This window comes from Heterodontus francisci, unplaced genomic scaffold (assembly GCF_036365525.1).
Source record: "Heterodontus francisci isolate sHetFra1 unplaced genomic scaffold, sHetFra1.hap1 HAP1_SCAFFOLD_631, whole genome shotgun sequence".
Classification (NCBI taxonomy): Eukaryota; Metazoa; Chordata; class Chondrichthyes; order Heterodontiformes; family Heterodontidae; genus Heterodontus; species Heterodontus francisci.
Window position 1 is genome coordinate 287,185 of NW_027141253.1, and position 211,593 is coordinate 498,777.

The 211,593-nt window shown below is 46.0% G+C and overlaps 2 protein-coding genes across 3 annotated transcripts; one reads left to right on the forward strand and one right to left on the reverse strand.

The window, feature by feature from the left end:
- Positions 1–15,023: 15,023 nt before the first annotated feature.
- On the reverse strand, positions 15,024–157,110 carry LOC137362542 (butyrophilin subfamily 3 member A1-like). 2 transcript variants are annotated; one of them, XM_068026930.1, is made up of 8 exons: positions 156,997–157,110; positions 121,082–121,167; positions 96,365–96,712; positions 86,278–86,559; positions 62,037–62,156; positions 59,734–59,766; positions 43,421–43,447; positions 15,024–15,756 (listed from the first exon to the last, which is right to left on the reverse strand). In XM_068026930.1, the coding sequence occupies exons 2-8, from the start codon at positions 121,137–121,139 to the stop codon at positions 15,209–15,211; spliced, it is 1,416 nt and encodes a 471-aa protein (XP_067883031.1). In that variant the 5' UTR covers positions 121,140–121,167; positions 156,997–157,110; the 3' UTR covers positions 15,024–15,208. The 2 variants fall into 2 exon arrangements, with proteins under 2 accessions (XP_067883031.1, XP_067883032.1); XM_068026931.1 differs by having other exon boundaries at positions 157,004–157,098.
- Positions 157,111–167,768: 10,658 nt separating this feature from the next.
- On the forward strand, positions 167,769–188,260 carry LOC137362540 (butyrophilin subfamily 3 member A2-like). The gene is made up of 8 exons (XM_068026928.1): positions 167,769–167,943; positions 168,356–168,703; positions 170,221–170,505; positions 176,083–176,202; positions 176,750–176,782; positions 181,940–181,966; positions 184,411–184,437; positions 188,040–188,260. The coding sequence occupies exons 1-8, from the start codon at positions 167,769–167,771 to the stop codon at positions 188,258–188,260; spliced, it is 1,236 nt and encodes a 411-aa protein (XP_067883029.1).
- The last annotated feature ends 23,333 nt before the right edge of the window (positions 188,261–211,593 follow it).

Sequence of the window (211,593 nt, forward strand, 5' to 3'; positions counted from 1 at the left end):
CTGCTGTCTGTGGGCTTCGCGTCATACAGCCCAGCATAAAAGGATTTGCTGATCCTTAGTATGTCGGACTGCGAAGACTTTACCGAGCCATCTTCTTCCTTCAGGCTGCTGATAACAGAGCTCTCTCTGTGTACCTTTTGGAAGAAGTAACGCGAGCACGTCTCATCCTGCTCGATGGAGCGGACTCTGGACCGGAAGATGATCTTGGAGACCTCCTTGGCAAAGAGCGAGGCCTGCTGGCTCTTCACCTCTTGGAGGTCCTCTTTGACCTCGACCCCCATTGACTGCAACCGGAGTAGATTTTGCATAATTTTCTGGAGTCGGGACATTTCCCTCTGTCTCTCTATCACCCTCTGAACACCTTTGTGGATGAAGAACCTTTTGATGTTCTCCTTGATCGCTTCCCACCAGTGAACTGGAGACTCAAAGAGGGATTTCATGGTCCTCCAACCTTTGTAATCCCCTTTGAGTTCCTCAACGTTCTCTGGGGTCAGCAGTGTAGCATTGAGCTTCCACGTCCCTCTGCCAACCCGCTGATCGTCCTGTAAGTGACAGTCGGCCAGTAAGAGGCAGTGGTCGGAGAAGAACACCGGCTTGACGTCGGTGGATCCGACCGTGACAGCACGGGACACAAACAGGAAGTCAATCCTGGAACGGGCAGACCCGTCCGATCTTGACCATGTGTATCTGCGCTGCGCTCCGTCTGCAGGTTTGCTGAAGACCTCGTGCAGTTTGGCATCTTTCACTGTTTCTATTAGGAATCTGGACGTAGCGTCCAGTTTGCTGTCGTCACTGCCGGATCGTCCAGCCGCATCGATGATGCAGTTGAAGTCACCGCCTAGGAAGACCGGCCTGGACGTCGCCAGCAGCAGTGGGAGCTGCTGGAAGACGGTCAGCCGTTCGCTGTGTTGTACCGGGGCGTACACGTTGATCAACCGGAGCGGAGCGTTGTTGTACATTACGTCTGCTACGAGGAGGCGACCGCCCACCACCTCCTTAACTTCGGAGATGGTGAAGTTACCTCCCCGCAGCAGAATACCCAGGCCGGAGGAACGGCAATCATTACCCCCCGACCAGATCGATGGCCCGTGGGACCACCATCGTGACCACTGCCTGAAGGTGCTGAGGTGTGGTATTCCACACTCCTGCAGAAACAGTAGGTCAGCTTTGACCTTGGCAAGGTAATCCAAGGTTGAAACACATTGCGTAGTAGATTTAATGCTATGCACATTAATGGAAGCAATTCTTACACCCATTTTTAAAAAGTTATTTGTTGCTTCCCATACCATTTGTCCTTGCTAGTCCCAGTCCTTCGGGATGTTCCTGCATCCCCATCATGTGTGCAAGCAGTTTCACGTTGGTTGGGCTCAGAAACCCCTCCTGATTTTTCATGCAGTGTTTGTTCCGCTCGGGTGACATCGGGGGGGTCTTGCAGGCAGAGTGGATTGGGTTGTCCTCAGCTGCTTCCATCTGTTCCTCCTCGAAAACATCACTGCTCCCGGCCTCCCGGAGCTCAGGTGCGCCAGACGTGTCTTTGCTCCCGGTGTCCCGGAGCTGGGATACGTTGGCCACATCGTTAGGTGTGGAGCATTGGGGTTGGGGCACGCCGGGCCCATCACAGCTTCCCGTGCCCGGGGGCTGGGGGGCTTTATCATCCATCTCGGAGTTCTATCGATATCTACCAGGCTAATGATCAGGACTTGTGGGGATTGTGTCAGCAAGCCCTTAGTGCAGAAGAGACAGTGAGATGGAAATCACATTTCGGACATCAGGACTGGGCGGCCTTCGCTGAAGTGGTGGCCCAAAGCCCAGCCCGTGTTACTGCTATGATTCGGGCAATTAATGATACACTACAGAAACCAATGAATATCACCAAAGTACTCGAATGCCGACCCCTTAGGGTTGAAAGTGTAGAAGACTTCCTTGAACGATTTAAAAGCCTCTCCGAATCTCGTTCTGGTGACACAGTCTTTATCGCTGGCAACCCTTCACCACAGTTCAATGTCTTAGTCCTCCAAGCCTTACCCCAGTATGTTTCCGACCAAATCAAAAGGAATAATATGAATTGGGCAGATAATACAACTGAACAGATTTACAGAGCTGTTCGGTATTATTGGGAGATATCTAGAGAAGGAGGGACGACCCGAATTAAACGTGAGTTTTACTAAAAACCTAGATCGAATTACCAACCTCGGCCCCAATGTCCACCTCCCCCACTTCCTGACCCGACTGGGTATCAGATGGAAACGCAGATGTGCGTCCCTGGGTTTCAGGATATGCAAGGCAACTTTCACCCCCAACATCCTAACGGCCCTTCCGCCGCTAACTATGGACCCCCCCCCCTATGTGCCCCCTTTTTCCCCCCGTCGCCAACGACAACACCCCCTTCTCCCCTCCGGAGACCAAGGCTCCTGTTTTAATTGCGGAGCCTTGGGTCATTGGAGACGGAATTGCCCCTCTCGACAGGCTCGATCCCGTCAGTATACTCCACAACAGTGAACAGGATTCTCTGTGAATCACCCTTTCGCCTCATGACCCGATCCCTCTAGGCAACTGCCTGTTCTAACCACACATTATTCTCAAGAGCCTATCCTCGACCTTGGTGTCGAAGGGAGACCTATCTCTTTTCTTGTCGATACTGGTGCGTCTGTCTCTACTCTACAACAGACATTGATTGAGAGGGAAGGATTTCTCATGTCCTCTGTTACTATGAATCTCTCGGGATTTGAGGGAGAGGCTGAAAGGTATGCCCTCACCTACCCTCTTGAGATTGTCCATAACCAGCGGTGTGCCACGCTCCCCTTTGTTGCCACCTCTGGTATAGGGGTCAACTTGGCCGCCCGCGACCTCCTCTGCCCCTTAGGACTGACCATTTCCTGTTTGGATGAAGGGATTCAGGTTACTCCCCTATCCCCACCGACAGGCAGAATGTTCCCACTTTTCCCTGACCCTCAATATTGGTCTGTCGACCTCCCTCCCCAGGAAATCCCTTTTCAGCCCTTACTTATTTCCCCTCATGTTACCCTTTGCTCCGATGCCAGTGGATGTGATCCCTTTTATGAGGACCGCTTTAAGCCTCTTGAGGGAAATCCACAATTGGTCACTCTCCTCGCAATTGTACAGGGTCCTGCGGGACAGAGTTATGCTGTTTTAATTCCTAATGACATCTGGTCCCAACCCCCAGGAATTGCCCCTCACATTACCTTAACTGTTAATGCAACCCATCATGCAAAGGAATTAGGAGCCCTCGCCTATGATCTCCTCGACCAATCAGATCCGCATGCTTTGGCGGAGCAAACTTTCTCCTGGGGTACTATTAGATATTTGCCTGATCGTCCGTCCATTCTGGGGACTATTGCCCATCATAGGGCAAGTGCCAATGTTTCCCTGGGAGAGGTTCATGAAGGCGTTTGGGCCACATCGAAATTTGACGTGGGCCTCACTGAAGTTCCTCCAGTCCGCACTGAGGTTTTACCCGATGCCAGATTCCCTTCTATTGCCCAATACCCGTTAAAACCTGAGGCAGAGAAAGGCGTCCTGGCAATTATTGACTCCTATTTAACCCAAGGGGTCCTTGTTCCCTGCCAATCTGCGTGTAATACTCCTATCTTCCCTGTTCCTAAGCCTGGCCGACCAGATTATTGACTGGTACAGGACCTTCGGGCCATCAACAAGATCGTTAAGCCTCTCCATGCTGTCGTTCCCAACCCGGCTACTATCTTCAGTTCGATTCCGGCTGATGCTACAATTTTCACCCTTATAGACGTTCAGAATGCCTTTTTCTCTGTTCACATCTATTCCGACTCACAGTTTCTTTTTGCTTTCACCTATCGCGGTCGCCAGTATACGTGGACCCGGTTGCCCCAACATCTACCGGCACGCCCATTAGCAATGGGATCTCCAACTATTTTTTCCCAGATTCTCCACTCCCAGCTCACGGATCTGATCCTCCCCGGCTGTTCTACCATAGTCCAATACGTAGATGACTTGCTCCTTGCAAGCCCCAATGAGGGGGATAATGAAGGGGACACAGTCGTGTTACTCAACTATTTACACCAGCTCGGATACATTGTGCCCCCTTTGAAAGTCCAGAAGGGCCAGAAACAGGTCAAATTTGTGGGACTTATGATTTCTGCCAACGAGCGATCACTCACAACTGAACGCATTGCCCCTATTCTTAACCTTGCACCCCCTCAGACCCCTAAACAGATGAGGTCCTTTTTGGGTCTCATCAACTATTGCCGCCTATGGTTACCTAATGTCACCTTACTTACCAAGTCCTTGACGCCTTACAGTTCAGCCAAATCCCCGCAACAATCTGTTCTCTCCCCGGAAGCCCTAGATTCTTTCCTCCTGATTAAAAGGCTTCTCATGTCGGCCCCGGCTCTGGGGCGGCCCCTATATGATCGGCCCTTTCGCCTCTATGTTAATGTCCTCTCCGAGGTCACCACCAGCGTCCTCACTCAGACCCATGGGACTGCACATCGACCCGTGGCATATTACTCCAACAAACTTAATCCTGTTGCACTCGGATATACCCTTGCACGCAGATCCTGCCTGCGGGACACGCACTCGTCCAGGCCGCCTCCAGTCTCACACTGCAGCAACCGGTCCATATTTATACCACACACTCAGTGGTGACCTTACTCACAAGCTAACAGACCCAGCACCTCACTACTGCCCGGCAAAGTCACTATGAGATATCGCTACTGCAGAATCCTCTTATATCCTTTCACTATTGTTCAGCCATCAACCCAGCCCTCTTTCTTGAAGATCCTCCGTCCACTCTGCCCAATCGCCCGCATGATTGTATCAAATTAAACCACCAGCTCACGGTCTCCCGTTCTGACCTCTCCGACCAGCCCTTCCTGAATGCCGAGCTGACCCTATACGTTGACGGCAGTTCCTCATTGACACCCGGAGGCCAATGTTCTGCTGGATACGCCATTGTGGACGATCACCAAGTCCTGGAAGCAGCTGCCTTCCTGGAATCTACTTCAGCTGAGAAAGCTGAACACTTTGCCCTGACCCGTGTATGTATCCTGGCCCAGGACAAGGTTGCAAACCTCTACACTGACTCCCAATACGCTTTCGGGGTCGCCCATGATTTTGCCCAACTTTAGCAATGGCATCTCCGTTGCCAATCTTTTACAGGCTATCCAATTGCCCCGACAATTGGCGATTATTAAATGTCCTGCTCACGTTCCCCTTGATTCTGATGTTGCTCGAGGTAATGATAGAGCTGATTTGGCAGCCAAACATGCTCGCACCTCATGTGCTTTAGTAGTCCCTCAAATGATGACTAGGAAAGAACCTGATTCAGTGATTCCCACTTCTGATACCGAGGCTTTACCGAGCATTGAGGTTGTTTGTAAATATCAGAGGGACGCCTCGGACTCAGAAAAACAGGTTTGGAAGTCCTCGGGTTGTACCTGTGACAACAAATCCAACCTTTGGAGCTCCCCTGCAGGGCAGGTCTGTCTGCCCGATGCGCTTTTACCATTGTTCTTGGACTCTGTCCACACATGTACACATCTTGTCAAGGAGGGAATGGTAAAATTATTATTGCAATCCTGGTGGAGCCCGAATTTCTCTTCAAGCGCTGAAAGAGTGGCCGCAAGGTGTACAACTTGTCAGAAATACAACATTGGCCAGGGGGCAAAATGGAAGCAGGGCTCCACACCCTTGTCAGATGGACCTTTATCAACTGTTCAGATTGATTTTATTGAATTATCCCGTGTACATAGTCTTGTTTTATTCGATGTTTTTATGAGGTGGAGAGAAGCTTACCCCACAGTAGATAATACTGCTGAAACAGTGGTGAAAATATTGATGAAGGATGTCATTCCAAGGTTCGGCATACCTCACACTATCAGTTCAGATAATGGTCCACATTTTGTGGGACAAATAAACGTTGAATTAAGTTCGGCATTAAACATTAGACAACAATTCCACTGTCCACGGCAGCCACAAGCTGCTGGAGTAGTGGAAAGAGCTAACCAAACATTGAAAACCAAACTTGCAAAATTGACAATCGAAACTGGACTAAATTGGCTTCAGGTCTTCCCAATCGCCCTGTTTCAGATGAGGATCACTCCTCAAACAGCTCATGGACTCTCGGCGGCCGAAATATTATATGTCCGACCAATGAGGACTCCATGGACCACTGACCTTGTGGGAGTTCTAGATCTGTAATGAGTGACCAGATGATATCTTACATGATGGCACTAACCTCTTCTCTCAAAGCTCTCCATTCGCAGGTTAGAGCGGCCCAGGAAGAAAAGTGCCAAGGGACTGATGAATCACCAGCCGCCTGGCCAAGCGATCTGAAACCCAGCGATTTCATCCTGATTAAAGAGTGGAACAAGCGGATACTCGGCACCCGGTGGAGAGGACCGTACCATATCATCCTGACAACCCCTACAGCTGTCAAGTTAAAAGGACAACCAAAATGGGTTCACAAGACCCATTGCAAACAAGTCTCTTCAGCTTTGGACTCTTAGTTGTGATAACCTACTTTGTCACAGTCACCCAGGTCAAAGGATTGAAGGATAATCTTTTCTACCAGGTCCATACCAAATTGGATGGAAATCGGACTGTCGGCAATTCATTTGCGGCTATTGTAATGGAACCCATGTGAATTCAGACTCATGGTCGTATCCAGTCGATTCGCACCAAATGATCGGGTCAAATAGAAGATCAACCGACCCCCGCAACTGGTGGTACGTCCAGTTCACACAGAGCAATAACAAAAATAATACATGTTACCGAGCCAAGAGGGAATTCATGTTTCTACTCAAAGGCATTTACACAACGGCAACACCAACTCTCCCGATTTGTTTTACAGTCGGAGCAATAGGACAACTCACCATCCCCTGCTCCCAAGAGACTCACACTCACAGGAGAATAGTGGCCCGGGCTATCGGTTCAGACTTCTGCACCGATTGGAAGGATCCAATTATCCTGGGATCGTCACTGGGCTACGGATTCCTTAGTGCTCTCTCGCTGGGAGGATCGGCGGGAGTCGGAGCTGTTAAGAATAGGAATGATCTCATTTGCAGCCTTACTATCCTGGGAAGCAGCACTGGAAGGGGTCTGGAAGCCATCAATCCAGAGCTGTCTGAACTGCGACTATCCACCCAACAGACCCGTTATGCTGTAGACTACCTCCTGGCCCAGCAAGGGGGAGTGTGTACGATCGTGGGGGACAAATGTATTACCAATGTACGGGATGAGTCGCTCAACATCACCGAGGCCATTAACGCCATTAAAGACCAGCTTGATGATTTCAGGCAAGGCCCTCAAGTAGGAGAGGATTGGCTGAACTGGCTGTTTGGCGGTGGCTGGGGAACCTGGATTATGCATTCTTTGGTAATAGTCGTGGTTATGCTCCTTTTTTTTGCGCCTTCCTAAGCATCATTTAGCACCTCCTGACCCGATATTGTGGGGAAATGACTACCATGACCCAGCTCCCCGTATGTTCTCATCCTGCCACTTCGGAGCCTCCCAGAAGCACCTCTGCTACTGACGAGGTGGGAATCAGGAAAGTTACCCGACTGGCAGGTATTGATGTTGAAGGACTAAATGATCACGACTACTTCAAGCCCCTACCTCTCCCCTCCGCAATACGATGATGTTTTGTTATCATGATATGATAAAAGGAGGGTATGTGGAAATGTGGACAATTGCTCGGACTCCTAGCCCTAACCCAGGAAAAACTATGAAAACAAGTTTAGAGAAAGCAAGACTAAACTCCTGGCTGCATGATCTGTGAGGTCATGTCAACAGTAAAATGTTCCAACTGGTTTGTTCGGATAGGGAAGCTCAGCAGACAAAAAGACTCATTCACTAACTATTGCAAGTTCGTTATCTCCAGACTGGATGTGCTAAACTTTAGAAACAGTGATAATGGGATGCAGTTTGGAGCTAATCTAATCCCACTATTATCTCAAGGAGTAGACGGAACTCATGACAGAGATGGTGATGTAAGATTAGAACAATCTGCTTTACCTTCCGCTTCTGTAAATTGCCGAGGCAACCACACTAAAATTTAAATAACAAGTGACGTATGCTCCGAAATGTATAAATGCTACCTCGCATTGTTTTAAATTTAACTCACTTGTGACACTGTCAGTGGGGCGTGTGGTCCTGCACAGTAGAATCAACTGAGTTCAGCTTGCAAGCAATAAAGAGTGATTGATTTTAAATGGTGTTGAGACTTCGTTACCTATACAGGTCTGAACGGATTCTTACATAACCATCTCCCCTTGACATTCAATGCTGAATATCCAATTATCAACATCCTGGGGGTTACCATTGAACAGAAACTGAACTGGACCAGCCGTATAAATACCGTGGCTATAACAGCAGGTCAGAGGCTAGGAATTCTGCAGCGAGTAACTCATCTCCTGACCCCCCAAAGCTTGTCCACCATCTGCAAGGCACAAGTCAGGAGTGTGATGGAATACTCTCCACTTGCCTGGATGGGTGCAGTTCCAACAACACTCAAGAAGCTCGACACCATCCAGGACAAAGCAGCCCGCTTGATTGGCACCCCAGCTACAAACATTCACTCCCTCCACCACCGATGCACAGTGGCAGCAGTGTGTACCATCTACAAGATGCACTGCAGCAACTCACCAAGGCTCCTTTGACAATACCTTCCAAACCTGCGCCCTCTATCAACTAGAAGGACAAGGGCAGCAGATGCATGGGAACACCATCACCTGCAAGTTCCCCTCCAAATCACACACCATCCTGACTTGGAACTCTATCGTCGTTCCTTCACTGTCACTGGGTCAAAATCCTGGAACTCTCTTCCTAACAGCACTGTGGGTGTACCTACCCCACATGGACTGCAGCAGTTCAAGAAGGCAGCTCACCACCACCTTCTCAAGGGCAATTAGGGATGGGCAATAAATGCTGGCCTGGCCAGCGACGCCCACATCACATGAAAGAATAAAAAAGAATGTTCATCTTTTCAAAATAACACACAATGATGCTTTATACACCTGAAACATCAATAACCTTGTCTATTTCAGATTTATTACATTGGTAATCTTTGTATTTATATTATCCTTCACACCAGATCTCTCCTAATACAGAAATGTACCCGGCCCTGAGTAGATACAGAAGAAGGGAGCACCTTTGTTTCATTTTTTTATCTCTCTTCCTTTGCTGGGTGAGTCCTGGCTCTGATCTGAAAACTCTGCTTCTGCTGGGATGCTGATAGCCTTTGCTGTATTCTTCATGCATTTGCTGGAATACACCTTGGTTCTGCTGGAATACACCCTGGTTCTGCTGGAATTCACTTTGGTTCTGCTGGAATTCACTTTGGTTCAATATCAACATTGAGTCCACTGAGCTCGTTGTTAATGATGGTGGTCTTCCGAGAGTCCTTGATTTGTGTAAGGTCTTCCGACAGGCCAGGACACATAGTTCTGACGTTCCAGCTTGTAAAGCGAAGGGCTGGTACCTTCTTTCCTTGTTGTGTCGCGCTGTTTGGTGCTGTGTTACAGTCCACTTGTCAGGCAAGTCTTTGATGTCGTCAGTGCAGTCGAGCAGCCCAAATGTATCTGTTTAAAAGCTGTTTTTTCTCAAACATCTTCCAGTTCTGATGAAAGGTCATCGACCGGAAAGGTTATCTCTGTTTCTCTCTCCATGAATTCCACCTGCTATTTCCAGCATTTTCTGTTTTTATTTGAGATTTCCAGCATCTGCAGTGATTTGCTTTTTGATTTTCTGCAGTTGTTCAGCACTTTTGGTCCTTTTGTCTAGAAGTGGGTGCTGCAGCCTCCGTGTCACTCTTTTATATGTGTTAGGAGGATGAGAAGCCTCAGGGTTGAATTATTGGGACCATTGATGGATGGTTAGAATGTGAGAATGAAAGTAAAATTAGACAGTGCAACAACACCACCACCACCTGGCGGAGAATGGTATTGCAACAACACCACCACCACCTGGCGGAGAATGGTATTGCAGGAATAACATTGGGATTTTTTAAAACCAGTGCAGCATCTCCACTTCTGCCTCAATTTCTCTGCCTCCTCACTCACTCTAACCTGTCTCCCTCTGAACTTGCTGCACTCCGTAGTCTCAGGTCTAACCCCGATATTGTCATTAATCCTGCAGACAAGGGTGATGCTGTTGTTGTCTGGCGTATCGACCTCTACCTTGCAGAGACTCAGCACCAACTCTCAGACACTTCTTCCTACTTCCCCCTGGACCATATCCCCACCACCGAACATCAAGTTACCGTCCACAGGACTGTCACTGACCTCATCTCCTCTGGAGATCTTCCCTTTACAGCTTCTAACCTCATAGTCCCACAACCCCGGACAGCCCACTTCTACCTCCTTCCTAAAATCCACAAACAGGACTGTCCCGGCAGACCCATTGTGTCAGCCTGCTCCTGCCCCACTCAACTTATTTCTTCCTATCTAGACTCTATCTTTTCTCTCCTGGTCCAGTCTTTTCCCACCAACATCTGTGACTCTTTTGACGCCCTACGTCATTTTGACAATTTCCAGGTTCCTGGCTCTAACCGCCTCCTCTTCACTATGGACGTCCAATCTCTCTACACCTCCATCCCCCACCAGGACGGTTTGAAGGTTCTCCGCTTCTTCCTTGAACAGAGGCCCAACCAGTCCCCGTCCACCACCACCCTCCTCCACCTGGCTGAACTTGTTCTCACATTGAACAACTTCTCTATTAACTCCATTCACTTCCTTCAAGTAAAAGGTGTTGCTATGGGTACCCGAATGGGGGTCCATGTTATTCCTGTCTTTCTGTGGGATATGTCAAACATTCCTTGTTCCAGTCCTACTCAGTCTCCCTCCCCTAACTCTTTTTCTGGTACAGTGATGACTGTATCGGTGCCGTTTCCTGCTCCTGCCCCGAACTGGAAAACTTTATCAACTTTGCTTCTAATTTCCACCCTTCTCTCACCTTTACATGGTCCATCTCTGACACTTCCCTTCCCTTCCTCGACTTCTCTGTCTCCATCTCTGGGGATAGGTTGTCTACTAATATCCATTATAAGCCCACCGACTCCCACAGCTACCTCAACTACACTTCTTCCCACCCTGCCTCCTGTAAGGACTCCATTCCATTCTCCCAGTTTCTCCATCTCCGATGCATCTGCTCTGATGATGCTACCTTCCATGACGGTGCTTCTGATATGACCTCCTTTTTCCTCAACCGAGGACCCCCCCCCCCACTGTTGTTGACAGGGCCCTCAACCGTGTCCGGCCCATTTCCCACACCTCGACCCTCACCCCTCCCACCCAGAACCGTGACAGGGTTCCCCTTGTCCTCACTTTCCACCCCACCAGCCTCCATATCCAAAGGACCATCCTCCTCCATTTCCGCCATCACCAGCGTGATGCCACTACCAAACGCATCTTCCCTTCCCTTCCCCTGTCAGCATTCCGAAGGGATCGTTCCCTCCGTGACACCCTGGTCCACTCCTCCATTACCCCCACCAGCTCGCCCCTTCCCATGACACCTTCCCCTGCAATCACAGGAGGTGTAATACCTGCCCATTTACCTCCTCTCTCCTCACTATCCAAAGCCCCAAACACTCCTTTCAGGTGAAGCAGCGATTTACTTGTACTTCTTTCAATGTAGTATACTGTATTCGCTGCTCACAGTGTGGTCTCCTCTACATTGGGGAGACCAAACACAGACTGGGTGACCGCTTTGCGGAACATCTCCGCTCAGTCCGCAAGCAGGACCCTGAGCTTCCGGTTGCTTGCCATTTCAACACTCCCCCCTGCTCTCATGCTCACATCTCTGTCCTGGGCTTGCTGCAGTGTTCCAGTGAACATCAACACAAGCTCGAGGAACAGCATCTCATTTACCGATTAGGCACACTTCAGCCTGCCGGACTGAACATTGAGTTCAATAATTTCAGAGCATGACGGGCCCCCCTTTTTATTTTTAGCTATTTTTTCTTTTTTATTTGTTTATTTTATTTTAGTTTGTTTCATCATTCATTTTTTTACCATGTGCCTACCCATTGTTTCTTTTCATGTTTGTACTTTGGGCCAGGGCTATTCATTTTCCTGTCAATTAACACCCTCTCTGCACTAACACTTTGTCTTTCAGCAACCATTAACATACTGTTTGTCTTTGCTCCATGACCTTCTGGTCAGTTATTCTCTGTGACCCTCTGTCCTCTCATCACCTTCTCTTCTGTTATCCCTTGCCCCACCCCAGCTTTATTTGCTTAAAACCTGTTACATTTCTAACCTTTGCCAGTTCTGATGAAGGGTCACTGACCTGAAACGTTAACTCTGCTTCTCTCTCCACAGATGCTGCCAGACCTGCTGAGTATTTCCAGCATTTCCTGTTTTTATTTCAGATTTCCAGCATCTGCAGTATTTTGCTTTTATTACAGCAGCTCCACCTAATGGCTTCTGCTGATATTGCAACAACTTGTTTCCCTCTTTGTTCTGAATGAGCAGATCACAAACATATGAATTAGGAGCAGGAACAGGCCACTCGGCCCATCGAACCTGCTCCGCCATTCAATAAGTTCATGGCTGAACTGATTACTCCACATTCCTGCCTACCCCAAATAACCTTTAACCCCTTGCTTTTCCAGAATCTATCCACCTCTGCCTTAAAAATATTCAAAGACTTTGCTTCCACTGCCTTTTGAGGAAGAGAATTCCAAAAATTCACCACCCTCTGAGAAAAAATTCTCCTCATCTCTGTCTTAAATGGTTGACAATTTATTTTTAAATAGTGACCCCTGGTTCTAGATTCTTCCATAAGGTGAAACAATCTTTCCACATCCACCCTGTCAAGACCCCTCAGGATCGAATATGTTTCAATGAAGTCGCCTCTTACTCTTCTAAACTCCAGCAGATACAAGTCTAACCTGTCCAACCTTTCCTCATAAGACAACCCACCCATTCCAGGTATTAGTCTAGTAAACCTTCTCTGAACTGTTTCCAATGCATTTCCATCCTTCCTTAAAACAGACCAATACTGTACACAGTTTACCAGATGTGGTCTCACCAATGCCCTGTATAGCTGAAGCATAATCTCCCTACTTTTGTATTCAATTCCCCTCCCGATAAACGAGAACATTCTATTAGCTTTCCTAATTACTTGCTGTACCTGCATATTAACCTCTTGTGATTCATGTACGAGGACACCCAGATCCCTCCGCATCTCAGAGCTCTGCAATCTTTCACCATTTAGATAATATGTTTCTTTTTTATTCTTCCTGCCAAAATGGACAATTTCACATTTTTCCACATTATATTCCATTTTCCAGATCTTTTCCCATTCTCCTAATCTATTTATTTCCCTTTGTAACTTCCTTATGTCCTCGTCACAACTTACTTTCCTACCTATCTTTGTATCATCAGCAAATTTAGCAACCAGACCTTCAATCACTTCATCCAAGTCATTGATATAAATTGTAAAAAGTTAAGGCCCCAGCACTGATCCCTGTGACACTCCACTCATTACATCTTGCCATCCAGAAAATGACCCATTATGACCCTCTCTATTCGGGAGCCAATCTTCTATCCATGCCAATATCACAGAATCACAGAATTGTTACAGAGCAGAAGGAGGCCATTCGGCCCATTGTGTCTGCACTGGCTCTCTGAAAGAGAAATTCCCTCAGTTCCATTCCCCCGCCTTCTCCCCATAACCCTGCACATTCTTCCTTTTCATATAACAGGATAATTCCCATTTCGAATGCTTCAATTGAACCTGCCTCCACCACGTTCTCAGGCAGCACATTCCAGACCTTATCCACTAACTTCCTTGTTCTTGTATTTTCTTCTTGGCTTCTATCAGAAAAACACTTTTTCTTCTTTACTATAATCTCTACTTCTTTTGTCATGAGCTTTTATTTTTCTCAATAACCTTTGATGTGGCACCTTGTCAAATGCCTTCTGGAGATCTAAGTACAATATTTCCAGCGGTTCCCCTTCATCCACAGCACCCTATTAGATTGTATAAATAGAATTTACTTGGTGCAACACCACTACTGGTCAGTGAAACATGAAACCACAATCTGTCTATGGATTTATTTTAACCTAGTCATTTCCAAGAGTCTTTATGTCATTTAGTAGTAACAGGACGAGGCCATTCAGCCCTTCAAGCTTGATTTGCTGTTCAATTCGATCACTCAACTCCATTTACTACCTTAGAAGTGATATCAGGGCCTTAGTCACTACTTCTCTGATGATAGGTCTCCAGGGTTTCTGTGTATCAATGTTTATGAAAGTAGGTGAACAAAAACAATTTTTAATATAAAAATCCTATTTTCCATGGAGCAACACCGCCACCTGCTGGCCGAGACCGGGACTCCACACATTTATTTTTCTGCATTACTGATTCTGGTCACCTGGTGGTGATGTTGCTCTGTTATTAATTCCAGATGTTTTGGTGATAATGAGCCTCCTCCATTCTGGTGACTGGTTGACTAACTTTCAATAACTGGTGCAGGGTGAATTACTGTTTGTGCCAGCGAATGGCACCGTTAGATTGTGTAGACATGTGAATGGGGGAGTGATGAGAAAGGGCTGGGATGGAGTTGTTACCGGCTGCACACATTTCCCTGAAGAATGTGACTAAAATATCAAACAGTCTGAGCATCCGATTACATTCCCAGTGTGTCTGTGTGTGATAAGGTGGGGAGTTGGATGGAATTGATGTTCTCGTTGAAAATACTAATTCAGTTTTTTATTCCTTTCAGGATCAACAATCCAACGTAAACAAAACTGCTTAAAATGAAACAGAAAAAGATGATTTTAATGTAAAATTCAAATATTACAATGATCACATTCCCAGACTCCATGGAAATGCAGTATTTTCCTCCTTCAATATTTGGATTTCTCCCTCAGGCTTTCATGTTGTGGGTGCAGAGTGAGAAATGGAAACACAGAAGAAATCACAGCTCCAGACTGGGAAACAGGTGAAGAGATGGAGGACGGGACTGGGTGGTTTGACTGACTGAAGCAGGGAGTGAATGAAGGAAGGAGAGACACAAGATATTTAATTTACTGTATATTTTATCTGCTGACATTTATATTTGTATTGGTTTTATTTACAGTCTGATTGTGATTTTACAATGTATAATTTGGAAATTAAATGATACATTTAGAGACAACCTGGGTTAACCCCCAACCTCTGACCCTCAACCCCTGACCTCTGCTCCTGGGGTCAGGTCATTGTGATGTCACTGATGATGCGACAGGCCCGAGGCCTCGGAGCAGATTCTTAGCCATTTGTTTAAATCCCAAGTCTGGAAGAAAGGATAAAGTTTCTCCGAGAATTTATTCCCAGTGAAAGTGTGGAGATGGGACTTGGTGTCCGCGTCGTAAAATGAAACTGTCCCGGACTCATAACTGAGATAAATTCCCACCTTCCCGGGAATCTGATCGTCAGGGAGATGGGATCGAGGAGAGGAGTTTATATTAAACTGATCCCAAACCCGCTCAATGGTCCAGAATCCATTCTCCAGGCTCCGGTCGACATAGTCCTTCCTGTTCACAGACTCTGCAGCTACTCCCAGATTCCAGTCCCGATTCCCCTCCACCTCCACCTCCCAGTAATGTCTCCCCGATGTGAATCCCTCTGATCCCAGCACACAGCGACAGGACCAGTCTGTAAACCTCTTCTCAGTGTCAGGGAGACTCCTCCAGGTCCCGGTGTTTCTCACACTCTTCAGATCCTCAGACACCTCGAGCTCTGGATTCGCTGTTTCCACATCCAGGGTCACAGAGACTGGGAGAAAAAGCAGAGAATTAGAGACTCGCTGGGGATCGGGGGGAGAGACTCGCTGGGGATCGGGGGGGGAGAGACTCGCTGGGGATCGGGGGGAGAGACTCGCTGGGGATCGGGGGAGACTCGCTGGGGATCGGGGGAGAGACTCGCTGGGGATCGGGGGAGAGACTCGCTGGGGATCGGGGGAGACTCACTGGGGATCGGGGGAGAGACTCGCTGGGGATCGGGGGGGAGACTCGCTGGGGATCAGGGGGAGAGACTCGCTGGGGATCGTGGGAGAGACTCGCTGGGGATCGTGGGGGGAGAGACTCGCTGGGGATCGGGGGGAGAGACTCGCTGGGGATCGGGGGAGAGACTCGCTGGGGATCGTGGGGGGAGAGACTCGCTGGGGATCGGGGGGAGAGACTCGCTGGGGATCGGGGGAGAGACTCGCTGGGGATCGGGGGAGAGACTCGCTGGGGATCGGGGGGAGAGACTCGCTGGGGATCGGGGGAGAGACTCGCTGGGGATCAGGGGAGAGACTCGCTGGGGATCGGGGAGAGAGACTCGCTGGGGTTCGGGGGAGAGACTCGCTGGGGATCGGGGGGAGAGAGACTCGCTGGGGTTCGGGGGAGAGACTCGCTGGGGATCAGGGGAGAGACTCGCTGGGGATCGGGGGGGAAACACTGGGGATCGGGGGGGAGAGACACGCTGGGGATCGGGGGGAGAGACTCACTGGGGATCGGGGGGGAGAGACTCACTGGGGATCAGGGGAGAGACTCGCTGGGGATCGGGGAGAGAGACTCGCTGGGGTTCGGGGGAGAGACTCGCTGGGGATCGGGGGAGAGACTCGCTGGGGATCGGGGGAGAGACTCGCTGGGGATCGGGGGAGAGACTCGCTGGGGATCGGGGGAGAGACTCGCTGGGGATCGGGGGGGAAACTCACTGGGGATCGGGGGAGAGACTCGCTGGGGATCGGGGGAGAGACTCGCTGGGGATCGGGGGGGAGAGACTCGCTGGGGATCGGGGGGGGAGAGACTCGCTGGGGATCGGGGGAGAGACTCGCTGGGGATCGGGGGGAGACTCACTGGGGATCTGGGGGAGAGACTCGCTGGGGATCAGGGGGAGAGACTCACTGGGGATCGGGGGGAGAGACTCACTGGGGATCGGGGGGAGAGACTCACTGGGGATCGGGGGGAGAGACTCACTGGGGATCGGGGGGAGAGACTCACTGGGGATCGGGGGGGAGAGACTCGCTGGGGATCGGGGGGGAGAGACTCGCTGGGGATCGGGGGGAGAGACTCGCTGGGGATCGGGGGAGAGACTCGCTGGGGATCGGGGGAGAGACTCGCTGGGGATCGGGGGAGAGACTCGCTGGGGATCGGGGGAGAGACTCGCTGGGGATCGGGGGAGAGACTCGCTGGGGATCGGGGGAGAGACTCGCTGGGGATCAGGGGAGAGACTCGCTGGGGATCAGGGGAGAGACTCGCTGGGGATCGGGGAGAGAGACTCGCTGGGGTTCGGGGGAGAGACTCGCTGGGGATCGGGGGAGAGACTCGCTGGGGATCGGGGGAGAGACTCGGTGGGGATCGGGGGAGAGACTCGCTGGGGATCGGGGGGGAAACTCACTGGGGATCGGGGGAGAGACTCGCTGGGGATCGGGGGGGAGAGACTCGCTGGGGATCGGGGGAGAGACTCGCTGGGGATCGGGGGGTAGAGACTCACTGGGGATCGGGGAGAGACTCACTGGGGATCGGGGAGAGACTCACTGGGGATCGGGGAGAGACTCACTGGGGATCGGGGGAGAGACTCGCTGGGGATCGGGGAGAGACTCACTGGGGATCGGGGGGCAGAGACTCATTGGGGATCGGGGGAGAGACTCGCTGGGGATCGGGGAGAGACTCACTGGGGATCGGGGGAGAGACTCGCTGGGGATCGGGGGGAGAGACTCACTGGGGATCGGGGGGAGAGACTCACTGGGGATCGGGGGGAGAGACTCACTGGGGATCGGGGGGAGAGACTCACTGGGGATCGGGGGGAGAGACTCACTGGGGATCGGGGGGGAGAGACTCGCTGGGGATCGGGGGGGAGAGACTCGCTGGGGATCGGGGGGAGAGACTCGCTGGGGATCGGGGGAGAGACTCGCTGGGGATCGGGGGAGAGACTCGCTGGGGATCGGGGGAGAGACTCGCTGGGGATCGGGGGAGAGACTCGCTGGGGATCAGGGGAGAGACTCGCTGGGGATCAGGGGAGAGACTCGCTGGGGATCGGGGAGAGAGACTCGCTGGGGTTCGGGGAGAGAGACTCGCTGGGGTTCGGGGGAGAGACTCGCTGGGGATCGGGGGAGAGACTCGCTGGGGATCGGGGGAGAGACTCGCTGGGGATCGGGGGAGAGACTCGCTGGGGATCGGGGGAGAGACTCGCTGGGGATCGGGGGGGAAACTCACTGGGGATCGGGGGAGAGACTCGCTGGGGATCGGGGGGGAGAGACTCGCTGGGGATCGGGGGAGAGACTCGCTGGGGATCGGGGGGTAGAGACTCACTGGGGATCGGGGAGAGACTCACTGGGGATCGGGGAGAGACTCACTGGGGATCGGGGAGAGACTCACTGGGGATCGGGGGAGAGACTCGCTGGGGATCGGGGAGAGACTCACTGGGGATCGGGGGGCAGAGACTCATTGGGGATCGGGGGAGAGACTCGCTGGGGATCGGGGAGAGACTCACTGGGGATCGGGGGAGAGACTCGCTGGGGATCGGGGAGAGACTCACTGGGGATCGGGGAGAGACTCGCTGGGGATCGGGGAGAGACTCGCTGGGGTTCAGGGGGGTAGAGACACACGGGTTCGGGGGGGGAGAGACTCACTGGGGTTCGGGGAGGTAGAGACTCACTGGGGTTCAGGGGGGGTTAGAGACTCACTGGGGTTCAGGGGGGATAGAGACTCACTGGGGTTCGGGGGGATAGAGACTCGCTGGGGTTCGGGGGGGTAGAGAATCGCTGCGGTTCGGGGGGGTAGAGACTCGCTGGGGTTCGGGGGGGTAGAGACTCACTGGGGTTCGGGGGGGTAGAGACTCACTGGGGTTCGGGGGGGTAGAGACTCACTGGGGTTCGGGGGGGTAGAGACTCACTGGGGTTCGGGGGGGTAGAGACTCGCTGGGGTTCGGGGGGGTAGAGACTCGCTGGGGTTCGGGGGGGTAGAGACTCACTGGGGTTCGGGGGGGTAGATACTGGCTGGGGTTCGGGGGAGTAGATACTCACTGGGGTTCGGGGGGGGTAGAGACCCTGGGGTTCGGGGGGGGTAGAGACTCACTGCGGTTCGGGGCTAGAGACTCACTGGGGTTCGGGGGGGATAGAGACTCGCTGGGGTTCGGGGGGGTAGAGACTCACTGGTGTTCGGGGGGGTAGAGACTCACTGGGGTTCGGGGGGGGGGTAAAGACTCACTGGGGTTCGGGGGGGGGGTAAAGACTCACTGGGGTTCGAGGGGAGGTAGAGACTCTCTGGGGTTCTGGGGGGGGTAGAGACACACTGGGGTTCGAGGGGGGTAGAGACTCGCTGGGGTACGGGGGGGTAGAGACTCGCTGGGGTACGGGGGGGTAGAGACTCACTGGGGTTCGGGGTAGAGACTCACTGGGGTTTGGGGGGGTAGAGACTCACTGGGGTTCGGGGGGGTAGAGACTCACTGGGGTTCGGGGGGGTAGAGACTCACTGGGGTTCGGGGGGTAGAGACTCGCTGGGGTTAGTGGGGGGTAGAGACTTACTGGGGTTCGGGGGGGGGGAGTAGAGACTCACTGGGGTTCAGTGGGGGGTAGAGACTCACTGGGGTTCGGGGGGTAGAGACTCGCTGGGGTTCGGGGGGGTAGAGACTCACTGGGGTTCGGGGGTAGAGACTCGCTGGGGTTCAGGGGGGGTTAGAGACTCACTGGGGTTCGGGGTAGAGACTCGCTGGGGTTCGGGGGGGTAGAGACTCACTGGGGTTCGGGGGGTCGTTGTGACTCACTGGGGTTCGGTGGGGGTGTAGAGACTCACTGGGGTTCGGTGGGGGGTAAAGACTCACTGGTGTTCGGGGGGGAAGAGACTCACTGGGGTTCGGGGGGGAAGAGACTCACTGGGGTTTGGGGGGGGGTTAGAGACTCGCTGGGGTTCGGGTGGGGTAGAGACTCACTGGGGTTCGGGGGGGGTTGTGACTCACTGGGGTTCGGGGGGGGTTGTGACTCACTGGGGTTCGGTGGGGGTGCAGAGACTCACTGGGGTTCGGTGGGGGGGTAGAGACTCACTGGGGTTCGGGGGGTAGAGACTCGCTGGGGTTCGGGGGGGTAGAGACTCACTGGGGTTCGGGGTAGAGACTCGCTGGGGTTCAGGGGGGGTTAGAGACTCACTGGGGTTCGGGGTAGAGACTCGCTGGGGTTCGGGGGGGTAGAGACTCACTGGGGTTCGGGGGGTAGAGACTCACTGGGGTTCGGGGGGTCGTTGTGACTCACTGGGGTTCGGTGGGGGTGTAGAGACTCACTGGGGTTCGGTCGGGGGTAAAGACTCACTGGTGTTCGGGGGGGAATAGATTCACTGGGGTTCGGGGGAAGAGACTCACTGGGGTTCGGGGGGGAAGAGACTCACTGGGGTTCGGGGGGGGTTGTGACTCACTGGGGTTCGGTGGGGGTGCAGAGACTCACTGGGGTTCGGTGGGGGGGTGGAGACTCACTGGGGTTCGGGGGGGAAGAGACTCACTGGGGTTCGGTGGGGGGTAGAGACACACTGGTGTTCGGGGGGGGTTGTGACTCACTGGGGTTCGGGGGGGGAAGAGACTCACTGGGGTTCGGTGGGGGTGTAGAGACTTACTGGGGTTCGGTGGGGGGGTAGAGTCTCGGTGGGGTTTGGTGGGGGGGGGGGGTAGAGACCTGCTAGGTTTCGGGGGTGTCGTGACTCGCTGGGGTTCGGTGGTGGTGGGGGGAGGTAGAGACTCACTGGGGTTCGGTGGGGGGGTAGAGTCTCGCTGGGGTTTGGTGGGGGGGGGGGTAGAGACCTGCTAGGTTTCGGGGGTGTAGAGACTCGCTGGGGTTCGGTGGGGGTGTAGAGACTTACTGGGGTTCGGTGGGGGGGTAGAGTCTCGGTGGGGGGGGGGTAGAGACCTGCTAGGTTTCGGGGGTGTAGAGACTCGCTGGGGTTCGGTGGTGGGGGGGGGGTAGAGACTCGCTGGGGTTCGGGGGGGCGGAAGGGAAAGGGAAATGATTTTTAACAAACTTGTTGGAGTTTTTTGAGGACTTAACTCACAGAATAGATCAGGGGGAACCGGTGGATGTGATATATTTAGATTTTCAGAAAGCTTTTGAAAAGGTCCCACACAAGAGGTGAGTAAATACAATTAGATCAGATGGGATTGGGGGAAATATACTGGCATGGACTGAGAACTGGTTAATGGACAGAAAACAGAGAGTCGGTATAAATGGTCATTTTCAGGTTGGCAGGCTGTAACTAGTGGGGACCACTAGGATCAATGCTGCGGCTCCAGCTCTTCCCAATCTATATCAATGATTTGGTTGTGGGGATTAAATATAATATTTCCAAGTTTTCAGATGACACAAAACTAATTGTAAGTGTGAGAATTGTCAGGGTGAAGGCGGAAGAGTGGCATGAGGTAAATTGCTCTTTCAGAGAGCCAGCCCAGACATGATGGGCCGAATGGCCTCCTCCTGTTATGTGACAATTCTGTGAACACCTCCATTCAATCTGCAAATGTGACCCCATCCGTCATTTTGATTCTCTGCACCACTCCCACTCTGTCCTCTGACCTTGGACAGCTACACTGTTCCAGTGAAGTTCTCGGTGAGCTTGAGGAACTGTACCTCATCTTTCAATGAGACATTTTACAGCCTTACAGACTCAATACTGAGTTCAACAATTTCAGATTATAACCTCAGCCCCATTTTTTATTTTTTTGGATGACAGCTGTTGGTGATGATTCTTTCGTTCCCATTTTCATCTCCTCTCGACCCATCTTTTGTTTCTTTACTTGTCCCATTACCATCTCCTTCTGCCTTGCACTATCATCCCTTTTGTCATTTAATTTCTCTGCCCTCCACCCTCGCAGAGCCTGGAGGTAAGGAGCACGGAGCTGAAGGAGTGGGCGGATGGAGCAGCAGAGTGACCGGACAAGATAAAAAGCAAGGCCCTGGGAGTAGGCCTCAAATTGACAAGGCCTAGAGGTTGGGAAAGTGAATCTGAAAGAGTTTTGGGGCGAAGTAGCAGAGCAGCCCGAACCCCGAGAGACGTGTGTTTCAGAGAGTGAGGTAAAAAAGTGACATCAGCTCAAGGGTAGAAGCAGCTCGTTACCAAAGTCTTTCGTTTATTTCTGTAAGTTTAGTTCATCTAATAAACAGATGCATCGTAGGATACCTCAGTCCCGTGGAATGCACACCCTGTTCCATGTGGGAACTCCAGAATGCTTCTCGTGTCCCGGACAACCACATATGCAGGAAGTGTTGTCAGGTTTCGAAGCTTGTGTCACTCCGTTCCATCTATGAGGCTGAGAGCTACTTGGATAACACATTTCTGGAGGCAGTCACCCCACAGCTGAAGAGTAAATAGGCAGATAGGGAATGGGTGATCACCAGTCAAAGAGGACCAGGCAGGTAGTGTAGGAGTCCCCTCAGTATATCTTGCCCTCAAACCGGTATTCTGTTCTGAATATTGGTAAGGGTGATGGTTCCACTGGGGAGTGCAGGCAGAGCCAAGTCCACGGCACCATGGGTGGCTCAGCTGTGTGGGGGTGGTGGGGGTGAAGAGGAAGATTGGGAATGCAATAGTGATCGGGGATTCTATAGTTAGAGGATCAGACAGGTGTTTCTGCAGATGTTTGATTCCGGGGTGGGAGGTTGCGTCCCTGGTGCCAGGGTCCAGGATGTCACTGAACGGCTGAAGAACATTCTAAGGCGTGTGGGTAAACAGCCAGAGGTCGTGGTCCATAACAGTTACAGCAACATAGAAAGAAAGAGGGATGAGGTCCTGCAGGTAGACTTTAGGGAGCTTGGAAAGGGATGAATAAACAGAACCTGAAAAGGGAGTAATCTCCGTATTAGTCCAGCTGCCACACACCAGTGAGTATAGAAATAAGAGGATAGTAAATGAATGTGTGGCTGGAGAGATGGTGCAGGAGGGAGGGCTTCAGATTCCTGGGACATTGGGACCTGTACATGCCGGATGGGTTACACCACCACAGAGCAGGGAGCAATGTCCTCGTGGGGCAATTTGCTGGTGCTGTTGGAGAGGGTTTAAATAATTTGGCAGGAGGATGGGAACCAGGATGTAGCATGAGAAAGGAGAAACAAGGTGCACAAAGGATTGGGAGAGACAGGTAGCACTAAAGTAAGAAATTGTGAGCTAGTATGTGGGGTCAGACTAAGAGGAAATACAATAAGATCTAATTCAGGTTTACAGTGAATGTATGTAAATGTACAAAGCATGATAATAAAGTTAGTGAGCTGCAGGCACAGACAGACACATGGGAATACGATGTTAGAACATAGAACAGTACAGCACAGTACAGGCCCTTCGGCCCACGATGTTGTGCCAAACCTTTAACCTACTCTAAGATCAAACTAACTACCTACCCTTCATTCCACTATCATCCATGTACCTATCCAAGAGCCGCTTAAATGTCCCTAATGTATCTGCTTCTACTACCACCGCTGGCAGCGCATTCCACGCACCCACCATTCTCTGTGTAAAGAACCTACCTCTGACATCCCCCCGAAACCTTCCTCCAATCACCTTAAAATTAGGCTGCCTGGTGATAGCCCTTTCCACCCTGGGAAAAAGTCTCTGACTATCCACTCGATCTATGCCTCTCATCATCTTGTACCTCTCTATCAAGTCACCTCTCATCCTTCTTCACTCCAATGAGAAAAGCCCTAGCTCCCTCAATCTTTCTTCGTAGGACATGCCCTCCAGTCCAGGCAGCATCCTGGTAAATCTCCTCTGCACCCTCTCTAAAGCTTCCACATCCTTCCTATAATGAGGCGACCAGAACTGAACACAATATTCCAAGAGTGGTCTAACCAGGGCTTTATAGAGCTGCAGCATAACCTCGCGGCTCTTAAACTCAATCCCCCTGTTAATGAAAGCCAACACACCATACGCCTTCTTAACAACCCTATCAACTTGGGTGGCAACTTTGAGCGATCTATGGACATGGACCCCAAGATCCCTCTGTTCCTCCACACTGCCAAGAATCCTGTCTTTTAGCCTGTATTCTGCATTCAAATTCGACTTTCCAAAATGAATCACTTCACACTTTTCCAGGTTGAACTCCATCTGCCACTTCTCAGCCCAGCTCTGCATCCTGTCAATGTCCCGTTGCAACCTACAACAGCCTTCCACACTATCCACAACTCCAGCAACCTTCGTGTCATCGGCAAACTTGCTAACCCAGCCTTCCACTTCCTCATCCAAGTCATTTATAAAAATCACAAAGAGCAGAGGTTCCAGAACAGATCCTTGTGGAACACCACTGGTCACCGAGCTCAAGGCTGAATACTTTCCATCTACTACCACCCTCTGCCTTCTGTGGGCCAGCCAATTTTGTATCCAGAGTAATAGTGTAAAGGGCAGAGACAGCAGGGGGAAGGCGGGGGGAAGAGTTTCCGAAGTGTGTTCAGGAGAATTTTCCTGATCTGTACATTTTGGGTTTGACGAGGAAGGAAGCATTCCCAGATCTGGATCTGGGGAATGAGGTGAATTAAGTATCACTGGGCGAACATTTAAAGAACAGTGATCATTCTATCATAAGGTTTAGATTAGCTATGGGAAAAGACAAGGAGCAATCTAGAGTGAAAATACTGAATTGGAGGAGGACAAATTTCAGTGGGTTGAGGATGATTCTAATTTAATCGGGACAGATTCAAAGATTGGCAGGTAAAACTGTAATGGAATAATGGGCTGTTTTTAAAGAGGAGATGGTTCGGGTCCAGTTGAGGTATATTCCCACGAGGGGGAAAGGTAAATGAGTACTTTGCATCTGTCTTTACCAAGGAAGAGAATGCTGCCAAAGACATACTGAAAGAGGAGGTAGTTGACATACTAGATGGTAAAAATGACTAAAACTGAGGTACTAGAAAGGCTGACTGTACTTTGATAAATCATCAGGACTGGATGGGATGTATCCGAGAATACTGAGGGAAATGAAGGTGGAAATTGTGGAGGTACTGGTCACAATCTTCCAATCCTCCTTAAATACAGGGGGTGGTTCCAGAGGATGGAAGAATTACAAATGTTACACCCTTGTTTAAAAAAGAGTGTAAGGATAAAATCAGCATTTACAGAACAGTGAGTTTATCCTCGGTGGTGGGAAAACTTTTAGAAACGATAATCTGGGACAAAATCAACGTCACTTGGACAAGTGTGGATTAAAGAAAACCAGCATGGATTTGTTAAAGGTTAATCGTGTTTCAGTAACTTGATTTGAGTTTTTTTACTGGAGTAACAGAAAGGGTTAATGAAGGTAATGCAGTTGATGTGTATATGGGCTTCCAAAAGATATTTGATAAAGTGCCACATAAAAGATTAATAGGCAAGATAAGGGCTCCTGATGTTGGGGGTAATATATTAGTGTGGATAGAGGATTGGTTAACAGACAGGAAGCAGAGAGTGGATTTAAATGGGACATTTTCAAATTGCAGGCAGTGAATAGTGGGGGTGCCGCAAGGATCAGTGCTGGGACCTCAGCTATTTACACTCTATATTAATGACTTGGATGAAGAGACAGAGAGTAATGTATCTAATTTTGCTGATGATACAAAGCTTGGTGGAAAGGTAAGCTGCGGGGAGGATGTAGAGAGGCTGAAAAGAGATATAGACAGGTTAAGTGAGTGGGCCACAAGATGGCAAATGGAGTAAAATGTAGGAAAGTGTGAAGTTGTTCACTTTGGTCGTAAAAATAGAAAAGCAGAATATTTTGTAAAAGTTGTGAAAATGGTAAGTGTTGATGTTCAGAGAGACTTGCGGGTACTCGTACAAGGAACACATAAAGTTAACATGTCGGTGCAGCAGGTTATTAGGAAGGCAAATAGCATGTTGGCCTTTATTGCAATGGGATTGGAGTACAGGAATAAAGAAGTCTTAGTAAAATTGTACAGGGCTTTGGTGAGACTGAACCTGGAATACTGTGTGTAGTTTTAGTCTCCACATTTAAGAAAGGATATACTTGCACTGGAGGCAGTGCAGCAAACATTTACTAAATTGGTCCCTGGGATGAGGGGGTTGTCCTATGATGAGACGCTGAGTAAATTGGGTCTATATTCTCTGGAGTTTAGAAGAATGAGAGGCGATCTAATTGAGACATAACAAGATTCTGAAAGGGCTTGATAGGGTAGAAGCTGAGAGATTATTCCCACTGGTCAGAGTATCTAAAATACAGGGACACAGTCTCAGGATAAGGGGTCAATCATTCAGGACTGAAACGAGGAGAAATTCCTGCACTGAAAGGGTTGTGAATCTTTGTAATTCTGTATTCCAGAGGGTTGTGGATCTCCATCATTGAATACATTTAAGTTTGGGATAGATAGATTTTTGGTCTCACAGGGAATCAAGGGATATGGGGATGGGGTAGGAATGTGGAATTGAAGCCCAAGATCAGCCATGATCGTATTGAATGGAGTAGCAGGCTCGATGGGCCGAATGGTCTATTTCTGTTCCTATTTCTTGTGCTCGTGTGTGAAGGTTTGAGCGAGGGTACAGAAATGATTTCTGAGAAAGGTTCTGGGGATGAGGGACTTCAGTTATGTGGATAGACTGGAGAAGCTGGGGGTCTTCTCCTTGGAGAAGAGAAGGTTGAGAGGAGATTGGATAAAGGTGTTCAAAATCATGAAGGGTCGCCTGCCCAACCTGAATCAGCCTGACTAAAATCATAGAATCATAGCATGATTACAGCACAGAAGGAGGCCATTCGGCCTGTCATGTCCATGCCGGCCCTTTGCAAGAGCAACTCACCTAGTCCCACTGTCCTGCCTTTTCCCCATAGCCCTGCGATTTTTTTTTTGTCTTCAGATAATTATCCAATACCCTTTTAAAAGTCATGCTTGAATCTGCCTCCACCACACTCTCCGGCAGTGCCCTCTGGTTCTGGACTCACCCACAAGAGGAAACATCCTTTCCATATCCACCTTGTCAAGACCGTTCAGGATCTTATAAACTTCAATCAAGTCTCCTCTCACTTTTCTAAACTCCAGTGAAAACAAGCCCAGTCTGTCCAGCCTTTCCTCCTAAGACAACCTGCCCATTCCAGGTATCAATCTAGTAAACCTCCTCTGAACCGCCTCCAATGCATTTACATCCTTCCTTAAATAAGGAGACCAAAACTGCACACATTCGAGATGTGGTCACACCAATGCCCTGTATAACTGAAGCATAACATCCTTACTTTTATTTTCAATTCCTTTCCTAATAAAGGATAGCATTTCATTAGCCTTCTTTATTACTTGCTGTACCTTCATACTAATGTTTTGTGACTCATGCCTTAGAACACCTAGATCCCTCTGCACCTTGGAATTCTGCAGTCATTCTCCATTTAAGTAATACTCTGCTTTTTTAATCTTCCTGCCAAAGATAACAACTTCACATTTTCCCACATTATAATGCATCTGTCAGATTTTTGCCCACTCACTCAACCTATCTATATCGGTCTGCAACCTCATGTCCTCTTCACAACAGACTTTCCAACCTATCTTTGGGTCATCTGCAAATTTAGCTACCATGCCATCGCTCCCCTCATCTGAGTCATTGATGTCAATTCTAAAAAGTTGAGGCCATTTAACAATTTATATCAATGACTTAGATGAGGGGGAATAAATACTTTTAAGAGAAGTCATCTGCTGCATTGTGTATTTTAAAAGTGAACAACACTGAGCTGTGATAGCTGTTACTGAGTGTTCCAACTTACTCAGTTACAAGGGAGAGACAATGTCCTGTCCAGATCAGGAACTCAGAACTTCACAGACAAGTAATATTCCCTTTTGCCGACAGTGTTACTTCTGTTTTCGGTGGGTATTGGAGATTGGATTCCCCATCTTCAGAAATATTTGAGAGAGGTGATGTGACTGGAATACCTTTGGATTCCTGTAATGCATTCCCACAGAAATCATAGCAGGTTTAAGGCACAGAAAGAGGCCACTTGGCCCATCGTGTCTGTGCTGGCCGAAAAATGGTCCACCTATCCTCACCCCACCTTCCAGCATTGGGTCCGTAGCCCTGCAGCTTACAGCACTTGAGCTGCATATCCAGACTCCTTTTGAATCAGTTGAGTGTCTCTGCCTCAACTATCCTTTCAGGCAGTGAGTTCCAGACTATCACCACCCTCTGGGTGAAAAGGTTTTTCCTCATCTCCCCTCTAACATTTCTACCAATCACTTTAAATCTATGCCCCCTCATCACTGACCTCTCTGCTAAGGTGAATAGACCCTTCACCTCCACTCTATCCAGGCCCCTCAAAATTTTGTACATTTCAATCAGATTTCCCCTCAGCCTTCTCTGTTCCAAGGAGAACAACCCCAGCCTATCCAATCTTTCCTCATAGCTGCATTTTTCCAGTCCTGGCAACATCCTCATAAATCTCCTCTGTACCCTCATTTCTGTAATGAGGTGTTCAGAACTGCACACAGTACTCAAGTTGTGGCCTAACCAATGAGTTATACAGTTCCAGCAGAACCTCCCGGCTCTTGTGTTATGTACCTCGGTTAATAAAGGAAAGGATTTCTTATGCCTTCTTAACCATCTTATCGACCTGTCCTGCTACCTTCAGGGATCTGTGGACATTCACCCCAAAGTCCCTCACTTCCTCTATGCTTCTCAGTGTTTTCTCATTAATCATGTATTCCTTTGCCTTGTTTGACCTCCCCAAATGCATCAACTCACACTTCTCCAAATTGAATTCCATTTGCCACTTTTCTGCCCGTCTGACCAGACCATCAATATCTTTCTGTAGCCTACAGCTATCCTCCTCGCTACCTACCACACGGCCAATCTTTGTGTCATCCGCAAACTTCTTCATCATGCCCCCTACATTTATGTCCAAATCGTTAATATATACCACAAAAAGCAGGGGACCCAGTACTGAGCCCTGCGGAACGCCACTGGAAACAGCCCTCCAGTCACTAAAACAGCCGTCAACAATTACCCTTTGTTTCCTGCCACTGAGTCACTTTTGTATCCACCTTGCTGCATTTCTCTGGATCCCATGATATTTTATTTTTTAACCAGTCTGCCATGTGGGACCTTGTCAAATGCCTTGCTAAAACCCATGTAGACCACATCAACTGCACGACCCTCATCTATCTTCCTTGTTACTTCTTCAACAAATTCGATCAAGTTGGTCAAACAAGATCATCCCTTAACAAATCCGTGCTGACTATCCTTGATTAACCTGTGCCTTTCTAAGTGACAGCTTATACTGTCTCTCAGAATAGATTCCAATAATTGTCCCACTACTGAGGTTAGACTGACTGGCCTGTAATTATTCGGTCTATCCTTCGCTCCCTTTTTAAACAGAGGTACAATGTTAGCAATTCTCCAATCCTCCAGCATCACACCTGTATCCGGTGAGGATTGGAAAATGATGGTCAGACCTTCTGCTATTTCCTCTCTTGCTTCTTTTAACAGCCTAGGATACATTTCATCTGGCCCTGGAGATTTATCAACTTTCAAGGATGCTAATCCCATTAATACTTCCACTCTCCCTATGTTTATCACATCCAATATTTCACACTTTTCCTCCTTAATTACAATATCTGCATCGTCCCCCTCTTTTGTGAAGACAGATGTAAAGTATTCATTAAGAACCATACCAATATCTTCCTCTCCTACACATTGGTTACCTTTTTGGTCTTTTATGGGCCCTACTCTCTCCTTAGTTATCCTCTTACTCTTAATGTATTGATAAAACATCTTTGGGTTCACCTTGATTTTGCTTGCCAATATTCTTTTATGCTCTCTCTTTGCTTTCCTAATTTCCTTTTTGATTTCACCCCTCCACTTTCTATACTCTTCTCGGCTTTCTGTAGTATTGAGTTCTCGGTGTCGGACATAAGCTTTCCTTTTCTGCCTTATCTTCCCCTGTAGCTCCTTGACATCCATGGGGCTCTAGATTTGGCCGCATCACCCTTTTTCTTTGTGGGAACATGTTTACCCTGAACTGCTTGAATCTCCCCTTTGAATGTCTCCCACTGTTCTGACATTGATTTTGCTTCAAGTAGATGTCTCTAGTCCACTTTTGCTAAATCACTCCTCAGTTTAGTAAAATTGGCCGTGCCCCAATTGAGAACTCTGATTCCTGTTCTATCTCTGTCCTTCTCCATAACTATGTTAAAACTGACTGAATTATGATCACTACCACCAAAATACTCTCCCACTGCCACTCCTTCCACCTGCCCATCTTCATTTCCGAAGACTACACCTAAAACTTTTTTTTATTTCCAAAATATGCTTTATGCATAAAAAACTGTCAAAAAAAATACATTACAAAACAGTTCAAAACAGCACCAAGTCCACAATACAAAGAGTGCAAAAGAGATCAGTTTCCTTCAATACAAGAGTGAGTTGCCTCACAACCCTTCCATTTCATTTTACCTGCCATGTACATTTTGCAGCAAACAAATATTTTCTGGATACAGCCCGAGGGGTTTTCCCTGGATCCAGCCCCTCAGTTCAGCTTGGTGGGGGGACCTTACACAGTGGTCTTTCCCCATTGAGCCTTTGCTGCAGCTGCCCCAAGCTTTAGTGTGTCCCTCAGCATGTAGTCCTGGACCTTGGAATGTGCCAGTCTGCACCATTTGGTCGTGGGCAACTCTTTGCGCTGGAAGACCAACAAGTTTCGAGCAGACCAAAGGGCGTCTTTGCACCCTTTATTGTTGGACTTGCAACATACTGGGCAAAAATGTTGTCCTGAATGCACCTCAAGAATTCTATTCCCTCAATTCCTTTTACAATAAAACTATCCCAGTTAATATTGGGGTCATTAAAATCCCCTACTATTACTGCCCTACTGTTCTTGCACTTCTCAGAGATTTGCCTACATCTCTGCTCTTCTATCTCCCTCTGAATGTTTGAGGGTCGATAGTACACTCCCTGCAGTGTGATTGCCCCTTTTTTATTGCTTAGCTCAATCCATATGGCCTCATTTGATGAACCTTCCAACATATAATCCCTTCTCACAGCTTCCACTCCCCCTCCTTTCTTATCCCCCACTATCACATCTGAAAACCCTGTAACCAGGAACGTTGAGCTGCCATTCCTGTCCCTCCTTCAGCCATGTTTCTGTAATAGCTGTGATATCATACTGCCATGTGTCTATCTGTGCCCTCAGCTCATCTGCTTTATTTGCTATACTCTTTGCATTGAAATAGATACCCTTGAGCACTGCCAAACTCTTCTTTAAATTTTCTAACCCTCGTTTCCTCTGTCTTCCAGACTCATGCATTAATTTTCCGATGTCCATTTTCATTTCTGATTTTGTTCCAGCTGAGTTTATCCTCAGGTCCCCATCCCCCTGCCAAACGAGTTTAAACCCTCCCCAACAGCACTAGTAAAACGTCCTGCAAGGAACTCAGTCCCGGCTCTGTTCAGGTGCAACCTGTCAGGCCTGTACAGGCCCCATCTCCCCCAGAGCCGGTCCCAATGTCCCAGCTGAAGCCCTCCCTCCTGCACCATCTTTCCAGCCTCACATTCATCTGTCTTATCCTTCTATTTCTATACTGACTTGCACGTGGCACTGGGATTAATCCAGAGATTACTACTTTTGAGGTCCTGCTTGCTAATTTCTTGCCTAGCTCCCTAAATTCTGACTGCAAGACCACGTCCCTCTTTCTACCTATGTCATTGGTTCCGATGTGGACCATGACTGCTGGCTGTTCACCCTTCAGGATGCTCTGCAGCCGCTCAGTGACATCCTTGACCCTGGCACCAGGGAGGCAACACACCATCCTGAATTCACGTCTGCAGCCACAGCCCCACCACCCGCTCCCCCCCCCCCCCCCCCCACCCCACCCCCCCACCCCCATGAACCTGGCTCTGGCTGCTCTCCCTAGGTGAAGCATCACTTTCTTCAGTATTCAGAACTGAATACCTGTTGAAGAGTGAGATGCACTCAGGGGTCTCTTGCACTACCTGCCTGATTCTTTTTGACTGCCTTGTGGTCACCTATTCCCTCTTTCCCTGTATACACTTAAGCTGTGAGGTGACCACATCTATAAACGTACTATCCATGTAGCTCTCATCCTCATGGATGCACCTCAGTGTCACCAGCTGCCGCTCAAGTTCCAAAACCTGGCGTTCAAGCTGCTTCAGTTGACGACACTTCTTGCACAAATGGTTCTCCAGGATACGGGAAGCATCCTGGATCTCCCACATAGCACAGGAGGTGCACTCAACAAGGTTGAAGCAACCTTGCCATTCCTTAATTTATTAGTTGACTCTTTGCTCTGCTAAAAATAACCTTACAAATACTAAAACTGCTTAGAATAAAAATACCAGCTACTCACTTGTTCCTTATTTGCAAGCTATTTACACACACACCCTAACAGTAATGTACATGCCCAGCTATTGAGAGTTATTCCCTAACAGCAATTAATCACCAACCAATCACCTTACAGCTTTCCTGTGACGTCACTGTTCACTTTTTGTTTTCAAACGCCTGGACTCCTCTCCGCTGCTCTCCCAGAAGGGAAGTGATCTAGGCCTCAATCCTCGAGCTCTATTTATCCGCTCCTTACTCCCTGTTCTTCCCACATGGTATGAGCAGGCCCAATGCATGATGATGTCATTAAACATGTTAATTGGCCATCTTGGTGTCTGTCTTTCTTTACCAGTTCCTCCCAATATATAACAATTCCAGAGTGTGTCCCATGCAATAAATGCACATTTTGATTTCTTTACAATAATTTCAAATATATTCTTTTGTGTGGCACTGCTGCAGATTTACTTCAATTTCCTGGGGACTGGCAGTGCTGCTGCCCGTTACCGCACAGAGTTCTTCAATGATACATCGTCTCATTCTGCCCTGTCTCAGCTCATCTGCTGCTGAAACCCTCTTCAATGCCTGTCAATCCAGGGAATCAAGGCAAATCAGCTGTGGTGCTATACAAATGTATTTCTCCTCCATTGTTTTTAAATGTATAAATATCAAGATATTATTGTCAAATGAGATAGGTTCTAAAATGAGCTGAGACTATGGCCGGAGTTTAACAGTCCCCCACAGGAGCAGGCTGGTGGTGAGGGTGGCGGGTCGTAAAATTGAGTGGGAGGTGGGGGGAGGGGGGGCGGAATCATTCCTGACACCTTCCTGCCCCCGCTGTAATCTTTCAAAGGGCAGTGGTGAGAAACACCCCGCCTGCCCCAGACCATTCAATGACCTTAAGTGGCCAATTAACGGCTACTTAAGGGTCTCCTCCCACCACCGCTGGGGTGAGCCCTCCTGATCGGGCACCCTGTGCCTCATGGATGGCCCCCCCATTGCACAACAACCCCCCCCTCCACCCCACACCGATCACACTTGCCTCACCAGGACCTGGCCGATTGTCCCTGGCGAGGCCCCAAAACTTATCTCCCTTCTGGGGCCGACGTCCATGATCCTGCTGCTGGCTGGGTGCAGTGCCAGAAATGGCCACCGCTCCTGGTGCTGTGGCTGGGACTGTGAGCTGCCGGCTCTCTGATTGGCCAGCAGCTCCATTAGGCGGGACTTCCTGCCTCAGAGAGGCGGAAGAGGCCCAAGATCACTTAAGGGCCTGGGGCACATAAAATGTTAGTGTGGCTCCCAGGCCCAGTGGAGGCGGGCTCACCCCCAACTTTTTGACTGGTGGGCGGGGTCTCCCGCCAAATGTAAAATTCCGGCATATTTCATGCAACTGGAGGATTGCAGTTAGGCTCCAACTGGAGGATTGCATCCAGTTCTGGTCACCACACTTCAGGAAGAATGTGAGGGTCCTTGAGAGGATGCAGAGGAGATTTACCAGAATGGTTCCAGGGATGGAGGATTTTAGTTACAAGGTTAGGTTGGAAAAACTGTGTTTGTTCTCCTTCGAATAAAGGAGATTGAGGGGAGATTTAATCGAAATGTAGAAGATTGTGACAGGTTTAGATAAGTTAGACAAGGAAGAGTGGTTTTCTATTCACAAATGGTACAAGGACTCGGGGACACAGATTGAAAGTTTTGGGTAAGAGATGCAGGGGGGATGTGAGGAAGCACTTACTTACACAGTGGGTGGTAATGACCTGGAACTCACTGCCCACAAGGGTGGTGGAAGTGAAGATGATCAATGACTTCATTGGGAATCGAGCCGGGGAGTGGGACTGACTGTGGAGAGTGGCATAAACTCGATGGGCCGAATGACATCCTTCTGTGTGTAAATGTCTCAATAATTCTGAAGTATTATTTTTGCTGAGGTGGATTTAGAAACTGAAAAGGGAAGTGACATGATGGTGCATAATTTATTCTCTAGTATGGTGATTTATTTTATTCATTTTGGGAATATGGGTGTCGCTGGCAAGGTGCCCTCATTCAGGCAAGTGAAATGTATTCCGTCACACTCCTGACTTGTGTCTTGTAGGTGATGGAAAGGTTTTGGGGAGATGGGAGGTGAATTACCGCAGAATACCCAACCTCTGATCTGCTCTTGTAGCTACAGTATTTATGTTCAAGAAAGAGTTAGATATAGTTCTTAGGGCTAATGGGATCAAGGGATATGGAGAGAAAGCGGGAACAGGTTACTGAGTTTGGATGATCAGCCATGATCGTATTGAATGGTGGAGCAGACTCAAAGGGCCGAATGATCAACTCCTGCTCTTATTTTTCTATGTTTCTATATGGCTGGTCCAATTAAGTTTCTGGTCAATGGTGACCCAAGAATGTTGCGGGTGGGGGATTCAGCTGTGATAAAGCCATTGAATGTCAAGGAAAGATGATTAGATTCTCCCATGTTGGAGATGGTCATTGCCTAGAACTTGTGAAATGTGAATGTTATTTGCCATTTATCAGCCCAAGCCTGAATGTTGTCCAGGTCTTCCTGCATGTTGCCATGGGCTCCTTCAGTATCTGAGGGCTTGCAAATGGAACATAAACACTGTGTAATCATCAGAAACATCCCCAGTCTGACCTTATGATGAAGGGAAGGTATGATGAAGCAGCTGAAGATGGTTGGACCGAGGGCGCTGCCCTGAGGAACGCCTGTCATGATTTCTTGGGGCTGAGATGATTGCTCTCCAACATCCACAACCATCTTCCGTTGTGCCAGGTATGACTAGGGAGAGTTGTCTCCCTCTATCGCTATTAACTTCGATTTTACTGGAGCTCCTTGATTCCACACTTGATCAAATGCTCCCTTGATGTTAAGGGAGTCAATCTCACCTCACCTCTGGAATTCAGTTCTTTTGTCCATGTTTAGACCAAGGTCATAATGAGGTTTGGAGCCGAATGCTCCTGGCAGAACTGAGTATTGGTGAGCAGGTTATTAGTGAGTAAATGTCACTTGATAACACAGTCGACAACACCTGATTATTGAGAGTCGACTGATGGGACAGTAATTGGCCAGATTCGATTTCATAGAATCGCAGAAACCTATTCAGCCATTCAGCCCATCGTTACTATACTGGCTCTTTGAAAGAGCTTGGTCCCACACTCCCTTTTTTTGTCTGTAACCTGTCAGTTCTTCATCCTCAAGTACCTATCCAACTGTTTTAAATTATTTGTGGAATCAGTTTCCACCACCTTTTCAGGTAGAACATTCCAGATTCCATAAACACTCTGAGTGAAACATTTCTCCTCATCGCCCCTCTACACTTTTTTCCAATGTTTTTAAATCAATGACTTCTGATTCTTAACCACTTGTCAGAGGGAATAATTTTTCTCTATCAAAGTCTCTCATCATATTGAAAACCTCTATTAGGTCACATCTTAACCTTCTCTGTTCCAAGAAGAACAGTCCTAACTTTTCCAACTTCTTCCCATAACTGAATTCCCTCATCCCTGGTAACATCCTGGTAAATCTCCTCTGTAACCTTTCGAAGGCTTTTACATTTTTCCTGAAGTGTGTTGCCCAGTATTGTCCACAAAACTCCAGCCGGGACCGAACCAGTTGTTTATAAAGTTCCAGCATGATCTCTTTGCTTTAATAATCTATTCCTTTATTTATAAATTCAAGGAACACATATGTCTTTTTAACCACCTTATTAACTTTCCCTCCCACCTTTAAGAATTTATGGATGTGAACAACAAGGTCTCTGTTCATCCACACTTTTCAAAATCGTGCAATTTATCGGATACTGTCTTTCCATATTGGTCCTCCCACAGTGCATCACTTTGCACTTCTCTGCATTGAGCTCATCTGCCAAACTTATGTCCATTTCATCATCCTGTCTGTGTCATCCTGAAGTCTACAATGATCCTCATCACTATCTACTACATTGCCAAGCTTTGTATCATCTGCAAACTTTATAATGTTGCTTCCTGCACCCGAGTCTATCTCCTTTGTTAAAATTGAAAAGTCAAAACTGATCCTTGGGAAACACCACAGCAAACACCTCCCTATGGTAGCATATTGGTAATGTTACTGGACTAGGAAATAATGTGTTTGACTGTTAACTGCTCTCTGAAATGGCCTAGCAAGCCACTCAGTTAGATCAAATCACTACAGAAAAAAGCACTATGTGGCTGCAGTGGTTCAAGAAAGCAGCTCACCACCACCTTCTCAAGGGCAATTGTGATGGGCAATAAATGCTGGCCTTACCAGCAATGCTCACAACCCAAGAATGAATAAAACAAGTCTGAAAAACATCCAGCCACCATCTGCTTCCTGTCATTGAGTCAATTCTGTGTCCATATCGCCACTTTCCTCTGAATTCCATAGGCTTCCATCTTCTTAACAAGTCTCCCATGTGGCACTTTGTCAGATGCCTTCCAATATCCAGATATAGAATATCTAATGCACTACCTCAGTAAAACTCAATTCCACTTTTCATTACTGAACCTATTTAATTTCAATCTATTTCTATTTGCTGTTTTGCAACCTTATATTTTTAATAATTTCGTTTTCTGTCACTTCTGTTAAATCACTGTGTACACCGTGTCTAAATACTCATTCGGCAAGATATTTAATTTGAACTTGAGCAATATGGGTTGATAATTTAATCCATTGACTTGGTGGTATAGAAATGGTGCCTATATATGAGTAGTCAGAGGAGGAGTGGGGCCTATTAGGGACAGAGAGGCTTAGAGGCACCGGGCTTGGTTGGGTTCCCCTTGTTTGAATGTTCCTGGCCTGTACCTGAAGCATCTCTTCCTTAAAGATAACCCATTGTTCCGATACAGCTCTTCCTGACAGTCTTTGGTTCCGTTCTACCCTGGCTAGATCCCTTCTCATTGCATTGAAATTAGCCCTCTTCCAATCTAGACATTCTAACTTATTTTGTTTCTTGCTTTTCTGTATTACTTCTCCAAACCTTATAATACGATGATCACTCTTACCCATGTACACCCTCACAGTCACTTGGTCCACTTGTCCCACCTCATTTCCCAGCACCACATCCAGCAATGCCTCCTTTCTAGTTGGGCTGAGAACATATTGATCACAGACATTTTAGAAAATCTGCCCCGATTTAACCTTGACTCTAAAATTATCCCAATTGACATTTGGGTAATTAAAGTCCCCCAATATAACCACTCTATAGTTCTTGTACATCCCTGACTTCCCTGCAGATTTGCTCCTCTATCTCTCTCTCACTATTTGGAGGCCTATAGAATACGTGAGAAGCAGAATGGAGACTGGATTCAATCTCACTTTGAAGAAATGGAACCTGTCATAGCCGTCAAGTGCACTGCACTATTGAACTACAAGAAAGCCCCCAGCAAGCTAACATCCTTAGCACTTAAAGTAGCCAGAAGCACTGAGCAAAGAACAGCCAGGCGCTGTACAAATGACCACTGGCAACACCTATGCAGTCGTATTCAGCTGGCCTCCGACACCAGAAACATCAGAGGACTGTATGACGGCATTAAGAGAGCTTTTGGGCCAAACATCAAGAAGATCGGCCCCCCCTCAAGTCTAAATCAGGAGAAACGAGTAAGCAAATGGACCGCTGGGTTGAGCACTACCTAGAACTGTACTCCAGGGAAAATGTTGTCACTGAGACTGCCCTCAATGTAGCCCAGTCTCTGCCAGTCATGGATGAGCTGGACGTATAGCCAACAAAATCGGAACTCAGTGATGCCATTGATTCTCTAGCCAATGGAAAAGCCTCTGGAAAGGCATTACCCCTGAAATACTCAAGTGTGCCAAGCCTGCTATACTCTCAGCACTCCATGAACTGCTTTGCCTGTGCCGGGAAGAGGGAGCAGTACCACAGGACATGCACGATGCCAATATCATCACCCTCTCTAAGAACAAGGGTGATGGCAGTGACTGCAACAACTAGCGTGGAATCTCCCTGCTCAGCATAATGGGGAAAGTCTTCGCTCGAGCCATTTTAAACAGACTCCAGAAGCTGGCTGTGCGTGTCTACCCTGAGGCACAGTGCGGCTTTCGAGCAGAGAGATCCATTATTGATATGCTGTTCTCCCTTCGCCAGCTACAGGAGAAATGCCGTGAACAACAGATGCCCCTCTATGTTGCCCTCATAGATCTCACCAAAGCCTTTGACCTCGTCAGCGGACATGGTCTCTTTTGACTACAAGCAAAGATCGGATGTTCACCAAAGCTACTAAGTATCATCACCTCATTCCATGACAATATGAAAGGCACAATTCAGCATAGCGGTGCCTCATCAGACCCCCTTCCAATCCTGAGTGGCGTGAATCAGGGCTGTGTTCTCGCACCGACACTGTTTGGGATCTTCTTCTCCCTGCTGCTCTCACATGCATTCAAGTCGTCAGAAGAAGGAATTTTCTTCCACACAAGATCAGATGGCAGGTTGTTCAACCTTGCCCGTCGAAGAGCGAAGACCAAAGTACGGTCCTCATCAGGGAACTCCTCTTTGCTGACGATGCTGCATTAACATCCCACAGAGAAGAGTGCCTGCAGAGACTCATCGACAGGTTTGCGGCTGCCTGCAACGAATTTGGCCTAACCATCAGCCTCAAGAAAACGAACATCATGGGACAGGACGTCAGAAATGCTCCATCCATTAATATCGGCGACCACACTCTGGAAGTGGCTCAAGAGTTCACCTACCTAGGCTCAACTATCACCTGTAACCTGTCTCTAGATGCAGAAATCAACAAGCGCATGGGAAAGGCGTCTGCTGCTATGTCCAGACTGGCCAAGAGGGTGTGGGAAAATGGCCCACTGACACGGAACACAAAAGTCCAAGTGTATCAAGCCTGTATCCTCAGTACCTTGCTGTACAGCAGCGAGGCCTAGACAACGTATGTCAGCCAAGAGCGGCGTCTCAACGCATTCCATCTTCGCGGCCTCCGGAGAATCCTTGGCATCAGGTAGCAGGACCGTATCTCCAACGCAGAAGTCCTCGAGACAGCCAACATCCCCAGTATGTATGCCCTACTGAGCCAGTGGCACTTGAGATGGCTTGGCCATGTGAACTGCATGGAAGATGGCAGGATCCCCAAGGATGTATTGTACAGTGAGCTCATCACTGATGTCAGACCCACCAGCCGTCCATATCTCCACTTTAAAGACGTTTGCAAACGTGACATGAAGTCCTGCGACATTGAGCACAAGTTGTAGGAGTCAGTTGCCAGCGATCGCCAGAGCTAGCGGACAGCTATGAAGGCGGGGCTGAACAGAAGCGAGTCGAAGAGACTCAGCAGTTGGCAGGAAAAGAGACAGAAGTGTAAGGAGAGAGCCAACTGTGTAACAGCCCCGACAACAATTTCACCTGCATCGGCTGTGGAAGAATTGGCCTTTATAGCCACTCCAGGCACTGCTCCACAAAACACTGACCACCTCTAGGTGCTTACCCATTGTCTCTTGAGGCCAAAAAGGAAAGGATAGAATACCCTTAGCAGTGTGACCATCCCCTTTCTGCTCCTCAACTCTAACCAAGTGGATTCTGCCCTTGCCCCTTCAAGGACATCCTCCCTTTCCAGCACTGCAATGTCTTCCCCAATCAGGAATACCACCCACCTCCCTTTTTTCCTTCTCTATCTTTTCTGAGCACTTTATATCCTTGTATATTAAGCACCCAGTTTTCACCATTTTTAACCATGTTTCCGTTATTGTCACTACAACATATTCCCATACTATTTGTGCTTGTAGCTCAACAATCTCATCTAGAACACTTGGTGCATTTACACACATGTATTGTAATCCTGTCTTTGCATTCCTCATCGTCCTTCTCAGTCCATTCCCATCCAATCGAGAACTACTCTCTTCTCTTGTACTGTCTAACACTCTCACTCTGACGCCACCTAATTCTTTGCTATTTTCTACACTAATGCTATCTGTCCCTTCCAATTCTCTGTGCACTGTGACGTGCCTCTTGTATTATCTCCTGGTTCCCACATCCCTGCCAAGTTAGTTTAAACCCTCACCAATAGCACCAGCAAATCACCCCACAAGGAATCTTGTCCCAGCTCTGTTCAGGTACAACCTGTCCGGCCTGTACATGTCCCAACTTCTCCAGAACTGGTCCCAGTGCCCCAGTAATCTATAGCCCCCCCTCCTGCACCATCTTTCCAGCCACGCATTCACCTGCACGATCCTCCTATTTCTATACTCACTTGCTTTCATGCACTTCAGGTTCTTCCTCTAAATTACAGCTAATGGGATACGGAGAGTCTCCTGACAACACAGAGCATGTGCAGAGCGATCGCCAACATCATCTGTGTATCTGAGCAGTTTCCATCTTCCAGTATGTGTCTGCGCATTCACGTATCAACTTCACCACGTTATGACGTCAGATGTAATGATGCCCGAGTGTTCCTTCACTCCTCAATGGCCGCGATCACCACCTCCATCCCCTCCAACACTACCCCACTCTCTACCGCAATCACTACCTCCATCCCCTCCAACACTACCCAACTCCCTCCCGTGATCACCACCTCCATCCCCTCCAACACTATCCCACTCTCTACCGCAATCACCGCCTCCATCCCCTCCAACACTACCCCACTCCCTCCTGCGATCACCACCTCCATCCCCTCCAACACTATCCCACTCCCTCCCGTGATCACCACCTCCATCCCCTCCAACACTACCCCACTCTCTACCGCAATCACCGCCTCCATCCCCTCCAACACTACCCCACTCCCTCCTGCGATCACCACCTCCATCCCCTCCAACACTATCCCACTCCCTCCCGTGATCACCACCCCCATCCCCTCCAACACTATCCCACTCTCTACCGCAATCACTACCTCCATCCCCTCCAACACTACCCCACTCCCTCCCACAATCACCGCCTCCATCCCGCCGCTCCCACCTGCTCACCGCTCCATCCTGCCGCTCCCACCTGCTCACCACTTCATCCTGCCGCTCCCACCTGCTCACCGCTCCATCCCGCTGCTCCTGCCTGCTCACCACTCTATCCCTCTGCTCCCGCCTGCTCACCACTCCATCCCGCTGCTCCTGCCTGCTCACCACTCCATCCCACTGCTCCCGTCTGCTCACCGCTCCATCCCGCTACTCCGCCTGCTCACCGCTCTATCCCGCTGCTCCCGCCTGCTCACCGCTCCATCCCGCTACTCTGCCTGCTCACCGCTCCATCCCGCTGCTCCTGCCTGCTCACCACTCCATCCTGCTCCTCCCACCTGCTCACCGCTCTATCCCGCTGCTCCCGCCTGCTCACCGCTCCATCCCGTTACTCTGCCTGCTCACCACTCCATCCCGCTACTCCCACCTGCTCATCGCTCTATCCCGCTGCTCCCGCCTGCTCACCGCTCCATCCCGCTGCTCCCGCCTGCTCACCGCTCTATCCCGCTGCTCCCGCCTGCTCACCGCTCCATCACGCTACTCCCGCCTGCTCACCGCTCTATCCTGCTGCTCCCGCCTGCTCACCGCTCCATCCCGCTGCTCCCACCTGCTCACCGCCCCATCACGCTGCTCCTGCCTGCTCACCACTCCATCCCGCTACTCCCGCCTGCTCACCACTCCATCCCGCTGCTCCCGCCTGGTCACCGCTCCATCCCGCTACTCCCGCCTGCTGACCGCTCCATCCCGCTACTCCCGCCTGCTTACCGCTCCATCACGCTACTCCCGCCTGCTCACCGCCTTATCCTGCTGCTCCCGCCTGCTCACCGCTCCATCCCGCTGCTCCCACCTGCTCACCGCCCCATCCCGCTGCTCCCGCCTGCTCGCCACTTCATCCCGCTGCTCCTGCCTGCTCACAGCTCCATCCCGCTGCTCCCGCCTGCTCACTGCTCCATCCCGCTGCTCCCGCCTGCTCACTGCTCCATCCCGCTGCTCCTGCCTGCTCACAGTTCCATCCCGCTGCTCCCGCCTGCTCACAGCTCCATCCTGCTGCTCCCGCCTGCTCACCGCTCCATCCCGCTGCTCCTCCCTGCTCCCGCCTGCTCACCGCCCTATCCCACTGCTCCCGCCTGATCACCGCTCCATCCCGCTGCTCCCGCCTACTCACCGCTCCATCCCGCTGCTCCCGCCTGCTCACCGCTCCATCCCGCTGCTCCCGCCTGCTCACCGCCCCATCCCGCTGCTCCCGCCTGCTCACCACCCCATCCCGCTGCTCCCGCCTGCTCACTGCCGCATCCCGCTGCTCCCGCCTGCTCACCTCTTCATCCCGCTGCTCCTGCCTGCTCACAGCTCCATCACGCTGCTCCCGCCTGCTCACCTCTTCATCCCGCTGCTCCTGCCTGCTCACAGCTCCATCCCGCTGCTCCCGCCTGCTCACTGCTCCATCTAGCTGCTCCCGCTTGCTCACCGCTCCATCCCGCTGCTCCCGCCTGCTCATCACTGCATCCCGCTGCTCCCGCCTGCTCTCCGTCCCATCCCGCTGCTCCCGCCTGCTCACCGTCCCATCCTGCTGCTCCCGAATCCATCCCACCTCTCACTTCCCGCCTTGCAGCTAGCAGCCCACTCGCTCCCAACCCACCACCTCTCTGAGCAGTGAGGCAAGGAGCGAGAGTGGGAGGGAAAAGTGAGCAAATGGGCTTGGAAGAGAACGGCAAGATCGAGTGGTGAGCAGTCGAGAACGGCGGGATGGAGCGGCGGGAAGGCAGGTGCAGGAGGGAGCAGGGAAGCGAAGTGGCGATCCCGGGATGCAGTGGAGTGCTGTTCGGGAGTGGGGTGGAGACAGCGATCACAGCCATTGAGGGGTGAGGGGGTTTGGGTTCAATTCTTGTTTTGTGACAAATTGAGCAGCGCCATCTTTATTACTGGCAGCTGCCTGAGACGTCACAGACAGCGAGATTTCAGTCAATGAGGCTGCAATTGTGATATGGCAGTACTGCGCCACCTAGTGGTTGCGCTGTCTGAAAACGCAGCCTTTAACTAATGGTCTTTACATGTCCTGCAGGAGGGAATTGTGTGGTTCACAGAAAACCAAAACTGAAATGTGGAATCTGATCCCAAAACACCAATTAAAAGTCCTGAAATACAATGTAATAAAAAGGAATGTATCTTATTTAGTTGCACTGGAACAGTGGTCATGGTCATAGGCCTTTATTTAAGGGTATTTTTCACGTAATTTTTTTTGAGTTGTCAGTTTTTGAGTTTATTCTTTCTTGTGTTACAATAATAAGATCTTACCTTCACAGTCACAAATTCTCTTCCACTCTGGAAATAGAAACAACAAATGAGACTGGAGTAATCTCTCAGTGATCTAATACATTATTAATTACACAGAAAAGAGTTTTACAGGCATTTTTAAACATAATAGATACCTCCTAATGGACCTCGTGTGACATTACTCACTGCAAATTGGAAGCTAATTTTATCAGGGAACAAGTACAATTGCTTTGCCTGACGGCAGTGCCTGTCACATATTCAGTGCCCACAATATTCCCCTCATCGAGTTTAATAGGCAGAAAACCGTGGGCACTTTTGGAATAAATTTACTCATCTGTCCACCCAGCATTTCTCGAGAATTTCTCGGATCTGTCAGTATTGTGAATTGCTCAGATCTGTCAGTATTGGGAATTGCTCGGATCAGTCAGTATTGGGAATTACTCGGATCTGTCAGTATTGGGAATTGCTGGGTTCTGTCAATATTGTGAATTGCTGGGTTCTGACAGTATTGTGAATTGCTGGGTTCTGTCAATATTGTGAATTGCTGGGTTCTGTCAGTATTGTGAATTGCTGGGTTCTGTCAGTATTGTGAATTGCTGGGTTCTGACAGTATTGTGAATTGCTGGGTTCTGTCAATATTGTGAATTGCTGGGTTCTGTCAGTATTGTGAATTGCTGGGTTCTGTCAATATTGTGAATTGCTGGGTTCTGTCAGTATTGTGAATTGCTGGGTTCTGTCAATATTGTGAATTGCTGGGTTCTGTCAATATTGTGAATTGCTGGGTTCTGTCAATATTGTGAATTGCTGGGTTCTGACAGTATTGTGAATTGCTGGGTTCTGTCAGTATTGTGAATTGCTGGGTTCTGTCAATATTGTGAATTGCTGGGTTCTGTCAGTATTGTGAATTGCTGGGTTCTGTCAGTATTGGGAATTGCTGGGTTCTGTCAGTATTGGGAATTGCTGGGTTCTGTCAATATTGTGAATTGCTGGGTTCTGTCAGTATTGTGAATTGCTGGGTTCTGTCAGTATTGTGAATTGCTGGGTTCTGTCAGTATTGTGAATTGCTGGGTTCTGACAGTATTGTGAATTGCTGGGTTCTGTCAGTATTGTGAATTGCTGGGTTCTGTCAGTATTGTGAATTGCCGGGTTCTGTCAATATTGTCAATTGCCGGGTTCTGACAGTATTGTGAATTGCTGGGTTCTGTCAGTATTGGGAATTGCTGGGTTCTGTCAATATTGTGAATTGCTGGGTTCTGTCAATATTGTGAATTGCTGGGTTCTGTCAGTATTGGGAATTGCTGGGTTCTGTCAATATTGTGAATTGCTGGGTTCTGTCAATATTGTGAATTGCTGGGTTCTGTCAGTATTGTGAATTGCTGGGTTCTGTCAGTATTGGGAATTGCTGGGTTCTGTCAGTATTGGGAATTGCTGGGTTCTGTCAATATTGTGAATTGCTGGGTTCTGTCAGTATTGTGAATTGCTGGGTTCTGTCAGTATTGTGAATTGCTGGGTTCTGTCAGTATTGTGAATTGCTGGGTTCTGACAGTATTGTGAATTGCTGGGTTCTGTCAATATTGTGAATTGCTGGGTTCTGTCAGTATTGTGAATTGCCGGGTTCTGTCAATATTGTCAATTGCCGGGTTCTGACAGTATTGTGAATTGCTGGGTTCTGTCAGTATTGGGAATTGCTGGGTTCTGTCAATATTGTGAATTGCTGGGTTCTGTCAATATTGTGAATTGCTGGGTTCTGTCAGTATTGGGAATTGCTGGGTTCTGTCAATATTGTGAATTGCTGGGTTCTGTCAATATTGTGAATTGCTGGGTTCTGTCAGTATTGTGAATTGCTGGGTTCTGTCAGTATTGTGAATTGCTGGGTTCTGTCAGTATTGTGAATTGCTGGGTTCTGTCAGTATTGGGAATTGCTGGGTTCTGTCAATATTGTGAATTGCTGGGTTCTGTCAGTATTGTGAATTGCTGGGTTCTGTCAGTATTGTGAATTGCTGGGTTCTGTCAGTATTGTGAATTGCTGGGTTCTGACAGTATTGTGAATTGCTGGGTTCTGTCAATATTGTGAATTGCTGGGTTCTGTCAGTATTGTGAATTGCCGGGTTCTGTCAATATTGTGAATTGCCGGGTTCTGACAGTATTGTGAATTGCCGGGTTCTGTCAGTATTGGGAATTGCTGGGTTCTGTCAATATTGTGAATTGCTGGGTTCTGTCAATATTGTGAATTGCTGGGTTCTGTCAGTATTGGGAATTGCTGGGTTCTGTCAATATTGTGAATTGCTGGGTTCTGTCAATATTGTGAATTGCTGGGTTCTGTCAGTATTGTGAATTGCTGGGTTCTGTCAGTATTGTGAATTGCTGGGTTCTGTCAGTATTGGGAATTGCTGGGTTCTGTCAATATTGTGAATTGCTGGGTTCTGTCAGTATTGTGAATTGCTGGGTTCTGTCAGTATTGTGAATTGCTGGGTTCTGTCAGTATTGTGAATTGCTGGGTTCTGTCAATATTGTGAATTGCCGAGTTCTGTCAGTATTGTGAATTGCCGGGTTCTGTCAATATTGTGAATTGCCGGGTTCTGACAGTATTGTGAATTGCCGGGTTCTGTCAGTATTGGGAATTGCTGGGTTCTGTCAATATTGTGAATTGCTGGGTTCTGTCAATATTGTGAATTGCTGGGTTCTGTCAGTATTGGGAATTGCTGGGTTCTGTCAATATTGTGAATTGCTGGGTTCTGTCAATATTGTGAATTGCTGGGTTCTGTCAGTATTGTGAATTGCTGGGTTCTGTCAGTATTGTGAATTGCTGGGTTCTGTCAGTATTGTGAATTGCTGGGTTCTGTCAGTATTGTGAATTGCTGGGTTCTGTCAGTATTGGGAATTGCTGGGTTCTGTCAATAGTGTGAATTGCTGGGTTCTGTCAATAGTGTGAATTGCTGGGTTCTGTCAGTATTGTGAATTGCTGGGTTCTGTCAGTATTGTGAATTGCTGGGTTCTGTCAGTATTGTGAATTGCTGGGTTCTGACAGTATTGTGAATTGCTGGGTTCTGACAGTATTGTGAATTGCTGGGTTCTGTCAGTATTGTGAATTGCTGGGTTCTGTCAGTATTGTGAATTGCTGGGTTCTGTCAGTATTGTGAATTGCTGGGTTCTGACAGTATTGTGAATTGCTGGGTTCTGTCAGTATTGTGAATTGCTGGGTTCTGTCAGTATTGTGAATTGCTGGGTTCTGTCAGTATTGTGAATTGCTGGGTTCTGACAGTATTGTGAATTGCTGGGTTCTGTCAATATTGTGAATTGCTGGGTTCTGTCAGTATTGTGAATTGCCGGGTTCTGTCAATATTGTGAATTGCTGGGTTCTGTCAGTATTGGGAATTGCTGGGTTCTGTCAGTATTGTGAATTGCTGGGTTCTGTCAATATTGTGAATTGCTGGGTTCTGTCAGTATTGTGAATTGCTGGGTTCTGTCAGTATTGTGAATTGCTGGGTTCTGTCAATATTGTGAATTGCTGGGTTCTGTCAGTATTGTGAATTGCTGGGTTCTGTCAGTATTGTGAATTGCTGGGTTCTGACAGTATTGTGAATTGCTGGGTTCTGTCAATATTGTGAATTGCCGGGTTCTGTCAGTATTGTGAATTGCCGGGTTCTGTCAATATTGTGAATTGCTGGGTTCTGTCAGTATTGGGAATTGCTGGGTTCTGTCAGTATTGTGAATTGCTGGGTTCTGTCAATATTGTGAATTGCTGGGTTCTGTCAGTATTGTGAATTGCTGGGTTCTGTCAGTATTGTGAATTGCTGGGTTCTGTCAATATTGTGAATTGCTGGGTTCTGTCAATATTGTGAATTGCTGGGTTCTGTCAGTATTGGGAATTGCTGGGTTCTGTCAGTATTGTGAATTGCTGGGTTCTGTCAATATTGTGAATTGCTGGGTTCTGACAGTATTGGGAATTGCTGGGTTCTGTCAGTATTGGGAATTGCTGGGTTCTGTCAGTATTGTGAATTGCTGGGTTCTGTCAATATTGTGAATTGCTGGGTTCTGACAGTATTGGGAATTGCTGGGTTCTGTCAGTATTGTGAATTGCTGGGTTCTGTCAATATTGTGAATTGCTGGGTTCTGTCAGTATTGGGAATTGCTGGGTTCTGTCAATATTGTGAATTGCTGGGTTCTGTCAATATTGTGAATTGCTGGGTTCTGACAGTATTGGGAATTGCTGGGTTCTGTCAGTATTGTGAATTGCTGGGTTCTGTCAATATTGTGAATTGCTGGGTTCTGTCAGTATTGTGAATTGCTGGGTTCTGACAGTATTGTGAATTGCTGGGTTCTGTCAATATTGTGAATTGCTGGGTTCTGTCAATATTGTGAATTGCTGGGTTTCGACAGTATTGTGAATTGCTGGGTTCTGTCAGTATTGTGAATTGCTGGGTTCTGACAGTATTGTGAATTGCTGGGTTCTGTCAATATTGTGAATTGCTGGGTTCTGTCAGTATTGTGAATTGCTGGGTTCTGTCAATATTGTGAATTGCTGGGTTCTGTCAGTATTGTGAATTGCTGGGTTCTGTCAATACTGTGAATTGCTGGGTTCTGTCAGTATTGTGAATTGCTGGGTTCTGTCAATATTGTGAATTGCTGGGTTCTGTCAATATTGTGAATTGCTGGGTTCTGTCAGTATTGTGAATTGCTGGGTTCTGTCAATATTGTGAATTGCTGGGTTCTGTCAGCATTGGGAATTGCTGGGTTCTGTCAATATTGTGAATTGCTGGGTTCTGTCAGTATTGTGAATTGCTGGGTTCTGACAGTATTGTGAATTGCTGGGTTCTGTCAGTATTGGGAATTGCTGGGTTCTGTCAGTATTGGGAATTGCTGGGTTCTGTCAATATTGTGAATTGCTGGGTTCTGTCAATATTGTGAATTGCTGGGTTCTGTCAATATTGTGAATTGCTGGGTTCTGACAGTATTGTGAATTGCTGGGTTCTGTCAGTATTGTGAATTGCTGGGTTCTGACAGTATTGTGAATTGCTGGGTTCTGACAGTATTGTGAATTGCTGGGTTCTGACAGTATTGTGAATTGCTGGGTTCTGTCAATATTGTGAATTGCTGGGTTCTGTCAGTATTGGGAATTGCTGGGTTCTGACAGTATTGTGAATTGCTGGGTTCTGTCAATATTGTGAATTGCTGGGTTCTGACAGTATTGTGAATTGCTGGGTTCTGTCAGTATTGGGAATTGCTGGGTTCTGACAGTATTGTGGGAAGCAGGGTCTTGTTGGAATTCAGCTGAACCAATCTTAAAGGATTCCCAAGATCATCCGGAATAGTTGTGCAGCCCAGATTAGACCTGTCACTGGAAACTTACTGACAGGGGGTTGGCAGGAAATAGGAGCAAAACTGCAGCTCTGAAAGTCTGGCTGAATCAAGGAGAAGATCTGCTCTATTTCTGATGTTTCTTTGGATTTTCTGTTGGAGGATCTATAACAAAGGAGGCTTTGCTTCATTTGACAATGTTACAGGATGACTTCTTGTATTATCTGGGTTTAGCAGACAAAGTCAATGCAGTGCAATGGAGAATCTGGAAGTAGATGTGTTATAAAATAAATACTCAGGAAATCTTCCTAACCAGCATTGCATTACAGGGGAAATTCACAAATCCCACCACCACCACCACCCCCCCTCTCCCCTGGGGGGTAAAATACTCCAGTATCAGATGAGTTGTGGCCCAATCTCGAAGCGAGGATCCCTGCTGGGTGTGAAGTGGAAAATTAATCCTCAAATGCTTACAACAGATAAGTGAAGAGAAGAACCACTGATGATGGGGAAATCACCAGGAGGAAGCTATCTGAGGATGCAGGTAGGGAGAGGTGGGAAGATGGTGGGTGGGACAATGTGGGCGTCATTCTCCTGAGACCCTTTCATATAAGGCTGATAGACCCTGCTACCACAATACTGACAGATCCTAGCAATCTCTACCAGACACTGACTACTCCCAACACTCCAAATCCTCCTCAGTCCTGCTGGATCCCATAATCCCCTTTCTGTGACTTCCCTTTTTCCCCACCTTCCCAGATCATGAGATTCCCTCTCGGCACTCACAGATCCCTAGCCTCCAAGTCAATCTCAGTCTAGTTTCTGCTGGATGTGTTTCTACAGTGTAATGTGCCCACAGGTTGTCACAAATTATATTCCCAATGTAAGTCAGAGTGGTCAATAGAATTAACACTGTGGGGAACACAAATGTAACACTGCAAGCAGCATTCTGATTGAGGTTACACTGAAGACAGCTGCAATTTTCTGATTGTTGGTCTGCTACTTCCGAGGCCCCTGTGGCAGCACAAGGTCTTGGACAATTCTGCCCGAAGTATTTAAATAAAATGTTGAAGATTAAACCAAGATATCCTTGTACAGTGAATTCTGAATGAGGATTTGAACTTTAACTGTGTATGAACAGGTTTCCCAGGTTTTCTGCAGCTCGCCAGTGAAATCAAGGTGAGAGGATAGTGGGGTTTGAGGGGGGTGAGCAAATGACATGCAAAAAAAATCATTTTGTAGTCGGACCTGCTTCCTTTCCGAAGTGAAAATTCTTTCTCACAAGACTTGTTCTGAGTGTGTGCTTTCACCACTTTGGAGCTCATTGCCAATACTTTGGCGGTCATTTCTGTTACCTTGGACTTTTGTGTCTGATCTAAACCTCCCACCTGTCAAACATCAGTGCATCATGGATACTGCTCATGCAGTTTTACCGAGCATGTACTCATTTGAATGTTGTTGGCCACACTTTCCACGGCAGTCGACATCATCACAAAGGCCACTGAACTCTGATTTAAATCGACCTCCAGTCACTTCCAGGAATCTCCATTGCAGGTCATTCCCAGGTCAGACACTGGGAATTCTGCGGCGAGTAACTCACCTCGTGACTCCCCAGCGCCTGTCCACCATCTACAAGTGTCAGAGCAGTGGGAGGGATTCAAAGGGGAGATTCCAGGGGTTCAGAGTAAACATGTTCCCACAAAGAAAAAAGGGTGAGATGGCCAAATCTAGAGCCCCATGGATGTCAAGGAGCCTACAGGGTAAGATAAGGCAGAAAAGGAAAGCTTCTGCCCGACATCGAGAACTCAATATTACAGAAAGCCGAGAGGACTATAGAAAGTGGAAGGGAGAAATCAAAAAGGAAATTAGGAAAGCAAAGATAGGGCATGAAAGAATATTGGCAAGCAAAATCAAGGTGAACCCAAAGATGTTTCATCAATACATTGAGAGTAAGAGGATAACTAAGGAGAGACTAGGACCCATGAAAGTCGAAAAAGGTGACCTATGTTTAGGGGCAGAAGATGTTGGCATAGTTCTTAATGAATATAAAAGAGAGGGACAATGCAGACATTGTAGTTAAGGAAGAGGGGTGTGAAGTATTGGATGTGATAAACATAGGGAGAGAGGAAATATTAATGGGATTAGCATCCTTGAAAGTAGATAAATCACCAGCGCCAGATGAAATATACCCCAGGCTGTTAAAAGAAGCAAGAGAGGAAATAGCGGTAGGTCTGTCCATCATTTTCCATTCTTCACTGGATACGGGATTGGAGAATTGCTAATGTTGTATCTCTGTTTTAAAAGGGAGCGAGGGATAGACTGAATAATTATAGGCCACTCAGTCTAACCGCAGTAGTGTGCAAATTATTTTAATCTATTCTGAGACACAGGATAAACTGTCACTTAGAAAGGAACAGGTTAATCAAGGATAGTCAGTGTGGATTTGTGAAGGGAAGATGTTGTCTGAACAAATTGATCGAATTTTTTGAAGAAGTAACGAGGAAGATACATGAGGGTAATGCAGTTGATGCGGTCATTTTATGGCTTTTAGCAAGGCTTTTGACAAGATCCCACATGACACAGTGGTTAAAAAAATAAAATCCCATGGGATCCAGGGAAATACAGCAAGGTGCATACAAAATTGGCTCAGTAGCAGGAAATAAAGGGTAATTGTTGACGGGTATTTTAGCGACTGGAGGGTTGTTTCCAGTGGCATCCGCAGGGCTCAATACTGGGTCCCCGGTTTTTTGTGGTATATAGTAATGTAGTAAAATGTAGGGGGCATGATGAAGAAGTCTGCAGACGACACAAAGATTGTCCGTGTGCTCGACAGCGAGGAGGATAGCTGGAGGCTGCAGGAAGATATTGATGGTCTGGTCAGATAGGCAGAAAAGTGGTAAATGGAATTCAACCTGGAGAAGTGTGAGGTGATGCATTCGGGGAGGTCAAACAAGGCAAAGGAATACACGATTAATGGGAAAATATTGAGAAGTGTAGAGGAAGTGAGGGACCTTGGAGTGAATGTTCACAGATCCCTGAAGGTAGCAGGACAGGTCAATAAGGTGGTTAAGAAGACATATGGAATCCTTTCCTTCATTAGCCGAGGTATAGAATATAAGAGCAGGGAGGTTATGCTGGAACTGTATAACTCATTGGTTAGGCCACAACTTGAGTACTGTGTGCAGTTCTGGTCACCTCATTACAGAAAGGATGTAATTGTACTGGAGAGGGTACAGAGGAGATTTATGAGGATGTTGCCAAGACTGGAAAAATGCAGCTATGAGGAAAGATTGGATAGGCTGGGGTTGTTTTCCTTGGAACAAAGGCGGCTGAAGGGAAATGTGATTGAAATGTACAAAGTTTTGAGGAGCCTGGATAGAGTGGAGGTGAAGGGCCTATGTACCTTAGTAGAGAGGTCAGTGACTAGGGGGCATAGATTTAAAGTGATTGGTAGAAAAATTAGAGGGGAGATGAGGAAAAATGTATTCACCCAGAGGGTGGTGATGGTCTGGAACTCACTACCTGAAAGGCTAGTTGAGGCAGAGACCCTCAACTGATTGAAAAGGAGTCTGGATATGCACCTCAAGTGCCATAAGCTGCAGGGCTATGGACGAAATGCTGGAAGGTCGGATTAGAATAGGTGGAGTGTTTCTTGGCCAGCACAGACACAATCGGCCAAGTGGCCTCTCTCTGTGCCTTAGATGTTCTATGATTCTAATATATAGTGGAGCAATTTATTCGTCTTTAGTGTAAAGGATAGTCATGGCAGCAAAATGTGTCCTAGACAAACACATCTGCAGGAAGTGTCACCGGCTGCAGAAGCTTGAGCTTCGGGTTTCGGAACTCGAGCGGCGGCTGGAGTCACTGCTGTGTATCCGTGAGGCAGAGAAATACATGGACAGCACGTTTAGGGAGATGGTCACATCACAGGTTAGGAGCATACAGACAGATAGGGAATGGTTGACCACCAGGCAGTCTAAGAGAACCAGGCAGGTAGTGCAGAAGTCCCCTGATACGATCTCACTCACGAGTCGGTTTTCCATTTTGGATACCGGTGAGGGTGATGGTTCCTCAGGGGATCGCAGTCACAGCCAAGTTTGTGGCACCACAGGTGGCTCAGCTGCACAGGACAGGAGGAAGAGGAGTGGAAGAGCAGTAGTGACTCGAGATTCATTAGTTAGGGGAACAGACAGGTGTTTCTGTGGCACCAAACGTGACTCCAGGAGGGGGTGTTGCTTCCCTGATGCCAGGGTCAAGGATGTCACGGAGAGGCTGCAGGACATTCTTCTGGGGGAATGTGAACAGCCAGAGGCCATGGTCCACATTGGTACCAATGACATAGGTAAGAAGGGGGATGAGGTCCTGAAAGCAGATTTTAGGCAGCGAGGAAGGAGATTAAAAAGCAGGACCGCAAAAGCAGTAATCTCAGGATTACTCCCATTCCCACGTGCAAGTGAGCATAGGAATAGGAGAATTGAGTAATTGAACATGTGGCTGGAGAACTGGTGTAGGAGGGAGGACATCAGATTTCTGAGACATTGGGACTGGTTCTGGGGCAGGTGGGACCTGTACAAGATGGACGGGCTGCATCTTAGCAGAACTGGGACGAATATCCTCGCAGGGGGATTTGCTAGTGCTGTTGGAGAGGGTTTAAACTAAATTGTCAGGGGGTTAGGAACCTGAGAGGGAGCTCAGATTGGAGAGAAACAAAACTGGTAACTAGTCAGAGGTGTGGGAACCCAGGAGCAAGTATTAGAGAGGAATATCAAGCAGCACAGAATATTGGAGGAAATAGATAACACGAAAGTAGGAAATAGTAAGTTATTTGGCAGGATCACAGTAAGGGACAAAGTAATAAAGTCTGAATCAGGGTTAATGTGCATGTATGTGAATGCACAGTGTGTGGTTAATAAGACTGGTGAGGTCCAGGCGCAGATTGCCCTGAGGAAATATTTTTTTTTTATTCATTCATGGGATGTGGGCATCGCTGGCCAGGCCAGCATTTATTGCCCATCCCTAATTGCCCTTGAGAAGGTGGTGGTGAGCTGCCTTCTTGAACCACTGCAGTCCATGTGGGGTAGGTACACCCACAGTGCTGTTAGGAAGGGAGTTCCAGGATTTGACCCATTGACAGTGAAGGAACAGCGATATAATTCCAAGTCAGGATGGTGTGTCACTTGGAGGGGAAATGGCAGGTCGTGATGTTCCCATGCATCTGCTGCTCTTGTCCTTCGAGGTGGTAGAGGTCACGGGTTTGGAAGGTGCTGTCTAAGAAGCCTTGGTGCATTGCTGCTGTGCATCTTGTAGATGGCACACATTGCTGCCACTGTGTGTCGGTGGTGGAGGGAGTGAATGTTTGTGGATGGGGTGCCAATCAAGCAGGCTGCTTTGTTCTGGATGGTGTCGAGCTTCTTGAGTGTTGTTGGAGCTGCACCCATCCAGGCAAGTGGAGAGTATTCCATCACACTCCTGACTTGTGCCTTGTAGATGTTGGACAGGCTTACTCGCTGCAGGATTCCGAGCCTCTGATCTGCTCTTGTAGCCACGGTATTTATATGGCTACTCCAGTTCAGTTTCTGGTCAATGGCAGCCCTGAGGATGTTGATAGTGGGGGATTCAGTGATGGTAATGCCGTTGAATGTCGAGGGGAGATGGTTAGATTCTCTCTTGTTGGAGCGATTCATTGCCTGGCACTTGTGTGACGCAAATGTTACTTGCCACTTATCAGCCCAAGCCTGGATATTGTCCAGGTCTTGCTCCATTTCTACACGGACTGCTTCAGTATCTGAGGAGTCGCAAATGGTGCTGAACATTGTGCAATCATCAGCGAACATCCCCACTTCTGACCTTATGATTGAAGGAAGGTCATTGATGAAGCAGCTGAAGATAGTTGGGCCTAGGACACTACCCTGAGGAACTCCTGCAGTGATGTCCTGGAGCTCAGATGATTGACCTCCAACAACCACAACCATCTTCCTTTGCGCTAGGTATGACTCCAACCAGCAGAGAGTTTTCCCCTGATTCCCATTGACCTCAGTTTTGCTCGGGCTCCTTGATGCCATACTAGGTCAAATGCTGCCTTGATGTCAAAGGCAGTCACTCTCACCTCACCTCTTGAGTTCAGCTCTTTTGTCCATGTTTGAACGAAGGCTGTAATGAGGTCAGGAGCTGAGTGGCCCTGACGGAACCCAAACTGAGCATCACTGAGCAGATTATTGCTAAGCAAGTGCCGCTTGATGGCACTGTTGATGACACCTTCCATCACTTTACTGATGATTGAGAGTAGACTGATGGGGCGGTAATTGGCCGGGTTGGACTTGTCCTGCTTTTTGTGTACAGGACATACCTGAGCAATTTTCCACATTTCAGGGTTGATGCCCATTTCGTAGCTATACTGGAACAGCTTGGATAGGGGTGCGGCAAGTTCTGGAGCACAGGTCTTCAGTACTATTGCTGGAATATTGTCAGGACCCATAGCCTTTGCAGTATCCAGTGCCTTCAGTCGTTTCTTGATATCACACGGAGTGAATCGAATTGGCTGAAGTCTGGCATTTGTGATGCTGGGGACTTCAGGAGGGGGCCGAGATGGATCATCAACCCGGCACTTCTGGCTGAAGATTGTTGCAAATGCTTCTGCCTTATCTTTTGCACTGATGTGCTGGGCTCCCACATCATTGAGGATGGGGATATTTGTGGAGCCACCTCCTCCAGTTAGTTGTTTAATTATCCACCACCATTCACAACTGCATGTGGCAGGACTGCAGAGCTTAGATCTGATCCGTTGGTTATGGGATCACTTAGCTCTGTCTATCGCATGCTGCTTACGCAGTTTGGCATGCAAGTAGTCCTGGGTTGTAGCTTCACCAGGTTGACACCTCATTTTGAGGTATGCCTGGTGCTACTCCTGGCATGCCCTCCTGCACTCTTCATTGAACCAGGGTTGGTCTCCTGACTTGATGGTAATGGACGAGTGGGGGATATGCCGGGCCATGAGCTTACAGATTGTGGTTGAGTACAATTCTGCTGCTGCTGATGGCCCACAGCACCTCATGGATGCCCAGTTTTGCATTGCTAGATCTGTTCGAAATCTATCCCATTTAGCACGGTGATAGTGCCACACTACACGATGGACGGTATCCTCAATATGAAGGCAGGACTTCGTCCCCACAAGGACTGTGCGGTGGTCACTCCTACCAATACCGTCATGGACAGAAGCATCTGCGGCAGGCAGATTGGTGAGGACGAGGTCAAGTATGTTTTCCCCTCGTGTTGGTTCCCCCACCACCTGCCGCAGACCCAGTCTAGCAGCTATGTCCTTTAGTACTCGGCCAGCTCGGTCAGTAGTGGTGCTACCGAGCCACTCTTTGTGATGGACATTGAAGTGCCCCACCCAGAGTACATTTTGCGCCCTTGCCACCCTCAGTGCTTCCTCCAAATGGTGTTCAACATGGAGGAGTACTGACTCATCAGCTGAGGGAGGGCGGTAGGTGGTAATCAGTAGGAGGTTACCTTGCCCATGTTTAATCTGATGCCATGAGACTTCATGAGGTCGGTAGTTGATGTTGAGGACTCCCAGGGCAACTCCCTCCCTACTGTAGACCACTGTGCTGCCACCTGTGCTGGGTCTGTCCTGCCAGTGGGACAGGACATACCCGGGGACGGTGATGGCAGTGTCTGGGACATTGTCTGTAAGTTATGATACTGTTAGTATGACTATGTCAGGCTGTTGCTTGACATAGTCTGTGGGACAGCTCTCCCAACTTTGGCACAAGGCCCCAGATGTTAGTAAGGAGGACTTTGCAGGATCAACGGGGCTGAGTTTGCCGTTGTCGTTTCCAGTGCCTCGGTCGATGCCGGGTGGTCCGTCCAGCGGTTAGGTACAACTGACTGGTTTGCTAGGCCATTTCAGAGGGCATGTAAGAGTTAACCACATTGCTGTGGGTCTGGAGTCACATATAAGCCAGACCAGGTAAGGACAGCAGAATTCCTTCCCTAAAGGACATTAGTGAACCAGATGGGTTTTTCCAACAATCGACAATGGTTTCATGGCCATCATTAGACTAGCTTTTTAATTCCAGATTTATTAATTGAATTCAAATTCCACCTTCTGCTGTGGTGGGATTCTAACCCATGTCTCCAGATCAATACTCTGGGTCTCTGGGTTACTAGTCCAGTGATAATACCACTACGCCACCGCCTCCCCTAATATGATGTTGTCGCTGGAACAGAGACCTGGCTCAAAGAATGGCAGGACTGGATGGTAAATATTCCTGGATACAAGGTGTTCAGGAAAGATTGGAAAGGGAAAAAAGGGGGAGGAGTGGCAGTATTGATTAAGGAGAGCATTGCAGTGCTGGAGAAAAAGGATGTCCCAGCGGGGTCAAAAACAGAATCAATTTGGCTAGAGCTAAGGAATAAAAAAGGTGCAGTTACATTACTCGGTGTTGTCTATTGGCCACCAGCAATTGGGAAGGACGTGGAGGAACAAATTTGCAGGGAAATTACAGAGCGGTGCAAAAATTATAGGGTAGTTTTAATGGGGGACTTTAATTATCCCAATATAGACAGGGATAGTAGTAGTGTAAAGGGCAGTGAGGGGCAAGAGTTTCTAGAGTGTGTTCAGGAAAATCTTCTGCAACTGTATGTTACTAGTCCAATGAGAAAGGAAGGACTGCGAGACCTGGTTCTTGGAAATGAGGTGGACCAAGTGGATCAAGTATCAGTAGGACAGCATTTAGGGGACAGTGATCATTGTATCATAAGGTTTAGACTGACTATGGAAAAGGACAAAGAGCAATCCAGGGTGAGAATAATTAACTGGGGGAAGGCCAACTTCAATGGTGTAAGAATGGAGCTGGGGTGAATTACCTGGAGTCAATAGCTGGCAGGAAAACTGGGAGATCAACAGTGGGCTACCTTCAAAGAAGAGATAGTTCGGGCACAGTCAAGATTTGTTCCCTCGAAGGGGAAAAGTAGAGCAAACAAATCCAGAGCTCTCTGGATGACAAAAGAGGTAGAGATTAAGATAAAGAAGAAAAAGTGTGCTTATGACAGATGCCAGGTAGAAAATACTATTGAGAACCAGGCTGAATATAGAAGGTCGAAAGAGATCATGAAAAGAGACTGGCAGCTAGCATTAAAGAAAATCCCTAAGTTTTCTATCGGCATATTAATAGTAAAAAGATGATAATAGGAGGAGTGGGGCCGATTAGGGACCAGAAAGGGGATTTACACATGGAGGCAGAGGGCATAGCTGAGGTATGAAATGAATAATTTGCATCTGTCTTTACCAAGGAAGAAGATGCAACCCAGGCAATGTTGGAAGAGGAAGCAAATCAGACACAAGAAGGATTTAAAATTGATAAAAGAGGAAGTATTAGATCGGCTGTCTGCATTTAAAGTGAATAAAGCACCAGGGCTGGATCAGATGCATCCAAGGATACTGAGTGAAGTGAGGGTGGAAATCACAGAGGCACTGGCCATAATTTCCAGTCTTCCTTAGACTCAGGGGTGGTGCCCAATGACTGGAGAATTACAAACGTTACACCCTTGTTCAAAAAAGGGTGTAAAGATAAGCCCAGCAACTACAGGTCAGTCAGTTTAACTTGGGTGGTGGAAAAACGTCTAGAAAAAATAATTTGGGACAAAATCAATAGTCGCATGTCCAAATGTGAGTTAATTAAGGAAAACCAGCATGAATTTCTCAGGGCAAAATCATGTTTAATTAACTTGCTGGAGTTTTTTGAGGAGGTAACAGAGAGGGTTGATGAGGGCAATGTTGTTGATGTAGTGGACATGGACTTTCAAAAGGCGTTTGATACTGTGCCACACAACAGAATTGTGAGCAAACTTGTAGCTCATGGAATAAAAGGGACAGTAGAAACATGGATACGAAATTGGCTGAGTGAATTCGGGCTGGAGGAAGGTTTGTCGTTTGTTCCGGAGTTCCCCGGGGATCAGTGTTGGGACCCTTGCTTTTCCTGATCTATATTAATGACCTAGACCTTGGTGAACAGGGCACAATTTCAAAGTTTGCAGATGATATGAAACTTGGAAGCATTGTGAACAGGTGTAGAACCTCAAAAGGAAATAGACATGCTGGCAGAATGGGCAGACAGGTGGCAGATGAAGTTCAATGCAGAGAAATGTGAGGTGATTCATTTTGGTAGGAAGAACTTGGAGATTCTAAAAGGGGTGCAGGAGCAGAGGAACCTAGGTGTATATGTGCATAAGTCATTGAAGGTGGCAGGACAGGTTGAGGGAGCAGTTAATAAAGCATACAGTATCCTGGGTTTTATTAATAGGGGCATAGAGTACAAGAGCAAGGAAGTTATGTTGAACTTGAATAAGACACTAGTTCGGCCTCAGCTGGAGTATTGTGTTCAATTCTGGGCACTGCACTTGAGGAAAGACATGAGGGCATTGGAGAGAGTACAGAAAAGATTCATGAGAATGGTTCCAGGGATGAAGGAATTTAAGGTATGAAGATAGATTGGAGAAGTTAGAACTGTTTTCCTTAGAGAAGAGAAGGCTGAGAGGTGATTTGATAGAGGTATTCAAAATCATGAGGGGTCTGGACAGAATAAATAGAGAGAAACTGTTCCCACTCGTGAAAGGATCGAGAACGAGAGGGCACAGATTTCAAGTATTTGATAAGAGAAGCAAAAGTGACATGAGGAAAAACTTTTTCACACAGTGAGTGGTTAAGGTCTGGAATGCACTGCCTGAGAAAGTGTTGGAGGCAGGTTCAATTGAAGCATTCAAAATGGAATTATCCTATTTCTATGAAAAGGAAGAATGTGAAGGGTTATGGGGAGAAGGCAGGAGAATGGAACTGAGGCAATTGCTCCTTCAGAGAGTCAGTGCGGACACGATGGGCCGAATGGCCCACTTCTGCACTGTAAGAATTCTGTGATTCTATGTAGAAATAACCGATCTTAATGGATAAAAAATGTAAACAAACTGAATTAAACTTGCAATTACTCCAAAATTAACATTCTTTGCAGTTTGTGTATAATTCAATATTGAATTCTTACCAAATGCTACGATAGATTTCCGAAGTTCTAGCTCTGGAAAGACACAACAAAAACATTGTGGTGAATAGTCGAAATGATGGCTGGACTTTTACGACCCCCGCAGGAGCAGACTGGTGGGGGGGGGCAGTGGTGTTGTAAGATTGAGTGGGAGGCGGGGGGTGCCGTTCCCGATCCCTTCCCCACCCCCCCCCGCAATTTTACAAGGGGTGGCAGAGGCGAGAATCGGCCCAACCACCCCAGGCCAATCAAGGCTCTTAAGGGCCTCCTCCCAGCAGCTGAGGTCCCCCAGGAGGAGGCCCGCCTGATTGAGCACCCTGTGCCCGATGGAGGGTCCTCCCATGCCCCAACTTCACCCACTGCACTACACTCCACGCACCTCTTCGCCTCACCGGGGCCTGGCCGATTGTCCCCGGCGAGGCCCCAGACACTCCCCTTTTTTCCGGGCCGGTGTCCACGACCCTGCGGCGGCTGGGTGCAGTTCCAGCAGTGGCCACCACTCCCGGTGGCGCTGCTGGGTTGGAGAGCTGCTGGCCTGCAGATTGGCCGGCAGCTCTTGGAGGTGGGACCTCCTGCTTCAAATGGGTGGAAGTCCTGCCCAAGGCCAATTAAACACCTGGGGCACATTAAATCCTGGCATGGCACCCAGGCCTGGCAGAGGCAGGTTCACCCTCAACTTTTTGGCTGGTGGGCGGGGCTTCCCATCCAACATAAAATTCCCGCAGATTACTTCATTAAACAAAAGCAAAATACTGCAAATGCTGGAAGTCTGAAATAAAAACAGAAAATGCAGCAGGTATGGCAGCATCTGTGGAGAGAGAAACGGAGTTAACGTTTCAGAATACCAACAAGTACAGACGCAAGGAAAGGGAGGAGGGGAGGAAAGAACAAAAGGGAAGATCTGTGATAGGATGGAAGGCAGGAAATATTAACAAAAGGGATGGTAATGAGACAAGTAAAGAAACAAAATCTGGGTCTGGAGGAGGTGTAAATGGGAATAACAGAAACATAATCAGCTACTAATCAAAAACAAAAAAAAACTGAAAACATAACAATAAAAAACTGGGGGCAGTGATTATTGTCTGAAATTATTGAACTCAGTGTAGAGTCCAGAAGGCTGTAAAGTTCCTGATGAAAAGATGAATTGCTGTTCCTTGTGCTTGCATTGAGCTTCATTAGATCAGTGTCGGAGACCGAGGACAGAGAGGTCAGAGAGAGGTGGGCAATTAATATGACTGAAAGCTCAGGGTTACACTTGCAAACTGAATGGAGATGTTCCACAACATGATCGGCTAATCTGTGTTTGGCCTCCCCAATGTAGAGGAAACTGCATTGTGAGTAGTGAATACAGTATACTAAATTGAAAGGAATACAAATAAATCACTGTATCACCTGGAAGGAGTGTTTGGGGGCCTGGATGGTGGGAAGGGAAAAAGTAAAAGGGCAGCTGTTGCATCTCCTGTGCTTGGATGAGAAGGTGCCGTGGGAAGGAATTTACTTGAACACAGGGATTTACTCCGTCTGATATTCTTTTCTATTGATTTGAATAAGGAGGAATTTGATCTGGATTCTTAATGAGTAAATATTCCAGTGCACCAATTCTGGAATTCATCAGGAAACTGTGCATTTCCATCCTGAGATTTACCATCTATTACTCTAGTGATTTTCTGATATTCACTGGAAGTGGGAAATCTAACCTATCTTCTTGGTGCAGAGGCAAACAAAAAAATAGTTTCATGAATTAATGAAAAAGCAAAAAGGTAGAACAGAGCTCCATTTATTGATGTTACTCTGGATTATTCTTGTTTTCACAAGAAAATGTTAAAAACATACTTACAATAAGAGGAACAAAATTGCAGATTATTTAATAGGCAACCTAACTGTGAAAGTTATTCAAAATACTGAAAATTCAAGAGAGTTTTCTATTTCACAGAAAAGTGGGAATTGTAACTATTCCTTTATTTTTCACTTTATTGTTCAGTCTCCTACACCCACCCACCGCTGCCCCTCCCCCGCCCCACCCGACCCCCAAACAAACACTCAATAATGAAATAAAGCTAGTCTACTTTCCACATTTCACTGGTTTAAATCTGCAGTCCTGAAATTCCACAGGGTTCCTCTTGTCTCCCAGTCTAACTTCAATGGAAGATCGGCAGAGCCCTCAGTGATACCTGGTTTTTATTCTGTTTCTGTAGGGATTCCTCCAGGTTTCCACTGAATTTTCAGTGGGAGACTGGGAGAACCCCCACTGGATTTCCAGGCCTGTCGATATATATTGTCATTTTTCAGTTAGATTGAGAATGTACCTTTAATACGTCGATATTGTTTCACATTCCAATAAATCACAGCAGACAAAGCTGCAATTAGAAGACAAAGGGTCACGAGCAATGGCACAGGCCAGGCAGGGTCAACAGGGAAGATATCACCTGTAAAGTAAACAGCAGTGAATTAGATAATGATATTATCAGCAACATATACCATATGGAAATCATTCTCTCAGAATATCCAATATAGTAAAAGTTCATGAAGTGGAAAACCCACAGTTGTTCTGGCAGCTTCCTGCCGTAACTTCAACAGGAATCCACTGAACAGACAGAAATACCAGCATTGAACGTTATTAAATATCCTGTTGAGAATGGAACCTCTGCCCACTTCAATCACTGTCACTGATGTTTATTATTATTGTTGCCTCTCTCAGGACATTGGTGTTTTCTCAGCCAAAAAAGCATTTTCAGTTTCCCCTTTAAACTTGTATTCTGGATCTGGTGGGACTGACACTCCCACACTTTCTGACCTCTGTCTGACAGGGTGTTCTAACTGTGCCCCGAGCTGCCAAAGCCATTTAAATTGTGGAACCTCCCCCTGATGCTGTGAATTATGGTGGAGTCAGCAGCAGAAGTTGGGGGCTGGAGCAGCACAGCACACACAGAGATACGGCACACACAGAGATACGGCACACAAAGAGATACAGCACAGACAGAGATACAGCACACTCAAAGAGACAGCACACACAGAGATACGGCACACACGGCGACATGGCACACATGGAGATACGGCACAGACAGAGACAGGGCACACATGGAGACAGGGCACACACGGAGACAGGGCACACACGGAGACAGGGCACACACAGAGACAAGGCACAGATGGAGACATGGCACAGACAGAGATACGGCACACACGGAGGCACGGCGCACACAGAGATAAGGTACAGACAGAGACACAGCTCACACAGAGACATGGCGCACGCGGAGACACGCCGCACACGGAGACACGGCATACGCAGAGATACGGCATACGCAGAGATACGGCGCACACAGAGACAAGGCACACAGAGAGATATGGCACAGAGAGATATACGGCACAAAGAGAGATACGGCACAGATGGAGATACGGCACACACGGAGACACGGCGCACACAGAGACATGGCGCACACAGAGATACAGAAGCCGGAAAATTGTTCCGGCCTAGGTTTATAAACAATGGCTGGGATTTTATGAGATCTGCGGCGTTCCCGACACTGTGACCGGAAGTTGGCGTAACTTCTGCTTCCGCCATTATTCCTGTTTCACAAGCGATTTAAATGTAAATGAACTGTGCGGTGACAGGCACGGGGGCACGTAGGATTTATGCGGTGGGGCATCCTTTCATTGGTGGAACCACTGTCACTGGGTCAAAAGCACCATGATCGCCACGGCGATAAAACATTGTGTTTGCAGCCGCAAAGATCAGCAGTCTTCCCGTCATGTAAGTCTCTGCACTGGAACCTGAAGTAAAGTTTGTATTTAATTCAAAATGCTTTTGCCTCCCTTAATTTTTGTAATCTAGCACCAACTTCATATTATTTATTTCTTTTGCAGCAGAAGCAAAGCAGATGTCAGCCAGCAGGCAGTGTCTCTGCCCATGGTTCAGTGATGTCACCCTGCAGGTTCTCCTCCAGGCCATCAGGGAAAGGCAGGAGGTCCACTTCCCTGCAGATGGAGTCAGAAGACCCTCCCACCTGACCAAGGCAGCCTGGGTGGAGGAAGCAGAGGAGATCTCGAACTGTGGGGTGACACGGAGAACCTGGGTTCAGTGTTCCAAACGTAACAATGACTTGCTCGGATTGGTGAGGGTAAGTGGTCTTGGCAAAGCTGTTTCATTGTTTTTCTCCCTGACTCCATCTCTTTAAGACAGAGGGCAGACAAGGAATGCAGTGGAATGTGTGAACAGCCTTGGTGCCGTACACTAAACGATTGTGCGCAAAGGTGACGATTGGCATTGTTGATGTGCTTGGATGTGTTGTGTGAAAGTCAGTCCTGAACGAGTGATGTTTACAATGGTTGCGATTCACCTTTTGACATGTCATTATTTCTGCACTGTCTCCTGCAGGATAAACGCACCCACAACCAGCGAGTGGGCAAAGACAGGTGGAGGTGTTCCAGACATCAGAGTCCAGACAGCGGCTGAAGAGGAGACTGTAGAAATTGTGAGAGGATGGAGGCAGGTCAATTACAGATGGCGAGGCAAGGTCCTCAATAAAGATGAAATGTCATCTTCAGTCTTGCAGCCATATGTGAACAATAAAGGGAAGTGCGTGAACTCATACTCAGCTGGTGATGAATGTGCCTCTGTTTGTGTCTCCACTGCAGGTGTCCACACTCGAGTGAACGCCACGAGGCCCAAGACACCTCCTCTGAAGAGGAAGAAGAAGCCAATTCCCCAGAGGGTGCACCGTCACCTGCCTCTTCTCCCACCTCCACCAGCGCAGATACATCCACACGGTCTGCGGGGGATTTAAGATTAGAATCTGAGTCACAATCTGGTGTGCACGACACAGACACGTCCCAGCAGCTGATGGAGCATGTGCCAGCCGGGTCCCCTGACAATCGGAGGACTGCTGGGGATCAGGCCCCTGCTCAGCCCCTCGCTCACGGTGATCCTTTGACTGTTGCTATGAGAAGTCTGCTGGATGTGCAGCAAAGCCATGTGGGAAATATGTCGGAGATGCCTGAGGTCGTGTGTGGCTTTGTGCGTGTCATGGAGGAGTCCATGCAAGCTATGACGTCTGCCATGTCCCAGGTATATGAGTGTATGGCTTCCTCAGTCCAGAGTCTGGTGAGCTCCGTGGTGAGTCTGGTTGAGCACCCGAGCCATATTTGATCTGACCTGTGCTCCATCGCTGTTGCCGTGGGCTCCATGCAACAGAGTCTAAGCGAGAGGGAGACGAGGAACCTGAACCTCCCTCCAGGTGCTCCTTCCCCTCAGGGAGACAGGCAGGTGCCATTGTGCACACAGATGGAGGACGAGCGCATGCCAGCTTCCCTGGGGCCTTCCTCTCAGGACACCCCCAGAGTAAACAGCCTCTTGTCCTCCCCTCCGACATTGACTCTTATCTCCAGCAGGCGAGCACACATGGGATACTCACTCACCAGTGCTGCAGACCCCCAGTATGATGGAGCCATCAAGGCCCCGTTCTTCCAGTGGACGCCCACCACGGTCATCCACAGCACTGGGGCAGTGCACTGAGCAGACTGCCTCCAGCTCAGCTGCTAATGTCAGGGTAGCACCTAGACATAGTGTGAGAAAACGTAAAAAGAAACAGTTCTGAGCACAAAGATACTGTAAATATTGTACACATCTTCCAGAAGTTTAAATACATCTTTATTTACTTTAGTATTTGATGCACTCTCGTAAATCATTTGCTTGGTTTCAGATGAAAAGGAAAATGTTCATTGGAGACCAATGGCAGGAACACATTGATGTTTGCAAAGCATTTCAGAAAGTTCCCAGTCTCCATTTATCATTGACATTTGAATCTTCAGTCTTCAATGATGGCTGTTTGTTGTTTGATGGTTAATCACTCTTTTCACTACTAACATACCTTACATTTCTGGTTCTGTGGTCACACCCTTACTTTCCTTGCATTGGTGTATTCTCGGTTCCATTGTCGCACAGCAAAGATTTCATCTGCCGGTCACATCAAAGTGCAGAAAAGTTGTAGCTTCCTACGTGTGCTGGTTAATGCCTTGATGCTGGACAATTCTTCCAATGGAGACACAGGTCTCTTTTAATGAAGTTTATAGGATACAGGCCGTCAGGTACATCTCCACTGCAGGGTCATGTGCTGTTGTCAGAACAGCCCTTCCTTTTGATTCCAGCAATGAAGATGACCTCATGTGTATGTGAATATATTTGGGGAATTTTCTTTCTCCTACTAACGTTCCTTGATGAAGTGGCTTATTGTTGGCTGAAACGTGTAAATATGAGGTTCTCCCTGATGTCCCTTCTATGTCTCTCCATGGCCCTTTTATCCATAACTGCATTGTTGGCATTGTTGCCGTCCTCCTCACCCTCTTCACTGTCATCCCCATCTGAGGAGGACTGGTGTTCCTCCTGGTCCTCCACCTGCAGAATGTTGCCGTGTCTAATTGCCAGATTGTGCGAGGTACAGCAGCCAATGATTACTCGTGACACCCTCTGCAGTGTGTACTGAAGAACCCCTCCAGACCGGTCCAGGCAGTGGAATCGCATTTTCAGCATGTCAATGGTGTGTTCGGTCCTGGCTCTGGTGGATGTGTAAGTGGCATTATACCTCTCTACAGCAGCACTTTGGGGATGATGTACCATGTCACCCAGGATCCAGCCGTCTACTTCGGCTGGTTCCTCAAATATTGCTGGCAGCTGTGAATTCATCACAATGTAGGAGTAATGACAGCTCCCTGAAAACGTGCAAAAACCTGCATTATTCTTCTCCTGTGGTTGCAAACCAGTTGTATATTTAAAGAGTGGAAGGCTTTGTGATTCACAAATACAGCAGGCTGGTCCCAGGGAGCTCTAATGGCCACGTGAGTACAGTCGATCACCCCTTGCACTCCTCGGAATCCAGCGATGGCACCAAAGGCCATAGAGCTTGCTGCCTGGCTGTCCTAGTATACAGGTAAGTAAATAAAATCATCGGCACTTCGAGAAAGAGCACTGGTCACCGCCTTGATACACCTGTGGGTCACAGACTGTGATATGCCACATATGTCATACATTGATCCCTGGAAGGACCCACTAGCAAACAAATTGAGTGTCGCAGTCACCGTCAAGGCAACTGGCATGGGATGCCTACCAAACCCAAATGGCTGCAGGTCATGCCGCAGGATCCTACAAATTTCTGTGACCATTTCACTTGACATCCTCAGGCGTCTCTGGCATTGCCTCTCTGATATTTGGGGGTAATTTGTCCTTGTCCTGAGGATGTGATGATGTGCCAGTGCCCGTCTGTGATAAGGCCGTTCCTGGATGTTATCATTCGGAGCATCCTCACCCTCCTGTTCTGCCTGTTGCTGGCGTTCCCGCATCATGTGCTGAGGGAGAAGAGCCCTCCTTAGTCTCTCCCTCTGCTCTCCTTCCTGTGGTACTGGACAAATTGGGTGTATGAGACCCAAGTTGCTGCGGCTTTTCTGAACAATAAATAAGCAGGGTGTTGCAATTCAGCCCTCTGTTACCAGTCAGCTGAAACATCGAGGCAATGAGCAGTTCACTTTTAAATGCCTTCAAATTGCAGCAAGGTGGAAGATACACCCACTATTATTTGTCTCCTCCCATTCTCCTTGCTATCTTTGTGTGGCCACGTTGTTTGCATTAGCATTGGAGAAAATGGTGTGTGTACAATTTAGAGCAAGTCTCCCAACTTCCAACCTCCTCCTGCAACCTTCCAGCCTGAACCCATCACCCTTGACCCACCCAATGTAACCATAGCCCTTCCTTCTGATGTCATTGAACCAGCTCCCATTAAAGTGTTAAAACTGAAAAGATTCCATGGATATGTTTTTTTTACCAAGTTCACCAAAAGGACACTTGAGATGTTGCTTGAAAACAACCTGTGCCAGAAACCACCTGTGATTTGGGCTCAGAAAACAACAGAACCCTTGGTGACTTGGGATAATGGTTACAGAGAAGTCACATGTTAAGCCTTATGGAGGTCAGGAGGTCGACTCTTTGTTTGGGGTTTGGACATTGTTTTCAGTTTAGTTGGATGTGAACTGTTTGCAGATAGTTGGTGTTTTCCTGCCAAGGGAAAAAGAAACCAGCCAGCTCACCTCCTTCTCTGTCACTTTGCAGAAATCCTGCAAAAATCTAGTGTGAGGGAGCTAAAATCCCTGGTGTTGCAGAACTCCTGAGAAGCTGAGAAAAATCTTACAATTCAAGAGTGTGCTGCTGGAAAAACCCTGATGCCACATTTCTCCTGGAAAGTCGACTGGAATAATTCACGACATCTCCAGAACGGATTGCTTCTGAAATGATCCCAGTGACCCATCTCCGTATACCTGGATGCCAGACCATAAAAGGGACAACGAACTTCCTTCCATATCTTCTCTTTCTTTGGCAAAAATTAGCAAATATTTAGCCAATAGTAGTCTCTTTATGTATTTTTGTAACAGACCTCTGCAGAGAGAATTTCTGTATTTTTCCCAATGTGTGCAAGTGTAATTGGGGAATTTAAAAAGGGAACTTTCATATTTCAATCTGTGTGTTAATGTTTGCTTTGTTACTGATTAAGTCTTGTTTTGTAATAAACTGATAATTTTGTTGTTTATTAAAGAAACCTGGTTGGTGTATTTTAATCTGGGATAAAAAAAAATAGAGTGTGTGATTGGCTGTACCGGTAACCGGGTAAACATTTAAATATATGTTGTGATCTGTGGAGAAGTGGAACTAGAAAAGACAGTACACTCCTCCTGCCTCGGTCACAACACTGTGATCCCTAGTTCTAGATTCCCCAGCCAGGGGAAACATCCTCCCAGCACTGATCCTGTGAAGCCTCTGAAAATTATATATGTTTCAATGAGATCAGCTCTCATTCTTCTAAACTCCGGGGAATATCAGCCTAGTCCACTCAATGTCTCCTCACAGGACAATCCCATCATCCCAGAAATCCACCTAGCGAACCTTTGTTGCACTCCCTCTAAGGCAGGTAAATCCTTTCTTAGATAAGGAGACCAGATATGTACACTGTACTGCAGGTGTGGCCTCACCAAGGCCCCATACAACTGCAGTAAGACTTCTTTACTCTTTTACTCCAATCCCTTTGTAATAAAGTCTAACATGCCATTTGCTTCCCTAATTGCTTTCTGTACCTGCACTTTAACTTGCTGTGATTCATGTACAAGGACACCCAGATCTGAATAATAACATTTCTCAGTCTCTCATCATTTAAAAAATATTCTGCTTTTCTATTTTTCCTACCAAAGTGGATAACTTCACATTTTCCACATTATATTCCATCTGCTACGTTCCTGCCTCCTCACTTGTTCTGGTTAAATCCTTTTGTAACCTCTGTGTCCTCCTCACAGCTAACTTTTCCACCTAACTTTGTATTGTCAGCACATTCGATCATTACACTCGATCCCTTCATCTAAACCATTGATATAGATTGTAAAGGTGCAGCAGCTCGAGCTCCGGGTTGTGGAACTTGAACAACAGCTGGTGTCACTGTGCGTATCCGTGAGGATGAGAGCTTCTTGGATAGCACGTTTATAGATGTGGTCACCCCACAGCTTAAGAGTCGGCAGGGAGAGAGGGAATGGGTGACCACCAGGCAACCAAGAAGAAACAGACAGGTAATGCAGGAGACCCCTGAGTGTGTCTCACTCTCCAACAGGTATTCAGTACTGAATACTGAGGAAGGTGATGGTTCACCTGGGGAGTGCAGCCAGAGACAAGGCCATGGCACCATGGATGGTTCAGCTGCACGGGGGAGGGGCACAAGGAAGACTGGAAGAGCCAGAGTGACAGGAGATTCGATAGTTAGGGGAATTGACAGGCATTTCTGCAGCCGCAGACGTGAATCCAGAATGGTGTTCACTCCCCTGTAAGATAAAGTTCACTGACACTGTCCTGCTACCATTCACCAGTTAGAGAAACAGCTGGGAAAACAAAATGCAATTGTAGTGGCAGTAACCATGGGAGACCTTTACCCAGATTATGGGCTGGAATTTGATGAATTTTGTGAAAATTAATCTCCTCCCCAGCCTCTCCTTCTGTGTCAGGTCCTCTGCCCTATTTCAATAGTAACAAAGAGGAAATCCCAAAAATTCCCTGTGAAGGGAAAGCTCCACTTGATTTCCCAAATACAGAAAACCCAGTTAGTGTCTGAATTAGAACTCAAGTGGTTCCTAATATTCCAGCTGTGGGACTGGGAGAAAATCCCCAAAATCCACTACCGGGAAATGGGAATGAGGGGCAAGGAGCAATTCCGCCAGGGTCCTGTGGATGATGCCAACCCTTAGACTATTCCAAACTACAGGCATGTGTTTAACAATTAGGACCAATCAACCCACAAACATGTCCCATAGACCTAAGACAGCACTTGTAGGTGTTTCAGAATGACCACCCAGTCTCGAAGACAGTGATATGAAGAATGTTATCTTGTCCACTCTTACCTCAGATTAGTGAGGTAATCTTCCTTTTATTGTTTTTAACTGGGATACTGCCCTGAATGATATGATCACTGCTTTGATAATAGATAACATAGACCTGGGGGAAAAGATATATCAAACTAAACAGGGCCCTCATGAAAGCCCCACTGCATTCGGTGACTGACTATACATTATTTATGAGATGTTACAGGGAAATCCCAATGGTAAGACTCTGAACGGAAAAGATGAAGACACTTTTAAAAAAGTATATCTAAAAAATATACAGCCTGCCTTACAAACAGCCCGAGGTCATACTGTTCGTTACAACTCACTCTGGACTGATCTACGTGAAGCAAACACTGCTTGGATGTATGATAAAAGCCAGAGACAGGATTCCCAGAAAGGGAAACCCATCCAAATAGTAGAAAGACCCCACGCCCTTCCGTCTGCACCACACCTTAAACAGTCAGCAGTGTGCTATAATTCTGTCAAACTGGAGCAGTAAACAGTCGGGAACCGGGGTGGGAGATTTAACAATGATCAAATCCACCCCATTAGACCTCACACCTGTCCAGTACTATAGAAACTAAAATAGATGCATTGGACTCTAATTTGTAAAAAATGTCTGTTATTATACAGGCCTTGGTAACCACCCAAACATCAGGATGTCCCGTGGCACAAACCACGAGTGCACCTTCACATGGGACTGGAAACCCTGACTGACGGGGTCTGGCCCCGCCGGCCTGGTCTGAGGTGGGGTTCAGACGAGACGGTCACGGTCGACTGGTTGTTTCCACTTTGCTGCCTGGGGTCAGACAGTAAAATATGCCGATAGACACTGGTTCATCTGTCACAATTTTACACACCCCACACCCTCGCACCATCTTGTGACAGGGAAAATCTGCTTCACTGTCACTGGTGTTACAGACACTAAAGTTTCAGCTTACCCCGGAGATAGTATCAGTTTTATTTTGGGCACGATCCCAGTATAGATTGTCAAACTGTGCATATGTGTATGACCAATGAAAAGGGAATTTTGGACAGTGATCCTCTCCACATACTGACAGCTATTGTGGATTACAATCCAAACTGTTTATGGGTTAGTTCAGGATCAGGGGACATTGTACAAATTTCAGACACTCACTCAGTATTTGCCATTAAACAGCCTGAACCCATTGCTTTACTGACTCACTCACTGCCTGCTGTTAATGCTTTAATCACTGATCATGTAGCAGCTTTTGCTGAGTCTAAACACGATTGTGGAAGGATGTCTGGTGAAATTCAAATTAATGGCCCGCCCCATCGCTCCTGTAAACAGTATCCTATTCCGAGGGAGAGTATTCTGTGTTTGTGATCAGTCATTGTCTCATTGGAAAAACAGGGGATATTACATAAAAGATCTTTCACTATTAACTCTCCTATACGGCCTGTTAGGAAGACAGATGATTCATGGAGATTTACTATCGACTATTGAACATTAAACAAAGCTTCCCCACGACAGAACCCGACCGTTAGTCAGGCTCCTTGTCTGTTAACATCTGTCCCTCCCAAAGCTACTGTTTTCTCTACACTTGACATAGTGAATGGTTTTTGGAGTATCCCAGTTGCTCAGGTGGACCAGTATAAATTCACTTTTACATTCGAGGGGCAAGGGTCTACTTTTACATATCTACCACAAGACTTCCAGAACTCACTGTCAATATTCCACCAGCATATGGTACAAACTGTGAAGGTATTTTCAAAACCATCGGTTCTCCTCCAATATGTAGACGACCTCCTCCTTGTTACAGAAACTGTCGAAGAGCATTTGTTGCTTTTAAATGAACTTTTTGATCTGTTACAGAAAGTGGGATTGAAGGTGAACCTGAAAAAGGCTCAGTTGGTGCAGAGTGAAGTCACCTTTTTGGAGATAAAAATCTCTGCGATGGGACTCAGTCCGGATCAGCATCAGGTCAAAGTTATTCAGAGACTCCCATTGCCTGTATTGAAGATGGCATTGCCATCCTTTCTGGGGTCGGGAGGATATCAGAGAAGTTTTATCCTGAACTTTGCAGATTTGGCCGAGCCACTGTATGAACTATTGAAAGGTGATGAGGAAGATATTCGGCCAGCAGGGGGTGATAGTCACACAGAATCAGTGAATGTCTTAAAACAGACAGCAATGCAGGTTACTGTCCTGATCACCCCAGACTCTAACAGGCCTTTCTACCTGGAAGTTAGTTCCACCCCTTCCAGCCTGACAGCAGTTTTAAGTCAGGAACAGCAGATAAATATCACATTAATAAATTGCACCCACCTCCTGTATTGAGAGGAACAGAGAATATATACTCAGCCCCCACTCACTACCTTCTGGACAGTCACTTTACTTACATCACCAGACTACAGAAAGTGATTTTACATTCACCGCACACACTCCTTTATTTATTTAGAGATACAGCACTGAAACAGGCCCTTCGGCCCACCAAGTCCGTGCTGACCAACAACCACCCATTTATACTAATCCTACATTAACTTCATATTCTCTACCACAGCCCCACCATTCTCCTACCACCTACCTACACTAGGGGCAATTTACAATGGTCAATTTACCTATCAATCTGCAAGTCTTTGGAGGTGGGAGGAAACCAGAGCACCCAGCAGAAACCCACACAGACACAGGGAAAACTTGCAAACTCTGCACAGGCAGTACCCAGAACTGAACCCAGGTCGTAGGATTTGTGAGGCTGCGGTGCTAACCACTGCGCCACTGTGCTAACCACTGCGCCGCCCGTGTCAGAACCAAGTGGTACTAAAGTGTCTTCTCAATGGATCAGCAAATGGACACTTGAGTTACTGCAGTGAGACTTGGACATCACCCCCACATGAACAACTCCTTTTCCCCAGATGTTTGCTTATGAGGGAAGTCCACACCAGTGTCCATTACCTGTGGTGGAGATGGAATTAAACCCGGTAAAAGCCTGGACTATTCCGGAAGCCTGGAACATGTATGTGGACGGCTCGTCCCGACTACATTGATGGCCATCCCAAAACCAGTATGTCATAGTTCACATAGACGCGCCTGATTGGACAATGGGATTTCCAAGTTCCCACCCATTCATGTCAACAATCAGAGCTGATAGCTGTCATCCTCACTCTCCAATACACAGCATTGCAAACAATTAATATTTGGTCTGATAGTTACAATGGAGATACGGCCTTGCTCCTGTACCACAAAAATGATTATTGTCCATCAGATGGTAATCCTTTATTACATTCTGGTCTCCTCCGTAATCTATGGGAAGTTCTCCAGGAACAAGTTCCCCCCACCCCGTCATGTAGGAAAGGTAACAACCCATTGGAAAGATTCATCACCAAACAGCCAGGGTAACAATGGAGCCGACTGACTTGTTGAGGAATCCACAGAGAATGGATTATCATTATCAGGGTGGATGATGGATAAATCTAGATCCCAGGTACCTGTTGTAACAGTCGCTACAAAAACTATCAATTTGACAGAACTCCAAACTTTGTTCACTCCATATGGTCAGGTCATAGAATGGCACCAACAGTGGTGTCCACTACCACAGTCCACCTGCTGGGCAAACTCCACAGTGTTTCAGAACCACAATAAAGGAAGCCCCTCCCTGTTAATGATTAAAAATAAGGATGATTCTTTGGTAGTTTACATTCCTCCTCAACTTAAAGAGAAGATATTAGTCCTCTTTCATTCTCACCCAACGGCTGGACATTACTCAGCTGATATTACACCACAAAAGCTAACCTGTGCCTGTTGGTTCTGGAAATGGAACAACATGTAGAACAATATGTCAATAGATGCCGACTGTGTTTACAAATTAATCCTCCTTCCTGTTCTAATCACACCCTAACACTGGTCACAACCTCCTCCTGATGGCCCATGGACACACTTACAGATTGATTTTATTGGTCCCTTTACAAAGTCTCAGGGAATCCATAAGTATGGTCTTGTGGAGGTGGACCAATTTACAAAATGGATAGAGGCCTTCCCAACCAGGAACAATAAAGCATGTACGGTCACAAGAATCATTTTGAGTGATGTGTTCTGTAGGTGGGGAATACTGATACAGGTGGATAGTGACCAGGATCCACACTTTACTGGGAAATTTTTACTCCCTGCAGGACATGCTCTAAATAAGGCAGAAATTGCACATTGCTCACCACCCACAATCATCAGGAATTGTGGAAAGGGATAATCGAACTTCAAAAACCATGTTAGCAAATTGTGTACAGAACAGCCCACTCAATGTGCTGACATGATGCCTCAATGTTTGATATCCCCTCACAAAGCAATGGGGATAAGTCCATATGAGGCTTTGACTGGGAGAAAAATGCGGATACCGGGACATGTAACTCTGGAGAATAGAACACCATTAAAATTACAGTCGTGCTGTCAGACGTGATTGCAGACAATGATAGACTATGTGGAAAAAGTGAACAGACTGGTGACAGAAAACGTGGGAAGGTCACAAAATCAAGTTAAACAATGTTTTGACAAGAAAGTCAAACCATTCGAATATGGGGTTAGAGACCAAGTAATGTTACAACGTTTCTCCCTGAAAAACACTCTTTTGATGTGAACTGGGTCGGCCCCCACACTGTAATTGGCACATTAAACCCAGCTGTATACTTATTGAACATGTCACACAGTCCAAAAAAAACAAACAAAATTGAGGTGGTTCCATATTAATCAGATGAAAACAGTTAAGGATTAAGATGTTACGTTTGCTCTACGTACAGGTGTAAATGTGGACCTGCATGTTTGTATTGATACTTGGAAAGATGGTGAATGCAATAAACACAATGATAACATTCAGAACCATTATTACTTGCTGTACTCTGGATAAAGGAGGTGAATGTGTCCCACTGGTAATTTATGGATCAGAACCTCAGATTCTTGGTGGACACAAAAGGTCAATGAGACACAATAACTCATACACAACATACGAGGGGGATCAGGCTGTGGAAGAGTTTCCATGTGAGAAATAAAAGAGGGATATGGAGTGTGTATTCAGTGTAAGGTGTCAGGCAAGCTAGCCCCGCCCCACCACCACCTCCCAAGACTGAGGCACACATTATTTTTTCACATGAACGTTAAAACTTAAAATTGCAAGCCCCTGACTAGAAAGACATTTGCATAGTAACAGATGGTGTTGGAACAATGAGGAACCAGTCCCTGCCTCAATACAAAGAAGAGACCTGGTCAAACCAGCTGGTCACGTGACCACCGGCGGGCCAACTAGGGGAGTTTTAAATTGGAAAAACAGAATCTGAACTGAGAAAGCCATGTGCTCCTGGAACTGAAACAAGAATTACCTTCTCTCCTGTCCGCCTGTTCATCTCTCAGGGAACTGAATCTTGTGAAAACACGAGCCTCAAAGAGAGAAAAATCTCCTACATGAACAAGGTTTAAGAATACTGGGCCCCAACGAAAAGCAACACCTGCTATAATCAAGTGAGCTCGAAGCACAGTAAACAAGAAACTCTTCTTAAATTGCCTCAAACCCCTCTCTACTATACTTTCCTCTCCTCTTTTCTGTCCCTAATTGCACGTGTGTATTGTGTGAGCATGCTCGCATGGGTGTGTTGAATATTCGAAGGCATGAACTGTATTAGAGTTTAAGGGTAGTAATGACCTGGAACTTGCTGCCCACAAGGGTGGTGGAAGTGGAGATGATCAGTGACTTCAAGACGAAGTTGGATGGTCACCTGAGAGAAATAGACTTGCAGGGCTACAGGGATCGAGCCAGGGAGTGGGACTGACTGCATAGCTCTGTGGAGAGCCAGCATGGGCTCGATGGATAGAATGGCCTCCTTGTAAATGACTCTTGACTCTCTCCCTGCCCTCTCCCCTTGCTGTCTCAGTGTCTCTTGGTCTCCCTCTCACCCCTCTCTCTGTCTCCTTCTCACCCCTCTCTCTGTCTCCTTCTCACCCCACCTTCTCTGTATCTCTTCCCCCACTATCCCAGTATATCCAGTTTTCTCCACTCCCCGTTCATTGTTCCCCACTCCCCACTCAGTGTTCTCTGCTCAGTGTTCCTCGCTCCCTGCTCAGTGTTCCCCGCTCCCCATCCCCCTTGTCAAAAAAAAGAGAACTACCCATCCCCCTAAAGTCAAAAGCCTTTTCATGACTCAGCAAAGCACTAAAAAAGAGTTCAGGATAGACCCACCCACTATTGACTCTCCTGAGGAAACAAATTCCAGTTTAGGGCTAATTAAATCTACCCCCCGCCCCCACCACAACACTTTTCAGACCTCAACAGGAACAAAGACCCTCGGGAGACATGGAATGGGCAAACTGAAGAACAATGTCCCCAAAAAGCCACATGTTTATTGGGATGCCAAAAATTGGCAATTAAAGCTGCACTGGCACCAAGAAAAGACAGGCTGTAATAAGTTTTAGGATTTATGAATGAATGGAATGAATGAGAGAAATGCATGTTTTTTTGCTGTATCTTATATTTTCTCTCGACCTGGCACATGTGGCAACTCCTGCAGTACTCCATCACATCTTTGTGCAGTTTTGGCCATCAAACTGCTGTCTTATGTGGCCTTTGTTCTTTCGTATACCGGCATGTACAGCCACTGTAGTCTCGTGGGCCCTTCTTAATATTTCTCCCCGTTACCTCTGTGGCACCACGAACTGGTGAACCGCTGTCCACTCTTTGCTCTCAGGTCTGTGAGGAGAACTCCATTTCCTCATCAGTATCCTCATTCTTTAAACAGTAGCAATCAGGGACTCCCTCTGTTTCACTTTCAGAGTGCACAGCCTGTTCTAACTTTCACAATACCAGGTCAGCTCGCTGAGCCTCAGCGAGGGAAAATTTATTTAATTCATTTCCTGGTTCTTCCAAATTTCCAAAGAAAGTCTTGGACAGACAGACCTCATTGTCATTTGCCTACAGAGCCAATGCAGTCTCCTCTGAGGGAGCTGGTTTGATCACGGCCTCACTCATTACACATTCAGGGAAACTACAGGAGACCGTCTCCTGTCACTGCCCTGTCTCTCTGACCTCCTGCGGTCTTTTTTTCACTACTGGGAAAACTACCACCTTCACCCCCGTCAGATCATTACATAGGAGGAGGTCAACACCGTCCACAGGCAAACTAGGGACAATCCGTACGGTCCCGAAATTAGGTCGCACTCCAGGTGAACCCGGTGTACAGGTACAAGCATACACTGCCCTCCAATACCATTCACCACCATTGTGGTGTTCACTGCACTCTCTGGGGGAAAGGTCAGGCCTTTTCCTAGTAAAGGGGATCTAGTGGCCCCTGTGTCTCTGAGAATTACCATGGGCTTGCTTGCGCCAATCGAGGGGTATGGGGTTACTTTCCCTTCAAACATAAAACCCTGATAGCCTTCAGGAATCCTATTAACTTTCCCTGTATCTGTAGTAGTAAGCCTCCTGGGTCTCACTCTTACTGCAGTTAAGCCACAGCTTGTTCTGCTTTGCTTCCCATCATGGTTCCTTCTTCACTGAGCAGGTGTGTCCTGATTAACTCTACAGGTTTTCCCTTTAGTTTCCAGCAGTCAGCTTTTAGATGCACTGCCTTATTACAATGGAAGCACACAGGTCTCTGGGTCTCACTTCTGCTCACAGCACCTTCTTTGTTGGCTAGAGGAGGCCCCACTGTGTCTCCTGCTTTTCTTTCTCTCCCAGGACTGCTTGGGCTCCTGTCACCTTCCCACCCTTTGTCCTTTTTGGATTTGTGGGGGTGACTAGGAAGGATTCTCCCCTGGGTAACTGACTTATAAATTAAAGCAAACTCATCAGCTAAAACAGCCACTTGCCGAGCTCTCTGAACCCGCTGCTCCTCTACAAGGGTCTTGATGGAGAGTGGGAGAGAGTGTTTAAATTCCTCCAACAGAATTACTTCTGAGATTCTCATAGCTGAGCTGTACTTTAAGAGCCCTCAGCCACTGGTCAAAAGCCAGCTGCTTACTTATTTCAAACTCCAGATAAGTTTGATTAGTTTGCTTCTTGAGGGTTCTAAACTTTTGGCAATAGGCTTCAGGTACTAATTCATATGCCCCAAGGATAGCACATTTGGTCAGATGTCAGATGAACTCTCATCTGGCAACAGGGAATAAACCTCATGGGTTTTTCCAGTTAGCTTACTTTGTAATAAAAGAGGTCAGGTTTCAGCTGGCCATTTTAGCTGCCTTGCCAGTTTCTCAAAAGACACAAAAAACACTTCTACGTCTCCCTCATTGAATTTTGGAATTAGTAGAGATCGCAACTTACAGATAACAATTCTGTACGCAGCCCTGAATTACGCTCCTCCATATTGGCCAAGCTTTCACTGGGCTTACTCTGTTGCACCCTAGTTAACTCAAGCTGCTTCAGCTATCTTTCTTCACATTCTTTCTGGAAGGCTCTTTCTTTCTCCCTCTCCTGTCTCTTTCTCTCTCTTCTAATTCAAGTTTCTTTTGTCCTAATTGTATCTTTGCTAGCAATACCCTGTCAGAGTCTACTTCCAACACTGCTCCTGCTTCTTCAAATTCAAGGGAAAAATGGTTGGCCACTAGTCTTAGGAGTTCAGATATCCTAGCCTTGCCACATACAGTGATCCCACACTGCTCAGCCATTATTCTCAACTTCTCCATAGACAGTGTTTTTAACTTATCCCAGGTTACTTCACCCTGGCTTGGGGAGCTACTAGCTTCAGCTGCAGACATGTTCGTATTCTAGCACACACAACCACAAGAAAACCTGTATTGAAATCTTGCTCTTTTTTGATTGGTAACAATTTGGCTTCCCACTTCCAATTACTCTCGTTTGTCTGTGGGTAAAATCTAGGACGGTAGCCCTAAATTTCTGTTACGACAGGTGAGAAAGGGGTCCAGGGTTCCCTCTCAGTCTTCACCAAGTCTTACTGTAACAGGGTTTAATTTTAAACACACCGTGTTTTTAGCTCCCCCTTGGTGAATACATATTCACCGCTTTCCAATTATAAGGCAAAGAACTAGCCAAACAGTTTTTCTTAGGTTTAAAGCAAAAAAGTTGAAATTTATTAAACTTAAACTCTAATTCGGTGAACACCTACGGATACACGACGCACCCACACTAGCATGCATATGCGATACACATATGCAGATAGAGACAGAAAAGAGCAGAAGAAATAAAGTGGAAAAGTTTGAGGCAACTCTGAAGATGGTTTTTTGTTACGGATCTTCAAGCTTACGGTAGAGTCCTTGATTGTCGGTAGATCTTGCTTTTCATTGCTGCCCAGTATTTTTCTTAAACCTCGTTCACTGGAGGAGACTTTTCTGTCTTGGCGTTCATGTGTCTTCAGAGGATTTGGAGTTCCATGAGAAAGAGATGGAAGCAGACAGGAGAGGCTGTGGCGAGCCAGCCAGGAGAGATCTTTTCAGTGCAGAAGGAAACAGATACTCTCAGTTCAAACTGTTTGTACAATTCAGAAAAACCCAGGTTGCGAAGCAGGTTAGTCATGTGACTAGCTGGTCTGACCACATCTGTTTGTGGATTCTCTGGTCTGAGCTGACACTGGAATGTCTCTTCTTACACACAACACCTGGTGCTCAAAGTCCATTGTGGGTTAAATTGGAGCAGGGACTAGCCCCTTTGTCCTTCCGTGCACAGGCTGTTAGTATGCAAAAAATGTTTTTCCAGCCAAGGGCCTGGTGATTTTTCAAACAAGTGCTTTCTTTACTTCAGCAACAGTTTGAAGTTTAATGTTCATATGGAAAAATTAATATGCCTCATTCTTAGCAGGTGGGGGTCTAGCATGACACTGTCCTTTAAGCTTGCTGTAGAGTCCTCGATTGCAGGTAGGACATGCTTTTCGTTGGGGCCCAGTATTATTCTTAAACCTTGTGTAATGTAGGAGACTTTTCTCTCTTGAGGTTCACGTGTCTTCATTGGGTCCTGAGGCTTGTGAGAAAGAGATGGGAGCAGACAGGAGAGGTCTTCTCAGTCCAGGAGCAAACAGTCTTTATGACTTCAAACTCTCTGTGGCTAGTTCAAAAAAACCCTGGACCAGCCAATTAGTCATGTGACCAGCTGGTCTAACCAGCCCTGGCCCTTATGAATTGTGTCACCTTAGCAGGCCCTGGAATGTGCTTCCTTAACCCTTCACTGTCTGGTGATCAAAATCCATTTGAAGTAATTGGAGCAGGGCATAGTCCTTCATCTCCACAAACACTGTCTGTTAGTATGCAAATGTTTTTCAGCCAAGAGTCTGGTAGCCTTTGTAACAGGCCTTCTCTTCTTCCCAGCACAGTTTGAAATCAATGTTCATATGACAAAATTAATATGCCTCATTCTTGGCAGGTGGAGGCCTGCATGACAGTCACGAGATTTGGGTATGGCATCCCTGAACTACCTAAAGCCTTAACAACATTAATAAGTCAAATGAACACCTCCCAACACCATTATTACATTCTAGATCAAGGAAATAAAGCTATAGCCAAGGAAATTCCAGGGGTGGAGGATTCAACACATTGGTGGGAAATAGGGATAAACATGGAAAATCACCCCTGGATTAGAATAATTTCACACATATTGGTTATAACCCTGTTATTGGTGCTAATATGCTCACTGCTGTACACTTGCTACTTGAAGCACCTGGTACACCAGACAAGATCACAATTAAACATGATCACAGCACAAAATCTCTTGGAAATAGGTAAATATGGAAGTTCAAAGTACACAAGAATTTCATTTTAAAGGGTCGGCATAAATGCCTTGCCCTCAAGGTGGGGATATTGTAAGATAGAGTTCACTACTTGGTATAATATTAAATCTGTATACTGTATGGTGTAATGTCTTAAAATATGTAAGCTTAATTAGAAGTGATTATGAAGATAATAATGCTTTATAATATTGTTAAAGTAACTATAATATGTGGAAGCTCAATTAAACATGATACTCGGCCGAGAAGCAAAGCATGATGGTAAATTTAAGCCAACTTGAAGAAGTTAAAAGCAAAAAGGAATGTGCTGAGGCAAGGTTATGTTCAACACAAGCTGGCAGCAAGGAACAGAACCTTGAGCAAATATACAAGAATGTGTTTAAGTAGTGGGATGTCTGAAACAAACAGATAATGAAAGACCGAACATTAATTACATTACAATTGAAACAGAAGGTTTAAAGTTTGAGATCCATTATCACTAGAGTAAAATACATTGCTGTAACTCATGTAAAAACTGTTTGCATGAAGATCCTAGATAAGGAATAACGAAGTTACAAGAAGATGGAATAAAGTGATACCAGAGGATTAAGTATGGAATTTAATGTTAAAGGTTCAAAAAAATGATTATTAAAGAGTGTGAGTGAGATAGCACAGGTGATTGTCAGTTGGCTCAAAGGAGAAAAAGGATATAAAAGAACAGATATTGAAGATGAGAAGCAGCACAAAAACCTAAAGGAAGAAAGAGAATCTTCATTCAACAGAACACAGCAAGAGAAAGAGAGACCGTACCACAGTCACTCGGAGGACTACCACTGAAGGTCTGAGGAACAGACTGTGACTATGGTCTAAGTATTACTTCTTTGAACTGGATGTTAACTACTTAATAAATCTGCTATACTTATAACCAATATATATCTCTACACCCCCCTCACACCCTCTTCCCCCCACCCCCATCGCACCCCCTTCCCCCACCCCCCCTCGCACCCCCCTTCCCCCCACCCCCCTGAGGAACAGACTGTGACTATTACTTCTTTGTACTGGATGTTAACTAATTAATAAATCTGCTGTACATATAACCAATATATATCTGTACTCACAGTGGTTTGTTGTAGTCATGGACGAGTCACCCTTGTTGGATTAAATTTAATCCTGAAAGTAGCAGGAAAGCTACAGCCAGTGTCAAGGATGTTACTGAATGGCTGCAGAGCACCCTGAGGGTGGAGGGTGAACAGCCAGCAGTGTGGTCCACATTGGTACCAACAACATAGGTTAGAAGAGGGATGTCGTCTTGCAGAAACAGTTTAGGGAGCTGTGAAAGAAATTAGCAAGCAGGACTTCAAAAGCAGTAGCACATGTAAGTGAGTACAGAAATAGCAGGATAGAGCAGATGAATGTGTGACTGGAAAGATGGTGCAGGAGGGAAGGCTTTAGATTCCTGTGACACTGGGACCAGTTCTGGAGAAGATGAGATCTGTACCAGCCAGACGTGTTGCACCTGAACAGAGCTGGGACAAATTTCTTTGCAGGGCGATTTGCAACTGTTAGTGGGGAGAGAATAAAATAACTTGGCAGGGGTGTGGGAACCAGGAGATAATACAGGAGAGGAACACCAAGGTACAGAGAATTGGAAGAGACAGATAATACAAGAGTATGAAATAATAAAGTATTAGGTGGGGTCAGAATGAGAGATTTAGACATCCCTGGTATCATCCTGGTAAACCTAGTCTGTACCCTCTCCAAGGCCTTGACATCCTTCTTGACATAAGAATTGTGCTGACCAGACTCCAGCTGAGGCCTAACCACTGATTTGTAAAGGATTAGCATGACTTCCTTGTTTGTGTATGCAATGTCCTATTTACAAAGCAAGTATTCCATATGTTTTTTAACCTACCTTAACAACTTTGTCTGTCATCTTCAAGGATTTGTAAATACACATCCTCAATCCCTCTGCTCCTGCAATCCCCTCAAAATAGTACCATTATATTACCATTATATTTCTTCTCTATGTTATTTCTCCCAAAATGCATCACTTTACACTTATCTATATTCAGTTGTATCTGCCATGTGTCTGCCCATTTCACCAGTCTGTCTATGTCCTCCTGAAGTCTCTTATCCTCATCACTATTTACTATGTTACCATAGAATTGTTACAGCACAGAAAGAGGCCATTTAGCCCATTATATCCATGCTGGCTCTCTACGAGAGCAACTCATTGAGTCCCACTCCTGTGCCTTTGCTCCATAGCCCTGCAAATATTCTCTCTTCAGATAATTATCCAATTCCCTTTTGAAATCCATGATTGAATCTGCCCCCACCACACTGTCAGGCAGTGCATTCCAGATCCTAACCATTTGTTGCGTAAAAATGTTTTTCCTCATGTCGCCATTGGTTCTTTTGTAAATCAGCTTAAATTGGTGTCCTCTGGTTCTCGACCCTTCTGTCAATGGGAACAGTTTCTCCCAATCCACTCTTCTCAGACTCCTCAGGATTTTGAACATCGCTATCAAATCTCCTCTCAATCTTCTCTTCTCTGAGGAGAACAACCCCATCTTCTTCAATCTATCTTCATTACTGAAGTCCCTCATTCCCGGAACCATTGTTGTAAATCTTTACTGCACCCTCTCTGAATCCTTCCCACCCTTCCTAAAGTGCGATGCTCAGAATTGGACACAATAAACCAGTTGATGACAAAGCAGTGTTTTATTCAAGTTTATCATAAATTCCTTGCTTTTATACTCTATACCACGATTTATAAAGCCCAAGATCCCATATATGTTTTTAACTACTTTCTCACCCTGCCCTGCCACCTTCAATGATTTGTCACATATACCCCATGTCTCGCTGCACTTGCAACCTCTTTAAATTTGTATCCTTTATTTTAGATTGCCTTCCTCATTCTTCCTACAAGAATGTATCACTTCTCTGCATCAAATTTCATCTGCCATGTGTCTGCCCATTCCACCAGCCTGTCTAAGTCCTCTTGAAGTCTATCACTATCATCCTCACAATTCACAATATTTCCAAGTTTTGTGCCACCTGCAAATTTTGAACTTGTTCCCTGTACACCCAAGTCTAGGTCAATAGTATATAACAAGAAAAGCAGGGGTCCTAACATCGGCCCCTAGGGAACCCCACTGCATACCTTGCTTCTGTCCAACAAATAACCATTCACTACTACTCTCTGTTTCCTGTCACTCAGTTTTGTATCCACGCTGCCACTGGCTTCAAGTTTGCTGACAAGCCTAATATGTGACAACTTATCAAACAATTATACCTCCCTCATTAACCTTCTCTCATTACAGCCACCCCTCCTCCTTTCTTTCCTTCTCTATCTTTCCTGACTACCTTCTATCCAGGAATATTTAGTACCTAATCCCGAGATTAGATTAGATTAGAGATACAGCACTGAAACAGGCCCTTCGGCCCACCGAGTCTGTGCCGACCATCAACCACCCATTTATACTAATCCTACACTAATCCCATATTCCTACCAAACATCCCCACCTGTCCCTATATTTCCCTACCACCTACCTATACTAGTGACAATTTATAATGGCCAATTTACCTACCAACCTGCAAGTCTTTTGGCTTGTGGGAGGAAACCGGAGCACCCGGAGAAAACCCACGCAGACACAGGGAGAACTTGCAAACTCCACACAGGCAGTACCCAGAATCGAACCCGGGTCCCTGGAGCTGTGACGCTGCGGTGCTAACCACTGCGCCACTGTGCCACCCTTTTTTGAATTCAGTCTCTGTTAATGCCGCAACACCATATTCCCATGTGGCAATCTGCGCCTGCAGCTCACCAACCTTATTGACCACACTTTGTGTATTTACATACATGCACTGTAAACCTAATTTAGACATTATTGCATCCCCTCTTACTCTCATCACATCTAATATCTTACTATTTCCTACTCTAGTGCCATATGCTTCTCCCAATCATTTGTGCACCTTGTTCATCCTCTCCAATATCATCTCCTGGTTCCCATCCCCCTACCAGGTTAGTTTAAACCCACTTCAATAGCACTAGCCAATCACCCCACGAGGACATTGGTCCTGGCTCTGTTCAGGTGCAAGCCGTCCGCCCTGTACAGGTCCCACCTCCTCTAGAATTGGTCCCAATGTCCCAGGAATCTAAAGCCCTCCCTCCTGCACCATCTCTCCAGCCACACCTTCATCTGCTCCATCCTCCTATTTCTATACTCACTAGCACATGGAAATACTACCTTGGAGGATCTACTTGCTAGTCCTGCTTATTAATATTTTTACGAGCTCCCTAAAATTTTCCTGCAGTACTCCAGCCCACTTTCTACCTATGTTGTTGGTACTGATATGGACTACGACAACTGGCTGTTCACCGTTCTCCTTCAGAATGTTCTGCAGCGACTCAGTGACGTTCTGGACCCTAGCACCAGGGAGGCAACATCCTGGATTCACAACTCGAGATGCAAAAACGTCTGTCTGTTCCCCTAACTATAGAATCCCCTATCATTGTTACTGTCCCAATCATCCTCCTGCTCCCCAGTACAACTGAGCCACCTGTGGTGTTGTGGACTTGTCTCTGGCTGTATTCCCAGAGGAACAATCACCCTTACCAGTATTCAAATACCAATTAGAGAGCAAGATGCACTCAGGGGACTCTGGCACTTCCTGCCTGGTCCTGATTTTGTGTCTGGTGATCACCCTGTCCCTCTCTGCCTGCACACCTGTAAGCTGCAAGGTGACTACCTCTAGAAACGTGCTATCTTAGTCTCGTGGATGCACCGCAGTGACACCAGCTACTGCTCCAGATCCGAAACCCAGAGCTCAAACTCCTCCAGCTGACAACACTTCCTGCATATGTGGATTCCCACATGGAACAGGATGTGCATCCAAGGGACTGAGATGCCCTTCTATTTGTTAGAGTACTGACTAAACTTGTCAGAAATAAAAGTCTTTAAAAAAACTGAAGATTGAATTCCTAAAACCTGACTATTTTTAGACCTGAGTTAATTAGTCTAGTTCCTCATCTTAGACCCTTTCCTCAATACTTACCCTCATTCTCGATGTTAGTTTCCTCGGATCCTGCTGTTCCTTCCTCGCTGCACTGATTCTGACTTCACTCTGACCTCACTCTTTCAATTTCTGCCTATGTTGAGTTGTTCTCGCTCCACTTTCACACTTTCTGGGGAAGTCTGCACTGCTGCTGTGCTTTTTCTCCCACTCCGCTCTGGCTCCACTCCTGCTCCTCTTGATCAAATCTTACCTGATGTCACTTTTGTTCAGCTCACACACTGACTCAGACTTTCTGGACAGGACTCAATGTATACGACAGAAGCTAAAATGCATCATGAATGAATCACATTCATTACTTTGATAAATATCTCCGGATGCCCCAAATCGCTTGACAGCCAATGAAATACTTTTGAAGTGTAATCACTGTTGTAATCTAAGAATTTAAATCATCATTCTTTTTAATGATTAAACATCAATTTTACAAACCTGATATCCTGATAATTGCTTCTTGTTCTGTTTTCAACTGTTCACTCCATATCAGACACCTGAACCTGTTTGTTGATTGTTTTGTTATTTCAATGTTGCTCTGGACGTCTCCAAGACCATTAGAGTCCTGCTGGTATCTTGTTTCAGCCTGTATTAAATTATCTCCATCCTCACTCATCCACAGTATCTCCGGTTCAGGATACCATCCACTGGATTTACACACAAGCTGGATTCCATTATTATGATATTGTTTCATCTGAATCCAGGGCTTACGCCCCAATCCTGTAATCAACAGTGAATAGATTCAGAAAGAACTATTGTTAGGAACACTTCCTATAGCCTGTGGGAAATATTCATTTAATGTTATTGATAAATATTTAATCATAGTCCTGGAATAATGTGACTTTAATGGGATTCTGAACTGAATCTCAAAATATATTGTTATAGAACAGTGATGATTAAATAATTAATGTAAATCAGAAATCAGTTGTTCAGACTGATTAACTCCCACCTGCGTGAGGTGACAGAGGACACCTGATCCCAATGGGATTGTACTCCAGCCTGGCATAAACACCTTCAAGAGGAGATAAAGGAGAAAATCGATGGACCATAAAAATCCATATATTACTGACCAAATATACATACACTTGGAGGCAGATGATACCTATAGACACTAGAGTAATAATTCTGGTGGTGCCAATGGATTTTCAAACTTCTCCTGTCATGCTCTCTGTGTTCTGACCCCATTCCAAGTCCTGGGTGTGGGGTTATTTCTATATTAGGGTCAGACACCTGCAGCAGTAGCAGTGCCCACCCAGCAGTCCTCTTGGGATATCGATCAGGTATGTTCCAATCAGGTGGTAATGACACAATGCCATCAACTGGCACATTTTACATCATTACCACCTCAGCAATGATGGACTGAAGACATATTTATCAGTGTTGTTAAGGAAGGCAAACAATCTGATGGCAAAAGAATATATTCACGCTGAATTGACACTAAAACATTGGTAGGTTTTTCCGATTTATTGGTGCCTGGAAAAGTGTTGCTGAGCTCCCAGGGGCTGTCTATCTCTGAAAGATTCTGCAGGCACCATCTCCCCCAGCAGCAGCAGCAGCTATTTCTCACAACCACACCCCCATGGTGAGCTCCCAAGCACAGGCAGGAATCCTGTATAACACATTTACAGAAGGTTAACCCTGGAAATTTCACCAGTGTTAGCAGTGGATCAGCACAGTGCCCACCCTGCCACGCTTCTACCAGGATCAAACCACAGATGAAAATCCCTGCCTGTAATCTCAATTTTTTTTAATGTTCATTCATGGAGTGTGGGCGTCACTGGCCAGGCCAGCATTTATTGCCCATCCCTAATTGCCCTTGAGAAGGTGGTGGTGAGCTGCCTTCTTGAACCGCTGATGTAGGTGTAGGTACACCCACAGTGCTGTTCGGAAGGGAGTTCCAGGATTTTGACCCAGTGACAGTGAAGGAACAGTGATATAGTTCCAAGTCAGGATGGTGTGTGACTTGGAGGGGAACTTGCAGGTGGTGGTTTTCCCACACATTTACTGCCCTTGTCCTTCTAGTTGGTAGAGGTCATGGGTTTGGAAGGTGCTGTCTAAGGAGCCTTGGTGCATTGCTGCAGTGCATCTTGTAGATGGTACACACTGTTGCCACTGTGCATTGGTGGTGGAGGGAGTGAATGTTTGTGGATGGGGTGCCAATCAAGTGGGATGCTTTGTCCTGGATGGTGTTGAGCTTCAAGTGTTGTTGGAGCTGCACCCATCCAGACAAGTATTTCATCAGAGCCCTGACTTGTGCCTTGTAGATGGTGGACAGGCTTTCGGGAGTCAGGAGGTGAGTTACACACTGCAGGATTCCTAGCCTCTGACCTGCTCTTGTAGCCATGGTATTTATGTGGCTACTCCAGTTCAGTTTCTGGTCAATAGTAGCCCCTAGGATGTTGATGGTGGGGTGTTTAGCGATCGTAATGCCATTGAATGTCAAAGGGAGATGGTTAGATTCACTCTTGTTGGAGACGGTTATTGCCTGGCATTTGTGTGGCACGAATGTTACTTGCCACTTCTCAACCCAAGCCTGGATATTGTCCAGGTCTTGCTGCATTTCTATATGGACTGCATCAGTATCTGAGGAGTCGTGAATGGTGCTGAATATTGTGCAATCATCAGTAAACATCCCCACTTCTGACCTTATGACTGAAGGAAGATCATTGATGAAGCAGCTGAAGAAGGTTGGGCCTAGGACATTATCCTGAGGAACTCCTGAAGCTCAGATGATTGACCTCCAACAACCACAACCACCTTCCTTTGCGCTCGGTACGACTCCAACCAGCGGAGAGCTTTCCCCAATTCCCATTGACTCCAGTTTTGCCAGGGCTCCTTGATGCCATACTTGGTCAAATGCTTCCTTTATGTCAAGGGCAGTCACTCTCACCTCACCTCTAAAGTTCTGCTCTTTTGTCCATGTTTGAACTACGGCTGTAATGAGGTCAGGAGCTGAGTGGCCCTGGCGGAACCCAAACTGAATGTCACTGAGCAGATTATTGCTAAGCAAGTGCCACTTGATAGGACTGTCGATGACACCTTCCATCACTTTACTAATGACTGAGGGTAGACTGATGGGGCAGTAATTGACCGTGGCTTGGATTTGTCCTGCTTTTTGTGTACAGGACATACCTGGGCAATTTTCCACATTGCAGGGTAGATGCCAGTGTTGTAGCTGTCCTGGAACAGTTTGGCTAGGGGCGCGACAAGTTCTGGAGCACAGGTCTTCAGTACTATTGCCAGAATATTATCAGGGCCCATAGCCTTTGCGGTATCCAGTGCCTTCAGTCACTTCTTGGAGTGAGTGAATTGAATTGGCTGATGTCTGGCATCTGTGATGCTGGGGACTTCAGGAGGAGGCCAAGATGGATCATCCACTTGGCACTTCTGGCTGAAGATTGTTGCAAATGCTTCAGCCTTATCTTACGCACTGATGTGCTGGGCTCCCCCATCATTGAGATGGGGATATTTGTGGAGCCACCTCCTCCAATTAGTTGTTTAATTGTCCACCACCATTCATGGCTGGATGGAACAGGACTGCAGAGCTTAGATCTGATCCATTGGTTATGGGATCGCTTATCTCTGTCTATCGCATGCTGCTTCCACAGTTTGGCACGCAGATAGTCCAGTGTTGTAGCTTCACCAGATTAACACCTCATTTTGAGGTATGCCTGGTGCAGCTCCTGGCATGCCCTCCTGCACTCTTCACTGAATCACATGAAAGATATTAAAATAACAAAGACTGAGATAAACGTGGCTGATGGTTTCCAAAGAGCACAAGTTTAAACTCTTGAGAGGGTTGAGGGTTCAACTCCTGTCTTTAAGCACAATTTCTAAGATGATGATTCAGTGTCAGACTGAGTAAATGCTGCTGCCACATTGAGAGTTTTTATCATTTATTTTTCTTCAGTGAAAGAATTTTGGGTTTGAATTTGATTTAAAAGTTGTGTCTCAACAAAAAGTAAATTCATATAGTTTTTTAACACAGTGAGTAGTTGGGGTCTGGAATGCACTGCCTGACAGTTTGGTGGAAGCAAATTCAATCGAGGCCTTCAAAAGGAAATTGGAGAAGTAGCTGAAGATAAAAACTGTGCAGGGTTATGGGGTAAGGACAGGGTGTGGAACTAGATGAATTGTTCTTGCAGAGAGCTGGCACAGACTCGATAGGCCAAATGGCCTCTTTCTGTGCTGTAACCATTCTCTGATTCTATGTAAACTGCAGACATTGAAGAATGGGGATTGAAGCCACACAAGTCAGTGTGTGGAATGTGAACTCAGCAAACTGCAAACTAATTCAATGAAGGTCAACTGTCCAATCACAGACCCATTAGTCAGGATGACCTCCATTCTGTTTGGAAAAGAGCAAGAAATGTTCCCTTTCTACCCACACCTCAAAGGAGGATCAGAGATAGTCAGTTTAGTGAACAGGCCTGCAGGCAAGTCTGCTCCCTGGGGCCAGAATGAAGGATGAACCCATGTTCAGGAGTCAGTCAAATATTGAACAGAGGATAGAAAACACAGCCCTTGGTCCAGAGCTGAAAGTTAATTTGCAGGCAGTCCGATTCTTTACTGAAACGTTAGAAAGAGAGAAAGGGATGTGAAAACACATCAGTCAGTCCACAAAAAAGCTCGGTCGTTTATTATTTCTTTTCAGCTCATTTTTAGAGGAGAGGCCTGATTAAATTTAATGGATTTTTTTCTGTCACCCAAGATTAGAGAAACACATGGGAGAACAGGTGGGAAAAACATGTTAACTAGTTCAGATCACAAGGGTTTCTACTGGTAAACCTCTGGGTTACAATATTGTACAGTGAGATAGTGGGGAGTACTGGCATGCTCCTGAATGTAAACCACTCAGTTTGCTTAATGCAGTGACAAGTACCTGGCACCAGATAGAATGGGGCCAACATTGTTTTTCCTCTCTGCAGACTTCCATTGTTATTGAGGCTGGTTTCCAGTGTTATATCCTGAAGAGAGGACTGACCCAGAAACCAATGTGAAGAGTTCCCATGCAGCATTGTAAGGAATGGGCATTCCCTTCACTGAGAGTTTTATTCATTTGTTAATGGGTTATGAGCATCGCTGACAAGGACAGCATTTATTGCCCATCCCTAATTGCCCTCGAGAAGCTGGTGGTGAGTCACCGTCTTTAATCGCTACAGTCCATCTGGTGTAGGTGTACCCACAGTGCTGTTCGGAAGGGAGTTCCAGGATTTTGACCCAGTGACAGTGAACGAACAGTGATATAGTTCCAAGTCAGGATGGTGTGAGACTTGGAGGCGAACTTGCAGGTGCTGGTGTTCCCATGCATCTGCTGCCCTTGTCCTTCCAGATGGCAGAGGTCACAGGTTTGGAAGGTGCTGTCAAAGGAGGCTTTGTGAGTGGGTACAGTGCATCTTGTACATGGCACACACTGCTGCCACTGTGCTCCAGTGCTGGAGGGAGTGAATGTTTAAGGTGCTGGATGGGCTGCTAATCAAACAGGCTGCTTTGTCCTGGATGATGTCGAGTTTATTGAGTATTGTTGGATCCAGGCAAGTGGAGGTTTTTCCATCACAGTCCTGAGTTGTGCCTTGTAGATGATGGACAGGCTTTGAGGAGTCAGGAGGTGAGTTACTTGCTGCAGAATTACCAGACTCTGGTCTGCTTTTGTAGCCACAGTATTTATATAGCCAGTGCACTTGAGCTTTTGGTCAATGGTAACCCCCAGGGTGTTGATGGTGGAAAATTCAGTGATGGTAATATCAAGGGAAGTTGGAGATGGTCATTGCCTGGCACTTGTGTGGCACAAATGTTACTTGCCACTTACCAACCTCAGCTAAATGTTGTCCAGGTCTTGCTGCATCTGGACACAGACTGCTTCAGTATCTGAAGAGTTGCAAATGGTGCTGGACATTGTGCAATCATCAGCGAACATCCCCACTTCTGACATTATGATGGAGGGAACGTCATTGATGAGGCAGGTGAGGATGGTTGGGTCTAGGACACTACCCTGAGGAACTCCTGCAGTGATGTCCTGGGGCTGAAGTGATTGGCCTCCAGCAACCACAACCAGCTTCTTTTATGCTGGGTAAGCCTCCGAACAGTGAAGAGTTCTTCCTCGATTTTCACTGACTTCAATTTTTCCAGGGTTCCTCGATACCACACTTGGTAAATACTGTGTTGATGTGAAGGGCAGTCATTCCCATATCACCTCTGGAATTCAGCTCTTTTGTCCATGTTTGGCCAAAGCTGTAATGAGTTCCGGAGTTAAGTAGGCACAGAGTGACAGAATTGTTACAGCACAGAAAGAGGCCATTAGGCCCATCATATCTGTACCAGCTCTCCGAATGAGCAATTCACCTAATGTCATTCCCCGGACTTCTCCCCGAAACACTGCACATTCTTCCCTTTCAGATAATAGTTGAATTCCCTTTTGAATGCCTCGATTGAACCTGCCTCCACCACACTCTCAGGCTGTGCATTCCAGATCTTCACTCACTGTATGAAGAACTTTGTCCTCATGTCACTTTTGCTTCTTTTGCAAATCTGTGCCCTTTTGTTCCTGATTCTTTCACGAGTTGGAACAGTCTGTCTCTCTCCACTCTGAACAGACCCCTCATGATTTTCAATACCTCTATCAAATCACCTCTCAGCCATCTCTACGCCAAGGAAAACAATCTCAACTTCTTCAATCTGTCTTCATAACTGAAGTTCCACATCCCTGGAACCATTCTCGTTAATCTTTTCTGTGCTCCTATCAATACCTTCATTTATTTCCTAAAATGCGGCACCCAGAACTGGACGTAATACTCCAGCTGAGGGCAAACTAGTGTCTCATACAAGTTCAACATAAATTCCTTGCTCTTGTACTCTATACCCCTATTAATAAAGCTCAGGATACTAAATGTTTTATTGACTGCTCTCTCAACCTGGCCTGTCACCTTCAATGTCTTATGTACATATCCATCCAGGTCCCTCTGCTCCTGCACCCTTTTTAGAATTGTACTCTTTATTTTATATTGTCTCTCCATGTTCTTCCTACCAAAATGAATCACTTCACATTTTTCTGTAGTGAACTTCATCTGTCACTTGTCTGCCCATTCCACTAACTTGTCTATGTCCTTTTGGAGTTCTACACTGTTCTCCTCACAGTTCACAATGTTTCCAAGTTTCATAACATCCACAAACTTTGAAATTGTGCCCTGTGTCTAGGTCATTAATATTTATCAGGAAAAGCAAGGATCCCAAAATTGACCCCTGGGGAACTCCACTACAAACCTTCCTCCAGCATGAAGAATATCTATTAACTACTACTCTCTGTTTCTTGTCACTCAGACAATTTCCTATCCATTTTGCCACTGTCCCTTTTATTCCATGAGTTATAATTTTGCTCACAAATCAATTGTGCAGCACTGTATCAAACACCTTTTGGAAGTCTGTGCAAACTACATCAACAGCATTGCCCTCATTAACTCTCTTTGTGTTACCTCTTCAAAAAACTCCAGCATGTGAATTAAACATGATTGGCCTTTAACAAATCCATGCTGGTTTTCCTAGCGGAACCAAACTAAGCATTAGTATGCAGGTTATTACTGTGTAAGTGCTGCTTGATAACATTGTCGCCAACACCTTCCATCACTTTGCTGATGATTGAGAGGAGAATGATAGGTCACTGATTGGTCAGATTGAATTTGTCCTGTTTTTTGTAGTCCGGACATACCCGGACAGTTTTCCATATTGTTGAGTAGATGTCAGTTGTAGCTGTACTGGAACAGCTTATCTCGAGGTATGACTAGTTCTGGAGCACTACATCTCGGATGTTGTTGGGGCCCATAGTCTTTACTGTATTCAGTCACTCAGGTGATCCTTGATATCACGTGGAGTGAGTTGAAATGGCTGACTGGCATCGATGATGCTGGGGACTTCAGCAGGAGGGCAAGAAGGATCATCCATCAGTATTTATGGCTGAAGATATTTACAAATGCTTCAGCCTTGTCTTTTGCACTGTGATGATTGGCTCTGCCATCCTCGAGGATGGGAATGTTTGTGGAACCTCCTGCTCCTGTTTTTAACTGACCACCACCATTCATGACTGGATGAGGCAGGATTGCAAAGCTTTGATCTGATCTGTTGGTCATGGGATCACTTAGCTCTGTCTACTGCAACCTGCTTCCACTCTTTAGCATGCACATAGTCCTGTGCTGTAGCTTCACCAGGTTGATACCTCATTTCTCAGTATACCTTTGAACTGCACCTTGCAGGTTCTGCTACACTCCTCATTGAACCAGGATTGTTCCTTGATGGTAATGGTAGAGTGAGGAACATGCTGGGCCATGAGGTTACAGATTGTGACTGAATACAATTCTGCTGCTGCTGATGGCCCACAGTGCCTCATGGATGCCCAGTTTTGAGCTACTAGATCTGTTCTGAATCCATCCTATTTAGCATGGTGGTGGAGCCACACAACACGATGGAGGGTATCGTCAGTGTGAAGACAGGACTTAATCTCCACAAGGACTCTGCAGGTCCTGTAGGTCAGTCCTACCAATGCTGTCATGGTCAGATGCAGTTGCCAACCAGGAGGTTGGTGAAGACCAGGACAGGTAGGCCCTTCCCTCCTGTTGGTTCTCTCATCACCTGCTGCTGCAGGCCCAGTCTGGCAGATATGTTCTTCAGGACTTGGCCAGCTCAGTCAGTAGAGCAGGAACCAAGTCACTCTTGGCTTGCGGCCCCAATGATATTCTAATTGACTGGTGGGCTTTTGCTCAGATCAAGACTCCATGCATTCATCCTATGGATCTGGGAGTAAAATGAACCCATCCTCCTTCCCCACTAACCACCCTCCCACCCCTGCCAACAATTGTAACTATCTTCGAGACGGAAGATAAATCATGTTTTGCAAACTATCGAGGTATTTCCCTCTTGTCCATATCAGGGAACATCCTGACACGTATTCTCCAGAATCACCTACTTCCTGTGGCTGATGAAATCCTCCCAGAGACACAATGCAGCTTTAGATCTTCCAGAAGAACCTCTGACATGGTCTTTGTTGCCAGAAAAATCCAAGAAAAATGTTGAGAACCCCAGAAACTCTTCAGTGCATTCATCAATCTGAGTCAGTCACACGAGGCTCTGTGAATTGTGCTTCAAAGATTTGGATGTCCAAGAAACTTCATCACAATCCTGCAATTGCTCCATGATGATATAACTGTCTTGTGTGGGAGTTCTGAAACAGACATCTTCAAAATCCAGACCGGGGTCATACAAGGCTGTGTGACAGACCCCGTACAATTTACAATCTACCTGACAGTCGCTATTCACCTGATCAAAGATCAACTGCCCTCTGGTGTGAGTATTAAATACCGCCTAGATGGAAAACTCTTTCACCTCAGTTATCTCTGTGCCAAAACTAAACTGACCACCACAGACATACATGATCTACAGTTTGTGGATGACTGCAGTGTCGTTGCCCACTCTGCACCAGATTTGCCAGCTGCTCTCGATCTCTTCAATTCTACATACAAGAGACTCGACCTGTACTTGAATGTTGCCAAAACTCATATCAACCCACACCTGGTCGGCCAAATATTCCACTTCCCATATATGTTGAAGGAGACACTCTGGATTATGTTGAGCACTTTCCATACCTTTACAGCTACCTCTCTCAAAAGACCACCATTGATCAGGAGATCCAACACCAGATCAGCTGCATCAGCTCAGCCTTCTACAAACTACTGCAGCGAGTGTTTGACAACAAAGACCTCCGCAAGTCAACAAAAGTCCTAGTGTACAGAGCAGTTGTTATCCCATACTCCTGTAGTGTAGAGAGATCTGGACTGTGTATCAGAAATTTCATCAGTAATGTCTCTGCCACATCCTCCGGGTTCAATGGGAGGACGGTCGAACAAAAGCTCGTGTCCTTCTTGAAGCCAGCACCACAAGCATTCAGGTAAAACTCCTGCAAAATCACCTCAATGGATTGGACACTATGTCCAGGATGGCCGAAAACCGTCTACCCTCCAGCTCCCGTTTTCTCAACTCTCAAATGGCCAGTGTTCCGGGGAGGACAAAGCAAATGCTTCAAAGACATTCTGAAGTTCTCCATGAAGTGTGTCAGCATTGACATTGATGACTGGGAGGAGCTTTACCAACCATTCAAACTGGTGACAACTTGTTCATCAAGCTGCATCATGCTTTGAGTCCAAATAAAAAGTCTTATTGATGAGGCAGAGTGGTGACAGAGAAGGAAAGAAAAGGAAGAAAATCCTTCTCTCCGGATCCCACTACCTCATGGGACATCCTGCCCCATGTGCTCAAAGATCTGTGGGTCGAGAATCGGCCTGTTCATCTCTCACATCTCCCGAGTGCAGCTTCATGACTGGGAGCATAGGAATATGAAATTAACATGGACATGAATTATTCATTATCATGAATATTGCACCAACTGCTAAAGAAACCTATTTCTAATCTATTTGCAATTTAAACAGGAGTTTAAACACATCACTTCGACAAGTTATTAACGTGTAGGTAGATATTTACGAACCTACAACTTCCAGTGTAACTGCAGCTTCTGCTGAATCAGTTCTGTCATCAACTAAACATGTATATTCCCCTTCATCAGATACTGTTGTGTTCTTTATTCTAAGAGAAATGGTTCCTTTAGTCAGTTCCTCTCTAATCAGTTCAGTCCTTCCTCTGTAATTCTTGTGTTGAACGACAATATCATCCTCTCCATTTCTGTACACATGTACTGGTGAATCGAGACCTGATTTAAGCCACTGCACCACCATGTTACTGATGAATAGATCTGGCACAAGCTGACATTCCAATAGAGCATCTTCACCCACAATGGCTACAACAGGATGATCAGGTCCAAATACGTGGAATTGACCTGGTGAACAACAACATTTCGAAATAAAAATCAATTATTCATGTAATCTACAAAAGTCAAAATACTTTCAAAGTAGCTGATCATTTAAAATATATAGTACAACATACAAGTCCTCCAGAGCTGTACTTGTAAAACAATATGAACTCAATAAGTTATTGCTTCTGACTTAATACCAACAAATTGATCTTATTAATTTGATAGATTTCTGGAGTTTATTTGAAATTGCTTATTCACATATCAATTTTCCGTAGCTTGTAAATATTATACAGTTCTATTAGTATTCTGTCTCCCTCAGAGAAACCACCATATTGTCTCGGGGATCTTTTCCTGAACTGTATGTAGCACAGCCATTGGGGATGGTAAATAACAGTGTGTCACTGAGCAGAAGAGAGCAGGGAGTGGGTTGGATTGAAACTAAAGAAATTAGGTGGTGAAATTTCCAAACACTGTGAAAAGTATGACAAGGACAAAGCTGGACACAGAGCCCCAAACTAAAAGTGATAAAATCTATATAAAGTTCTGGTGAAAGATCTTTGACCTGAAACGTTAACATCTGTGGAAAGAGAAACAGAGTTGAGTATTTCCAGCATTTTCTGTTGTTATTACGGATTTCCAGTATTTTTGCTTTTGCATAAGGAGAGTTTGCTTTATGCAAAGTGGTGACAAACCAGTTATAAAAGGATGAAAGCAGGAGGTAAATGAACATTGTCATGGACTGTTTGCTGTTTTATTTTGGTCTGAGGATTGTCTGCTGAGGAAGATTAACACAAAGTTAAAAACACTCAGGTCCTGGGAAAGATAATGAAAATGCAGCTTTATCAACATGTCTGCCAGATATGTCAGTCACAAAACTACAGGTCGACACAAGTAAAACTTTGTTAAAAGGGAATTAATTCCACAGTGTTTATGAGGCAGAAATTCCTGTCAGACAATAGCAGAAAGTGGGCAATATCAAATCAGCCGCTCACTTTACACCCCATCCAACTTCCTGTTCCATTGAAGCTGTCAGCTCCACAAGACAAATGGCTCTTTAATCATACATGTGGGGGACACCAACCACCCCTCAAGGAGGCCATTGGCCTCTCTCAGCTTGACCTCCAACCACCCAGTCACCACCTCCCAATCACAAACCTCCCCCCAGCTCCCATAACTCTCCTGATCACAAACCTCCCCCTCTCCTGAACCCCCCTGATCATCAGGCTCCCCCCAACCGCTCAAATCACCAGCCTCCCCACCAGCTTCTTGATCACCAGCCTCCCCAGCAGCCATCCTGATCAGCAGCCTCAAGATCAGCAGCCTCACCAGCATCCCCCCCAGTCCCCCAATCGTCAGACTCCCAATCGCCAGCCTCCCAATCGCCAGCCTCCAGACTTCATGAGATAGCACCATTGAAACAGAGGAAATGACGACAGTGGATTTCTGCACACTGTGTTCCAATGGAAGGTGAATTCCATTCCGATAGGGAACTGGGATTAGCATCTAATATACATTGATCAATCAACCATCTTTAATGAAGAATATGAGAAACATCTCACCCCTGACAGTGTCATATTAAACAGTGAATTAGAGCAAGGTTGACAGTTCAGGTTTAAAAGATTAAATCGTTATATCTGAGCGGGTGGTGAAAATAGATCCCAATCAGGCAGAGTCCATTCTAAACTGGATCTGCTCCATGACCAACAAAAAGTATGACAATTTCTTGACTTGTCTGGCTATTATTGCACATTGATTTCCCAATTATTGTGACATGACAAGTCTTTAATCTGAAAGTTGACGACCAATCAAGTGGTTTGGTCACTCAAGACAGAAAATGTTCCTGAAACACTGAAAAGTGCCCGATATACAGACCCAATACTGATTTGTCTCAATTATTCTTAAACTTTCACAGTCCACACTAATGTATCAGTGTAATACTGAGTCAAATAAAGTACCTTGGGGAGAAGATCAAAATTATTTATCTAAGTTTCAAACTGGGCTATGATTTGTCAGTTTGGGTTGTCAGGATTTCCAGATGCCATGACATTATTTGCATTGTTGCAGAACTGGGACGAATATCCTCACAAGGAGATTTCTTATGCTGTTGGGGAGGGTTTAAACTAGATTGTCAGGGGGATGGGAACCTGAGAGGGAGTTCAGATTGGAGGGAAGCAAAAGTGGTAACTTGTCAGGGGTATGGGAACCAGGAGGAAATATCAGAGAGGAAAACCAAGGTGCAGAGAATACTGAGAGAGAGAGATAGCAATAAAGTAGAGAATTATTAGGCGAGGTCAGAGTAAAGTTGAAAGTAGTAAAGTCTAAATCAGGGTTAATGTGTATGTATGTGAATGCACGGAGTGGGGTTAATAAGGTTGGTGAGGTACGGGCGCAGAGTGCCATGAATATGATGTGGCTACAACAGAGACCTGGCTTAAAGAACGGCAGGCCTGGATGTTAAATATTCCTGGATACAAGGTGTTCAGGAAAGATAGGAAAGGGAAAAAAAGGGGAGGGCTGACGGTATTGATTAAGGAGAGCTTTGCAGTGCCGGAGAAAAAGGATGTCCCAGAGGGGTCGAGGACAGAATCAATTTGGCGAGAGCTAAGGAACAAAAAAGGTGCAGTTACATTGCTCGGTGTTGTATACAGGCCACCAACTGGTGGAAGGGATGTCGAGGAAAAAATTAGCAAGGAAATTCGAGAAGTGCAAAAATTACAGTGTATTTATAATGGGGGACTTTAGTTATCTAAACTTAGACTGGGATAGTAGTGGTGTAAAGCACAGTGAAGGGCAAGAGTTCCTAGAATGTGTACACCAGTATGTTTCTAGTCCAATGAGAAAAGAGGCACTGCTAGATCTGGTTCTTGGGAATGAGGCAGGCCAAGTGGATCAAGTATCAGGAAGACAGCACTTAGGGAACAGTGATCATTGTATCATGAGGTTTAGGCTGACTATGGAAAAGGACAAAAAACAGTCCAGAGTAAGAATAATTAACTGAGGGAAGGCTAAGTTCAGTGGGGTAAGAATGGAGCTGGGCGAATAAATTGGAGTCAAAGGTTGGCAGGAAAACCAGTAGATGAACAATGGGCTACCTTCAAAGAAGAAATAGTTTGGGCACAGTCAAGGTATGTTCCCTCGAAGAGGAAAGGTAGGGCAAGCAAATCCAGAGCTCTCTGGATGACAAAAGAGGTACAGATTAAGATAAAGAAGAAAAAGTGTGCTTATAACAGATGCCAGGTAGAAAATACTATTGAGAACCAGACTGAATATAGAAGGTCCAGAGGAGAAATGCAAAAGGAAATAAGAGAAGCAAAGAGAGAGCATGAAAAGAAACTGGCAGCTAACATTAAAGGGAATCCCAAAGTTTTCTATAGTTATATAAATAGTAAAAGGGTGGTAAAAGGAGGAGTGGGATTGATTAGGGACCATAAGGGGGATTTACACATGGAGGCAGAGGGCAAAGCTGAGATATCAAATGAATACTTTGCATCCGTCTTTACTGAAGAAAAAGATGCAACACAGGCAATGGTTAAAGTGGAGGTAATTCACACATTAGAAGGATTTAAAATTGATAAAGAGGATGCATTAGATAGGCTGTCTGTACTTAAAGTGGATTTAGCACTAAGACCGGGGATGAGATGCATCCAAGGAGGGAGGGAGGAAATCACGGAGACACTGGCCATAATTTTTCAATCTTCCTTAGACCCGAGGGTGGTGCCAGAGGACTGGAGAATTGCAAATGTCACACCCTTGTTCAAAAAAGGGTGTAAAGATAAGCCCAGCAACTACAGGCCAGTCAGTTTAACTTTGGTGGTGGGGAAACTTCGAGAAAAAATAATTCAAGACAAAATTAAATGGCGCATAGACAAATGCAGGTTAACGAAGGAAAACGAGCATGGATTTCTTAAGGGAAAATCATGTTTAACTAACTTGCTGGAGTTTTTTGAGGAGGTAACAGAGAGGGTTGATGAGGGCAATGCTATTGATGTGGTGAACATGGACTTTCAAAAGCTGTTTGATACAATGCCACACAACAGACTTGTGAGCAAAGTTATAGCTCATGGATAAAAGGGACAGTAGCAACATGGATATGGAATTGTCTGAGTGACAGGAAACAAAGAGTAATGGTTAATTGGTGATTTTCAGACTGGAGGAAGGTTTGTAGTGGAGTTCCCCAGGGATCAGTGTTGGGACCCTTGCTTTTCCTGATATATATTAATGACCTAGACCTTGGTGTACAGAGAACAATTTCAAAGTTTGTGGATGATATGAAACTTGGCAGCATTGTGAGTTGTGGGGAGGATAGTGTAGACCTTTTAAAGGACATAGACAAGTTAGTGGAATGGGCAGACAAGTGGCAAATGAAGGTTAATGCAGAGAAATGTGAAATGATTCCTCTTGGTAGGAAGAACATGGAGAGACAATATAAAATAAAGAGTGCAACTCTAAACGGGGTGAAGGGGCAGAGAAACCTGGGTGTATATGTGCACAAGTCATTGAAGGTGGCAGGACAGGTTGGGATCGCGGTTAATAGAGCAGACAGTATCCTGGGCTTTATTAGTAGGGGCATAAAGTACAAGAGCAATGAAGTTCTGTTGAACTTGTACAAGACACCAGTTTGGCCTCAGCTGGAGTATTGCATCCAGTTCTGGGTGCTGCACTTTCAGAAAGATGTCAAGACATTGGAGACAGTACAGAAAAGATTCAGAAGAATGGTTCCAGGGATGAGGAACTTCAATTATGAAGATAAATGAGAAAAACTAGGACTATTTGGAGAAGAGAAGGAAGAGAGGTGATTTGATCGAAGTATTCGAAGGGCTCCAGAGGGTTACAAGGTAGCCAGGAAGGAACTGAAGAATGGACTTAGGAGAGCTAGAAGGGGACATGAAAAAGTCTTGGCGGGTAGGATTAAGGAAAATCCCAAAGCGTTCTACACTTATGTGAGGAACAAGAGGATGGCCAGAGTGAGGGTAGGGCCGATCAGGGATAGTGGAGGGAACTTGTGCCTGGAGTCGGAGGAGGTAGGGGAGGTCCTAAATGAATACTTTGCTTCAGTATTCACTAGTGAGAGGAACCTGATCGTTTGTGAGGACAGCGTGGAACAGGCTGATATGCTTGAACAGGTTGAGGTTAAGAGGGAGGATGTGCTGGAAATTATGAATGATATGAGGACAGATAAGTCTCCGGGGCCAAACGGGATATACCCAAGGATATTACGGGAAGCAAGGGAAGAGATTGCTGCGCCTTTGGTGATGATCTTTGCGTCTTCACTGTCCACTGGAGTAGTACCGGATGATTGGAGGGTGGCAAATGTTGTTCCCTTGTTCAACAAAGGGAATAGGGATAACCCTCGGAATTATAGACCAGTCAGTCTTACGTCGGTAGTGGGCAAATTATTGGAGAGGATACTGAGAGACAGGATTTATGATTATTTGGAAAAGCATGGTTTGATTAGAGACAGTCAGCATGGCTTTGTGAGGGGCAGGTCATGCCTCACAAGCCTTATTGAATTCTTTGAAGATGTGATAAAACACATTGATGAAGGAAGAGCAGTGGATGTGGTGTATATGGATTTTAGCAAGGCGTTTGATAAGGTTCCCCATGGTAGGCTCATTCAGAAAGTAAGGAGGCATGGGATTCAGGGAAAGTTGGCTGTCTGGATACAAAATTGGCTGGCCCATAGAAGTCAGAGGGTGGTAGTAGATGGAAAGTATTCAGCATGGAGCTCGGTGACCAGTGGTGTTCCACAAGGATCTGTTCTGGGACCTCTGCTCTTTGTGATTTTTATAAATGACTTGGATGAGGAAGTGGAAGGCTGAGTTAGCAAGTTTGCTGATGACACGAAGGTTGCTGGAGTTGTGGATAGTGTGGAAGGCTGTTGTAGGTTGCAACGGGACATTGACAGGATGCAGAGCTGGGCTGAGAAGTGGCAGATGGAGTTCAACCTGGAAAAGTGTGAAGTGATTCATTTTGGAAGGTCGAATTTGAATGCGGAATACAGGCTTAAAGACAGGATTCTTGGTAGTGTGGCGGAACAGAGGGATCTTGGGGTCCATGTCCATAGATCGCTCAAAGTTGCCACCCAAGTTGATAGGGTTGTTAAGAAAGCGTATGGTGTGTTGGCTTTCATTAACAGGGGGGATTGAGTTTAAGAGCCGCGAGGTTATGCTGCAGCTCTATAAGGCCCTGGTTCGACCACACTTGGAATATTGTGTTCAGTTCTGGTCACCTCATTATAGGAAGGATGTGGAAGCTTTAGAGAGGGTGCAGAGGAGATTTACCAGGATGCTGCCTGGACTGGAGGGCATGTCCTACGAAGAAAGATTAAGGGAGCTGGGGCTTTTCTCACTGGGGAGAAGAAGGATGAGAGGTGACTTTATAGAGGGGTACAAGATGATGAGAGGCATAGAGTGGATAGTCAGAGACTTTTTCCCAGGGTAGAAAGGGCTATCACCACGGGGCATAATTTTAAGGTGATTGGAGGAAGGTTTCGGGGAGATGTCAGAGGTAGCTTCTTTACACAGAGAGTGGTGGGTGCGTGGAATGCGCTGCCTGCGGTGGTAGTAGAAGCAGATACATTAGGGGCATTTAAGCGACTCTTGGATAGGTACATGGAGGATAGTAGAATGAAGGGTAGGTAGTTACTTAGATCTTAGAGTAGGTTAAAGGTTCGGCACAACATCGTGGGCTGAAGGGCCTGTACTGTGCTGTACTGTTCTATGTTCTATTCAAAATCATAAGGGGTCTGGACAGAGTAGATAGAGAGAAACTGTTCCCACTCATGAATGGATCGAGAATGAGAGGGCACAGATTTAAAGTAATGGGTAACAGAAGCAAACTTGACATGAGGAAAAACTTTTTCACCCAGTGAGTGGTTAAGGTCTGGAATGCGCTGCCTGAAAGTGTGGTGGAGATCGGGTGAATTGAAACATTCAAAAGGGAATTAGACTGGTATATGAAAAGGATGAATGTGCAGGGTTACAGTGAAAAGGCAGGAGAATGAAACGGACTGAAGTGAACTGCTCCTTCAGAGAGCTAGTGCAGACACAATGGGCCGAATGGCCTCCTGCTGTGCTGTAACAATTCTGTGATTCTGTGACATTACCTGTTTGGCAGAGATGTTGATTAAATATTTTTTGTCTGTCTTCACAGTAGAAGACACAAGTTACATGGAGGGTAACCTAGAGGCTACTAAGAATGAAGAAATTAAAGTAATTGATACCAGCAGAGGAAAAGTACTGGAGAAATTTAAGGGACTAAAATCCGACACATCCCCAGGATCTGATCGTCTATGTCCTCATGTTCGAAAAGAGGTAGCTGCAGAGAAAGCAGATGTACTGGTTATGAGTTTCCAAAATTCCAGCGGATTGGAAGTTAGCAAATGTAATACCCCAATTCAAGACAGGAGGGAGAGAGAACACAGGGAACTACAGGCCAGTTAGCCTGACATCAGTCATCAGGAAAGTGCTGGAATCTATTCGTAAGCAAGTCTTAACAATGCACTGTAATATGATCAGACAAAGTCAACATGGTTTTATAAAAGGAATTTATGTTTGACAAATTTATTAGAGTTTTTTCAGGAGGTAATTAGCAGGGTAGATAAAGGGCAACTAGTTAATGTGGTAGATTTTCCAAAAGGTATTCGATAAGGTATCACCCAATAGGCAAGAAAGGGGCTCTTGGAGTTGGGGGTAATATATTAGCATGGACAGAGGATTGGTTAACAGAAAGGAAGCAAACAGTAGGGAGAAACAGGGTATTTTTAAGTTGACAGGCTGTAACTAGTGGAGTGCCACAAGGATCGGGGCTGGGCAATCTATATCAATGAATTAGATACAGAGACAGAGTCATGTATGTAAGCTTGCTGACCATACAAAGCTTGGTGGGAATATAAGCTATGAGGAGGACACAAGGAGGCTGCAAATAGATATAGACACATCAAGTGAGTGGGCAACAAGAACATAAGAAATAGGAGGAGTAGGCCATTCAGCCCTTCGAGCTTGTACCGCCATTCATCTTCAACCTCATTTTCCTGCACTATCCCCATATCCCTTGATGTTTTTAATATATAGAAATCTATCGATCTCAGTCTTGAATATATTCAACGACAGAGCCTCCACAGCCCTCTGGGGCAGAGAATTCCAAAGATTCACAACCCTCCGAGTGAAGAAATTCCTCCTCATCTCACTCCGAAATGGCCTGCCTCTTATTCTGAGACTGTGTCCCCCTGGTTCTAGACTTCCCAACCAGGGGAAACATCCTTCTTGCATCTACCCTGTCGAGCCCTGTTCGAATTTTTTTATGTTTGAATGAGATCACCTCTCATTCTTCTAAACTCTAGAGAATAAAGGACCAGACTATTTAATCTTTCCTCATAGGATAATCCCTCCATCTGCCAGTTTTGTTGCACTTCCTCCACGGCAAATATATCTTTCCTTCGGTAAGGAGACCAAAACTGCAGACAATACTCCGGGTGCGGTCTCACGAAGGCTCTATATAATTGCAGGAGGACATCTTTACTCCTCTACTCAAATTCTCTTGTAACGAAGGCCAACGTAACATTTGCCTTTTTAATTGCTTGCTGTCCCTGCATGTTAGCTTTCAGTGAATCATGAACAAGGACACCCAAGTCCCTTGGAAGTTCAACACTTCCCAGTCCCTCACCATTTAAGAAATACTCTGTATTTCTCTTTTTCCTTCCAAAGTGGATAACTTCACATTTTTCCACATTATAGTCCACCTGGCATGTTCTTGCCCACTCACTTAGCCTCTCCAAATCTCCTTGAAACATCTTTGCATCTTTCTCACAACTCACAATTTCACCTAGTTTTGTGTCATCTGCAAACTTGGAAATATTACATTTAATCTCCATATCCAAATCATTGATATAGATTGTGAATAGCTGGGGATCAGGCACTGATTCTTGTGGTACCCACTAGTCACAACCTGCCAACCTGATAATGACCCATTTATTCCGACTCTGTTTTCTGTCCATTAATCAGCTCTCAATCCATGCCAGAATATTCCCCTCAATCCCATGTGCTCTAATTTTGTTTACTACCCTCTTGCGTGGGAGCTTATCAAAGGTTTTCTGAAAATCTAAATATACTACATCCACCGGTTCCCCTTTATCTATTCTGCTCATTACATCCTCAAAAACTGCAACAGGTTTGTTAAACATGATTTTCCTTTCCTAAATCCATGTTTCCTCTGCCCAATACTACCATTATTTTCGAAGTGTCCCGTTATCACATTCTTTATTCGAGATTCTAGCATTTCCCTGCGACTGATGTTAGGCTAACAGATCTGTAGTTCCCCGGTTTCTCTCTCCCTCCTTTCTTAGATAGTGGGGTTACATTTATCACCTTCCAACCTGCAGGAACCATTCTAGAGTCGACAGCATTTTGATAAATGACCACCAATGCATCTACTATCTCTACAGCCACCTCTTTCAACACTCTGGGATGTAGGCCATCAGAGCCAGAGCCAAGTCCTATGAATTTCTCTAGTGCTTTTTTTTTAATGAATATTAATATCTTACAGTTCTTCCTTTACACTAGTCCCCTGATGCTCTGTTATTTCTGGGAGGTTTTACTATTTTCCTCCATGAAGACAGACACAAAGTACTTGCTCAGTTTCTCTGCCATTATTCTCCAATTTAAATTCTACTGATGCTACTTGTAATGGACCCACATCTGTCTTTACTCGTCTTTTCCTTTTTACTTACCTACAGAAGTTTCTACAGTCTGTTTGGATTTCACTGTTTTACTCTCATATTCTATTTTACCTTTCTTAATCTTTTTCTTGGTCCTCCTTCAAAGAATTCTGAAATGTCCCAATTATCAGGCTTACCATTTTTTGACAACCTTATACACCTCTTCCTTTGCCCTAATACAATCCTTGATTTCTTTCATTAGCACAGCAAGGAACACTTGCCTTGCTGGGTTTTTGTGCATTAAAGGAAAGTTTTTTTGTTGTAAATTATGTTTTAGTTCTTTAATGTGAGACATTGCCTGTCTGCCACCATACCGTTTAACATAGTTTCCCAATCCACCATAGCCACAATTTGCCCCTCATACCTTCATCGTTTCCTTTGCTAAGACTTAACACCCTAGTTTCTGATTGAATTACGTCACTTTCAAACTTCATATAAAATATTATGGTCACTCTTTCCTAAGGTCTCCTTTACAACAAAATTATTAATTAGCCCTTTTTCATTGCACTAGATCTAAAATAGCCCATTCCCTAGTTGGTTCCTCAACATACTGTTCTAGAAAACTATCTTGTATACATTCCAAGATTTCATCCTCCACAACATTAGCATGAATAAAGTTTACCCAGTCCATATGTAGATTAAAATTCCCCATGATTACTCTATCACCCTCGTTACATGCAACTCTAATTTCCTGATTTATACTATGAGTTACATTACCACTGCTGTTTGGTGGCCAATAAAAAAACTTCAACCAATATTTTCTGCCCTTGGCTGTTTCTTAGTTCCACCCAAACTGATTCTATGTCTTGATCTTTCGAACTATGCTCTCATCCCACTACAGTACTAATGCCCTCTTTAATTCACAGAGCTATCCAACCACCTTTTCCCAACTCCCTGCCCTTCATGAATGTCACATACCCTTGGATATTTAGGTCCCAGCTTTGGTTTCCTTGTAGACATGTCTCGGTGATGGCTACCAGGTGATATATATGAATTTCTATTTGAGCTGACAATTCATCTGTCCTCGTGCAAATACTGCAGCCATTCAGATACAGAGCCCTTCATTCAGTTTTTTTTTACTGTTTTTGTAAAACTCTGGCTGTGTCAGCTGGCACACTCTTAAGTTTGCAATCACTGTCCTTTCCTGCCATACTCTGATCATCATTACCTTTATTGCTACCTTGATCTATTGCCTAGACATTTCTTTAAAGTTTATTCAATTTTTCCCGATATGATCCCTTCACCCCTCTATTTAGTTTGAAGTTCTCTCTACTTTGCCAGTTTGATGACCTGCTAGAACACTGATCCCAGCATATTTCAGGTGAAGTCCGTCCCAACAATTCAGCTTCCACTTTCCCCAGTACTGGTGCCAGTGCCCCACGAATCAGAACTCAATTCTCCCATATCTGTCTTTCAGCCATGCATTCATCTCTCAAATCTTATTTACCCTATGACAATTTGCACGTGGCTCAGGCAGTAGTCCAGAGATTATTACCTTTGAGGCTCTGCTTTTTAAATTACTGCCTAGCTGCTCATATTCCATATGCAGAACCTCTTTCCTAGTCCTATCTATGTCATTAGTACCTATGTGGACCATGATCACCAGATCCTCCTCCTCCCACTGTAAGTTCCTCTCCAGCCCTGAGCAGATGTCCCAAACCCTGGCACCGGGCAGGCAACACAGCCTTCTGGACTCTTGCTGTCGGCTGCAGAGAACAGCATCAATCCCCCTTACTATACTGTTACTTTCTACAACTAATTTTCTTTTTTCTCCTCCCTACTTGAATGACTACCTGTACCATGGTGCCATGGTCAGTCTGCTCATCCACAATAGAGCCCTCAATCTTGTCTATGAAATCTGCAAGAACTTTGAACTTGTTGCTCAATTGCAAGGACTAAGGCTGCTCCCACCCTTACCTTCACAATCCTTTTATCTGCCTGACCCACCGTCACACTCTCCTGTCCCTGACCACTGACCAAATCAGAAGACCCTATCCTCAGGGATGTGACTGCCTTCATAAACAAAGCGACCAAGTAGCTTTCCCCCTCCCTGATGCATTGCGATATCTGCAGCACGGCTGCCAACTCATCTACAATGAGACGAAGCTCCTCAAACCACAGACACTATAGACGTGGTTGCCATGGATTGCCATGGCATCCAGGAGCTCCCATATTCTGCAGCTATAACACATCTATGAACTGCCATCTTTATTGTGTTAAAAGTTACGACCAGATGAGAAGGGGCCTAGGGGTTCCCTCTCAGTTTAACCATAACAGGGTTTAACTTTTTAAAACACCAAGTTTTAAGCTCCCCCTCACTGAATCCTTGTTCACTGCTCCAATTGTAAGGCAAAGAAATCAGACATGTTTCCTTAGATTAAAACAAGAAAGGTGGAAGTTTATTCATCTTAAACTCGAATCCAGTCAACGACTATGAATATGCAATGCAACCACGCTAGCGTGCACCCACGATAAACACATTTGCAGATAGAGACAGAAAAAATAGTAAAGAATAAAGGGGAAAAGTTTGGGGCAATAGATGGGTTTCTAATTTACTGTCCTTTGAGTTTCTGTGGAGTCTTTGGTTGCCCATAAGTCCTGCAATTTGTTGAGGTCCAGTGCATGCTTCAACTTGTTTCTAAGTCGGAGTCTTTTCTCTTGAGATTTACCTGTCTTCCGTGGGTCCGGTGGCTTGGGAGAAAGCGAGAGAAAGAGAGATATATATATATATCAAATATATATATATATCAAAAACAAACAAATTTCTCTGCAGCACCTGTGGAAGAGCCTGTCACTCCAGAATTGGCCTTTATAGCCACTCCAGGCGCTGCTTCACAAACCACTGACCACCTCCAGGCGCGTATCCATTGTCTCTCGAGATAAGGAGGCCCAAAGTAAAAGTAAAGTATATATATATATATATATATATATATATATATATATATATATATAGAGAGAGAGAGAGAGAGAGAGAGCGAGACAGAGACAGAGAGACAGGGGGAGAGAGAGTGAGAGAGAGACAGAGAGACAGTGAGACAGTGAGCCAGAGAGACAGAGAGAGAGAGAGAGAGACAGAGAGAGAGAGAGAGAGAGAGAGAGAGAGAGAGAGAGACAGACAGGCTCCCTTGTTCCAGCTTCACTTGCAGACCACGTTCTGTTCCTTTCTGTGTGGCACAATTTTTAAAAACCCAGCTTGCCCGGAAGGTTAATCATGTGACTACCTCCTTATTTGGAATAGTCTCTCCTGTGAGGTTTGTGTATTTCAAAGCTCTTGATGGGGGTGGGGGTGGTGGGGTGGTTGTAGTGATGTTTCTTACTGACAAGATGTGGAACCATTGTCAGAGCGATCTCTGTTAATTGAATCAGTGAGCAATTCTTTTGTCTCTCCAAGCACTGTCTCTTAGTAATGTTCTTCCAGCCAAGTGTCTGGTGATCTTCAAGCCGGTCATTTCTTCACTCCAGTAACAGTTTAAAATCAATGTTCATATGATGAAATCAGTATGCCTCATTCTTGGCAGGTGGGGGTCCACATGACATAATTAAATTACACTTGTTTTTCTTAATTTATAGTTTCCCTCAGTCACCAAACTCCCTTCTTCACACTCTGAGCAGACAAGCAGCACTCAGAGATCGTCCTGAGTTTACACTGTTTGAAAAACAATGATGGATCAGCTTTGCTAGAGCTCAGAAACCAGTTTAAGCTAGCTGCCTAATTATCTAGCTCCAGCTACTCTCAGAGAGTTTGTATATCCCTGTTTAAAACTCAACGGAACTTAACTTGCCTCTTAACTTAAACAGTAATTTTAGTTAATTGTTTTCTGTAAACACAAACTAGACTTTAGAGAGCGACTAGCCCTTAAAATCCCGTCACTTACCAAACAAGATTCCAGATGGAGTATAATGTGGGGATGTGTGAGGTTATTATTCACTTTGGTAGCAAGAATAGAAAAGCAGAATGTTTTTAAAAAACTTGTAAATGTTGATATTCAAAGAGACTTGGGTGTGCTCATACGAGAAACACAGAAATTTAGCACCCAGGTACAGTAAGCAATTAGGAAGGCAAATGGCATGTTGGCCTTTATTGCAAGGCAATTTGAGTACAATAATAAGGAAGTCTTGCTACAGTTGTGCCTGGCTTTGGTGAGACCACATCTGGTGAACTGTGCACAGTTTTGGTCTCCATATTTAAAGAAGAATATACTTTCATTGAAGGCAGTACAGCACAGTTTCAATATATTGGACCCTGGGATGAGAGAGTTGTCCTCTGATGAGGGGCTAAGTAAATTAGATCCATATTCTCTGGAATTTAGATGAAAGAAAGTTTTTTGAAATATACAATATTCTGAAGGGGTTTGACAGGGTAGACATTGAGAGGTTGTTTCCCTTGGCTGAGGAATCTGGAACATGGGGGCAGAGTCTCAGGATAAGAGGCCAATCAGTCAGGACTGAGAGGAGGAGAACTTTCTTCAAAGGGTTGTGAATCTTTGGAATTCTCTACCCCAGAGGGTTATGAATGCTTCACCATTGAATATATTTAAGGCTGAGAGAGACAGGAAATCAAGGGATATGGGAGCAGGTGGGAAAGTGGAGTTGAAAGCGAAGATCACCCACAATTGTGCTGAACGGTGGAGTAGGTTTTAAGGGCTGTATGGTCGACTCCTGCTCCTATTTCTTATGTTGTGTTCGCATTTTAAAGTGAAAACTGCACTATTCCAGTATTTTCTGACATAGGTATAGGAACATCACTGGGATGAGGGAGAGGGCATCTGCAAAAGGCTGAGGAAGTTCAGGCCACATTCTACATGGCAGTGAGGGGGCACAGATGAGAAGACTCAGTTGCCTGAGTGAGAAACATTTGCCGAAGTGAAGTTGGAAATTTGGTGCACGTGGGAATTCGGTGTCGAGGAGGAAGGAAGGGCTCCTTTTCCTATCTTTTTCAGCCTTGAGCAGTTGGTGAGTCTTCTTCCAAGCTGGGCGAGTCCAACTTTCCATTACTTTAGCTTGAATTATTAACTAATAGACTAATTAAATAAAAGGTTGCACAGAGATTCCAGGGTCAGTGGTGTGCTGCAACTGCAACATGCAGGAATCTGTGGAATTCACTAGAAATTCGAGACAATCATGCCTGCAGCTTGCACGACTTCAGCTCAGAATTGCTGATCTGAACACTGAGTTGCAGACATTGTGGAGTATCAGGGAGGGGGGAGAGTTACCTGGACACTTTGTTCCATGAGGCAGTCACCATCCCTTGCAGTAGGGAGACCATTGGAGATGGCCAATGGTCAGAGGCAGAATGGTGTGACTGTGAGTGAGGCAGGTAGGGGAAATCAGCATGTAGCGATGGAGGAGCCTCAGCCTCTGACTTTGTCCAGCAGGTACGGGGTCCTTGCTACTTGTGTGGATGAAGAGAAGGATTGTAAGGTGGATGAGCAGACTGACCATGACACCATGGTGAAAGATGCCATTCCAGTGGAGGGAGTGAAAAGGAATGTGGTAGTGATAGGAGACAGTATAGTCAGGGGGATAGATACTGCTCTCTGTAGCCACAACCGGGAGATCCGACAGTTGTATTGCCTGCCCAGTACCAGGGTTAAGGGTATCTCCTTGCAGCTGGAGATGAACTTGGAGTGGGAGGAGGAGAATCCAGTTGCCCGTGGCCCATGTGGAAACCAATGACATAGGTAGAATCAGAAATTATGCTCTGCTTACAGTATTTGAGGAGTTAGGGTGCAAACAAAAACACAGAACACCAAAGGTAATCATCTCCAGATTGTTACCTGAGCCACGTAGAAATTGGCACATGGTCAAGCAGATTCGAGAATTAAATGCGTGGCTCAAAGAGTGGTGTGGGAAGAAAGGGTTTTGATTCTTGGGGCACTGGCATCAGTACTCAGGGAAGAGGGAGCTATTCCATTGGGATGGGCTTCATTTGAACCAGGCTGGAACCAGTGTCCTGGCCAATCACATAACTAGGGCTGTGGACAGGGATTTAAACTAACAGGGAGGGGAGAGTTTGGGTAAAGGAAATGTTAGAAATCCAAAAAGAGAGGTCAGGGCATCAGAACAGGATAGTGATGTGGGGAACTGCCAACAGAATGGGACAGGAAGGGACAGAGAGTTGAACAAAAATTGTACATTGGCAAATAAGGTCATTGCAGGGAATCGAGGTTAAATAAATGAAATTGAAGTTGCTTCATCTGAATGCAAGAAGCATCTGTTGATGAACTAGTGGCATGAATAGAGGTAAATGATCGAGATCTAATTGCCATTACTGAGACATGGTTACAAGGAGATCAAGGTTGGGAAATTATTATTTCAAGGTACACAATATTTTGGACAGACAGACAGAATGGTAAAGGGGGAGGGGTATCCCGGATAGTAAAGGATGACATAAGGACAGTAATAAGAAGGGATCTGGCCTCAGAAGATCATGAAGTAGAATCAATTTGGGTGGAAATTTGGAATAGCAGGAGTCAGAAAACATTGGTTACAGTTACAGACCCCCTAACAGTAGTTATACTATTGGACAGAGAATTAAATGGGAAATTATTGGAGCATGGGAAAAAGGTAATCTATTATTGTGGGGAACTTTAATTTGCATATACACTGGGACACTCAGGAAGTTAAGGAGAGTATTAGACTAAAAGAAGAGGCTTACAATGTTGCAAAAAAATAGTAGCAAGTCTGAGGATTGGGAGTGTTTTAGAAACCAGCAAAGGGCCACCAAAAAGTTGATAAAAATGGAAAAAATAGAATGAGAGTAAACTAGCCAGCAATATGAAAACAGATTGTAAGAGCTTTTATAAGTACATAAAAAGGAAGAGAGTAGCTAAAGTAGACATTGGTACCTTCGAGGCAGAGACAGGAGAAATCATCATGGGGAAATGGGGAAATGGCAAAGACATTGAACAATATTTTGTGCCTGTCTTCATTGTTGAAGGCACAAGTTTCATACCAGAAACAGGCAGTAATCTAGTGGTTAAAAAGAGTGAAGAAATTAAGGATATTGATATCAGCCAAGAAAAAGTATTGGAGAAATTTGATGGACTAAAATCTGACAAGTCACCAGGACCAGATGGCCTACATCCCAGGGTTCTAAAAGAGATAGCAGCAGATAGTGGATGCACTGGTTATGATTTTCCAGAATTCCTTAGATTCAGAAATGGTCACATCAGATTGGAAGTTGGCAAATGTTATGCTGCTTTTCAAGAAAGGAGGTAGAGAGAAAACAGGGACCTACAGACCAGTTAGCCGAACATCAGCCATTGGGAAGATGCTGGAAACGATTATTAAAGAAGTCTTAACATTGCACTTAGAGAAGCATAGTATGATTAGAACAAGTAGTTTTACGAAAGGGAGATCCTGTTTGACAAATTTATTGGAGTTTTTTGAGGATGTAACTAGTAAGGTAGATAAAGAGGAACCAGTATATGTAGTATACGTGGATTTTCAAAAGGCATTTGATAAGGTGCCACGTAAAAGATTAAATGACAAGATGAGGGCTCATGGTGTTGGGGTATTATATTAGCATGGATAGAGGACTGGTTAACAAACAGGAAGCATAGAGTGGGCATAAATGGGGCATTTTCAAGTTGGCAGGCAGTGAATAGTGGGGGTGCCGCAAGGATCAGTGCTGGGGCCTCAGCTATTTACACTCTATATTTGACTTAGATGAAGAGATAGAGAGTAATGTATCTAACTTTGCTGATGATACAAAGCTCGGTGGAAAGGTAAGCTGCGGGGAGGATGTAGAGAGGCTGCAAAGATATAGACAGGGTAGGTCAGTGGGCTTTTGACCCAGCAACAGTGAAGGAACAATGTTTCAGGTCAGGATAGGTGTGTGGCTTGGAGAGGAACTTGCAGCTGGTTGTGTTCCTGTGCATCTTCTGCCCTTGTTCTTCTTGGTGGGAGAGCTCATGGGTTTGGAAGATGCTGTCAAAGGAGCCTTGGTGAATTTCTGCAGTGCACCTTGTAGATGGTAAACCACTGCTGCCACTGTGTGCCAGTGGTGGAGAGAGGGACCATTTAGGGTGGTGGATGGGTGCCAATCAAGTGGGCTGCCTTGTCCTGGATGGTGTCGAGCTTCCTGAGTGTTGTTGGAGCTGCACCAATCCAGGCAAGTGGAGAGTATTCCATCACACCCCTGACTTGTGCCTTGTAGATGGTGGACAGGATTTGGAGAGTCAGGAGGTGAGTTACTCGCCACAGAATTCCCAGCTTCTGATCTGCTCTTGTAGCCACAGTATTTATGTGGCTGGTTCAGTTACGTTTTAGTCAGTGTTGATTCCTGGATGTTAATGGTGGGAGTTTCAGTGATGGTAATGCCAGTTGAGCATCAAGGGGAGGTGGTGATATTCTCTCTTGTTGAAGATGGTCATTGCCTGGCCCTTGTGCAGTGTGATTGTTACTTGCCTGTTATCAGCCCATTCACATCCTTGTTTTCAAATTCCTCCCTGCCCTCATCCCTCCCTACATCATCTCCCCCACCCCCTCCACAACCCCAGAGATCTCTGCACTCCTCTAATTCTGGCCTCTTCAGCATTCCTGATTTTAATCACTCCATCAATGGCGGCTGTTCCTTCAACTGCCAGGACCCTAATCTCTAGAATTCCATCCCAAAATCCCTCTGACTCTCTACCTCTCTTTCTTCCTTTCAGACTCCTCAAAACCTACGTTTTGACCAAGATTCTGATAATTTGGCCTAATATCTCCTTATATGGCTGTTGTTTGCTACTACTTGTAAAGTAGCTTGAGATGTTTTATTAAGTTAAAGGTGCTATATTGTTATGAAAGGGGTCTAGAACTAAAACTGGACACAATACTCAATGCTAATAAACAACTCGCCTCCCCAAAGCGGGATATACAAGTTTACTGAAATCCGTTGCCGTAAAAATGATGATGGGGTCATACATGCCGTGTTTGGGTCAGGTTCTGCTGATTTCACATTTTACCCCTCCCCCACCCATTACCATCTCTGCCCATCATGGGGGTTAATATCGAGTTCGGTGTACTAAGATGCACTGCAGCAACTCACCAAGGCTCCTTCGACAGCACCTTCCAAACTCGCAACCTCCACCATCTAGTAGGACAAGTGCAGTGGATGCATGGGAACACCACCACCTGCCAGTTCCCCTCCAAGCTGCACATCCTCCGGACCTGGATCTATATCACTGTTCCTTCACTGTTGCTGGGTCAGAATCCTGGAACTCCCTTCCTGGTAGCACTGTGGGTGTGCCTGCCCAACACGGAGTGTGGCAGTTCGGAGGGGGCAGCTCGCTACAGCCTTCTCATGGGCAATTGGGGAAGGGCAGTGGATGATGGCCTGGCCAGTGATGTGCACATCCCATTAATGAATAAAAGAAAATCATTCTAATTGTGGTAATATTTTCAACTATTGTAAAACTAGTCTGTGAGGAACAAACCTCCTGGAGTCTGGACAGGGTAGACAGGGAAAAATTGTTCCCATTGGTGGAGGGATTGAAAACACGAGGGCACAGATTTAAGGCAACTGGCAAAAGAAGCAATGGCGACATAAGGAAAAACCTTTTTCACACATCGAGTGGTTAAGATCTGGAATGCGCTGCCCGAGAGTGTGGTGGAAGTCGGGTCAATTGAAGCATTCAAAAGGGAATTAGACTGTTTATATGAAAAGGAAGAATGTGCAGGGTTACGGGGAGAAGGTGGGGGAATGGCACTGAGTGAATTGCTCATTCGGAGAGCCGGTGCAGCCACGATGGGCCGAATGGCCTCCTTCTGCGCTGTAACAATTCTGTGATTCTGTGAAAGTGCTTCCATGTTTTTGTCAAATATTTTTGAGGATTCATATTTAAATTATGGAAATGGGTTCATAGAAACATAGAAATATAGAAAATAGGAGCAAGTGTAGGCCATTCAGCCCTTCGTGCCTGCACCGCCATTCAATACGATCATGGCTGATCGTCCAAACTCAGTACCCTGTTCCCGCTTTCTCCCTGTATCCCTTGATTCACATGCCTTAAGATGAATAAACAACAGAAACCTTGGTGACTTGGGGGAGATGTTTACAGAGAGGTGACATGTCCAGATTTATAAGGGTCAGGAGTTGTTTTGGCTTCTAAGTTATTGTTTTGATTAAGTTGGGGTATGACAGTATTAAAAAGCAGTTGGTTTTGTAGCTGACTGAAAAAGAAACCCCTGGCTCATCTTTTCTGCACGTCTCTAAATAAACTCTGAGAAATCCAGTGTGTCAGCTCCTCTTTCTCTACCTCTTTGAAAAAACCCTGTGAATCCAGAGTGTTACAACTGAAATCCCTGATTCAACATTTCTCCTGGAAATCCGACCAGATTAATTCTCAACAACTCCAGAATGAACTACTCCAGAAAAGATTCCCGTGACCTGTCTCCATATTCCCAGACACCATGCAAAAAGCGACAACTGACATCCATCGAGATCTTCTCTTTTCTCTCAAGAACTAGCAAGTATTTGGTCAAAGTATTCTTTTTTGTCTTGTTTTGTAAAAGAGTTGTGCAGAACAAAAATCTCTATTTTTCTTTAACCAGAGTGAGAGTTCACGTGTGTGTGTGTATATGAGTGTATGTGTGCGTGTGCGTGTTTTCGTGTGTGTGTGTGTTTTCGTGTGTGTGTGTGTGTGTGTGTGTGTGTGTGTGTGTGTGTGTTCGTGTGTGTTCGTGTGTGTTCGTGTGTGTTCGTGTGTGTGTGTGTGTGTTCGTGTGTGTTCGTGTGTGTTCGTGTGTGTTCGTGTGTGTTCGTGTGTGTTCGTGTGTGTTCGTGTGTGTGTATATGTATGTGTGTGTTCGTGTGTTCATGTGTGTGTGTTCGTGTGTGTGTGTTTGTTTGGAGGGGGGGAGGGGGGGGTATTTTAAAAAGGGAACTTTCATAATTCAATTTGTGTGTTAATGCTTTGCTTCTTTACTGGATAAGTCTTGTTTTATAATAAACTGATCATTTTGTTGTTTATTAAAGAAACCTGGTTGGTGTATTTTACTCTGGGATAAGGAGTAAAGTACAGGATTGACTGCATCGGTAACTGGGTAAAAATTTAAATATATGTTGTGATCTGTGGAGAAATGGAACTAGAAAAGACAGTGCACTCCTCCTGCCTCAGACGTAACAATATAAATGTGAGTTATTATTGGTATTCTACAGCATACCTTCATTCCAAAGGAGCTGTGCACTACAATGCCAGTGGGGGTGAATAATTCCATGCACAGAGCTCTAGGCAGATCAACCACAAACAGTCAAGACTGAAAACCACTCTGAGAACTAATGGGAATGGTCAAAATCAGGCAGGAAAATGGTAAGGGCCCAATGGTGCTGCTTCATCTGCTCTGTCAGTTGCTAACATCCTCATGCATCTGTTCTGAATACAGTCTAAGGCTTTCCACAGGCATCAGGAGGGAACCAGGATCTCTTGATAGGATTCAATGCACCCAGTTGGAGAGTGCTGTGCCTAATCTCACTCAGTGTCATTGCTTCCAGTGATTTGCCTTCACCGGAAACTTCAAAACGTGATCTTCTACTGCAGGGACTCTCTGCTGTCACTGGCGGGTGGAGAATCCACAAGGCTAGCCAAGAAGTCTTGGAATCAGTGGGAATCTGGCATCACCATATCTTTGTTAGTTTCCTATGGGTTACATTAGAGTTACAGGAAGAGTTTGATGGAACCCACAATGAAACTTTGGGCCGTACTGTAAATATTTTATTACAGAGAAAGCCAGACAGACATTCATATTTTCACAGAATAATGGTGTTACAGCCAGGTGGACGATGGTGTTGCTGGTTTCCGCTGTTCACTTCCCAACTGACCCCAGACAGTGTTTCTGTATTACTCTAAAGTTTCAGCCCCTGGGTTTTGTTTTCCAAATAGACAGTGGCAGGTTTTCTCATAGGTTTCAAACAAAAGATTAAATATTTATTAAACAATAATCACCCGAAATGTTTTCAACACAACCCATGCGTGCATTTACTCACACAGGCATACACAAGAGAAGATAGACAGAAGGGAAAGGGGAAGAGATGTTCAGAGTTCAAGGTGTAAAAGCAGGGAACGGCACCAACTTGTTGCACCAAAAACATAAACAAAATTATTGACTGAGCCAGACACGGGGACAATTAATCTGTATATAAAATGTATAAACAACCTAAAGCAGTCAAAACACAGTCCGATTTAAACACATTCCTCACTATTTAGTGAAATACCTGGCATTGTTTTTGCATGCACAAGTAGTCAATGTCTGCCTGCATATTTGAGATAGTGATGTGGAGAATTCGGATTGATGTCCATCGGTCAGGAATGATCTTGATGTCTTTCTTTCCCCTCTCTCACTCTGTGTCCTTCCCTCACCCACCTCCCTCTCTCTTCTATGTCCATCCCATTCCCTTTCTGTGTCCATCCCACGCCCTTTCTGTATCCATCTCACTGTCCTGTGTTCCTCTCTCTTCGCTCTCGCTGTCTCTCCTCACTTTCTCCATCTCTCTCCATCCCGTCTCTGTGTCTATCACTATTTCTGCCTCTCTCTCTCTTCCCCTCCCTCCATCTCATCCCCAACCTGGTGCCGATTCACAGAATCATTACACTGCAGAAGGAGACCATTCAGCCCATTGTGTCTGAACTTGCTCTCTGAAAGAGCAATTACTCAGTTCCATTCCCCTGCCTTCTCCCCGTAACCCTGCACATTCTTCCTTTTCATATAACTGTCTAATTCCCTTTTGAATGCTTCAATTGAACCTGCCTCCACCACATTCTCAGGCAGCGCATTCCAGACCTTTACCACTCGCTGCATGAAAAGTTTTTCCCTCATGTCACTTTTGCTTCTCTAACCAAATAATTTCAATCAGTGCCCTCTCGTTCTCGATCCTTTCACGAGTTGGAACAGTTTATCTCCATCTCCTCTGTCCAGACCCCTCATGTTTCTCTTCTCCAAGGAAAACAATCCTAACCTCTCCAATCTACCTTCATAACTGAAACGCCTCATCCCTGGAACCATTCTCGTGAATCTTTTCTGTACTCTCTCCAATGGCCTCATGTTTTTCCTAAATTAGTGTCTTATACAAGTTCAACATAACGTCCATGCTCTTGTACTCTATGCCCCTAATAAAGCCCAAATGCTTTATTAACCACGCTCTCAAACTTCCCTGCCACCTTCAATGACTTTTGTACACCTACACCCAGGTCCCTCTGTTCCTGCATCCCCTTTAGAATTGGTTTACAGGGCTGCCTGACTCTCAGGATGCTCTCTCAGTGCTGTGATGCTGGCTGTGTACTGACCTGCTTCCTGCTCTCCCCTTAGCCTCTCTCTCCCTCTTCCCCACAGCAGCCATTCCCACTCACTCCCTGAATGGTGCAAAAACATCAGCGGCCGTTCCCAGTGCACCTATGCCACGAGCCGCCAATCAGTGCTCACCCCGCCCAGACAGCCCACTGAGCAATCAGACAGGTATCTGCCATCCGTCAGACACAGGTCCCGCCTACCCCCTCTGCCTGACCTACACTTCAATAGGAGAGCCATCAATGAAAGCCGAGCCACAGGCAGCCCACTGTCAGTCAGAGGATTGGCAGGACTGATGGAAACAACTGACATCAATATTATTACCACTGACACTGGTGTCCGTGTGTGGACATGTTGCATCACTGTGTAAAAGTCTGTTGTTGCAGTAAAAACCCATGGGATCCATTCGGAAGGTGAGTGTTGAAGTTGCAGGCCTATTTGCTGGTTGTCTTATATTAGCTGGGTTACTGGAGACTTCTGGCAGTTCATTTCAATTTGAAGACGGTGCTGATTTCTTAGTTCAGTTTTCACAGGGGAAGGAGTGGTTTTTAAAAGACACTTTCTTTTCTGTGCTGTAGATGGCTTGTCTCAGCAGAGGTCAACTGTGTTGGCTGGAACTGATCTCTCTCTCTCTCAGCCTTGCTGTAATTCAAGATGACTTTAGACATTTACTGTGTGGCTGAGGAGAGACCAGACTGATCTTGATGTCTGAAGTTCCGCACTGACAAGACTCCCGCACCACCCCCTCCCCCCCTCAACTCTGTTCCTCAAAACAATTACCTTTTAAGGTGAACTAACAAGTGGTAGCATCGCCCATGTGACTTCAGATTTCAGTTCCTGCTGGGCTGCACAACGGCCTTTCGATTACCCCATTTTGAGGAGATGAGGCTGTTCATACTCCATTGTAATGAAGGTTAGTTGGAGATGAAAAGTGTGAGGAAGGTCTTTGTCTTTGTTTGTTTGAGTCTCGTTCATATCCATGTGTGATTATCTGTCCTATTTCCATACAGATGGGGTTGATTGGTTTTCAGTATTAGTAGACAGTTAGTACAATGTAGGAGGTGGTATGACTCATGTGACTTCTCCTCCATTTTGTTGACAGCCAATGTACCAATCCTTTAAAATTGTTCGAACATTTACAACTTTTCAGTTTGTTTCTGTATTTTCATCGCTACACTTCTCGTGAAATGGAATTCTCAAAGTTCCAACAAAAAAAACACAGATGATTTCAGAAAAATGAAATTAAACTTATTCACTGCAAATCAGGGGCCCTGACATTATCCCCCACATTGCATAAATGTTGGTATTGTTATAAAAGAGTAAATCTTCTGACTCATCATTAATAGCACCACAGGAGGGCTACTGGTATTAAATATAAACATAACAAAACAAGTTATAATGATCCTTACCGTATACTGAGACCAGAATCACAAGTAAGAGTAGCACAATGTGGTGAATCTCTTTCATCTTGAGATCTTAGCAGAAGAATAATCACCTGAGAGAGAGAGAGAGAGAGAGAGAGAGAGAGAGAGAGAGAGGTGATCATTTCATTATTTGTCATAGATCATATATCTACAGTGCACACATATCATTGCTAAACAGACTGTGTTCCACTTACAAAAGCTTTTAGTCAAATATAAACTCTTTGGGCCTGAAGTATGTTTACATTATATCCTATGAACATTTGTGTGTCTATATTTTTTCATCTGTATGTATTGTTACGTCTCTGACATTTTTCAAAAAATACTATGATTGCTGTGTATTTGAAGAATGATCCTGTAATTAAGGCGATTTGGGCCTTGATGTCTGGTATTAACATTTCCCAGTGGGTTGTCATGACTTTCCTCAAGATTTGGTGCCAACAGGAACTGCTTCTCTGATGAATGGAGATCAGTGCACTTGGCCTGTAGAATCCGGTGTGACTACACTGATGGATGAATGCACAATATCTCTGGTAAACCTGGTTTCCCTGGCAGCTCTTCATTAGTCCTTCTCACCCTCTAAAGAGCTCAGACATTGGGGGATTCCCATGGAGAAACCCATTTGAGTCACTGTTGTAGAGGTGAAGGCTGTATTACAATAATTAACACAAATGTTCCTTAGTGCAAAATCAAACTAAAAAAACAAATCATTTAGAGAAATGGACTGAAAATTGTTCAGTCTTCTTGCACAGCTCTTTAAATAAATTTCAGTAAATACCTCAGACCCGAGCAACTCTGGAAGCCACTTTACATGAATGACTAAATCACTTGGAGTAATTCCAGCACAATCACCAGGAAATTATTTAACATCAAACTATTTCTTCCAAATTCAACTGAATATTAAAATGAAACTCCCACTTGTTTTAGGTTCCAAACAATTCTCCCACATGTGAGTGATACACAGAAAGGTGGAGCTCTGACACAAGATATTTCTGTCAAAACGCTCATTCAGTAATGTCTATTTTCCACATGTAAATGGGGCAAAACTAATTAGAAAAAACTGCTCGACTGTTCCTGTCATTCTCCTTGTCTGTTTACCTCTCTCTCTCTCTTTGTTTCACTCACATGCTACTTGCACATCTCTGTTGGTCTCTGTGTTGAGGAGACTTCAGTCCTGTGGTGAATGCTGAGAGAACAAGTGGACATTCCATAGGCTGCCTATGGTTTTCCCTCCAAGAACTTTAGTGATCAGGGTAACAGAGTGAGATGGTACTGGACTAGCAACTCAAAGGTTGTGAATTAAAATCACATCATGGTCTTGTTCTTTTTCTTTTGGGCCTCCTTATCTCGAGAGACAATGGATACGCGCCTGGAGGTGGTCAGTGGTTTGTGAAGCAGCGCCTGGAGTGGCTATAAAGGCCAATTCTGGAGTGACAGGCTCTTCCACAGGTGCTGCAGAGAAATTTGTTTGTTGGGGCTGTTGCACAGTTGGCTCTCCCCTTGCGCCTCTGTCTTTTTTCCTGCCAACTACTAAGTCTCTTCGACTCGCCACAATTTAGCCCTGTCTTTATGGCTGCCCGCCAGCTCTGGCGAATGCTGGCAACTGACTCCCACGACTTGTGATCAATGTCACACGATTTCATGTCGCGTTTGCAGACGTCTTTATAACGGAGACATGGACGGCCGGTGGGTCTGATACCAGTGGCGAGCTCGCTGTACAATGTGTCTTTGGGGATCCTGCCATCTTCCATGCGGCTCACATGGCCAAGCCATCTCAAGCGCCGCTGACTCAGTAGTGTGTATAAGCTGGGGATGTTGGCCGCTTCAAGGACTTCTGTGTTGGAGATATAGTCCTGCCACCTGATGCCAAGTATTCTCCGAAGGCAGCGAAGATGGAATGAATTGAGACGTCGCTCTTGGCTGGCATACGTTGTCCAGGCCTCGCTGCCGTAGAGCAAGGTACTGAGGACACAGGCCTGATACACTCGGACTTTTGTGTTCCGTGTCAGTGCGCCATTTTCCCACACTCTCTTGGCCAGTCTGAACATAGCAGTGGAAGCCTTACCCATGCGCTTGTTGATTTCTGCATCTAGAGACAGGTTACTGGTGATAGTTGAGCCTAGGTAGGTGAACTCTTGAACCACTTCCAGAGCGTGGTCGCCAATATTGATGGATGGAGCATTTCTGACATCCTGCCCCATGATGTTCGTTTTCTTGAGGCTGATGGTTAGGCCAAATTCATTGCAGGCAGACGCAAACCTGTCGATGAGACTCTGCAGGCATTCTTCAGTGTGAGATGTTAAAGCAGCATCGTCAGCAAAGAGGAGTTCTCTGATGAGGACTTTCCGTACTTTGGACTTCGCTCTTAGACGGGCAAGGTTGAACAACCTGCCCCCTGATCTTGTGTGGAGGAAAATTCCTTCTTCAGAGGATTTGAACGCATGTGAAAGCAGCAGGGAGAAGAAAATCCCAAAAAGTGTGGGTGCGAGAACACAGCCCTGTTTCACACCACTCAGGATAGGAAAGGGCTCTGATGAGGAGCCACCATGTTGAATTGTGCCTTTCATATTGTCATGGAATGAGGTGATGATACTTAGTAGCTTTGGTGGACATCCGATCTTTTCTAGTAGTCTGAAGAGACCACGTCTGCTGACGAGGTCAAAGGCTTTGGTGAGATCAATGAAAGCAATGTAGAGGGGCATCTGTTGTTCACGGCATTTCTCCTGTATCTGACGAAGGGAGAACAGCATGTCAATAGTCGATCTCTCTGCACGAAAGCCACACTGTGCCTCAGGGTAGACGCGCTCGGCCAGCTTCTGGAGCCTGTTCAGAGCGACTCGAGCAAAGACTTTCCCCACTATGCTGAGCAGGGAGATTCCACGGTAGTTGTTGCAGTCACCGCGGTCACCTTTGTTTTTATAGAGGGTGATGATGTTGGCATCGCGCATGTCCTGGGGTACTGCTCCCTCGTCCCAGCACAGGCATAGCAGTTCATGTAGTGCTGAGAGTATAGCAGGCTTGGCACTCTTGATTATTTCAGGGGTAATGCTGTCCTTCCCAGGGGCTTTTCCGCTGGCTAGGGAATCAATGGCATCACTGAGTTCCGATTTGGTTGGCTGTATGTCCAGCTCATCCATGACTGGTAGAGGCTGGGCTGCATTGAGGGCAGTCTCAGTGACAGCATTCTCCCTGGAGTACAGTTCTAGGTAGTGCTCAACCCAGCGGTCCATCTGTTTGCGTTGGTCAGTGATTATGTCCCCCGATTTAGATTTGAGGGGGGTGATCTTCTTGATGGTTGGCCCAAGAGCTCTCTTCATGCCATCATACATTCCTCTGATGTTTCCGGTGTCTGAGGCCAGCTGAATATGACTGCATAGGTGTTGCCAGTAGTCGTTTGCGCAACGCCTAGCTGTTCTTTGTGCAGTACTTCTGGCTGCTTTAAGTGCTGCGGATGTTAAATCGCTGGGGGCTTTCTTGTAGTTCAAAAGTGCAATGCGCTTAGCGGCTATGACAGGTTCCAGCTCTTGTGGGTAATCCCTTAACAGTAACAACACTTGTCATTACATAATGCCTTTCGCACAATAAAAACATCTGAAGGCGCTTCAGAGGGGCATTATAAAAAGAAAAATGACCAAAGCTTGGTCAAAGAGGTAGGTTTTGCAGAGCACCTTAAAAGGAGGAAAGCAAGTTGGAGAGGTGCAGGGAAGATATTCCAGAGGTTAGGTCTTAGGCAACTGGAAGCACGGCCACTGTTGTATATTGTTGTATTATCTGTAAAGAGCTGGGAACTATTTGTTACATGTCAGTGTTCCAGGGGGCCATAATCACGGCGGTACTGGAGGGACATGTGACATGTAATACGACAGCAGTCCTTACCAGGCAGATTGGAAACTGAATAGAATAAACAAAGAGCTTCAACCTTTCCAAGTCTAAAGTGGGATTATTTCGAATTTATGGGAAACTAGGAGACATAACAGCCAACAACCGTGCAGCAATTAAAATCAGGGATGCTCAAGAGGCCAGAATTAGATGAGGTTTGAGACACTGGAGGAGATTACAGAGGTAGGGTGGAATGAGTCCATGAAGTGATTTAAAAACAAGGATTGGAATTTTAAAATGGAGGTTTTTCTTCAGTGGGAGCCACTGTAGATCAGCGAGCAAAGGGGTGAAGTGTGAGTGAGATTTGGTGCAAGTTAGGATATGAGCAGCAAAGTTGGATGATCTCAAATTTACAGAGGGTAGAATGTGGGAGGCCGGTCAGGAATACAATAGAATTCTCAAGTCTGGTGGGAACAAAGGCATGGATGAGGATTTCTGCAGATGAGGTGAAGCAGGGCTCGAGTTGGGCAACAATAATTTTGCTACATAGCATAGGAACATAGGAGTAGGAGTAGGCCATTCAGCCCATCGAACTTGCTCCACTATTCAATATGATCATGGCTGATCTTCCCGTTCAATGCCTTTTTCCCACATTATCCCCGTATCTCTTTATATCATTGGTATTTAGAAACCTGTCAATCTGTGTTTTAAACATACTCAATGACTAAGCTTCCACAGACTTCTGGCATAGAGAATTCCAAAGATTCACAACCCTTTGAGTAAAGAAAATTCTCCTCATCTCTGTCCTAAGTGGCTTCCTCCTTATTTTGAAATTGTGTCCTCTGGTTCTAGACTCCCCAACCAGGGGAAATATCTTCCCTGCAGCTACCCTGTCTATCCCTTTAAGTATTTTGTAGGTTTCAATGAGATCACCTGTCATTCTTCAGAACGCCAGTAAATACAGGCCCAGTTTCCCCAATCTCTCTTTATAGGACAGTCCCACCATCCCGGGAACAAGTCTGATGAACATTTGTTGCACTCCGTCTCTGAAAATAATATCATTCCTAAGGTAAGGGGACCAAAACTGCACACAGTACTCCAGGCGCGGTCTAACCAACATTCTATACAATTGAAGCAAGACTTCACTACTCCTGTACTCAAATCCTCTTGCAATAAAGGCTAACATACCATTAGCCTTCCTAATTGCTAGCTGCACCTGCATGTTAGCTTTCAGTGACTTACTGAGGAGGACACTCATGACCCTTTGTACATCTACACTTTCTAATCACTTACCTTTTAAGAAATACTCTGCACATCTATTCCTCCTACTAAAGTGGATAACCTCACACATTTCCACATTATATTTCATCTGCCATCTTGCCCACTCACTAAGTCTGTCCAAATCCCCATGAAGCCACTTTGCATCTTTCTCACAATATACACTTCCATCTAGTTTTGTGTCATCTGCAAACTTGGAAATATTACATTTGGTTCCCACATCCAAATGATTGATATGTATTTTGAACAGCTGGGACCCAAGGACTGATCCTTGTGGTATCTATGTTTCAAAGTATCCCACTAGTCACAGCCCGCCAACGTGAGAATGACCTGTTTATTCCTGCTCTGCTTTCTGCCTGTTAACCAATCCTTAATCCATGCCAGTAAATTACTTCCTATCCCGTGTACTTTAATTTTGTTAACCTACCTCCTTTATCAAAGGGGACTTTATCAAAAGCCTTCTGAAAATCCAAGTACACTATGTCCACTGACCCCTTTATTAATTCTGTAAGTAAAATCCTCAAATAACTCCAACAGGTTTGTCAAATGTTATTTCCCATTCATAAATTCACACTGACTCTGCCCAATAAGATTATTATCCAAGTGTCCATTTATCACATCCTTGAGAATAGATTCGAGCATTTTCCCTACTATTGATGCAAGGCTATCAGGTCTGTAATTTGCTGCATTCTCTCTCCCTCCCTTCTTTAATAGTGGGGTAACATTTTCTACCTTCCAATCTGCAGGAATCGCTCCAGAGCTACAGAATTTTGGAAGATGATCACCAATGCATCCAACTATCTCCATAGCTACCTTTTTCAACACTCTGGGATGTAGAATATCAGGTCCCAGGGACTTATCAGTCTTCATCCCCATTAATTTCTCCGATACAACCTTCTTACTAATACTCATTTCCATCAGTTCCTCATTCTCCCTAATCCCTTGGATCTTTAATTCTGGGAGATTTCTTGTATCCTCCACAGTGAAGACAGACACAAAGTAATCATTTAACTTCTCTGCCATTTCTCTATTCCCCATTATAAATTCTCCCAACTCTGCCTGTAATGGACCCACATTTGTCTTAGCCAAATGTTTCCTTTTTACGTACCTGTAGAAGCTTTGAGAGCCGTTTTTATGTGTTCTGCTAGTATACATTCATATTCAAGTCTCCCTTTCCTTATCAGTTTCTTTGTCCTCATTTGTTGTATTCTAAAATCTTCCCAATCCTCAGGTTTACTACTATTTCTGGCAACTTAGCTAGTCTAATGGTTACCATGAAACAATTGTCGATTGTTGTAAAAACCCATTTGGTTCACTAATGTCCTTTCGGGAAGGAAATCTGCCTGTCCTTACCTGGTCTGGTCTACATGTGACTCCAGACCCACAGCAATGTGGTTGACTCTTAAATGCCCTCTGAAATTCAAGTTCAAGGGCATTTAGGGATGAGCAATAAATGCTGGCCTAGCCAGTGACGCCCACATCGCACAAACGAATAAAAAAAAACTTTAGAAAAACTTTTCTTTTAATCTCATACAATCCTTAACTTTCTTTGTTAGCACGGTTGACTGACTTTTCTTTTTGGGTTTTTGTGTCTTGAAGGAATATATTGTTGCTGTAAATTATATAATAATTCTTTAAAGACTATCTATTGTCGATGTACTATGATACCTTTTATTGTATTTTCCCATTCCACCTCAGCCAATTTGCCCCTCAAGCCTTCATAATTTCCTTTGTTCAAATTTAACACCCTGGCTTCAGAATGAACTACCTCACTTTCAAACATAATGTAACATTTTCTATCATATTATAGTCACTCATCCCCAAGAGTTCTTTTACAACAAGATTATGAATTAGCCCTTTCTCATTACATAATGCTACATCTCAAAAAGTCTGTTCTCTAGTTGGTTCCTCAACATACTGCTCTCGAAAACCATTCTTAACACACTCCAGAAACTCATCCTCCACGGTATTAGTGCTCATTAGATTTACCCAGTCTATATGCAGATTGAAGTCACCCATGAATACTGTATTACACTTGCTACATGCTTCTCTAATCTCCTGATTAATATCATGCCCTACACTGCTACTATTGTTTGGTTCTCTATAAAGGCTTTTTGGGGTCCTGCTTTTTAATTTCCTTCCTAACTCCCTAAAGTCTGCTTTCCAGGACTTCATCTCTCTTACTACCAATGTCATTGGTACCAATGTGGACCACGATCTCTGGTTGTTGACCCTCCCCCAGAAGAATGTCCTGCAGCAGCTCCATGACATCCTTGACCCTGGCACCAGGGAGGCAACACACCATCCTGGAGTCACGTTTACTCCTGCAGATGTGTTTGTCTGGGACACAAGGTGCATCCATGACTTCCCACATACCAAAGGAGGCACATTCCACTGGCCGAACTGACCTGCCAAAACGTAACTTTGAAAACTATTTATTAAATTTAAAATAGTAGAATAACTTACCAATTATTCACCAATCAGCTTATTCCCCTGTACCAAACTAAGAGCCAGCTACTGGAGGCTGAAAAAAGGTAGAAGAAAGAAAGAAGGGAGCATCTTCCTCAAACTCCCACTTTACACTCAGTACAGAAAAAGCAGCACTGAAGAAGCCCTGCTTTTACACTTTTATACTTTCTGATAAGACCCCTTTCCAATCCTGAGTGGCGTGAAACAGGGCTGTGTTCTCACACCTACACTGTTTGGGATCTTCTTCTCCCTGCTGCTCTCACATGCGTTCAAGTCTTCAGAAGAAGGCATTTTCCTCCACACAAGATCAGATGGCAGGTTGTTAAATCCTTGCCCGTCTAAAAGCGAAAACCAAAGTACGGAAAGCCCTCATCAGGGAACTCCTCGTTGCTGACGATGCTGCATTAACATCTCACACTGAAGAGTGTCTGCAGAGACTCATCGACAGGTTTTCGGCTGCCTGCAATGGAATTTGGCCTAACCATCAGCCTCAAGAAAACGAACATCATGGGACAGGACGTCAGAAATGCCCCATCTATCAATATCGGCGACCACACTCTGGAAGTGGTTCAAGGGTTCACCTACCTAGGCTCAACTATCACCAGTAACCTGTCTCTTGATGCAGAATTCAACAAGCACATGGGAAAGGCGTCCGCTGCTATGTTCAAACTGGCCAAGAGAGTGTGGGAAAATGGTGCACTGACACAGAACACAAAAGTCCAAGTGTATCAAGCCTGTGTCCTCAGTTCCTTGCTGTACGGCAGCGAGGCCTGGACAACGTACGATAGCCAAGAGCGACGTCTCAATTCATTCCATCTTCGCTGCCTCCGGAGAATCCTTGGCATCAGGTGGCAGGACCGTATCTCCAAAACAGAGGTCCTCGAGGGGGCCAACATCCCCAGTATGTACGCTCTACTAAGCCAGTGGCACTTGAGATGGCTTGGCCATGTGAGCCTCATGGAAGATGGCAGGATCCCCAAGGACACATTGTACAGCGAGCTCGTCACTGGTACCAAACCCACCGGCCTTCCATGTCTCTGCTTTAAAGACGTCTGTAAACGCGACATGAAGTCCTGTGACATTGATCACAAGTCGTGGGAGTCAGTTGTCAGCAATTGCCAGAGCTGGCGGGCAACCATAAAGGCGGGGCCAAAGCGTGGCGAGTCGAAGAGACTTAGCAGTTGGCAGGAAAAAAGACAGAAGTGCAAGGGGAGAGCCAGCTGTGTAACAGCCCCGACAACCAATTTTATCTGCAGCACCTGTGGAATTGGCCTCCATAGCCATTCCAGGCACTGCTTCACAAACCACTGACCACCTCCAGGCACTTACCCATTGTCTCTCGAGACAAGGAGGCCAAAGAAGAAGCAGAAAAGACTTTCTGATAAACAACTGATTCAAGCTTCTGAAAACCAGTTTAAGCCAGTGACCTAAGCAACTAGCTGCAACTACCCATCATGTCTGCACTAGCTCTCCGAAAGAACAATTCACTTAGTCCCATTCTCCTGCCTTCTCCCTGTAACCCTGCACATTCTTTCTTTTCATATAACAGTCTAATTCCCTTTTGAATGCTTCAATTGAACCTGCCTCCACCACACTCTCAGGCAGCGCATTCCAAACCTTAACCACTCGCTGCGTGAAAAAGTTTTCCTCATGTCATTTTTGCTTCTCTTACCAATTACTTTAAATCTGTGCTCACTCGTTCTCGAACCTTTCACGAATGGGAACAGTTTCTCCCTATCTAGAAAGGAAGGTTTATTTTATATTGTTTCTCCATGTTCTTCCTACCAAAATGAATCACTTCACATTTCTCTGCATTGAACTTCATCTGCAACCTGTCTGCCTTTTCCACCAACTTGTCTATGTCCTTTTGAATTCTACACTATTCTCCTCACAGTTCACAATGCTTCCAAGTTTTATATCATCTGCAAACTTTGAAATTGTTCTCTGTACACCAAGGTCTAGGTCATTAATATGTACAGCAGGAAAAGCAAGGGTCCCAACACTGACCCTGGGGAACTCCACCACAAACCTTCCTCTAACCACTACTCTTTGTTTCCTGTCACTCAGCCAATTCCATATCCATGTTGTTACTGTCCCTTTTATTCCATGAGCTATAACTTTGCTCACAAGTCTGTTGTGTGGCACTGGATCAAACCCTTTTTGTAAGTCCATGTACTCAGACAAATGTTGCCTCGATGTCAAGGGCAGCAAGTCTTTCTGCTGACAGTCAGCTCCTATATCCATGTCTGGATCAAGGATGCAATAGGACCTGGAGCAAAGTGGTTCTGGTAGAACCTGAACTGGGCATCAGCAAGCAGGTCATGGAGAAAGTTCTCCAGTGGTTAGAGTCATAACTGACACACAAGATGATTTTTCTAGTTCTTAAGGGCTTATCACGAAAATCCCAGGATATCTCTGCCAGAGTTCCACAGGACAGCATTCTTAGCCCAACCACTTGCAGCCTCTTCATTAATGACCTCATTCTGTCACACTGTCAGCAGTGAGGATGGTGACTGATGATTCTAAATGTTCAGCTCCATTCATAACTGCTCCTAAACAGACAATACCAGTCTACAAGATCTGGTGGACAAACAAGTGCCAAATAACATTCATACCACAGAACTGATTAGATTAATTGACTCAATGGTTTGCCCACACATTTACAGACCTCCATTCATCAGAGGAGGGGTAACAAATCTCAAAGGTGGTGATGACAGTCCAATACTTTACCCAGTTCTGATGTAAGGTCATTAACCTGAAACGTTAACTCAGTTTCTCTCTCCACAGATGCTGCCAGACTTTATTTCCAGCATTTTCCATCTTTATTTCAAATTTCCAGCACCTGCAGTATTTTGCTTTTGCACTAAATAGTGTTTTTTTTTATTATTTGTCCACGAAATGTCAGCTTCACTGGCAAGGCCAGTATTTATTGTCATATGTAAAGGCCTGACTCACCTTTCCCTTACACACAGGCAGTGAGAAAAAAACACAGACTTGCATTTCTATAGCACCTTTCACGACCTCAGGACCATCTTAAAATTTCATTGGCTGTCACTGTCGTCACTGTAGTTTGTAGGAAACGCAGCAGCCAAGTTGTACACAGCAATCTCCGACAAACAGCAATGTGATAATGAGCAAATCATGTGTTTTTTGGGATGTTGATTGAGGAATAAATATTGGACAGGACAGAGAGGATAACTCTCCTGCTCTTCTTCAAAACCGTGCCATGGGATCTTTTATATCCACCTGTGAAAGCATAGGAACATAGGAAGAAAGGAACAGGAGTAGGCCATTCAGCCCCTCAAGCCTGTCCCGCCATTCAATGAGATCATGGCTGATCCGCGGCCTAACTTCATATACCTGCCTTTGGCCCATATCCCTTAATATCTGTGCGTAATAAAATTCTATCTATCTCAGATTTAAAATTAACAACTCTTCTAGCTTCAACTGCTGTTTGTGGGAGAGAGTTCCAAACCTCTACCACCCTTTGCGTGAAGAAGTGCTTCCTAACATCTCTCCTGAATGGTCTGGTCCTAATTTTTAGACTATGCCCCCTAGTTTTAGAATCTCCAACCAGTGGAAATAGTTTATCTTTATCTAGCCTGTCTTTTCCTGTTAATATCTTGAAGACTTCGATCAGATCACCCCTTAACCTTCTAAATTCTAGCAAAAACAGGCCTAATTTGTGTAATCTCTCTCATAACTTAATCCCTGCAGTCCAGGTATCATTCTTGTAAACCTACATTACGCTCCCTCCAAGGCCAATATATCCTTCCGAACGTGTGGTGCCCAGAACTGCTCACAGTACTCCAAGTGGGGTCTAACCAGGGTTTTGTACAGCTGCAGCATAACCTCTGTGTCTTTATGCTCCAGTCCTCTAGATATAAAGGTCAGCATTCCATTAGCCTTTTTGATTATTTTCTGCACTTGCTCATGGCATTTTAAAGATCTATGTACCTGAATCCCCAAGTCTCTTTGGACATCCACTGTACTTAACCTCTTCCCATTTAGAAAGTACCCTGCTCTATCCTTTTTTGGTCCAAAATGGATAATCTCACACTTGCCTGCATTGAAATCCATCTGCCACAGTTTTGCCCACTCACCTTGTCTGTCAATATCTCTTTGCAATTTTATGCTATCATCTAGACTGTCTACAATGCCGCCTAACTTTGTATCATCAGCAAATTTGGATATATGACTTACTATGCCATCATCCAAGTTGTTAATAAATAATGCGAATAATTGAGGCCCCAACAAAGATCCCTGTAGGATACCACTAATCACACCCTGCCAATCGGAGTACTTATCCATTATCCTCACTCTCTGTCGCCTACCACTCAACCAACTTCCTAACCATGTCAACAATTTACCCTCAACTCCATGGGCTTCTACCTTAGTTAACAGTCTCTTATGTGGGACTTTATCAAATGCCTTCTGGAAGTCCAGATAAATAACATCCATAGACATTCCCCTGTCCACTACCTTAGTCACCTCTTCAAAAAATTCAATGAGATTTGTCAGGCATGACCTTCCCGTCATGAATCCATGCTGGCTGTCCCTGATTAACTGAAAATTTTTCTAGGTGTTCGGTCACCCTATCCTTGATTACAGACTCCAGCAACTTGCCCACCACAGATGTCAGGCTAACTGGTCTGTAACTTCCTTGGTTCCCCCTTTCACCCTTCTTAAAAAGTGGAGTGACATGTGCAACTTTCCAATCCAGAGGGACCACTCTTGAATCTAGGGAACTCTGAAAGACTATAGTTAGGGCATCTACAATGTGCTCCCCTACTTCCTTTAACACCCTCGGATGGAAACCATCAGCTCCTGGGGATTTCTCACTCTTTAGTTCCATTACTTTCCTTGTTACTAATGTTTTACTTACGTTAACTATATTAAGTCCCTGTCCCCTATCGGCTATCAATTTTTTTGGGACTTCCGGCAAGTTATCTTTCTTTTCAACTGTAAATACTGAGGCAAATTAATTGTTTAACATGTCTGCCATTTCCCCATTATCAATGACAATATCTCCATTTTCAGCTTTTAGTGGGCCTACATTGCTCTTGACCACCGCTTTCCTTTATGTAACTGTAAAATTTCTTCTTATTGATTTTGATGTCCCTTGCAAGTTTCCTTTTAAAATCTCTTTCAGTAGCTCTTCTAAGCTGCTTTGCGACCCTTTGCTGGTCTTTGTGTTGATCCCATTGGGCTGGATCTGTGCTGCATTTTGCATTTTTGTAAGCCCTTTCTTTTTGTTTTATGCTATCCCTAATCTCTTTAGTTGTCCATGGCTGTTTTTTCTGTGAAGTGGAGCTTTTTCCTCTCAGGGATATATACTCACTCTGTATTTCGTTAAATGTTTCTTTAAATATTCTCCACTGTTCTTCAGTCGTTTGACCCATTAACAGATCTACCCAGTTTACCGTGGACAGTGTCTGTCTCATCCCAGTAAAGTCAGCCTTACCCAAGTCCAAAATTCTAGTAGCTGATTCGTGCTTTTCACAGAGCAGATGCGACATTGGCATCTCATCAGAAAGACCGCACTTCTGACAGTGCAGCACTCACTCAGTCTTCCACGGAGTATCAGCCTAGATTTTTCTGCTCAAATCTCTGGAGTGGAACTGACTCAGAGGCGAGTGTGTTACCAACTGAGACACAGCTGACACTTCATGGAACAGGTTATTCAACTCCACACTGATTGGTTATTTGTTTCTAATCTCATCTCTGTAATTTATTTTAATCGATTTGTCACACTCTAAGAAATTGACTGCCCAGGGTGAAGAGGTCACATTACGTTTGAGTGGGAAACCTATAGCTGATGGAGTTCAATGTGGAGAAGTACAAGGTCATCCACTACAGAATCTAAAAAGACAAATCTGAATATTTGCTTCATGGTGAGAGTCAAGGAGCTGTGGAGCAGCAAAAGGGGTTTGGGTGTCCATGCACACAAATCACTAAAAGCTAACACACAGGTACAAAATTCAGTCAAAAAGTCTAATTAAATGATGTATTTCATCTCAAAAGTGTTAGAACACAAATGGAGGAAGTGATGCTTCAGTTGTACAGTGTTGGTCAGACTCTATCAGGAGGACTGGGTTGAGTTTTGGACACTACACCTCATGAAAGATATACTGGCCTGGGGGTTGGTGTTGATCACTGATTCACTAGAATGGCACCAGGGCTTAAAGGGTTAAATTATGATCACTAGTTGTATAAACTTAGTTTGCATTTCCTTTGAGTTCTGTAGGTTGAAGGGTGATCCAATCAAAGTACTGAAAATGATTAGGAATCTGATTGTATAAATACAGAGAAACTATTTTCTCTGGTGGGAGAATCCAGAAGAAAACATAATCTTAAAATTAGACATAAGCCATTTAGGACTGAAATCTCCAGAAGCCTTTAACAAACTAAGAGTAGTGGAAATCAGAAGCTCTCCTGAAAGGCACCTTATGTTTGGTAAATTTAAATTTTCAAGACTGAGATTGATAGATTTTTGTTGGGTAAGGGTATCGAGTGATAGGGAGCAAAGGTGAGTAAATAGAGTTGAGATACAGATCAGCTGTGATCTAATATAATGGTGACAGGCTCAAGGAGCTGACTGTCCTATTCCTGTTCATATATTTAACACTGGATCACTCTTCACAAGCACATCATTCACTGTGTTTTAGGCTTTAAATGTTCTTTACTGAAAAAAGGCATACTGTGAAGAGAAGATCAACATTGCAAACACCTAGCAATAACTATGGACATTTGTCTTCCCAAGGTCTGGGTGAGCAGAGAACCAGATGCAAGGACACCTGCAGTTAACATGTACAAAGAACAATACAGCACAGGAACAGGCCATTCGGCCCTCCAAGCCTGCGCCGATCTTGATGCCTGCCGATACTAACACCTTCTGCACTTCCGGGGCCCATATCCCTCTATTCCCTTCCTATTCATATATTTGTCAAGATGTCTCTTAAACGTCGCTACCGTATCTGCTTCCACACCTCCCCTGGCAGCAAGTTCCAGGCACTCACCACCCTCTGTGTAAAAGACTTGCCTCGCACATCCCCTCTAAACTTTGCCCCTTGCACCTTAAACCTATGTCCCCTAGTAACTGACTCTTCCACCCTGGGAAAAAGCTTCTGACTATCCACTCTGTCCATGTCGCTCATAACTTTGTAAACCTCTATCAAGTCGCCCCTCCACCTCCGTCGTTCCAGTGAAAACAATAAGAGTTTTTCCAACCTCTCCTCATAGCTAATGCCCTCCAGACCAGGCAACATCCTGGTAAACCTCCTCTGTACCCTCTCCAAAGCCTCCACGTCCTTCTGGTAGTGTGGCGACCAGAATTGCACGCAATATTCTAAGTGTGGCCGAACTAAGGTTCTGTACAGCTGCAACATGACTTGCCAATTTTTATACTCCATGCCACGACCGATGAAGGCAAGCATGCCATATACCTTCTTGACTACCTTATCCACCTGCGTTGCCACTTTCAGTAACCTGTGGACCTGTACGCCCAGATCTCTCTGCCTGTCAATACTCCGAAGGGTTCTGCCATTTACTGTATACCTCCCACCTGCATTAGACCTTCCAAAAAGCATTACCTCACATTTGTCCGGATTAAACTCCATCTGCCATTTCTCCGCCCAAGTCTCCAACTGATCTATATCCTGCTGTATCCTCTGACAATCCTCATCATTATCTGCAACTCCACCAACCTTTGTGTCATCTGCAAACTTACTAATCAGACCAGATACATTTGCCTCCAAATCATTTATATATACTACAAACAGCAAAGGTCCCAGCACTGATTCCTGCAGAACACCACTAGTCACATCCCTCCATTCAGAAAAACACCCATCCACTGTTACCCTCTGTCTTCTGTGACTGAGCCAGTTCTGTATCCATCTTGCCAGCTCACCTTTGATCCCGTGTGAGTTCACCTTTTGCACCAGTCTACCATACGGGACCTTGTCAAAGGCTGTACTAAAGTCCATAGAGACAACATCCACCGCCCTTCCCTCATCAATCATCTTCATCACTTCCTCAAAAAACTCAATCAAATTAGTGAGACACGACCTCCCCTTCACAAAACCATGCTGTCTCTCGCTAATAAGTTTGTTTGTTTCCAAATGAGAGTAAATCCTGTCCCGAAGAATCCTCTCTAATAGTTTCCCTACCACTGACGTAAGGCTCACCGGCCTATAATTTCCTGGATTATCCTTACCACCCTTCTTAAACAAAGGAACAACATTGGCTATTCTCCAGTCCTCTGGGACCTCACCTGTAGCCAATGAGGAAGCAAAGATTTCTGTCAAGGCCCCAGCAATTTCTTCCCTTGCCTCCCTCAGTATTCTAGGGTAGATCCCATCAGGCCCTGGGGACGTATCCACCTTAATGCTTTGCAAGACACCCAACACCTCCTCCTTTTTGACAATGAGATGACTAAGACTATCTGCACTCACTTCCCTAGGCTCATCATCCACCAAGTCCTTCTCCTTGGTGAATACTGATGCAAAGTACTCATTTAGTACCTCACCCATTTCCTCTGGCTCCACGCATAGATTCCCATCTCTGTCCTTGAGTGGGCCAATCCTTTCCCTGGTTACCCTCTTGCTCTTTATATATGTATAAAAAGCCTTGGGATTTTCCTTAATCCTGTTTGCCAATGACTTTTCATGACCCCTTTTAGCCCTCCTAACTCCTTGCTTAAGTTCCTTCCTACTGTCTTTATATTCCTCAAGTGCTTCGTCTATTCCTAGCCTTCCAGCCCTTACAAATGCTTCCTTTTCCTTTTTGACTCGGCTCACAATATCCCGCGTTATCCAAGCTTCCCGAAACTTGCCAAACCTGTCTTTCTTCCTCACAGGAACATGCTGGTCCTGGATTCTAATCAACTGACATTTGAAAGACTCCCACATGTCAGATGTTGATTTACCCTCAAACAGCCGCCCCCAATCTAAATTCTTCAGTTCCTGCCTGATATTGTTATAATTAGCCTTCCCCCAATTTAGCACCTTCACCCGAGGACTACTCTTATCCTTATCCACAAGTACCTTAAAACTTATGGAATTATGGTCACTGCTCTCGAAATGCTCCCCCACTGAAACTTCGACCACCTGGCCGGGCTCATTCCCCAATACCAGGTCCAGAATGGCCCCATCCCTAGTTGGACTATCTACATACTGTTTCAAGAAGCCCTCCCGGATGCTCCTCACAAATTCTGCCCCATCCAAGCCCCTAGCACTAAGTGTGTCCCAGTCAATATAGGGGAAGTTAAAATCACCCACCACTACAACCCTGTTACCTTTACATCTTTCCAAAATCTGTCTACATATCTGCTCCTCGACCTCCCACTGGCTGTTGGGAGGCCTGTAGTAAACCCCCAACATCGTGACTGCACCCTTCCTATTCCTGAGCTCTACCCATATTGCCTCGCTGCATGACCTCTCTGAGGTGTCCTTCCGCAGTACAGCTGTGATATTCTCCTTAACCAGTAATGCAACTCCCCCACCCCTTTTACATCCCCCTCTATCCCGCCTGAAGCTTCTAAAGCCTGGAACATTTAGCTGCCAATCCTGCCCTTCCCTCAACCAAGTCTCTGTGATAGCAACAACATCATATTTCCAAGTACTAATCCAAGCTCTAAGTTCATCTGCCTTTATTGTTATACTTCTCGCATTGAAACAATGCAGGACTGGTACAGCCAGAGGCAGTACTGTCAGAAACAGCCTCAAGTCTGTCTCTATCTGCTTCTGGGTTTGCTGCAGTGCCCTTATCACTTATTTAGATTTTTATACCAGATATTTTCCCTGGTTCAACAGCACCCACCCTCCCATATGTGGACTTTGGTGTTCTCTGAAGTACAATTGTTATCTTTCATAAAAGAGAGCAAACATAAAAGGGAATCTAAAGGTCTAGCTAATATAAAAGGGAATTCAAAGGTCTAGCGAATATAAAAGGGAATTCAAAGGTTGTTTATAGGCATATTAACAGTAAATAGTTGTTCAAGGTGTGGTGAGGCTGATTAGGGACCAATGTGGAGAACTATCAGTGGAGGCAGAAGGAATGGTCAAGGTAGTAACTGATCACTTTCCATCGATGTTTACTAAGGAAGAGGACTTTGCCAAAGCTATGGTAAATGAGGAAGTTGCCGGGATATTGGACGAGATAAAAATAAATCAAGAGAAGGTACAAGAAAGGCTGGTGGTACTTAAAGTGGATAAGTTACACAGTCCGGATGGGATTTATTCCAGGTTGCTGAGGAAAGTAAGGGTAGAAACTGCGGAGGTTCTGGACACAATTCCAATTCTCCTTAGATAACAGGATGGTGCCAAAGGACTGGAGGATGGAAAATTTTGAACCCTTGTTCAAAAAAAGTGAAGAATAAACCTGGAAATTACTGGACACTCAGTTTAATGTTGGTGGTGGGAAAGCTTTTAGAAACAATAATCCAGGAGAAAATTAATGGCCACTTGGACAAGCATGGACTAATAAAAGGAGAGAACATGGATTTGTTAAGGACAAATAGTGTTTGACCAATGTGTTTGAGTTTTTTGATGAGGTAACAGTGAGGGTGAGGGCAGTGCAGTTAATGTTGTGTATATGGACTTTCAAAAGATGTTTGATAGATTCATACATATTAGGCTGGTTAGAAAAATTGAAGCTCATGGGATCAAAGGGGCATCAACAGCAGCATGGATACAAAATCAGTGAAGGGATAGGGGAGATGGTGGCCCAGTGGGAATGTCACTGAACTAGTATTCCAGAGGCCCAGGTTAATGTCCTGGGAACATGGGTTCAAATCCCACCAGGGCAGCTGGTGGAATTCAAAGTTAATTAATAAATTCAATTAACAAAACAATCTGGAATTGAAAGCGAGTCTCAGTAATGATTGACAGTGAACCTATCTGGTTAACTCTTAACTGCCCTCTGAAATGGCTGAGAAAGCCACTCAGTTGTCAAGGATAATTAAGGATGGACAACAAATACTGGCCTTACCAACAGCACCCACATCCCATGAAAGAATAATAAAACAAAGAGTTGTGGTGAATGGCTGTTTTTCTCTCTGGAGAGAGATATACATAATAACATTCACCAAGGTTCAGCACCAGGGCCACTGCTATTCCTGATATACAAATATACTTAGGGGTAAAGGGCACAATCGCAAAATCTCCAGATGACACAAAACTTGAAAGTACAGTAAACAAGGAGGAAGTTAGTAATAGACTTCACGATCACTCAGACAGGCTGGTCAAATGGGCAGACACATGGCAGGTGAAATTCAATGCAGAAAAGTGTGAGGTGATACATTTTAGTTGGAAGAATGAGGAGGAGAGACCGTACATAATAAACGACACAATTTTAAAGGAAGTGTAAGAACAAAGACACCTGGGGCCGGTATTTATTGTAGGTACCGGGGGTCTCGCTTGCCAGCTGAAAAGCCAGCAAGAGCCTCCTTTCGGGAAGGCCCGCCAAATTAAGTGCCAATTAGGTACTTAAGCACAGAGCGGCAGGTCTTCCCCAGGATCAAGGACCCTGGGGGCAGAAGTCCTACTCATCGAGAGCTGCAGGTCAATCAGAGGACAGCACCGGGGAGGCAGTGACTGCTGTGAGAAAGACACCCACCCGAGACCTAGGTCGGTGCTAAATCCCAGACTCAGATCAGTGTTAGAGTCATAGAGAGATACAGCACTGAAACAGGCCCTTCGGCCCACCGAGTCTGTGCCGACCATCAACCACCCATTTATAGTAATCCAACATTAATCCTATATTCCCTACCACATCCCCTCCAACATTAATCCCATATTCCCTACCACCAACCTGCACTAGAGGCAATTTACAATGGCCAATTTACCTATCAACCTGCAAGCCTTTGGCGGTGGGAGGAAACCAGAGCACCCGGCAAAAACCCCCGCGGTCACAGGGAGAACTTACACACTCTACACAGGCAGTACCGAGAACTGAACCCGGGTCACTGGAGCTGTGAGGCTGCGGTGCTAACCACTGCGCCACTGTGACGCCCCCAGTGATGGTGGGAGGGGTTACACGGGGTGGGGTTGTGGGGGGTTTGGTAGCAAGGGCAGGGGGTTAGCTTTCAGGGGGCCCCACCTTTCCCAATGCTGGGTCCGTTGATCAGGCACTGAGTGCCACTGAACGAGGGACTCCTCCCCAGGCCTGCCTGCCGCTGGGTTATTGCCCCTTAAGGGCATCAATTGGTGATGGGGCAGGAAGGCCATCCACGGGCCTACCCACCACAGACTTAATCAGGATAAAGGTGGGAATGTAGCAGGGTCGCCATCCCCCAGCATCCCGCCTGATAAAATCCTTTCCCCACCTCCAAACACCATCAGGAAGAGCATAAAATCCAGCCCAGGGTGTTGGTGCACAAAACTTTAAAGGTGGAAAGACAGGATAACAAAACAGTTAATATATTATACAGGATCCTGGGCTTTATAAATAGTCAGGAAGTTATTCTCAAGCTGTATAAAACACAAGTCCGGCCCCAGTTGGAGTATTGTGTTCAATACTGGGCATCACACTTCAGGAAAGTCATTAAAGCTTTGGAGAGTGAACAGAAGAGAATGGTTCCAAGGATGAAGGATTACAGTTCAGTGAATTGAATAGAGAAGCTGTTCGTCTCAGAGCAGAGAGGATGGAGGAGATTTGATAAAGGTGTTTAAAATAATGCAGGATTTAGATCGAGAAAATAAAGAGAAACTGTTCCGCAAGCTGAAGGAATGATAACTAGTGGGAACAGATTCAAGGTGATTGGCCAATGAATAATTGAAAAAATAACAAGGAATGGTTACAGCACAGGAGGAGGCCATTCAGCCCATTGTGTCCATGCTGCCCCTCTGCAAGAGCAACTCAGTGGCATTTCCAAAGGGCCAGTACTAGGACCACCAATTTTCCTGATAGATATTAATAAATTAGACTTGGGTGTACAGGGCACAATTTCAAAGTTTACACATGACATAACATGTAAATATTGTGAACTGTGAGGAGGACAGTGACAGACAGACTGGTGAAATGGGCAGACATGTGGCAGATTAACTTTAATGCAGAGAAATGTGAAGTGGTACATTTTGGAAGGAAGAACGAGGAGAGGCAATATAAACTAAAGGATACAATTCTAAAGGGGTGCAGGAATAGAGGGATCTTGGGATATATGTGCATAAATTATTGAGGCACCAGGCCAAGTTGAGAAAGTGGTGAAAAAGGCATGTGAAATCAGAGGTTTCTAAATAGAGGCATAGGTTTTTCCTTGTCTTGTAGTTCCATTTGAATTTAAAGTACTGCTGTAGATTATCCTTTTCTATTCCATTTAGTACCTGAGCTCAGATCAGAGACTGAGGAACTGCCCTGTAGATGAGGAATGATCTGATCGAGGTGTTGTCCATCACCATCTTCTGAAGACAATTTGACATGGACATTGAAGATGGTCTTTGCAACACTGTTCACATCCTGAGGATGTTGTAATGAACTTTTGTAAAACACTGGCTCGGCCTCAACAACAGCTGATATTTGATAGAGCATCTTTCATAGAATAAAAGCCAACCCCCTGCCCTTGCTACCAAACCCCCTACAACCCCTCCTCGCGCAACCCCTCCCACCATCACTGGGGGCGGCATAGTGGCGCAGTGGTTAGCACCGCAGCCTCACAGCTCCAGTGACCCGGGTTCAGTTCTGGGTACTGCCTGTGTGGAGTTTGTAAGTTCTCCCTGTGACCACGTGGGTTTCCGCCGGGTCCTCCGGTTTCCTCCCACAGCCAAAGACTTGCAGGTTGATAGGTAAATTGGCCATTATAAATTGCCACTAATGTATGTAGGTGGTAGGAGTATGGTGGGGATGTGGTAGAGAATATGGGGTTAATGTAGGATTAGTATAAATGGGTGGTTGCTGGTCGGCACAGACTCGGTGGGCCGAAGAGCCTGTTTCAGTGCTGCATCACTAAATAAATAAATAAAACATCCAAAGGCAATTTACAGGAGCATTATAAAACAAAGTATGACACCGAGCCACAGAAGGAGATATTAGGTCAGATGACCAAAAGCATGGTCAATGAGGTAGGTTTTAAGGAGTGTCTCAAAGGAGGAAAGCGAGGTGGAGAGGTGTAGGGAGGATATTCCAGAGCTTGGACCCTTGGCAACTGAAAGCACAGTCCACCAATGGTGGAACAATTAAAACCAGGGTTACACAAAAGGCCAGAATTAGAGGGGCACAGATATCTCGGAGGGTTATGGGATTGGAGGAGATTATAGAGATAGGGAAGGACGAGGCCATGGAGGGATCTGAAAAAAAAGATGAGAATTTTAAAATCAAGATGTTGCTTGACCAGGAGCCAATGTAGCTCAGTGAGCACAGGGGTGTTAGAGGAATGGGATTTGGTGCAAGTTAAGACAGGGGCAGCAGAGTTTTGGATGACCTCAAGTTTACAGAGGGTAGAATGTGGGAGACCAGTCAGGAATAGTCAAGTCTCGAGGTAACAAAGGCATGAATGAGGGTTGCAGCAGCAGTTTAGCTGAGATGGGGCGAAGTCAGGCATTGATTTGGAGGTGGAAATAGGCAGTCTTAATGATGAGACAAAAGGAGATCGGAAGCTCATCTCCAAGTTATTTTTTATTCATTCATGGGATGTGGGCATCGCTGGCCAGGCAAACATTTATTGCCCATCCCTAATTACCCTTGAGAAGGTGGTGGTGAGCTACCTTCTTGAACCGCTGCAGTCCTTGTGGGGTAGGTACACCCACAGTGCTGTTAGGAAGCGAGTTCCAGGATTTTGACTCAGGACAGTGAAGGAACGGCGATATAGTTCCAAGTCAAGATGCTGTGTGACTTGGCGGGGAACTTGCAGGTGGTGGTGTTCCCATGCATTTGCTGCCCTTGTCCTTCTAGATGGTAGAGGTTGCAGGTTTGGAAGGTTCTGTCCAAGGAGTCTTGGTGCGTTGCTGCAGTGCATCTTGTAGATGGTACACACTGCTGCCAATGTGCATCGGTGGTGGAGGGAGTGAATGTTTGTAGATGGGGTGCCAATCAAGTGGGCTGCTTTGTCCTGGATGGTGTCAAGCTTCTTGAGTGTTGTTAGAGCTTCACCCATCCAGGCAAGTGGAGAGTATTCCATCACACTCCTGACTTGTGCCTTGTAGATGGTGGACAGGTTTTAGGGAGTCAGGAGGTGAGTTACTCGCCGCAGGATTCCTAGCCTCTGACCTGCTCTTGGAGCCATGGTATTTATATGGTTACTCCAGTTCAGTTTCTGCTCAATGGTAGCCCCTAGGATGTTGATAGTGGGGGATTCAGCAATGGTAATGCCATTGAATGTCAAGGTGAGATGGTTAGATTCTCTCTTGTTGGAGATGGTCATTGCCTGGCACTTGTGTGGCACGAATGTTACTTGCCACTTATCAACCCAAGCCTGAATATTGGCCAGGTCTTGCTGTATTTCTACATGGACTGCTTCAGTATCTGAGGAGTCACGAATGGTGCTGAACATTGTGCAATCATCAGCGAACATTCCCACTTCTGACCTTATGACTGAAGGAAGGTCATTGATGAAGCAGCTGAAAACGGTTGGGCCTAGGACACTACCCTGAGGAACTCCTGCAGTGATGTCCTGCAGCTCAGATGATTGACCTCCTTTGCGCTAGGTATGACGCCAACCAGCGGAGGGTATTCCCCCTGATTCCCATTGACCTCAGATTTGCTAGGGCTCCTTGATGCCATACTCAGTCAAATGCTGCCTTAATGTCGAGGGCAGTCATTCTCACCTCACCTCTTCAGTTCAGCTCTTGTGTCCATGTTTGAACCAAGGCTGTAATGAGGTCAGGAGCTGAGTGGCCCTGGCAGAATCCAAACTGAGCGTCACTGAGCAGGTTATTGCTACGCAAGTGCCGCTTGATGGCACTGTCGATGACACCTTCCATCACTTTACTGATGATTGAGAGTAGGCTGATGGGGCGGTAATTGGCCAGGTTGGACTTGTCCTGGGCAATTTTCAACATTGCAGGGTAGATGCCAGTGTTGTAGCGGTACTGGACCAGCCTGGCTAGGGGCTCGGCAAGTTCTGGAGCACAGGTCTTCAGTACTATTGCCGGAATATTGTCAGGGCCCATAGCCTTTGCAGTATTCAGTGCCTTCAGTCGTTTCTTGATATCATGTGGAGTGAATCGAATTGGCTGAAGTCTGGCATCTGTGATTCGAGGGACTTCAGGAGGAGGCTGAGATGGATCATCAACTCAGCACTTTTTTTTTTTAGAGAGATACAGCACTGAAACAGGCCCTTCAGCCCACCGAGTCTGTGCCGACCAAGAACCACCCATCTTTACTAACCCAACAGTAATCCCATATTCCCTACCACCTACCTACACTTGGGGCAATTTATAATAACCAATTTACCTATCACCTGCAAGTCTTTGGCGGTGGGAGGAAACCGGAGCACCCGGCGGAAACCCATGCAGACACAGGGAGAACTTGCAAACTCCGCACGGGCAGTACCCAGAATTGAACCCGGGTCCCTGGAGCTGTGAGGCTGCGGTGCTAACTACTGCGCCGCCCACTGTTCAGCCACTGGCTGTAGATTGTTGCAAATGCTTCAGCTTTAACTTTTGCACTGATGTGCTGGGCTCCCCCATCATTGAGAATGGGGATAATTGTGGAGCCACCTCCTCCAGTTAGTTGTTTAATTGTAAACCACCATTCACGGCTGGATGTGGCAGGACTGCAGAGCTTAGATCTGATCCGTTGGTTATGGGATCGCTTAGCTCTGTCTCTCGCATGCTGCTTACAACAGTCCTGTGTTGTAGCTTCACCAGGTTGACACCTTATTTTGAGATCTGCCTGGTGCTGCTCCTGGCATGCCCTCCTGCATGCTTCATTGCAGCGGGGCTAGTCTCCTGGCTTGACGGTAATGGTAGAGTGGGAGAGATGCCAGACCATGAGGTTACAGGTTGTGGTTGAGTACAATCCTGCTGCTGTTGATGGTCCACAGCGCCTCATGGATGCCCAGTTTTGCATTGTTCGTTCTGTTCGAAATCGATCCCATTTAGCACGGTGATAGTGCCACACAACATGAAGGAGGGTATCCTCAATGTGAAGGCGGGACTTCGTCTCCACAACGACTGTGCAGTGGCCATCCCTTCCAATACTATCATGAACAGATGCATCTGCGGCAGGCAGATTGGTGAGGATGAGGTCAAGTATGTTTTCCCCTCTTGGTTCCCTCACCACCTGCCGCAGACCCAGTCTAGCAGATATATCCTTTAGGACTCGGCCAGCTCGGTCAGTAGTGGTGCTACCAAGCCACTCTTGGTGATGGACATTGAAATCCCCTACCCAGAGTACATTCTGTGCCCTTGCCACCCTCAGTGCTTCCTCCAAGTGTTGTTTAACATGGAGGGGTACTGACTGATCACCTGAGGGAGGCAGTAGGTGGTAATCAGCAGGAGGTTTCTTTGTCCATAGAATAGAATAGAATAGAACATTACAGCGCAGTACAGGCCCTTCAGCCCTCAATGTTGCGCCGACCTGTGAAACCGTCTGACCTACACTATTCCATTTTCATCCATATGTCTATCCAATGACCACTTAAATGCCCTTAAAGTTGGCGAGTCTACTACTGTCCATGCGTGACCTGATGCCATGAGACTTCATGGGGTCCAGAGTCGATGTTGAGGACTCCCAGGGCAACTCCCCCCCTACTGTATACCACTGTGCCGCCACCTCTATTGGGTCTGTCCTGCTGGTGGGATAGGACATACCCGGGGATGGTGATGGCAGAGTCTGGGACATTGTCTGTAAGGTATGATTCCGTGAGTATGACTATTTATTTAGAGATACAGCACTGAAACAGGCCCTTCGGCCCGCCGAGTCTGTGCCGACCATCAACCACCCATTTATACTAATCCTACACTAATCCCATATTTTTACCACATCCCCACCTTCCCTATATTTCCCTACCACTTACCTACACTAAGGGCAATTTATAATGGCCAATTTACCTGTGAACCTGCAAGTCTTTGGCTGTGGGAGGAAACCGGAGCACCCGGCGAAAACCCATGCGGTCACAAGGAGAACATGCAAACTCCGCACAGGCAGTACCTGGAATTGAACCCGGGTCGCTGGAGGTGTGAGGCTGCGGTGCTAACCACTGCGCCACTGTGCTGGCCACTATGTCAGGCTGTTGCTTGACTAGTCTTTGGGACAGCTCTCCCAACTTTGGCACAAGCCCCCAGATGTTAGTAAGGAGGACTTTGCAGGGTCGACAGGGCTGGATTTGCCATTGTCATTTCCGGTGCCTAGGTCGATGCCGGGTGGTTCGTCTGGTTTCATTCCTTTATATTGACTTTGTAGCGATTAGATACAACTGAGCGGCTTGCTAGGCCATTTCAGAGGGCATGTAAGAGTCAACCACATTGCTGTGGGTCTGGAGTCACATGTAGGCCGGACCAGGTAAGGACAGAAGATTTCCTTCCCTAAAGGACATTAGTCAAATGCAACATGAAGTTGCGAACAGACTGGCTTAATCTCAGACTGTTGCCAGGGAGAGGAATGGAGTCAGTAGTTGGGGAACAGAGTTTGGAGCAGGGATTGAAATTAATGGCTTCAGTCTTCTCAATATTTAATTGGAGGCAATTTCAGCTCATCCAGTACTGCATGTTGGATAAGCAGTCTGATAATTTAGCAACAGTAGAGGAACTGAGAGAACAAAGAACAAAGAAAATTACAGCACAGGAACAGGCCCTTCGGCCCTCCAAGCCTACGCCGATCCAGATCCTCTATCTAAACATGACGCCTATTTTCTAAGGGTCTGTATCTCTTTACTTCCTGCCCATTCATGTATCTGTCTAAATACATCTTAAAAGACGCTATCGTGCCCGCGTCCACCACCTCCTCTGGCAACGCGTTCCAGGCACCCACCACCCTCTGTGTAAAGAAATTTGCACGCATATCCCCCCTAAACTTTTCCCCTTTCACTTTGAACTCGTGACCCCTAGTAATTGAATCCCCCACTCTGGGAAAAAGCTTCTTGCTATCCACCCTGTCTATACCTCTCATGATTTTGTACACCTCAATCAGGTCCCCCCTCAACCTCCGTCTTTCTAATGAAAATAATCCTAATCTACTAAACCTCTCTTCATAGCTAGCGCCCTCCATGCCAGGCAACATCCTGGTGAACCTCCTCTGCACCCTCTCCAAAGCATCTACATCCTTTTGGTAATGTGGCGACCAGAACTGCACGCAGTATTCCAAATGTGGCCGAACCAAAGTCTTATACAACTGTAACATGACCTGCCAACTCTTGTACTCAATACCCCGTCCGATGAAGGAAAGCATGCCGTATGCCTTCTTGACCACTCTATTGACCTGCATTGCCACCTTCAGGGAACAATGGACCTGAATACCCAAATCTCTCTGTACATCAAATTGCCCCAGGACTTTTCCATTTACTGTATACTTCACTCTTGAATTGGATCTTCCAAAATGCATCACCTCGCATTTGCCCTGATTGAACTCCATCTGCCATTTCTCTGCCCAACTCTCCAGTCTATCTATATTCTGCTGTATTCTCTGACAGTCCCCTTCACTATCTGCTACTCCACCAATCTTAGTGTCGTCTGCAAACTTGCTAATCAGACCACCTATACTTTCCTCCAAATCATTTATGTGTATCACAAACAACAGTGGTCCCAGCACAGATCCCTGTGGAACACCACTGGTCACACGTCTCCATTTTGAGAAACTCCCTTCCACTGCTAGTGGTGTGAGGTAGAGCTGAGTGTCATCAGCATCCATGTGAAAATCAGATGATGTTGATCAAGGACAGCATGTAGATTAGGAATAGGAGGCAGCCATGATAGATCCTTGGGAGACACCAGAGATAATGATGGGAGAGCAGGAAGAGAAGCCATTGTAAGTGATTCCCTGGCTATGATTTGATAGATAAGAAGGGAACCATGTGGGAAAAGTCCCAACCAGCTGGATGACAGTGGAGAAGGTTTGGAGGAGGATGGTGTGGTCAACCATGTCAAAGGCTACAGACAGGTCGAGAAGGATGAAGAGGGAAAGTTTACCTTTGTCACAGTCACATAGGATGTCATTTGTGACCTTGATAAGAGTTGTTTCAGTACTGTGGCAGGGGCAGAAACCTGATTGGAGGGATTCAAACGTGGAGTTCTGGAAAAGATGGGAATGGATTTGGGAGGTGACAACATGTTCAAGGACTTTGGAGATAAAAGGGAAAACTCAGCTGGAGTATTGTGTCCAGTTCAGGCCACCACACTTCAGGAAGGAAGTGAATGTATTGGAGAGGGTGCAGTAAAGATTTACCAGAATGGTTCCAGGGATGAGGCACTTCATTGTGAAAAATGTAATTCTCTGTTTACTGACCAGGAGCTTGTATCTCATAGTGAATTGTTATATTTTGCTTTCACAAGTTAGTCACCAGACCATGAATCATTCTACTTACTGGAGCAGGCCATTATCAACTTTGCAAACCAAGTTAAATTTATGTGTTGTTCAAAAATTATACTCCAGCCCTTTAAAGTCATTGGTGTGTACAGGAATGGGAAAATGATACCCAATCCAGTGAGCCACAAATTATGAAAAATAAAATGTTCCGCAAAATTACCTCTGCTGCTAAAATACATTCAACTCTGTCCAGAGGGATTTCAGTTTTTTTTTAGAGATACAGCAATGAAACAGGCCATTCGGCCCACCAAGTCTGTGCCGACCATCAACCACCCACTTATACTAATCCGACACTAATCCCATATTCCTACCACATCCCCACCTGTCGCTATATTTTCCCGACCACCGACAATACTAGGGGCAATTTCTAATGGCCAATTTACCGATCAACCTGCAAGTCTTTGGCATGTGGGAGGAAACCGGAGCACCCGGAGGAAACCCACGCAGACACAGGGAGAACTTGCAAACTCCACACAGGCAGTACCCAGAATTGAACCCGGGTCGCTGGATCTGTGAGGCTGCGGTGCTAACCACTGCGCCACTGTGCCGAGTTATCGAGGAGGAGGAGCCAACATTTAATGGGGTTTCGGGAGGAGCTGCCGATATTTGGTGATATTCTATGGATATATATATGCATATATATTTGGATGATATTCTACATCCCAGAGTGTTGAAAGAGGTTGCTGTGGAGATGCATTGGCTACTCCAGTTCAGTTTCTGGTCTATAGATTCTGCAGAATCCTGCAGATTGGAAGGTTGCAAATGTCACCCCACTATTTAAGAAGGGAGGGAGAGAGAAACAGAGAGCTAACAGACCTGTTAGCCTTCCATCAGTCATTGGGAAAATGCTAGAAACTATTCTAAAGGATGTGAAAAATGGACACTTGGATAATAATGATCTGATTGGGCAGAGTCAACATGGATTTATAAATGGGAAATCATGTTTGATGAACCTGTTGGAGTTTTTTGAAGGTGTTACTTACAGAATTGATAAAGGGGAGTCGGTGGACGTGGTATACTTGAATTTTCAATCGGACTTTGATAAAGTCCCCCACAGGAGGTTTATTATCAAAATTAAAGCACATCGGATAGGAGGTAATATAGCGGCATGGATGAACAGGTATAAAACAGAGAGTAGGAATAAAGGGGTCATTCTCGCGTTGGCAGGCTGTGACTAGTGGGGTACAGCAGGGATCAGTACTTGGGCCCCAGCTGTTCACAATATATATCAATGGACGTGGGGACCAAATGTAGTCTTTCCAAGTTCGCGGATGACATAAAACGAGGGCAGAATGTGTATTGTGAGGAAGATGCAAAGCGGCTTCAAGGGAACTTGGAAAGATTTAATGAGTGAGCAAGAATGTGGCAGATGGAATATAATGTGGAAAAATGTGAGGTTATCCACTTTGGTCGGAGAAACAGTTGTGCAGAGTTTTTCTTCAATGGTAAGAGATTAATAAGTGTATATAAAAATACAAAGGGACCTGGGTGTCCTGGTCAATAGGTCACTGAAAGCTAACATGCAGGTGCAGCAAGCAATTAAGAAGGCTGATGGTATGTTAGCATTCATCGCAAGAGGATTTGAGTACAGCAGTAAGGTCTTGCTTCAATTGTATAGAACCTTGGTTAGACTGCACCTGGAGTACTGTGTGTAGTTTTGGTCCCTTTGCTTTAGGAAGGATTTTATTGCCATAGAGGGAGTGCAATGAAGGTTCACCAGACTTGTTCCCGGGATGGTGCGACTGTCCGATGAAGAGAGATTGGGGAAACTGGGCCTGTATTCTCAGGAGTTTCAAAGAATGAGAGGTGATCTCACTGAAAGCTAAAAAATACTTAAAAGGGATGGACAGGGTCGATGCAGCTAAGATGTTTCTCCTTGTTGCAGAGTCTCGAACCAGGGGACACAAGTTCAAAATAAGGGGGAAGCCACTTAGAACAGAAATGAGGAGAAATTTCTTTACTCAGAGGATTGTGAATCTTTGGAATTCTCTGCCCCAGAGGGCTGTGGAAGCTCAGTCATTGAGTATGTTTAAAGCAGTGATTGACAGATTTCTAAATACAAATGACATAAGGGGATAGGAAGATAGTGTGGGAAAAAGGCATTGAAGTGGATGATCAGCCATGACTGTATTGAATGATGGAGCAAGTTCGATGGGCTGAATGGCCTACTCCTGCTCCTATGTTCCTAAATGCTGTCAAATGAAGAAGCACGAGCTCTGGGTTTCGGAGCTTGAGCTTGAGCTGCAGCTCACTTCATTGCCGTGCTTCCACAAGGCTGAGGGCGACATGGATAGTGTTTTTCTGGAGGTGGTCACCCAACAGTTAAAGAGCATGCAGGCAGAGTGGGAATGGGAATGGGAATACTTTGTGACTGTCTTCACAGCAGAAGACACAAGTTGCATACCAGAAATAGAGGATAACCTAGGGACTAAAAAGAGTGAGGAAACTAATATCAGCAGAGAAAAAGTGTTGATGAAATTTAAGGGACTAAAATCTGCCAAATCCCTGGGACCTGAGGGCCGATATCCTAGGGTTCTAAAAAAGATAGCTGCTGAGATAGTGGATGCGCCAGCTATGATTTTCCAAAATTCCTTCGATTTGGGAATGCTCCCATCAGATTAGAAATTGGCAAATGTAACACCACTTTTCAAAAAAGGGGGAGAGAGAAAACAGGAAACTACAGGCCAGTTAGCCTGACATCAGTCAATGGGAAAATGCTGGAATCTACTATTAAGGAAATCTTAACAATACACTTAGAAAAGCACAGTATGATTAGAACAAGCCAACATGGTTTTACTAAAGGGGAATCCTGTTTAACAAATTTAATAGAGTTTTTTGAGGATGTAGCGAGGAGAGTAGATAAAGGGGAACCAGTAGATGTAGTATACCTTGATTTCCAAAAGGCATTCAATAAGGTGTCACACAAAAGGTTAATAGGAAAGATAACGGCTCATGGTGTTGGGGGTAATATATTGAGCATGGATAGAGGATTGGTTAACAGACAGGAAGTAGGGAGTGGGAATAAACAAGGCATTTTCAAGTTGGCATCTGTGACTAGTGGAGTGCTGCAAGTATCAGTGCTGGGGCTTCAGCTATTTATAATCTATATTAATGACTTAGATGAAGAGACAGAGAGTAATGTATCTAAGTTTGCTGAAGATACAAAACTAGGTGGAAAGGTAAGCTGTGGGAAGGACACAGAGAGGCTGTAAAGAGATATAGGTTAAGTGATGGGCGACAAGATGGCAGATGGAGTATAATGTGGGGAAGTGTGAAGTTGTTCACTTTGGTCATTAGAATAGAAAAGCAGAATATTTTTTGAAAGGTGTGAAACCTTTCACTGTTGATGTTCAGAGAGACTTGGAATGCAGCAAGTTAGCATTCAAGTACAGCAAGCAATTTGGAAGGAAAATGCATGTTGGCCTTTATTGTAAGTGGATTGGATTACAGGAATAAAGAAGTACAGGGCTCTGGTGAGACCACACCTAGAATACTGTGTGCAGTTTTGGTCCCCATATTTAATGAAAGATATACTTGTATTGGACACGGTGCAGCGAAGGTTCACTAGATTGGTCCCTGGGATGAGAGGGTTGTCCTATGATGAGAGACTGAGTAAATTGGGCCTGTATTCTCTGCAGTTTAGAAGAATGAGAAGTGAACTCATTGAAACTTACAAGTTTCTGAAGGGTTTTGATAGGTTAGAAGATGAGAGATTGTTTCTGCTGGTCAGGGAAATCCAGAGCACAAGGCACAATCTCAGGATAAGGCACTGATCATTTCGGACTGAGATGAGGAGAAATTACTTCACTCAAAGGGTTGTGAATCTTTGGAATTCTCCACCCCAGAGGATTGTGGATGCTCCATCATTGAATACATTTAAGGCTGGGATAGATATATATTGGTCTCTTAAGGAATTAAGGGATATGGGGAGTGGGCGAGAAAGTGGAATTGAAGCCCAAGAGCAGCCATGATCATATTGAATGGTGGAGCAGGCTCAATGGACCATATGGTCTACTGCCACTGTGAGTGACCACCAGACAGACGTGGAGGACCAGGTAGGAAGGGCAAGAGCCCCCAAATGCATCTCGCTTTCGAACTAATATTCAGTTCTGCATATTGGAGAGGACAATGTTTCCTCTCGGGACTGCAACGAGAGCCAAGATAACAGCACAATGAGTGGAGTGGCTCAGCTATACAGGGGGTAGGGGGGGAAGAGGAAGGGTAGTAGAGGCAGAAACCCTTATGGCATTTAAAAAAATACTTGGATATGCACTTGATGTGCCATAACCTACAGGCCTATGTTCCAAGAGCTGGAAAGTGGGATTAGGCTGGATAGCTCTTAGAAAGGCACTAATTAATCAAGGATAGTCAGCATGGATTTGTTAAGGGAAGCTCGTGTCTGAATAATATGATTGAATTTTTTGAGGAAGTATCAAGGAGGATTGATGAGGGTACTGCAGTTGATGTGGTCTACATGGACTTTAGCAAGGCTTTTGACAAGAACAAAGAACAAAGAAAATTACAGCACAGTAACAGGCCCTTCGGCCCTCCAAGCCTACGCCGATCCAAATCCTCTATCTAAACCTGTCACCTATTTTCTAAGGGTCTGTATCTCTTTACTTCCTGCCCATTCATGTATCTGTCTAGATACATCTTAAAAGACGCTATCGTGTCCGCGTCTACCACCTCCGCTGGTAATGCGTTCCATGCACCCACCACCCTCTGCGTAAAGAACTTTCCACGCATATCCCCCCTAAACTTTTCCCCTTTCACTTTGAACTCGTGTCCCCTTGTAATTGAATCCCCCACTCTGGGAAAAAGCTTCTTGCTATCCACCCTGTCTATACCTCTCATGATTTTGTACACCTCAATCAGGTCCCCCCTCAACCTCCGTCTTTCTAATGAAAATAATCCTAATCTACTCAACCTCTCTTCATAGCTAGCGCCCTCCATACCAGGCAACATCCTGGTGAACCTCCTCTGCACCCTCTCCAAAGCATCCACATCCTTTTGGTAATGTGGCGACCAGAACTGCACGCAGTATTCCAAATGTGGCCGAACCAAAGTCCTACACAACTGTAACATGACCTGCCAACTCTTGTACTCAATACCCCGTCCGATGATGGAAAGCATGCCGTATGCCTTCTTGACCATTCTATTGACCTGCGTTGCCACCTTCAGGGAACAATGGACTTGAACACCCAAATCTCTCTGTACATCAATTTTCCCCAGGACTTTTCCATTTACTGTATAGTTCACTCTTGAATTGGATCTTCCAAAATGCATCACCTCGCATTTGCCCTGATTGAACTCCATCTGCCATTTCTCTGCCCAACTCTCCAGTCCATCTCAGGTTCCACATGGCAGAATTTTTTTTTTAAAAGCCCATGGGATCCAGGGAAATGTAGCAAGCTGGATACAAAATTGACTCAGTGGCCGAAAACAAATGGTAATTGATGGGTGTTTTCTGACTGGAAGGCTGTTTCCAGTGGGATTCCGCAGGGCTCCGTTTTGGGTCCTCTGCTTTTTGGGGTATATTAACAATTTGGATGTAAATGTAAGGGGCATGATCAAGACGTTTGCAAACAACACAAAAATTGGCCGTGTTGTTGATAGTGAGGAGGATAGCTGCAGACTGCAGGTAGGTATCAATGAAATGGTCAGGTGGGCGGAAATGTGGCAAATGGAATTCAACCTGAAGAAGTGTGAGGTGATGCATTTGGGGAGGTCAAACAAGGCAAAGGAATGCACAATAAATGAGAGGATACTTAGAGGTGAAGAGGAAGTGAGGGACCTTGGACTGAATGTCCACAGATCCCTGAAGGTAGCAGGACAGGTTGATAAGGTGGTTAAGAAGGTATATGGAATCCTTTCCTTTATTAGCCGAGGTATAGAATATAAGAGCAGGGAGGTTATGCTGGAACTGTATAACTCACTGGTTAGGCCACAACTTGAGTACTGTGTGCAATTCTGGTCACCTCATTACGGAAAGGATGTAATCGCACTAGAGAGAGTACAGAGGAGATTTACAAGGATGTTGCAAGGACTGGAAAAATGCAGGAAAGATTGGATAGGCTGGGGTTGTTCTCCTTGGAATAGAGGAGGTTGAGGGGAGATTTGACTGAGTTGCATAAAATTGTGAGGGGCCTGGAGAGTGGATGGGAAAGGCCTATTTACCTTAGCAGAAAGGTCAGTGAGGAGGGAGCATAGATTTAAAGTGATTGGTGGAAGGATTAAAGGGGAGATGAAGAAAAAATTCACTGAGGGTGGTAGGGGTCTTGACTCGCTGGCTGAAAGGGTGATAGAGGCAGAAACCCTCAACTCATTTAAAAGGTGCCTTGATGTGCACCTGAAGTGCTGTAACCTACAGGGCTACAGACCAAATGCTGGAAAGTGGGATTAGGCTGGGTGGCTTGTTCTTTCGGCCTCTTTCTATGCTGTAAATCTTCTATGTTTCTGTAGAACGGTAAAAGCAAAGCAGATATGGCTTCAGTGGTTTGAGAGTCTGATGGGGACAACAAAAGCAGTTTGACACCAAGGATACAGATCACCCACCAATAGTTTTCTGAAAAGGGTTCACATCTTCATCCCAGTAAATATTGACACACCCATCCCACATTGCCAACATCTACAGCCAGAGGAAAAATGTCAGCTATAGTTAATGTCTGATGATAAAGTTAACATTAACGGCAGAGAGCTGCAAACAGCCTCATAGAAAGACAAAGCATTATGCTTTCCTTCGGAAATCTCAGCCACTTTGTCTGATCTCTGATAATAGTTTTTCTGTTGATAAAGTACCCTGCATGCTTGTGGGATTTTAAGATCTTGCATGCTGATTGGAACCCTAAAAATCCAAATTAAACATTGAATACAGACAAAAAAAAACAAAAAGAGAGAATGATATGTAATGGGAAGCAGAACTAAACTTTTCAAAACCTCCTCATGATCAATTCTTCACTTCATCAACCCTGAGCCATCAAACAAACTCACTGCTCTGCAAACTTCATGTTGGGCCTCCAAACTGGGTTTTTATTCGCAAACTTTATTTGTTATTTATTTGCCCTTTTAGCCTCACGAAGGTTCCCAATAGGTTGATTTTTTCCCCCAAAGGTTCCTACAATATTTGTCATTGTGTTCAGGCACTTTTCAGGATCTAAATCCCCTTTTCAGTTCTGATGAAGATTACACACCTCAAAATGTAAATCTCTTTCTACTCTGGATGTCGATTGATCTGTTGTGCATTTCCCAACTTTTTCTGCTTTTGTTTCAGATTTCCACTATTTGTAGAATTGTGTTTTTATTAATATCGGCTGAGTTTTTGTATCAGTTTCATAGTAGATCTACTCGGATTACACTGCAGAGATTTAAATTATAGTCTTCATGACCACTCCTTAAAGAAACTGCACTGAAGCAAAAGTAACAAATTGTATTCAGTGTAGTGTCGATTAAAGAATATTTAACATGAAGTTCCTGCATTAAAGGATTGATTTAAGAAAGGAGAGGCCGTAATGATCTCTCAGGTTAATGATTTAATTTTAAATCTAAACCCCAGCGGGTGAGGTTTTATTTAATGGCCGTTACAAGACTATGTTCCTCCTTTTTACTTCTGTCTCTCTTCCTGGTCTCTGTGTTTGACTCTGACAGTTTCATGTCTAAAATGTTCTCTCCCTCCCGTTCCCTTATCCTGATAGGACCCAGTTCCAGACACTGTTCCTGTGATTAGAGACATATAGAAAGTTTTCACTGTTTCACTGGACAATCTCCAGCAGCTCCCCGTTCAACTCCTTGTATTTGATCAGGACCTTTCACCATTAATAAAAACAGCCCAATCTCACTGGGAATAAAACCTACCCTGAAAATAAAGAATATTTCACACTCACCTCTTACTTTCAGACAATCTGATTGAAGATTTTCCGCCTTTTCTCCATTGATCTGTGAGGAGCTGGCCTGTTCACAACAACAACTCCCTGAAAACTTTCACTTTCACTTTTCATTGTCGAACAAGGGAACTTGACTGGATGTTTTTTCGACCGCAATTGTTGACAACGCCGTCGGTAGATGGCGCTGTTTTGGCACATGCGCAAATACAGCATGTGCCACGAAAACGTCACAGCTTGCGACTGTCGCAGCTGCCAGGACTAAAGATGGCGCTGCTCAAAGAATCACAGAGATGGGGGGGAGGGAGAGGGAGGGAGGGAGAGAGGGGGGGGAGGGAGAGAGGGGGGGGAGGGGGAGAGGGAGAGGGGGGGGAGGGGGAGAGGGGGGGGAGGGGGAGAGGGAGAGGGGGGGGAGGGGGAGGGGGAGAGGGAGAAGGGGGTGGGTGGTGAGCAGCTGAACGGAAGAGGAGTGCCTTTTTCTGTGCATGCACCATAAACACAACAGCAAAAGACTTACCGGCCAGTCCCTGGACCCGGTGACACCAAGGTCTTCGCACACTCGCTCCCCGCGGCTCTCTACGGCCTCTCGCTTCCGGCCCTCTCCATTCAGCCATTCCCTCCAGCTGCGGATGCCCAATCCAGTTGCTTTCTCCCCTACCCAGTTGCTTTCTCTACTTCTCCACAGTACTTCAGGCATTGCAACTGTCTGGTTCCTGCATTTTGCATGCTCCCTCTCCCCACCCCCCCACCCTCTTCACCCACCCCTCCCTCCCCCTCTTCACCCACCCCTCCATCCCCCTCTTCACCCACCCATCCCTCTACCCCACTACCTCCACCCCTCCACCATAGTTGAATATCTGAAGTGCAGTTGCAAAGTCGGGGAAATAGCATGCAAAACAAAACCTCAACAATTCTGGGTTTAATTATTGAAAAGTTTTATTAAGTTCATTAAGTATCCGAGGAACTGCTGTGCATGGATACATGAGTGTTGTGTCCAGCATTCCCGTGAGACAGACAGGCCGAGTCTCTGCTATGCACAGCTAAAGAGATTGTTCCTGGAGAGCCTTGTGGTGAATGAACGCTTGGCTCTCTATTCCACTACTGTATTGTCCATGTGAAGAAGGCAAAGTCACAAGAGTCTGAGCTCAGTCTATTCTTGGTGAATGTTCCCCAAGCGCATCCCAATGTGCATTCCCAATTCATCCATAAATGCAATGTTCCTTTCCACATCGTGATGAGCTCCGCAGCATGATCCAGTTGCCTTCGTTGCTTGAATGCTGACCGTAAGTCTCGAGGATTGTTTTCTCGACGGCATGTTTTACATGAAAAGAAGAAAAGCAAATCAGAGTCAGAGCTTGCCTCCCTCCATCCACTGAAATTACTGTTGCGCACACCTTTTTAAGTTCTGCAGTGAAGGCACCAATTGATAACGTCGCCAATGAAGCACTTATTACCTACCTCAGATGCAGGAATCATCACATCCTTGCGTCATCTCCTGCACTGCCTCCTTTGCTGGAATGCCGTCCTTAAGTGTCAAGGATTGTTTTCTCAAGGGCACATTTTACATGAAAGGAAATAATGAAAGAGCATCAGTGTCAGAGCTTCCCTCCCTCCAATGAAATTACTGTTGTGCATGCTTTATGCTCTGCAGTATAGGCCAATGAATCACTTAGTACCCACCTCAGCTGTAGGAGTCAGGATGATGTTACTGCCCCTATCTCGTGATGGTTCAATGCTGCTCTCAGGGAAAACATGAATGATGTGAGGGTGCTGGAAAAAGAAGCACATTTCTTTTGGACTATGAACATAAAGCAGGCCATTTAGCCCAGCTGTTCCCTGCTAGTGGTTATGCTACTCGTGCGTCTTCCCATCCATTCCCATTTAATCCTACCTACCACTATCAGCATCACCTTCCATTTCTTTCACTCTTATCTACCTTTGCCATAAAGCAACACTGAGGATGGAGAATGGTGTGGCTGCACTTCCACCTCACCAGTTGTGTACGCAGCAAGAGCATTCACATTTGTGCTACCACTGGACACGGCATGCTTGTTTCTTTTAGTGCTCAGTCTCTTCTTGCTGAATGTTCCCCAAGTGCTTGACCCCTTTGGACGCCTTCTCTGCTTGACAGGCAGCAGCTGGCAACTGCGGAGTCTCACAAGGCTCTGCATGGTTGTTTCAAGGGCAGATGGGGAAACATGTGGCTGTGTGTCCACGTGCACTGCTCGGATGGGTGCAGGAACAGGTGGCTGTGTGTCCATGTGCACTGCTCGGATGGGTGCAGGAACAGGTGGCTGTGTGTCCATGTGCACTGCTTGGATGGGTGCAGGAACAGGTGGCTGTGTGTCCATGTGCACTGCTCGGATGGGTGCTGGAACAGCTGGCTGTGTGTCCATGTGCACTGCTTGGATGGGTGCAGGAACAGGTGAACAGCAAGGAGAGGGTACCACAGGTGGGGGAAGTGGAGCTTTGAACAGGCAGGCGTATGTATGGTCCATCAGATCATTAGGCCGGGGGTGAAAGGCTCAGGATCCATGGATTGTGGCACGCGACTGATGTCCAGCGCATGGCCACCTCCATCCAAAGGTGCTTCCGGGCAATTGTTGGGCAAATTAATTGGCTCCATCTCATCAGCCAGTCCTTGTGTTTATGGCGCATGCACAGAAAAAGGCACCCCTCTTCCACTCCGCTGCTCCCCCCTTCCCCCCTCCCCCCTCCCTTCCCCCACTCCCTCCCTTACTCCTTCCCCCCCCTCCCTCCCCTCCCTCCCCTCCCTCCCTTCCTCCCCTCCCTCCCATCCTTCCCTTCCTCCCCCCCTCCCCTCCCTCCCTTCCTCCCCACCTCCCCTCCCTCCCTTCCTCCCCTCCCTCACTTCCCTCCCTCCCTCCCTCACTTCCCCCCTCCCTCCCCTCCCTTCCTCCCCTCCCTTCCTCCCTCCCTCCCCTCCCTTCCTACCCTCCCTTCCACCCTCCCTCCCCTCCCTTCCTCCCCTCCCTTCCTCCCCTCCCTTCCTCCCTTCCCTTCTTCCCTCCTTTCCCCCCTCCTTTCCCTTCTTCACTCCTTTCCCCCCTCCTTTCCCTCCTTCCCCCCCTCCTTTCCCTCCTTCCCTCCCTTGAAATGTTTTCAGACCAACTTAACAACAGGGACTGGAGCACATGCGGTGCCCCAGACAATGTAAATATTTTCAGAGCAACTTACCTTGGAACAATCTCCTCTGTCTAATAAAAATGAAGCAAATGTCCAAAATGACTAAATAATTGAGATAAAATGCCCGACGAAACCTCTCCTCCTTCCATTTTCAAAAACTCGCGCCAAAGCTTTCGGAAGATTGACGCACATGCGCACATGGTCTCCGGCCATCTGCACATGCTCTGCGGTCCGGCTTGCCAGGACCAGTTTGCGCATGCGCAGAGGCCAACCTGGCGTGTTCCCCGAGGAAGATGACGTTACGCGATGACGTCATCCGCGCATGCGCAAACTGGTCCTGGCAGGCCGGACCGCAGCGCATGCGCAGAGGGCCTGAGACCGTGTGCGCATGTGCGCACCGCGGCGCATCCTGATGACGTAGCGTTGTCATCAATCACTTTGTTTTTTTTTATTCGTTCATGTGATGTGGGCGTCACTGGCTAGGCCAGTATTTGTGGCCCATCCCTAATTGCCCTTGAGAAGGTGGTGGTGAGCTGTCTTCTTGAACTGCTGCAGTCCTTGGAGTGTAGGTACACCCACAGTGGTGTTAGGAAGGGAGTTCCAGGATTTTGACCCAATGACAGTAAAGGAAGGGAATAGTTCCAAGTCAGGATGATATGTAGCTTGGAGGGGAACTTGCAGATGGTGGTATTCCCCTGCATCTGCTGCCCTTGTCCTTCTAGGTGGTAGAGGTCGCGGGTTTGGAAGGTGCTGTCAAAGAAGCCTTGGTGCGTTGCTGCAGTGCATCTTGTAGATGGTACACACTGTTGCCACAGTGCGTCGGTGGTGGAGGGAGTGAAATTTGAGGGTGGTAGATGGGGTGCCAATCAAGTGGGCTGATTTGTCCTGGATGGTGTCAAGCATCTTGAGTGTTGTTGCAGCTGCACTTATCCAGGCAAGTGGAGAGTATTCCATCACACTCCTGACTTATGTCTTGTCGATGGTGGACAGGCATTCAGGAGACAGGAAGTGAGTTACTCGCTGCAGATTTCCGAGCTTCTGACCTGCTCTTGTAGTCACAATATTTGTGGCTGGTCCAGTTCAGTTTCTGATCAATGGTAACCCCCAGGATGTTGATAGTGGGGGATTCTGCGATGGTAATGACATTGAACATCAAGGGGAGATGGTTAGATTCTCTCTTAGAGTCATAGAGTCAAAGAGCGAGACAGCACAGAATCAGGCCCTTCGGCCCATTGTGTCTGTGCTGGCCATCAAGCACCTAACTATTCTAATCCCATTTGCCAGCACTTGGCCCATAGCCTTGTATGCTATGACATTTCAAATGCTCAGCTAAATACCTCTTACATGTTGTGAAGGTTCTTGCCTCGATCACCTCTTCAGGCAATGCGTTCCAGATTCCAACCACCCTCTGGGTGAAAACATTTTTCCTCAAATCCCCTCTAAACCTCCTGCCCCTTACCTTAAATCTACGCCCCCTGGTTATTGACCCCTCCACTAAGGGAAAAAGTCTCTTCCTATCTAATGTATCTATGCCCCTCATAATTTTGTATCCATCAATCATGTCCCCCCTTCAGCTTTCTCTGCTCTAAGGAAAACAATCCAAGCCTTTTCAGTCTCTCATCATAGCTGAAATGTTCCAGCCCAGGCAACATCCTGTTGAATCTCCACTGCACCCTCTCCAGTGCAATCACATCCTTCCTATAGTGCGGTGCCCAGAACTGTACACAGTACTCCAGCTGTGGCCTAACCAGCGTTTTATACAGCTCCATCATAATCTCCCTGATCTTATATTCTATGCCTAGGCTAATAAATGCAAGTATCCCATATGGCTTCCTAACCACCTTATCTACCTGTGCTGCTGCCGTCAGTGATCTATGGACAAGTACACCAAGGTCCCTATGACCTTCAGTACTTCCTAGGGTCCTACCATCCATTGTATATTCCCTTGTCGTGTTAGTCCTCCCAAAATGCATCTCCTCCACTTCTCAGGATTAAATTCTATTTGCCACTGCTCCGCCCATCTTACCAGCCCATCTATATCGTCCTGTAATCTAAGGCTTTCCTCCTCACTATTTACGACACCACCAATTTTCGTGTCATTTGCGAACTTACTTATCATACCTCCTATATTCATGTCTAAATCATTAATGTACGCTACAAACAGCAAGTGTCCCAGCACAGATCCCTGTGGTACACCACTGGTCACAGGCTTCCACTCACAAAAACAACCCTCACCCATTACCCTCTGCCTCCTGCCACTAAGCCAATTTTGGATCCAATTTTCCAAATTGCCCTGGATTCATGGGCTCTTACCTTCTGAACCAATCTCCCATGTGGGACCTTATCAAAAGCCTTACTGAAGTCCATGTAGACTACATCAACTGCTTTACCCTCATCTACACATCTCGTCACCTCCTCAAAAAATTCAATCAAGTTAGTTAGACATGATCTTCCCCTGACAAAGCCATGCTGACTATCCTTGATTAATCCCTGCCTCTCCAAGTGGAGATTAATCCTGTCCCTGAGAACTTTTTCCAATAGTTTCCCAACTACTGATGTTAGACTCATCGGCCTGTAATTACCCGGTCTATCCCTGCTACCCTTCTTGAATAATGGTACAACATTCGCTGTCCTCCAGTCCTCTGGCACCTCTCCTGTGGCCAGAAAGGATCTGAAAATTTGTGTCAGAGCCCCTGCTATCTCCTCCCTTGCCTCACATAACAGCCTGGGATACATCTCATCTTGGCCTGGAGATTTATCCACTTTTAAGCCCACGAAAACATCTAATACTTCCTCCCTTTCAATGCTAATATGTTCAAGTATATCGCAATCCCGCTCCCTGATTGGTACACCTACATCATCCTTCTCCATAATGAACACAGATAAAAAGTAATCACTTAAAACCTCACCTATGCCCTCCGGCTCCACACACAGATTGCCACTTTGGTCCCTAATGGGCCCTACTCTTTCCCTGGTTACCCTCTTGCCCTAAATATACTTATAAAATGCCTCAGGATTTTCCTTTATCTTGGCCGCCAATGATCATGTCCCCTCTTCACTCTCCTAATTACTTTTTTAAGTACCCCCCTACACTTTCTATAATCCTCTAGGGCCTCCGCTGTTTTCAGCACTCTGATCTGCCATACACCTTTATTTTCCTGATCCAATACTCTGTCTCCCTTGACATCCAGGGTTCCCTGGACTTGTTGGTCCGACCCTTCACCTTAATGGGTACATGTTGGCTCTGAACCCTCACTATTTCCTCTTTGAATGACTCCCATTGGTCTGATGTCGACTTTCCTACAAGTAGCTGCTCACAGTCCACTCTGGCCAGGTCCTGTTTTATCATATTGAAACTGGCATTCCCCCAATTCAGTACCTTTATTTCCAGCCCGTCTTTGTCCTTTTCCGTAACTACCTTAAATCTTACAGAGTTATGGTCACTCTCCCCAAAATGATCCCCCACTGACACTTCTACCACTTGTTCAGCTTTGTTCCCTTGGATTAGGTCCATTACTGCCCCTTCTCTTGTAGGACTTTCTACGTACTGGCTCAAAAAGCTCTCCTGTATGCATTTTGAGAATTCCGCCTCCTTAAGCCTTTTGCCGTAAGACTATCCCAGTTGATGTTAGGTAAGTTTAAATCCCCTACTATTATTACCCTATTATTTTTATACCTCTCTGAGAGTTGCCTACATATGGGCTCCTCTATCTCTCCCTGACTGTTTGGAGCGAAAGTACACACCCAGCCAAGTGATTGCCTCCTTTTTGTTTTTAGGTTCTACCCATATGGCCTCATTTGAGGAACCTTCTAAGATATCATCCATCTTTGCTGCAGTAATTGACTCCTTGGTCAACAGTGGAATGCCACCTCCTCTTTTATCCCCTCGCTTGTCACGCCTGAAGATTCTATACCCTGGAATATTGAGCTGCCAGTTCTGCCCCTCCCTCAATCATGTGATGGCAATAATATCATAATCCCATGTGCCAATCAATAACCTCAATTAGTCTTATTAGTAAGACTCCTTGCATTAAAATAGATGCAATCCAGCCTTGCATTTTTCACTTGTGCCTTAAGAGGTCTATATTTGCTCTGCCTTCCAGACTGACTCAGTTTCTCTTCTATATTTGACTGTGCATCACCCCCGACTGTACCTCCACTCTGTATCCCATTCCCCTGCCAAATTAGTTTTAAATCTCCCCCCTCAACAGCACTAGCAAACCTCCCAGCAAGGAATTTGGTCCCATTCCAGTTCAGGTGCAACCAGTCCAATTTGTAGGGGTCCCACCTTTGCCAGAAACAGACCCAGTGATCCAGGAAACTAAAGCCCTCCCTCCTGCACCATCTCCTCAGCCACACATTCATCTGCTCGATCCTCCTATTCCTATGCTCACTCGCATGTGGTACTGGGAGTAATCCAGAGATTACAACCTTTGAGGTCCTGCTTTTTAATCTGCTACCGAGCTCCCTAAATTTATGTTTCAGGACCTCATCCCTCTTTCTACCGAAGTCTTTGGTACCAATGTGTACCACAACCTCTGACTGCGCACCCTCCCCCTTCAGAATGCCCTCTTGTTTGAAATGGTCATTGCCTGGCACTTGTGTGGCGCGAATGTTACTTGCCACTTTTCAGTCCAAGCCTGGATGTTGTCCAGGTCTTGCTGCATCTGGCCACAGCCTGCTTCAGTATCTGAGGAGTCGCGAATGGTGCTGAACATTGTGCAATCATCAGCGAACATCCCCACTTCTGACCTTATGATTGAAGGAAGGTCATTGATGAAGCAGCTGAAGATGGTTGGGCCCAGGACACTACCCTGAGGAACTCCTGCAGTGATGTCCTGGAGCTCAGATGATTGACCTCCAACAACCACAACCATTTTCCTTTGCGCTAGGTATGACTCCAACCAGCGGAGGTTTTTCCTCCTGATTCCCATTGTCCTCAGTTTTGCTAGGGCTCCTTGATGCCATACTCGGTCAAATGCTGCTTTGATGTCAAGGGCAGTCACTCTCAACTCACCTCTTGAGTTCAGCCCTTTTTTCCATGTTTGAACCAAGGCTGTAATGAGGTCAGGAGCTGAGTCGCCCTGAGGGAACCCAAACTGAGCATCACTGAGCAGATTATTGCGAAGCAAGTGCTGCTTGATGGCACTGTTGATGACACCTTCCATCACTTCACTGATGATTGAGAGTTGGTTGATGGGGCGGTAGTTGGCTGGGTTGGACTTGTCCTGCTTTTTGTGTACAGGACATACCTGGGCAATTTTTCACATTGCCGGGTAGATGCCAGTGTTGTAGCTGTACTGGAATAGCTGGCTCGGGGCACGGCAAGTTCTGGAGCACAAGTCTTCAATACTATTGAGGAATATTGTCAGGGCCCACAGTCTTTGCAGTATCCAATGCCTTCAGTCGTTTCCTGATATCACGCGGAGTGAATCAAATTGGCTGAAGTCTGGCATCTGTGATGCTGGGGACTTCAGGGGGAGGCCGAGATGGATCATCAACTCAGCACTTCTGGCCTAAGATTGTTGCAAATGCTTCTGCCTTTTCTTTTGCACTGATGTGCTGGGCTCCCCCATCATTGAAGATGGGGATATTTGGGCAGCCACCTCCTCCAGTTAGTTGCTTAATTGTCCACCACCATTCACAGCTGGATGTGGCAGGACTGCAGAGCTTAGATCTGATCTGTTGGTTATGGGATCGATTAGCTCCATCTATTGCATGCTGCTTACGCAGTTTGGCATGCAGATAATTCTGTGTTGTAGCTTCACCAGGTGACACCTTATTTTGAGGTATGCCTGGTGCTGCTCCTGGCATGCCCTCCTGCACTCTTCATTGAACCAGGGTTGGTCTCCTGGCTTGATGGTAATAGTAGAGTGGGGGATATGCCGGGCCATGAGGTTACAGATTGTGGTTGAGTACAATTCTGCTACTGCTGATAGCCCACAGCGCCTCATGCATGCCCAGTTTTGCATTGCCAGATCTGTTTGAAATCTATACCATCTAGCACATTGGTAGTGCCACACAAAACAAAGGAGGGTATTCTCTATGTGAAGGCAGGACTTCGTCTCCACAAGGACTGTGCGGTGGTCACTACGACCAATACTGTCATGGACAGATGCATCTGCGGCAGGCAGATTGGTGAGGACGAGGTCAAGTATGTTTTCCCCGCTTGTTGATTCCCTCACTACCTGCCACATACCCAGCATAGCAACAATGTCCTTTAGGACTCAGCCAGCTCGGTCAGTAGTGGTGCTACCGAGCCACTCTTGATGATGGACATTGAAGTCCCCCACCCAGAGTACATTCTGTGGCATTGCCACCCTCAGTGCTTCCTCCAAGTGCTGTTCAACATGGAGGAGTACTGACTCATCAGCTGAGGGAGGGCGGTAGGTGGTAATCAGCAGGAGGTTTCCTTGTCCACGTTTGGCCAGGTGCCATGCAACCTCATGGGGACCAGAGTCGATATTGAGGACTCCCAGGGCAACTCCTTCCCTACTGTATACCACTGTGCCGCCACCTCTTCTGGGTCTGTCCTGCCGGTGGGACTTGACATATCCAGGGATAGTGATTGCAGTGTCTGGGACATTGTCTGTAAGGTATGATTCCTTGAGTATGACTGTGTCAGGCTGTTGCTTGACTAGTCTGTGGGACAGCTCTCCCAACTTTGGCACAAGCCCCCAGATGTTAGTAAGGAGGACTTTGCAGGGTCGACAGGGCTGGGTTTGCCGTTGTTGTTTCCGGTGCCTAGGTCGATGCCGGGTGCTCCGTCCGTTTTCATTCCTTTTTATTGACTTTGGTTAGATACAACTGAGTGGCTTGCTAGGCCATTTCAGAGGGCATGTATGAGTCGACCACATTGCTGTGTGTCTGGAGTCACATGCAGGCCAGACCAGGTAAGGAGAGCAGATTTCCTTCCATAAAGGATATTAGTGAACCAGATGGGTTTTTACAACGATCGGCAATTGTTTTATGGCCATCATTAGACTAGCTTTTTAATTCCAGTTATATTAATTAAATTCAAATTCCACCTTCTGCTGTGGTGGGATTTGAACCCATGTCCCCAGAGCAATACCCTGAGTGTCTGGGTTATGAGTCCAGTGACAATACCACTTCGCCACCGCCTCCCCTCTGTCATGGAAATTCAGCTAAAAAATGACTCCTGCTCCCACAATACAAATGTAATTTGATTTATTCAATCACTGTAAATCACTGACCCTGATTATATATTTGATGTTGCATGGGATAAAACTGTATTTTCACTGTGAGCAATGCCACTGGAGAGCTGATGTTGACATATTTGCTCCACTCTTCTGAAAGTCTCTCCTTCTGCCCACATTTGTTAATCATGTTCCTGTTCTACAGTCGCCAAGTTCCTTTCTCTCCCTCGACTTCTCTCTCATGAATTCTGCTCTCTCCCTTTCCTGCTAATCAATAGCTGAACATAACACACAATTAACTGACAGAAGTGTGCAGAATATCGCTCTCAATAACATAAAGGATTATAGAATAATTTAATAGGTGTAATTTCCCTTTATCCGTACTTGGGCATATAATCTAGGTTGGCACAGTGTCAGGGACGCTGTCTTTCAGATCAGATATTAACTGAGATCCTGTCTGCCTCAGACCTCATGGTATTATTCAAAGAAGAGCTGGGCATTTTCCTGATTTTCTGGCAAACAGGTCACTTTCAACTAACATCACCAAAAACAGTTTACTTGGCCATTCGTTCATTTTCCTGTTGTTGGAATCTTGTTTACTATAAATCCGCTGCGACACATGTTCCAGCTATCGTACACTTCAAAAGTAATTCAGTGGTTAGAAAGTTATTTACAACATCCTGAGGATGGGATCAATAACTATGTAAATATAATTTTTTTCTTATCCTTTTTTCCTTTCTCTCTCATATACTTAGATATGCACAGAAAATATGAATTAAAAAATGAGAATCTCCCAAATTACTAATTTCTGCTTGGTATTAAAATAGAAATATTGATTTACTGAGTTCATAATGTCCTTTGTAAAAGCATGCTTTTAAAATATGTCTTTTTTTCAACAGCTTCACAGAATAATAGATTTTGTCTTCTGTCCAAATTAAGCAGATTTCTTTATAATTGTTTAATTAAGATGGGATTCTAACAACAAAACTCATTTTTAAGTTTAATAATCAAGACATTTCCTTAAGTTGAAATCATTTCATCAGACAATAATTCCACAGGTAAATTCACCGTTACTGGACCAACTCATCCTGTTGTAGCCATAGTGGGTGAAGATGCTATATTGGAATGTCGGCTTGTGCCAGATCTATCTGCCAGTAACATGGTGGTGCGATGGCTTAAATCAGACCTTGGGTCAGCAGTCCACGCGTACAGAAACGGGGAAGATGACACTGCTGCTCAGGATCATGATTACAGAGGAAGGACTGAACAGTTTAAAGATGAACTGAGCAAAGGAAATGTTTCTCTTCGAATAAAGAATACGAGGGTGTTTGATGAAGGGAAATACATTTGTTCAGTTGATGATGAAACAGATTTTGAAGAAACTGTGATTGAGTTGAAAGTTGGAGGTTAGTGAACACATCTATTTACAAACTAATAACATTAAGAAAATAACATTTTAAAACTAATCCTTTGGTCAAGATCCAAGTCTTTTTGAAAAAAATAATTCTTCACTCCCTGTTATAATATTTGTTCACTGGTACATTTGATAAAGAAAATGCTTCCAGCACAGATTGGTCATCAAGAGTATTCGAAAAGAAACTAAGGGATGTTCAAATTCAGGGCATTTGATTTATAATTCTTTAATTAAATCGGAATACTAATGACAGTCAAATTTTAGATTTAAGAGATTTCATTAAGTTAAAGTAATTCCATTACACAAGAATTCATGACATCATTACTGGTTTTCTCCCAGACTGTGTGGAAAATGAAGATGTGGAAAGTAAGTTTGATTAGTTGCTTTCAGTGCTGTCTTTGACTGTGATTTATCCTCCATTTACCGAATCTTTATATTCTGCTCATTAATGTTTCACCTGTTTTTAATTTTTATAAACAGGATTTGTTACACTGTGTAAGTTTGGTCGGCCCAAGAGGCTGACTAATGAAATAATTAGGGAGTAAGTTCCTTCTTTTGAGATTGTTTTTAAGGTTCTTTGTAAACTAAGATTAAATTTTTAAAAAGGAGCAACTTTTAATCCTTTGCACATTACTGGTTGGAAAGGCTCCTCATCAGACACCTGAATGAGTGGTGGTTACAAAATGCTTTTATCCATTCAGTCACTGGTGATGTTGATGACATTTAAACATTTGACAGGACCATGATCATCACCAGGTTGAATATCCATGGCAGCAGGAAACACCACTTTTCAGAGCCTCTCAGTCCTGAAGGAAGTGCTTAGTCTGCTTCCGACAGGAAAGTCACACTGCCTGAAGAGAGAAATCAACTGGATCCTGCAGTGAGTCTACTAGAGTCACCTGATCACAAGTTGCAGTGCGGTGACGAACTACTTGGTCCCCATTTTTACAGATACTGGTCATGACAGAGATAGTGAAAAGTCTCTTCTTTTATCTTGACTTTCTTCACAATGACATGCTGCTGTACCTGTTGAACTTGTGTCCCCCATGTGATGTCACAGAGGGAGTTCACTTCTTTACCAGGTGTTCACCTAATTCAATACCATTGATACTAGAAAATGTGTTCTCCTCAGTAGGGATTTCAACTACACATATCCTGGTCTTGATAAACATGGATCATTGGTGGATAGGTTGAGGGACCTGGTTAAGTTTTTCACATTGCTGGACATCTGATGTTATCACCATCCTGACTGCTGCTCTTTCATGTAAATGAGGGCTGGAGCCAATTGGAGCAGTCAGTTGAGAATCAATTGCTTTTTTGCATTTCTTGAGTGTTTGCTTCCTGCATGCTGCCTTCTGGGATGAACCCATTCATGGTGCTGAAATATTCTGATTATATCATTCAATAACAGTAAATTAATCATTCCCATGGGTTAAAGATTGTTCACAACAAATGTTATTTTCACTATGTTATATAAATAAAAGTTGTTATATTTATTGATCATTGTAGGTTTGGGACGTGAGCACTGGATCCAGATTGAGGGATACCATCAAAATGGAATTCAGCTTGTGTGTGAATCTAATGGATGGTTCCCTCAGCCACAGGTGCTGTGGACTGGTGGAGATGGACAGAACTTAACAACACAGTCTAAAATAAATTACCACCGTGACTCGAAAGGTCTTGTAAATGTCCAGAGCAATGTTGCAGTAACAAGAGATTCAACAAACAGGTTCAAGTGTCTCATACGGAACAATCTATTGAAAAAAGAACAAGAAGCAACTATCCAGATAGCAGGTCTGTAAATGATAAAATATAGTTAATGAAAGGGAATAGTGATTGACTTACAATTTCAACACTGTCATAAAACAAACTGGGACTAAGATATTCTCATGTTCGAGTTATTGTGGGAATGGTTTTTGGGATGAGTTAAACTGGATGATTCATTTACCTCAGTATATTTGTGTAAACAGGGTAACCCTCAGGTTCCTGGATATTAGTCCATTCTCAAAAATGTGATTTCCTGATGTAGACTATTCCAAATCCCTGGACTGGGATTATTTACATAAAGTGGTTGGGCATTTGTTCCATTTGCAGTGGTTCCTGGATGTTTATCCCATCAGGGCCAGGAATATCCAAGTGGGATGGACTGTTACAGCCAAAGATAGAAATATTGTTGAAGAACTTTGCCCCAATGAAAGTAATCTTGTTAACTTTATTGTGAGTTCTTCCCGAGTACCTCCGGCTTCTGGAGATTATAATCTTAACCTACTGCGACATGTTGCTGCTTAAAGCAGGTTTTGGTTATTTGCAACAGATTAAATATTGATTATGTTTCCTTATTTTTCCCAAGGGGATGGGGGCTGCAATCCACTTTTAGACTTTTTCTTATTCTTAATTATTCCTCATTTTAAGGGTTTTATTTACGAAATTTTCCTCCTTAGTGTTTGTGTTGCATTTGTTTCTGTCAGTCTGTATCTGAAAATGTTCTTCATTCCTTTCTTGCTCTGTTAAGATGCTGTGTTCTTCATTACACTGCAGGGTTAAGAACACTCGGAGAAATTTTCTGCTTCTGATCATAAGCATGTGCTGAGCAAGTGTAGGGTGAAAAATCAGGTCCATGGACCAAGTGCTTGTAATGTACTGTGAGCAGCAGCCTGATGCTGGGGGACTGGGAGGCTCTCGTCACTGGGGTATACAATCTGCATTGGAGCTTCACTGTCCCACAGCTCCCAGTGGTTTAATCCCCCTTCATAACATCATTTCTTTTCACCTTTATCAATAAACACACACACCAGCTGACAGCCAGGAGAAGGGACTTCCTAATTGTCTCAAATCTGTTTTCCTCTTGGTTTCAATAATTTTTTTTGTGGGTTGCTTTTCTTGCATATATTTAGAAGATTTATTTTGATATTTTACCTTTTATCTTTTTCTTTTCTACCACCTACCATTCAAGGCGGTTTCTCTGATTTGCAGCAGCTCCGACTGATACAATGGACATTCCTATTGGAATTCCTCTTGCCTTCCAGTATCTTGAGGACACGGAGGAATTGTGGAGGAATGAGCTGCCTGTATTTGGAGCAGTTTCCACAGTCCTGCTCTTAATCAAGAAGGTGGATCCACAGGCCCTGCCAGAGTTGCTGGGACATGTCACAGGATTTGTGCCTTTCCGACCTTCTCTTGACCGGGTTGTGTTGCTCCAGGTTCAGGATGTACCCTTGTGATTCCACCCTGTACAATCAGGAAAGTAATCTTGAGCTGCTGAGTGTTGAAAGAGCACGTGCCCAATGACTAATGTTCACAGTCTTCATCGATACATGACTGTGGTTTATTTGGACTTTCAGAAGGCTTTCAACAAAGTCCCGCATCAGAGATTATTGTGTAAAATTAAAGTGCATGGGATTGGGGGGTAGAGTATTGCGATGGATAGAGAATTGGTTGGCAGACAGGAAATATAGAGTAGGGATGAATGGGTCTTTTTCCGAATGGCAGGCAGTAACTAGTGGGGTACGCAGGGTTCGGTGCTAGGACCCCAGCTATTCACAATATACATTAATGATTTAGATGAGGGAACTAAATGTAATGTCTCCAAATTTGCAGGTACCACAAACTGGGTGGGAAGGTGCGTTGTGAGGACGATGCAGAGAGGCTTCAGGGTGATTTGGACAAGTTGAGTGAGTGGGCAAATGCGTGGCAGATGCAGTATAATGTGGATAAATGTGAGGTGATCCACTTTGGTAGCAAAAACAGGAAGGCAGATTATTATCTGAATGGCTGTAAACTGTCTCTCAGAATATGCAACGAGACCTGGGTGTTCTCATACACCAGTCATTGAAGGTAAGCATGCAGGTGCAACAGGAGGTAAAAAAGGCAAAAAAAAAATTAGCCTTCAGTGTGAGAGGATTCGAGTACAGGAGCAGGGATGTTTTTCTGCAATTATACAGGGCCTTGGTGACGCCACACCTGGAATATTGTGTGCAGTTTTGGTTTCTTTATCCGAGGAAGGATGTTCTTGCTATAGAGGGAGTGCAGCGAAGGTTTACCAGACTGATTCCTGGGATGGCGGGACTGACGTATGAGGAGAGATTGAGTCGGTTAGGATTGTATTCACTGGAGTTCAGAAGAGTGAGGGGGGATCTCATAGAAACCTATAAAATTCTAACAGGACTTGACAGGGTCGATGCAGGAAGGATGTTCCCGATGGCGGGGTGTCAAGAACCAGGGGTCATAGTCTAAGGATACGGGGTAAACCTTTCAAGACTGAGGTGAGGAGAAATCTCTGCACCCAGACAGTGGTGAGCCTGTGGAATTCACTAACACAGAAAGCAGTTGAGGTCAAAACATTGAATGTTTTCAAGAAGGAGTTAGATATAGCTCTTGGGTTTAAAGGGATCAAAGGATATGGGGTGAAAGCCGGAACAGGTTACTGAGTTGGATGATCAGCCATGATCATAATGAATGGCGGAGCAGGCTTGAAGGGCCAAATGGCCTACTCCTGCTCCTATTTTCTATTTTTCAATGTTTCTATATCCATCATGCAGTTAGAACAAAGAACAAAGAACAGTGCAGCACAGGAATAGGCCATTTGACCCTCCAAGCCTGCGCCGATCTTGATGCCTGCCTAAACTAAAACCTTCTGCACTTCCGGGGACTGTATCCCTCTATTCCCATCCTATTCATGTATTTGTCAAGATGCCTCTTAAACGTCTCTATGGTACCTGCTTCCGCCACCTCCCCCAGCAGCAGGTTCCAGGCACTCACCACCATCTGTGTAAAGAACTTGCCTCGCAAATCCCCTCTAAACTTTGCCCCTCTCACCTTAAACCTATGTCCCCTAGTAACTGACTCTTCCACCCAGGGAAAAAGCTTCTGACTATTCACTCTGTCCATGCCACTCATAACTTTGTAAACCTCTATCATGTCGCCCCTCCATCTCCGTCGTTCCAGTAAAAACAATCTATGTTTTTCCAACCTCTCCTCATAGTTAATGCCCTCCAGACCAGGCAACATCCTAGTAAACCTCTTCTGCACTCTCTCCAAAGCCTCCACGTCCTTCTGGTACTGAGGCGACCAGAATTGCATGCAATATTCTAAGTGTGGCCTAACTAAGGTTCTGTACAGCTGCAGCATGACTTGCCAATTTTTATACTCTATGCCTGACCGATGAAGGCAAGCATGCCTTCTTGACTACCTTATCCACCTGCGTTGCCACTTTCAGTGACCTGTGGACCTGTATGCTCAGATCTCTCTGCCTGTCAATACTCATAAGGGTTCTGCCATTTACTGTATACTTCCCACGTGCATTAGACCTTCCAAAATGCATTACCTCACATTTGTCCGGATTAAACTCCATCTGCCACTTCTCCATCTGCCACTAGACTGTTTAACAAAAAGAAATTGAGATGCTATGGCCTTGAAAGATATGAATATAACAAGCTGTTCCATCATACTTCATATCTTGAAGATGGACCCTCCTGAGGAATGGATTTACAATGGAAGGAAATGTAATATTGTATGAGAACGTGACATGGGCTCCTTTACAAGTGCTGCCATCTTGTGTATCTATCAGTTCCTTCAGGTGGTGTAAACAGTGTTGCTCCTGGTTACCACCAGCTGTCAGGAGTGGTGCTCTAGGGAGGGTGCGCTATCGTGTCAAACATCCCCCCCTCCCCTACCCTTAGACCTACTTCATGCAGCTGCACATTCATTTACCATCAATCAAATAGGGGAGTTGGGTGCTGCATCGCTCCAGCACTTGTCCATCAAATCTGTTTTGCCTCCATATTGGATTTCCTTTTCCTTGAGGCTACAGGTGGTTCTATCATTAGAGGGATAGGTAACGTTTTCTGCAACCACAACCTGGAGTCCAAATGGTCCGGTGATCCTGAGGTACTGGTGTAAGGAGCCAATCAGAGCAGGGGGATAAGATTCTGGAAAAGTAAACTCAGTATCCTGAACTCATGGTTCATGTTGGAGCCAGTACTGGAACAAAGAACATTACAGAGATAATGCAGAGGGAATTTGAGGAATTAGGGATAGATTTTTAAAGCCCACTGATAGCGGGTGCAGGAGGCGAGTGCAATTTAAAGTTCATATTCTCAGAGGTCGGCACTGGGACTCACCGCCTCTGGAATGAGAAGCCATTTTTAATGGAACGCTGGGAGGCAGGGAACAGAAAGTCCACACGCCTCCAATTAATTACTTGTTGAGCTAATTATGGAGCTCATTAGCAGGCTTGTTAACAGCAGTTTGGGATCTTTAAAGGGAGTGAACGGGGGAACGCCATGTGGGGAACACGGCAGAGTGTACAAGACATGAACACTGTGCGGGACCATGAGGGCTCTGGGAAAGGTGATTAAAATAATGCTGAGGCACAAAATTAAGCTCAGCTGCTTCAAAAGTGCCAAAGAGTAGCCACTGTTGGAGTTGTGAGACTTGGTTTTCTTAGTGGTGAGTGGCAGGAATCTGGAGAGGGGCATGAGCCCGCTGGCATCACTGGACACCTGGGGTTGGCAGGGGAAGGCCTGGTGAATGAACAGACCCCAGCTGAGCGAGTTCAGATGGGAACAGGTTACTCTGACATTGGACAGAGCAGCCAGGATGAGCTTCAGCAGATGTAACCTTCTGAACAGCAGGAGGCCAGAGGAGCACAGTGGGACTGCAAGAGGAATAAGGCGCTACCCAAGGCATCGGGTCTACTGCCCAGTCAGCTACCTGCAAATGACAGACTGCCAGACCAAGCAGATAGTCTCAGACCTTTGTGCTCTGATCCACAGTGACCTGAGGCCTCATGTCTCCCATGGCAATCCCTTACCGACAGCCATCAAGGTCACCATCAACCCTGAATTTCTATGCAACTGGGTCATTCCAGGGATCTTCTGTGGATCGAGGTAGCATCTCGCAGTTGGCAGCTCATCGTGGCATCAGGCAGGTCAGGGATGCCATTATCTGGAGGACGGGGTAACTACATCCACTTTGACACAGATGGGCCTGTGCATGCCCAGAGGGCATTGGTTCTCGGCTCCATCGCTGGATTCCCCCAGGTGCAGGGCATCATCGATGTGGCCATCAAGGTCACATAACTCAGGGGACATAAACTTTTAACTTGTCTAATATCAGGCAGACAAAAAGAATGATTCATGTGGAATATGTTAGAGGAGCCGGTCTGCCCAAGAGCAGGTCCTCTGCTCTTTTTCTCCAGACAGGAGAGATGAGCATGACTAGGGAAATGGGTAAATGAGGTGGTTTCCCATTGCCTTCCTCAGACCAGAACGGGAATTGAACCCACACTGTTGATGCTATTCTGAGTCACACGCTAGTCATCTAAGCATGTTAAAGATAATCTAATCTAATACACTGATGTTTACTTTGCAGGTGATTTCTTCCCAGCTATCTCAGGCTGGCTGGTGTTTTTATCTGTGATCCTCAGTCTTGTAATAGTAGCTCTTGCCGCTGGGAACATTTGGACTGTGAAACAACACAGATACTTCAAAGGTACGGTCTCAGTCTAACAGTGACAATGGAGAATACTGATTCAGGATTGAACAGAAATGTGGAAACAGAACCAGGTTTTTTGATAAATTTGGAAGAAGTTTGTGTTCCCTTGTATCTTTAATAATTCAGCCATTGTAGTTTTAGTCTCGGGGAAGGGGAGAGGGAGAGGCTGCTGTTCAAACTGAAACCAAAGGCATGTTTAAATGATGATATTTTAATTCTTTTCTTCATGGGGATATCATGAATCTTATTTTTCTTCAATATATTTGAAAATATTTTGTTTAATTTATTCTTCACCTCCCACTTAATCTTCCCGAGAAATAGACCAATTTGACAGTAAAACAAACATGAACTATAATACGGGTTATCATTTAAACACCTAAAGGTGATAGAAGTGGATCCATGGTGTTCTGGAGAAAGGGCTGACAATGGTTTTACTCAGATGGAAATGAATATTATTTATTTATGTTCGAAAGTGAAAGCACGTCTGATTAAATAAACCATTGTTTGATATTAACTGCAATTTATATTTATTGGATTTTTCCAGAACTTGAAGTTGACAAGTCTATCAAACAATTTGGTAAGGATTTAACCTTGAAGTGTCTGGAATATTTTTTTTATTTTATTTCCAAAATATACTTTATTCAAAAAAATCTGTAAAAATTACATTGCCAAACAGTTTCCAAACAGCACCAAAAAATACAAACATTGCAAGGGAGATCAGTTTCCTTCAATACTCTCATGAGTTTCTTCCCAACCCTTCCGTTTCACAATTGTCATGTCAATTACAGTTTTACATTTACAGCAATTGTGAATATTAACGATACAGTTCGAGGGGTTTCCCATGGATTCAGCCCCTCAGTCCAGCTTGGTGGGGGAACCTTACACTGTGGTCTTTCCCCATTGAGCCTTTGCTGCGGCTGCCCCAAGCTTTAGTGCGTCCCACAGCACGTAGTCCTGGACCTTGGAATGTGCCAGTCTGCAACATTCAGTTGTGGACAACTCTTTGCGCTGGAAGACCAGCAAGTTTCGGGCAGACCAAAGGGCATCTTTCACCGAATTGATAGTCCTCCAGCAGCAGTTGATGTTTGTCTCGGTGTGCGTCCCTGGGAACAGCCCGTAGAGCACAGACTCCTGTGTTACAGAGCTGCTTGGGATGAAACTCGACAAAAACCACTGCATCTCTTTCCACACCTGCTTTGCAAAGACACATTCCAGGAGGAGGTGGGCGACCGTCTCTTCCCCACCACAGCCAACGCGGGGGCACTGTGCGGAGGGGGCGAGACTTCGGGTGTGCATGAAGGATCTGACGGGGAGGGCCCTTCTCACCACCAGCCAAGCTACGTCTTGGTGCTTGTTTGAAAGTTCTGGTGATGAGGCATTCCGCCAAATGACTTTGACGGTCTGCTCGGGGAACCATCCGACATGATCCACTGTTTCCTTTTCCCGTAGGGCCTTGAGGACATTCCGTGCAGACCACTGCCTGATGGACCGGTGGTCAAAGGTGTTTTCCCACAGAAACTGCTCCACGATGATAGGTGGTACGGCACCGCCCAACTGCATGGAGCGTTCCACGGCAATGTGGCACAGCTAGACTGCCAAAAATGGCTATTCAACTAACTCTTTAAAGTATTATTTTCAACATAATTCACAATATGAGCTGTACCTTTGCATCATCTTCCAATGTTTGATTTCAATATAAAAATACAAAAAACGTTACCAATAAGTTTTAAAAATAAATAAATAATTTCTAATTAGCTGAAATATTTCAACATTTACCTCTCACATATCTGAATATAACACACACTATTACAACAATGCACCTTATTTCCACATTCAACTGCTGTTCAGTTCTATTTCTCACACAACTAATGCTTTGACCATTCTAATTTTTCATATAATTTGTCCAGAACATGGGCACATACTACTGTACAGTCACATCCACGAGAAACTGGATTGACTGACACAGGCTCATTTCATGTAGAACAACAATCGGTACAAGGAGAAGAGAATTTCATTCCATCAAGCCTGGTAAAAGGATTGGGATACCTGACTGTACCACTCGAGTTCCCAACTCAACAAATTGTTTGACAAACCATTTATTTATAGTATGCCTTTTGATTAATATTACCTTAAAGCTGTGAGCACTATTCACTAGTTTTCTCAAAATCTTTTTTGATAATTAGCTAGAAGCTAAAGATGGCCAGTTGACCCGTCTTGCTGACATTTCAGTCTGGTACCGAAGTTGGCAGACCTGTCTGATAGGCTAGTCAAGTAAAAGAATTGACAGTCAACAAACTAGACTCCTTCATCACCATATCTGGGTAAATCCTGTACCATTGACAAGATGTGGGCCCACTGAAGTGGGACATAGTTATGTACAGTTGAGGTGAGTCCCTGAGAGTTCTGACTATAGACTCTGGACCCCATGAAGTTTTATGACTTCAGGTCAAACAAGGACAAGGAAACTTCCTGCTGATCACCACCTGCCACTCCCCTCAACTCACAAATCAGCACCCATCCATGTTGGAACATTTCTCACAAGAAGCACAGAGAGAAGCACAGAGAGTGGCTTGGTATTTGTAGCAATGACCGAGCTAAATGAATCATGAAGGACACAGTTGCCAGACTGGGCCTGACTCAGCTGGTGAGGGAACCACTATGAGGAAAAAAATCAACTCAACTTGGTCCTCACCAACCTACCTGTTGTGACACATCCTTTATAATAACATTAGTAAGCATAACCATTTCATGGACCTTAGGAAGACAAAGTCTCATCTACACACCCTCCATCCTGTAGTGTGACACTATCACTGTGCAATATGGGACAGGCTTAGAAAGATCTAGCAGATTAAAACTGAGGTGCTGTGGGCCGTCAGTAGCAGCTTGACTGTTGACCATCACAATCTGTAACCTTATGGTGTGGTATATCCTCACTCCTCCATCACCATCAAGCTGGGTGACTAACATTATTTTAATAGGGATTGTAGAAGACAGACCAGACACAGCAGCAGGCATCCCATGTAATGAGGCAATAACCTAGTGATCTGAGTGTCCTTGTACATGATGATGACCTTATTGAAACATATAAGATTCTGAGGGGGTTGACAGGGTAGATGCTGAGAGGATGTTTTATCTTGTGGGGGAAACTAGAACTAGCAGCCACAGTTTCAACATAAGGGCTCTTTCACGGGAGATGAGAAGGAATTTCTTCTCTGAGTGCCGTTAATCTTTGGAATACTCTACCCTGGAGGACAGTGGAGGCTGGGTCATTGAATATATTCAAGGCTGAATTCGACAGATTTTTGATCTACAAGGGAGTAAAGGGTAATGGGGAACAGGCAGGAAAGTGGAGTTAAGGCCATAATCAGATCAGCCATGATCTTACTGAACAGTAGAGCAGGCTCGAGGGGCCGAATGGCCTTCTCCTGCTCCGATTTCTTATGTTGTTATGAAGCTACAACATAGGGCTACATGCATGATAAACACCAAAAGCAGCAGGTTATCGACAGAACTAAACTTTCCTGTAATTAACAGATTAGAACAATGTTCTGTCACCCTACAACATTCAGACAGGAATGGTAGTGCTGGGCATTCATGTGACAAATGAGGAGGAGGCTCCATGAAAATACCCATCCTTAACCATAGTGGAACCAGCAAGTGACTGAATGATTTACATACAATTCAGCCTTGTTCAATCATTCAAAAAGTACCAAGTGGATGATCCTACTCGGCATTTCACCCAGGTCTTCACCATCATAGATGTCAGCACCAGTCATTTTACTTTACTCCATGTAACTTTTAAGAAGCTACTCAGTATTTCCTTTCAGTCCTGCTGACACCTCCCCTCCCCACTGCTCAAAACTCTGACCATTTCTCCTTTGGTCCCCTTGTCAAGGTACCAACCCAATATATTTAAAATGTAACCACTTCTTCAGGGGTTCAGCCACTCCTCTTGCCTGTACCCCAGCTCCTGGGTGGTTTTCACTTCAGCACATCTGGAGGCAGCTATGTATGATCTCACTCGGTGTATCAGCCTCCCGTCCTCCAGCACAACTGGATTCCTGCTGTTTTTCCATTGGAAACTCTGAAGAAATGTGGGAATTGTGTAATTAAGTGTTGTGAATGATTGAAACAAACATCTCAATGCAGCCAGTAGCTAAAAGATGTCAGTCATTATCACTGTGGGTCAGGAATATACCACATCAATAGGGATAGGAATCAGTGAAGTGAAAATACAGAATGGTATCAAATCAACAATATTAAATAGTTGGATAAAAAGTGTCGGATGAACAGATAAATTACTGACAGTTCCAGTTCTTACTTTACGTATATGAAAAATATTGACAGAACTGCAGAAAATTACAGATCGTGACAATAATTATCGTATTTAAATCAGCATTCAGAATTCTGCAGACATTTCATGTTCCAATAATATAAACAGATTCAGACACGTTATTTACTCTCCTCACATTTTCATCAATGTAAACACTTAAAGAAATAAAATAGTGACCTTTTGTAAATTTAATAAATAGTTTGGGTGATTGATTGATTGTAATTAAGATGAGAGGTACAAAGACTGGAGCAAGTTGACCATCCTCTGCTTGAAGGACACTAAGGTCAGGTCGATTAGATTGTGCTGATGAAAACTCTTTCCACACTTTCCCAATAACACATCATCACTGTCACTCTCAAAAGATGATGCACTGGTGTGGCAACTCCATTTCTCACACCAACTAATCTTGTCAATTTACTATGGGAATAACATATTGGTGACAATAAATTGTCCTTGATAGGTCCGTGTGTAAAGACATTGTCCAATATGGTCGTGAGCCATTTAGAGCCCATGATCTGTGTTCGATCCCTAATCTGTGCTGAATCAGCTGAACTTGCATTCGGGAAGGGAAAACAAACCAGGGTTCCTGCTGTGAGTGTTATCCAGTGAATCCTGATGTTCTCTGTGATTGAATCACCAGCAAATGCTGATTGTCTCAGCTCATATATGAAGTACGACCACATGAGTAAAACACTGCAGGGCTGCCCAGAGACATCCAGCATCCACAGGGGAGAAACACAGGGATAAAATTGGAAAAGTAAACCATCTCGATGATGGGTTTTATAATAGCTTGAAAGTACGCAATAACAGTGATTTATTTTCAACTGTTTGAAAATGAGGGTTACTAATGCGCAACCTTTTATTTATCAAGCACCTTTCATGACTTCATGATGTCCCAAAGCACTTTACAAATAAGGTGTTTCTGAAGTGTAGTCACTGTTGTAATGTGGGAAATGCAGCAGTCAGTTTGTGCACAGCAAGATCCCACCAACAGCAATGAGATTAATGAGCAGTTAAATGTCATTGTGATGTTGGTTGAGGGATAAATATTGTCCAGGACACCAGGACAACTGTCCTGCTCTTATTCAAAATAATGCCGAGAGGAGCAGACAGGGCCTCTGTTTATCATCCCATCAGAAAGACGGTACCTCCGACAGTGCAGCACTCCCTGTGTACTGGACTGGGAGTGTCAGCCTGGGTTATGTGCTCAAGTCTTTGGAGTGGGACCCATGACCTTCTGACTCAGAGGTGAGAATTCTACCACTGAACCAAGGCAAACACCTACAAAGCTAACATTTCAATGTTCAAACCATTTCAAATATAGAGAGCATGACAATATTTTAATGTTTATGACTATCAGATTAATGAAGTGTATTTATAACTTTTTATTTATTTTTTTAGACCAGTGGAAATCTCTGATTGATTCAGGTATGACATTCTCTTTTCCTAAACTGTTGTTATATATTAATGCACCAGGTAAGTTGCAGCATCAGTTGTATTCACTAATGTATCTGCTGCAGTAACAATACATTTAATCTGATGGGAATTTGAGGGTCAGAATTTACTGTAGCAGGGCATTGTTAGAATTCCCCTGCACCCTTCAACACAAAGATCTTTTGCTCACAAAGTTACAGAAGGTGCCAGATGAAAACGGCAAAGCGAGGAAAACGGTATCTGGGACCTGAGTGAACTATTGGACAAACAGTCAATCTCCTTAACCAATGAGATTGTAGGATTGGAAAATAAACTCAGGAAAGACTGAGAAGGAGGGTAAATTAAAGAGGGTGAAATTGCACAGAAAAGAGAGGGGAAGAAAGATTGGATTAACTGCGAGAAAATAAAATAAAATATAATCTCCCGAAAAACCTGAAGGAATGATGTTCCATACTTGTAATAGTTAATTTTCACTGGTAGAAAGGGTGATTGTAGTCATTAACAATTATCACACTGTTAAAGAGTACTTGCACTGATGATGACAAGACATATCTTTCTGTGGCAAGTTTAATGGGTAAATATGCAGAGAAGGTTAAGGGGAGATTTAATGGAGATGTTCAAAATTACCATGAGCTTTAATCGAGTAAATCAGGAGAAACTGTTTCCAGCAGCAGGAGGGTCGGTAACCAAAGGAAACAGAGTGAAGGTAATTAGCAAAAGAACAAGAGGGGAGAGGAGACTTTTTTTAACACCGTGAGTTATGATCTGGTTTGTATTGCCTGAAAGGGTAGTGGAAGCAGATTCAATATTAACATAGTTTACTTCAGTATACTTGCAAATGGAAAATCTGAAAGGCTATAGGGAAAGAGTGGGGGCTATGGGACATGGGATAGCTCTTTCAAAGGGCCAACACAGGCACGATAGGCCGAATGGCCTCCTTCTGTGCTCTCACATTCCATGTTTTCTTCTCACAGATGATATTCTGAAGACATTAAAGATTTTGCAATGAAGGCATTTTTTTTGGTACACGTAATTAGCTCTTTTCTATGACTTGTATTTTGTATGTGTGTGATTGTACACATATGTCAGTATGTGTGGAATCATTGGCCTGGATTTTACAATGGCGGCCTGTAGCGCAGGCCCTACTTCGTGAAGCCACCGTGATATTAAACACAGAAGTTGATTTGAATGGCCAGGGCGACCGACCCTTCACCCAATCCCCCCCCCAACACCACCACCACGGATGACGTGGAGGGTGCTGGCAGTCTGTCCCTGGCAATGGTGTCAGCAGCCTTTACACAGGCACTGACGCCAGTTTGAAAGGACTTCGAGCCCGACATTGCAATTACAATATTTAAAGAAATATTGACTTTAAAAATTTAAATAAAGTGATCCCTCTCCCAACCACCCCCCCCCCCCATAAACATAAAATTCATTACTTACCCTCTTCCACCCCTGCCAAAAACCTTGTGCTCCTGACCTTCCCCCCACCGCCCCAAGTTCTTAAACTTTAAACTTTACCCCATTCCCACCATCCCCTATACCAATCAGATTAGTTTAATCCCGCATCCCCCCGCCAGCACTGAAATGTTACCTGCTTCCCCCTCCCTGCCAGTATTCCACCTCTGATTCCCCGACAGGGATCCAGAAATGCGGGAGTGCCGGCCACCGGCACCAATATCGCACCAGGACGGATGGTGGGAGCAGGGAAATTAATCAATTTGTTTATTTTAATAAATTAACATATGCAAATTTTGCTCCCTCGCCGGGCAATATCGGGCCGGGCCTTCCCGAAGTTGAGGCCCATATCGGGCCTCTGCCAGAGGCATTTTCCAGCCTCCCCCACTATGACCCCCGACGTCGGGGGGCTGTAAAATTCAGCCCATTATGTTTGAAACATGTGAAACATAAGACCTGTCAAACTTCTCCCAATTCTGCTGAGGCTGCCCAAATCAAATCTCACCAGCTGGAACTTGTTACCACAGGCACTGAAATTCATGGATTATTGTTTAGTGACAGAAATTTAAAACCACACTGACCCACTTCCCCTGGGACCAAGTCCTGTCAGGCTGGTTTGCACTGGTATATAATGTTGGGAGAAACTGCCAGGATCTCTGGCTGATGATGTCAGTCCACATGTCTCATCTCTTTTTGTGTCCCCACACAGGAGTCAGACACAAAAAGCATCTGCCCCAATTACCATGAGATTTTGGAACGGCCTTGAAAAGGGGCAGCGATCTGGTTTAATGAGATTATAATCCAAATTCCTCCCTTGTCCACACAGACAATGGCAGCTTTCCAGTACCAGGGTCCCAGTAATTTTGGGGGTTATGTCATCCAATTTACAGTCAGCAATTAAAAATGCAAGTGAAATTTTTTCTCTGGAATTATTTGCATGCTGATTTCTCCAGTTTTATCAGTTTGTTACTTGTTTTCAGATTGGAAGAAGATTTCTGAGTGTCAAGGTAAGATCCTCAAGTTATTGTAATGAACACTGAATGTAAATTTGATTGAAACTGATCTTATCCCTTGATCATAATCACTATAGCACAGAGAAACATAGAAAAATAGGAGCAAGAGTAGGCCATTCGGCCCTTCAAGCCTGCTCCTTCATTCAATACAATCATGGCTGATCATCCAAACTCAGTAACCTGTTCCTGCTTTCTCCCGATATCTCTTGATCCCATTAACCCTAAGAACTCTTTCTTGAATATATTTAATGATTTGGCCTCAACTGCTTTCCGTGGTAGAGAATTCCACAGGTTCACCACTCTCTGGGTGAAGAAATCTCTCCTCATCTCAGTCCGAAATGGCTTACCCCTTATCCTTAGACTGTGACCCCTGGTCCCAGACTCCCCCTCCATCAGAAACATCCTTCCTGCATCTAGTCTGTCCAGTCCTGTTAGAATTTTGTAAGTTTCTATGAGATCCCCTCTCATTCTTCTAAACTCTAGCGAATACAAGCCTAATCGACCCAATCTCTCTTCATACGTCTGTCCTGCCATCCCAGAAATCTGTCTGGTGAACCTTCGCTGCACTCCCTCCATAGCAAGAACATCCTTACTCAGATAAGGAGGCCAAAACTGCACACAGTATTACAGATGTGGTCTCACCAAGGCCTTAAATATTTGCAGCAAGACATCCTTGCTCCTGTACTCGAATCCTCTCGCTATGAAGGCCAACATACCATTTGCCTTCTTAACTGCCTGCTGCACCTGCATGCTTACTTTCAGCGACTGGTGCACAAGGACACCAGGTCTTTGCTGCACCTCCCCCTTTCCCAATCTATCGCCGTTCAGATAATAATCTGCCTTTCTGTTTTTGCCACCAAAGTGGATAACCTCCCATTTATCTACATTATACTGCATCTGCCATGTATTTGCCCACTCACTCAACCTGTCCAAATCACACTGGAGCTTCTCTGCATCCTCCTCACAGCTCACACTCCCACCCAGCTTTATGTCGTCTGCAAACTTGCATATATTACATTTAATTCCCTCATCTATATCTTTTTAATATATATTGTGAATAGCTGTGGTCTTAAAACTGATCCCTGCAGTACCCCACTAGTCACTGCCTGCCACACTTTGTTTCCTGTCTGCCAACCAGTTCTCTATCCATGTCAGTACCTTACTCCCAATCCCATTGCTATAATTTTGCATGCTAATCTCTTATGTGGGACCTTATCGAAAGCCTTCTGAAAGTCCAAATACACCACATCCACTGGTTCTCCCTTATCTATTCTACGAGTTACATCCTCAAAAAATTCCAGTAGATTTGTCAAGCATGATTTCCCTTTAGTAAATCCACGTTGACTTTGTCAGATCCTGTCATTGTTTTCCAAGTGCTCTGCTATTACATCTTTTATAATGGACTCTATCATTATCTTTCCTACTGATGTCAGGCTAACCAATCTATAATTCCCTGTTTTCCCTCTACCTTTTTTAAATAGTGGGGTTACATTCGCTACCCTCCAATCCATTGGAACTGTTCCAGAGTCTATAGAATTTTGAAAAATGACCAGCAATGCATCTACTATTTCTAGGGCCACTTCCTTAAGTACTCTGGGATGTAGATTATCAGACCCTGGGGATTTATCGGCCTTCAATCCCATCAATTTCCCTAACACCATTTCCCTACTAATATTGATTTTATACAGTTCCTCCTTCTCATTCGACCCTATGTTCCCCAACATTTCTGGGAGGTAATTTGTGTCCTCCTTTGTGAAGACAGAAGCAAAGTATATTTAATTCGTCTGCCATTTCTTTGTTCCCCATTATAAATTCCCCCGTTTCTGACTGTAAGGGACCCACATTTGTCTTCACTAATCTTTTTTATCTTCACATTACTATAGAAGCTTTTACAGTCAGTTTTTATGTTCTCTGCAAGCTTACTCTCAGACTCTATTTTCCCCTTCTGAACAATCCCTTTGTCCTCCTTTGTTGAATTCTAAACTTCTCCCAATCCTCAGGTTTGCTGCTTGTTCTGGCCATTTTATATTTCTCCTCTTTGGATCGAATACTATCCCTAATTTTTTTTGTAACCCAAGGTTGAGCCACCCTTCCTGTTTTATTTTTGCAGCAGACAGAAATGAACAATTGTTGTAATTCATCCATGTGCTCTTTAATTGCTAGCTATTGCTTATCCACTGTCAACCCTTTAAGTAACATTTCCCAATTTATCATAGCCAACTCGCACCTCATACCTTCATTGTTTCCTTTATTTAGATTCAGGACCCCGGTCTCAGAATCAACTCTCTCACTCTCCATCTTAATGAAGAATTCTATCATGTTATGGTCGCTCTTCCCAAGGGACCCCGCACAACAAGATTGTTAACTAATCCTTTCTCATTACACAATACCCGGTCTAGGATAGCCTGTTCTCTAGTTGGTTTCTTAACTTATTTGTCCAAAAAATCATCACATACACACTCCAGGAATTCCTGTTCTACAGTATTATTGTTAGTTTGGTTTGCCCAATCTATATGTAGATGAGTACCCAGAATTACTGTTGCACCCTTATTGTGTATGTCGCTAATTTCCTGTTTAATGTCACCCTGTACAACCCCCACCTATGTTTTTTGCCCCTTGGTGTTTCTTAGCTCCACCCATAAGATTCCACATCATCTGTTTCCTCAGCAGAGCTTTATATAGGTTCAGTATTAGTTCCCTGCTTTTGTACTCAATGTCTCAATTTATGAAGCCCAAGCATATATCCTGCCAACTTCAAAGATCTGTGCACATGAATCCCCTGGTCCTTCTGTCCCTGTACACGCTTCTGAACTGTGCCATTCAGTTTGTACTGCCTCTCCCTATCCCTTCTGTAAAAATGCATGACCTCACAATTCTCTACTAAATTCCATCTGCCTTGGTGAGATGCTGCAATGCATCTTGTAGATGGTACACACTGCTGCCATGGTGTGCTGGTGGTGGGGGGAGTAAAGTTTTAAGGTGGTGGATGGGGTGCCGATCAAGCGGGCTGTTATGTCCTGGATGGTGTCGAGCTTCTTGAGTGCTGTTGGAGCTGCACCCATCCAGGCAAGTGGAGAGTATTCCATCACATTCCTGTCTTATGCCTTGAAGATGGAGAGTCAGGAGATAGGTTACTCTCTCAAAATTCTCACTCTTGTACCCACATTATTTATGTAGTTAATTTTCTGGTCAATGGGTGATGCCCTGGATTTTGACCGTGGGGGATTCTGTTAGTTTCTTTCTTCTTGAAGATTGTCATTTCCAGGCAATTGTGTGGTATGAACATTACTTGCCACTTAGCAGCCCAAGCCTGAATGTTCTCCAGGTCTTGCTGTATGTGGGCCTGCTTTATTACCTTAGGACTTGTGAATGGACTGAACACTGTGCAATCATCAGTGAAAATCCTCACTTCTGACCTTATGATGGAGGATGGTCATTGATCAAGCAGTTGAAGATAGTTCGAACTAGGAAACTGCCCTGAGGAATCCTGCAGTGATGACTGGCCTCCAACAACCACTACCATCTTCCTTTCTGCTCAGTATGACTCCAGCCAGTGGAGTTTTCTCCTGATATCCAATGACTTGAATTTTACAAAGACTGCTTGATGCCAAATGCTGCCTTCATGTCAAGGTCAGTCACTTTCACCTCATCTCTGAAATTCAGCTCTTTTGTGTTGTTGGACCAAAGCTGTAATGAGGTCTGGAACCGAGTGGTCCTGGCAGAATCCAAACTGTGCATTGATGAGCAGGTCATTGGTGAGTTAGTGCCATTTGATTACACTGCAGACAACACCTTCCATCACTTTACTGATGATTGAGAGTAGACTGAAGGAGTGATAACTGCTTGGATTGGATTTTGAATCAGGGTTGATCTTTGATCTTGATGTTGGAATGATGGATATGTCAGGCCATGAGGTTAGAGGGTGATGATGTGTAATTCTGCTGATGGTGGACAACAGTACTTCATAGATGTTTAAATTTGGATTGTGCAATCAATATTTTTTGACATAAATAAAAGCAAAAAACTGCTGAAATACTCTGCAGATCAGGCAAAACTGTAGAGAAAGAAAGGTAGATGTTGATGAATTTTCACTAGATATTTTTGTTGTCTATTATTTTCCAATCTCTATTACATTGACCTGTTATATTTCTACATCCCCATCACTGCTGCTAAAACCCTAATTTGCATTTTTATCAACTTGAGCCTTGCTTTCTCCACTCTTCACAGATTAAAATGTAATGACAACTCTTTTATCCACCACAACCCTTCCCTTTGGAACGCTCTCCCAAATCTGTCCACTCTGACACTTTCCTCCCGACTTTTAAAATCCCTCTTAAAAGGCTTCCTATTGAAACTCTGTTGTTCCCTACAGTCTGATTGTGATTTTACAATGTAAAATTTGGAAATTAAATGATACATTTAGAGACAACCTGAGGTCAACCTCTGTCCTCTGACCCCCAACCCCTGACCTCCAACTTCTGACCCCCAATCTCTGACCTCTGCTCCTGGGATCAGGTCATTGTGATATCAGTGATGATGTGATTGGCCTGAGGCCCCGCCCCTTTTCCAGATCCAGATCGGAACCGGATCAGATTCTCAGCTCTTTGTTTACATCCCAAGTCTGGAAGAAAGGATAAAGTGAATTTATTCCCAGTGAAAGTGTGGAGATGGGACTTGGTGTCTGCGCAGTAAAATGAAACTGTCCTGGACTCATAACTGAGATAAATTCCCACCTTCCCAGGGATCTGATCAACAGGGAAACAGGATGGAGGAGAGGAGTTTATATAAAATTGATCATCAATCTGCTCAATGGTCCAGAATCCAGTCTCCGGGCTCCGGCTGATCCCTCTCTTCCTCTCCACAGATTCAGTGGCTACTCCCAGATTCCAGCCCCGATTCTCCAGCACATCCACCTCCCAGTAATGTCTCCCCGATGTGAATCTCTCTGATCCCAGCACACAGGACCAGTTCATTAAATTCTTCCCAGTGTCAGGGAGACTCCTCTCGGTCCGGGTCCATCTCAAACTGTTCAGATCCTCAGACACCTCGAGCCACGGATTCGCTGTTTTCACATCCAGGGTCACAGACTGGGAGAAAAAACAGAGAATTAGAGACTCACTGCGGATCGGGGTAGAGAGACTGAAGATCTGTGGGAGAGACTCGGTGGGGATCGGGGGAGAGACTCACCGTGGATTGGGATCGGGTGGGGTAGAGAGGCGCTGGGGATCGGGGGAGAGAGACCGAAGATCTGTGGGAGAGACTCGCTGAGGATGGTGGGGAGAGAATTTCTGGGGATTGTGGGAGAGACTCACTGGGCATCGGGGGGAAAGACTCACTGGGGATCAGAGAGAGAGAGACTGGAGATCTGGGGGAAAGATTCACTGCAGATCTGGGGGGAGAAACTCATTGGGGATCAGAGAGTGACTCACTGGGGATCGGGGAGAGACTCGCTGCAGATCGGGGGAGAGACTCATTGGGGATCAGTGGGAGAAACTCACTGGGGATCAGAGAGAGAGAGACTGGAGATCTGGGGGAGAGATTCACTGCGGATCTGGGGGGAGAGACTCGCTGGGGATCAGGGGTGTGACTCACTGGGGATCTGGGGGAGAGTGACTGGAGATCTGGGGGAGAGATTCACTGGGGATCAGAGAGTGACTCACTGGGGATCGGGGAGAGACTCGCTGCAGATCGGGGGAGAGACTCACTGGGGATCAGTGGGAGAAACTCACTGGGGATCAGGGAGTGACTCGCTAGGGATCGGGGAGAGACTCGCTGGGGATCGGGAGAGACTCGCTGCAGATCGGGGGAGAGACTCACTGGGAATCGTGAGAGTCTCGCTGGGGATTGGGAGGACACTCGCTGGGGATCGAGGGCAGAGACTCTCTGGGGATTGGGGGGAGAGACCCGCTTGGGAACTGGGGGAGACACTTGTTGGGGATCGAGGGCAGAAACCCGATGGGTATCAGGGTGGAGATACTCGCTGGGGATCAGGGTCGAGGCTCTCCCGGGTTCAGGGAGAGATACTGGAGATCGGGGTGAGACAAGCTGAGGATCAGAGGAGAGACCGGGATCAGGGAGAGACTCGCTGGGAATCGGGTGAGAAATTCACTGGGAATTTGGGGAGGAACTCGCAGGGGATCGGAGGAGAGACTCACTGGGGATCGGAGGAGGGACTCGCTGGTGATCGGGGAGAGAGTCGATGGTGATCGGGGGAGAGACTCGATTGGTTGGGGTGGAGAGACTCACTGGGGATCTGGGGGGAGAGTCTCACTGGGGATCTGGGGGGAGAGACTCACTGGGGATCTGGGGAGAGACTCACTGGGGATCGTGGAGAGACTCACTAGGGATCAGGGGAGAGACTCACTGGGGCTCGGGGAGAGACTCAGAAGGGATCAGGGGAGAGACTCGCTGGGACTCAGGGGAAAGACTCACTGGGGCTCGGGGAGAGACTAGCTGTGGATCTGGGGCAAGAGACTCACTGGGGCTCAGGGGACAGACTCACTGGGGATCAGAGGAGAGACTCGCAGGGACTCAGGGGAAAGACTCACTGGGGCTCGGGGAGAGACTCACAAGGAATCAGGGGAGAGACTCACTGGGACTCAGGGGAGAGACTCACTGGGGCTCGGGGAGAGACTCACAAGGGATCAGGGGAGAGACTCACAAGGGATCAGGGGAGAGACTCACTGGGGCTCGGGGAGAGACTCACAAGGGATCAGGGGAGAGACTCACAAGGGATCAGGGGAGAGACTCACTGGGGCTCGGGGAGAGACTCACTGGGGCTCGGGGAGAGACTCACAAGGGATCAGGGGAGAGACTCACTGGGGCTCAGGGAGAGACTCACAAGGGATCAGGGGAGAGACTCACTGGGGCTCGGGGAGAGACTCACTGGGGCTCGGGGAGAGACTCACAAGGGATCAGGGGAGAGATTCACTGGGGCTCGGGGAGAGACTCACTGGGGATCATGGCACAGACTCGCTGGAGATCTGGGGGGAGAGACTCTTTGGGAATCAGGGGTGAGACTCACTGGGAATCAGGTCAGAGACACACTCGGGACTGCGGGAGAGACTCACGGGGGATCTGAGGGAGAGACAAACTGGGGATCTGGGGGAGAGTAACTGGAAATCTGGGAGAGAGACTCGCTGGGGATCTGGGGGAGAGACTCACTGGGAATCAGGGAAGACTCACTAAGGACCACGGGAGAGACTCACGGGGAATCTAAGGGAGAGACAAACTGGGGATGTGGGGGGGGAGTCTCGCTGGTGATCAGCGGAGAGACTCACTGGGATTCAGGGCAGAGACTCACGAAGGATCACGGGAGAGACTTGCTGTTAATCAGGGGGAGAGACTCACCAGGAATCGGGGAGAGACTCACTAGGGACCGCGGGAGAGACTCGCTGGGGATCTGGGGGGGAGTCTCGCTGGTGATCAGAGGAGAGACTCACTGGGATTCAGGGCAGAGACTCACGAAGGATCACGGGAGAGACTTGCTGTTAATCAGGGGGAGAGACTCACCAGGAATCGGGGAGAGACTCACTAGGGACCGCGGGAGAGACTCGCTGGGGATCTGGCGGGGAGTATCGTTGGTGATCAGAGGAGAGATTCACTGGGGATTGGGGGAGACACTCACTGGGGATCTGACGGAGAGTGACTGGTGATCTGGGAGAGAGACTCGCAGGGGATTGGGGTGAAAGACTCACTGGGGATCGGGGCGAGAGACTCGGTGGGGATCAGAGGAGAGACTCACTGTGAATCAGGGGGGAGAGTCTCGCTGGTGTTCAGAGGAGAGACTTACTGGGAATCGGGGAGAGACTCGTTGGGGATCAGGGGAGAGACTCTCTGGGGATCAGGGGAGAGTGACTGGAGATCTGGGAGAGAGACTCGCTGGGGTTCGGGGGGAAAGACTAACTGGACATCTGGGGGGGAGTCTCACTAGTGATCAGAGGAGAGACTCACTGGGGATCTGGAGAGACTCACTGGGGATCTGGGGGGAGAGACTCACTGGGGATCAGGGGAAAGACTCACTGGGGGTCAGGGGAGAGTCTCACTGGGGATCTGGGGGGAGAGACTCACTGGGGATCAGGGGAAAGACTCACTGGGGGTCAGGGGAGAGTCTCACTGGGGATCTGGGGAGAGACTCACTGGGGATGTGGGGAGAGACATGCTGGGGATCTGGGGGGAGAGACTCACTAGGGATCAGGGGAGAGACTCACTGGGGATCAGGGGAGAGACTCACTGGGGCTCAGGGGAGAGACTCACTGGGGATCTGGGGGGAGAGACTCACTGGGGATCTGGGGAGAGACTCACTGGGGATCAGGGGAGAGACTCACTGGGGATCAGGGGAGAGACGCACTGGGGATTAGGGGAGAGACTCACTGGGGATCTAGGGGGAGAGACTCACTGGGGATCTAGGGGGAGAGACTGGGGATCAGGGCACAGACTCGCTGGAGATCTAGAGGGAGAAACTCTTTGGGGATCTGTGGTGAGACACACTGGGGATCGGGGAGAGATTCTCTGGGGATCTGGGGGGAGAGACTCACTAGGGATCAGGGCACAGACTCGCTGGGGATCAGGGTAGAGACTCAATGGGCATCAGGGGAGAGACTCACTGGGGCTCAGGGGAGAAACTCTTTGGGGATCTGTGGTGAGACACACTGGGGATCGGGGAGAGATTCGCTGGGGATCTGGGGAGAGACTCACTGGGGATCTGGGGAGAGACTTGATGGGGATCAGGGCACAGACTCGCTGGGGATCAGGGTAGAGACTCAATGGGCATCAGGGGAGAGATTCGCTGGGGATCTGGGGAGAGACTCGCTGGGGATCTGGGGAGAGACACGCTGGGGATCTGGGGAGAGACTCGCTGGGGATCTGGGGAGAGACACGCTGGGGATCTGGGGAGAGACACGCTGGGGATCTGGGGAGAGACTCGCTGGGGATCTGGGGAGAGACTTGATGGGGATCAGGGCACAGACTCGCTGGAGATCTGGAGGGAGAGACTCTTTGGGGATCTGTGGAAAGACTCACAGGGGATCGGGGAGAGACTAGCTGTGGATCTGGGGCAAGAGAGTCACTGGGGCTCAGGGGACAGACTCACTGGAGGGCTGGGGGGAGAACCTCTTTGGGGATCAGGGGCAAGAGACTCGCTGGCGATGAAGGGTGAGACTTACTGGGGATCTGGGGGAGAGTGACTGGAAATCTGGGAAAGAGACTCACTGGGGATCAGGGGAGAGACTCAATGGGCATCAGGGGAGAGATTCGCTGGCGATCAGGGGAGAGACTCACTGGGGATCAGGGGAGAGACTTGCTGGGGATCGGGGGAAGACTCACTGGGGATCGTGGAGAGACTCACTAGGGATCAGGGGAGAGACTCACTGGGCTTCGGGGTGAGACTCACAAGGGATCAGGGGAGAGACTAGCTGGGACTCAGGGGAAAGACTCACTGGGAATCAGGTCAGAGACACACTAGGGACTGCGGGAGAGACTCACAGGGGATCTGAGGGAGAGACAAACTGGGGATCTGGGGGAGAGTGACTGGAAATCTGGGAGAGAGACTCGCTGGGGATCTGGGGGAGAGACTCACTGGGAATCAGGGAAGACTCACTACGGACCACGGGAGAGACTCACAGGGGATCTGAGGGAGAGACAAACTGGGGATCTGGGGGGGAGTCTCGCTGGTGATCAGAGGAGAGACTCACTGGGATTCAGGGCAGAGACTCACGAAGGATCACGGGAGAGACTTGCTGGGAATCAGGGGGAGAGACTCCCAGGAATCAGGGGAGAGACTCACTGGGGATCTGGCGGGAGATTCACTGGGGATCTGGGGGGAGATTCACTGGGGATCTGGGGGGAGATTCACTGGGGATCTGGGGGGAGAGTCTCGCTGGTGATCAGAGGAGAGACTCACTGGGAATCAGGGGGGAGACTCGTTGGGGATCAGGGGAGAGACTCGCTGGGGATCAGAGGAGAGACTCACTGGGATTCAGAGCAGAGACTCACGAAGGATCACGGGAGAGACTTGCTGGGAATCAGGGGGGAGAGTCTCGCTGGTGATCAGAGGAGAGACTGGCTGGGAATCAGGGGAGAGACTCGTTGGGGATCAGGGGAGAGACTCGCTGGGGATCAGGCGAGAGTGACTGGAGATCTGGGAGAGAGACTCGCTGGGGTTCGGGGGGAAAGACTAACTGGACATCTTGGGGGGAGTCTCGCTGGTGATCAGAAGAAAGATTCACTAGGGATTGGGGGAGAGACTCGCTGGGGATCTGGGGGAAAGACTAACTGGGGATCTGGGGGGGAGTCTCGCTGGTGATCAGAAGAAAGATTCACTAGGGATTGGGGGAGAGACTCACTGGGGATCTAGGGGGAGAGACTCACTGGGGATCTAGGGGGAGAGACTCACTGGGGATCTGGGGGTAGAGACTTACTGGGGATCTGGGGGGAGAGACTCACTGGGGATCTGGGGGGAGAGTCTCACTGGGGATCTGGGGGGAGAGACTTACTGGGGATCTGGGGGGAGAGACTCACCGGAGATCTGGGGGGAGAGACTTACTGGGGATCTGGGGGGAGAGACTTGCTGGAGATCTGGGGGGAGAGTCTCACTGGGGATCTGGGAGGAGAGACTCACTGGGGATCTGGGAGGAGAGACTTACTGGGGATCAGGGGAGAGACGCACTGGGGTTTAGGGGAGAGATTCACTGGGGATCTGGGGAGAGACTCGCTGGAGATCTGGAGGGAGAGACGCACTGGGATTCTGGGGGGAGAGACGCACTGGGAATCTGGGGGGAGAGACTCTCTGGGGATCATTGGGGGGGAGATACTCGATGGGAATCAGGGTGGACATACTCGCTGGAGATCGTGGGGGGGTGGAGATACACGATGGAGATCAGGGTAGAGGCTCGCCTGGGTTCGGGGGAGAAATTCACTGGGAATTGGGAGGGACTCGCTGGGGATCGGGGCGGGGACTCGCTGGGAATTTGAGGAGAGACTCACTGGGGATCTGGGGGGAGAGACGCACTGGGAATCTGGGGGGAGAGACTCACTGGAGATCGGGAGGAGAGACTCGCTGGGGATCAGGGGAGAGACTTGCTGGGAATCTGGGGAGAGACTCGCTGGGAATCGGGGGCAGAGACTCTCTGGGGATCGGGGGGAGAGACCCGCTTGGGAACTGGGGGAGTCTCTTGCTGGGAATCGAGGGCAGAAACTCGATGGGGACCAGGGTGGAGAGACTCACTGGGGATCGGAGGAGGGACTCGCTGGTGAGCGGGGGAGAGAGTCGATGGGGATCGGGGGAGAGACTCGCTTGGTTGGGGTGTAGAGACTCAGTGGGATTCGGAGGAAGAGACTGGGTATCGGGGGGAGAGACACGCTGATCTGGTGAAACACAGCGGCGATAAGAGCGGGAACTCACTGAGGATCAGAGGGAGAGAGACTGCAGATCTGGGGGGAGAGAGTCACTGAGGATCAGGGCACAGACTAACTGGAGGGCTGGGGGGAGAAACTCTTTGGGGATCTGGGGCAGGAGACTCACTGGGGATCAGGGTAGCGACTCGCTGGGTCTTGGGGAGATACTCATTGGGGATCAGTGGGAGAGACTCACTGGGAATCGGGGGGAAAGACGCGCTAGGGATCAGGGGAGGGACTCGCTGGGGTTCGGGGGAGGGACTCACTTGATTGGTTTGGAGAGACTCGGTGGGAATCGAAGGAAGAGACTGGGCACCAGGGGAGAGACTCGCTGGGGAAACTCGGTGGGGAAAAGAGCGGATCTCGGGGGAGAGACTCACTGAGGATCGGGGGAAGAGACTCACTGGGGATCGGGGGGGAGACTCACTGGGGAAACTCGGTGGGGAAAAGAGCGGATCTCGGGGGAGAGACTCACTGGGGATCGGGGGGGAGACTCACTGGGAATCAGGGCAGAGACTCACTGGGGAAACTTGGTGGGGAAAAGAGCGGATCTCGGGTGAGAGACTCACTGAGGATCGGGTGAGAGACTCACTGGGGATCACGGCAGAGACTCACTGGGAATCAGGGCAGAGACTCACTGGGGATCTCGAGAGACCTGTTGGTAATCGGGGAGAGACTCACTGGAGAGCGGTGTGAAACTCTCTAGGAATCGGGGGAGAGACGCTTTGGAGATAGGGGAGTATCCCTGGGGATTGTGGTAAGATTTATTTGTACAGCCAAATTGCAGGGTATTAATTTTTAAACCAGCAAAGACGATGATACTCAATTTTTACTTGATGAAATTTGTGTTTAAAATTCCACGATCTTTGCGCTAATTTGTCTGATTTCAGACAGATAACTGGCAGAAACATTACTTAAAGGGATGATGGTGGATAGGCAATGGCAAACATTTAAAGAGCGCATGGATGAACCTCAACAATTGTTTATCCCTGTCTGGCGCAAAAGTAAAACGGGAAAGGTAGCCAAACCATGGCTTACAAGGGAAATTAGAGATAGCATTAGATCCAAGGAAGAGGCATATAAATTTACCAGAAAAAACAACAGACCTGAGGATTGGGAGCAGTTTCGAATTCAGTAAAGGAGGATCAAAGGATTGATTAAGAAGAGTACCAGAGCAAACTTACAGGGAACATAAAAACTGACTGTAAAAGTTTCTATTGGTATGTGAACAGAAAAAGATTGGTGAAGACAAACGTAGGTTCCTTACAGTCAGGAACAGGGGAATTTATTATGGGGAATAAAGAAATGGCTGACCAGCTAAATGCATAATTTGGTTCTGTCTTCACAAAGGAGGACACAAATATCAGACTCGAAATGTTGGGGAACACAGGGTTTAGTGAGAGAGAGGAACTGAAAGAAATCAGTATCAGTAGAGAAATGGTGTTGGGGAAATTGATGGGATTGAAGGCTGATAAATCCCCAGGGCCTGATGGTCTGCATCCCAGAGTACATAAGTAAGTGGGCCTAGAAATAGTGGATGCCTTGGTGCTCATATTCCAAGATTGTACAGACTCTGGAACAGTTCCTACAGATTGGAGGGTAGTTAATGTGACCCCACTATTTAAAAAGGGAGGTAGAGAGAAAGCAGGGAATTATAAACCAGTCAGCCTGACGTCGGTAGTGGGGAAAATTCTAGAGTCCATGATCAAAGATTTTATAGCAGAGCACTTGGAGAACAGTGGTCGAATCAGGCAGAGTCAGCATGGATTTATGAAAGGGAAATCATGCTTGACAAATCTACTAGAATTTTTCGAGGATGTAACTAGTAGAGTTGATAAAAGGGAACCAGTGGATGTGGTTTATTTGGACTTTCAGAAGGCTTTCAACAAGGTCCCACATAAGAGATTAGCATGTAAAATGAAAGTGCGTGGGACTGGGGGTAGTGTATTGCAATGGATAGAAAATTGGTTGGCGGACAGGAAACAAAGAGTCGGGATAAATGGGTCCTTTTCCGAATGGCAGGCAGTGACCCGTGGGGTACCACAGGGATCAGTGCTCGGACCCCAGTTATTCACAATATACATTCATGATTTAGATGAGGGAACTAAATGTATTATCGCCAAATTTTCAGATGACACAAAACTGGGTGGGAGAGTGAGTTGTGAGGAGGATGCAGAGAGGCTTCAGGGTGATTTGGACAAGTTGAGTGAGTGGGCTAATGCATGGCAGATGCAGTATAATGTAGATAAATGTGAGGTTATCCACTTTGGTAACAAAAACAGGAAGGCAGATTATTATCTGAATGGCTATAAACTGAGAGAGGGGAATATGCAGCGAGACCTGGGTGTTCTCGTACACCAGTCGCTGAAGGTAAGCATGCAGGTGCAACAGGTGGTAAAAAAGGCAAATGGTATGTTGGCCTTCATAGCGAGAGGATTCGAGTACAGGAGCAGGGATGTCTTGCTGCAATTATACAGGGCCTTGGTGTGGCCACACCTGGAATATTGTGTGCAGTCTGCTTATCTGAGGAAGGATGTTCTTGCTATAGAGGGAGTGCACAGAATGTTTACCAGACTGATTCCTGGGATGGTGAGACTGATGTATGAGGAGAGATTGAGTCGGTTAGGATTATATTCACTGGAGTTCAGAAGAGTGAGGGGGGATCTCATAGAAACCTATAAAATTCTAACAGGACTTGACAGGGTAGATGCAGGAAGGATGTTCCCGATGGTGGGGGAGTCCAGAACCAGGGGTCATAGATGATGGATCCAGGGTAAACCTTTCAGGACTGAGATGAGGCGAAATTTCTTCACCCAGAGAGTGGTGAGCCTGTGGAATTCGCTACCACAGAAAGCGGCTGAGGCCAAAACACTGTATGTTTTCAAAAAGGAGTTAGATATAGCTCTTGGGTCCAAAGGGTCAAAGGGTATAGGGCGAAAGCGGGAACAGGTTACTGAATTGGATGATCAGCCATGATCATAATGAATTAGAATAAAATTAGAATTAGAATGCAGGCTCGAATAGCCGAATGGCCTACTCCTGCTCCTATTTTCTATGTTTCTATGAAACTTTGGATCGATACATGGTACAACACATCAAAGCTCAGTGGGATTTGGACTTCCAGCTTCGACCAGTATCAGATTAGAATGACAAGTTTATAACTTCTCATGAGAATCTCTCTGTACCAGTAATCTCACGGTCAGTGTGTGATCTGTCTGTACCGGTAATCTCACGGTCACTGTGTGATCTGTCTGTACCAGTAATCTCACAGTCAGTGTGTGATCTCTCTGTACCAGTAATCTCATGGTCACTGTGTGATCTGTCTGTACCGGTAATCTCACGGTCGCTGTGTGATCTGTCTGTAGCAGTAATCTCATGGTTACTGTGTGATCTGTCTGTACCAGTAATCTCACGGTCAGTGTGTGATCTGTCTGTACCGGTAATCTCACGGTCACTGTGTGATGTGTCTGTTCTGGTAATCTCACGGTCACTGTGTGATCTGTCTGTACCGGTAATCTCAGGGTCACTGTGTGATCTGTCTGTACTGGTAATCTCACGGTCAGTGTGTGATCTGTCTGTACCAGTAATCTCATGGTCAGTGTGTGATCTGTCTGTACCGGTAATCTCACGGTCACTGTGTGATGTGTCTGTTCTGGTAATCTCACGGTCACTGTGTGATCTGTCTGTACCGGTAATCTCACAGTCAGTGTGTGATCTGTCTGTACCGGTAATCTCATGGTCAGTGTGTGATCTGTCTGTACCGGTAATCTCACGGTCACTGTGTGATGTGTCTGTTCTGGTAATCTCACGGTCACTGTGTGATCTGTCTGTACCGGTAATCTCAGGGTCACTGTGTGATCTGTCTGTACTGGTAATCTCACGGTCAGTGTGTGATCTGTCTGTACCAGTAATCTCACGGTCACTGTGTGATCTGTCTGTACCAGAAATCTCACGGTTGCTGTGTGATCTGTCTGTACCAGTAATCTCACAGTCGCTGTGTGATCTGTCTGTACCAGTAGTCTCACAGTCGCTGTGCGATCTGTTTGTACCAGTAATCTCACAGTCGCTGTGTGATCTGTCTGTACCAGTAATCTCACGGTCAGTGTGTGATCTGTCTGTACCAGTAATCTCACGGTCACTGTGCGATCTGTCTGTACCTGTAATCTCACGGTCAGTGTCTGATCTGTCTGTACCAGTAATTTCACGGTCGCTGTGTGATCTGTCTGTACCAGTAATCTCACGGTCATTGTGTGATCTGTCTGTGCCAGTAATCTCACGGTCGCTGTGTGATCTGTCTGTACCAGTAATCTCATGGTCGCTGTGTGATCTGTCCGTACCAGTAATCTCACGGTTGCTGTGTGATCTGTTTGTACCAGTAATCTCACAGTCGCTGTGTGATCTGTCTGTACCAGTAATCTCACGGTCAGTGTGTGATCTGTCTGTATCAGTAATCTCACAGTCGCTGTGCGATCTGTTTGTACCAGTAATCTCACAGTCGCTGTGTGATCTGTTTGTACCAGTAATCTCACAGTCGCTGTGTGATCTGTCTGTACCAGTAATCTCACAGTCGCTGTGCGATCTGTTTGTACCAGTAATCTCACAGTCGCTGTGTGATCTGTCTGTACCAGTAATCTCACGGTCACTGTGCGATCTGTCTGTACCTGTAATCTCACGGTCAGTGTCTGATCTGTCTGTACCAGTAATTTCACGGTCACTGTGTGATCTGTCTGTACCAGTAATCTCACGGTCATTGTGTGATCTGTCTGTACCAGTAATCTCACGGTCGCTGTGTGATCTGTCTGTTCCAGTAATCTCACGGTTGTTGTGTGATCTGTTTGTACCAGTAATCGCACAGTCGCTGTGTGATCTGTCTGTATCAGTAATCTCACAGTCGCTGTGTGATCTGTCTGTACCAGTAATCTCATGGTCAGTGTGTGATCTGTCTGTACCAGTAATCTCACGGTCACTGTGCGATCTGTCTGTACCAGTAATCTCACAGTCGCTGTGCGATCTGACTGTACCAGTAATCTCATGGTCACTGTGCGATCTGTCTGTACCAGTAATCTCACAGTCGCTGTGCGATCTGTCTGTCCCAGTAATCTCACAGTCGCTGTGCGATCTGTCTGTACCAGTAATCTCATGGTCACTGTGCGATCTGTCTGTACCGGTAATCTCACAGTCGCTGTGTGATCTGTCTGTACCAGTAATCTCACGGTCACTGTGCGATCTGTCTGTACCAGTAATCTCACAGTCGCTGTGCGATCTGTCTGTACCAGTAATCTCATGGTCACTGTGCGATCTGTCTGTCCCAGTAATCTCACCGTCGCTGTGCGATCTGTCTGTACCAGTAATCTCATGGTCACTGTGTGATCTGTCTGTACCAGTAATCTCACGGTCACTGTGCGATCTGTCTGTACCTGTAATCTCACAGTCGCTGTGTGATCTGTCTGTACCGGTAATCTCACAGTCGCTGTGCGATCTGTTTGTACCAGTAATCTCACAGTCGCTGTGTGATCTGTCTGTACCAGTAATCTCACAGTCAGTGTGTGATCTGTCTGTACCAGTAATCTCACAGTCGCTGTGTAATCTGTCTGTCCCAGTAATCTCACAGTCACTGATGAGTATTTCCAGCATTTTGTCTTTTTACTTCAGATTTCCAGCATCTGCAGCATTTTGCTTTTGTATCTGTTTAATGATGTTGGTTCAGAGGCAGATCTTGGCAGGACACTGGGGAGAAGTCACTGCTCTTCTTCAATCTATACATCCACCTTGGAGGGCAAGTGGCACCTCAGTTTAAAGTTTCATCCAAAAGATGACATATCTGACATGACAGCACTCCCTCTGTACGGAATTATCAGCCTTGATTACATGCACTCCAGGCCTGTGCATGACTGCGGGTCACGACTACCCCTAGAACGCTCTGACTTTTAAGAGAAAAATGTCCCTTTATACTATTCCGCCAACTTTGGTCGTGTCTCTGCATAACCGAGAAAGTGCAGATTTGCTGAGGCCACGTATTTAGGGGTTCACCTCACCTCTAATCTTTTGGGCATGATCCCTGTTCTACAAGTTCTGTTTAATGCATCGACCAAGTAGCCTTGTAGCCTTCACTAATTTTGACTGCCTTGTACTATCTCTCACTGTGGTAGATGGCGTCTCAGTAACTGCCCCTTATCTTAGTGCCTGATTCACATGGCTCAGCTCATTTTCATTGACAGACAAATAAAAGCTTCCCTTTTCTCTACATTCACTTCCTGGCTAAACAGCTGAAACAAAGCATGCTGGGATAGTTTGACCAATTTCAACCATTTTAAGCTATTCTAACATTCCTCCATTTTGAATCTGAGTGAAAATCACTCTGGCTCCGTTAACTTACTGTCTGACTTTTCTTTGGGATTATTTTAATTGGTCAGTTTAAGGGGTGCGTCTGTTGGTGGTGGTACCTGGTGCACAGGGAGGCACGCGGAGCTCCTGGAGGACTGGAGAGTGTGACACAAGTGCAGCTGCTAACGGTTGTTGGTGGCAGCGGCAGGGTTGGGAGGGTTGGTGGAGAACAAAAACAATGGAAGGTAAAGGGAGCCCAAAAACAAAGTTACCCTGGGTGGAGAGTTTGTTTTGTGAGAAATGGAGATGGGAAGAAAGGGATGGAGATGGCACAAGAGGGATGGAAGGAATGAAATACAGATGGCATTGGAAGGATGAAATGGCACGGGGTGTGGTGCAAGTAAGATTCTTAACACGGGGTCTCATTTCCCTCTAAGGTCCTGACCCCGTACTGAGTGTCAATCACACGAAACAGATGTTGGACACTTTTATCCGAGGTTTTATTTCTGTACTAAAATCCTAAAATTCTGTGTGTTTTAACAGACTGAAAAAAAGATGTTTTAATAGACTTGGACACCTGCAAATAGCTGAAATTTTTGGATGTTGACTTTGTATACAAGAATAGGTAAGGCAAGCAGTTTTAAGGAAGCCAGTCAGGAGTTTGACTTCCTCATAGCAACACTTTGAATGACAGAGGAGGCACTGTGTCTGGTCATGTGATCGGCTCAGGAAGGTTCTTTCAATTTGGACCCTTTTAAAAATAAACAGAGTTGGATAAAGAGGAGGCTTTTGAAACTTAGACCTGACCCACCTGGAGACTGGAGAAAAAGACCTCTCTCTGTAAAGGAAACCTGCATCTCTTGAAAAGAAATCCTGCATTTGAAAGATAGCAGATTCCTATTGCCTCCTGTCCCTGAAGAATTCCTGCAGCCAGTGAGATTCCTGCTGCCTCCTATGTTTTTGGTATTCCTGGAACTTGAACAAAGCTTCTTCGGCTGTGCTGCTGCTGTGAGTCCTGAGCGGACCTGTTGCTACACACCTGCTGAAAGACCTATGCTGTAGTTGAGTTGCCTTGAACACCTACCCATCAAAGACTGTTCATCAACCTAGCTTGGAGAGACTTCGAGTGGCATCTGACTATTCGACTCTGGAACACCTCACCCAACTGAAAACATCCTATCAGAAAGTGACAAACTGATTGTTTTTTTATTATTCCTTCTATTCCTAAGAAACAGTTGTGAACCAAAATCCTTTTTCCCCAGTTAATCATTTTATTTTGAATGCATGTGTGTGCGCATGTTGGCGAAGGAACAAAGGAGTTTTTCATATATATAAATGTATCTCATTAGTAGTTAAGACTTATCATTTATCTTCTAATAAAAAGTTAGTGTTGTTGTTTAACGAAACCTGGTTTGGTGTGCCTTATTCTGGGGGACAAATAGAGTGTCTAATTTTGCTATTCTTTAGTAGGTGGGAATATTTATTGATATGCTATGACCTGTGGAGCAGTGGGACTGACTTAACAGGGCATTTCTCCCACCTTGGTCAGAACAAAACAATTTCCACTTAATGTGGAACACCTTTATTAACTCACCAAGAAATCGTATGTACTTACAACACCAGTTGCTTAGTAGATCTGTGTAGAAACTCGCTCCGCTGAACGATGTCTTCCGCATGACTTCCTGTGACTGACCAAGTCACACTTCCCGGCTGCAGCAACAATGTCCTTGTGAGCTGTGGCTTTATACCCCTTTCTGACCCTGGTCCCTCGACATATAAGGTAATGTTTCGAATTGGGTCATCCGATTGGGCTTCAGTACCTTATCAATCCCACCCTGGCTATGCGAGACCATCTTCATGTGCTCATATCCTGCTCTCAGCAGGGGGGGAGGAGTCTTAGGTGCATACCACCCATGGATGTGATATCTGCATCTTAATAAGGCAAGAAGAAAAACATTCACACATATTCCAAAAGGCCATTGTCTATCAGTGTGTTTGATGCTGTAACAGGTCAGGTATGTTCTGACTTGCCTGTCTGTGTATGTAAATGTGGGGGCCCTAATTCACTGACATTGTCTTATATTTTTAAAAAGTCCAATATTTTTTTAAGTACCCCCCCTTACACTTTCTATACTCCTCTCGGGCCTCCGCTGTTTTCAGCACTCTGAATCTGCCATAAGCCTCCTTTTTTCCCTTATCCAATCCTCTCTATCCCTTGACATCCAGGGTTCCCTGGACTTGTTAGTCCTACCCTTCACCTTAATGGGAATATGTTGGCTCTGAACTCTCACTATTTCCTCTTTGAATGTCTCCCACTGGTCTGATGTAGACTTTCCACCAAGTAACTGCTCCCAGTCCACTTTGGCCAGATCCTGTTTTATCATATTGAAATCGGCCTTCCCCCAATTCAGTACTTTTATTTCCAGGCCATCTTTGTCCTTTTCCATAACTACCTTAAATCTTACAGAGTTATGGTCACTATCCCCGAAATGCTCTCCCACTGATATTTCTATCACTTGTCCGGCTTCATTTCCTAGGATTAGGTCCAGTACTGCCCCTTCTCTTGTAGGACTTTCTACGTACTGACTCAGAAAGTTCCCCTGGATGCACTTTAAGAATTCTGCCCCCTTTAAGTCTTTTGCACTATGAATATCCCAGTTGATATTAGGGAAGTTGAAATCCCCAACTATTATTACCCAATTATTTTTACACCTCTCTGAGATTTGCCTGCATATCTGCTCCTCTATCTCTCCCTAACTGTTTGGAGGCCTGTAGTGCACTCCCAACCCAGTGATTGCCCCCTTTTCGTTTTTAAGTTCTCCCCACATGGCCTCATTTGAGGAATCTTCTAAGATATCATCCCTCCTTACTACAGTAGTTGACTCCTTGATCAACAGTGCAATGCCACCTCCTCTTTTACCCCCTCGCCTGTCACACCTGAAGATTCTATACCCTTGAATATTGAGCTGCCATTCCTGCTCCTCTCTCAACCATGTCTCTTACACAGGGTGAAACTGAGATAATTTCAGAAAGATAAAGTCATTAAAAATTTGACTTCCTATTAATCAAAACAATAACAAACGTGCATTTTTGTGAAGAAGCTTTAAAGGAGAAGAATAATTTATTGACTTACTTTCTCATCACTATGTTGGACAGTGATTTAGTGAGATACCTAGCTTTTTCTTTGCTTGCACAAGTAGTCAATGACTGCCCGCACACATGTTGCAGCAATACAGAGTATTCCAGATAGATGTTCATCTGTCAGGAGTAATCTTGATCGCTCGCTCTCACTCCTCTCTCTCTCTGTCTGTCTCGCTCTCCCCTCCCTCTCTGTGTCCCACCTCTTTGTGTCTCCCCATTCTCTGTTCTCCCCTCTGTGATGTCTCCCATCTCTTATCCCTCCCTCTGTGTTGTTCGCTCTCCTCTGTGTTGTTCTCCCTCTCTGTGTCACCCTCCCCGCTGTGTCATCCCCACCTCTGTGTGTTGTCCCCCTTCTCTGTGTCATTCCTGCTCTCTCTGTCCCCTCTCTCTCTGTCCCCCCTCTCTCCCCTCGTTCCGTCCCCCCGTTCTTCTCTCTTTCTTCTCTCTCTTTCCCTCTCTGCCCCCTCTCTCCTTCCCTTCCTTTCTTTCTCTCCCTCCATCCACTCTCCCCCCTCTCTTTCTCTGTATATCTCCCTCGCTCTCCGTCCCCCCTCTCCGACGGGATTTTCATTTGTCTCTTTTACCTTGTTCACCTTCATTGCTTTCTATTTCCCTCCTGGTGTTTGATAAAGTGTCTCCCAAAACTCGTTTTCACAGCCACATCTCCTTCCTCAGTGACTGTCTCCGGCTCCAACTTATTCCACGTGGATTCCAACTGCAGTTTCTTCCTTCATGTTTTGAATCCACCCAGGATCACAGGTATCTCCGAGAAATACAACATTCCTCGGACTGCTATTCTTGCTGCATCCTGAGATCCACACTCAGTGTCATGCACCGCCACATGTACACACTGAACCTCTCTCTCCAGAAGCACCGCCTCACCTTATCACAAAGCTGTTCTCCTCCACAGTTTTATTTCATCCTTCGTCTTATTTGACGAATTAACAAAAATCTTTTGTTCTTCCTTTCAGGTGTTAAGGAACACAAGCTCCAGCAGCTGATGGGGACTAATGTCCCTCCAGATCCTTCTTCCCCTTCACTTCCCTCTGACCCCACCCCTTCTGATCTGACCCCTTGCCGTGTATTCACTTTACCCTCTGACCTCCCCCTCTCTGACGCTGAACGTTCTGTACTCAACAAAGGACTCAGTTTATCCCCTTACGCCCCCACCTCAATGAATTTCGCGCTCGGCATGACGTTGAGCTCTTCTTCCGTTGCCTTCACCTCCGGGCTCACTTCTTTGACCAGGAGTCCTCCCCCCGACCAGCAGACCCATTCACCCACCTCCAGCATTCTCCCTCTACCTGGACCCCTCCCCCTGGCCTCTTATCCACTCTTGATCTCTTCATTGAAAACTGTCGACGAGACATCAGTCGTCTCAATTTCTCTGCCCCCCTCACTCACTCTAACCTGTCTCCCTCTGAACTTGCTGCACTCCGTCCTCTCAGGTCTAACCCCAACATTCTGATCAAACCTGCAGACAAGGGTGGTGCTGTTGTTGTCTGGCGTATCGACCTCTACCTTGCAGAGACTCAGCACCAACTCTCAGACACTTCTTCCTACTTCCCTCTGGACCATGACCCCACCACTGAACATCAAGCCACCGTCCACAGGACTGTCACTGACCTCATCTCCTCTGGAGATCTTCCCTCTACAGCTTCCAACCTCATAGTCCCACAACCCCGGACAGCCCGCTTCTACCTCCTTCCCAAAATCCACAAACAGGACTGTCCCGGCATACCCATTGTGTCAGCCTGCTCCTGCCCCACTGAACTTATTTCTTCCTATCTTGACTATCTTTTCTCCCCTGGTCCAGTCTCTTCCCACCTACATCTGTGACTCTTCTGATGCCCTACGTCATTTTGACAATTTCCAGTTTCCTGGTCCCAACCGCCTCCTCCTCACTATGGACGTCCAATCTCTCTACACCTCCATCCCCCACCAGGACGGTTTGAGGGCTCTCCGCTTCTTCCTTGAACAGAGGCCCAACCAGTCTCCATCCACCACCACCCTCCTCCGCCTGGCTGAACTTGTTCTCACATTGAACAACTTCTCCTTCAACTCCACTCACTTCCTTCAAGTAGAAGGTGTTGCAATGGGTACCCGCATGGGTCCTAGTTATTCCTGTTTTTTTGTGGGATATGTCGAACATTCCTTGTTCCAATCCTACTCAGTCCCCCTCCCCCAACTCTTTCTCCGGTACATTGATGACTGTATCGGTGCTGTTTCCTGCTCCCGCCCCGAACTGGAAAACTTTATCAACTTTGCTTCTAATTTCCACCCTTCTCTCACCTTTACATGGTCCATCTCTGACACTTCCCTTCCCTTCCTCGACTTCTCTGTCTCCATCTCTGGGGATAGGTTGTCTACTAATATCCATTATAAGCCCACCGACTCCCACAGCTACCTCGACTACACTTCTTCCCACCCTGCCTCCTGTAAGGACTCCATTCCATTCTCCCAGTTTCTCCGTCTCCGACGCATCTGCTCTGATGATGCTACCTTCCATGACGGTGCTTCTGATATGACCTCCTTTTTCCTCAACCGAGGATTCCCCCCCACTGTGGTTGACAGGGCCCTCAACCATGTCCGGCCCATTTCCCACACCTCGACCCTCACCCCTTCCCCTCCCTCCCAGAACCGTGACAGGGTTCCCCTTGTCCTCACTTTCCACCCCATCTGCCTCCATATCCAAAGGATCATCCTCCGCCATTTCCGCCACCTCCAGCGTGATGTCACTACCAAACGCATCTTCCCCTCCCTTCCTCTGTCAGCATTCTGAAGGGATCATTCCCTCCGCGACACCCTGGTCCACTCCTCCATTACCCCACCACCTTGTCTCCTTCCCATGGCACCTTCCCCTGCAATCACAGGAGGTGTAATACCTGCCCATTTACCTCCTCTCTCCTCACTATCCAAAGCCCCAAACACTCCTTTCAGGTGAAGCAGCGATTTACTTGTACTTCTTTCAATGTAGTATACTGTGTTCCCTGCTCACAGTGTGGTCTCCTCTACATTGGGGAGACCAAACACAGACTGGGTGACTGCTTTGCGGAACATCTCCGCTCAGTCCGAAAGCAGGACCCTGAGCTTCTGGTTGCTGCCATTTCAACACTCCCCCCTGCTCTCATGCTCACATCTCTGTCCTGGGCTTGCTGCAGTGTTCCAGTGAACATCAACACAAGCTCGAGGAACAGCATCTCATTTACCGATTAGGCACACTACAGCCTGCCGGACTGAACATTGAGTTCAATAATTTCAGAGCATGACAGGCCCCCCTTTTTATTTTTAGCTATTTTTTCTTTTTTATTTGTTTATCTTATTTTAGTTTGTTTCATCAATTATTTTTTTAACCATGTGCCTACCCATTGTTTCTTTTCATGTTTGTACTTTGGGCCAGGGCTATTCATTTTCCTGTCAATTAACACCCTCTCTGCATTAACACTTTGTCTTTCAGCAACCATTAACATACTGTTTGTCTTTGCTCCATGACCTTCTGGTCAGTTATTCTCTGTGACCCTCTGTCCTCTCATCACCTTCTCTTCTGTTATCCCTTGCCCCACCCCAGCTTTATTTGCTTAAAACCTGTTACATTTCTAACCTTTGCCAGTTCTGATGAAGGGTCACTGACCTGAAACGTTAACTCTGCTTCTCTCTCCAGATGCTGCCAGACCTGCTGATACTTCCAGCATTTCTTGTTTTTATTTCAGATTTCCAGCATCTGCAGTATTTTGCTTTTATTACAGCAGCTCCACCTACTGGCTTCTGCTGATATTGCAACAACCTGTTTCCCTCTTTGTTCTGAATGAGCAGATCACAAACATATGAATTAGGAGCAGGAACAGGCCACTCGGCCCATCGAGCCTGCTCCGCCATTCAATAAGTTCATGGCTGAACTGATTACTCCACATTCCTGCCTACTCTGAATAACCTTTCACCCCCTTGCTTTTCAAGAATCTATCCACCTCTGCCTCAAAAATATTCAAAGACTTTGCTTCCACTGCCTTTTGAGGAAGAGAGTTCCAAAAATTCACCACCCTCAGAGAAAAAATTCTCCTCATCTCTGTCTTAAATGGTTGACAATTTATTTTTAAATAGTGACCCCTGGTTCTAGATTCTTCCGTAAGGGGAAACAATCTTTCCACATCCACCCTGTCAAGACCCCTCAGGATCGAATATGTTTCAATGAAGTCGCCTCTTACTCTTCTAAACTCCAGCAGATACAAGTCTAACCTGACCAACCTTTCCTCATAAGACAACCCACCCATTCCAGGTATTAGTCTAGTAAACCTTCTCTGAACTGCTTCCAATGCATTTCCATCCTTCCTTAAAACAGACCAATACTGTACACAGTTTACCAGATGTGGTCTCACCAATGCCCTGTATAGCTGAAGCATAATCTCCCTACTTTTATATTCAATTCCCCTCCCGATAAACGAGAACACTCTATTTGCTTTCCTAATTACTTGCTGTACCTGCATATTAACCTTTTGTGATTCATGTACGAGGACACCCAGATCCCTCCGCATCTCAGAGCTCTGCAATCTTTCACCATTTAGATAATATGTTTCTTTTTTATTCTTCCTGCCAAAATGGACAATTTCACATTTTTCCACATTATATTCTATTTTCCAGATCTTTTCCCATTCACCTAATCTATTTATATCCCTTTGTAACTTCCTTATGTCCTCGTCACAACTTACTTTCCTACCTATCTTTGTATCATCAGCAAATTTAGCAACCAGACCTTCAATCACTTCATCCAAGTCATTGATATAAATTGTAAAAAGTTAAGGCCCCAGCACTGATCCCTGTGACACTCCACTCATTACATCTTGCCATCCAGAAAATGACCCATTATGACCCTCTCTATTCGGGAGCCAATCTTCTATCCATGCCAATATCACAGAATCACAGAATTGTTACAGAGCAGAAGGAGGCCATTCGGCCCATTGTGTCCACACTGGCTCTCTGAAAGAGAAATTCCCTCAGTTCCATTCCCCCGCCTTCTCCCCATAACCCTGCATATTCTTCCTTTTCATATAACAGGATAATTCGCATTTCGAATGCTTCAATTGAACCTGCCTCCACCACGTTCTCAGGCAGCACATTCCAGACCTTATCCACTAACTTCCTTGTTCTTGTATTTTCTTCCTGGCTTCTATCAGAAACACATTTTTTCTTCTTTACTATAATCTCTACTTCTTTTGTCATGAGCTTTTATTTTTCTCAATAACCTTTGATGTGGCACCTTGTCAAATGCCTTCTGGAGATCTAAGTACAATATTTCCACCGGTTCCCCTTCATCCACAGCACCCTATTAGATTGTATAAATAGAGTTTACTTGGTGCAACACCACCACAGGTCAGTGAAATATAAAACCACAATCTGTCTATGGATTTATTTTAACCTAGTCATTTCCAAGAGTCTTTATGTCATTTAGTAGGAACAGGACGAGGCCATTCAGCCCTTCAAGCTTGTTTTGCTGTTCAATTCGATCACTCAACTCCATTTACTACCTTAGAAGTGATATCAGGGCCTTAGTCACTACTTCTCTGATGATAGGTCTCAATGTTTATGAAAGTAGGTGAACAAAAACAATTTTTAACATAAAAATCCTGTTTTCCATGGAGCGTCACCGCCACCTGCTGGCTGAGATCGGGACTCCACACATTTATTTTTCTGCATTACTGATTCTGGTCACCTGGTGGTGATGTTGCTCTGTTATTAATTCCAGATGTTTTGGTGATAATGAGCCTCCTCCATTCTGGTGACTGGTTTACTAACTTTCAATAACTAGTGCAGGGTGAATTACTGTTTGTGCCAGTGAATGGCACCGTTAGATTGTGTAGACATGTGAATGGGGGAGTGATGAGAAAGGGCTGGGATGGAGTTGTTACCGGCTGCACACATTTCCCTGAAGAATGTGACTAAAATATCAAACAGTCTGAGCATCCGATTACATTCCCAGTGTGTCTGTGTGTGATAAGGTGGGGAGTTGGATGGAATTGATGTTCTGGTTGAAAATATTAACATCAGTTTTTTATTCCTTTCAGGATCAACAATCCAACGTAAACAAAACTGCTTAAAATGAAACAGAAAAAGATGATTTTAATGTAAAATTCAAACATTACAATGATCACATTCCCAGACTCCATGGAAATGCAGTATTTTCCTCCTTCAATATTTGGATTTCTCCCTCAGGCTTTCATGTTGTGGGTGCAGAGTGAGAAATGGAAACACAGAAGAAATCACAGCTCCAGACTGGGAAACAGGTGAAGAGATGGAGGA

Bases quoted from the DNA above. Each gene is read 5' to 3' on its own strand.
- LOC137362542 (XM_068026930.1), bottom strand. From the start codon at position 121,139: ATGAAAGAGATTCACCACATTGTGCTACTCTTACTTGTGATTCTGGTC. The intron at 43,448-59,733 runs GTAAGAATTCAA...TTCTATTTCCAG, and splicing joins GAAATCTATCGTAGCATTTG to AGTGGAAGAGAATTTGTGAC. The intron at 15,757-43,420 runs GTAAGATCTTAT...TTTTTCTCCCAG, and splicing joins GAGAATTTGTGACTGTGAAG to TCTCTGTGACCCTGGATGTG.
- LOC137362540 (XM_068026928.1), top strand. From the start codon at position 167,769: ATGGTATTATTCAAAGAAGAGCTGGGCATTTTCCTGATTTTCTGGCAA. The intron at 168,704-170,220 runs GTTAGTGAACAC...TGATCATTGTAG, and splicing joins GATTGAGTTGAAAGTTGGAG to GTTTGGGACGTGAGCACTGG. The intron at 170,506-176,082 runs GTCTGTAAATGA...TTTACTTTGCAG, and splicing joins AGCAACTATCCAGATAGCAG to GTGATTTCTTCCCAGCTATC.